The sequence below is a fragment of the Pezoporus occidentalis genome, unplaced genomic scaffold, assembly GCF_034315485.1.
Source record: "Pezoporus occidentalis ecotype Australia unplaced genomic scaffold, CSIRO_AGI_Poc_V1 ctg251, whole genome shotgun sequence".
Classification (NCBI taxonomy): Eukaryota; Metazoa; Chordata; class Aves; order Psittaciformes; family Psittacidae; genus Pezoporus; species Pezoporus occidentalis.
Genome location: NW_026914406.1, coordinates 251,372 through 495,164, shown reverse-complemented (window position 1 = coordinate 495,164; position 243,793 = coordinate 251,372). Strand labels below are relative to the sequence as shown.

At 46.9% G+C, this 243,793-nt stretch overlaps 2 protein-coding genes across 6 annotated transcripts; one reads left to right on the top strand and one right to left on the bottom strand.

Annotated features, from left to right (window-relative positions):
- The first annotated feature begins 16,107 nt into the window (after positions 1 to 16,107).
- Positions 16,108 to 127,574, top strand: MKLN1 (muskelin 1). Of its 5 annotated transcripts, none has more exons than XM_062623397.1 (18): positions 16,108 to 16,246; positions 34,902 to 34,971; positions 43,484 to 43,626; positions 45,009 to 45,097; positions 51,623 to 51,732; positions 55,483 to 55,675; positions 64,465 to 64,542; positions 65,737 to 65,802; positions 74,626 to 74,738; positions 95,584 to 95,796; positions 97,614 to 97,835; positions 99,713 to 99,842; positions 109,087 to 109,234; positions 110,303 to 110,417; positions 113,044 to 113,183; positions 116,213 to 116,315; positions 124,992 to 125,046; positions 127,260 to 127,574. In XM_062623397.1, the coding sequence occupies exons 1-18, from the start codon at positions 16,149 to 16,151 to the stop codon at positions 127,379 to 127,381; spliced, it is 2,208 nt and encodes a 735-aa protein (XP_062479381.1). In that variant the 5' UTR covers positions 16,108 to 16,148; the 3' UTR covers positions 127,382 to 127,574. The 5 variants fall into 5 exon arrangements, with proteins under 5 accessions (XP_062479381.1, XP_062479382.1, XP_062479383.1 ...); XM_062623398.1 differs by lacking the exon at positions 16,108 to 16,246 and adding an exon at positions 34,652 to 34,737; XM_062623399.1 differs by lacking the exon at positions 16,108 to 16,246 and adding an exon at positions 34,693 to 34,820.
- An 11,773-nt stretch (positions 127,575 to 139,347) lies between these two features.
- Positions 139,348 to 186,183, bottom strand: PODXL (podocalyxin like). Its single transcript, XM_062623402.1, has 9 exons — positions 186,064 to 186,183; positions 155,356 to 156,240; positions 153,135 to 153,277; positions 152,242 to 152,307; positions 146,284 to 146,440; positions 145,116 to 145,177; positions 144,864 to 145,031; positions 142,970 to 143,026; positions 139,348 to 141,764 (listed from the first exon to the last, which is right to left on the bottom strand). Exons 1-9 carry the CDS (start codon positions 186,098 to 186,100, stop codon positions 141,573 to 141,575), a joined length of 1,767 nt encoding a protein of 588 aa, XP_062479386.1. The 5' UTR covers positions 186,101 to 186,183; the 3' UTR covers positions 139,348 to 141,572.
- Between the last annotated feature and the right edge of the window lie 57,610 nt (positions 186,184 to 243,793).

Genomic DNA, 243,793 nt, shown 5'->3' with positions numbered 1-243,793 from the left:
ATGGCTGCTGCCATGCTCACTGTTGGGAAAGCCTTGGGGTCACAGCCTGAGACAAGCTGGGAGCAGAAGGGGAGGATGTTTTGGATGAGCTCTGCAGTCACTGCAGCCCACCAGTACTTGGGGAAAGGACCACTGGGTCAGTGCATGCCCAAAGGGGATGGTTGTAGTGTGCTGAGACAAGTGGCTTCTGTCTTCAGAAAGACTCCCATCCTATGAAAGGATGGAGACCTCTTCTCTCTCCATGGTCAACTGCTTGTTAGAAGGAGCAATTCCATCTGAAGGCAGCAAGGTTCTGTGTTTTTGTAGGGCTTGCTATATTGAGGAGGGCAAGGAAGAGCAGCTTCACCTCTTGTTGCTGGCCTCACGTCATGTCCCAGCTCATGCTCATCCCATGGACACACACCAGACAAAGCTGTTCATTAACTTGAGGACTTTCTGCCTGCAAAACACAAGCAGCCATGCAGTGAGCCAGCAACAGGTCAGGACATGATGGAGCCATGGCAGGCCACTGCTCTGTGCCTAAGGTCATAGAATCACAGCATCCCAGATTGGTTTGGGTTGAAGTGACTTTAAAGCTCATCCAGTTTGAACCCCCTGCCATGGGCAGGGACACCTTCCACCACAGCAGCTTGCTCCAAGCCCCTGTGTCCAACCTAGCCTTGAACACTGCCAGGGATGGGGCATCAGCCAGGAGCTGGGATTTGCCACATCCATGAGATGCTGGTCTAGGCCCAGCCCCTGGAGGACTGAGCAGGATGCTCTGTCCTCCTTTGCACCATATCCTTCTCCTTCCTCTTGGTGGTGAGCAGAGGCCTTGCAGCCTCTCCCTTCCTCTTCAAGGCCCTGCACTGCTTCTGTAAGTGTGCCCTTTCTGGATTTTCAACGTCCTCTGGAAAATCTGATTTCACACCATATTTGTATGTTTAACAGAAACAATTCCAAACACCAAAAACCAGGCCGTGCCCTGCCTGCCGTTACGTAGCATTTGTGATAATTGGATTCTCGGAAAGCCAAGCACTTTCTGGGCTTTAATGAGATTCAGGCTTTAATTACTGTGTCCCTTTCCCAGGCATGCAATGGGAGCAGGGAGGAAAAGGACCATAATCAGGTCCTCGGTATGTTGCAAGAGTCAGCCTCGACGGATCGCGCTTTGGTTCCTTAATGAGGGGCTGCTCTTGCCACACACATTTGGAAAGCCAGTTTCTCTGCATTGTGACCTGTATAAACACCCTTCAGGAGTTGGGCAATAAACCACTGCTGCATCACCGGAGGAGGCACTTCTTCACTGATGGAAAGCCAGCAGAGATGGCTCTTTGGACCTTCAGGATGAGACAAGGACATGTCGGGGGCTGGTACACACTTTCATTAAGGTTTTGATAATAGAATCACAGAATCAGTTGGGTTGGAAAAGCCCTTTAAGCCCATCCAGCCCAACCGTTCCCCAGCACTGCCAAGGCCACCACTAACCCATGGCACTGAGGCCTCGTCTCCACGCTGTGTGAACACTTGCAGGGACGGTGACTGCAGCCCTGCCCTGGGCAGCCTGTTCCAATGCCTGAGCACCCTCTGGGGAGGGATTTGTTCCTCAGATCCTTCTAAACCTGCCCTGGGGCAGCTTGAGGCCGTTTCCTCTTGTCCCATCCCTTGTTCCTTGGGAGCAGAGCCCAGCCCCTCCTGGCTCCATCCTCCTCTCAGGCACTTGGAGGGAGCCATCAGGTCCCCCCTGAGCCTTCTCTTCTCCACATTGAACCCCCCAGGTCCCTCAGCCCTTCCCCATCACACTTGTGCTCCAGGCCCTGCACCAGCTCCACTGCCCTTCTCTGGCCCCGCTCCAGCACCTCAATGTCTCTCTTGGAGTGAAGGTCCCGGAGCTGAAGACAGGATTCAAGGTGTGGCCTCACCATTGCCCAGCACAGGGGCATGATGATGATGATGATAGAACAGAGTGGTCCTTAAGCAGGGTCCAGGGACCACCCTCAGCTTCCTGCAAGCCCTTTGCAGGGCTTTTCTTCCCCTGTTCGGCACAGATGCCAGGCGAATCCTGCCCGTAAGGCTGGGAATGACTCACTTGCTGGCTTTCTCACTTCCCCGCCTCCATCCTGGAGGATGCGGTGTTTTGTCACATCTTATCTGCACTGAGCTTGGAAGAAGCAGATGAATGCAGTGGTTTCATGTCCGCAGAGTGACAGCCTCAATGGAGGGATGGGGTCATTAGCAGAAACACGTAAACTTCATCTGGGGTGGAATCAAGATAACCTCATGGTCATCTGAGAGGACCTTTAAACGTTGAAGCCATGTGATGATGTTCAGATCCAAGCCAAGAGGAATTAATTAAAAGACAAAAAAAAAGGGGGCTTTGTTAGACACTACATCGAATTCCTCACAAATGAGTTGATGCATTGCCTTACAGTGCTCCCACATCCACTCATTGCAGAGAATGATAAGAAATCTCCCGATCTACACGTTCTTGATGGTCCCACGGCTTAACATTCGTCATTGCATCATCCCGTAGATGGCCAGAGATTTATGTCATGGCCTGCCCTTCCCTTTGCTGTATTCAGGACTGAAGAACTGCCCTGTTAAAATTTCCAGGATTGCTCTTCTTTCCGTTTCCTGACCTCTTTTCCAAGCTCCCAGCTATCTCCCTGGTTTTCCATCACTTATAAAGGTCACCGCTGCCGCTTCTTTCCTCCTCCCAGCAGAGTACACGCTGTCCTTGCCTAGTACATGCAAGCATTTTCTTGGAATTACCTTCTATTGAATCGCTAGCTGGTTTCACATGCACTCATGTACTCTAGGTGCCTACACAGCGCGACGTGACTGCTTCTTGCTGGCAGCCGGGGAAGCCAAGGTCTAAGCGGGCAGGAGCAGTGGGTGGCTTGAATCACACTTGACATGAGACACCCCAGCAGGCACCGTGGGCAGGTTTGGCACCTCCGGTCTCCCTGTGGTTGTGATCTCCAGAGGGTCCTAACGTTACCCAGTGCTGCTGGCTCTGTTGGCTGGATGTTGGCATCTCAGCTGGCTTAGGAAGAGGAAGCCCGTGTTCATGGTGTGGGGCTGGCAGCCAAGGAGCCGCATGGGGAGCTGGGGCTGATGGGGCTGGTGCTGCAAGGGGAAAGCCGTGCATGGGGCTCAGAGCATCCTGTGGGATGTGTTTTATGTGGCCATCCCCTCCAGCACTGCACAGGCAATGTCAGGCAGGGCAGGTCCCCACCTTCTAGCCCTTACCATGTCTCTCTGGAGCTTCTTGGGCTGTCACTTTTGCAAGACCTCTAACTGTTCTATAGCCCCAGTCCCCATGCTCCGTACTTCTTAGTCCCTCTTCCCCTACCTTCCCTTTTCCCGTGCAAACCTTTCTTGATTCATGCTTTCTTCTCTGCTTGCTTTGCCCTTTTTCATTTCCAGAACAAGCTATTTTTATCCTTGGCTCTGTGTATTCCCAGGGGAGCCACGTCTGCTGCTGCTGTCCTGCTGGAAGAGGCAGGGCTGTTCTGCCTCCCTTGGGCTCATTCCTAGGGCTCTGCTGCAGGAATGGGTGGTAGCTGCTTCCCAGACATCCAGGGAGTTGGGGATCATGGGCAGATCAACAGCTTTGGGATACATGTAGGGGTATATTCAGTGAGGTTACAGCACACTCTCAAGCTTCTTCCAGCATTGCATGGAGCCGGGCTGCCCATCTTCAACAAAGATGATGGGATTCATGGTAAAGGGCAGAAATAAGGGGTTTGGGGGAGACAAGAGGTATTGAACTGGAGGGCTCCCACAGGCTCAGAGCCTCACCTTGCAGAAGGGCACAGGCAGCCTTAGGCCTCACTGAGACAAATCCCAGGAACAAAGTGTCTGCATAAGGGCTCTTACCCTGGGGCTTATGCAAAGCAAACTCCTTCCGTAGCTACAGTGATCAAGGACCTTGAGTTTCCTGCACTGAAGTCTGGACAAACATGGATAAATAACTGTTCCAGATGAGACCAGGACACTGCCTTTTGCAGGTGTCCATCCTGTTACCCCCAGGACCAGGAGAAGTTGGGGTCTGCTTGGTTGGTGTCATGCAGCACCACTTCAGGACACAATCTGAATGTTTCCCTATGTCCCAGTCTAAACTAGCAAGGAAAACCCATGCTGGATGGAGTTAGAGGAAGCCTGTTTTATTCCAGGCTGATATCCCCTGTACTGTGCTTTTCCAGGTGCCAACGTTGAAGGATATGGTGACTTGGATCATTCTCCTGTCTCTCTTCAGCTCTGGGTAGGGTATCCTCCTCCTCTGGCGCATCTGGAGCAAAACTCCTCATTCTGAGCTCTGTGGGGAGGCCCCTGAGCCCTACATCAATCCATGGATACAGGAGCAGGTCAGGAAAGCAGCAGGGATGGCACCGACACAGCCCACAAACCTCTGAGCTCTGGCTGCCAAGCCCACGCAGATGCCTGCCCGTAAGCACGAGTCCATCCCTCACAGGGCCGTCGCCTCCCTCCTCTTCTCAGGAAGCAGATTGCAAAAGCATGTAACCGCAGAGACCAGCAGTGTCTGAACGGGCTCAGGCACCGGTCCATGCCCATCTGTGGCTCCTGGGAAACTGCTTCCTACAGGGCAGGAGAACTGAGCTTGGTGACACACACACACAAAGCTTCCCGCTGGGAATGTCTCCCCGGATAATGGAAACGCTGCCCTGCAATGGGCTGGAGACTTCTGGATCTATAGGAAAAACCAGCCCCATCGCATGTGTTATCCCAACGCCTCCCTAAACAGCCTTTCCGTGGGGATAGCCCGTAGGATTGGGCTCTGGATAGTACAGAGAAGGCTATTTGGGTGCATTTGCTGCTGAGGCAACCACTGGAGAAACAAAAATGCAACTTGAGATTCCTTGAATAACTTGCACCGAGAGAAGACTCTCGTTCCTTCACATAATGGTATTTCTGTCTTTGGTTGAAGGAAAATTAGTCCCTCGTCATAGGAGCAGCGTGCTCCCTTTATTTCCCACTTGAACCCGAGTGCTGAGGAGGGTCCGAAGGGAGGCAGGAGGGTGATATAATGAGTATATCCTTCCCAAAGCCCTGCCTTTCCCAGAACTGTGCCAATATTCCCACCTACTTCGAACAAACCCAGGAGCAGGCACAACAGGCAGCAATCCTTGAGAATAAAGCAGCCCTTCTGAGCCTTCAGGGAATGGGCACAACCTCTCCCTAGGGAGTGCCGGGATGGGGCATGAGGCTGTCTTACAGCGGGCAATGCACCACGACAGCATGACCACAGAGCTGCGTTTCATCAGGCCTGGTAAGCGAAAGGATGCTCTGCTTTTCCAGAGGTCGGGAATTACTCCTCCTTATGGAGCTCTCTGCAAAGATTTAGGAGGGTAAGTGGTGGAGAGGATCAGTTCCAGGTTATCTGTGGTTTCTCCCTTTCCTGCTCCTGGCTGTGGAGATCACGAGTGACACATCCAGAGGGGGTGCAGAGCAGTAGGCAGAAGATGCTGGGGTGGTGTGTGGCTGGCTAAACACATCTCCACGTGGCCTGTGGCTGGACACTCAACAGGAAACAGGGAGAGCCCAGCAACCTCACTGGAAAAGTCATCTTTTGCATGGATCAAAGCAGGAGATTGTGTCCGGAATGAGAAAATACATACATAGTGTGAGAAACGTCTGGTCATTTAGAAAAGAGGCAGAGGGGGAATGTGATTCCTTGGATTGGGCTTGTATATTGGATGTATCCTGGGCTGCATCCAAAGGAGCACGGACAGCAGGTCAAGGGAGGTGATTCTGCTCCTAACCTCTGCTCTGGTGATACCCCCCCACCTCAGTCCTGTGTCCAGCCCTGGAGTGCTCAGTACAGGGAAGACATGGACCAGCTGGAGATGGTCCAGAGGAGGCCACAAAAGATGATCAGAGGGCTGCAGCATCTCTGTTATGAGGAATGGCTGAGAGAGCTGGGCTTGCTCAGCCTGGAGAAGACTCCAGGGAGACCTTATTGCAGCCCTTCAGTACTTAAAAGGGACCTATAAGAAAGATGAGAGATGCTTTCTAGCAGGGTCTGTTCCAACAGGATGAGGGATGATGGCTTTAAACTAAAAGAGGGGGGATTCAGGCTGGATGTGAGGAAGAAATTCTTTCCAATGAGGATGGTGAAGCACTGGCACAGGTTGCCCAGAGAGGAGGTGGATGCCCCATCCTTGGGGACACTCAGGGCCAGTCTGGATGTGGTTCTGGGCAACCAGGTCTAGTTGAAGATGTCCCTGCTCATTGCAGAAGGGTTGGACTGGATGAGCGTTAAGGTCCCTTCCAACCCAAACCATTCTATGATTCTATATTGCCTGGCAAGCAAAAGAGCCAGGCTTGCAGAGCTGGGACGGATCTCAGTGGTGTTATCAGGAGGGCGCTGGGACAGCACTGATATTGATAATTCTCATATACAACAAGAAGAGGTTAAAAACATTTGTTTGCAAATCCAGAGCATAATTAGCAGTGAGTCATGGAAAAAAGTGTTCCACCTACTGTAAAAACAAGCCGGCGCTGAAGGGTCTGCTGGTCATTTGAAAGCATGGAGAGAGCTTCAGCCCGAGATTCCTTCCTTAATTGCACCACTCGTGGCCACTTGCTCTAAATTAAGCAGACGGGAGCACAAAAGAGCTAATGCACTGCTCTGAAAGACAAACTATTAACCAAAGTGTCTCTCAGATGTTTAACTTCAAGGAGGCATGATTGAAATCTCATCAATTATGATCAGCGGACATGAGAAGGGCTTCGAGTTCATCCATAACGTAATTTGCAGAATAATACAAATTAAAGATGTGAAATCTCTTTTAGGTTGAGTCTATTCCAGTCTCCAGGGTGAGAGAGAGGGTCTCTGTATCGTGCTTCTCGCTGTGCTGCGTGCATGCCATAAACGCAGTGTAAGAAAAGGTTCCCTAATGTGCTTTTGTTACTCAGAGGATGTTGCTATTGAATATTTCAACTCGGGGCTTGGAGCAAGCTGCTCTAGTGGAAGGTGTCCCTGCCCATGGCAGGGGGTTGGAACTGGATGAGATTTAAGGTCCTTTCCAATTCAAACCAGTCAATATTTGAAGGGGGCCTATAAGGATGCTGGGGATGGACTCTTCATTAGGGACTGTAGTGACAGGACAAGGGGTAACGGGTTCAAACTGAAACAGGGGAAGTTTAGATTGGATATAAGGAAGAAGTTCTTTACTGTTAGGGTGGTGAGGCACTGGAATGGGTTGCCTGGAGAAGTTGTGAATGCTCCATCCCGGGCAGTGTTCAAGGCCGGGTTGGACAGAGCCTTGGGTGACATGGTTTAGTGTGAGGTGTCCCTGACCATATCAGGGGGCTGGAACTGGATGATCTTAAGGTCCTTTCCAATGCAAACCATTCTGTGATTCTATGATTGTGTGATTCTATGATTCTACAGCTGCAGACACAAGCATGCTTTGTGCCTCTCCAGATATATTCTCTTCTTTTGTCTTCATTGGCAGTTGTCTCTTTCCAAAACCCACCCAGTTGTTCTCACATCTCTTCTCCTGGATTACAGACAGCTCTCCCATGTCCCTGGCATCCTCTTCCTTTAAACACTTTGCACAAGTCCCCTGCCCTCAGCAGACTAGTCAATGGGAACAATGAGCTTAAGGAAGACTGTGACATTCCCGATTGGAAACCAAGATTGAGTCCTTCACTTCCCACTGTGCTGCTGACAGCAATACTACTTAGCACTTGTACCCTGTGCCGCATTACCCAAACATTAGCTAATTATCCTGCTGACTCCTTAGAAAGTGGGCAATTAAATAGTTAGCTCCATTCTCCAGATGGGAAAACTGGGACACAAAAGAGGTTAAAAAGGGAAAGGCCAATCCCACTGTGTAGGGTGGAGAGCAGCCTATAGTTTGGAGGAGCAATGGTGAGTATGGGGCTTGTTTCACCCTTCTCACGCCTGCATTAAAGCTGAGCTTCTTCTAGTGTAGGTATAAATAACCAGCACCTTGGGAGAGTGATTCAGCCTCACCCAAGTCGTGTCCCATTGTGGTGGCTGAATCATCCTCTAGGAAGAGCTCCCACAGGCTCCACCTTCTCCATAGTGCAGAGGGGAAGAGAAGGACCTGGGAAGGTGCGGATGCCCCAAGCAGGCAGCGTGAGTTGCTTCCAAACCGCAGACAGCAATGTTGGCAGGATCAGTGCTCAAAGAGCTCCTGGATCCTGAGGAATGTTTTCCTGCTGTCATTGAAGCCAGCTTGGATGTGCGTTTTGATGTCTTGATGAGCTGTGACAGAATGTGGGCCACGAGCTCTGTCCTTCCTACTATCAGTTCAGTGACCAGCGCTCCACTACAACCACAAATTGAGGCTATCTTTGGAGGGAGCAAATGCTGAAATAACCTGTTTTTATGCACAGGGAAAGCGTTGAGCAGAAAGGTCTTTAAAAGAAAGCAACAGAAGGAGTCCAAACCTAACAACAGGAGCTCTAGCCATTGTGACTAAGTAGTTCATAGAATGTGTAATTATGGCACTATAGCAACTATTGAATTCCAAGGCACAGTCTGCATCTGAAACACAGGCCAGAGCATCCTCTTTGGGTGATTCAGAGAAATCATCACAGCACCCCAAGTGCAGGGAGGGGAGAAGCACTGAAGTGTGCGATGAGCAGCGGAGGCGCATCCTGATGGGATCAGCGCTGCCCAGGCTGAGCACACCTGCCTGGGGGGGGGGAGAGAAGAGCAAATATTTTTAGCCTGCAGCACAGCTGCAAGCATCTGAGCATCTCTTCTGCTTCCTACGAGTGCTCGCTGCAGCGTGGAGCCGAGCGAGCGTGGGGGCACCTAACGCTGGTGGGCACGGAGGGGGTGATGTGAGGGCATGTTAGAAAGTTCAGTTTTAAACAGGGGAGGTTCAGGTTAGAGATAAGGAAGAAGTTCTCTACTGTGAGGGTGGCGAGGCCTAAAGTTGCCCAAAGAAGAGCTCAAGGCTCCATCCCTGGCAGTGTTCAAGGGCAGGGTGGACAGAGCTTTGGGAGATATGGCTTAGTGTGAGGCATCCCTACGCATGGCAGCGGGTTGGCACTGGATGATCTTAAGGTCCTTTCCAACCCAAACCATTCTATGATTCTAAATTTTACTGAAGCACTGAGGGTATGAGTAGGATTTGTGATGCAGTTCCCATCTCCCCAGCTTTCCCTGCTCTTGGGTGCCCCATTTCAGTTCAGATGGGGCCGAGCACACAAGGGTACCAAGAAGATCTTCTTTCCTCAGTGTGGCTCGAAGCCACTTGCATCCCTTAAAAGGCATCTTCTGACTCAGATACACTCTCCTCCATTGTCTGGGGCATGTTGTTTTGCAGCTGGAGTCTGGTGAATGAAGCTGAGTTACTGACCTTGATTCAGAAAAAGAGAAAAAGCATGCTTGTGCTTTGTGAAACAAGCCTTTTAAAGCTGCCTTTTATGCAAAGAATTATGCCAATGTGCGTATGGAGGCGCTGGTATTTCTGGTCCCTTTCAATCTTCTGGCTCGTCAGTGAGCTCTTTCACTGATTTCAGCCTTTAACCAAAGGACAGATGCTGCAGGAGGTGGTGAAGGGGACTCAAGCAGGTATTGGAGTGCTTAGTCTGGGAGCAGATGCTTGGATCAGTGCCTGGATCAGAAGGGGTATTTTATTACGTTGAAGGAGGTATTGTTTTGCTCATGAGGATGCACAGATGATCCCTCTCCCTAAAACCTCCCTATAAAGGTTATATTTTCCCTTTATCAGCAAAGGCAAAATATAACCTTTGAGGCTTTCTCTCACCTCTTCTCAGTGTGGATACGCGTTGTGACCTTGCAGAGAATGGGTCTCCATCAGCTTTGCTATGTTTTTTTTCCACTGTGTCATCAAAATGAGAGTGAGCAACCTCGTCTACTGGAAAACATCCTTTCCCATGGCAGGGGGTTGGAACTGGATGAGCTTTAAGGTCCCTTCCAACCCAAACCACTCTGTGATGTGTGAGGCCAGTTTGGAGAGGTTTTTGCAGTGCTCCTTCTCCACCCTTGCGCACAGATTACAGGCATGTTTCATGGAAGGCACTATGGGAGCCAGCACACGTTTGGCTTGGGAGGATGCTCTTCAGCACGGTTCTAGCACAAACAGGTACGTTTAATCCCCTTGCACCATACGCTGAGTTAAAATGAAGGCCCTGCCTTTGCAGAAGGAGCTGGGTTAGGTGAGCATCGCCAACCTCTGGTGCGACAATACCCCATCAGGCCAGCACTCCGCTTCCGCTGGGGAAACAATAGGAGCTTACACAACTGCAGCCCACTGGAGGCTTTCGCCTTTACTTCACGGCTGAGCAACGAGACCCCAAATGTTACAGCTCTGCCTCATGTCCTTGGCTCTGTCGTGCTTTGGAAGGAAACACGCTGCGGCCTGCGCTGCCAATGCTATTTCCTCTCGCTTGTGCTTTAAAGGTCTCTTTTTCCAACAGCTGATGGGCTCCGCAGCTCCGGGGAGGACGTGAGATCCGGCTGGCCCACGATGTAGCTGGTATGGCCCCGTGCCATGTTGTTGTTTGTATTGCTTTCAGTTTTTTGGCATCGCTTGGCTCTTCTACGCAACTTGTTTTCATCCTGAACTATGTGCTCATTCCATATCCAAACACCCACGCCGGTTTTGCATGAGGAAACTCGAAACACACGCGCAGTAGAGGAGCGACTTCGCCATGGGGAGAAGGAGGGGGGAAGGAATGGGATGTCTGTCCCGAGGCACACACAAACGATTGTCAAATCCTCGAGCTGCCCGTGGCTGGATTTCCAGCTCACTGACAACAAGCATCCTCCTGGCAAAGGGATGCGGGGCACATCTCTTGCGGTCACCCTGGCCTCGCACGGCAACTCTAGCCACTGTCCAAGGCACCCGGACAGGGACCTCCTTGCTCTCTGGAATGCTGTGCCCTGAACACCAAAGGGACTCATTTTTGCGGCTAGGAGAGCCCACGCTTCCCCTCTGTGGCCCCATCCTCACAAAGCAGCCAGCTACAGGCAGCATGGATGTACCCAGCTCTGGTCCTGGAGGCACCAAATCGTGCTGGAGGGTTCATAGGATCGTGGAACAGTTTGTGTTGGAAGGGACCTTAAAGCTCATCCAGTTCTAACCCCCTGCCACAGGCAGGGACACCTTCCACTAGAGCAGCTTGCTCCAAGCCCCTGTGCCCAACCTGGCCTGGAACACTTGCAGGGTTTCAGCAAGGTCCCGAGTGAGGGGGTCAGGAATAGGACTGCTCTGCATGGTGTTTGCCTCCTAAGTGCCCTCTTTGGGGTTCCCCAAAGCAGTGGATCTGAATCTTGGGATGGTGTTGGTGCCATTGGGCTCCCCAGGTTGCATGGATTCAGTGTTTCATGAGTGCTGCAAACACAGCATGGCCCTGGACCAGCAGAGCAGGGCTCAGATACTCACTGTTTCTGAGTCTTTCCTATCTTTATGGCCCCACTGCTGCTGCAGTTGAGCCCCATCAGCCTCCCTGACGGCAATGCAAAGAGCTCAGCTGGAGGCTCCAGGCTGTCCAGACGGGCAGGATGCTGCTCCCCTGCTCACCACGCTCCTCCTCACCATGCTGAGTCTGCTCAGAGCGTGGAAAAACCCTCTCCCAGTAACTGCATAGCACTGGGGAGGCTGAGAAACCAGGAGGGCTCCAGCTTGCAGCTCAGGATTGCTTTGCCTCCTCGCAGCTTTCCCTGCTGCCTATGCTGCAGATGAATAAAGGCTCTCCAGGGCTGTCAGTACTGCGTATTTCACCAGCATTCACTTCGCTTTGAGTCTGAAATGTGCTAAAAATAAGCTGGTTTGGCATCCAGGTCTTGATTCAATTGGTAACAGGATACCAGGGCAGAGAAACTCCTGGGGTGGTTTGCACAGTGCAGCGGTGAGCAAGCGGCTGCTGGATCGCCTTCCTTTACTTCCTCTTTCTCTTCCTCTTCCTCCTCCTCTTCCTCTGCCGCCTCCTGGCTGCTATGGGGCTGTCACCCACCACTCACTCACAGCTCCCTGAATTTCCTATTTGGAGGTCACAGGTTTTATATGGCATTGCTCCTCTTGGGCTGGTTGTTAGAGAGGCTTCAACAACGAGGTGCATCCCTGCCTCTGGGGCTGGGGGTGTATTATTAGTGAGAACCTTAGTAAACTATTTAATGCTACACATAGGGGAAGAGAGGCTGGAAAACTGCCCACAGAGAAGGAGCTGGGGGAGCTGATTGACTATGGGCAGCTTGTGCCCAGGCAGTCAAGAAGCCCCCAGCATCCTGGCCTGTATCAGCACCAGCATGGCAGCAGGGCCAGGGCAGGGATTGTGCCCCTGCACTGGGCACTGGTGAGGCTGCACCTCGAATCCTGTGTTCAATTCTGGGCCCCTCACTGCAAGAGAGACATTGAGGTGCTGGAGCGGGGCCAGAGAAGGGCAGTGGAGCTGGTGCAGGGCCTGGAGCACAAGTGTGATGGGGAAGGGCTGAGGGACCTGGGGGGTTCAGTGTGGAGAAGAGAAGGCTCAGGGGGCACCTGATGGCTCCCTCCAAGTGCCTGAGAGGAGGATGGAGCCAGGAGGGGCTGGGCTCTGCTCCCAAGGAACAAGGGATGGGAAGGTCTTTTCCAACCCAGCTGATTCTCCAATTCGATCATTCTGTGCTTTCTTTTAATAGTCCTGTGGCAATCTGGGGAGGGGGCTGCCTACAGGCAGCAGGTTTGATAAGCCAAAATGTCACGGGAAGGCCACAAACTTCACAAAGCCCCATCGCTGCATCAGTGAAGGGAGACGTGGGTCTTGGTGCCTCACATACGGACTCTACAGCACCACTGCAGAACCGTGTGGCTTTGAGAGCAGTGAAAACCCTGCGAGCCCCTCTCCTGGGAAGGGTCTGGAGATGAAGCCCTCGCTGCTGCCTCTTGCTTTTTATAACCCCCAGTTGATGCTCAAGGCTGCAGCACAAGTGTTCCATCCGCAGGCAGATCCCGCTGCCACATTCTCACTCGCTTGCCTAAAATAAAGGGGGGGGGGGGGGGAAATAAAAAGAGCCTTGTGCTAATTTAATCGAGGCAGGCATTGCTGTCCTGCCTGGTAATACCTCCCCAAGCTGTCATCCCAGCACGCAGCTGCTTGTTTGTTTGGCTTCCTGTGTTTGGTGCCCTGCTCTGGAAAGATCTCCTCTCGTTTCTCAAGCAGCCCCAGGGATGTGCTTTGGTCTGGGGGAATGACCTCCAGGGAAAACACTGCGATAACCTCACATAGAGAAACGTGTCAGAGGATAGGGAATGTAGGTGTTGGTTCCATAGGCGCTTGGAGCCAGCCTCCTGGCATGCAGCTATGCAGTGGGACAAAGCACTGAACGTGGTGCAGGTCTGGAGATCCTCACGGATCCCTCCAAACTTGAGCCTGGTGCTGCAGACCCAGAGAGGTACCAAAGGCACCAGTGAATTATTCAGCAGCATCAACAGCAAGGGAGGAAATGGTTAATGTTTTCATAGCTGTTTAGCATCTTCATGAGTGATCTGAGGGTGCTGAGGCCCTGGCACAGGGTGCCCAGAGAAGCTGTGGCTGCCCCATCCCTGGCAGTGTTCAAGGCCAGGTTGGACACAGGGGCTTGGAGCAAGCTGCTCTAGTGGAAGGGGTCCCTGCCCGTGGCAGGGGTTGGAGCTGGGTGAGCTTTAAGGTCCCTTCCAACACAAACCAGGCTGGGGTTCTGTGATCAAGTGCACCCTGATGAAGTCTGCTGATGACACCAAACTGAGCGGGGAAGGTGACACTTCAGCAGGAGTACCTGGACTGGATATTGGGCTAACAAGAACCTTGTGGAGCTCAACAAGGACAAGTGGAAGGTCTTGCACCTGGGAAAACCCAATCCCGGAGTGCAGCACAGGCTGGGATCTGCCCTGCGAGCAGCTCTGTGGGAAGGGACCTGGGGGTCCTGGCAGACACAACCTCCATAGGAGTGAACAGTGTGCTGCTGTGGCAAAGAAATCCAGGAGGATGCTGGGGACCATCAACAAGGACGTCACCAGCAGGGCTGAAGATGTCATTGTCCCACTCTGCTCAGTGCTTGTCAGGCCACACCTGTAATACTGGGCTCAGTTTTGGTCTGTGCTGTACATGTGGACAGGCTGGAGAGGGTCCAGAGAAGGGTCACAAAGATGATCCAAGGACTGGGAAGCCGTGTGAGGAAAGGTTGAGAGAGCTGGGACTGCTGAGCCTGGAGAAAAGAAGGCTCAGGGGAGACCTTATCCCCATGTTCCAGTATTTAAAGGGTGGCTACAGAGATGGAGACTCCCTGTTGACAAGGAGTCATGTGGAAAAGATGAGGGGTGATGGGCACAAGTTACTGCTGGGGACATTCCAACTGGACACAAGAGGAAAGTTTTCCCAATGAGAGCATTGGAATAACCTGCCCAGGGAAGTGATGGATCCCTCAGTGTTGGACACTGTTAAGATTCATCTGCACAGGGTGCTGGGACATCTGAACCTAGGTCATACTTTACCTGGAAAGGCAGGACCAGATGATCCTCGAGGTCCCCTCCAACCTGGGGTTCTGCCATTAACCACATGGGATTGCCTAAAATCCACCGCAGAAGGCAGAAGGAGCTAAATAAGTGATTAAACACGGCACAAGATGTGGGGAAACACTCGAATTCCTTCCCACAGCCGGGACCTTCCGGGCTCCTCTCCCCGCAGCCCACGGATGAGCTGGTGGATGGGTGGAAAGAGTGACCCAAGGAAAGGAGCCGCGCTTGACCCTCAGCTTGCGGGTGCTTTCCAAAGGGACCGCTGGTCATGAGCTGAACGCGGGCATCACTTTGATTTCACTTCTTAGTTGCTTGTATTTATCTGTTTACTGTAATTTGCGGTGACTTTAACGCCTTTAACTCCTTCTCAGGGATGCAAACCCCCACAGCCAAACCCACCCAGGGCTTAATCACTGCCAGAAGTGTCAAAACAAGCTGCTTGGAAGTGTGGGATTACACAGGCAAGTACCGGGCTATAGAGGGGAGAAGGGGATGGCAGTGGGAGACCCACGGCACAGGGACCGGTGCAGGAGCGCTGTGGGATCACGTCCCGTTGGGTCTCCCTAGATCCCTTTTCCAAGCACTGACCCACGGCCACGGGAACATCCCATTCCAGCCCCACAGCCCAATGCAGCCCCATGGCACATCCCCCTGAGCCCCACAGCAGCACCATGGGGGATCCCCTAAGTCCTAAACCCCAATGCAGAACCATGGTGCATCCCCCCCCCCCCCCCCCCGAGCCTCATTTCAGCTCTTCAGAGCATCTCTCTGAGCCCCACAACCCTTCTCAGCCTCATAGACATCCCCCTGAGCCCCACAGCAAGCCCATGGGGGATCCCCATGAGCCCCACAACCTAACGCAGCCTCATGGTGCATCGCTCTGAGCCCCACTTCAGCTCTTCAGGGCATCTCCCTGAGCCCCACAGCAACCCCATGGGGATCCCTATGAGCCCCACAACCTAACGCAGCCTCATGGTGCATCGCTCTGAGCCCCACTTCAGCTCTTCAGGGCATCTCCCTGAGCCCCACAGCCCTCCTCAGCCCCACGGGCATCCCCATGAGCCCCACAGCAACCCCATGGGGGACACCCATGAGCCCCACAGCACAACGCAGCCTCCACAGCTCCAAGAGGTATCACCCTTTAGACCTCACAGGCCCCATTGCTGCCCCACACTCCATCTCCCTCCACTCCCCCGGGCCCCCACAGCACCCTTTAGACCTCACAGGCCCCATTGCTGCCCCACACCCCATCTCCCTCCACTCCCCCGGCCCCCCACAGCACCCTTTAGACCTCACAGGCCCCATTGCTGCCCCATTGCTGCCCCACACCCCATCTCCCTCCACTCCCCCGGCCCCCCACAGCACCCTTTAGACCCCACAGGCCCCATTGCTGCCCCACACTCCATCTCCCTCCACTCCCCCCGGCTCCCCACAGCACCCTTTAGACCCCACAGGCCCCATTGCTGCCCCATTGCTGCCCCATTGCTGCCCCATTGCTGCCCCATTGCTGCCCCATTGCTGCCCCATTGCTGCCCCATTGCTGCCCCATCTCCCTCCACTCCCGGCCCCCCACCTCCCCTCCAGAGCCGCCGCGGCCCCTTTAAGAGCCGGGCCCCGCCCCTCGCGGTCGCTGCCGGGGCCGCGGCTGCCGACAACAAGATGGCGGCGGCGGCGGGGGGCCCGGCGGGCTCCGAGAGCCGGGTGTTGGGTTATACCTTACACCGCTGGAGCAGCTTCTCCTCCACCTACCTGCCCGAGTGAGTGCCGGCCCCGGCCCGAGGCTCCGAGCACGGCTCGGTGTTGCTCCGATCCCCGCCGGGCCGCTGCGGCCTTTCCGCGCAGGCCACAGGCGGAGGCGGTCACGGGGATCAAGGGGATGTGATGGGGGTTTGTGTGGGGAGGGGTTGGTTGTGGGGCGCTGTGGGGTTTGTGTGGGGATTTGGGGGGGGGGCGGGAAGTGTTTGTGGGATCTTTGTGTGTGTGGGGCGTCCAGTAGGGTTTGGGGGGGGGGGGTGTATGGGGGTCTGTGCAACAGGGTTTGGGGGGGCTGTGTGGGTGGAGGTGGGTTTGGGGGGTGTATGGGGGTCTGTGCAGCAGGGTTTGGGGGGGGTGTGTGGGTGTAGGTGGGTTTGGGGGGGTGTATGGGGGTCTATGCAGTAGGGTTTGGGGGGGCTGTGTGGGTGTAGGTCTGTGAAGGAGGGGTTGGGGGGGTGTATGGGGGTCTATGCAGTAGGGTTTGGGGGGGCTGTGTGGGTGTAGGTCTGTGAAGGAGGGGTTGGGGGGGTGTATGGGGGTCTATGCAGCAGGGTTTGGGGGGGCTGTGTGGGTGGAGGTGGGTTTGGGGGGGTGTATGGGGGTCTATGCAGCAGGGTTTGGGGGGGCTGTGTGGGTGTAGGTCTGTGAAGGAGGGGTTGGGGGGGTGTATGGGGGTCAATGCAACAGGGTTTGGGGGGGCTGTGTGGGTGTAGGTGGGTTTGGGGGGGTGTATGGGGGTCTGTGCAGTAGGGTTTGGGGGGGCTGTGTGGGTGTAGGTGGGTTTGGGGGGGTGTATGGGGGTCTGTGCAGCAGGGTTTGGGGGGGCTGTGTGGGTGTAGGTGGGTTTGGGGGGGTGTATGGGGGTCTGTGCAGCAGGGTTTGGGGGGCTGTGTGGGTGGAGGTGGGTTTGGGGGGGTGTATGGGGGTCTATGCAGCAGGGTTTGGGGGGCTGTGTGGGTGGAGGTGGGTTTGGGGGGTGTATGGGGGTCTGTGCAGCAGGGTTTGGGGGGGCTGTGTGGGTGTAGGTGGGTTTGGGGGGGTGTATGGGGGGTCTATGCAGCAGGGTTTGGGGGGGCTGTGTGGGTGTAGGTGGGTTTGGGGGGGTGTATGGGGGGTCTGTGCAGCAGGGTTTGGGGGGGCTGTTTGGGTGTAGGTGGGTTTGGGGGGGTGTATGGGGGGTCTATGCAGCAGGGTTTGGGGGGGCTGTGTGGGTGTAGGTCTGTGAAGGTGGGGTTGGGGGGGTCTGTACAGGGGGATTTAGGGGCTGTGGGTGAGGGGGCTCTGCTGTGGGTAGGGGGTGTGTGGGGTGTGCAGGGCAGGAGTTTGGGTGTGCATACAGTAGGATTTGGGGGGGGTTGTGTGTGGGTCTGTGCAGCGGGGGGGCTCTGTGTGAGGGTCTGCAGCAGGCTTTGGGGGGTCTATACAGAAGGGTTCAAGGGGGGTTGTGTGTATGGGTCTCTACGGCAGGCTTTAGGGGCTGTGTATATGGGAAGGGTTTGTGCGGCGTGGTTGAGGGGTGCTGCGTGTGGAGGCTCAGCAGGGCTGGGAGGGTGTTTGGGTCGGCGGCTGAGCATCACCTCCGGGAGGGATGTGTGTTGGGTTTGGGGAGCGGTTGAGGGACAGATCGGGGGGGGGGGGGCTTTGTGTGGTGTGGGGGGGTCTGAGCTGCAGGTTTGGGGGTGATTAAGTGTGTGGGGGGGCTGGCTGCTGTGTTAGGGTCAGGTAGGAGCCGTGGGGAGAGATGGACGCTGTGTGTGTGAGAGGCTGGTCACCACGTGAAGTGGGGAGAAGGGTCACTAAACCTTCCACCTGCCCTGCCCCACAGGTCTGGGTATGTCAGGGGCCTGGGGCACTGTGTTATTTGGCTGCGTGTCTTGCCCCTAACCTCTGGGCTCTCATCACCTGTTGTGTTTGGGGAAAGGGGGTCAGCTGCTGCCCTTGTGTCCTCTCTGTTTGGGGCTTGGCAGAAGGGGGCTGGAGCCGTTTTACAGCCATCAGTTTGTGCTGCTGCGATAATGTGAACCCATCCTGCACAGGGAGCTCGGCTGTGTATTCCTGTTCGGTTCCTTTACTTACTGAAAGTAAGGTTTGGAGTGACTACGGTGTGGTCTGGTCGTGCTGTTTTCATCACACCTCTTCAGGCAGTTGGCTCCAGGGTTGGAGGTCGGGAGGGCTTGAGGATTGCAGCTCTTGGCCACATCCGTCACTGCGGAGTCCTGTCTAATCATTGATGGTGCTGGATTTAATAACCGGTGCTTGAACCCACAGTCAACAAGTGACAGGGTTGGATGTTTGTGAATAATTCATGACAGGAATAATCTCCGCTTTCCGAAATGAAGTGAGCCTTTAACAAAACCAGAGTTTTCCTGACCGAGCTCCTTGTTGTTGTGGCTTTCTGTGTATTTTGTTACATAATAAAAGGAGCAGGATTCCGTTCTGTTTGATAGTCTTTGGTAATGAAGGTAATCCCTTTACCTTCCTTGTTAACAAGACTTGACTTTAAGGTGTTTCAGCTCTGTGGCCACGCTCGTAGTTGTTTCTACCAGCACTTCTGGCTTTCGAGAGCATGTTAGTGTTGGTCCCTGAGTGGAAGAATGACAGCCCATTATTGATCTCACTGCTGTGATATGAAAAGATAATTCTCCTCAATATTCCTTTCCAAGGCTCTCAGTCCTTTTTTTGCTCTAGACTTACGTTGGGAATTAATGTTCATGTGATATCTGCAGTGCTGCCCAAAGCCCTTAATGTCATTGCCTTCTGCAATGCAATTCCCTTTCCTGTAGTAGGGCTGGTGTTCTCCAAATGCATGACCTTGCATTCCGCTGTGTTTTATGATGTTTAAATGTGCTTATCACCAGTAAAAACAATGTTAAAGGCTTTTAAGCAGTGTTCAATAATCTCAGTGATGGGGTTGTTCTCTGGCAGGCTGACCTTGAGTCTGAGGGATGCTGGTCCTGTGCTGTGTGTTGTCTTCTGTGAAAGCTTTGGGTTTTAACTTGCCGTCTGTTAACTTCTGCTGCCCGTGTTCTGGGGGAGAGTTTAACTGCTATGTGAAATGGAACGTGTGATTGAAGATGGGATTCTCCAAAGGAGATGATTTATAAAGGAACATATGGGAGGGTGGGTTTTTGAGGATGGAGGGAAGATGGAAAACTTCTAACATGCTGGGGCAGGAGCATAACATCCAGCAGATCAAGCTGAAAGTTGGTTTAGTATTTAGTCTGTGGAACAGAATGATGCTTTTCTGGAAGGATGTTGGGAATTCTGCTTATACTTTAGTTTCAGTAAGTTTGCTAGTCAGGAAGGAACCACATTAACCTTGAAGAAGAGGAACTCTACCATAATGTGTATAGGAATATACTGCTTGTTAAATCATACTGCTTGTCGCTGGGAGCTGTGTGGTATTGCAAACAGAGTGCTTTTGGAAGAGTAGCAGTGGATTAGCTGTGGTCTTTTGTCAGCTAAGTGTAATCTAAGCACACTTCTGAAGTAGTTGTGTGGTTTGAAATGTGAAACAAAGCCATGAAATATAAAGCTTTCATTGTCACTGCCCAGGGGAGAAATGAGATGCCCAGTAACTTCCATCACATCTGCTTAGGTGATGCTGAACTGAAACTGAAGCTTTCCAGAACACTGAAATCATCTGATAACTGCTCTTTTTAATTAAAACAAAACCCCCTTCAACCAACCAACACAAAACAAACACGAAACCCACAAGTGTTTTGCAGAGACCTTTCCGGTCATGGTCTGGTTTGGCATCACTCTGTAGAAAACCACTTCTTTCACTGACAGAGAAGTTTCTTCTGTTGAATGCCAGGTTCTTTCCTATTGTTTGGTGGTCGTACAAGGGGATTAGTGCTGGATCCAGTTTCTGGCTCTTTTACCAGTGCTGCAGTTTACCTCTATGTTTGCAAAGCCTTTACAAGCGTTAAATGAAGACTGTCCTTCTTGAGTCAGCCAAGGAATAATTCCTCTGTTACCCAAACTGCTGGAGTTGTGCTCTCTTGGCCGGTAGCTACCAGCAGGAAGACTGACTTGTGTATTTGTTTTAAAAGCTCTGCGGGTAGAAGTCAAAGAGCTGATTTAGTTCTCATGTCTAGTTCTAGCGTCTAGTTCAGTAGGTTGTGCCTTTGGGAAGCAAACTGATCCAAGAGGAAATGTGTTCTTGAAACATCTGGTGTTTCCAGACACACTCTGCCTGGGCAGAGGCAACCGTGTGTGGAGAGGCTTTGGCTTGTCCAGCTTGGAGAATGTTCAGCCCAGCACATCGCCTGAGACTCCTCTGTCACATCCCTTCCTTTGGCTCTCCGTGGTTCCTCTCTGAAGGAATGGAGCCATGTGGGAGGTTGGTTGTTCCCTGATGTCTCACAAAGGATCATCCCATAGATTCCCTCGCCCCAGTCACTTCATGTGAGTACATATGCTTTAGACATATGCTGAGGGAGACCTGGACTTCGTTCCCCTCTTTCCTTCCACAGAAAGCAGTGAGCTCAGTCACTCCTTGTTTTTGGACAAGGAGGGAATAAAGAACTCACAGAAGGTAAAACAACTATTGTTCAAACTTGGGTTATTTTCTGTAACAGAGAGAACCAAAAGCCATTGCTCTGCATTCTGGCAGAAGCACTTCATATCCTACTGTTGTGGTTTAAACCCAGTCAGGTAATTCGTTCGCTCACTTCCCCCCCTTTTCTTGCCCTTTTCGGAGGGACAGGAGAATAAAAGAATGCAACTCCCACGGGTTGAGATAAGAACTGTTTAGTAACTAAGGTATAACACAAATCACTACTGCTACCACCAATGATAATAATGGTAAAGGAAATAACAAGGGAAGAGACTACATCATCTCACCACCAGCTGACCGATCTGCCCCCAGAGCCCGACCAAGCTCTGACCATACCTCCTCCAACCCTGCAGTCTCCCAGCCCTTCCGGCTACTCCCAGTTACATCCTGGGCATGACGTGCTGTGGTATGGAATACCTCTTTGGTCAGTTTGGGTCAGGTGTCCTGTCTCTGCTTCCTCCTGGCTTCCCCTCCTCCCTGGCAGAGCATGAGGCTCACAAAGTCCTTGGCCAAACCAAAACATCGCTTGTTATCAGCTCTGTTCCCGAGCTGAAAGTCAAAACACTGCACTACACCAGCTACCAAGAAGGGGAAAAATGACTGCTACTGCTGAACCCAGGACACCTACTTTTTTCAATAGCCCCTTTTTGTGCCTGCTCCCGTTGGAACTGAGGTGAACAAGAGGTGAAGCATTGTGCTGTGTGCATGGCAGTCGTGTCCCCTCAATTACTGTGTGTCAGGACCATGGTTTCTAGTGCTTGTGTCAGACTTGTGACTGATGGCGTCTTGTAGTTGGCTGATGCACTCGGGTCCTTCTGTCACTGTTTTATGCAGCTGAAATCCCACTTCAGAGACTAACAAGAGCTTTTTGCTGTGTTATCCTCGTGTTCCTTTGTGGGGAAGCTTTATCCCGTTTATGTTGCTCAGACCTTCAGAGTCACTCAGGTTTTGCTGTGGGATATTTCTATAGAGGAAGATCAGCTGTTCCCGACTTTGGTCTTTATGATTTTTATTGCTATTTTGTTCGATTATTTCTTGTGATCAGGTTGTTATTAAGAATGTAAACCAAGATTGTTTTCCCGCCTGATAGCTAAATGCCATTAGAAACCTCCTTCTAATTGGTACGGGTTCATGCAACCCATTTTTATCTGTTTCACTGTGGACTTGGTAATTCCAGGCTTTTCCATTTTGACACCTCGAGTGGTGCTGCAGCAGGTCTTGAGGGCTGGGAGGCTCTCTTCTCTTTCCTAGAAAGCACACTGGAACCTAGAAAGATCCAGCTGACCTGTTACAATACACTTAAAATAGCTTAGTTTTTGCTAGTTTTCTCTATTTCCATCAAACCAGGGGAAGCAAATGAAGTGAAAGATACTTTGCTCGTAAAATCTGAGTGCCTTGTACATTTCCAAAATGAGAATGCAAACGTTTTCTTTGCTTTTTAGTTAGAGGATGTGGCAGTAAGTTCCTGCCCAGTCTAACCAAACATTCACTGTGTTGTGTTTACTCTGAAACAGAGATGCATTCTCCTGTGCCTTCAACTCTAAGGTAGTGCAAAGCATTAGTAAGAAAGTGCTGAGAGCATCTATATCAAACTTTTTGGGGTAAAGTCCATCAAGATTTAAAAACACCCCTGCAAAGCCAGCCAGAAAATAACCTGAATTCCAGCTACGCTGTTCTCTGTGATTTCTGTAACAGGAAACACCGTGTATTTGTGGCTAGTGAAATGTGGTTCTCAGGTTCTCCTCCTACCACATGAAGCTGATGATTCAGCTGCCTCAGGTTCATAAGTCTCATTAGAGGTGCAGCCAGGTCTCAAGGAACCTCATGTTCAAGTTGAGATCAGCAATGACTGATGAAAAGGTTTGGTTTTTCCTGTTCCGTTTTCTCATACTGGTCTCTGTTTGCTTGGTGAGGTGAAGATACTTCTTTTGAGGTCTCAGCAGTTTCAAGCTGTCTAAACCAGACCTAATGGTGGACTGCAGAGTGCGCTTCAGAACTTTGCTGGCAGGGTGATCTGTGCTCATGGTCCATACACTAAAAATCTTCATTATGCTCCATGATCAGAGGGCTGGAGCAGCTCTACTCTGGAGCCAGGCTGAGAGAGCTGGACTGGTTCAGCCTGGGCAACAGAAGGCTCCTTAAGGGGAGACTTTAGAGCAGCTCCAGTGCCTAAAGGGGCTGCAGGAAAGTTGGAGAGGGGCTTGGGACAAGGGCCTGTAGGGCCAGGCCAAGGGGAATGGCTTTAACCTGCCCGACGGGAGGTTGAGATGAGATCTCTCTCTTGGACAGGGCTTGGAGCAAGCTGCTCTAGTGGAAGATGTCCCTGCCTGTGACAGGGGGTTGGCGCTGTATGAGCTTTAAGGTCCCTTCCAACCCAGACCACCCTGTGATACTGCTTATGTCTTACGGTTTCTTACATTAACGTGGTAGTGATGTTTTCCATTTAGATGTAGAACTTTGACTTTGGTGTTTATTTTGCACGTACAAGTGCAAATGTAGTTGTTTCAACTGAAACAGTCAGCATTTACAGCTTTACTTGAGCATTTAAATGTAGCCAGTTCACTTGCCATGTTGTAATTGCTTTCCCTTGAGCCACGGGAAGATGAAGGGCACACCTGCAGGCTCTCTGGAATTACGTGTTTATGATGTCTTTGCAATGCAGATCAATAACATTGACTAAAATGAGCTGGGAGTGCAAACACTGCCCAGTGAAGTGAACTGATGGACTCTGTCACCTCAGGTGAACCCTGTGTATAGAAATGTTCTCGCTTCTGCTTCTGGTCCTTTTCAGTGTGCAGTGGGAAATAGTTTTCTCGCACTTGTTTGTCCAGAAACATGGAGGAAATCCATAAGATCTCGTGTTATGACAGGCATTTTCTTCCCTCCCTACGTCACTTTGCTGAAATTGAGCGCTTACAAAGCAAAATAATTCCATAGCAAATCAAGTTATCAACAGGTTGAATATGTATTAGGTGCTTCTCTAGTGTGAGAAGGGGATGTGGAGAGAAAGGAAAAGGTCAGGGAGGTGGAGGGAGTGAAGAAATCGCACACGAATGCTGTTATTGGCATCCGAAGTCCGACAGCTTTTTCTTCCCAGGTAAAAGCTCAACTGCTGAGGTTTGAGAAGAAATTCCTTTAAGCTCCAGTTCAAACAGCCATTATAGGAGAGGTTTGGCAGAGTTTCGTTCCCTGGCAGAAGGCTGAAGGTGAAGTGCTGATGTCTCTAGTTCCCAGGTGTGCCTAACCTGGCAGAACCTGTGTAACTCCAGTGTACAACATCTTCTGAGATGGCATTTTGGGGGAACTTGAAGAATGTAAAATTTTCCTAGGAGCTGTTAGCACCATCACATTATGGATCATTGGCTCTCTGTGTGATTTTATAGCTGGAAAGTTTAATAAAGGCATTCAAGCTCCTGATTACTAATTACTTGAAGGCTAAAACCCTGTTTCAAGCAGAGCACAACGTCTTTCGGATAACTGTTGGTACTGCTCATACATGTATAGTCTGATTTGTGTTATTCGTGGCAGAGAATATAGTTTCTTATTCTGCATGTTCATCTTTTTAACAGGTCGCTGTTAGAATGCACTGTGGGGTTTATCACCTCCCCTGGTTTTTTGAAGTGATCGTGATTTTTAAGTTGAAGTTAAGTGGTGTGTGCAGCATTGAATCAGTTATCTAGAGATCAGGATCTCCCACCTGCAGTTCTGTGTTCTGCTCTGGGGACCACAACACAAGAGGGACGTGGAGCTGTTGGACCAAGTTCAGAGGAGGCCACAGAGGTGCTGCAAGGGCTGGAGCAGCTCTGCTCTGGAGCCAGGCTGAGAGAGCTGGGCTGGGTCAGCCTGGAGAAGAGAAGGCTCCTGAAGGGGAGACCTGAGAGCAGCTCCAGTGCCTAAAGGGGCTGCAGGAAAGCTGGAGAGGGGCTTTGGACAAGGGCCTGTAGGGACAGGCCAAGGGGAATGGCTTTAACCTGCCCGAGGGGAGACTGAGATGAGCTCTTAGGCAGAAGCTCTTCCCTGTGAGGGTGCTGAGGCGCTGGCACAGGGTGCCCAGAGAAGCTGTGGCTGCCCATCCCTGGCAGTGTTCAAGGCCAGGTTGGACACAGGGGCTTGGAGCAAGCTGCTCTAGTGGAAGGGGTCCCTGCCCGTGGCAGGGGTTGGAACTGAATGAGCTTTAAGGTCCCTTCCCACCCCACCAGTTCTGTGGTTCTATGTCCCAGACTTCCAAAGCAAGCCAGTACTTGACTTACTTTAGTTCCATATTAATACAAACTTGTGGAACCAAATGTAGTTTTGCTTTTTTGATTGTGGTCTGTTGAATTGTGTACAACATTGGGCTGTAAGTTCAGCTGGGTCTGAGTTTAATAATATACAAATTACTGGAAAGGGAAGAAGGAGTGCTGGAGATGTAGAGTGGTTTGTTACCTTAGGAAGCTGCTATTTTAGTCATGACTTGAAACTCAGTATGCATAATGTTAGCTGAATTATTTCCTGGATCAATTTAAATCAAGGAGCACAGCCATATATTTAAGTTGAGGACCGCAGCCTGGGTATCTGACTCCACACTGCACCAGCAAACCGGTTTCTAGCCCTTGCTCCTCCTCTGCTGGCATGTTCTGCAGTTCCTGGAAAATGGCATGATTTGGTAAGGGAGGAAAATTACCCACTGCTCACTTTGGATTTGGTGGTGTTTTCCTCAGTGCTCTCTGCCTTTTTCCCCCCTAACTCCTGGGTTCATAATGTCACTCTCAAGCTGTGGGAATGTGCCTGAAAACACTGCTTAGGACATGACCTGTGTATTTTTGAATGCTTTTCTCTAGGTACATACATCAAGCAGCATTTGATTCTTATGGTAACTGTTTAGATACTCATTTCCTCACCTATTCTGTGTATAGAAATTGTGGTAGTAAAGAGATGCTCTTAACACAGGGGGTTAAAATGGAACAAGAAAATTTGGAGTATTAAATTGACCTGTGAGTAAGGAATTGCTGAATGAGTTCATACCCTGCTCTTTCAGGACAGTGTGTTACTACATATAGTCTCCTAAAAATCCTGCTTTCTGGTACAGGGTTTGGAAGCTGCCAAGTATGAAAGTGATGTTGGCTTGGGGACTGGGGGATTCTTTAGCAGGAATTGTGTATATTGCCTCAACATGAGGAATTATTCCATAATGCAGCTCCAGGGACAAATGTTTCTGACTTGTAACACAATTCGTCACATAACCTGTGCTTAAGGACAGGCTTATTTCTTTGGAACAGGATATCTCTTAAGGGCAGGATATTTCTTTGCTCTTCCCAGGTCAGTATTTTGTCTTCTGGATTCCCTGGATAGAGTTGCCTTGGTAGTAACAGAGCCTTCCTTGATCCTGAAAGGAAAGTTGATGTAGTTAAGATTGTCCCACCTGGAACCAGGCATTTTACATAGAATTCTTAGGGACAAAAGCTCAATACCTGATGTTACTTTGCACCTGGGGGGGCTTCAGTCTCTTTATCAAACATACATTCTTTTACAGGCATCATTTTTGGGTGAACTTGATACTGAGTGAGAAGTTACAGTGCTGATGAGTATTGAAGTTGTGGTTATGGCTCACATGAGGAATTCCTCATCTTTAGGTATAACCACTCTGATTTTGTGCATTCCTCTTTTGAGTGGAAATATTCCCAACATTGTGGCATGTCAGAGCATTGTTGGAATGCTGTGAAATCATGGAAGACCCAAATCTACTTCCTTTGTAAAATACTTCCATATGTGTGTTAGTCAAACAAAAATACTCTACCGAGCTTGTGATACTTCCAAAATACAGGACAGGGGATTTACATGGATGTGTGTTAGGTATTGCTTTCCTCTAGTCGTCTTGTGAAGGGGCTGTTGCTTTCCAGGAAACTGATTTTGGAAATGAGGAGCAGTTCTATTCCACCAGTATCATGGAGCATTTGTGGATCACTTTAGCCAAGGGCCTGTAGGGAGAGGCCAAGGGGAATGGCTTTAACCTGCCAGAGGGGAGACTGAGATGAACTCTTAGGCAGAAGCTCTTCCCTGTGAGGGTGCTGAGGCGCTGGCACAGGGTGCCCAGAGAAGCTGTGGCTGCCCCATCGCTGGCAGTGTTCAAGGCCAGGTTGGACACAGGGGCTTGGAGCAAGCTGCTCTAGTGGAAGGTGTCCCTGCCCATGGCAGGGGTTGGAACTGGCTGAGCTTTACGGTCCCTTCCAACCAGTTCTGCGTTCAGTGGCTTTTCTGGTGCTGGCTGGCAGTAGAAATCCCAATGCTCACACCTTGTCTAAACCATTTCCTCAGCAAGATGTGGTATTTGCTTAAAATGAAAAATGAACTTTGTTACGAAGCGGCAGTGGCTCCTGATGTCTTAAACTGCCAGCGGATTTTACTGCAATATTGTATCTATTGGCTACAAGTCCAATCAGCTGTAGAATTTAATCTCTTTTGACTTTTCCCTTGAATATTGAAGGGTAGAATTTGTGCTATTCTTGGGCATGTTATTAAGCCAGGGATTTATTTCTGCTCGGGGAACCTCTTGGAACCACATCCAGGCTCAGCTGAGTGCACGCCGTGTCACTTGTGTTAGTGCTTTATGCATTGCTGAAAAGGCTGCGTTTCAAGCATCGTTGTGTCTTAGAGACGTACAGATGAACATTGGGTATGAGATAAGCAAAAGAAATCATTCCAGATAATGAATGTATAATAGGTTGGACGGGGCTTGGAGCAACCTGGTCTAGTGGAAGGTGCCCCTGCTCATGGCGGGGTGTTGGAACTGGAGGAGATTTAAGGTCCCTTCCAACCCACACCAGTCTGTGATTATTATATATAATAAATATATTCGTATCTATAGCATGAATAATCATTCACTAATATAAGTTCACTTAGGACATCAGCATTTTTAAGTTGTTTTCTTTTCCAAAAGCAGGTAGACAGTAAGTACATGGGAAAGATCAGTTTTAGTGATGTAACAGTTCTTATATTTAAACCCAAGGCTGGTGTGGAGAGAGAACAAACCTGATAATCTTTAAGCTTAAAGGTTCAGCATCACTCACCAGTTAAGTTGCATCTAAACTATCATCCCTAAACATTTGGACTGGTGATCATCAGCAATGTGTGAAGTTACGGTGATCACCAACATACCTGACTAAGCCTGACTTTGGTTATTCTCTTCCGATTTCTTTTTCCTCTGTGCTAACACTTTTATAACCACCCTGGAGCTGGGGAGCTCTCGCTGCGAAGGATTTGGGCTGCTCAGCGCTGTGATACAGTGAAAAGTTTAATCCATGATTTAGGGTTGCTGAGTGTCACTGGAATGGAAGTTATTCCACAGGCTCTGATGATTTGCTGGGAATTCATCACCCTGCTGCAGTTTTAGTCACTCCTGGTGACATTTAATTCTTGGCGTGTCAGGAGGAAGCTCTGAGGAATCCAAATATTTTGTTTAGAGACGTCTTAACTGAGTGGAGAGAGAGAATCCAAAGTACTTTTTAACTGGTGTTACTGGAAATGGCTGCAGCAGTGTTGGTTTGTGGTTAAGAAGCAATTTGTTTTGCAAAGGCTGAAGCTAAGTGATACCTGTTTTGTTGTCCAGTGTAGTTAGATGTGATCTGGTAAGGTGATTGCTGAGATCACTTTAAATCACAGAATGGTTTGGGTTGGAAAGGACCTTAAGATCAGCCTGTTCCAGCCCCCTGCCATGGGCAGGGACTCCTCACACTAGACCATGTTGTCCAAGGCTCTGTCCAGCCTGGCCTTGAATAACAGATGAAAAGCTACTGCAGAATTTGTGCTATAAAGGTAAAAATCCCATAAATCTGCCTGTTCTAATGGATGAGAACCAAATCAGAGCAATTCTATGAGGCAAAACTAACGTCATAGTTATGAGGCAAAACTAACGTCATAGTTATGAGGCAAAACTAACCTCAGCAGACCCCAACACAGCTCTTGAAGTAAAGTTTAACTTGCTGTGAAGTGCACCAAGATAAAACAAGCACAAGCAATGGCCAAACATGGGAATGGGATGGACTCTGGGTGTATAATTTGATTTTGATTTTTACCCCCGGTTCAGTGTTTTGATGTGTTTTGCATTTTTTAAAGTACAGGACTTCCTATAACCCTGCTGCAGAGAAGTGCAGCAGCACCTCTTGCTTGGTGAAACAAAGCTTGAGTAAAATGTGTGCAGCTCTTCAGTTTTAAATGCTGTGTTGTCATGGGATTTGCCATTTACTTGGGCTGGGCAGGAGTATCTCTGTTGCTGATGCTTTGTGTTGGCTGGTGTGATGCCTCCACATGCTCGAAGTAGTTGGGCCACTACATCTTGCAACCATCTATAAACTTGCTTCCAGCTCCTCAGCAGTTTTGTACATGCATCTGGTAACTATAGATTTACCTGGGCCCCTCACTCCAAGAGAGACATTGAGGTGCTGGAGTGGGGCCAGAGAAGGGCAGTGGAGCTGGTGCAGGGCCTGGAGCACAAGTGTGATGGGGAAGGGCTGAGGGACCTGGGGTGTTCAGTGTGGAGAAGAGAAGGCTCAGGGGGGACCTGATGGCTCCCTCCAAGTGCCTGAGAGAAGGATGGAGCCAGGAGGGGCTGGGCTCTGCTGCCAAGGAACAAGGAATGGGACAAGAGGAGACGGCCTCAAGCTGCACCAGAGGAGGTTTAGATGGAGCTGAGGAACAATTCCTTCCCCAGAGGGTGCTCAGGCATTGGAACAGGCTGCCCAGGGCAGGGCTGCAGTCACCGTCCCTGCAAGTGTTCACACAGCGTGGAGACGAGGCCGCAGTGCCATGGGTTAGTGGTGGCCTTGGCAGTGCTGGGAATGGTTGGACTGGATGAGCTTAAAGGGCTTTTCCAACCTGGCTGGTTCTGTGATTCTGTCAAAGGTAAAATAGCAAAGCAAGTGCAATGTAGAAAAATAAACTGCTTTAGAAATCACCTTACAGAAACACACTTACCAGCTCACAGCTGACCCTATTGGACAGCAAACCACATATCACAGCTCTGTAGATGTAACTCTTCAAACCAGTTTCTCACTTCTTTCAATGACCAGTTTACTTTTGGTTCTTTTAAGATACCTCTCATCACTGCAGCGTAGTGATAATCAGAGGCCTTGACTAAAAACCAACCTACTGCTTAACCACACAGTGATACTGCTGCAGGCACTGCAGTAACACAGGTTAAGAAGTACTTCTTTATTCACTCCCCATAGTTAAGACTTCTTTAAGACAACCAAACTCAAACCCCCTTCTTCCCTGAATATATCTGTGCGCTGCATACTTGTGCACGTTTTAGTGTCTCAACAAAGAAATGTTCATGTGTTTATGTCCTTAGGCCGTTTGAAGCAGAGAACTTTTCCAGTAGAAAGGAGAGAAACTTCATAACAAAATCTATAAAGTTTTTTTTTGGTACTACTTTAGGAGAGAGCCAGTGGCCCACTGAGCTTTTTAAAACATGGTTTGAAGTCAGCATTAGTTGCATTAAGTGTCTGGGAGTTGCATGAGGGGAAAATTCCGTAGTTCTTTCCAGATCCATGAACTGGGCTTTTTGCTGGTGGTTTTTCTCCCTTCTCCCCCTGTTTTTTCTTGCTTAAGGCTGTGTGTACATTCCAGTGTCATTTAGGCTGGTCAGGAGTATCTCTGTTGTTGATACTTTGTACTGGCTGGTGTGATGCCTCCACATACTTGAAATAGTTGGTTCACCACGTCGTGCAGCCCTCTGTAAAGTGGTTTAGTGATGGTTTTAGTGCCTTCTAGTTGCTGTGTCCTTGCTGGTCTGTTTTGGGGTGTTTGTAAGAAAAAATGAGGAAGCATCACATAGACAACCCTAAAGGAAGCACTTTGTCCATTTTTCAGTCAGGCTGGGTTTTGTTGCATTCCAAATGCAGCGTGATGCTGTGGTACCTCCTTCTCTCCACGAGCTGTGTCTGAGTTCCAAGTCCTCTCAGAGCCGTGTGGGCTCTTTTCTGCACAGCTGCTCTCTGAAGAGCACTTTGAATGTACCAAGCAAAGCTGGTGTTTTGGATTTGTTTATTCTGAAGGACTTGTTCCTAAAGTCATGGGTTTCTTGAGCAGCAGCTTCATGAAAATATTTAGGTTAGATGCAAATTATAGCAGCCTTAAACCTTATTTCGAGTGTTTTCTGCAAAGTTATCTTATTCCTCCCATCCCCACTGAAACAGAGAATAACTCCCCCATAAGGACCGTCATGCCTGAAACCACAGAGCTGTTTGCACAGAGAGAGGGCCTCTGGTAGCATCAAGGGGGGGGACATCTCTCCAGCTCCAACAGAGAGCAGTTGGTACAGCGGATGTGATGGTTTCTGGGTTGGCAAAAGGAGAAATGATCTTCCAGCAGTTGCAAGACCGGTGTCTGCAGGGGAAGGAAGAAACTTCCACTGTGGTCTGCCAAGAGGGCTTTCTCCATAAGACAGCCACTTCTACTTAGCAGTGGGAATGCTTACAAGAAAGGCTTAGCTGCTAATAGCTGGGAAGGAAGCTGGGTTATGAATTTAAGGCACATTAGTGCCTCTGGACGTGGTATTGTTTGTGCTGCAAATAAAACAGCTCCTTCTGCTTAGCATTTAGTGCAGCATTTGGTGGCCACAGAGTAGCAGAACTACCATGTCATCTAAGTTCCTCAGTAGCTACCAGCCAGTGTTGGAGATTGGGTGTTCTCTCTGAACCCCTCTGAATCCAGATCCAGCTTCTCATCCTTTCCTTGTCCTTTTGTGCTGGCACCAGTAGGAAGCTGAATTGGAGCAGATCTGACTAAAGGAGTTATTTATGCTGCTCTTTATTATAGGTGTGAGGAGAGGGAGGATCAGGCATGAGGGGATGGAATGGTCCCTCTTGGCAGTGTAGATCGATGCTAGACTAGATCTTGGATCTGCAGTTGATGGTTACGAGTTCTCTCAACCCACATTTAATGGGTTGCTTTTCTTCACAGGAAAAGCTTGCATAAAACTATTTGGTGCTTATGGTAGCTCCAGGGCTTACAAATACCTTATTTTAATGCCTTGTGAAAATTCCATTGAAAATCATTGAGTTAATGGAATTTTCTGAGGTTTCTCAGATGTTAATCTAGGTGTAATACAGGACCCCCAGGTACTGTGTGAGAGTTTGGGATGTCCACAACAAGGGCTTTATATGGGAAACAGCATCTGTCACTAGGATATGCATTTGTTTCTTACTGTCTCATGACTTCTGGAATGCTTGAATTTCTCCAAGCTCATAAATTTCCCTAAAACAGTGCAATAAATGGACTTTTTACATATGGACTTGTCTTCAGTGTTTGTTTAATCTTCATAAAATAATAAACCGTGTGTTTTTAAACATTTGTAACTCCATTGACATTGCCATCTTCATCTTTTAAATTGCTTTTCAGCCTTGATTTTCGGTGAGCTGCCTGTGCCTCTCCTCTCTCTTACAGAAGAGTTGTACTGATTGAGGTCCTCTTTAGTTGTGGCAAACTGAGCTTTGACCTGGAGAAGCAAACAAATCTACTGTTAAAAATACAATCTTTGGGATCTGTCCCAGTTATAAAATTCCTCTTTCCAACAGGGCATTATCTGACCATGTAGCAGTGCCAATTCCTGCAAATGTTGCTCAACATATGAAGAGCTTATCTGTTGTTTAAACAAATGTAATAGCATCATAAATAAAACTTCTTCTGTAGGGTGAGTTGTCTTCTTGCGTGCTGGGATTAAGTTCCACAAAGGAGAAAAGCCACATAGTGGTTCTGTCTCCCTTCATGTCCCTTAAGTTATTTAATATGATCCAGATCTCCTTCAAGTACAGCAGTTTTTCCTCTCTCCAGATATTAAAAGGTATTAGGAAATTAATAAGCATCCTTTTGCCTTGCCTGTGGCATGGTATAGGAGGCTGCAGGTATGGTTGTTCTCAAAACAAGTGTGTTTTGGTTTCTAGTGGTGACTTTCTAGTTTGAGACTGGCAACTCCTCTTAGAAATCTGTGTCTTATCCTCGAATCATATGGTTTGGAAAAGATCTTTAAGATCAACAGGTCCAGCCATTGCCCAGCACTGCCAAGGCCACGACTAACCCATGGCACTGAGGGTCCTGTCTATGCAGTGTGGAGCACAGTTCCCTTTGGCTCGGTTGGTTCATGTTGTCCCTGTTACAACTAAAGACAGCAGCTAGGTTTTCTTTTGGAGTTGAGCCTCTTTGTGCTGCAAACTAGATGTAGCTGGGTGTTTAATTATACAGAAATGATGTTTAATGGTGATGTTTCCCTTTTTGATGACGTTAGAGCAAGAGAGTAGTGTTCAAACGTGTTGAATAAACATGACTAAACCAGCTGCATGGCTGTGATAATAACCACCATGCTATGATGGCAACCAGCTAAAGGGAGAGGGAACCTGAGTTTTGTTTCTGTGCTGTATAAATATCCTGACATATCTCAGCCAGCTCTCAATGTGTGTGTATTATTTTGGGCCACCTTGCTCCGGCTCCTTGCTCTCCCCTTTGTCACAGCACAGGACTGCTTGGATACTGTTGCTACTGTGGTGATCCTGGTCTGCCCAGTGTGGAAAGAGCGAGCTAATAACTCTGTCTGTTAATGCTCAAACTCTGACTTCACCTGTTTCCCTTCTGAGCTTTTATATGAGCACTTTTTCCTCCAGTTCTTTACAGTAATCCAGATGCTCGTGTTCTTTTCCTCCTACACAGCAGATGGAGATGGCATAAGGCCTTTGATGACAGCTTCCTTCTTGCTACATAAGTTTTATGAGCTGGCAAGTTTGTTAGTTGGAGGGGGTAGAGCTCCTAAGCCTTGTCCAGCAGGTGATGCTTCACTACCCCTCCCATAATTATAGATATAAATTAGTTTATATCTATAAATATATTAGTTTAATCTTTGAGGTAGGCTTTGCCACATGGTTATAGGAGAGGGAAAGGCAGAGCCCTCATGTGACTGTTGTGATGAATCGTAGAATGGTTTGGGTTGGAAAGGACCTTAAGATCATCCAGTTCCAACCCTGCTGCCATGGGCAGGGACACCTCCCACTAAACCACCAAAGACTCCATCTTGGCCTTGAATACTGCCAGGGATGGAGCATTTATCACTTCTGTGGGCACCCTGTGCCAGTGCCTCACCACCCTCACAGTAAAGGGCTTTTTCCTTATATCTAACCTGAGCTTCCCCTGTTTCAGTTTGAACCCCTCACCCCTTGTCCTGTCACTACAGTCCCTGATGAAGAGTCCCTCTCCAGCATCTCTGTAGCCCCCTTCAGACACTGGAAGCTGCTCTGAGGTCTCCACGCAGCTTCTCTTCTCCAGGCTGAACAGCCCCAACTTTCTCAGCCTGTCTTCATATGGGAAGTGCTTCAACCCCTGATCATCCTCGTGGCCTCCTCTGGACTTGCTCCAACATCTTCACATCCTTCTAAAATGAATGCGTTTCATTTTAGCCAAGAAACCTATTCTGAATTCACGTTTGTTACCTGAACTTGTAAGAAAGCAACTTGGAGGTGTTTTTGCTGGGTTGAAGAGTTGGACTTCTCTTGTTTTGTTGTTCTAGGCTTGTAGCTCACATGAAAAATACTTGTTAAAAGTTGGCATGAGTTGGATGGTCATCTTCCACGCTCTTAAGTATGTTTGCAGGCCTCTCTTCGTTCCAGTCTCGCCTGTCTAGTAAAGAACGGTGTTTGGCTTTCAAAACCGTTTTACTGTTCATCATTAACCTTAGTGAAAAGTTCTTCTCCCACTGAGGTGAATGAGCCCATTTTTTCCACGTTGCTGGGGACTGGAGCCTACGTCAATTCATCTGGTTTACATTGATTTCACAATTTGGCTTTGATTTTGCAATGCGGAGCTGCATTTCACAACCACAAGGGTTTGGAGGCGGATTTTGATGGGTCCTGTAAAACGGCAATGTAGAAAACCTCTAATAAGAGAGGAGAACCTTAGTCTCTGCACAGAGATGTAGGTAGTTGCATGAGAATCATAGAATCATAGAGTTGGAAAGGACCTTAAGATCATCCAGTTCCAATATTACTGAGCTGCATGTATGATATGTCTTATTGGAGATTCAAATACACTGTGGCTGTTCCTTAAGTGACTTCTGGCTTCTTGCTTTTTTCTTTTAGGAATATCTTGGTGGATAAGCCCAATGATCAATCCTCAAGATGGTCTTCAGAAAGCAATTACCCTCCCCAGGTAAGCATCTGAATCTCTGCAACTCTGTAGTCATTGTACAGCTTGATCTAGACTGGAATTCTCATTAGGCTGCTCCTATTTATATTGACAGCCTTTAGGGGCTACCTTCTCTCTCTCAAATACAGGTTGTGGCTACATGAAGTATTTACATTTCCAGCTATTTATTTGGGATCTTTCACCAAATACTTGGGTTTTGGGGGGGACGTTTCATGTTTCATCCTTGACAATAGCAGTCATGCTGGAAATCGTCTACCTTATGGTTGGATTAAGCTGCTAATGAGGCGTGTGGGTCCCCCTTTGTCAGTGCTGCTGGAAGCTGCTGGAGATTCCTGGCCTTCAGTCCTGAATCTAAAGAGCTTGTGTTTGTTTCTCCTAATAGCACATTTAGAAATGTAGACTCTGTTTAAAGAGATTTGAATGTTGCCTCTTCTGTTCATTGAAGTAAGATTTGTATTGATTTTTAGCCTCTAATTTGCTTTGCCGCTATTAATTAGATTATCCAGAAAAAATGATTATCCTTTTACTTATTTTTTTTCCTCCAGTAGATGTGTTATCATTCTCTTTATACTAGTCCTGTACTTTATTCCTCTGGTGCTGTTTGGGAATCCCAGACTGGATTGGGTTGGAAGGGACCTTAAAGCTCACTCAGTTCCATCCCCCTGCCATGGACAGGGACACCTTCCGCTGGAGCAGCTTGCTGCAAGCCTCGTCCAGCCTGGCCTTGAATGCTGCTTATTGTAGATACTTATGTTTGAAACACTGATGCAAAGTATTTATCCCTCTCATGCAAAGTTCTTTTGCTTAACTGCTTACTTAATCCACGTATTCCTCGTGAGTTAAGTCTCACAGAGTATCTGTGTAGGTAAATCTTACTGCTTTGTTTTGAAAGTGTATTAAGAATCTATAGTCTGGACTGGTGGCTTCCTTACAGCAGCAGCTCGTGTCATCCAGCCGCAAAGCTTTTGTCTTGATGTTCATGATGAGGTTTCTATACTGTTGTGTCTCTAAAAGTGAGGTTTTCTTAGGAGGAGATGGAAAACTCCCCTATTGGTTCCATTTACATGTTTCATAAACCTACTTGTGGAGGCTTAATTTTGATCCTCTGTGCATCTACTGCTCTTTTAATTTGATTTATATATATATTTTTTGATAAACAGCATAGGAATTTAATCCATAACCTTGAGCAGTTTTGGCCTATCTAGGAACTATTGACTGGAGTGTAATAGACATTGAGCATATACTGTATCCCAGTCTGTGCCATCCTTTACTCCTTTCGTGCAGGAAGCACATGTTTTCCTTAGGGCTTTCTTGTTCACAAAGCAAGGTTGGCTTGTGGCACAGCTTTTGAGCGGGTTCTTCATCTGAGGTGCTTTTAGTTGTGGCTCAAAGTTGCTCTTTGATTTTTCTAAGCCATCCTGAATATTTTGTGCTTTTAAAAACCTGATTCTAGCATGGGAATTCATCTCTTGTAACTGGGTGCTTTAGAATATTCCCAGTCTATGCTTAAAGCTCACAAGCAGTGATACAAGTTACAGTCAGACATGTAGATGAAGCAGAGAGCGATTAGAGTGGTGGACTCCTGTACAAACCACGTGAGCTTGTTAGAGATGTCTTCCAACAGGTTTCACAGAATCATAGAATGGGTTGGAAAGGACCTTAAGATCATCCAGTTCCAATCCCCTGCCATGGGTAGGAACACCTCATGCTAGACTGTGTTACCAAAGGCTTTGTCCAGCCTGGCCTTGAACACTGCCAGGGATGGAGCATTTACCACTTCTTTGGGCAGCCTACTGCAGTTCCTGATGAAGAGTCCCTCTTCAGATACTGGAAGGCTGCTCTGAGGTCTCCACGCAGCCTTCTCTTCTCCAGGCTAAACAGCCCCAACTTTCTCAGCCTGTCCCCATACAGGAGGTGCTCCAGCCCCTGATCATCCTTGTGGCCTCCTCTGGACTTGTTCCAACAGCTCCATGTCCTTTTTATGTTGAAGACACCAGAACTGCATACACTGCTTCAAGTGGGGTCTCATGAGAGCAGAGCAGAGTGTATGTGTATTGGTCATAGCCTGAATGAAGATGCTTTTGCATAACTATTGAGTCCAACCCTTGAGAAATGGGCACTGCGCCACATACTGAGCAAGTCATTGAAACCAAGCTTTAGGGTAGAGATGAATTAACATTATCATATATATCTACCTGTGTATCTCAGATCAACCTACATATGTATATGTGTGTATGTGAGGTGTCCAGATTTGAGGTCCTTTCATCAGACTTGCAAAATGTTCCTCTTTGTAATGGTGACTGAGATTTTGCAAGACAAGAGTTGAGTTTTATTAAGTGTTAAAAGACAAGGCCAACAGAAAACCTGCCTGCCTGAGTGGAAAATGCTGAATTCCTCCTGCCTCAGCCTCTGTCTCCAGCAGTGAGAATATGAAGTGCTGTGTCGTTGCTCATGAATTCAGCAAACCCAGTCCTGAGCACTGAGTGTGATGGTGTATTTGCAGTGTCTCCAATGTGTACTTCAGCTCATTCTTGTGCTTCTAACCTGAGAGTTTAATTATTCATGTAAAGCATTTCTTTATAGTGTAAATTTCTCTGTTGAAAAGTTAACTGGAAAGAGGGATCAGGGAGTTGCAGTTTATAGAGTGTGGTGTGCAGAGAATGCAGTTGTTTTTAATGTGTACAGAGTTCCAAACTGTGTTGCCTCACAGTTCACAAAAGAACTTCGGATTTGGGTGCATTTTGCTCAAAGCAGCGAGTGTTTGCACCTTGACCATTGAAAAACTGCCACATTTTAATGTAGGTTAAACTTTATGCAGGTTTTCTGCTTCCTCATTCTTGCAGATGCTGATGTACTTAAAGTGGATTCTTAGCTTGGGAATCTTCAGTTGAAATAGTGGTGATTGAATTGTAATTGAACTGCTGAGTGCGCCCTCAGCAAGTTTGCTGATGACACCGAGCTGTGTGGTTCGGTTGATCCGCTGGAGGGAAGGAATGCCATCCAGAGGGACCTCGACACGCTTGTGAGGTGGGCTGATGCCAACCTCATGAGGTTTAACTATGCCAAGTGCAAGGTCCTACACCTGGGTCGGAGCAATCCCAGGCACAACTACAGGTTGGGCAGAGAAGAGATTCAGAGCAGCCCAAGGAGAAGGACTTGGGGGTGTTGGTCGATGAGAAAATGAACATGAGCCGGCTTCAGTGTGCGCTCGCAGCCCAGAAAGCAACCGTATCCTGGGCTGCATCAAAAGGAGCGTGACCAGCTGGTAGAAGGAGGTGATCCTGACACTTTACTCTGCTTTTGTGAGACCTCACCTGGAGCATTGTGTGCACTTCTGGTGTCCTCAACATAAAAAGGACATGGAACTGTTGGAACAAGTCCAGAGGAGGCCACAAGGATGATCAGGGGCTGGAGCACCTCCCGTATGAAGACAGGCTGAGGAAGTTGGGGCTGTTCAGCCTGGAGAAGAGAAGGCTGCGTGGAGACCTCAGAGCAGCTTCCAGTGTCTGAAGGGGGCCTATAGGGATGCTGGGGAGGGACTCTTCATTAGGGACTGTAGTGACAGGACAAGGGGTGATGGGTTAAAACTTAAACAGGGGAAGTTTAGATTGGCTGGAAGGAGGAAGTTCTTTCCTGTGACGGTGGTGAGGCCCTGGAATGGGTTGCCCAGGGAGGTTGTGAATGCTCCATCCCTGGCAGTGTTCAAGGCCAGGTTGTTTGAGGCCTTGGGTGAGATGGTTTAGTGTGATGTATCCCTGCCCATGGCAGGGGGGTTGGAAGTGGATGATCTTAAGGTCCTTTCCAACCCTAACTATTCTATGATTCTATGTAAGTGTGGTTGAGAAGTTGGGAATTGAGCTGCTTTGTTAGAGGTTGGCTACATCCAGAGAACTGATCTGTGCACGTAACTTTTACTCCCCAGAATAAACATGTTTTTTTCTATGGGACATGGAAGTTCAAAGTGTTTTATGGTTTGGGTGTTGGCATCAGAACTGTTCACTTTTGTGGTGACACAAAACAAGTGGGTGGCTTTAACAGTCCAGGACAGGAAGTGAACTAAAACTTGGGCTAATAAAGTGCTCCTTGTTCCCAGCTGTGTTGGCTGACCTGTGGGCTAAGACACAACACAAGGACTAGTGTCAGTGGTGCTCACTGGAACCTCTGCAGCCATCGTTGCTGCTGTTTGACCCATCAGTGTCTCACCTTTGTGGAAGGGTTTAGTAATTCCCTGCTGAGGGGTAGGTGCTGTGCTGGCTTAGAGGTAAAAATACTAGGTTGATGAGAAAGTGAACAAGAGCCGGCTTCAGTGTGAGCTCGCAGCCCAGATACAGACCATGTGTTGAGCTGCATCAAAAGGAGTGTGGCCAGCAGGTCATGGAAGTGATCCTGCCCCTCTACTCTGCTCTGTGAAACCCCACTTGTAGCACTGTGTGCAGTTCTGGTGTCCTCAACATAAAGAGGACATGGAACTGTCGGAACAAGTCCAGAGGAGGCCATGAGGATGGTAAGAAGGCTGTGTGGAGACCTCAGAGCAGCTTCCAGTGTCTGAAGGGGGCTACAAGGATGCTGGAAAGGGACTCTTCATCAGGGACTGTAGCAATAGGACAAGGGGTGATGGGTTTGAACTGAAACAGGGGAAGTTCAGGTTAGATAAAAGGAACAAGTTCTTTACTGTGAGAGTGCTGAAGCCCTGGAAGAGGTTGCCCAGGGAAATGGTAAATGCTCCATCCCTGTTGGTGTTCAAGGCCAGGTTGGACAGAGTCTTGGGTGACATGGTTTAGTGTGAGGTGTCCATGCCCATGGTAGGGGGTTGGAACTGAAGGATCTTAAGGTCCTTTCCAACCCATTCTATGGTAAGTGAGTCCCTGAACGTTGATTTATTCCCTTCCTGAGTGAAACCTTCCAGGCACCTTGTCCTTTAGAGCACTCCCTTGCTGGGATGAGCACAAATCAGAAGGACATAGGAAAGAATCTGAGAACGTGTTGAGTAGCTCAACAAAGGCACATGCTTGGCAGTAAATGTGGCAGAGTCCCTATGAAACCCCTTTGAAAAGGGAAAGGAACTGAAAGTGGAAGTCTGGCCACTTGAAATGCTGCCATGTGACTATATTTAGCAAAGGGTTTCCCTAACTTTATGGGTATGGGAGAGTTAAATAATTCCTGTGGCCCTGAAAGCCACCAGTTGGTTATGAATGAGTGCCAGGGATAAGAAAAAGAGATGACAGCTGCTTTTCTGTTTATTAAACTAGATATCTTTCTCCAGTCAAAAATAGAATGACCCAGAAACTATATATTTAATAACAAACCTGTTATGTAGTAACCTATTCAGGCAGAAGAGGGCTGATGGGTCTATTTATAAACTAGTTCTAGGCTTACATAGGAAGTGTGAAGCTGGTAACGCTGCAGACCTGTCATAAATGCTTATCCTGGTGGCTCCAGTGATGGTCTGACTTGGAAGACTGAACACAGAACAGCACTGAACTTCCCTGGGTGGCTTGATTAATACTGTGGTGAACAAAAGGGGCTTCATTACAAAGGCACTGGGTAGGTTTGTGCAGCAGCCCCAGTTATTTTGTTGGTTTGTGGTTTTATCTTTACATTCATTACAAGTTTCACTCCTCCCTAATTAATTATGTGAGCAGAACAGAGAATGAATAGAATTCAGTGTGACTTTAATTGCACTTGCAGCTTGCAAGGTGCAGTTTGAAGTCTGAACCAGTCTGTTTGATGTGGAGATGTAAGTTCTGCCCAGTTGAAGAGCGTATGTCTAAAGTTAGTGGCACTGTTCAAACAACTGGTTTCAGTTCTGCATCTGAGAAGACCAGTTTTCCTTCTCTTGATTTACATCCTGCTGTGTCAATGGTATCAGGAACTAATTTAAAGTCCATTAATAAAACTTACACTCTGTTGTGTGATGCAGAAGCACTGCACATGGTTGTCATCAAATAGTAGCACATACTAGAGCTTCATATGAGCTTGCAGTTGGCTGCAGCTGCCTGTGTGACAGGGCTGGATTTGCTTGTTGGTGTTAGGGTGTGTACCCTAACAAGCTGTTAAGGTGCCATACATGACTTGCTCTGCTCTTTGGGCACCTTCACTTCCCAATGTGTTTAATCATAAAGCAGAAGTTTTACTCTCCTAATGTTTTGTAGCATCTTTGTAAGTGTTGTAATTTGAGGCTGAGGTTCTAGTGCAGTTACTCCCATTCGTGTCTGTGCCAGGCTTCTAATGAGCAAACACTTCAGCTGATAAGTCTGGGTTTTTAGAATGCTTCATGACTACTGGGCAATGAAACATACTGATGTTGCTTATAGAAATAGGATGGAAGAGTGTCAAATAGCTTGGGATATGTCTGAAATATCTAGACTTGTTCTCTCCAGGTTGAATAAATCACTTGATTTTATGTACACTGGTATCACATCTTTCAGAGCTATAGAGAATAGTCTGACACATGTAAAAGCCTGGTAGCAGTCCAGAAATCTCCACGCAGCCAGCTGTTTGCAGCTCTTGAGGCAATATATAGCACAGAATGACAGACTGGTTTGTATTGGAAGGGACCTTAAAGCTCACCCAGTTCCAACCCCTGCCACGGGCAGGGACCCCTTCCACTAGAGCAGCTTGCTCCAAGCCCCTGTGTCCAACCTGGCCTTGAACACTGCCAGGGATGGGGCAGCCACAGCTTCTCTGGGCACCCTGGGCCAGCGCCTCAGCACCCTCACAGGGAAGAGCTTCTGCCTAAGAGCTCATCTCAGTCTCCCCTCTGGCAGGTTAAAGCCATTCCCCTTGGCCTGTCCCTACAGGCCCTTGTCCCAAGCCCCTCTCCAGCTTTCCTGCAGCCCCTTTAGGCACTGGAGCTGCTCTCAGGTCTCCCCTTCAGGAGCCTTCTCTTCTCCAGGCTGACCCAGCCCAGCTCTCTCAGCCTGGCTCCAGAGCAGAGCTGCTCCAGCCCTCGCAGCATCTCTGTGGCCTCCTCTGCACTCGCTCCAACAGCTCCACGTCCCTCTTGTGCTGCTGCCCCAGAGCTGGATCAGGACTGCAGGGGGGTTCTCCCCAGAGTGCAGCAGAGGGGCAGGATCCCCTCCTTGAGCTGCTGCTCACGCTCTGTGCGTTCAGCTTGATGGAGCAGTTTAGGACAAGCAGATTGATGCCCATGGCACTTTTTGCTAGTTTCTTCTCAGGAACCACAGAAAGCATCTGCGTGCATGCAGATCCCCTAGTTAATGTAGATAAAAGACTGAAAATCCCATATCATGTCTGGTTTGGCAGTGCTGCTGCTTGGAGGAAAGGGCCACCAGCAGTGCCTGCAGTGAGAGGTGTCCTGCCAGGCTTGATCTGCTTGTGCTGTGCCCTTATCACAGGGTTTTGTAACAAAATCCAGCAGGATGAGTAACTGTGATTCTGCACTTGGCCTCCTTTCTCTGTTGTGTCCTTTCTCAGAAGTCAGGCAAGAGAATTAAACACACTGTTTGCAGGTGTAAAACTCGATGTATTCTGCAAACCAGGCTGTCTCCAGGCTCCTTCCAAGACCTGGTTTGTAGGGGGAAGTTAAATAAACCTGATGCTTGGTGCTTCCTGATGAATGGTGCAGGTGCTTCTCTACGCAGCCTTTTCCAGTGGAACAGAGCTTTTCTTCCATCAGTGCTGGTGAAGCTGATAGCTGGGACCTGAAATTATCTGACTTTTTATGCACTGGGGGGCGGTGGACATTTGGTTAAGGGGGGAGTAAATGTTCACAAGGGAGAACATCATCATAGAATCCCAGACTAGTTTGGGTTGGAAGGGGCTTTAAAGATCCAGCTCCGTGCCACGGGCAGGAACGCCTTCCACTAGAGCAGGTTGCTCCAAGCCCTGTCCAACCTGGCCTTGAACACTGCCAAGGATGGGGCAGCCACAGCTTCTCTGGGCAACTTCTTCCTTACAGTAAAGAACTTCTTCCAGGCATCATTCCATGTTTAAAGCCCCTTTCTTGTCTGTTAAGTGCTTGGGTATATTTGCTATGGTTAATGAGCAGTTAGTTCCTACACTGGCCCCACATCAAGCTTGGTCTGTGTTCAGTGGTTAAATAGTGTCAGCCCAGAGAGGAAAAAGTAATTTGATGTTCTCTTAGCATGTGGAACATACTGTATTTATCTAATTGTGTATTCAGTTTAGGTTTCATTTCAGGCTGGAGTGGGCGTTTGAATCATCACTCTGTGTAGTTTGATCCTATTTGCCAGATTTCAGGAAGTCTTGCATCCAACTTGAAGGAATGTATGTAAGCCCTGAATAGAAATGCTATTTTGTAGGTATAGGTGGTTCAAGCAAATCTTTTTCCTGGATAAACTGCTTTTAAAGTAATATTCCTAAAAAACCCCTTTGTTTAATCCCAAGAGAAAATATGATAATGGGGAGGAATCACCATAGCTTTCATTCTGTGGCTCTGGAAACTGAGTGTTTGAAGGCTGTAATGCTTCTCCCTCAGTGTGTTTTGCAGCCTTGATTTTACTATTAAAACTCACTGTTCTCTCTTCCACAGTATTTGATTCTGAAACTTGAAAGACCTGCCATAGTCCAGAGCATCACATTTGGCAAATACGAGAAAACACATGTCTGCAATTTAAAGAAGTTTAAAGTCTTTGGTGGAATGAATGAGGAAAATATGACAGATCTCTTATCCAGGTAAGATGGGATTTTGTCAGCTGTGAGAATCATAAAGGCTGGACCAAAAGGTTTTTTCCCTTCACACCTCAGCAGACACATAGCTCACTGTGTAATAGAGCTGTGGTTGTGATCCTGCAGTTAGTTATCCTTGTGTTTGTGGGCAGGTCAGAGAGCAGCAATCCCCAACACTTGCTCCAGGAAGCCTTCCTTATCCTGCTCTAACCACAGAGGATTTGTGGAGAGCAAATTCTTGGAGACTTGGAAGAGCTGAGAGCAGGGTATGATGTTGCTGGGTTGTGATTCTTTTCTTCTGTGTGCTTCAGGCACAAGAGAAATGATTCCTCAGGTGTGGGTAACATAAAGTAGCTTTTAAAAGCCTGAAAAACCTGCTTTATGTCAAGAACCTCATTGCAGCTGAGAAGGCCTGAACTAGTCAGCTGCTCTGCCTGTCTTCTAATGGGTAAATACATTAAATAAGCAGATGGAAAAGCTGTGTTTTCCTGTGTTTAGTTTGATAGTTGCACTGATAGGGGCCTAAAGAAAATACCTTTTGGTTATTCCAGATATCCAGAGCTGAGGAGTTGCTAATGTAAATTGACAAAGGCCTTCTTGAGGAGAAGAAAGAGGAATCATATTGAAATGTCTTAGGAATACAGGAGAAATGAATAGCAAGAAGCAGTCTATTTTTGGAGGCCAACAGAAGGAAAGTCCACCTCCAGGGAACGTATGGGTGTACATCATCTGTAGTCGAGTGGAATAGCCATGGAAAAATATAAGTTCTTTGTTGCAGGAGTCCTTCAAGACCACATGGAAACTAGGCACAACCCTTCCCACCCTTTTGCCCTCTTTAGATAGCCCAGCCTTGCAGTTTGACTTCATTGCTGCTAGAATAGTGATTTTTGAGACCTAATGTCATGTCACTTGTACTGAAGTTGAATACAAATCCATATTTTGGGTCCTGCACTTGTATCTTCAGTAAAAATCCTTAAGCTTTTTGATAAATGACACTAAATATTTGATGTTTTTAGAAAGTAGAGCCCATCAATGGCTCACAAAGTGCTTTGGTGGTGTGGTAACAGAGAGCTGATCCATCCCCCCTCTTGACAACGCGGTTGAGGCAGATCCCTTCCTGAAGTCATAGGGTGACAGGCACAGATGAGCAGCATTGATCCCGTGTCAGTGCCCTCCTAAACCCACTCCCCAGTGCTCAGGGGATAGAAGGAGGTGGGGATGTCCCAGGGAGATAAAAGGTGGTGGAGAGGAATCCAGGCATTGGTCCAGCATGCGTACTTATGATTCATAGTAACGTGAACCATTTCAGGCATGACCTAGATTGCATTTATTAGCTAGTTCTAAAATACAAGGTAAGATTTAGTAACCTTATTTATTTTTTCCCACAGTGGCTTAAAGAATGATTATAACAAAGAAACATTCACCTTGAAGCATAAAATTGATGAACAGATGTTCCCCTGTCGATTCATTAAGATAGGTAAATGCATTTTTTCAGCATTCTGAGTAGAAATTAATCTCTTCTTATACTTGTGCCGATCTTGGCACTTGTGACTTCATTGTACTCAGGCAAAGTATCCACAAGAGCTGTTCCATTTCATGATCTTTTAGGCTGGTTAGATGGGAACCTAGTGAAGTCCTGTTAATAAGAAATAACAGCTTCATAATATAAATCCTGGGGAATGAAAGTGAAATAGTCATTGTCAGAAACAGAGCTGTTGAGTCAACTAGTTGCTGGAGAAGCTGTTTCTGTCCTACTAGAAATTGCTATCTAGAGCTTTAAATAAATCATAAAATACTGGTACAAGTGTCAGCATTGGCAGCCCTAGAGCTTGAAACAGGTTGAACTCTTACTCTCAGACACTCTCACAACACATAGAGCAACAGCAAAAGCCTTCCTTGTTCTCTTCCTAGTACTCTAATAGTTATGTCTAATCTGTGACTAAAGATGACATCCAGGGGCAAAGAAATGCTGTCTAGTGTTGTTTCTCTGGTGGAGCTGATGAAGGCAGGTTGCTGTGACCTGTGATGGGAGCGGGTAGGGAGCTCTCTTCTTTGCTTCACGCAGTCCAGCGAGAACAAGAGCCTTACAGTGACCATCAGTGGATTTAATCCAAGAATTTAGAGCATTTCAGCTGTTTGTAGCTTCATAAATTTATCTTGCCCTTCCTATACTGAGATAGTAAAATAATGACTGGTTTTAAACTGGCTGTTTAAGGTTAAAAATGGAGCAAAGAGGTAGCTGCTGAAAAATGAGATGTGTTGACTCATTTAGATGAATTGAGGAATGTTCTGAAGCTTTGAGTAATTCCTTTGCCAAGACTTGGATGATAGTGGCTGTGCAGGGGCTCCCCTCAGAGCCCTCTGCTCGTGTCTCTGCATGGCTTTCTGCATCTCCTCTCATGTTTGCTCGTGGAATTGAAAGCTTCAGGCTGGGAATCAAGCAGTTGTGTTTGTGCCATGGACAGTGGTGTTTCCGTTCTTAGAAGAGTAGAGGAATCGGTTGTGCATTGGGCTTGTTTTTGGCTGTTACTTTTGGAAGCATCCGTAACACTTGGCTTTGGGAAACCTCAAGAGGTGCAGAGTAATGGAGTTAAAGGTTGACTGCAACAAGAAAGTTGATTTGTGGAGCTTTCTGCTTTAGGTTTTTAGGAAATGTTATTTTTCGCTGGCTAGAAACCAGCAAGTAGTTACTAGAGGGCTAAAGGGGTGGATGGAAAGATGGAATGATTACGAGCTACTTGTCTGGATGTGTGAATCCTATCCAGCAAAACGGATTGTGATGTTATGAAGTGTTAGCAGCAAGTTGAAACATGCGAGGAAAGTGAATGCTGGTTAATTTCTACTACTAGAGTTTTATTTTCTCTGACGTGACATGAGTAATATTAATAGTTACGTGGCTTGTTCTGTTGGGAAGTGGTTCCACACATAGCAATAGGGATTGAGGCCCGGTTGGACAGGGCTGGGAGCAACCTGCTCTAGTGGAAGGTATCCCTGCTCATGGCAGGGGGTTGGAACTGGATGAGTTTTAAGGTCCCTTCCAATCCAAACCAGTCTGGGATTCTGTTTTATATATATTAACATCATTCTTATATCTGAAGGGGGCTACAAGGATGGTGGAGAGGGACTCTTCATCAGGGACTGTAGTGATAGGACAAGAGGTGATGGGTTCAAACTGAAACAGGGGAAGTTCAGGCTGGAGATAAGGAAGAAGTTCTTTACCGTGAGGGTGGTGAGGCACTGGAATGGGTTGCCCAGAGAAGTTGTGAATGCTCCATCCCTGTTGGTGTTCAAGGCCAGGTTGGACAGAGCCTTGGGTGAAATGGTCTAATGTAAGGTGTCCCTGTCCATGGCAGGGAGTGGAAATGAATGATCTTAAGGTCCTTTCCAACCCAAACCATTCTGTGATTCTATGATGTATATACATAAAACTCAAAAAAGATTTGTATTTAACTGTCACTTGCTTACTAGTTATAATTTGAGATGCCTTCTCCTTTCTAGTTATACCGATAGCCTTGTGTTTCTTGACACTGTCTCCTATGAAGAAATCCCTGTGCTAGGACAGAAATGAGAATCTCTTCCCTAATAAAAGCTTAATAAAGCCTCCAGCTGATGGGTAGTTTGCTCCTGAAGTTCTGAGGGTGTTCTTTGCTGTGACACAACTGCAAACCCAAGTTACAAAATGGTGTTATTTTTCAGAGGCACAGCTTGACTGTGTTTTGGGTTTGTTAGAATTTCCAAGCTCCTAGCCAAAGGAGCTCACAAATGTGCACCACCGTGCTATGTTCCTGGTCATGCTGCCAGGACACAGGAGGCCAAAATCTGCCCTTTTGGACTTGGAGAGACTGACACGGCTGAAGTCGCTGCTATTAGTGAGGTTTGTGTATTTGGGGGAGGCGTTATAGTGAGTTCTGCAGCGACTTCCATCAGGCATTTGCTTTCTCATTCCACAGCTAAGCATACTGTTAATAACACAGTGGTGAGGTTGATGTGGGGGGGTAAGGGAGGAGGAACAAGATGTGAGAAAGCTCAGTGGGGATGTTACTGCTCCCTGTAACTGCCTGAGAGGAGGATGGAGCCAGGAGGGGCTGGGCTCTGCTCCCAAGGAACAAGGGATGGGACAAGAGGAAACGGCCTCAAGCTGCCCCAGGGCAGGTTTAGATGGAGCTGAGGAACAATTCCTGCCCCAGAGGGTGCTCAGGCATTGGAACAGGCTACCCAGGGCAGGGCTGCAGTCACCGTCCCTGCAAGTGTTCACACAGCGTGGAGACGAGGCCTCAGTGCCATGGGGCAGTGGTGGCCTTGGCAGTGCTGGGAACGGTTGGACTGGATGAGCTTAAAGGGCTTTTTCTTTAAAGATGTTTTCCAGCCCAGTTGATTCTACGATTCTATTATTTTATGTGTGAGAGGAGAAAATACTTCCTACTCCTACAAGTTCAATTGCTCTCGTAGTAGAGAAAGTTTGAGATTCAGAGAAAGCAGAAGAAATAACTTCTCACTCTGTCAAGAAAAAACTTAACACTTCTTTGACTTAAATTAGTTCAACTTCAGCTCCTGTTGCTGTGCAGGCTTTTGTCCTCCTTGACAAGGCAGTTGTGCATTTCATGTCACACTTCATCTAAGAACTTAGAAGGGGGAAGAAGATATGTATCCAAACAAAATACTAGAGAATAATCATTTTAATGCCTTTGAGCTTTGTTTTTGCCTCTGCTTGAAAGCACCAAGTGTTGTAAAGGCTGATTTGCCATGAAGGATCTTGAAGAACTGCTGGTGTAATTCTCATGCCAGTTTGTTACTAGCATGGGAGTTACTAACAAGGCTTCAAGATCTTGAAGCTTTGGGGTGATAGAAATGAGCCAGACTTTATTTATGGGTGTTCCCAGTGTTTTTATGCACATAATTTGTTTGTCTGTCTACGGCCTGGAGAGGAGGGACACAGAAATTGCCTTGAGAGAGGTATTTGAAATGTTTCTACTGTGTTTAATGCCTCTGCTACTGTTTTCTCTAGTACATAGACTTGCCATCCTTGCACCCAGGATCTTACATTGCTGTTACCTCCAAACTCTGTGCAGAGATAGCGATGAGATTTGTGTGTCACACTGATAAGTAATGCTTATCACTGTCTGTGTGACTGTTGCTACTTCCTTGCTGCACTTACTGTTTCCCCCTTCCAGGTCAGAGTTAGATGTGCTCTAAAAGGAGATGTGTCAAATGGACACGTGAGAAAAAGGCAGAGGATCCTGGGATCAGGGAGTAGCATCAGAAATGAGGAGATGATGCAGCAAAACACTTGATCTTTCCTAATTGGTATAGAAACCACTTTGCAGTTTCAACCCTTCTGCTCTGTCGCTGTTCTTACTCTTATGGAGTGGTTGTAAAAAGATCAGCTTCAGTTTTCTGTGCTTTACAGCACCGGGGAAGAACTTATTTTGTGTTCCCTGTGTAACTTAAGGACTATTTAAGGTTTTCCTTAAAGTGGGTAATGGCACAACAAAAATCCTGATGTTAAAATCACCGTTTCTGGTGTTTTGTTTCCTTAATGTGAACAGAACTGTTGAAAGTGCTGAGTTAACTGGGGAGAGAAGTGTTAGCAAGTTGATGGCTTTGCATTGGTATTAGTGATAACAGTGGTGCTAGCTGCCCAGGATTCTGGTGCACATCCCCAGGATGTCTTTCATGTCGTGTTTGGTTACCAAGAAGGTGAATTGTAAAGTTTTCCTGGGAGAAGCTCATGTAAGTTCTGTGACAAACTGTTGAAAAGGAATCCCAGACTGGTTTGGGTTGGAAGGGACTTTAAAGCTCACCCAGTTCCAACCCCTGCCACGGGCAGGGACACCTTCCACTGGAGCAGCTTGCTCCAAGCCCCTGTGTCCAACCTGGCCTTGAACACTGCCAGGGATGGGGCAGCCACAGCTTCTCTGGGCACCCTGTGCCAGCGCCTCAGCACCCTCCCAGGGAAGAGCTTCTGCCTAAGAGCTCATCTCAGTCTCCCCTCTGGCAGGTTCAAGCCATTCCCCTTGGCCTCTCCCTACAGGCCTTTGTCCAAAGCCCCTCTCCAGCTTTCTTGTTGGCCCCTTTAGGCACTGGAAGATGGACATTTCTTTGTGTTTTTCTGGAATACAGTGGGAAAGCGGTAATACTTAGCTTTAGTTTTTCACCCAGTAAACTCAGTGTTACGAAATTACCCTCAGGTTCACCATCAGGAAATTGATGGCCTTAGTCCGTTTGAGGTGGTCTGTGGTTTGGTGCAGTGTTTTGGTGCAATGAGCTGATGGATAGACTTTGATTCTTTATATCTGACCAAATACCAACTTTAACTTCAGTTTGGTCTTGGTCTGTGTGTTCAGGGTGAGGACAGATCAAAGGTGTTAACCCTTCCATGTGGTGTTTTGTCAGTCTGCTGCCTTAATAGGTGGAATACCCCAGATTAAGCTGTTTTGTGGTATTAAGGTCCCTTATTGGAGCACTCATCTTGTGCAGGGGACAGAACTAAGCAGGAAAGAGGTTTCTTGGGCAGAGCATCTGCCATATGAACAGCAGATAAGTGACTTCTGGTTGTTCTGACCAGTTCATTTCTCTCCTGGTTCTGCACACATGCATCCACTGGGGATGCTCTGAAAGCAGCTCACTCTATTCTGAACAGCCAAGCAGAAAATGCTTGAACGGGATGATTTGAGAGCTCTAACACATAAAGTGCCTACTTAGGGGTAATAAAATCAGTTAAGAGTCCTATATTCAGAATCTCTTTGGCTCTTTTCTAAGAATCTCTTCCCTCGATGACTGTTCCCAGAAGTTGTCATGAGTCTTTAGCAATAGGGTTGTAGAAAAACCCTTTAAAATAGAGAAAATCATGTGTCTGAACATATGCTTTGTGCCCAGGCACATTGCAGGAAGTCGTAGATGTTGCTTCCTTGAAGTATAAATACTTAAGAACCTTGAAGAGCTGAGGAACAACTTTAAGGGCCATGTTGGGTTTTATTTCCTCAAGGAGTAGGTCAGAAAACCCCTTAATTCACCAAGTCAATCTCCGTGGTATTTTGTGGTGGTTTGAAAGTCACAAGGAATTTCCCTGTTGTAAAAATAGCTTTGGTGGAAGGGAGGAGGTAGTGGATTCCATGCTGTTGCTGGGAACTCCTCATTCGCCTCTAATACTATCTTTTTCCTGTTTATTAGCTCCAGTCAGCTAAAAAGGAAACAGAAGTATCTGAAACGAAAGCACTTGGTTTCGCTGCAGTTTGAAGGAGTTGGAGTTGCTTCAACAAGCAGAATCAAGCCTTAACCTGCAGCTTAATCAATAAATGAGTGCAAGACTGTAGGTGCTCACAACAGAGGGGGGGAGAAGCCTTAGGTGAGAGGCTGCAGCCTCTGTTTCATGGGTCAGTGAATAACGTTTGTTCCAGTATGTAGATAAAACATGAGCCTAAAAGCTGCCCAGATTTAAGCCTTTTTTAAGTAAAAATAGGAGTAGATGTAGTTTCTAAATAGAAAATTGACAGTTTTCCCTCCCTCCCTCCTCCACAACTTGCAGATGTTACTAATTCTGTCCCATTGAAACTACCCAAGCTTCTTGTCTTCACCATTAGGGGAAATAATTGTTGCTGACAAAGGGGGAAATAAATGTACTGTGAGGAGCAAATACTGTCTCTAGTGTGCTTGTGATCCTCATCCATGTCAAAGCTTGTTGCCTCTTTGAGCTGGTTTAAATGATAGGATTTTTGCTCTTTTTGCTTGAAGTGAGCTTCTGCTTTGCAATGATCTGCCGTGTTAATGCTGCTTGGCACAGGTTGCTTGAAATGACAGCTTGAACATGATGTATTTGGTAATTCTCCTCAGCTTGCTTAAAGGAGCTAGAATTTATGTCAAATCAGAAATACTGAGTTTTGTGTGTAACCTGTAAAATCATTCTGTTTGAAATAGTGCTGTGTATATAGCCTATGATGAGATTAACACAGTGGTGCTTTGATGTTTATGCATCCTTTTTTTCTCATTTTCCTCTTTTCTCCAGTTCCACTCTTATCCTGGGGACCTAGCTTCAATTTTAGTATCTGGTATGTTGAACTTAATGGCATTGATGATCCAGATGTGGTCCAGCCGTGCCTCAACTGGTACAGCAAGGTAGGCCTCCATTTTAGATGCCTGTTTGAAGATGTGTGCTCTCAGAATCTTGTGAAACTTCTTTTACTGGGATTGCTTGACCTTTTCATTCCTTGGAATATCAGCTCTTGAAACAGCAAACATGCATCGTTGCAACTCAAACCACATGGCTGAGTTTTTGACTTGGAGTGAATCCTGTATCTGCTTAAACCCAACAAAACACACCCCAAAACCACCACCAAAAATCCCTACACCCCCCCCCCCCCCCCCCCATACACATCACAAGAAAGACGAAAGACTGAGTCAAAGGGGACTATATGGGTAAAACAGCACTTGTATTGGAAGGGAAATGAATGTTAGCAAACCCACATTCCATTTCTCCCTCTTCTTGCCTTTTGATTACTCATTCTTTTACCATACCAGCCCTTCTGTAGAGCTATATGTGAGCCTAGAGCCTCTTGGATCCCATAGGCAGCTTTTGTTACAGGGTAGAAAAATGAGCTTGTTCTAAAGAGAATCACTTAATGTCTTTCCTGTTGCAGCTCCTTGTACTTCCAGTATTTCCCTCTTAGTGTCTTCTTGCTGAGTACCCTGGAACAGAGGGGAGCTGATGCCACTGGCCTGTGGGATGAGCTGATTTATGCCATTTGTCACTTTGATAGACAGAAAGTTCAAAGGGTTCTAAACATGAGTTGTATAAACTGTATGTAACTGAGTACAACAGATGCCTCTCCTGTGGGAGGGAAGTGCACATTGAGAACCAGAATTCATTTTGCTGCTGCTTTTCATGCATAGATTTTTCTGGACCAGTTCAGTGAAATTCATATTGTGTTGCAGAGATTCCCTTCCCCATTAGAGTAATAGTGAGGAGTGGAGCAGCATCTCTCTGCTTCCAGAAAGAAGAACTTAAAAGGGGACAAAGATTGTGCCTTGTAGTACTGGGACTCCCTCACCAGTTATAGTGCTGCCAGTATGTTAAAGAAACCCTGTGGCCTCTGCTGCTCATAACAGCATCACAAGCTGCTTCATGGAGGATCTAAAACCACCACTGACAGCCTCAGTGGATGTTGTAGCTGCTTCATGATTAAAGTGATACTGATGGTCCTTAGTCTTCTGGTTACTGATGTCCAGTTGCTGATGGTTTTCTGTGCTTCTTTCTGCTGCCTCAGCACGTGGTGGTGTCTCTGGCATCTTTACCAGATGCTGCAACCAGGAAGCTCTGATTTTTGCTTTTGTTGCTTTTTGCTCAGAAACCATCTGATGATGATGATATCACCATCTGGTTTGTTCCCTCTTATCCCATGGACTTGACACTTCTTGTGGTCAGCATATATGTAGTGACGACTTCTTCAAGGGGTGCCACCATTGTTCTTCTAAAGCTTTGAGCCCTAAAGCAGCAAGGCAGAGACTTAGTCATGTTGTTTGGGCTCTACTAGAATCGGTTGCCAAGTTTGTGGTGGTGAGAGCATGTCTCACTGGTGTTCTCCTCTCTCACAGCCCTGTTGCTGGATCCATATAGGGAGGATCTGTGTTGACCCATGTTTGGGGAAAGGTTGACCTGTTTCTTCCACTTCTTTGAGCTGGTGTGAATATTTTCTTGTTGGAAGTCTCAAAAGCTTTGAAATCCAGTAATCCTTTGCTGCCTGAGACATCAGACTGGAATAATGTTCTACATGAAGTTGCCTGTCCTTCTTTTGTGTGCTTTCACCAATAGAACACTCCCTTTAAGAAGGGAGTAGAGTTGGGGATAACAGATATGGACTCAAAACAGCAAGCACAGTCCTCATTCTCTAGGGCTCCCCTACTCCACTCCCTCCCTGCTGCTTTCCCCTTGTTGTCCAGCTCAGCCTGCTGCCTCCTGAAGCCTCACCACTCTGCTTTTACTAAGAGTGGATATACTTTAGCAATTAAATGGCAGTTAAGTAATGGCTATAAGTCTGATGCTGAACACTTAAATATTTCTACTAGTTTATTTGACAGTGTTAATATCTTAGGCTCATGTTCTCATTACATTTTTAACCATAGGAATTATTTACAGCTTCAAATCAAAGCTATTATTTGGGTTGTCATCTCTGACAGCGCTTAAAAAAGAGCCTTTTTTATACTTTTTGTACACCTTTTTTGCATTAAAATAAGCTTTTTACATTCAGCTTCTGAAGTATTACTCTGGTGTCACTGAAATAAAAACTTTATTATTGCATTGAGTGGCCAACCTGTATCCAACAGTCATTTTGTGTTTTATAAACCCACCCTGTCAGTCACGAGAGGCTCAGTGGAAATACGCCCAGGTCTGAGTTTTGTCTCGTGTCTAAACTGAAGGAGCTGAAATGCAGAAGCTGGTTATTCCTGGTGTGCAGCAAATCCTTTTTCTTGCTATCCCTTTGAGCAGCAAGGAATCTGTGGTGGTTTTGGCCTGGAATGATGTGAACTTTTGCTTAAAGACAGCATCTAAAGTATCTCTTAAGAAGGAAAAAGAAGTTGTTGTTTTCAAGTTGTGCTGCAAAACTCTACTTTAGCTTTAGTATTCCTTTGTCACAGTCTTGCGTTTTTATCAGTGCATGTCCTTGGCCTTTTTCGTGTGGGCTGGGAGCTGCTTATCTAAAAATGCATGGTTCTGACTGTTTGCAGCTGTGAAATACGGATGGATTAAGACCTAAAAATACAGCACATGGCCGTGTTTCTTTTTAGCTGCTTCAGTGTATGAGGTTCCTACTATTCAGACCACTAATTTTTGGTGCATGTCAGTGTTAGTCCCAGGTTTTCAGGAAGATGGTATTCGTTTAAATACCATAAACTTCACTTGGAGCACTGGGGTCTGCTTAGGAGCAAAATCTTGTCTGTAACTTCATTAGTTTTATAGATGCTTAAAGTTACATTTGCTTTGTATCACGGTAGGTGTGTGTTACAGATGGAATTGGGATTATTTATCTTCATGTCCTGCTTAAACCACGACACTTTAATGCTTTAGCATTTAGGTTGGAGGAGTCTATGTAAAATAAGTGGCTCTGCTCCTTATCAGCTTAAAAATCTGTTACTTATAGTTAGCAGCTTTGAAAACACAGTGGATGTTTGGTGTGTTAAAGCACAAGCTGCCGCTCTTACACAGTTTACTCTCCTCTCACGTTTCTGTGCCTGGATGTTTGACCCAGCGTGGGTTTCTCACCCCTTCCCACAGCTGAGTGGGAAATGGGCAGCTTTGAATCATCCATGGTGTGAAAGCAAAGGCTCTGCTTCAAGATTCGGGGGGGGGGGATATTCGGAAGGTAACGCTTTGGCGTGCACGTCAGTCGGTGCTGCCATCGATCCGAAAGCCGCAGGATTTGAGGGCAGGAGCGCTGGTCATTCCAAGTATTCTTGTTTCTCATGTTTAGCTTTTTCTTCCTTCTGCTTCTCGAAAAGCTGTGACCTACTTTTCCAAATTATTTTGTTATGTAAGAGTCATACAATCAACTTACGTAACGCTGAGAGCAAAGGCTTTTTCCTGCTCTGCACTTTGTGTAGGCCTCGAGCAGCGGATGGTGGGGAGGTGATGGGCACTGTGGCTCTTGCCTCCTCTGCTTATTAAATGGGATGGTACCACCTTGTACAACTTGTGTACGCTGTTGGCAAGTAAATCCCTGCACAGCTTATGTCTTTCACACAGCGTTCCTCCAAGCTTGTGAACAATTTATGAGCAGTATCTATAAGCTTCTGTCTCCAGGCATGTTCCCAGGTACAGTGGTGGTAAAAGACAAATCTACATGTCTCATAGGTTTTCTTGTGTTCCAGTAGTACCGTGAACAGGAAGCCATTCGCCTTTGCCTAAAGCATTTTCGTCAGCACAACTACACGGAGGCTTTCGAGTCGCTGCAGAAGAAAACCAAGATTGCTCTGGAGCACCCCATGTTGACAGACCTGCATGACAAGCTGGTGTTGAAGGGAGACTTCGATGCTTGTGAAGAGCTCATAGAGAAAGCTGTGAATGGTAAGAGAACCAGAGGGGTCTGGTATGTTAAGTAGAAACAGCATTGAGGTGTTACTGCTTTGAATGTTGATGGACTTAGTACTTCCACTGCATGTCTTAATGAAGAAGGGATGGACTTCTTCACCGTTAGGAGTAAGACGCGCTCTTAGGAGGGTGTCTCTTTCCATGACAGGGGAGTTGGAACCTGATGCTCTCTAAGATTCCTTCCAACCCAAACCATTCTATGATTAGTAGTAATACAGTCCATGTGCTGTTTCATATCTAGCATGGTGTACTGTCAGCTTTTGGACTAGTATGTGTATGAGGAAGGCTAAAAACTCAGCGGATGAAATGTCTCATCGCTGCTACTTTTGGAGTCTCTTTCCCCCAGAGACGATAACGTGGTGCACTTGAGGTGAAGATGAACTCTACGTGTAAGTGTATGGCAAGCTGAAGGAGGGCCTAACTGTCACAAAAGCCACTGGAGTGGTGAGCAGGGAAACCTAAGACTTCTCAGTAGTGATTTGTGCCATGGTTTCTGGTTAGAGCTTATAACCTAGTTGGTGTTTCAGCAGTTTTCAGTGTTTGGATGAGGGTGCTGCCTTTGCTTATGTGGAAAACAGTCCTTGGAGAACGGTGTAGTTGTTACAGTGACTGGAGGCAGAGCTTGTTTTCCCTGTAGAACAGGAGCTTGGCAGAAGGTTTCATTGGAACTTCTATTAATTTTTTACTTGGAAGCTTTCAGCTCGGAAGCACCATGTGTAAACACCTCTCAGCTCCTAAAATGGGGGATAGGGACTTTCTGTTGATGGAATGGGATACAGAAAGAGGTGGGCTGTTGCACTGAAGTACGTCTCCCAAGAGCTGTGCAGCGGTTTTGGATCACGGTCTGATAAAACAGAGGTGCTCTTGGCTGTGGTGCAGTTGCTCTTTGTGTCATAAGGAGAGAGCTTTGTGTCTGATGCCACTGGAGTTAGGGGCTTAGTGGACCAATTCCTTGGATGCTGGCACCAGAGGTGTTTCTTCTAATTCTGGGCTAATCAGTCTTTTTGTGATACCTTTTGGGTAAATGCCAGCATAGGTGCTCGACTCCATCAGTGTGGTTTGTGTCGCTGAAGTTGGAAGTGATTCTTGAGATCTGATAGAAAAGACAGCCTGACAGTCAAGGTTTGTCTGCTATGAAAATCCACCATCTTCTTCTGAATAAGCTCCATCCCTGGCAGTGTTCAAGGCCAGGTTGGACACAGGGGCTTGGAGCAAGCTGCTCTAGTGGAAGGTGTCCCTGCCTGTGGCAGGGGTTGGAACTGGTTGAGTGTTAAGGTCCCTTCTAACACAAAGCATTCTATGATACTGTGAATAAGCTATTCCACTAAGCACAGTGTCATGGAGTTTACTGCAACAGGTCATCAAAACCTGCAGTAAATGGCTTTCTACAGCTTTTGGCCCAAGGTTTCTTGACTCTGTCGATAAAACAGCTGGGCTCTGCCTTACCCTGAGCTCCCTGAGCAGCTACAAGCACTGAGACAGAGAGCTGCCAGCGTTCATCCTGCCCTCCTGAGACAGCGCAGCGGTGTCGGCTGGGCCAGCAGCGTGAGCAGCTTCCTGCAGTGCAGCAGCTTTTTGGAGCTGGCAGCCTCCTCCCGAGGCTTGCAGGATGAGAGGGAAGCAGGGAGGGCTGGCTGGCTGCTCCTGCCGCTGCAGTGGTTCCCAAAGACAGGACTGCCTGGGGGGAGCTGATGAGCCCACCAACATGAGGCAGGATCTGCTGCGAGCCAGAGCGGTACCGTGTGCTGATGGAGATGATTTTATCAATGTCTGCTGCCTTGGCTGGGGCTTAATCTTGTCAGTGCCTAGAGGCTGTCCTCTTTCTACTTCAGTGCAGGCTGTAGTAGGAACTATTTCTTGAATGAAATGGCACTAGACGCATGCTGAAAAGGTTCCCTTAAAAATGGACTTTTATTTTCTTGGCCACTAATGAAACGGATGTTTGTGCCCTGATTTTTTTTGTGCTGTTACATGTTGATTTCTTTGATTACTCAATATTTATCATGTGGCATTTCTTCTATCCAGCAGTTTTCCCCTAGGATTTGAGGTGTTTGTTTCCCATTCTGTGTTGGGAGCGGGATTGCTGTCTGCAGTACTCAGCTTTTCCATGTGTGGAAGTGCTGGCAAAGGACTTGGCAGGTAGAAAACCTCCTGCAGTGGAAGGTGTCCCTGCCTGTGACAGGGGTTTGGAACGGAGTGAGCTTTAAAGTCCCATCCAACCCAACCCAGTCTGGGATTCCATGATTTCTAATAACAGACTGTGGATAACATAGCAGGAGAGTCTTTGGGTAGCATCGTTCTGTGTTGTCACTGCTTCTGAGGGACAGAATAATATGCATGAGGATGTTTATATGGCTTCCTTTTAACGTGGCACTGGGCTGGATGAAGTTTAAAGGTCAGTGCATGCATCTGCTGTTGCTCTGTTGACCATCCTGAATGGGTCTTGCTTGTGGTTGACTATATGAATCTTCCCCCAGCCTCCTGCAAGTCTTTATACTGACTTCAGCTCTTGTACCCATTTATAGCTCTGTCGCCTCCCAGCAGCCTTTGGAGGGAAGTGCCATCTATCCTGTGATACCAGAGCTGTATCCAGTGTTTGCTTGAAGTTGACACAACTGCAGGTTTTACTAACTGGGTCGATCCTGCCCTTCCTCAGGACAGTGTGTCCCCTGTCCCCTCGCTTGCTGGCACCAGTGCTTTTGCTGCCACGTGGCAAACCAGGTCAAGGAGCTGAGCTATGGTGGGGGGGGGGGAGAAGACAGGACAAACCTCTTCTGATGGCCACAAACCCCCTCAAACTGCAGCTGGAATAGATTGAAGCTGTACAAGGGGACAGTTGAATGCAGCTGGTATTAACAGCTGGATCCTTCTGCTTGGTAGGGTGGGAATAGATGTTTTCAGCCTTCAACATAGCTTCTACAGTATTGCTACCATCTGCTCCCTGTGGTCCTCCATGGTTAGCTGTCCTTCCGCAGTTCTGCATCTCTCCAGCTCAGCACCCAGCATTTTACTGTTTTGCTGTCTTAGCATCTCCATAGCTTGCTGCTTAGTCTCTAAGGTGTGGGTGTTCTTACGACTGAGCTCCTCTCTGATGTGCTGTTTTCCCAGATTAACTTTAATCCTGTGTATGGTCCGTGTGGTGTAGTTGAAGTGTGGAGTTAATTGCAGTCTACATATCCTTGTAGGATCCCTGCAAGCATTCAGCGAGGGAACTGTTCTGTTACACACAGGACATGAGCATGTGAACTTGTGGCCTCTTGCTGATTGCTGATCGCCGTTTTCATTGCCTTAAAGAAGCAGAAGTGCAGTGAGATTGACAGGGATCCTGCGCACGCCCTTCAGCCTAACCCATCTCTCGAGGCTGATGTTTGCAGCCGTGGGTACCTACGAAGCGCAGTGCACTGCGTCTCTTCACAGGCTATTTCCGTAGGCTGAGTCATGGAGAAAAAGAGTAGGTGGTCAAGAATTAGTGCTAAGCAGAGAGCTAGCTCCTGTTCTTTTGCATTGCTAATGCTGAACGCTGTCTTCCACCTCGCAGCACCAGATGATTCCTTTTGAGCGCTCGGTGGCAGGCAGCCACGCTCTTCCCGCAGATTCTTTTGACTTGTGCATTACACTTAGAAAATGGGCAAATGGAAACTCTGGCAGCTGCCTGACTTCGTCTCAGAAAAAGAGAAAGGTTCCCTAAATCTCAGCTGCTTTGCAGACTCGCTTCAAGTGCTGCACATTTGGATTCATTCCTATAGCTTTCAGATGGCCTTATATTATTGAAGGGGGGGAATCTGCTTAATATTCCTCCAAGAGGGGATGTGGAGTGCAAATGATTCAGTTGAGCTGCTTGCAGCTCCTGTAGACATTGAAAGCTGCTTGAAATGGGTTGACGTTTTATATTAGTATTCTAGGGACTGAGGTGTTGCTTCTGGCAGGTCTCCTGTCACTGTGTGATATATGTTTATCTGTTGACACATCAGCCCCATATGACAAGTAAGAGGTGGTGATGCACAGCCTGTGGGCCCAAGTGTCTCCAAAAACTCAGGATGCACACACAGGAACAGTTGTATTCTCCTGGAATAGCTCTAGAGAGACACACATGCCTTCCAGTATCTGAAGTGGGCTACAAGGATGCAGGAGAGGGACTCTTTATCAGGGACTGTAGCGATAGGACAAGGGGTAACGGGTTAAAACTGAAACAGGGGAAGTTGAGGTTAGATATAAGGCAGAAGCTCTTCCCTGTGAGGTGCTGAGGCGCTGGCACAGGGTGTCCAGAGAAGCTGTGGCTGCCCCATCCCTGGCAGTGTTCAAGGCCAGGTTGGATGGGGCTTGGAGCAACCTGGTCTATTGTGAGGTGTCCCTGCCCATGGCAGGGGGTTGGAAATGGATGATCTTAACGTCCTTTTCAACCCAAACCATTCTGTGATTCTCTATATAAAATAAGCTATATATATATGCCTTAATTGTACTATTAAATATGGTTGGATTCAGTTCTGAGAAGGTGTGGATGCTGGCTTGTTGCTTAGTAGTACTGGAATATATGAAAGGGAGAAGCTTTGCTGGAGACCTAGAGGCCTTGCTAGCGGACCTGAAACCAAGTAGATGGCAGAGTTTGTGTTGAAGCAGCGTGTCTTGTGGTTTATTGAGAACAACCCTGATTTCTGTTAAGCAGAAAGTGCATGAGAATACTACAGCTTTGAGGCTGGAAAACCTGTGTGTATTTTCCTTGTTGCTCCCACGCCTAGAGGAATCATTGAGTGATGGCTGGGGTTTTATCTGGTGTCAGGTTTGTTTTCTGCTTCAGCTTTTCTTCAGAGGGAGTTTGGTGACTGCAGAAACCCTCAATCTCTTGGGGGTTTTGGGTGCTTTTCTTTGATTCTTGGAATGTCTCAAACCCCAACACCCAGAACTTAAAGGCTACGTGACCACTCGAAAGTGTTTGCAGCCACTGGCAGGGAATAGATTTTAGGAATCCTATGTAGAGATGTGTGTTGTCTAAAAAGAAACAATCCAGCTTTTACTTGTTCCTGAATGGCTTCAACAAAATACATTTGTCTGTGTTGTTTATCCTTATCCTTTCTGGCTAACCTGTAATTCACAGACAAAATCAAGGCTTTGGTTATCAGGGAGGTGGAATTTACTGAGCTTTAACCACTGTGAACTCGATGTTGTTACGTCCAAAATGCGTCACAACTCGCTGTGAATGGCTTGAAAATAGCACAGAAGAAAAGTGCTGGTTTTGGCTGGGATTTTGGAGAGTAAACACAGGACAATGAAATGAGAACAAAGGAAAAAGCTTCCTTTAAAAGCTTCCACTTGACACTTAGTTTTCTGTAGGAGCCTTGAGATTTAAGGTGATTCATTGGGAAGAGCTTGACAGACATGAGCAGGCCCAGATCATCGGTGCCTCCAGTGCAGAAGCTTTGGAGACCTTTTGGTCTGCAGTGTTATCCTGGCAGGAAGCATAAGCAGTGCGCTAGGATAGGGCTGCCATCGGATGCAGGATCCACCTAGAAATCTGCCTTCATTTCCCTGGTGGTGATTCAGCTTCCAAAACAAGCTGCTGCTGGTTTGCAGTGCGAGTAGAATGGATGTGGAACTGCTCCCAGCAGAAAGAAACATTTCTGGGAAGCAAGCTGGAGTATTTCCAAACCAATGTCCCATGGAAGACAAGAAGCATTATTAAGAGGCTTGAAAGCACAGTAGGGGAGAAGTGTCATATCTTGACAAGTGCAGCCTGTGGGTGTGGAGCATGAGGGAGAGGTTAAATCACCCTTTCACATGGTCTGGGGTGTAATTCATCCCGTTGAGCTATTTATGTCCGCTTATCTGTTAGCTGCCATAGGGATAAATAGTTTTACATTCTATCTTGAAGACAACTGATAGCCAAAAAGCTGGATTTCTGTCTAGGTTTGTGGCTAGAAAAACCTGCCTGAGTCATAGAATCATAGGATGATTGGGGTTGAAGGGACCTCAAAGCTCCTCCAGCTCCAACCCCTGCCACGGGCAGGGACACCTTCCACTAGAGCAGCTTGCTCCAAGCCCCTGTGTCCAACCTGGCCTTGAACACTGCCAGGGATGGGGCAGCCACAGCTTCTCTGGGCACCCTGTGCCAGCGCCTCAGCACCCTCACAGGGAAGAGCTTCTGCCTTATATCCAGCCTGAACTTTCTCAAGTATGGGATTTCTTACAGCTCATGCGTTTGTTCTGTTGGAAGTTGGCTTTTCTGCATGAGAATTCACAAACTCTCAAGCTTAAAACATCTCACGGCTGATCCCAACTTGGCAGATGCTGAAGAAGTGGGAGTTTGGAACCCTCCTCTTGCCACCAAAATAAACCGCTTTCCTACCTACGTTGAACAGACCTTTGGCTTCCCTCAGTTACCTTGTGCTGGGAGAAAGATGCTTTTGGCTCTAAGGCAGGTGAAAGAAAAACTCTGCTTTCATAGAGCATTGACTGTGCAAAGCTGAGTTTAGCAAAGTTGAAAGCACTTTCGTGTTTTAACACCAAATTCAGCACCTTTCAGGAGCTCTTGAGTACCCTTCTTTCCCTACTAGAAGCCCTCTAAATAGAGGATTCATCTTCTCCCAGCAAACACTTGCTGGCTTGGGTTTTAATGAAAACCTGGATTTCGGTTATGGCAAACTCCAGGATGCCAAGAAAACGCTTTAAAACATGATCTGAACATTGTGTTTGTGCTTAACAAAGATTTTTTTTTACCTTTTGGTAAATAAATAGGGATGTGTGCAGGGAGGATTATTTCTCTTCTGTCTGTCTGCCTCCCAAGAGATTTTCTATAAATAAATAGAGGCATTGGTAATCTGTTAAATCGTTCCCTCAAAGCCACACTGACTGGGGTCGGAAGAACTACAAAGTGTTAGATGCAGTTTGGTAACTTTTGTTTTCCTTTCTCTGCTCTGGAATGCAAAACTGATTCCTGAGCATGTTTGCAGGGTAGTGTTCTGCCAAAGAGCGTGACTGGTGTGGTCTTGCTCTGGTCTTGGACAATGGCCTGTTGGGTGTTAGGTGATTAAGGACTCCTCATTGCATCCTCCATCAGAGCAGTGTATGTGCAATGTACTGTTTCAATACAGAACAGCGCGAGTCTTATCACTTGAGTCCTCAATCTGCCTGTGGTAGTTGAATTGGGTGTCTGAACTCCCTTTTCTTTTCCAGGTAATGCATAAATGTGGAATGAATGTTTATTATAGGCTCATGGAATGGTTTAGGTGGAAGGGACCTTAAAGCTCATCCAGTTCCAACCCCTGCCACGGGCAGGGACCCCTTCCACTAGAGCAGCTTGCTCCAAGCCCCTGTGTCCAACCTGGCCTTGAACACTGCCAGGGATGGGGCAGCCACAGCTTCTCTGGGCACCCTGTGCCAGCGCCTCAGCACCCTCATAGGGAAGAGCTTCTGCCTTACATATAACCTAAATGTCCCCTCTTTCAGCTTAAAACCATGAAGAACTTGTGTCTGGAGGTTGTGGGGTGGTTTTGGATGGGATATAGCCAGTGGGCAAGAGGCTGTCCATTAGTGGTCTAATCATTTGTTGTGCGTGCAGGAACATAAGGTAGGTTTAGCGGAGACATTTGGAGAACACTAGCAACAAGTTCCCCAAATGAAGCCCTTCCCAGACTGAAGAGCAGCCCCAGAGAACGTGGGTGCTATGAATCTTCTTCTCAAAGGGTTAACGTGGATGTGATATTCTGGTAACATGTAACCAGAATTAGGAGCTGCCTCTTGACACTGCGGAGATGAAATGTGGTAGATGTACAGAAGAAGAGAGACAAGAGAGCTTGATAGTGCTGGAGTTACTGCTTTGTAGAGATGCTGTACTTGGTGTATCTGGCCACTGACCTAATGCATCTTCTGCTTCTCCTCTTGCTTAAGTCTGAAGGGAATTTAAACTGTTGGGTTGTTTCTCATCCAGGACTTGGCTGTCCCATATCGTAGTGTTTAAACAATCTGCTTTGCTGCCCTTTTCTTAGCTGAAGCTCCAGAGATGCTGCCTGACCTAGTTTTAACTTAATATGTAGTCAAATGGTTGTGTTTTACATGCACTGGCAACTTTCCTTGTGCTTAAATAGAGGGGAGGGATTCTCTTCTTCATTAAATACACTGCACAGGAGATTTATAGACAATTGGCATAACCTGGCAGGCAAAGTGAGGAGTGTTTTTTATTTTAGTGCTTACTACTTAGTTCAGTAACAAGTTTAACAAAGTAACTGATATATAGAGAGAACTTACTTCAAAGGAAGGGTTTGGAGTAGCTTTCTGGCTTCAGTTAGGCTGAAGTTACCTGCATTAGACGTGACTCTGCTATAATGAAAGTATAAATCGTAGAATCACAGAATGGTTTGGGTTGGAAAGGACCTTAAGATCATCCAGATCCAGCCCCCTGCCATGGGCAGGGACACCTCACGCTAGAGCAGGTTGCTCCAAGCCTTGTCCAACCTGGCCTTGAACACTGCCAGGGATGGAGCATTTACCGCTTCTCTGGGCACCCTGTGCCAGGGCCTCAGCACCCTCACAGGGAAGAGCTTCTGCCTAAGAGCTCATCTGAACTTCTCCTGTTCAGTTGACACCCATCACCCCTTGTCCTGTCACTACAGATCCTGATGAAGTGTCCTTCTCCAGCATCCCTGTAGCCTCCTTCAGATACTGGAAGCCTGCTATGAAGTCTCCAAGCAGCTTCTCTTCTCCAGGGTGAACAGCCCCAGCTTTTTCAGCCTGTCTTCATAAGTGTTTCACACAGCATAACTTCTGTTTTGCAGATGGCTTATTCAATCAGTATATCAGCCAACAAGAATACAAACCTCGCTGGGGGCAGATCATACCCAAAAGCACCAAAGGTAAGGACTTCTCTTAAGAAATAACTCATGTGTTGCCAGTTCTGTTGTGTTCCTTTGAGGATGTTGAGTAAGAAAATAAGGCAAGAAAACCTCCTTTAGGACAGGGAATGGTTTCCCCTATGAAAAAAACGTGCATTTCTCTGCAAAGTTGGTGAAATGCAGCTTGGTTTCTGGTTAAATAAGGAACGCCACAGGAGCAGTAGCTGCAAGTTCAAGGGTAGCTAATCAGTTCAGAATCTAATCTCAGAATATAGGTTAAGTATGAGAGTAGTTACCTGTTGTGACTGGATTGAACACGTGGAGTCAACTTGAATGCACAGCAAAGAGTGGTAAATAAATACATTATCTGAAATGGGAGTATTTAAAATCAGATGCATCTTTTGAAGTCTTGGTTTGTCACACAGTAATTCTAAACTGCAGGATCTCTTTCCATTGCGTTTTGCCTTGGAAAAAAAGCCATGGGAAGAGGAGATTCCTAGCGGCAGCCTTGAGTACAGAAATCATTGTCATACAGCACATGTAGGATTCCAGGTGTGACAGTACCCAAACCTCTTGGGAAGGGTTATCTGTGAGTGCCAACAGAATGTGGGTTATCTTTCTAATTTTGCTTCCCATAGGTGACACCTGTCCTGAATGCTTAAGATATCTAAAGTGGTTGGAAAGCTGGATAGTTGGAATTCCCTTCTATGTGAGAATAAGTAATTAGCACAGAGCTGTATCTACACTGTTACCTCTTTGCTGCCATCCGTGGTACCTGCCCTGTCATTCGAGTGTCTGGTCTCACTGCTCAGCCTTCAGGCAGCTCTCAGCTGGGGAGAGATGGAAGGAGAGCAAAAGGTTGTCTGTGTCCTCACAGCTGGAGAGCTGCAAAGGTAGCTCAGACCTCATTTGTGCAGCCCTGCATGCTTCAGGAGCTCTCAGGCTCCTTTCCAGGGCTCTCAGAATCGCAGCAGAGCACTGGATTCACTTTAGCCCTCTGTACTATCAGTCACCAAGTAATTCAGTATAAAGCTCCACAGTTTTATAGTGCCCAGAAGAATTTTCCCTGAGGAAAGTGTTGTGGTAATGCTTAAAGAATGGTGAGCTATTAAGTTATTCAGCTTCCTTCTGTATAGTATTTAGGCCATTTTGAGGTTGTATCTTTGATTTTTAAAGTCTGGTTATGTCAAACTCTCCCTTCCCTCTTTGTTGAAGGTGATGGAGAAGACAGCCGACCAGGGATGAGAGGTGGCCATCAGATGGTTATAGATGTTCAGACAGGTGAGTAGCTGTTACATTGCTTATTTAATCAGCCATTTTGCATATACGTATACAAATATGTTTTTTTTTTTGGAGACTGTTTTAACTTCAAGTTCTGAGGAAAACCAAAAGGACTTTCTAATAACTGGATTAAATCCTCTGCTTTCCCTCTGGAGCGATACTCCAACTGCCATTCCCAGCCCCCTTCTTCTTATTAGTTCTCTGTTACACCTTAGTCATTGTCTTGACTTAACCAAGAAACCAAGAACAATTGGTTTTAATTTTCTGTCCCTCCTACCCTCTTTGAGCAGGAGCTTAAACAAGAGAAGAGGAAATAGGGACAATGATTTCCTTTATCTGCTACGTACCGTGCTCTCTGAAATAATGCTCAACAATAGATCCAATGTGTTGAAACATGCCTTGGAGTGGCTTTTAATTTCCACAGTGTGCAAGAAACACTGTGTTAAATAGAAGTTGTTAAACATTTTTCTGCCAACCTGTTTCCTTATTATGTTAGAGAGTGGTTCAGACTCAGCCTGCAGAGAAAAAAAAGGGGTGTGTGTGTAGCAGCTCCTGGGATTGATGTTCCCCGTAATTCCCTTTATCTTGCTATTATTTAATCAGATTTCTGTGGTATGTCTTAGAATCACAGAATGGTTTGGGTTGGAAAGGACCATAAGTTCACCCAGTTCCAAACCCCTGCCATGAGCAGGGACACCTCACTCTAGACCATGTCACCCAAGGCTCTGTCCAACCTGGCCTTGAACAGTGCCAGGGATGAAGCATTTACCACTTCTCTGGGCACCCTGTGCCAGTGCCTCAGCACCATCACAGTAAAGAACTTCTTCCTTTTATCTAACGTGAACTTCCCCTGTTTCAGTCTGAACCCATCACCCCTTGTCCTATCACTACAGTCCCTGATGAAGAGTCCCTCTCCAGCATCCTTGTAGCCCCCTTCACTCCTTACTAAACTAAGGAATGCATCTGCCTGCGTCTTTGCTAAGTAAATAACTGTATGAGTAAAAGGATTGTTCCCAGGGAAGACGAAACAAGATGAAGGAGTGAGCAGCAGGGAAGGGTATAGGGTGGCACTGAGAGAGTTGGCAACAAATTGCCGTGCCCGTATCTGTTGTGGTCATATGGATGGGGAGTGAAGCATGTGACGGGATCGTCCCTTCAGGAGTAATTTGCTAAGTCACAGTGACCAAGCAGAAAAGCAGCAGTAGCTGCAGTCCTTGGCTTTTACTCAGGGTGTAGTTACTGCTCTGGAGGAAGCACTTGAGGTATTTTGTCTGTGAAAGCAAGCTGGGTTTTTTTCCTCTCCTTTCGGTGGAAGAGGTTTGAGGCTCGTTAGAATAAACGGCTGCTGGAGCAGTGCTGGTGTTTGCCTACAAAGGAAGCTGGGAACGCTCCCTAGTGGCATCAGCGGATACAAGTACCCGGTGTCTGACAAGAAACATTACACTTGTCAAGCTGGAAACGGTATAAACCTCCTGAAAACATGATAGTCATGGTAGTGTGAGGCTTCCTTTCCACTGCTGTTGGTTTAAGTCTTTGTTCAGTGTATTATCTCTGCCTTTGACTCCAGTTTTCACTCTGCTTTAACCAGGCAGTGAAAAGCATCAGTATTTCTTGCACAGAACTGGCTGGAAAGCACCTACAGAAGTAGAGTCACAGTGTGGGAGAACTGGACCTCCTTCTGTTCCACCACTCCTTCCTTCCTGCAGTTCTAGCCAGTGGTCACTGAATGCCTTCAGGAGGGTTCTTTGTGGGTTGTATGGAATTGTTCTTAGTTTTACTTCCAGGGTCACTGAGGCTTGTAAAAGCCTTAATATCAAAAACATTATCACTTTTGCCATTCAGTTTGGCTCATGACAGGCCCGGGGAAGTTCTTGGTGCTGTTCTTAAAAGTGGCTGTTGCTGATCACTTGACTTGAGTTTTCCTTTTGAACATAGGGAGTTTTTAATGAGACTGTGGGAATTCAGCCAGTTGTGTCAGGATGTGTTTTACAGACTGGAGCTGTGAAGCTGGTTAACCTGTAACAGATCTAATGTCAATGGAAAAAAGAGCAGTGGGGTACTTTATCCTTCAAAGGCATCCTCCCTTCCTTACAGAATCACAGGAGGGTTTGGGTTGGAAGGGACCTTAAAGCTCCTCCAGTTCCAACCCCTGCCATGGGCAGGGACCCCTTCCACTAGAGCAGCTTGCTCCAAGCCCCTGTGTCCAACCTGGCCTTGAACACTGCCAGGGATGGGGCAGCCACAGCTTCTCTGGGCACCCTGTGCCAGCGCCTCAGCACCCTCACAGGCCTGTCCCTACAGGCCCTTGTCCAAAGCCCCTCTCCAGCTTTCCTGCAGCCCCTTTAGGCACTGGAGCTGCTCTAAGGTCTCCCCTTCAGGAGCCTTCTCTTCTCCAGAGCAGAGCTGCTTCAGCCCTCGCAGCATCTCCATGGCCTCCTCTGCACTTGCTCCAACAGTTCCACGTCCCTCTTGTGCTGGAGGCCCCAGAGCTGGATCAGGACTGCAGGAGGTGGGGGTGAGGATACTGGCACCCACACACTTGAGTTGTTTCTTTCAACTCAGCAGAAGTCTTTGGTAACTGAACTAGAGAGCACTCCCTTTGTGCTTTGGGTTAGATCCTTCTCAAACATGAATATTTTCTTCTTCAGTTGCTTGGAAATGAAGTGGAACACCAAAATTATATATACAAGGAGGTTCTGAAATTTCATATCACACAGAATAGGTGTTGGAAGCAAATAGTATTCTCTGATGTGAAGACCTGCTGTCGCTATAACTGAACTATGAACAGCTTTGCTTTTTGATTAACCTCAAGGAAATATCAGTCAGTTATTACTGACTACAGGAATCTTAAGTTCATTTTGAACTTATTCAAAATGAAGAAGTTGGGTGATGGTAGTGAGCCTGCTGGATGCACACGTGCCAGTGTTGGGATGAAGGATATGTGTTGGTAGCAGTTGAGATAGATCTGAAGTTACTGATAGTGCGTTAAGTCACTGAGACTGTCTCTAGGTTTCATGTAGAATGTAGCTTAATTGCATCTAAACTGCCTTTTAGTACGTTTTGTCTTCCAGTTAGGGTAGGCTAAAGTAACTACAAGAGCAATTCTGGGATCTCTGCTGCCAAGTAGTAACTTGTGCTGTGGCTCGTTTCCATCCGATGTTCGCACCCTTAATACCTGCTGTGACTGTCTTAAGAATAAGTGTAGTCATCTTTGTGCTTTGGAAAACTCTTAAAGCAGTTTGGAATGAACGTATTGGGCATTTTGGGATACAGAACTGTGAATGCAGCCTGGGATGTTTCTGTATTAAAGAAAAAGGAGGTAATGATACAGTGTCTTCCATGCTTTTAATCGTATTAACACTGAGACTGGAATGATGCTGATGGCATAATTTTGGGATGCTTATACGGAAACGCTTACCAAGAGGCATTCCTGGTTATAGCTGGAAACAACTGTTATGTACTTTAAAGCCTTAGCTGTAAATGAAAACAGAAGCTTTATGTTGTTTCTGCTTTTTTTTCCTGCAAGGTGCATGTCTTTATGTGGTTGTTCATTTGGAAGGCTGGAGAGTTTTCTGCCCTTTTCTACAAGGAAAGGGAAGTATTTTCCTGGTCACAACCCATGGATTAAACCAAAAGTGAAACTGAGCCCAAACCACGCAGGAACACACTGTGTTAAGTGTGCTGTCATGAAAACCTACACTGCTGTTTATGTAGGCTCTGGTGAAGTACTCTGGCAGTAAATGTTGGCTTGTGTGGAATACTGTGCTCCCTGATGCATTAAGGCCTGATGCAGTTTTGGATGAGGATGCAGGCATCTAGTACTGGTACCTTGATTAATACCACTTTGATTGTGCCCTCTCAGACCTTTATAATTGAGATGCGCATGCATTTTGAAATACTAATGCTTATTCTGGAAGGAAGTGGGAATAGGGATTGCCAAACTCCAGTTCTAAGGAATAATGTCAGTACTTTAGAAGAACGTGTGTACTTTGTTGCAGAGATTTGTTTTTACAATTCCATAGTTAAGGTGGAATTGATCTTCTCTGCTCTTATAGGGCAGACATTTCTTCCTTATATCCAGCATGAGCTTGCCCTGTTTCAGTTTGAACCCATAAATACCAGCTAAGCAACCAGGATGATTTTCTGTCTGCATTTCTCTTCTCTTTGGAAAGAGAAACATGTTTTGAAGGAAAACATTGGTGAAATGGTCTGTATTGATGTTACCTCTGTTCACCCACTGATGTGAAGCTCCTCTGTAATTTGGGTGTGCTTCATTTTGCTTTTCCTTTCACAGCAAGGAATTGTGCTTATTTCATTCTATTAGATAAGTGCCAACAGATCTAAGTTGGGAGCAGTGGGAGATGCAGAGCAGTGGGCACAGTGTGCCCACAGTATATGCCAGCAACACTGTGGAAATGACGAGCCTGGCTCATAAGCAGCATGGAAAGATGAAAGCAGCAGACATGAAGGATGCTGTTTTGCCTGAGGAAAAAACACTGTTATCCGTAAGATACTTAAAGACAGGACTTGTGTACAAGATGAAGAGATCTCTGAAACAAAACACAGATGGCTTCTGAGCTCTGAAACACAAACAGCTGCTGAATCCTGGAGGTTACTCAACTTCATGGTGCTCTCACATTTGAGAAGAGTGTATGCCTGAAAAAGCTTATATCCAGCCACCATCTACACTGAACTGTGGTGTGATACCTTAAGAACATTTAAGGTCTGGCTTTATAGTTGTGTTCTAAGTGCTCCTTAGAAAGTGGCTGATGCTGCTTGCAGATAACTGAATCTGTGGTTACTACATGGGGAATTGATGTCCTTCTGCAGAAGGCTTTTGAGATCTCTTACACCTAGATAGTAGGACCCTAGAATCCCACCCTAGAAGCGCACCTTATATTATAGAATCCCAGCCTGGTTTGTGTTGAGATGGATCTTAAAGCTCTTCCAGTTCCAACCGCTTACCACAGGCAGGGACAACTTCTACTAGAGCAGCTTGCTCCAAGCCCTGTCCAACCTGGCCTTGAAGCTTGGGCTGGTAGGAGACTGAAAGTGGGATGCAGTACCTTTGGGCAAGAGTGTGGGCTGGGGCCTGACTGCATGGAAAGAGGATTTGCAAGGTGGGAGATAGCTCCATGTGCGTCAGCAGTGTCCTTGTAGCAATGAAGGCCAACCTCCTCCTAGGCTGCATTAGCAGAAGTACACACAGGAGGTTAAGAAGAGGGATTAATGTGGCTTCAGGTATGAGACAGAGGAACATTGGAGGGCTGTGCTCAGTTTGGGCTCTCTGGTATGATAAGGATGGTGCCAATCTGAAGGTGAGCCCAGTGAAGGGCCACCAGGGTAGGCAGGGGCTGGAGTGGAGATGTAATGTATGGAGTGATGCTTATGGAGGTGGTTTCGTTCAGCCTGTAAAAGAAAAGCCCTCCTCCCTGTACCCATGGGAGGAGCTCAGAGCTCTCTTCAATTAGGTGGTGGGAGAGCATGAAGAAGAATGGCTGGGCTCGTTTTGGGTGGTGAAGAGGGATAGGATGAAAGGCAATGGATTCCTTTCAGCAAGGAAATTCCACTTAGATATTAGGAAGAATAATCAGCCATTGGAGCAGGGATCCAGGGCCTGAAATATCCATCTTTGGAGATACTGAAAGTGTACCTGAATACTTTCCATGCACCCTCGTCTGTTGCTGTAGTTTAGCTCTACTGTGAGGAGTCTGGGAGATGACTGATGGGCTGGGTGACTTGCAGAGGTGTTTTAGTTCCTCATAGGCAAGGTTAAATACGTCAGCAGGATTGGAATGTCTTCACTGTACCTACCTATTAGGAGGTAAAACCCAGGATGCTCAGTCATATCAAGCATCTCTTATCAGCCTGGCTTCAGCAGTTTGCCGTGGAACACCCATTAGGTGAGAGACATCCACTGAACCAGGATCCCACCAAGGATCCCACCATGTGGAAAAGCTGGAGTTAAAAGGAGTCAGAAAAGCTGACTTGGAGAACACGTGAACCTGGACTGAAACTACTCCAGGATTTTGGTATTTAACAGGGATTGGAGAAGGCTGCTTTGTGTTCTCTTCTGAAAAGTAGAAGTGAAGGAGAGGTTGACAGGAAATAGGTTAATTTTGGGGAACATAAGTTCTCTAATAATGTGAGGAATGCTCTTGCACCTTCTGGGCTTCTAGAGTGTAAGGGAAGAAAAGAATTCAGACATTATAGAGACATTTTAGGCTGAGCAAGCAGTTTAGAAATAGTCGCAGAGCATCTTTAATTCAAAGTGTTGAATTTGTATTAAAAAATAAATGTAGAAGAGATAAGGTTAAGATGCTGGAGGAGGAATTGGAGTTCCTAAATGTAGCTGGTAAAAGCTGTGGGTAAATATAACCACTTTCATGTTTTTCTTGTTGCCTTGCAGGTAGGATTGAAAATCTTTCTGCTCTGTCCCTAAAGCAGAATAGAGGTTTGCTTTAATAAAGCAGCATCTATATTGCTGTGTTAAATATTGCTGGGATACAAAGAAAGAATCCTTCCCTCTGCCAGAGCAAGATGCCCTGCTTGCATCTTCAGTTCCCCAGTGCTACTGAAGTAGAAATAGTTCTGTTGATGTGAGACTGTTGTGCTCTCCTCCTGCTGCCTCCTGTGGTCTCTTCCCTGCATCTTCTTTGGGTATTTGCTGGTATGTTGTTTAGGTGACAATGCCTGGGAGCACTGGGCATGCATTGTGAGTCTGTCTCATTGGATCTCTGCATGCAGGGTGAAAACCCTAGAATCATCATAGAATCCCAGACTGGTTTGTGTTGGAAGAGACCTTAAAGCTCCTCCAGTTCCAACCCCTGCCACGGGCATGGACCCCTTCCACTAGAGCAGCTTGCTCCAAGCCCCTGTGTCCAACCTGGCCTTGAACACTGCCAGGGATGGGGCAGCCACAGCTTCTCTGGGCACCCTGGGCCAGCGCCTCAGCACCCTCACAGGGAAGAGCTTCTGCCTAAGAGCTCATCTCAGTCTCCCCTCTGGCAGGTTAAAGCCATTCCCCTTGGCCTGTCCCTATGGGCCCTTGGCCAAAGCCCCTCTCCAGGTTTCTTGTAGGCAAACCCTCCCCGTAAAACCTGAATTAGGTAGAGCACAAGGTGTGATACTGGTTGGGGAGAGAAGTGAAGTTTGACTTCAAAATAAAACAAAAGTCCACCAAACCCCAAAAGTCACCAAACTATTTTCCTTATACCACGGGAGAACAATTGCAAGTTTAAACCCTATGGAAAAAGATTGCCTTGACATGACCAAGAGATGCATTTGTGCACTAAGAAATGTGCATAAAAATATGTATTTTGTTCTGTTACTGCATCATAAGAGTAAAAAATGAATCGTTCTGAGCCTGGGTCCTGATGGAGCTTGTCTTTCATCCGAGCTACAGTTTTCCATCAGGCTGAAACCCAAGTTTGGCATGCTGTTCATGGCACTTGCGTTATCGCTGTTGCTGTCAGGCTCCAGGGATGCTCGCGGTTTACGCTCGCCGCAGGTTTGTGCTCCTCTTTCAGCACTTCCATGCTCTTGAATTCTGTCAGCTCCCTTTAGGTAACTTTCAAAACCGAGAGTTTTCATCAGATTCATTCAGGTTTGCTATTAAATTTCATGTGAGACAACAAAGCCTTCACAGGCAGGCATGAAGTTTGGCAAGGCCCCAGTAGGATACGTCGCTTAGTGCCAAATCCTTTCTTTTCCCCGGCTATCAATGAAGCTGTTGTGGTAATGTGGGTTTTGTGAGCTGTGAGAATTTATGTGCACAAAGGGACCTGCTCTTTGCAGGGAACACTGGGAGCCCTGAGTCCAGGAGGAAGGGTAATTAAAGTTAATGAACCAGGGTAACCTTTCCATGGTGATGACCACTATCCTGATGGTAGGTAAGGGTCAGGGACTATTTCCATTTTATACTCATGCGTCTAACTCTGCTCTTTAATTGGGGTTGGATTAAAAATTGGCTGTTACCTCCCAGATGGAAGTGGTTTGTGGATTTTAAAGGGAGTTTTTCAAAGCTCTACAAGTCTTCAGTGGCTTGTTCTTGGCTTTGTGTTGTGTTTAAAAGCAGTCTAAAAACCAAGTATTTTTAGCATTTGAGACCAGATAGTGATGTTTCTATAACGGGAGCAGCTTTAGTTATCTCTCCATGTCAGGACAGAGACTCCTTCCTCAAATGCTTCCCGTGTTCAGAGGCTTCATCTGGTTTTATCAGTGACTCTGAGAAGCCTTAGAACTTGCTGTGCACAGCACAGTTGTGGGTTTAAGGTGCCAGGCTCTGAAGATAGGCCTGACTTAAGTCTCTTAACTGTTCTGCTTCCTTGCTTTTGTGGCATCAGGTAAGTTACTTTAGGCAAGGCATATGTTTCCCTTGAAGAAGACTTCATAGCTGAAGTGAGTTTTTCTTTCTGAGGGATGGACTAAACAGCAAAGCTTTGCTGCTGCTTTCTCTGAAGCGTTTCTGAGGTACAGATCTTGCACCAAACTGGGTGCAAGCTGAGATATCACTGATAGTCTGCAATGCCCAGCATCCAAAACATTAACTATTGTTCTGTCTTGACTATTAATCAGGAGGCTGTGGGTTTGATTGTAAATGTTGAAGCAGCAAATGACTCCTTGAGAATTGGCTGGCTATCAATCCCCACAACTTCCTTTACTAAACCAAACCAGATTTCTTTGTCCTGGTGACTGGTTCCAGTCAAAGTAAGAATCAGTTTCAGTTTCTCTTCTGTTTGTGTTTAAGCAGGCCAATACCTCCCAAACACCTGGAACATCTTTTAACAATAAAATTAACATGTTCTTTCTTTTTGGTTCCAGAAACGGTCTATTTGTTTGGTGGCTGGGATGGAACTCAGGATCTGGCCGACTTCTGGGCATACAGTGTGAAGGAAAACCAGTGGACCTGTATATCCAGGGATACTGAGAAAGAGGTAAGTTCTGCCAGCATCCTGTTGTTAATATATGAATCATTGCACAGGAAAATGCTGTGCTTGAAGGGCTTGTATTGATGTGTAACACGCAGTGAGAGCCACAGAATACAGACCCTTCAGTTCTGAAGGCTTCTGAAATGCTGACATGGGGAAAATATGAATGTGAAGTGTTGAGATGGCTGGAAGGGGGAAGATTTATTCCTCAAGAGTAGGTTGGTTGGCCGAGAATCACTTCCCTGAGTAGAACATGAGGTAAATAATTTGATAGGGACTGAACACACAGACTTACTGATGAACATTTCAGACCTGATGCTGGTGTTGAGCTTCAGAAACAAATTGCTTATTTCTTTTCTTTAATTTTCTATCAAAAAGGAGGAGAAACGGACAACCAACAGCTGGAAGTCTCTAGAGTAGCTGCCAGAGGCCACACAATCCCAAGAGCTTTTGTGGTATTCATTTGAGCCATTTGCCTTGGCCTGTTTTGCTCAGTGTTTGACGTATGAGCCCTCTGAAATGAACGTAGCTTGGGTTAGAGGAGGTAACAAAAAGAAAGTCCAAGACCTTTTGCTTGTGTAATTCATTTTGCTGTACACAGTGAAATGTTAAAGTTCTGTGTGGTTATTGTGTTTGGGGTTCTTACTTCAAGTGCATAACTTCAGGAACTTCATGCAGCCTCTTCCTGAAGGTATGAAAAGTTGGAGATTCCACCACTCTGTGACAAATTCAGCACCTGATTTCCTCAACTACTTGAAAAGGCTAAAACCACCTTATTTCCCACTTGTATTTTTCCAGTTTCTTGTCACAACTGATTCATGAGCTTCTGTCCCAGGTTAAATAACACTTAAGTATTGCCATTTTTTCCTGGCAAAGGTGGTTAGAGGGTGTAATCAAGTAGGACACATAGCCTGAGCTGAAAAAGCCTCCCAGTAAGGCACTTCCTTTAGCCTTTAAACCTCTCTTGTGTGTCATGCACTTACTGATTCTGACACCCTTTACAAAATGGGCAGTAACAAAACTGAACTGACATTCCAGTTTCCATCATAATAGAGCTGTATGAAGGTAAAATTGTCCTTATATTTCATACCTTTGTAAGTTGGTTTTAGTCTCATTTGAAGTTGTTTTTTTACTCTTAGTCCTTTCATTGTTACTTGTGTCTACTTACAGAATCATAGAATGGTTTGGGTTGGAAGGGACCTTAAAGGTGATCCAGTTTCAACCCCTTCCCACAGGCAGGGGCACCTTGTGTTTAATGATACGATGCTGAAGGTGGTTTTAGTCCACCTGTTGCCCCTGTTTGCCTTGAGCCATGGCTTTTCCTGTTTTCCTCACTGTTTACTCAGCAGGTAACCTATTTTTAAGGTCAGGAGGGGGGTGTGTGTGACAGAGTAGCAAGTGGAAATTGGGACTTACCCCTTTTCTCAACTGTATGGTAAACAGCTAGACCTTCCTTTCATTTGCCTCCCTCTATAAGGAGGTTGGGAAAGCAAAGAGCAGGTATAGAAAAGGTGGCACAACAAATTGTCTCTTCTTTTACTTCTTGCTCTGTAGCCCCTTAATGTGTACATTTGTCTGGCTCAGGACACAGTGAAATAGGGCCTGCTGCCAAAGAGGAGTTACCACGTTTCCTTCCCACACAAACCACTGTGGGTAGTTCTAGTGTTTGAGTTCCTTTCTTGCTGGGATCCTGACACATCCAGTTGGGCTTCCGTAAAGCTTGGGAGACCTGGCTGGGATGCAAGGCATCAGCAGTGCCAGCAGCAGGGTAAGTTTGCTCTTGGAGTTCTTCCTGTCTGGCTTTAGCAGGGTAACACTGGGATGGGAGAAAGGAGTATGTGAAGGAGGGCTGCAGTAGAAGAGTTGGGTTGTTACAATGAAGTGGCAATACAGTGATTTTGGAGGAAAAAAAATACAGGGTGCAACAGAAGGTCAGGAAATGACAATGAGAAATGGGAAGAGCTTTGAGCTGAGAAGAAGCAAGATAGGGGAATAGGAAAAAATAGGGAGAATGAGTTGCATGTATGGGCAGTTTTGAAGTAGGGACCTACTTAGTGGAGAAAAGTGCAAAGAAACATGTGTGGCTTTGGAAATGGAGACCTAGGAGGACTTTCTGCATGGATGTAGTCTGCAGTGGAGTTCACAAGGAGAAGGTGGTGACTGAAGGGGGGACCTGATGGCTCCCTACAACTGCTTGACAGGAGGATGGAGCCAGGAGGGGCTGGGCTCTGCTCCCAAGGAACAAGGGATGGGACAAGAGGAAATGGCCTCAAGCTGCACCAGGGCAGGTTTAGATGGAGCTGAGGAACAATTCCTGTCCCAGAGGGTGCTCAGGCATTGGAACAGGCTGCCCAGGGGCAGGGCTGCAGTCACCGTCCCTGCAAGTGTTCACACACAATGTAGATAGGACCCTCAGTGCCATGGGTTAGTGGTGGCCTTGGCAGTGCTAGGAATGATTGGACTTAATGATCCAAAAGTTCTTATCCAACCTGTTTGATTCTATGGTTCGATGATTCTGTACCTGCAAACCAGCAAGTGTTTTTTTTTCCCCTCTTTCTAAAGAGGTCTGGATAAAACCTGATTTAGAAATGGAAAAGGTCAATCTCAAACGTTGAGAAGTAAATTCAAAAACAAAGACTCCAGATGTTTCTCTAATGGGGACATCGACTGCTCACAAACAATTTGCTAAAAGGAAATATCTGTTGACATGGAATTTGAAAAACTATTCAGAGTGGATTCCAGTAGAACTTAGTCTTGTTTTTGTGTTTTCTTGTGCTGGTTCTGCTTCTGGCTCTTTGGTTCTAATCCATCCGTGGCTGTCGTTCAGTCAGCCACTCAATCAAGCTTGGACAAGAGCAGGATATGGGGAAAGTTGCATTTTACCCAGTGTTTTCATGGAGGTAACACACAGCAACGCTTTTGGGATAAAGGTGCTGGGAGCTTCTGTTGCAATGTGTTATGAGAAGCTTGTGTGACCTTTTCAACAACCTCTGCTGCTGTTGTTGTTCTGAATTTGCCAGCGAGCTGGAGAAATGGCTCTTTGTTTCTTGGAGTTAACAGTTAGACTACCAAAGCTTATTCTCCAGAGCTGTTTTATGTGGGGGACAGATGCTCACAGCACTGTTGGAGTAGCTGATAACTTATGAGTCTTCAGGGGGTGTAGAGGACTTGCTTGCAGTGTTGGGCTGAACCTCCAGTGTACGTACCGTAAAGGACAAAGAGACCTGAATGAGAACTTCCTACCATCCCTTCAGCGTGTGGATCTGGCAAAGCTCCTCCAGTCACGGTCAAATCCTCCTTCTTCTCCAAGCTTGCATCTTTCTAAGGAGCTACACTATGGAGCAGCTCGTGACCTTTCAGCTGGACCCACAACTTCGCCCTCTGTGGGGTTCTCAAATACGCAACAGCCCTGTGGATCAGTTGGCATGAGGCACAGCCAAAGCTTGTTTAGTCTAAGAGCCTTTAAGGGTTTTTACCCTGAAGCAAGTGGAATGTTCTGACAAATGCTGTTGTGTCCCGAATTTGTTAGTGGTGGTAGATGAGGATTTGGGAATAAATAGTTTTTGAGAAAACAAACCTTGTCATTCCTTGGGCATTTTGATCCCAGGCCAGTGGGATAGAGAATAGAGAAACTTAATGTATGTGTTTTGCTGTCTTAACGTTTTGAGTTCCCAAGCAGCAGCGTCCTGTCTTGAAGGCTAATTTAGTGAAATTCATAGAATTGTGGAATGGTTTGGGTTGGGAAGGACCTTAAGATTGTCCAGTTCCAACCCCCTACCATGGGCAGGGAAGCCTCACCCTAGACGATGTAACCCAAGGCCCTGTCCAACCTGGCCTTGACTGCTGCATGGGATGGAGCATTCACCACTTCCCTGGGCAACCCATTCCAGTGCCTCAGGACCCTCACAGTAAAGAACTTCTTCCTTATATCTAACCTGAACTTCCCCTGTTTCAGTTTGAACCCATCACCCCTTGTCCTATCACTACAGTCTCTAATGAAGAGTCTCTCTCCAGCATCTTTGTAGCCCCCTTCAGACGCTGGAAGCTGCTTTGAGCTCTCAACACAGCTTCTCTTCTGCAGGCTGAACAGCCCCAGCTATTCAGTGCAGGAGGACAGTTGGAGTGAACTGTTGGAAAGACTTTGCTTGGTGTAAATTGATAGTTATGTGCGCTTAAAAATAGGATTAAAATGCTGAGAGATGTTGAGGCCTCTGGAGAGTTGATAAATGAGAATAAAGCAACATAGCAGTTGGCATATTTGTATGTCACTGGTATTCCTGTAGCTTGTCTCAGTATCCCCTAGAGACATGAGGAGAGATACAGGATCTCCCTTCAAACAGTGTGTTACTGCACAATTGGTGTCTTCTGGGGTGTGTGTTTGTAACTGTGGTATGTTGACTCATCTTTATTTTGGCTTTTCTAGAGGAAAGCCCTGCTCACAAACCAGCTCCTTAAAGGATATGGAAACTGTGTAAGTGGGTTAGGTTCAGGTGACACTCTTTCTTCAGAACTCTTCAAGTGTTTCATGCCAAAGGTAGAAGTGAAGGTCTTGTCATGGTTAACTGCTTGAGAGGAGAAATCATTCCTCACAATGAAGTGTAGGTCAACAAGTACCTCCTGTTCAGCGGGCTCAAAACGATGCAGAGAATTGGTGTGTTGTAAGGTGGCAGCTTGCTGCCAGCACCGAGTGCTTTTCCAGGGTGCTGAAAGTAAAAGCTGTCAAGTGTAGAAAGATCTCATAAGAGTGAAAGCCAGGGTGAATTTCACCTGCTATTGTGTTTCCAGTTACATTTTCTATGGTGTCTGCATGCATCTCTTTACATTTGTTGACAGGGATGAGTTTACCCAAAGCTTCCAATGTCACATTACCACTTGATGCATCTGTAAGCATTTGTGACACCTGTGACTGAGGTTTCTCTTGGTGTCATGCAGAAATATGTGAGCTTCTCTATGTAAAGCTTTTTCCCTGTGCTGTTTGAAGTGTAGGAACTGAAGTAGTCTCAAATATTGACTCCTTCCACAGATGGTGGTAGAGTTTGGAAGACGCTTGAAGTAACTTGAGTGATTTCTTTCGTTTCCAATACTGTGATGTTTATGGACTCGAGATCTAATACACTGCATGTGCCATGTCCTACTTGTGAGTAGTTCCAGTTGTACGGATGCTCGGTTGTACGAGATGCCTGGTGCCGCAAAAGCACACAGGGAGAAAGCAGCTGTCCCAAAATGCCTACGAGAGAAACTTGGATACTGCAGATACACCTCGGAGCCAACTTCCTAAATAGCATAAATGCCTACAAAAGCAGGAGCATAGGAGGCAGGTGCTGAAGGGAACCAAATGAAAAGTACTCCAGGCTGATCCTCAGTATCACATGCTAATGTTTTATTTTCCTCCTTCCTTAGTGGCATAAGTGGTTTCAGCTGTTCCAGCCAGTATCCTTTCTCCAAAAGGTTAGAGACACACTTGAGATGCCTGACGGACTTCTCCAGTGATTTCCACATAGGCAGCCTACACCAAGAAGACCTCGTTGAGGGAGGAGTATCTACATTGTTACTATCATTATCATCATCATTATTATTGATAACAGTAATATAAACATTTTTGGGAAGGTTTTCAGCTTTTAAAGATAACTATTTGCTCATGCTACTTTGTGTGCCTGAGGAGCTCTGTCCCTTCCTTTACTTACCCTTTTCAACTTGTTCTTAAAGAAAAGATCATCCCTATTTGCAAACAGCTCTGGGTTGTTAGTTACTCAGTACCATCACTAGTGCCTGTAGTTCTTGCTTCCAACTTAACAGAAGGCACAGAAAAGCAGCCAAACTTCAATTATTTCTAGCACCAGATGTTTCAGTGTGTGGAGGTCCCTTCACACATTGGTAGTGAATTTGATCTTAGAGAGAAGGGAGTGCTTAAATAAACACATTATGTTCTGAAGGCAGTCCTGGAGGTTGTATGTGCCATTCTATACTTTAGATGTGGATTTCCAAACTATCTTAAAGCCTTCAGATGCAAAGGGTGCCGCTTCAAACTACTTTTACCCCTTGAAGTAATGTGTCAAGCATAGATGATTTGTGGTGTTGGGTGCTGATAGAAATCACCGCCTCAGCTCAGGCTTATGATGAGTTTACTGCTCTGATCCTCATCTGGAATGCAGCTTTATTTTACTTATATGGCTTTCTTAGGAAGTTATTGCATCATCCAGTTCCCTGTAAATTGCAGATGAGGCAGTGTACAGAGACACGCTGGAGTGGTTGTGAATGCATCCCAGGGAAGATGACACATTATTCAAATGCTCAAAGCATTATGGAGGTTTTCAGGTAAGGATTCAGTGAAGCAATGGATATTGGTATAAGGAGCGCTGATTTATATCCTTTTGGGTCTTAAAGACAAATACGTACCTGTAAGGGAAAGGCCAGCTGGAATCCCGGGAACTCTGCATTTCCACTGAATGGATAGGGAAGAAGGATTTTAAAGAAACATGGGAGTATATGGAGGTAGAAGGAAAGATTATTCTCATGTAATCCAGGTGAAAGTAGCGTCACACAAGGGCTTGTAGGGACAGGCCAAGGGGAATGGCTTTAACCTGCCCGAGGGGAGACTGAGATGAGCTCTTAGGCAGAAGCTCTTCCCTGTGAGGGTGCTGAGGCGCTGGCCCAGGGTGCCCAGAGAAGCTGTGGCTTCCCCATCCCTGGCAGTGTTCAAGGCCAGGTTGGACCCAGGGGCTTGGAGCAAGCTGCTCTAGTGGAAGGTGTCCCTGCCCGTGGCAGGGTTGGAACTGGATGAGCTTTAAGGTTCATTCCAATCCATTCCATGATTCACGCATGAGTCAGCTCTGCCTTGGGAGCAGAGTAGTCTCTTATTTCAGCTTGACTGTGAAAGACTTGTGTTACATTAACACTCCTTAAGCTGTACAAATACAGAAATCCCTAAAGAAATATCAGTTATCCCAGTACGGTAGCGTAGGGGAAGCATTCTCGAGTAGTACCATAGATAAACCCTTTAGCTAACTTCTCTGGATAATTACGTGCTTGAAAATGTAGTAGGTTTTGTGGACCTTGCTCCTGATGGTTTATTTCTACCAATGGGTTTTGGACATATAAGGGCTTAACCTTTCTGGACTGTCTTGAGAGCATGTACTGCCAGAACTGGTTAGTGCATTGATAACATCAAGTTTTCAGATCTGAAAGAGCTTCATATGCTTAATAGCACTTAATCTATGAATTTTCTAGGGCATGTATGTGATGGGGATTTTACTGATACTGGGCTTCAGGAACTGTTGGCCTCTAGGACTTGCACTGCCCTGTGCATGCTTTGTTTTTAGTGCTCTGTCTTTATAACCTCCTCCACGTGATTGCTGCCATATGTTATGCTTGGTGTCGAATCCCAGACTGGTTTGCGTTGGAAGGGACCTTAAAGCTCATCCAGCTCCAACCCCTGCCACGGCAGGGACACCTTCCACTAGAGCAGCTTGCTCCAAGCCCCTGTGTCCAACCTGGCCTTGAACACTGCCAGGGATGGGGCAGCCACAGCTTCTCTGGGCACCCTGTGCCAGCGCCTCAGCACCCTCACAGGGAAGAGCTTCTGCCTAAGAGCTCATCTCAGTCTCCCCTCTGGCAGGTTAAAGCCATTCCCCCTTGTTCTATCTCTTGTTATCCTCCTGTTACATAGAATCGTTAAGGTTGGAAAGGACCTTAAGATCATCTAGTTCCAACCCCCCTGCCGTGGGCAGGGACACCTCACGCTAAACCATATCACCCAAGGCCTCATCCAGCCTGGTCTTGAACACTGCCAGGGATAGAGCATTCACAACCTCCCCGGGCAACCCATTCCAGTGCCTCACCACCCTAACAGGAAAGAATTTCCTCCTTATATCCAACCTAAACTTCCCCTGTTTAAGTTTTAACCCGTTACCCCTTGTCCTGTCACTACAGTCCCTAATGAAGAGTCCCTCCCCAGCATCCCTATAGCCCCCTTCAGATACTGGAAGCTGCTCTGAGGTCTCCACACAGCTTCTCTTCTCCAGGCTGAACAGCCCCAACTTCCTCAGCCTGTCTTCATACAGGAGGTGCTCCAGCCCCTGATCATCCTCGTGGCTTCCTCTGGACTTGTTCCAACAGTTCCATGTCCTTTTTATGTTGAGGACACCAGAACTGCACACAATGCTCCAGGTGAGGTCTCACAAGAGCAGAGCAGAGGGGCAGGATCACCTCAGAAGATCACATGGAAGAGAAAGGTTAAGCATGGTGCTTCCCACACCTCCCGTGAGCATACTTGCACTGTTTCTTGGCTGATTGTCCTCTCTGTAGATCATTGCAGTACTGAAGCTGCCTTGTTTCTGCAACTGTGCCACAGCAGAGACGAGCCATGTGCTGCACTTGCAGTCGTAATAGATGTGGTTCCTGGAGGTGGATAACTAAATGTTGTTCTATGAGAAGCTGAAAGGTGAGAAACAAATCTCAGAAGACACAACTTTCATTACCTGCCTCTTAGTTCAAAAGAAGGGAGGGCAGTGTCCACAGATGTGTTTTTTCGATGCCCAAACCACTCTGTTCTGATGTTTTCCTCTTGCCATGTTGCTGTAACAGCTAACAGAGGAAGCCTGCAGTAAACTTAGTGTCTGTATCCCTGAGGTGGCAATCCCATAGCCATGCCTTAGCCCAAGGGGACAAATTATACAGCCACTTGCATGATTTTCCAGCACTTCTGGGTACAAACTACCCCTGTCACTTGTTGAAGACTGTTTTCCTTTTCTCAGAGACAGCCTGTGGCTCTCAAGGCATTTAGACTTCTAATGTCATGTTTATCTATCACCAGCTTTTCATGGACAGTTAATACAAGGAAAAGAAATCCCCTTTCCAACATTTTGGCCTTGCTGCATCCCCATCTTTGTGGCTGAACAGTTTATAAATGACTAGTTGAAATGTCTTTTTTAGCCTGTTGATCTGAAGCTAAGCCCAAGAGTTTGCATTTATGGAAAAATCTCTTCTTGGCTGGCCCTTTGCTAGTCATTGTTCCTGGTAATGAGAGGACAGGGTGAACTTCTGATGCTTGCAGAAATGACCTCATTCAACATCCTGCAATTGTTAATGGGGTTAGTTAAATTCAGCACATGAGGCATGTTGTCCTCAGGGCCCGTCTCTGGGAGCTGCTGAAAGCTCTGGGTCTGTGGTGGGTCGTCTGTTGTATGTCATCAGTGGTACTGAAAGCAGAGCTGAGCAGCTGATGTGTGACAAAGCAACAATTTGCTTGTGAAATGTAAGCAGCTATGGGTTTAGTCACATTTCATCTCTGGGTTTGCAGGTACATTGTGGCTTTTGGTGGAAATAGCGCAGTATTGATGTCCTTTCGCTGTGAGGTTGACCTGTAGTAGGGTATTACTTCAGTGCTTCTCTTGGTTGCACTTACAAATGAATCACATAGTCTGGATAACTAGTTTTGGACTGCAGACTAAAGCCTGAACCGTGTTTTTGTACATGTTCCTGCAGCCTTCTTCACATAGGTGAAAGAATTATTTGCACACTTGAAGCTCTGGGAGGTTTTTTCCCTTTTCCACTATTCCACTTGCTTGCTTAGACATTCTGTTGGTCACAGGATGCCTTGGTTTATTTACTGCAACATGAGACCCACAGTGTTACGCATTGCTGGGAGGCCTTGCTGATACCTTGGTGTGAGAGCACATAGCTCAGAAATGACCCAGGAACATGGCTCCCTGTGCTGGCAGCAGCACAGGCATCGGTTGCCAAAGTTGTTTCTGCACTGTGGGTAAACTGATGCACCACAGCTGTCAAAAGCAGAGTATTGGTGCTTTAGGAAGTTCATGAATCAAAGCATAGGACATGCTTTATTTCTTTGCAGGCATGTTCATGAGGGTTCATCAGAACCCAGCTGATGATCTGCTGGGTCATTCCTTTATGAAAATACTCTGGGACTAGTTGTTGTTGCAGGCAGGTCTGCAGGGAGACTCATTTTTTACAGGTTAGCTCATGGGAATAGAGCATTAAAAGCAATAGAGCGTGAAGCATCTCTTCTTTTTCATAGCAGTGCTCATGTGCTGCACTGAGTCTGTGCTGTGATGAAACTGCACTGGTCCCTCTCGCAGTAGCTCTGCTCTGGAGCCAGGCTGAGAGAGCTGGGCTGTGTCAGCCTGGAGAAGAGAAGGCTCCTGAAAGGGAGACCTTAGAGCAGCTCCAGTGCCTAAAGGGGCTGCAGGAAAGCTGGAGAGTGGCTTTGGACAAGGGCCTGTAGGGCCAGGCCAAGGGGAATGGCTTTAACCTGCCAGAGGGGAGACTGAGCTGAGCTCTTAGGCAGAAGCTCTTCCCTGTGAGGGTGCTGAGGCGCTGGCCCAGGGTGCCCAGAGAAGCTGTGGCTGCCCCATCCCTGGCAGTGCTCAAGGCCAGGTTGGACACAGGGGCTTGGGGCAAGCTGCTCTAGTGGAAGGTGTCCCTGCCCATGGCAGGGGTTGGAGCTGGAGGAGCTTTAAGGTCCCTTCCAACACAAACCAGTCTGGGATCCCTGAAGGATTGAGCAAACCATAAGTTAAGTCTTAGGTAGGACTAGAGGGGATGGCCCTTCATGGACCGTTAAATCCAGTCCATTCCTATCGTAAGGATCATGTTGCTTGATCTCTGAGCTGAATCAATTGACTTACAAGCTCATCGAACTGTCTTTCAGAGATAGAACACTGGGGTATTTACTTTTTGCTTCCAGTCTAAGCAGGGAAAGTCTCTCTGTGGAAGGTTCACCTGGAGGCCAGGAAGTATCAACAGCGAGGAACTGGGCCTATCCCAAATATGTGCGGGCTTTTAGGAAGGAGGAGAAGCGGCTCTTCATCCTGTTTGGTTTATTTGTGTTTTCCCACCTTCGAGAGAACTGTGTGCTAAAACCCACCTCTGACTTTAATCTGCTCCATCATGTCCGAGTCAGATGCCCAGAAAATACTTTGCAACTAAATCTATCTGGTTGTGTTGCTATAGGAGGATGCTCGTAAGCAGATTAGCCATAGCTCAAATACCGTGTCAGCTGCCTGACCGGAGGCTGCCTTCCTTGTCTTAGGGGTGGCTACACTTAGAATCATAGAATTATAGAACAGAATGGGTTGGAAAGGACCTTAAGATCATCCAGGTCCAACCCCCTGCCATGGGCAGGGACACCTCCCACTAAACCATGTCACCCATGGCTCTGTCCAACCTGGCCAGGGATGGAGCATAACTTACTCAGAGTTACCTATTTGCAAATACTTGTTAGAAGCTTTCTGATATCCAAAAGTAATACTTGCTGTAAGACATTTAAGTGTTCTGTGTGACAAATGCTGTAGACCCATGGCATTCCAGTACTGGTCCTGGCAGGGGGGGGGGATTTAAGCATGGTGATTCTTAGCCAGGTTCTGATCTGTTTAATAGGCTTCCCAAAATGGTTATTGTCAAAATGTATTAACTTGTATATTCTCAAAGAATATTCTTTATAGCTGGTACAGCTGTAAAGGTACGTTGGAATAGCTGTTATCTTTCATAGAGATTAGCAGGAATATCTTACAGTGGAAATCTGTGGCTGCTGACGTGGTGTAGCTGAGACCTTCATGTGCTGCTGCTTTAAGCTTTTACTTAAGGCAGACTTGCAGAGTAATTGAATGAATGCAGTGTACATTCATCACCCAGAATATGTTTCTTGGAGCTAGGCTCCCATCCTGTGTTCCTAGAAACATCCGAGAGCCCGGTTTAATCCTTTGCTGCATGTACCCTCTGTGACATTTAAAGGTTTTTAAGTCTGTTGCTAGAGTTGTCAGTTCATGGTCATCCAATGACATGCACTGCAGTCGCCCAGAGAAGTTGTGGGGCCCTGGCAGTGTTCAAGGCCAGGCTGGACACAGGGGCTTGGAGCAAGCTGCTCTAGTGGAAGGTGTCCCTGCCCATGGCAGGGGTTGGAACTGGAGGAGCTTTAAGGTCCCTTCTAACCCAAACCAGTCTGGGATTCTGCGATTCCTACCATCATGGAGACCCTCTTTATGGGAGGGTCTTGCACACTTAAACCCTCGTAGACAGCACACATCCCATGCTGTGTGCCTTGCCAGGCTGCTTTGACCACAAGCATGGTCGTGATGCTCCTGTTGTGTGACCTGCTCCCTCCTGTGCCTTGGCGCTCCTGGCACATGGTCAAGGATTGCACAGGCATTAGAGCAATACATCAGCCATGTGCTGTGCGGTTTGGGCTGCTGGGCAACACAAATGTCCTATGCTACCCTAAAACCCAAGAGATTCAATTATTTTATTAGGTTTCTGGTTGGGAAACTTAAAATGCCTTCAGCAAGGAATTTGTCTGCGATGCAAGTGTGTTGTGTGTGGTTATAGTAGTTTCTGTTGCTGAATTTACTACACATGCAGAGTAAAGCAAATCGTTTTGAGCCACAGCTTCCACGAAGCATTTTGGGAAGACTCATTAGCTAAGCCTGGCATTGATAAAGCACTAACAAGCTCTCATCGTAAAAAAACATATAGACTTGAATGAGCCCCAAGAATAATCTACATTTCCTTTCATTCCCAACATTAGGAAGAACTTTCCCTTTTTTTTTTTTTTCTGGGGATGGGGGTGGGGTGGAGGAGGAAATGAATTCTCCTCTGGAACTGGGAAATGAGAGCAATTAATCTCTGCAGTTGTGTGTAGGCAGGAGGGACTATTTGTTGCCTGACAGCCTGCTCTCAGCACTGAAAACAAAGTAGGTTGTTTATGCCTTTTTATGTCCTTGTCCTAGTTTGCTTTAGGACAAGAGCATTTACCTCACGGTGCTTATTTTTGAACTTTATACTGGAGGCACTATTCACATTCCATTCAGTCTTTTACAGCACCAAGAAGGGAGAATTAGTCAGCTGTCCTTTGTTTTTATTTCCCTGGCTCTTGAACAGGCTCCAGGCTTGCTCCTGAGGTTTTTCATCTGGATCAGTGTGAATAAAACAGATCAGCTTGCAACTGAAACCCCTTTATCTGCAAAAGGTTATGATAACCACAAGAAGCCAAGCTCCCCTAGGTTTTGTTTGGGGAGGTGGGATGGGAAGTGGAACTGGCTTCCTGTGGTCCTGTTCCCATTAAATCAAGTTTATAGGTTCAAACTGAAACAGGGGAAGTTCAGGTTAGATATAATGAAGGAGCTCTTTCCTGTGAGGGTGCTTAGGCACTGGAATGGGTTGCCCAGAGAAGTGAGGAATGCTCCATCCCTGTTGGTGTTCAAGGCCAGGTTGGACAGAACCTTGGGTGACATGGTTTAGTGTGAGGCATCCCCGCCTATGGCAGGGGGTTGGACCTGGATGATCTTAAGGTCCTTTCCAACCCAAACCATTCCATGATTATAGGACATTTATAGAAGAAAATTGAAACAAAAAACGGAAGCTATCATGTCTGTGCCTTAGTGGATGCCAGGATGCTGTTGCTAAGATGATACATGCCGATTCTGGCATCAGTAGTTATGTTGAGCAGACCCTCCCCTAAGGAGCTGAGTCCCAATCCTTTCCCTCCTGTATAGGAACAAATCAATTATTCCATGGAGGCCGTGTTGTCTCTCGGTGCCGTTGTGTTGCCTTTTGAAAACGTTTTGTAAGTTAGTCCTTAAGTGGGATAATTGCTTTCAGCATTTGCAAGTTAAATGAAGAAAGCTCTAATTAGATTTGATAAAGTGGCTTAGCATGGGGAGAAGGCTTTTCATAAACCATAGTGTGCATTCACTTGGCGTTGTACAATTGAATCTCGTGTAGCATTGATGGAACCAAAAACTCCTGTTTGGCCATGGTTGCTCCTCGGTGATTAAAGGCTTGGAAGCCTGTTGTATGTACTCCTAGTTGTAGATACTCTCTTCCTTTCTCTTATTATCCCATCCTCATCAGGGCATTTATCTGTATTTTAGAGATTGGAGGAGTTGCATCAAGACCAACCTTTTTGAGGACGGATATTAGAGCAGGGTGCCGATTGTAACGCTGGAAAACAGGGCCATGGCACATAGTGTTTAGTCTGTTGTGGGCATTATTATGCTGTGCTAATTGTACAGTGGTGCTGGGTGGCAGAGAGCCATTTTGTTCAGGTTAGTTGTAGCTCCGTGTGGGCACTTATTGAGTTCCCCAGAAACTGAACAGTGCCCATGCTTAGTAATGTTTGGTATTGTTTGGTGTCCTGTGGGTTAGAAATGTGATATGCTAATGCTTTACTATAGCCATCACAGCCTTGGCAGAAGCACAGGGACTGGCCAAAGCAGCGTAGCACATTGCTTGCTATCTGAATAAGAACTTAGCTTGGTCACAAGCTTCTTTCACATGTGGTTGCTGCACTGTGTGTGCCAGGAGCTTCCTGATGAGAATTGGAAAGAGTCCCCAAAGCCGGTGTTTGTTCAGATCACTCAGGCTGTTGCTTGACGTGACTTACTACAGTCTGTTTTCACAGAATCATTGGGGTTGGAAGGGACCTCTGGACATCATCCAAGCCAACCCCCTGCGAAGGCAGGGCCACCCAGAGCAGGTTACACAGGAACGGATCCGTGGTGTGGGGTTTGAATGTTTCCAGAGAGGGGAAACTCCACAACCTCTCTGGGCAGCCTGTTCCAATGCTCTAATGTAGAGAAGTTCACCTCATGTTGAGGTGAAGCTTGCGTTTTAGTTTATGGCCATTGCTCCTCATTCTGTTGCTGGGCACCACTGGGAAGTGTCTGGCACCATCCTCCTGGCACCTGCCTTTGAGCTATTGATCTGTATTGATGAGATCCCCTCTTAGGCTGTTCTCCTCTGGACTAAACAGGCCTAGCTCCCTCAGTCTCTCCTCATAAGAAAGATGCTTCAGGCCCCTGATCCTCCTTGTGGCTTCTGCTGGACTGTTTCTAGTAACTCCTTGTCTTGTACTGAGGAGACTGGTTTTAACCAAGAACGCTGTTTGGCAAGCAATACCTCTACCAAAACCGTCAAAGGCTTCTTGGTGCTTCATCTGCCAAACTGCAGATCCCACATGCAAATAACTTTGAATGGTTTGAATGAAAGTTTGATGATAATACCTCTAAAGACAAGTACTTAATGAGGAGTCTTGTGTTGCTTTGTGGAGAGTTCAGATAACCACAGAGGCAGATTAAGTGGGAACTGGTCAAAACTGTTACTTGTCTTCTGCTCTGCTTGAGAAGGCTCGGGCTTCTTTAATCTTCTCTTGTGGTTATCAGTGTGCAGGTAAAATTGTCATTAGCTGCAGATATGCTTGGGAATGGCAGTTGGCATATTTAGAGGAGCAACAAGTAAATATGTTTGGTGCGTCTGTAATTCATCTTTGGTGATAAGGGCCAAATTTGCATATGGGTATAGAGATCTTTAGTAAGATCCACTTACCTTGGGACGTTAACTCCTGCTTTGTGAACCAGCCTATATCCTGGCAAGAGGGGGCAGAAGGGTGTTCTGCTCTCTAACCATGTGTGGTCTCTTCAGCTGTGGAGTTGAACTGAGTCATGTCTATCATACAGACTCAGTGGGAGTGAAGAGTGTGCTGCTGTGACAAAGGAAGCCAACAGGATGCTGGAGAACATCAACAAGGGCATCACTAGCAGAGACAGGTGTCATTGCTCCACTCAGTGCTTGTCAGGCCACACCTGAAATACTGGGTTCAGTTTTGGTCTGTGCTGTACATGTGGACAAACTGGAGAGGGTCCAGAGAAGGGCCACAAAAGATGATCCAAGGACTGGGAAGCTGTGTGAGGAAAGGTTGAGAAAGCTGGTTTAGTTCAGCCCGGAGAAGAGAAGGCTCAGGGGAGACCTTATCCCCATGTACCAGCATTTAAAGGGTGGCTACAAAGAAGATGGGTGATGGGTACAAGTTACTCCTGGGGAGATTCTGACTTGGACACATGAAGAAAGTTTTTCGCATTGAGAACCATGACAAGGGCAAGGTCCTACACCTGGGTCGGAGCAATCCCAGGCACAGCTACAGGTTGGGCAGAGAAGAGATTCAGAGCAGCCCAAGGAGAAGGACTTCGGGGTGCTGGTGGATGAGAAAATGAACATGAGCCGGCTTCAGTGTGCGCTCGCAGCCCAGAAAGCAACCGTATCCTGGGCTGCATCCAAAGGAGCGTGACCAGCAGGTCGAAGGAGGTGATCCTGCCCCTCTGCTCTGCTCTCGTGAGACCTCACCTGGAGCATTGTGTGCAGTTCTGGTGTCCTCAACATAAAAAGGACATGGAGCTGTTGGAACAAGTCCAGAGGAGGCCACAAGGATGATCAGGGGACTGGAGCACCTCCTGTATGAAGACAGGCTGAGGAAGTTGGGGCTGTTCAGCCTGGAGAAGAGAAGCTGCGTGGAGACCTTAGAGCAGCCTTCCAGTATCTGAAGGGGGCCTCTAGGGATGCTGGGGAGGGACTCTTCATTAGGGACTGTAGTGATAGGACAAGGGGTAACGGGTTAAAACTGAAACAGGGGAAGTTTAGGTTGGATATAAGAAGGAAATTCTTTCCTGTGAGGGCGGTGAGGCACTGGAATGGGTTGCCCAGGGAGGTTGTGAATGCTCCATCCCTGGCAGTGTTCAAGACCAGGCTGGATGAGGCCTTGAGTGATATGGTTTAGTGTGAGGTGTTCCTCTCCACCTCTTCCTCACAATCTATATACAGTTCTCCACCTCTTCTCACCTGAGACATGTGTTCCCACTGCTCTGCATTTCCTGCACTGTAGGACCGCTTTCTGAAACCGTATGTGTCATTCTGAGTGGCTTTCCTGTGGTTTTTGAGTTCAGCCATCATGTGCCTCTTCTCTTCCTGTAACACTGAAATTTTGACCTGCAGCACAGGAATGGTCTTGACTTGCTCCTCAAGCTCCTTGAGACGCTTGAGAGCAACTGCCGTTTGCTCCCTGATGTGCTGCAGATGCACTGGGCTCACGTTGGTGACCGCCGTGGATATTCCTGAGCTCATGGGGCTGTGACGAATGGAACTGCCCAAGGAGGAGCTGAAGCAGGCACTGTAGTCACCGTTCCCCTAATACCCATGTCAGGGGGTTGGAACTAGATGATCTTAAGGTCCTTTCCAACCCTAACTATTCTATGATTCTATGAGAACAATCAGCCGGTGAAATAATCTCCCAGTGGAAGTTGTGCATTCCCCAGTGCTGGACACTTAAGATTCAGCTGGGCTGTCTGAATCTAGGCCATGCTTTGCCTAGAAAGGTTGCACCAGGTGATCCTTGAGGGCCCTTCCATCCTCTGCCTCTGTGATTGTCATGGTTGGTTTTTCTCACTTGTTGCTTATAAGGGGTCAACTTCTTTGAACGCTTCTGGAATCAGACTCCTTCTGTTTGAATTTGGTGGGTCACTTTCCCCATGGCAAGCTGTGGCAGTGTGTTCCTTGGGTGAACAGGCTTCCTGTTGTAACCACATGAAGTACACGTCTTTGGGTGAACATTCACAACCACCCCCAGGCTCCTGATTCACTTAACCACATGTGCCTTGAAGTGTTCTACTCGTTCTCAGTGTCTGCCCATACCTGTCTCCAAACATGGACTTTGTGTCCTCCTTTGAAGTGAATGCGTACTACAAGGGCTTCCATGGTCAAATCAAGTGAACACAAACTTAAGCCTTTCTTGTCTTCTGTCTCAAATACCAAACCAATGTGTACCCCTGTTTAAGGGAGTTAGTGATAAATGTTGGCAGGTTCTATATGATCTTGTAAGTGCGATGCAGGAGTAACTCCAGTTTTCTTTGAGGAAAGGTTATGAATTGGATGGAGCTTTCTTTACTACAAGAGATGGTTCATGCTGTGACAGGCTCTGCAAGTTGGTAAAGTTGAAGTTCTGAAGGGAACTTGGATGTGATAAAACTTCTGTGCCTATATAGGTGAAATGATCAAATTTAAAGCCTTTAATAGCCCTTTTTAAAAAGGCAAATATTCCTGTGAGATGTGACCAGCACATAAGAAAAGGTAGTTTTCCTGAGTTCTCTCATTTTGACATAGTTCTAGGAGTTGAAAGTGGTATGTTGTGTACTTTACATAGCAGCTGTGCTGGGTGATGCCAGTGGCTTGAAACTGGTCTTCTAGGTGTGAAGTGTCTCAGCCTCATGTCTATCCCCAGACACACTTCAGTTGAGGATGCAGTTCATAGAATCACAGAATCACCTGGGTTGGGAAAGCCCTTCAAGCTCATCCAGTCCAACCTTACCCCAGCACTGCCAAGGCCACCACTGCCCCATGGCACTGAGGCCTCGTCTCCACGCTGTGTGAACACTTGCAGGGACGGTGACTGCAGCCCTGCCCTGGGCAGCCTGTTCCAATGCCTGAGCACCCTTTGGGGAAGAAGGTTTTCACTCATGTCCTGATCATATGCACTGGAGGCTTCATTGCTGGGGTTATTTTATGTAACTATGCCAAGCCTCCAGTTCCAAGCCCCTGCCAGGGGCAGGGACACCATTCACTAGACCAGGTTGCTCCAAGCCCCCTCCTGGCCTTGAGGGAGTGAGGAAAGATACTTAAATCAATAGGTTCAATTCAAAACCTGCTGTGACCTTTGCAAAGAGGGGAGAGTCAGAAAGCACAGGTAGTTCCGAACGTTTCATCTGCAAGGCAGCTGAGCCAAGGCAAATATGTGCTCTTTGGCAAAGGAACAATGGCATAATCCTGAAGTGTCCCAGCTGTGTGACTGGAGGTGGGCTTTGTCTGCTGGGGTTACTGTCCTGTGAATCAGGGCAAGCTTTGTGTATTCACAAAATCAGTACTTTTCAGGCAAAGAAGCTACGCTGGGTGTTTGGAACAGGGTCCTCTGGAAGGTACAGTATGGTAGGACAGGAGGAAACGGCCTCAAGCCGCCCCAGGGCAGGTTTAGCTGGAGCTGAGGAACAATTCCTTCCCCAAAGGATGCTCAGGCATTGGAACAGGCTGTCCAGGGCAGGGCTGCAGTCACCGTCCCTGCAAGTGTTCACACAGCGTGGAGACGAGGACTCAGTGCCATGGGGCAGTGGTGGCCTTGGCAGTGCTGGGGTAAGGTTGGACTGGATGAACTTAAAGGGCTTTTCCAACCTGGTTGAGTCTGTGATCCTAAGATGCTATCTTGTTTTTACTAGGAACAAAGCAGAGTATGTTGCTGGCCTCCATGCAACCAAAGGCAGTGAATGAACTTCTGCTGCATTCCAGGATTTTATGCTAATATTTCACTTCTATCAGTGTTTTTTCAGAAAAGAAAATGATCTTAATTACTGTCAAATAACTGCTTATAATAACCTGTAATCCACATAATGCTTCCTATTTACAAACTAGGAACAGTTCACCTCTTCAGATTGTCATTTGTTGCTGTAAACAGTTCCCTGTAACAGATGTTTATTGAAGAAATTGAATTCTGTAGCATTAATACTAAAGTCTTTTCTCTACACATTAATAGGCTTGTGTTTCGTCTTTCATACTTCAGTCTTCTGTGCGTCTGGCTGTTCTTAGTCACTTGCAACCAGTTTTCATGTTGGTTCCCAACCCCTGGAAGTGAGTTAGCCAGCCTTGTTCTGCCATTCTCATTTATGAAGTACCAAAACTACACAAACTAAGGCCAAATAGCTTTTGTCAGGAGTTCTTCCCTGTGAGGGTGCTGAGGCGCTGGCACAGGGTGCCCAGAGAAGCTGTGGCTGCCCCATCCCTGGCAGTGTTCAAGGGCAGGTTGGACACAGGGGCTTGGAGCAAGTTGCTCTAGTGGAAGGGGTCCCTGCCCATGGCAGGGGGTTGGAAGTGGGTGACGTTTGAGGTCCCTTCAACCCCAACCATTCTATGTTAAACTATAGAATTCATCTCTAAGACATAGTTGCCATTTTTTTCTTCTCTTGTTTGTCTGATGTTTTGCAAAGACATTTTGCAGTGTCGTATTTTGCCTTTGCACATCTCGATTTCTGGAATTTTGGAGTACAGCTGTTGTGGTTTGAAACCAGGACAACAGGAATATCACTCCTGTTCTTCAAGATGCGTGTATAAAACCAGATTTGGGAAGCATCAAGGTTGCTGCCCAGCACCACGTCAATGATCTTAATATCATTGACTAAATCAGCCCATAATTGAACTTGAGCAATCCTGAATGGGTGGATGAGCACATAACTATACAGGGCCTCTCTGTGTTTCTCTTGAAGATCATAACTCATGGCATTTCTGTTTACCATGGGAAACTTTCTTGCATCTTGTGTCTGGAATGGCCTTATCTATTTGGGAAGGACAGGGGGTGCTTTTGTTACCTTCAGACACCCATTATGGGCTATGATTGCTTGTGGGAGTGTCTGCTTATGAGCTGTTAGAAAACAGCCTATTAATAAGACAGAGCTTCTTGTAATAGAGCACTTATTAATCTTCTTCCTGTGTGGTTATTTATAGACTGACATCTTAATTTGCCTCTCATGTGCATCAACCTGTGTTATTTTAAAAGATCAAGTAGCTTTCGCATGCCTCTGAGGATCACTTCTGGAGGCAACAGGCTGTTTCCTGAGGAATCTCACAGGCTTCGAGTCTGAAATTGTAAAAAATAACGTAAAGGTTGTTGCTGGTGTCTTTCTAAAGGACAAAGAAGTTTTATGGGATGTCCAATTATATAGATACATACATATTTACTGTAAGGGTGGTGAGGCACTGGAACAGGTTGCCCAAAGAGACTTGGGAGACATGGTCTAGTGAAGCATCCCTGCCCATGGCAGGGGGCTTGGAACTGGATGATCTTAAAGTCATTTCCACCCCAAACCGTTCTATGATTAATCCTGTTTTTTGATTGCAAGGAGATTTCCTTGACTTCTCAAAGGCTTTCCAATAGCTGATAGTGCTTCCTTGCCCGTAGTGAGTGTGCAATGACCTACCTGGAACGATACTAGATACCTAACTCTATTTTTGTGGTTGTTTTCTCTGTTAGAGTGGTCCCAGTGCCAGATCCTGTCACAAGATGTGCATTGACATTCAACGAAGGCAGATCTACACGCTGGGACGTTACCTGGATTCCTCTGTGAGGAACAGCAAATCTCTGAAGAGTGACTTCTACCGCTATGACATTGACACCAACACATGGATGCTGCTGAGTGAAGACACCGCAGCGGATGGAGGCCCAAAGCTGGTGTTTGATCATCAGGTCAGTTACACTGATACTCCTATTGCAAGTTCTCAGTGTTCATGAATCAGTTTTTATTGTAGTATCCTGTGATTTAGAAGTGCTCCACCAGGTAAGAGAGTGATAAGGAAAGCTGTGGTCTGCACTCAGTTAAATCTTAATAGCGCCGTTGTCTCATGCCACTGACTGGTGTTCTAATCAAATCACATCAGAAGGATCATAAAAACCTTTGCAAACAAATTTATTTTATTAAGACACATTTTATTAAAGCTCAAAGCACAGTTCATCTGGTTTTAATCAGTGGTTGAGCTGGGTTTGCAGATCTGCCTACTCAGAGGGCACTGAAGAACAACTTGCAACGCTGTGTATGATACCTTCAGAAGAAAGCTATGAGCAAGCTGCTGAAATGAGGCCAACAGGATCAGGATTCTTCCAACATTGCTTATCTTTCACACTTTATAATATGTTCTTGCTTTATTTGGGCTTAAATACCTTCGAGTAGTGGCTCCTAACCTTTAAAAGGCCATACCTGTCCACGTATTCAAACCAAATACCCCTTTACTTGTGTGTTCAGTGGCTTTTGCGCACTTGAAAAAGGTATTTTACCCTTATTTGGTTTTTACAAAGCATGGCCAAGAAACAGCACAGCAGTGCTGATTCTTAAAGCAGCCCCAGAACTGCTTTTATTGGGACTAGCTGTTTTGTAACCAAAGCTGATGTTCGCCAGCACAATATGAGTTTCTGCTGACACCGAACATTTAGGATGTGTCTTGTCTGCAGAACAAAAGCCAATCAGTCTTTTCTGTCCTATTAACAACAGATACCAGTCTCCCAGGTGTTGGGGTAAAGGCAGAAGTAAATTGTCAGCTGGCAAGGCTACTCTGGGTACCTTGTTTGTTGCCTCTGAAATGGTTTCTTTTTCCCCCTGCTGTTTCTTTGGAAAGAATGTTCTCCCTGAATTCTTTATCAGTCTGCAGCTCTTCCTCTCCCTCACTACCTCCTGCGATAGCGCTTTTTGTTTAACCTTCAAAACACGTGCTGCCCTAGAAGCCTTTTCTGGAGGCTTTTCTGAGTAGCATCTCTGCCTGACTGTAATCTTGCCTTGTTTTCTGGTGTTCTGTTTCTTTCTTTTCCTTCCCCATGGTGTTTTGTAACCCTCTGCCTTGCACCGCGGCTGAAAACATCACCTGGAGTCAAGAAGATTGCTGTTTGATTTGTACTGCAGTGTATCTCTTGTCTGCCATAACCTGAATTCAGGTTTTGGGGATAAACATCTTCCTGCTGCAGTCTCGTCAAAAATCCTTGGCCAGGTTATACTCCTGCTTTGTGTTGAAGCAGTGGGGGTAGCAGTCAATGTGTGCTTAGGATGGAATCTGAGTAACACATCACAGGCCGATTTTTGGGTTGATGGAGTTGAGGTCAGTGCATTAGCAGTGATTTTTGGTTTTTACCCTTGCATAGCTATTGTCAAAGGTGCCATTCTATTAACTTGCTGGCAGAATTGGTTACGGATCCTGTTGAAAGCCTCTAAAATATCCTTCCTTTACATCAGCAGGTAAAGGCAAGGGTTTTAGGTGATGAAGGTTACGTTTAGTGTTTTATTTCTTTCTCCCTTCTTTTGCTTATTATATTTTTTCTTATTTAGTAAGTTGGAATTAGACCCATTTTGAACTAGTTTTCACATCAGCTGTGAAGATGCGTGTTCTCTTTGTTAGAGGCTCAGGAGCTTTGCGAAGTACCCTCTAACTTAGCAAGTATCACTTGCAGGGGAGGGATGTTTAATCTTAGTATTTAAGTCTGAATGTGCTGGCTTAAAACTACTTCTCTCTTTCTCCCAGATGTGTATGGATTCTGAAAAACACATGATCTATACCTTTGGAGGCAGAATCCTGACCTGCAATGGCAGCGTGGATGACAGCAGAGCCAGTGAACCACAGTTCAGTGGGTTGTTTGCTTTTGACTGCCAATGTCAGACATGGAAGCTTCTGAGAGAGGATTCCTGTAATGCTGGACCTGAGGATATCCAGTCCCGAATAGGTCACTGTATGTTGTTTCATTCTGTAAGTATCCACACCGTACTTGGCTTTATGATGCTTGACTTGAAGGAGAACAGCTGGGTTTGATTTTCCTTGGAAGTTTAAAGCTCTTTAAGCTCCCAAGCGGTGTGTTGGCTGGCTTGATTCTATGTTTGCTGACATTTTGTTGCTGCTTTGGTAAGTGCAGGTGGTATTAATTCAAGATTTGGAGCTTTCAGGACTTGAAGGGAATAAAATTCCAAGTAAAAAATGAGGTGAATTTTACATGGTTGATTTAATAGAATGATTATAAATAGACCCAAGGGCTATGGTTCAGTTTGAGCTTTTCTGTTAAAGTTGGCAGAGCAGTTTAGAAGCCTCTGGTCTAGGAGATAATCTACATAGCTACTAGAATGGAAACCTGTCTAGTGCAGAGGCTTCCTGCGTGTGCATTGATATGCACAGGCCTCCTGTTCCCTTGTGCTGAGCCCCTTGCTGCTGCTGCTTGTCTTGAGCAGATGTTAACAGCTGGGCACAGCTGCCTGTGTGGGTACTTCATCCACAGGCCGATAGAAAGGCAGAGGGATGGGACAGTGGGGTGTGTATGTAGCATTTTATTTATCATTAGGTATTAGAACCCATCTTCCATTGCCTTTCCAGTTCGGAACTGCAGGGGGAAGGTGGTCAGGGAAGGTGGTTACTGGCCTGTGTGTTCTAGGGTGCCTTTACACGTAGGTGTTCTCAGGGGAATAGCACAGTACAGAGGAGATTAGCATGAAGTAGGAATGCCTACATGGTGCACTGGCAGTTCTGCACTGTATTTACACGGAGCTTCTAAGTGGTAATAAGTGGAGTTTGTAGAGTTTTGCTTACATTAAACTCTGACTCAGGGGTTAAGAAGAGAATTGAAGTTATTAGTGTGCTATTTAAGTGTATACTGATACCACCGATTCAGACCTGCCCAGTTTGAGCAATTTACTGAGTTTATTTCTCTTTCCCTTTCAAATGAAGGATCAGAATTTTTATAGTGAATACCATGTTTTCAGTGCCTTCAATTTGATTTTTGCCTTGCATGGCTGTCTAAAATCTGGTGAAAAACGTATTGCCACACACAGTTCTGCACAGGGTACCTGAGGATTCTTCAACTATGTGTCTGTGGCACACGTAAGAATACAGGTTTCTGTAAGCACAGGTCCTGGAAGTTCAGTTCCCTTGCTGTTTTCTCAGCCATTTGAAAGAAAAATAATCTGCCTCTTAGAGACTTTCCACTTGGCAAACCTCAGAGAAGTAATAAACCTGTTATTCTTGGCTTGCTGGTTGCCGCTTGCCTGCTCTGAGTTTAGTAATGTGCTGGTACCTGGATGATTTTTCTTACAGTCCATCTTTTATTCCTATTTGGATTTATTTAACAGTGAAGTTATGACCAAAGGGGTTTTAGACATGAAGACTAGTAATTGATTAATATTAAACTTAAAAAATGAATTGTTCTTTTAATGTTCTGAAGCTGTTGCTGGATCAGACAGGGCTATAATAGTTAACTATAAAATCTGCCTAGTCACTGTGGAGCTGCAGCTGTTGGATCCAGGTTTGTGGGCTCATACAGATCATGAAAACTTTTTATATTGCACTTGCAAGACCCTTAACAGTTTAGCCCTTGAAACTGAGAAATCATAAATTGAAGACTCCAGACCCAAGAATTCTTAGATTTTTATTGAGTTTGACAATGATACTGCTGGGAATAATTGTTCCCTCTGAATCTGCATGGAGACGGCAGTAAAAGATACTGGTAGACCTGATAGCTAAGGCATGATTTTAAACTCTGAAGGAATATATCTATTACTCTCTGCTGCATTGATGCTTCTCTTAATGGTCACGGTTGGCCAACATACTTTATGAAGACATCCTTTGGTTTTCCTTCCTAGAAAAATCGCTGCTTATATGTATTTGGTGGCCAGAGATCAAAGACTTATTTGAATGACTTCTTCAGTTACGACGTAGACAGCGATCATGTGGATATCATATCAGATGGCACGAAGAAAGACTCAGGGATGGGTAAGAGAATAACTACATATTAGTTGATAAATGCTACAAATGAGAACTATATTGTTAAGTAGGTGAAAGGCCAGCTTCAGTGGCTTGGGGTGTCAGGTTGGCATCCTTAACCAGCCTTCCACATCCGAGTAAACTCCACACTATATAGGTTAAACTTATGCCAGCTCTTCTGTCCGTCCTGCCATTTGACACTCACCATCTTCATCACATTAGAAATAATTGATGTGTGAAACCACACAGCACCTCAGTAGAAAAAAATACAGCAAAATAAGAACTAAAACCATCCCCTTCAAAACTGCAGCAAGGAGCAAAAATAGAAAAAGGCTGAAAAAGTCCTTTTCTTTAAACCAGGAAAGGAGAAAGCATTTTTTTTTTCCTAGTTTTCCACCAAGTGAAAGATGCTGTAAGATAGAAATAAGCTGCTTGGTTTGAGATGCAGAAAGGCAGGTTGGATGCTCAGAGAATTGGAGTAGAGGGACAGAGATTATTCTGCATGCCAAGAGCTGAATAGAAAGATGAGACCTGTTGTCCTGTTGTTCTTGTACTATATTATCATAGAACCATGGAATCAAGTGGTTTGGGGAAGACCTTGAGGATCATCAAGTCTGACTACCAGGGAGAGGCAAAAAAAGGGAGGAGAAGGGAGCAAGAATTTGGTCCTGTTCAGTTCACATCATAGAGCGATAGACACCAGGCATAGGTCTGTATACCAGAAACCTTTAAAAACAACCAAAAGCTGTTGCAACAGAACCATCAAGAACTGATTTTACACCTTTTCTTTCAAATGATGTAGAGAAGAATGCTCTTTTCTTTTCCAAACAGTATTTCTGCATGTGTGATCTTAAGGTCCTTTCCAACCCCAACCATTCTATGTATAAACGCATGATTTTCTTCTTGCAGATACCCTGACCTGCAGTGCACAGCTCAGAAGCTGAAATCTGTGTACTACTGTAGGGCAGAAGTTTTGAATATTTCTCATATTATGTATATTTAGCCCTGATTTTTTTTCTTCTCCCACTTACTAGAATCCCAGGAAGCTCATTTATCTTGAATTTAGGCTGTCTTCCTCCTTTTGATCAAGCCTTATTTCTTAGCAAGTACTTTTGCTGAACTTCTGAAGGTGAATTATTGATGGTTATGAGTTATTGTTTGCTCATTCAGTTAGTTACACCAGGGAGGGAGATGAGTACCCAAGCTCTTATTCTCTGGAGTCATTTATTTACTTGAGTGCTTCCAAGAAAGAACCAGCTTGTATTGTTGACGGTCTCCTTTATTAAGGTGCCTGCATGTTGCCTGTTGCTGCTTTGCACACACCCACACACCATTTGTTGGCCTTAGAGCTTTTAAAGAATTGATTATTTTTTTCCCCATGAAATTGCATTCTACCATTTTACTTTTTTAAACCTGTATTTCTTTATAGCTTTAAAACGTGGCTTTAAGCTGACACATTTAGAGTTAAAGATGCTGAGCTCATCATATGGCTGGAGTATCGTAGAAGGGTTTGGGCTGGAAGGGACCTTAAAGCTCTTGCAGTTCCAGCCCCTGCCATGGGCAGGGACCCCTTCCACTAGAGCAGCTTGCTCCAAACCCCTGTGTCCAACCTGGCCTTGAACACTGCCAGGGATGGGGCAGCCACAGCTTCTCTGGGCACCCTGTGCCAGCGCCTCAGCACCCTCACAGGGAAGAGCTTCTGCCTAAGAGCTCATCTCAGTCTCCCCTCTGGCAGGTTAAAGCCATTCCCCTTGGCCTGGCCCTACAGGCCCTTGTCCCAAGCCCCTCTCCAGCTTTCCTGCAGCCCCTTTAGGCACTGGAGCTGCTCTAAGGTCTCCCCTTCAGGAGCCTTCTCTTCTCCAGGTTGACCCAGGCCACCTCTCTCAGCCTGGCTCCAGAGCAGAGCTGCTCCAGCCCTCGCAGCATCTCCGTGGCCTCCTCTGCACTCGCTCCAACAGCTCCACGTCCCTCTTGTGCTGCTGCCCCAGAGCTGGATCAGGACTGGAGGGGGGGAGCTCCCCAGGCTGCAGCAGAGGGGGAGAATCCCCTCCCTCAACTGCTGCTCACGCTCTGGGGATCAGCCCAGCATATGGTTAGTCTTCTGGAGAATACACTGAACTCTGCTTCTCAGCAAGTATATTAACCTCGAGGTTGGGTTGAGCAAATGAGATGATAATATTTAGCCCTCCTCCCCATTCCCACAGGCCCCAAAGTGGTGAATAGTAGACTTTGTAAGAAAATGACTAATTGGAAATAATTCATGAGTCGATTTTCAGTTCACTGTTCTCCTGTGTGTAGAAAGTCAACAAACAGATCCGAATGTTTCTCTTGCCTTTGAAAGAAAACAAGAGGATTATTTGCATCTTAACAGGAAGAGAACAAAATGCTTGTTCCATTCAGACAGCAAACGTTGACAGCACTACTTTCAACCTCCAAAAGCAAGTCTTTATTGTGCCCTGTTAGGTAGTGCTATACCATTTTGATCTGTATGAACAAAGTGATTCCCTGTCTGGTCGCTGCGCAGTTTCAAGCTGTTCAGTGTGATGAGTCAAGTTGAGGATGCCTGACCTAAATGTTCCTCTAAAGTCCCATGATTACATTTTGTTCCTGGCTCGCATGTGGCATTCAGTTCTATTCTTAGTGGAGCTATTTTGATTTTTACCCTTCCTAAAAGAGCTTAATTGTGCATTTGTGCCATTAGAGTAGTGAGAAGATTTCTACCGAACTAGTAAAAGGGATAGTTAAGGATTATCAGCAACACGGGGTTGTTACAGTGCTAGAAAACTATGGTAATACTAAGTTGGTTTTGCTGCTGTCATCTTCTAGATGAGGTATTCATGCTGTTTAGTGTTTCTTTGCTCTTAGTTGTTCCTTTGTTGAACATGGAACCAGTTTCTTGTGTAGGTGATGTGTTTGAGAATCTTGGGTGATGAGTATCACTTAAATCTTCATAATTTGAAGGACTATAATTGTAGCAAACTTCTTTTAAATTCCTGGGAAAGTTCACATTGGATCAAAGAAGTTTCTAAAACACACAGATTTGCCTACTAAACTTGTCTCCTGACTTGATCTGCTTTGAAGCATAGGTAGGCCTTGCAGCCCGTGGTGTCTGGCACGTGCCAGAATGGCACCAAGATTATGGAATCACCATCCCTGGAAGTGTTCACAAGCCATGTAGATAAGGCCCTAGTGGCATGGGTTAGTGGTGGCCTTGGCAGTGCTGGGGACTGGTTGGATATGATGAGCTTAAGGGTCTTTTCCAATCTATTTGATTCTGTGATTCTATGTAAAATCCTGGTGCTTTCTCTTTTCTGTCAAAGGAGGGTACTACAGTGAAATTAGGCCATTAGGGATGGTTATCTTCTTGCTGCTTGGTAACTGTTTGAAGCAAGAGATTTGTTAGTTCAACTAGTGAATGGACAAAATGGGACTGAGGAAAAAAGAAAGCGGTAGTGGTACAAATTGGAGGAAGTGTAGTACCTGTGGTTGGAGGGCGGGAGGAAATGCATACACTGATGGACATACCCTTTTAAAGCAGTTGTATACTTTTAGTTACTTAAACCCCAAACCCAACAAACAGTAACACACAAACAACAACAAGAAGAAAACTAAACCGTGCTTATGTATATCAGAGAGAGTGTATCTCTGAAGCATACACGTGGTCTGGAGATGCCACCAGTATCAGTATGCCCCCCGTCCCTGGCAGTGTTCAAGGCCAGGCTGGATGGGGCTTAGAGCTGCTCTAGTGGAAGGTGTCCCTGCCCATGGCAGGGGGTTGGAACTGGGCAAGTTTCAAGGTCCCTTCCAGCCCTAACCCTTAATGATTCTATGATCAGATGACTTCAGCTATACTGCCAGCTTGCATGACTTGCTTAGCACACAACCCATGACTAAATCGTGGTCTGCAGGAACTAACGGGAACTCTTGTGGTTGGTCAAGGTTCCTGTGATAATCCTTTTATGACTCAAGTGATGTGTTAGAGCTGTTGGTCAGAGGGAGAGTTACCTATTGCATGGTAGAATGCAATTTCATGAGGAAAAAAATAATCAGTTCTTTAAAAGCTCTAAGGGAATCACGATCACCTTACATCCTTTGGCATCGATTCTCTTCAAATGAAAACAAGCCTTAAACATTCTTGTGGCTCCTATTTAAGGTGAAGTAGGCCCTATGGACAAATGGCATTGTATTCTAGCTACTGGTGAAGGTCCCATGTCTCTTCCTGGGGAATGTGCTCATTTGGGATGCAGATTCTGTGATTCTGTGTGTGGCCCTGGCAGAGGGGAGGTTTCATTGATAAGTACCACGGACAGAGGCGACACAGCCCAGCCCAGGAAATGCTGAGCCAAACCTAGACTAAGGCAGAAACACATGAATCAAAGGAGATGGATAGCCCAGCTCAGCATGGCCAGGATCCATCTCAGACCAGCAGTCTGAATATCCCATTTTGATCATCTCTTTGTGACACCTGACATGTTTTGCTCTTGTTCAGTTCAGGTTCTAACTTGCCACTAGCTACCGTGTCTCTCGCTATGGAAGCACTTAGTTTTGTGAGGGCCCTTATGTACTCTTCATGTGAACCAAACCTAACATGCTTTCCTCTAACTGCGAAGGTGAGGAGGAGGGCAGGCAGCCACCCCATCCTAAAGATGCTTTACAGAGATGGTGCAGCAGCAGAAGAATTCCACCCAGATTCACTAGCTGACCTGTTGTTTCCAAAATCTCATGTTGCTCAGGAGACAGCTGAGCATTGGACATGGGGTTGTTGCTTTTTCAATGTGACAGCTGCCCTGTGTGCTATCACTCACTCATCCAGGTTTGCTCCATTAAAGTTCAGGGGGGGTGCTGCTTCAGTTTTCTATGGGTTATTAGTTGTGGTATGGAGTAGTTTGCTGCCCTGCTGCTTTTTAAAAGTGAATTTAAGGGGGAGGTGCCAAGTTCTGGTGAGCATCAATATCCAAGTGGTGGAGCTTCTTCCTGTTTTCTAATCACAAGGAAGAAGGATGCTAATCCCAATGCAATTGATTTGCAGGTAGTAACATGTTCCGAGGGTTTCATAACTTAGGTGGCACTGAAGGGCTGTCAGTAAAATTGCTCCTCTTGATCCTTCACGAAGCCTTCAGAAGTGGGCTGTAGACTGCAAGTGCTGTATCATTGTTTTGCCAGTGCTGTGCTTCAAAGCATGTTTAAAAAGATGCTCTGGTATCCCCTCAAAGGGGAGAGGTGAGATGTAATTCCCAAACTTCTGCCTAGTGTGATGAGAATCATATCTGTGAACTTGGATTTACTGCTTTGCAAGCTCTGCCTCTGTTTTCCTGCTTGGATACAAGCAGCAGCCAACACTGTGCTTTGAAACAACTGTGTTTGCACATAGAAGCAGCCAGAAAACATTCAGCTTGCTGAATGATCACTAGAATCCAATAAATGCCTCAGAGGAGGGATGGTGGTGGTGGGAATGTATCTGTTTCATGGTTTGGTGTCACTTCTGTAGGAAAACTTTTCCCATGCATTATAGTTAAATGGGAATTACATTGTACAGGGTTACACAGCACCTTATCAAAGCTTTCTCAGGGGTTATTCCTTGTTTATGTAACTGGCTGCTAACTCAAGGCCTGTATGGCTTGAGTTAAATATTGTTTTCACGTATCGAGGCTGTGAGCTCTTCACTTTTGCTGTGTAAAGATAAATGAAAATGTGAAGTTCTGGAGGGCGGATTCAGACCTCTTATTTCCAGCTAGTTCCTGCGCTCCTACCCTGGGCTGGTTGATGAGATTACAGTGGCAAAAAGTAATGGCATAGGAAACGCATTCCCCATCTAGTAGGCTTTTGGGGATTTTATTGCTTTTAGGAATTTCCCTCTACAGCTTTTCAATCAGTAATGTATTGTCACAGGAGCCAAGTTAATATCGCATAGCGACAGGCCAGTGCTGTGTTCAAAACAACCAGGGCTGAGTCCTTACTCGCTGCTTTATGTCCTTCAAGCTGACCTGAGCAATCCCGGGCCCTGAGGCACACTTTGAAAGGTGTGAAATCTCTGGAGATAAGCTCCAAAGCTGACTTACATTAATGTTAAGAAGCAGAAGAGTGAGGGACTTCTATGGAGCCACTTTTACCACTTCATGCCCCCATCGGATCTACTACACTGCACTGCGAATCAATTCTTTGCAGCACACTGCTTTAATGTCCGATTCTTACCCCTTGTTGTTTATGACTTTGTACTCTTAAGTCTTTAAAACGTAAATCCTAAGCAATCGGCTGCTGTCACAGCTTTATCTCCTATGCAGAATTGAATTTCCTTCCCAACGTACATTTTGTTACCTAAATATCACAAGTGCTTTTCTCAGGTTTACAGCCCGTGTCCCTCTCTAATGTGCTGACCACAGTCACTTGGATTACATCCAGCAGTTACTGCAAATCCGCGGCACTTGCAGATCGTGAGGCTGTCTTACCCCCTAGTGGAAGGATTTGTAAGTCATGATTTATGCAGCTCTGTTGCTCTGTCAAGGATCAGACTTCCTTGGCAAACGGCTTTTGGATGTTTCTGTTGTGTTTAAAATATCCCACCATTTCCTGCTTACTGTGTAGGAGCTTGCCTTAGTTTCTGTTTATTTTCAGGGACTTTTAAACCAAATCTGTGTTCTGTTGTGTTTTGTTTAATCATATTACATCTAACTTACACAATTCTCTGCAAAAGACTAGATGTCAACTTTGTCTCTAGCCCAAGGCACTACTTAAATACATTTTCTACACTGTTGCTTAGATAGATCAAAGAGTTTGTGGAAGTTGCTCCTCATCTTAAGCTCTACTAAATGTAGGGATAACATATTTTCTGATATACCCTTTTTTTTTAACCTTTCTGCATTTCAAACAGTCTCAAGAAGACATTGATTTACAACTGAGGGAAGCCTGAAGTGGCTTGGCTTGGATTTGGTTTTGATTGCAGCTGCTGTGGATAAACCCTATCCTTACTACCAAGAGTAAACAAGAAAAGAGGCACTGAACTTTAGTGGCTTTTCCCTCCTTCATTCCTGAAATAATCATTTCAGCTTCAGGAAGTCCAGAATAAACTAGATACAAAATTCATTTATTTAACAACATGGGGATGGAATTCCATAGACAAGTTTCATACTCTTTCTATATCAGCATTAATATAGCAACCATATTGCTCATGGTTATAACAACTATAAGCCTCAGGTGTTAATGCTGTGAAGGTTTCATGCTTTTCTCTAAAAACGTTGCATGCTCTCCACTGTTCAAAGCAGCAGATAGGTTGCAAAGACATTTGCCATGTACATTAGCACTGCTGCTCAAATTCAGATGGTTCTCCTGCCAGAACTGTCTCAAATCAGCCTTGAATTTAATCCTTCAGGGTCAATGCAGTGAAAGCAAGCATATAACATGGTGCTCTTCAAAAAATTAACAATATATGATCTATAATTGTCTTTATATTTAATCTTTAAGTCCCTTTTTACTCTTTATTTCCTTATTTGGGTAACTTTGGCAGTTTTTATTAGTCTTACTAAAACACTTCTTTGTGCTTTCCAGGTAAAACACGGTATGTAGTTGTACCAGCGTTTTGTTCCCTGTTCTTTCCTCTGCTCTGCCACCCATTTGCTTATAAACCAGCTTAATTTTCCTTTGAAACCTCATGGCAGAATTGGAGGTTGAGATAAGCAGGTTTAAGCTGATGAGGGCTCCAAAAGCTCTTCCTCTTGCTTTGCCATAGAACCATAAGCAAGGATTTTGTTGATGGGACTTCAAGAATGAATTATGCCAATAGATTTCACTTCTTATTGAAGTTTATGTAAGAATTAAGCGTTTTTCTTCAAGAAATAGGTTGTTTTTTTTGGCTGTGTTAAACATTTCAGTAGGGGCTTGAAGTAGAGAAAACCAAATCTTGCTCTGAATTCTTTTAACTGATGCTTGGCCTATCCAATGAGAAGTATGAAACCAAAACCTATCGTCGAACAGGCTGGGAAAAATACCATTTAGTGTGTTCTTAAACAGCAATATTATCAGTTTATTAGAGCTTGTTTTCTGGGCTCTGTGTGCAATTTACAACTAATTGCAGGGGAGAATTTGCAAAATACAAGAGTTGTGAGCATTTTTCATGCCAAAATCTTGAGCGAAGGCCAAGAACCTTCACCAGCCTTTGTCAACTGACCCAGAAAGAGGAATGAGACAAACAGGATCTGTAAACAAGGATCACGTGCCCTTCACAAATCCATTTTGGAAGGATGGTTGCCTAGGGAAACAGGAAATGGGGAATTAGACAACAAACAAAAAGGATTTGCCAAACAAATTTGCTGACTTTTTTTTTCGGGGAATTATGATGAAAACTGTTAGAACCCTGAGGATTTCACCACATTTCTAAAGCTGAAGGTGGAGCAGAAGAAGAGCTGGGTAATTGTACCACAACTATTCAGAAAGTACAAAAGAAAAACAACCCACTCCTTGACATCTTCGTCCTAAAGGAAGCAATGGGAGCCATGGAATCTTGAGTTCATCTGGAATTTTGTTGAGTTTCCCAGCTTTTCCAATTAAGCTTTTTGGAATCAATGCTTCCTTTTACAGATGAGACAAGAACAAAGTCACTCTGTTTACATCTGCATGGGTCATGTAGCTCTATCTTCAGGCAGTTTAATCCTGAGCTGGTAGTCTCCCACATAGCTCTAGCTGTACCTTTCCGAAGGAAATAGCAACTTTCAGAAGGGTTTTTGTGCTTCCAGAAGTCACGGGTGGGAAGGGAACAAGAGATTTTGCACTGGACTTGTCGTTAACGGGGAAGAAAGCCTCTGGATGATTTTTCTTCCTCTTATCCCTCTCACCCTGCCTTAGAGGGCATGTGCAAGAAGGAAGTTGGTTACGTGGTGACTTCTGCATGCCTCTGAGCATGGGTTGGAAGGGACCTTAAAGCTCATCCAGTTCCAACCCCTGCCACGGGCAGGGACACCTTCCACTAGAGCAGCTTGCTCCAAGCCCCTGTGTCCAACCTGGCCTTGAACACTGCCAGGAATGGCACTTGGAACACTTCAAGGCCAGGTTGGATGAAGCCTTGAGTGAGATGGTTTAGTGTGAGGTGTCCCTGCCCATGGCAGGGGGTTGGAACTAGATGATCTTAAGGTCCTTTCCAACCCTAACTGTTCTATGATTCTATGGAGCAGCCACAACTTCTCTGGGCGCTGTGCCAGTGCCTCAGCACCTTCACAGTATTCTCCATTGTTTTCAGTGTGTAACTTCTCTTTTCTTTTGTCAGTTCCAATGACAGGTTTCACTCAAAGGGCTACCATTGATCCAGAACTGAATGAAATCCATGTCTTGTCAGGGCTCAGTAAAGACAAGGAGAAGCGGGAAGAGAATGTAAGGAACTCCTTCTGGATTTATGACATTGTGAGGAACAGCTGGTAAGTTGATGAAAGGGGTGCTATTTCTAACATCAGTGCTGACTTCCTTTAGAAAGCAATCCTGTCTTCCAGGTAATCCACAGCCTCTTAGAGCCATGGGGTGGTAATGTTGAAGACAACAGAGTTCCCTTGAGGCACCTTGTTTTCCCCATGATCTTTAGAGATGCCATAGCAGTAAGCCGCATGAGGGAGAGACATCATCATAGGAACTTCTTTATTGGAGGCAGGTGGAGGGATGAGGGGAAGTGAGCCAATATAAGGAGCTTTTCCTCTACGAAGTCTTAAAAGCCAGGATTCATCATCAGTGCAGCAAATGCAGTCAAACTGAGCTTGTTAATAGCCTGCATGGTAGGAGGAAACTGCTGCATGAACAGTGGTGGTGAAGTCTTCATGCAAGATCTACCAGCTCTTTCCATGCTGCATCAGGGTACTTCAGGTAGCTACTAGATCCAGTAGTCTGAGAAAATATTTCCATATCCATTTCCTGTATTGTATTTGGCAGCTGGTTCCCATTGTCCCTTTCCAGAGCTGGCAACGTTTTTGCATTCAGGGTCTCTCTTAGTGCGGGGGCAATCACTTTGAAAGGTGTGAATGTTGCTTATAAAAATGGGTTTTCAGTTACAACTTCATTCTGCTTAAATCAGTGCTGGAAATGTTAGCTTTGCTCCCGTCTGTGGCCCATACTGCTGTGTCCAAGATGGTATTCTCCATAATGAGAAATACTTCATGCTGATAATTCTGTTGGCAAATCGTGCAACATCTAAAGATACCTCTAAAGCTCATGACACAGAGTTTTCTGGAATTGTTTTCCTGTTTGGCTTGTGATTGAGGATTATGTTCGGCCAAGATGACCTTCTCTGCTTGTTGGATGGGGTTTTTTGTAGTGTTAACTATAGGGATGCAGTTCCCTATTGTCCTCTATGTAGAGGACAATATATAGACAAGAAAATCTTTGGTGTTACATGTCAGGCAGTTCAAGTTGACATCATTTGTACCTTAAAGTCTTTTAGTAACTTTTTCTGCTTCCTGCAGGTACTGCTAATCATTGCTTCCTGCCTTTTATTTCAGGTCTTGTGTCTATAAGAATGACCAAGCAGCAAAAGAGAATCCAGGTAAAAGCCTTCAGGAAGAGGAGCCCTGCCCAAGGTTTGCCCATCAACTGGTGTACGATGAGTTGCACAAGGTATGAGGGTCCAGTTTACATATACAGTGTTTAAAAGTCTTATTACTCTTGAAATGTAGTTTCTTCTTCAAAGGTGGTACGATGAATATAGCTTCTTGTATAGTGTTAATGTGGAGGGTGCCTGTCCTTTAACTTACTCTAATCTTTTGCAATCGGGTGCTAAGCTACTTGTGTCAATGTGAAGTAACCATGATAGGTCCTACATGAAGTAAACATGCAGACAATGGGGTATACTAAACCTTTATAAAGTTGTCAGGCAGCTAGCTCTTATCTGTTCTTAATTGAAGCTTCCTTCTTTATCCTCAGGGACTTAATGTCACAACCTGTTGGTGACTAAAAGGTCACAAATAGTTACCTATGTTTCTAGGAGAAACTCTCTTTGAAGGAACTAATCACTGTTAACAAACTGCTCTGCCAGAGGTGCTTTTCTTTGCCCTGCACATCAGCAGCAAGTACTGCAAACTGTTCTTTAGCACTGTCTGACTTGAATGGACACGTTCATGCTTAGATTGATTTAAAATGGTTTATAGGGTACATGAGCGCTCAGTAAACTTAGGGCTTTGTGCATGTTAACCAAAATAAAGGAAAACCCCATGGATTAGGTACCAGAATTGTATTAATCTATGAATTCATTTTACTGTGACACATTTACTTAATCTGTCACAGATATTTTGCAATTGAAAGAAACCTTTTCCTAACCTCTGAATTGAAAAAGACAAGTATATTGTAGTCTTATCATTTCATGGGATGTTCATCAACTTTGGGAAACCCAACTAGCCCAAGGGGGTAAAGGGGCTTTTAAGAAGGATTAGGTGCTCCTGTATGGAGAAGTCGTATTGTTTGTTGTCTTCACAATGATAGACTGTAAATACTGTTCTGCCTTTAATGGCTTACTTCTAAGTGTAAGAATAGAATAGAATCAACTCAGTTGGAGAAGACCTTTAAGATCATCAAGTCCAACCGTTACCCCAGCACTGCCAAGTCCACCCCTAAGGTACTATGAGATTGAGAATAGTATTTTGTAAGTTACTGTGAAGGTTGCTAAATCATGGCAGTTGCCCAGCTTTATCTGAAGAGCTGTTTGATGTGCTTGTTTTGAAGAGCCTTATTTTTAGAAACCTCTGTTCCAATGACCTTTCTCAACTTCTCTGATATAAATAAGGAGAGCCTACATCAATGGGATGTAGAATACATTGGTTGGAGTGCTTATTTTTAAAGCTGTGGAGAAAGGTAGCCTCTTGGACTTCTTGAGCCCCCTCACTATTTGAAGACCCCTGTGGCATGTTTCGTATCAACAGTTCAGAGTTTGAAATACCAAATGATGTGAAGGGGAAAAGGTGAATGAATAAACAGTCCTTTTTCAACACTTCCACTTGAGATGTGCCTCTCCCATAAGTCTAGCCTTGCGTTTCAAAGGTGGTGTGTCCTGAAACTACTGGAAGAGTGTTAGAGCGCTTCATTTGAGCTACTGTGAATGCAGAATGAATTTGGGGTAAAGATATATTTAATGTTTCCATGTTTGGCATCTCAGCATTGCTAGAACCTTTTCTGAAGGCAGTCACAGTAATGGTTGTGACTTCTAATTCTAGATAAGATTGGTGTTTTCATCCTGAGTTGTTCTTAACATTACATTTTGTCTTTTTGATTTACTGTGTATTCAGGTGACTGTTTCCTTTGTGCTCAGGTCATGTGTTTGGCATCTTGTAGCAAGGCTGCTGTATTGAGATGAGGCAAATCTGCCCTTCTAGGGACCATGGGAGTACTCTCTGCAAGTCAAACTAAGGCTCTGTAGAGTTTATGGGACACTTTGGTACATAGGCCTGTTAGTCATCTCCCAACATCATGTCACTTTGAGCATCTGTAGTACTTCCCACTCACTTTATCAGTGACCCTTGTCTTTGGGGAAGATAATGGTCTTCACTGCTCATCTGAGCTATGGTACTTCAGTAGTACAGCTTCACCAGCAGTTCTCTGATGGGAGCCAGAGCATTAGTCTGCAAAGTCCCTTTTATCTGAGCTTTCCTAACAAGCATGGAAATGTTTCTTTTTCAAAGAAGATGTGTGATTGCTGGAGTCCTTTCACACTATAGGGGTGTAATCTGCTTATCCCCAAATGAAAGACAGGCTTAATACAGGTTCTTTATTTACCCTCTTTGGTGACAATGAGAAATTGGGGTCTTTGAGGACAAGATTGGAGAAAAGGTTGGTAATCCATCAGTTTGAGTATTGTTTGCATCTAGGATTTTGAATGGGGCAAAAAGAGTTGGCTCAGATCCTTCTTTTCTACTCCTATCTTACGTGCTGAAGGGTTTATCATGCTCATAGGTTTTTCCTAAAGAAAGAGCTGAAATGGTTTGGGGATGTTTGTTTGTAAATACCTCAGGAATCTGCTAGAGGGAGGTTTTAGCAGTGCAGCTGTTTTATTATCTTAAGATGTAAGCAGTTTAAGAGAAGTTTCTTCATCTCCTAAGGGACAAAGTAAGGCTAATAGTAAGATGGAACAGCTTGTCTGCACAGCAGAGTTATCTCCCTCCAGAATAAACCTCTCCGAAGATGCTGACATAGTAAATAGCCTTTGATGTACACAGTCAGTCAACTTTTTTTGCTCTGCTTCTCATTTGCTTAGGTTCATTACTTGTTTGGAGGGAATCCTGGCAAGTCCTGCTCTCCAAAGATGAGATTAGATGACTTCTGGTCTCTGAAGCTCTGTCGACCTTCAAAAGAATACCTGCTAAGACACTGCAAATACCTCATAAGGAAGCACAGGTACAGAAACAAAAGGGGGTTTGCACTTTTCTTTTCAAAAATGTCTGTTTTTTTTTAAAGTTACTAAAACCTGAATGTCTTGTAAATGGCTTTGAGAAATATCCCTTTGATGGTTATATAATGGTCTGCAGATTTCTTGATTCTTTTTTGTTAAAAACCTAAGTTTAGTAATAGGACAAGGAGGAATGGCTTTAACCTGCCAGAGGGGAGACTGAGATGAGCTCTTAGGCAGAAGCTCTTCCCTGTGAGGGTGCTGAGGCGCTGGCACAGGGTGCCCAGAGAAGCTGTGGCTGCCCCATCCCTGGCAGTGTTCAAGGCCAGGTTGGACACAGGGGCTTGGAGCAAGCTGCTCTAGTGGAAGGTGTCCCTGCCTGTGGCAGGGGTTGGAGCTGGGTGAGCTTTAAGGTCCCTTCCAACCCAAACCATTCTATGATAATAAAAAGCAGTGGGGTATGGCTGAGCTACAAGATGAACTTCATTCTGGTGTTACTATGTTATTCTAAAACTAGAAAAATCTGGGTATTGTGTGGGGAGTCATGGGGGAATTTTTAGATTCCCTTTTCACTCTGCTGCTCATCAACATGTGTTTTGGTGCTGTCACCTCCCAAGGAAATGGAATGTGTTTCTGAAACACTGTGCTAGGAGATAGTAACAGCTCGCAAGGATGCTAATGAAGTCTGGGGGCTGGATGCCTTTGCACATCTGAGACTCAACCATGGTGAGGTCATCAGAGTTTCTCATTCAGAATCACTTGAAAGATCTCACTTATGCGGAATTCAGCTACGCTGTGACGCTTCCTGTACTGTGGCTGCTTCAGAGCTGCCTTATATTTGCTATTTAGGGCAACAGCTTTTTAAAATCAAACTTCTGGTGTTGCATTAGGCAAGAAATTGCAGCAGTCAGCCAGCCTTTCAAGACCCAGCAAATGATTTGAAGGCAGTAAATAGCTCTTTCTCCATTCTTGGTGAGAATACTTTGTTATCGGGTTCTGCCAAGTGTTGGAGGTTAGCTTTCACTGATGATATTTTACTTCTGAGGCAGCAAGCAAATTGCTTTACCTAACTCACAATCACTGTGGCTTGATGAGGCCTTTTGCAGATTAGCCATGCAGTAGATGAGAATACCTACAGGAATGAATGAAGGTCTGTCTCAGTAATCTGGGAGGTTTATTAAACCACATATGGTTGTATACATATTCAGCTGTACAGCCTCCAGAGACAGCTCTGGATGACTTAGTTATTACTTCCTTAAGTTGCACTGAAAGGAGATGTTGCTGCATGTTATCTGGCAGAAGTTTGGGGTTTATGCACCATACTCCCTTTTATTGGGGTCCATAGGAGGGAGCCAGACACGACCAGCCCAGGGGCTGGTATGATGGGTGCTTTGATGGAGTTCATGTGCCTGGCAGGGCTGGAGCTGAACTGCTGTAGAGTCACTTGGCTGCCCATTATCTGCATTCCCTCAAGCTCTAGGTGCCAGAACAGGTACTTGACTTGCAAATCCACTGTATTTGCTGGAGCCCTGTTTGGCCTATTAACTTGTTTATAGCAGTCAAGCCATAGTGAAGAAGAGCAGTGAGGTGTCAGTGGGTCCCTTTGTTTAAGCTACTTCAGCTCTCTGGATCGTGGTGATAACATCTAAGAAAATCTATGTGAATATTTAACTACCAAAATGTCATGTACATCAAGTAATAGGCATAGTCTTTGTGCACTGCCTAAATGCACTTGCATCTTTAGGTGGTACCAAATTTGGGCTACAAATGTCCACTGCATTATAAACAACCAAGTAGATGACCCAGATGAAAACGTAACATGATTAACTCTATTCAGTGTGACTTTTTCTTCAGTTTGACAAGCTACAACCTCTTACAGGTAACTGAAATATATTATGTATAAAATACCTTGTGTTTCTATAATGCACTTGATGCAAGGCAGTTAAGTAACTGAGAATGCGGTTTTTAGGGTCCTCATTTCTGCAGTCTGAAAGTGTCTGAGCTGTTTTCGTGGAAAGGTTTAATTCTGTGTATTGATGATTCAGAGGATGACAGTGTGATACTGCACTCAGCAGATAGGTGATAGGAGAAAAACAGAGATCATTTTAAACCTCATCCTTTCCAGGCTTATGCACCCACCTCAGAGCTGCAGGGAAGGAGCTCTGCTCACTGAGGATGATGAATCCAGAATCACTTTCAGCTCTGTTAACTTCATAGGGAATTCATAGGAGTTATAATTTCTGTTCATTAAAAGAAAATGAGGAAATAAGCTGTTGGTGCATAGGATTTCCATGTACATGTGCTTTTCCTGAAAGTGAGAGTATTTAGGCCCAGTGTTCATTGAATCTGGGGGTTTCACCCACATCATCCCTTTTTCTCTTGTTTGCCAGCAGCAGGGAGCTGTCGCCATCCCTGTACTTCCAGTTACGCTTCTGCATGGTCAGGAATGTAAATACTCCTGGGACAGAAGTGCTCAAGGCTTGCCTGTGTCTGAGCTGTTCTCCTCACATGGGGTGCTACTCATACCTTACTCTGTCTGTGGAGAGCAAATTGTACTAAATGGTTTATATTTCTGTATCAGTCATAGAATCCCAGACTGGTTTGGGTTGGAAGGGACCTTGAAGCTCATCCAGTACGGGCAGGGACACCTTCCACTAGAGCAGCTTGCTCCAAGCTCCATCCAACCTGGCCTTGAACGCTGCCAGGGATGGAGCAGCCACAGCTTCTCTGAGCAGCCTCTGCCAGTGCCTCAGCACCAATGAAGAAGTTGCTGTACATACTCCTTCGAATACTTTTCGTAAGAGTGTGATACTTCACCCTTATAACTCCTGTACACCTCCCCAAAAGCCCTTCCTCTGTATTTCAGCTTGTCTGGAAGGCATGTTCTTCAGGGAATACAGGATCAAGCTGCCATTAAAGTTGTTTTGCTTGGAAATATTGGGCTGAAGGTTTTCTTAGATGGCTTTTGCTCTCTGTACAAATAGTAGGAGTCCTGGAGGAAATGGCTGTGTTCAAGTCTTCTGTCTCCTCTTTTCAGGTTCGAAGAAAAAGCTCAGACTGAGCCTCTTAGTGCACTGAAGTACCTGCAGAATGACTTATATGTAACTGTGGATCACTCAGACCCTGAGGAAACAAAAGAGGTAATGATGAATGATCCCTGGTTTAGTTATAAAGAAAAGTAAATTCATGTGAGAGTTTTGGGCCTCTTGAACCTTGGTTTTTATTCAGGTTGAAAAAGCTCTACAGGTGTGTGACACTTCGTTGTATCATCTGTTTCTTTGCACTGAAGATCATAGTGCTGTAGCAAACAGTCACTTTTGCAACTGCAGTTCCAGATAAAATAGCTTTTGCACTCAAAACAGTGAAGAACTAGGCCTTTGTTTTAATTCCAGGGTACTGGTGTGTATTTTGGGAGCTTTGATTGAAATGTAAACTCTGAAATGTCATGAGTCTGTAGTTGGTTGTGTAGTAGAAAGTGAGTAAGAAACTCACGCTGCCTTTTGGCTTGTCAATATTAAATAGCTCTGGGGGAGGAAAAGAGGCTTTTTCTCTAGTTGATAAGTATTTCTGGAAGCAGATTGTGGATATGCATTGCTTTCTAGCCTTCAAAGCTTGTTTCCTCTGCCTTTCTATTATCCAGTAGGCATGTTCTTTTATTTGTTCCAGGCATTTGTTCCCATTTCCTGTTTTGATTCCCTGACCGCAGTGCGCGTCGCTTTACACAAAGGATTACAGAAAGAGTGAGAAGTGTCAGAGAAGGTGGTTTGATTGGACTCTGCCATGAATTTCCACATGGAACTTGGGGCAGCTGACTAGATGCCCAAATGGTCAGGGTAGAGGAGGAAGAGGAGACCATGGTTCTGACTCTCTACTTGTGTTAATGACTCGGGAAGTGATTTGAGAGTTCCTTCTATAAAGCTGTGATAGGGGAATGGGCTCTGTTACTCCATGCTGAGTCTCTGCATTAAATCACTTAATCTGATCGTTCTAAATTGTTACTTTAGGTAAAGAAATGATCCTCATCCAGACACTAAAACCTTTTGAGGGAGAAAATGCATCTTGCATATGCACTGTGTAGAGTTGTGGGGTTGGAGGAATTAAGAAGAAAGTATTTACTCATGTCAGTACCTTGGAACTGATCACACTGGTCATAAATTCTGGTTAGTCTTTATAATAATCTAATCCAGTAAAATATCCAGGTGCTGTGCCTGTAAGGTCTCTGTTAAATGGCTTCTCAGTTCAGTTCATAGACTCACAGAACAATGAAGGGACCTTGAAGCTCATCCAGTACGGGCAGGGACACCTTCCACTAGAGCAGCTTGCTCCAAGCACCACCCAACCTGGCCTTGAATGCTGCCAGGGATGGGGCAGCCTCAGCTTCTCTGGGGAACATGTAGTTTCACATCCTGTCTAGACCTTTCTAGCGTGGGGAAGGTAAATGACACACAATCCTGCATTATTTCAGGTAGAAAAAGAGGTACTTTTTTATCACTCCTATGCAGCATGCCCCAATTATGCCCCATCTCCCCAGTGTGGTAACACTTTCCTCTTTATAATTGAACTTGTAATAACCTCTAACATAAAATAACCATTCTGCTGCTCTCTTCATCCCTTCTTCTCCCTCTCACCCACTCTTAAGGCCATGTCCTATGTCCTCTGATCTCCTGTGTTTTCTCAATGTGTGCTGGTAGCCTATGAAAGCCATGTCTCTCTTTGGCCAGTTACTCCTAAAGAGACCTTGTGTCTCATGGCTTGCTGTGCCTTTTTGTTGCCTGAACAGGAAACATTTGGGGTGTGATCAGAAAGCTCCTCTCCTTTTAGATTGTGCTGCCTGCTGTCACCAGCAAACCAAAGGCACTGCCATAAAGACTCCACGTTGTGAACATCTGGCACAGGAAAGCCTTTTAATACTCTACATTTGATTTACCCAACTCAGCGTGGAGCATTTACCTTGGCCACCTTGTAAGAATGAAGAATTTACCTGACTGCATGGGCTCCTCTGAGATTTTGAGGGAAACTAGTAGTTTTATCATATAATGTAGAAATAGAATACATATTATCCCTTTTCACAGAGCATACTAGTATTGTGCACATTAATGATGTAGCCTATGAGTAGCTCAATACAGCCGAGGGAATATATTGTGAATCATTTCTCTGCAGGCTTAGTGCCTGATCCAAACAAAATTCAATAGCTTCTGTCTGGTCTGTCACATCAAGGGTACCGCTCAAGCTTCCATTCCAGTGGTCTCCTAAAACCATGTCACAATTGCCGGGAGGCTTTTTTGTGTCTTGTTTTTCTTGCTCATTTTTTAATAACATTTTTAATTATGCCGTTCCAAGAGCTTTAACTTCCCAGGTTTTTTACACTGGAGCAGATCTGGCAGGGATATGGCCCAGAGCCAGCCTCTGCACTGGTACTGACTGGGTGTATTTCCAGTTGACGTCAGTTTACCTTCCGGTTATCACATTGAGTTGGCTTTTTGCTCTGGCATCACGTCTTCAAATAGCTCTTGTGCTTTCCAAAGGACTGACGCAGGCTTTTTGGATTCCATATCAAATTTCAAGCACCAGTTTGATTGTGTATCTCAGCCCAGGCACCTCCATGCACTGTCTTTAGTTATATCTGAGATCGTCTTAATATCAAAGGCTGTATATCTAATCGGCTTGTTCTGGGCTGGTTACAGCTGTTGAATCATAGAATAGTTAGGGCTGGAATGGTGTAAGGCTTCTTAGCATGGCAAATCCTAAGGGAATTGGTTTCTGCCTGTTGTTTCCCTTCTCTTTAGGCCAACTGTTAAACTTGGGAAGGACCAAGTTGAATAGGTTTATCCCAGACTTCATGCTGTTGTGCTTTTGGAGGCTGGTATATGTGGTTTCATGTTTTATGGACTGGTATATGGGTAATGTTATATTACAAGCAGAATTGCACTTTGAGGCAAGGCTGACTTGCTTTGTAAGAGAATTTATTCTAACTTAGTTAGGCAAGTCCCTTCAGCTGTTTTGAGTTGGGTGCCAAAGAAAACAAACAGGCTGTTCTTGAATCTTGCTTTGGTGTTAGTAACCAATTTTGTTTAAAGTAGCACAAATGATTGATAGTAGGAACATACTCCCAGATTTTTCCTCCTTTGTTATGAATTTTAGGTATGTTAATAGGATTATAGTTTTATTTCTGGGGGTTTTATTATTCCAAATGAAGTAGATGACTGCAAGTAACGGGTATCATGCAGTACATGTTTTAGTGGCCATAGGCTCTATGCCAACTCTGCCTCTGCTGTTGCCATAAATGCAAAAATTCTCTTTGACTGTGATTCTGCTTGAAATCATAGAATCATAAAGGATTTGGGTTGGAAAGGACCTTAAAGCTCATCCAATTCCAACCCCCTGCCACCTTCCACTAGAGCAGGTTGCTCCAAGCCCCTGTGTCCAGTCTGGCCTTGAACACTGCCAGGGGTGGAGCGTTCACAGCATCCTTGAGCAGCCTGTTCCTGTGCCTCACCACTCTCCAAGGCTATAGATGGTGTTCCTTGAGCGCTAGAGTCATCATTCCTGGACATACCCTGCTGAGTGGGCTCTAGGAGAAATGAAGATAGTACAAAAAATGGCTAGTGCTGACCATGTAAAGGAGAGCAAGATGAGTTTGTACATTGAGATTCAGCTCCTGGTGAAGCTCAATCCCATGACTGCAAGCAGAACTTGCAGTATGTTTTTCTTGGAATATAGTAGGAGAAAGAGCAAGGACCTGGAGGCCAATTTGAGGCCTGACTAGCCTGTAGACTGAGGCAGGAGGCCCCTGTTCAAGGCTGCTTCATACTTTCCATTCTTAAGACCTTGTCTCCAATAAATTTGCCAGATAAAGCCAGCGGGGCCCAAAAGTATTGTTTGAGTCTGCATTAGACTGATATTTCTGGGAAAATTGAAACCCAAATGGGAAAAGTAGTTCTAGGAAGGAGCTAAGAAAAGCATGCTTCTCCTCTTTGTGTCCTGCTGTGATTCTTTGTAAAGCTTCAGAGGCTGAGTGCTGCAGGAGGAGAGGTTTTGGAGACGAGGAGCCTTTCAGAAACAGCATTCAGCCCTCCCAACTTCAGCGAGGGATGGCTCCCTCCTCAAAGGATTTGAGCCTCTCTTTGCTGCTTTGAGCTGTGCTACGACAGAACTGGTCAAAGCTGAGGAACTGTTTTATGCTGTGATCTGAGCACTTGCTGTATATTACAGAGGGGTAATTATGTCTGATTCATCCAACCTGCCAGGTATCCCAAGCAGGAGTTACTCATTCCCCTTTAACTATTTCATTTGGCAGAGGCATGCAGCAAATATACCAAGACTTCTATATGGCAGAATTGCTTTTTTGCTGTAGGTAGAAACAGCTTAAAGTGCACACAGCTGATAAAAGAACAGTATTGTTGGGAACACAAAGGCCATAGCTTGGGAAGTGCCAGAATTAGTATTACTTATGTCTTAATCTGGCCTCTCTCTGAATGTGGTTGATTATATTCATTAACTTTCTATTAGCCAGATATCTATAACTAGTATATGTATATAACTAATATAACCTTATATTAGTTATCCAGATAGATGTATCTCCAAGGAACCCTGGCCTCAGTTCAGAAGGTGCATTTGGGCTCTGAAAGAGAAGTTAGTTGTATAACAAAAGGGACCTGTTGTCTTCTGAACAGGAGACTTCATTTGGAATGCATGAAGGCAGTGAGGCAGAGGGATTGTCAGCAGAAAACAGGTGGTGCTGTGATCAGAGCACTTGGATGCTTCTGCTCTGTCCTCTGTAGTGGTGTTGCTATGTGACGTTAAGCAAATGGGTTTTCCTAGGTGGTCGTTCATTAGGTCTTTCAGTCTGGGGCCTGATGGGAGAGATCCGAGCTGTGGTTTGCTTGAGAGTTTTTGCAAGTGAATTCAGGAGCTGTTGCATAATACTGGGTGTGTTGAGAAATCAGGTTCTGGCTGTTTCAAATAGGGGGCCCAAAATTAATCAGGATTTGAAGGGCGTCTATTGTGATAACAATTAATATGATGGAAAACCTGATGAGGAAATGAATTCCTTCTTTAGAGCAGAGTTTGAGCTTCAGGGGAAAAAATAAAGCATTGGATATATGCTGTGAACACTGTGTGGGAAACCTGGTCTTGAGGAAGCAGTAACCATCCCATGTGTGGGAAAAAGAGATGGGGTCCTTTGAGAGAACATCCTGGGGTTAGTTGGCATTGTAATGCAAATGCAGAATGAACCAGCTTAGGCTCAGTGCTGTCCATAACTGATGCCTGTAACTTAGGTGCTTGACTTCGGTGTGAGAAAGAGCTTTTTAAATGTGAAACAATGCATAAAATATAACTTCAGAACAAACAAAACAAGAAACCTCAATGTTAACTGGAGTGCAGTGTCATCAATGAAGGAGGAGACTGGATATTGCTTCCCCACACAGCTGGGAGCAAACTGGTAGCCGTGAAAATCCATCATGCGTTGTGCAGATGAGGCTGGAATACTTGGCAAAAGAGCTTTTCCAGGGACTTTTGGTCTCAGTTCAGCGAGTTACTGACTGAATCCTGCTTATATGTTCTCTTAGCTGGGCATCCTGAGCCCCAGCCTCAAGCATGGCTTGCTTTCTGTTCACAGCAGGATGGCTGCCCCGTTGCTGGGGGAGGCAAGGGAACCCCTCGGAGCATGTGGATCCGCTTTATCCCAGCGGAGCCAGCTTCATGTGCTACCAGGCAGTTGGCAGCAGGCCTGTAAGGCAATTGTGTGGGATGGAAAGATGGCCGGGACATGGCATTTGCTATCAGGAGCAGCATGGATTTAGCCACAGGTTCTATTGGAACTTTTTGAGCTATTTATGCTGGGCATCTGGTTAAGTACATTGCTGATTCGGAGCCAAGTTAGGCTAGTGGTGAAATACATGTGTAGCATTGCAGTCCCCTTTGATTCATATAACCAGACCTCCCACTCAAGAGGGTACTTAATCAACCTCTTACTCGTGTTGTGCAGTTTGTCAATCCTGTATCTATCTCGCCTGTTCTTAAATACCTCTCCAGTATTACCTGCATGTTGTAGCCTCTCCAGAAGATGCAGACTTATTCTGGTGCACCACTGGCCTTATTTTACACTGGGTTTTCTCTTGGTGTCATGTTGATACTGATCTTGCTGAAGTATTCTTGGGATTTCTTGTACTTAGGTGTAGATTTACCTTTTTGTAGCAACCTTTTGCGTTTGTGACTCTTGCAGTTTTCTCCTTGGATATTCCGTGGTGGTTCTACAACCTTGACTCCTTTGAACTTTCTTTACAAGAGCTTCATGTTTCAGACCACTTGGTTATTTTCCTAGTGCTTTCTTTATGTATTTCTACTTGGTAGAGAGCATCCAAAAGTGGTTGCCTTGTTGCAGACAAGACTTAAAAGCCTAGCAGCAGGAGTACTCAATTTATGTGAAGATCCCACTCCATTGCATGCATTTTCTGTGCATTTGTCATTTTTGCTATAGGGTGATGCTGATCTATTTTAACTCCTAAACGTGTTTTCACAGAGCCTGTGCACCCCAATCTGTTTGGTATAGCTGTTTTTTCCTGTTCAGGGTGATTTGCACTTTGCCCTGGTGAACTGCGCCTTGAGCCATCATTGTAGCTTTGGACAAGGGTCTGTAGGGACAGGCCAAAGGGAATGGCTTTAACCTGCCAGAGGGGAGACTGAGATGAGCTCTTAGGCAGAAGCTCTTCCCTGTGAGGGTGCTGAGGCGCTGGCACAGGGTGCCCAGAGAAGCTGTGGCTGCCCCATCCCTGGCAGTGTTGAAGGCCAGGTTGGACACAGGGGCTTGGAGCAAGCTGCTCTAGTGGAAGGTGTCCCTGCCCGTGGCGGGCGTTGGAGCTGGATGAGCTTTAAGGTCCCTTCCAACCCAAACCAGGCTGGGGTTCTGTGTTTTTATAAGCTGGATGAAATAAAGAAGCAGTCTGCAGCCTGTCTGCTGCCATGCTGTCAGTCTGTCTGAGTGTGGTGTGAGGTCTGTGGACTCAGTGAATGTGTCCTGTTCTGTTCAGGAGGTTCTCACTGAAAACCCAAAGTGATGCTGACCCTGGGGCGCAAGTGATTCATGGCTCCATTTTGATGTCAAGCCAGTGATGCCTACCACCAGTAAAGTCATTTGCCTCACTTGCTGTTCCCTGTTAGTTTAATCTAGATGAGGCTATGATAATTTGTCTTAAATACCGTATAAAAGCATCAGAAGTCCTATGAAAGTCAAAATGTACAACGTCTATTGCCAGGTCCCATCCATAGGGCCTGCTGCCTTGCAGAAGAACTCAGTTTGATGTGATACAACTTGTTGTTGCCAAATCCACATTGGCTGCTACTTGTCACCTTCCTCACTCCTACATGCCTGCAAATTGTCTGGGTTCCCATTTTGTCTTGCAATTGAAATTAAACCGATGGCTGTGTAATTCCTGGCTGTCCTTCCCACTCCTTCTCTGAACATATTTGCTTCTCTTCTGTTTTCTTCCCCCCCCCCCCTTCTTCTTTCCTTCGGGCTGTGTGCTGTAAAGACATGCACAGAAGTGGCAAAAGATTATAAGCCTTTAAGGAATCTTCTAATTCTTGAAGGAAACATGACAAAGCACAAAGCTTTGTTTCTATGTGGGTAACTGACAAGAGCAGCCAGAGGCAGAGGAAGATTCCATGTTCACTATCAGTAGGACATGAAAGGAGAATAAAACTATGAATGCGTTACCTAAAATGGTTTTGTTTGTGATTCTGATGTTCCCAGTTGTCGTGGTTTAAACCCAGTCAGGTAACTCGTTCGCTCACTTCCCCCCCTTTTCTTGCCCTCCCCCTGCTCTCGGAGGGACGGAGAGGAGAATCAAAAAGAATGCAACTCCCACGGGTTGAGATAAGAACAGTTTAGGAACTAAGGTATAACACAAATCACTACTGCTACCACCAATGATAATAATGATAAAGGAAATAACAAGGGAAGAGAATACATCATCTCACCACCAGCCGACCGATAACTCGCCCCCCAGGCCCAACCAAGCTCCGACCGATACCTCCTCCAACCCTGCAGTCCCCCAGCCCTTCCGGCTCCCTCCCAGTTACATCCTGGGCATGACGTGCTGTGTGTATGGAATACCTCTTTGGCTAGCTTGGGTCAGGTGTCCTGTCTCTGCTTCCTCCTGGCTCCCCCTCCTCCCTGGCAGAGCATGAGGCTCACAAAGTCCTTGGCCAAACCTAAACATCGCTTGTTATCAGCTCTGTTCCCGAGCTGAAAGTCAAAACACTGCACTGCACCAGCTACCAGTAAAAGTATTTATTATGATGGGGTTTCTTTAGTTAAAAAGACATTGTGGCACGAGTTCTCTGGCAGTTCAGAAAGGTTGGGGCCGTATAAAGCTTCCTCTGTGTTCAGGAACTTGGTTCTGCACTCTAGCAGTTACCCTGTTCTTGTGTTGTGTAATCCTTGCTGGGGCTGTACCACGTTGTGGTTGTGTGTGCAAGAGGCTCTACCTTAATCCTGCTCTCTCGTATCTGCCAGAGAGGCAAAAAAGAGTAAATGCAAAACCAGCTTTTAGGGCTCCCAGTCAAGTACCTTTCATTGCTTCAACACTGCTCTTAATTCTAGGAAAAACCATCCGGCTTGCTCTGCCAAGGTGACAAACTGTGTTGCTCGTATGAAAGTTGCTGCAGTTATTCACATGTATGGCACAGTAGCTCCAAGGACTGTGCAAAGAGAACTCAGCAACTCCAAAACCACTCTGACATCTATGAATCTTTTAGTTTTTCTCCTGTGTGCTGTTAATAACACTTTTTCCTTTGTCCCTCCTCTCCTGCAGTTTCAGCTTCTTGCCTCAGCGTTATTTAAGTCTGGCTCGGATTTCACCACTCTCGGTGAGTATTGTGTATCAGAAGAATTGGACTGTGTTCCCTCCGATAATTGCTATTAGTTTCGACTGGTTTTCATATCAAATGTTACAGTTCACATCAGCCCTTTTTTGTTTGAAAATGCAAAATGCCACTGCATAGGCATTAGAGAGAGTATTTATACTGACTAGTGCCCAGTGCCCCTCTGCCTCCAGTGGTTTTAAACCTGTGCCTCCTGGGCTCATTTTGTGGCTCTTATTACAACTGATGCCTCCCCCAAATAAACAGCAGCTTTGGTCAGAATAATGCCCCTCCTGTCTTGTCACTTGGGAATGTCACAGCGTGGCTACAGCTCTGTTTGCTGTGATAACTGCAGGTCCTGGAGCAGTTCGGTTCACCCTGTTCTTTGCAGAACTAGTTCTGTGGGCAGAATGTCAAGAGCGCAGAGAACAGTGGTGTGGAGGGCTGGAAACAGGAGCTCTGAGCCAAAGCCACAATTTGTTTCACTCTTCTGTCCAGTTAACTCTTCTGAACAGTCGAGAGATTAATCCTGGGCAAGCTATAGGAAGGCTATAAGCATAATTTATGTCTTATAATGTGTTCTCAAGTCACCGAGCTCTTGCTAAGGAGCGTGGATGCCTTCAGTTTTTAATGAACCAGCAATTCCCAATCTAAGCAATTGATGGAAGGAAAAAGCCCACTCCACTGTCAGCCCAGCTGGATGAGGAAGCTCAGCTGAGCTCGTGTGATTTGGAAGGTCTTATTTAGTTGATGTGATATGATGGATTCCTTAAAGGAAGAAAACCTAAGTTTTGGAACGTTGTTTTCTCCCCTAGTTTTAAGTGTTCTGAAAGATGGGTTACTTCTTGACACAACACTTTGTTCAGAGGTTGGCTCTACAGATACGTATATCAAGTGGTGCTTCTAAAATACAACCAAAAAAACCCCAAGCCCTCCTTGATTTGATTAACTTGCTTGACTCTGATTAACTGAAGAGTGAGTTCACTGAATTAATAAGCATTCCTTGGAGATCCCACTGATGGAAGTCATACAAAGCAGAGGAAATAGTTGTATAGCCTGCTCTATTGTTCTTGCTGTTGATGGTTTTAGCATGAGGATTTGGATAAGCAATACTCCAGACTAAACCCTCCCCTTTTGAGAGGCAGCACTTCACAAAAGGGGTTTGTAGAGCAAGCACCCTTGTGCCAAGACGCAGCTCTGATTTGGGGCTCCTGCCGTCAGCAGAGCTTGTCTAGAGAAGAACTGCATGCAAGACGAGGACCAGTTCTAGGTGAGACAGTCATGAAGATAATGAGGAAAGCCTGAGGACAGAAGAAATGAGGCACCAAATAAAAATAGCTGCAGAGATTTTGTTTTCTGGGACATCAGAGCAGCCTCCTGAGGGTTCTTGCTTCCTGCAGTTCTTCAGGGCTGTCAATGAGCTTGACAGCCGTTTGCTTATTACTTTTCATATAGTTTGATTTCAGCGTTGGCTAGGGGTGGCCTGGTCTGTGTGTGTGTCTATGCTCATAGTAGTAGGCCAGAGAGCTGGGGGCCTTGGTTGTTAGCAGAGGTAGAAACAGCAAACAGGTTGAAGGAGGTGATCCTGCCCTTTTACTCTGCTCTTGTGAGACCCCACTTGTAGTACTGTGTGCAGTCCCGGTGTCCTCAACATAAAAAGGACATGGAACTGCTGGAGCAAGTCCAGAGAAGGCCATGAGGATGATCAAGGGCTGGAGCACCTCCTGTATGGAGACAGACTGAGGAAGTTGGGGCTGTTCAGCCTGGAGGAGAGAAGGCTGCGTGGAGACCTCAGAGCAGCTTCCAGTGTCTGAAGGGAGCTACTAAGATGCTGGGGAGGGACTCTTTATTAGGGACTGTAGTGACAGGACAAGGGGTGATGGGTTAAAACTGAAACAGGGGAAGTTCAGGTTAGATGTAAGGAAGAAGTTCTTTCCTGTGAGGGTGGTGAGGCACTGGAATGGGTTGCCCAGGGAAGTGGTGAATGCTCCATCCCTGTTGGTGTTCAAGGCCAGGTTAGACAGAGGCTTGGGGTGACATGGTTTAGTGTGAGGTGTCCCTGCCCATGGCAGGGGCTTTGGAACTTGATGATCTGATGGTCCTTTCCAACCCAAACCATTCTATGAATATATGAACATCTGTCCACCATGGACAGCCAGCCTATTCCACATTTGGAGCAGTGAGCACTGACTTCATTTCCTCTTTTCTTTCTCCTCCAGGATTCTCAGATGTCGACCACACGTATGCGCAGAGAACTCAGCTCTTTGACACACTAGTCAACTTCTTTCCAGACAACATGACCCCTCCTAAAGGCAACCTGGTGGACCTCATCACGCTGTAACAGAGCAATCACTGGACATATGGAAGAGGGGAAAAGCATCCACTTTCAGTATTTTCATTTTTTTACTGCATTGATTGACTGCTGGGATGAAGTAATATAGTAACCCCTAGGTGTTTGCAAGGGGTTTTATACTTGTATGGTGAATCCCTGAAGCTTTTCCCTTGGAGTAGGTTAATAAAATGTAACTGACATACTTCTGACTAAATATATATATTTTTTCTGACTTTGGATTTTGAGTTAGCAAATGGAAGATTGAAAGAAAAGGTTGGGAGGGGGGGAAGAGGATAAAAAATAAAACCCAATCATGCAGTGATTACCTATAGGGGAAAATTGTGGGTTGTCTGGAATTAAGGATGATGGATTTGATTTGGGGGGTTGTGAGGAAGTGGGGAAGGTTGTTCTTTGCTCATTTGTAGCTAGTCATGGTATATTGCTTTATCCTACAACTCCATCCTCAGCAGCTGAATAACTTGGAGGCAGGACACTGGCACGTGTTGAGGTGATAGTAATGTTGTGTCTTGAGTCTTGTATTGCAGTGTGTCTGTGAAGGGGAGCACGTGTTACAACCTACGTGCCCCCTCATCCCAGAATCAGGCTGAGTACTGTGTAACTGCATCTGATACCCCATTTAAACCTGAATACCTGCCTGCCTATCTCCTGTTCTCTGGAGCTTCCACTTAAACCTGCCAGGCAAGTGGGTACCTCAGAGAAACCAAGGGAACAGCTTCAACAGGAGTGCAGTGCTCATCTGCCCTTTTTCAATGGATATTCTGGTTTTGCTGCTGTACTCTTCCAGTGGGAATCCGTGCGGGTACTGGCAGGACTGGGTCTTCCATCACAAGCATCCCAACCTCTGCAACCTGATTCTGGCTTGGGTGTAGGATATCTGAAGCAGATTGTCTTCGTTTACACGCACCTATGCTTCTGTGTGCAGTGTTTGTCGATGTGTAAATGTAAAGAGGATTGCTCCCAACAGCTTGTCTGCTCCCTCTGCAGTGCAGCTCTTTCACTTCTAAATGCGTTTTAGGCCTAGATCTGAATGTTAGGGAGGCCTTTTTAGCATACATCCTTTTGAAAGCAAGCTGATGCATATGTATAGAATATGTATTCTTCCTAGCTGAAAGCCTTCTTTATAAACAAGGTAAGGGCTTGGTGCTGCACTGTCAAGTGGAATGAAGGATACACATACCCAGCAGCAGAATCTTTCTGCATTTGCTGTCAGTGCAAACTGGCAGATGTAAATATTGATATGAGACTGCAAAGCTTTATGTCCAGAGCTGTTCATGCCAGTGGGGTTTCGTTGCTGCACCCACTGTGGCTACATGACTCCTGTTGAAGTCTTGTGTGTGCAAAGATGATTTGGACTCTGAAATAAAAAGAGTTAGTGAAGTGTCTTTTTCAGAGCTCGAGTGTCTGCTTGCTTTGATTGCATTGTATTGCCTCTTGATCATGTCCTTTGTGTGACTTTTGTAGTCCTGGCACGTTAGAAATGAATTTATAACCTCATATTAGTGTTTAATCACTTAGAAAGGAAGGAACAACATGTTGGAGGCTGGGCTTTGCTTGGCTTCAGGGAGGACCATGCAAACACAGGGTTTTTAGGTAACCTGTAACTTGAGGAGGCTGTTTAGATGTTGTATGCTTCAGTGGACAGCAAATCAGATGTCTGGTGGGAGAATCCACTCTATGTAGTGCAGTAAAGGAAATCTGTTGGAATTGTTTCTTTGAAACATTGCCATTTAATGTGTTTTCCAGTGACATGGAAAGTTTTACGTCACTGCTGGGCTTTATGATGTGTTACTTTTGATGCTTTGTTAACTAAAGTAGAGCTTATATGGTACAAATGGAGATGCTGGTGGTGCTGGAAGTGGTTTTCCATAGAGATTAAACTCGGTACTCTTAATGCAATCAGTCCAAATGCAGCCCTCTGGTACTTCAAATTGTAATGCTGTTATGCTCCCCCATCACTTGTTCTCATTCCCTGTGTATTCTCCTGTGTCAGTTAGATGGTGAATCGTGCTTTTGATGACAGTTTTCTACTCAAGCAAGCCCTTCATAAACTTCTGTGTGTACTTCTTTGGCTTCACATGAGGCTGAACCCAAAAGATACAGCTAGACTGAGGAGGAGCCATGGCGAGCAGACAGTACTTTAGGAACGCCAAAAGCTTTGTGGATGGTGGTGCTGGTGAGCAGAGCGTTGTGTCAGGCTTGATCAGTGTTACAGAAGTTCAATCAAAACCCATTGTCCCCTGCATCAGGGTGCATGCGAAGCCTGGCAGCTTGTGTTCTTGTAGCATGGCATAAATGGATGATTGCCTGAGCGAGGTGAACATTGCTTCTGCGGGACTGACAGCCCCAGTTAGTGAGAGCACTTCAGGATGATCAAATACTGACCTACCTTTATCCCGAGCAGATCGATTTTGGCTCGCACGACTGCAGCTTGTGGGTTACAGCTGGGCATTAACCAGCAGAAGCTGTTTGCTCAGCTCCAGCGTGTTTGTGGAGCAGCAGAGGCACCCTGTGGCCAGAGAGGTTAATCCAGAGTGAAAGCTTTGTGGCTTTGCCAAGGGTCTTTCCTCTGCTTCTGTGTCCTTTAGGAGCCCGAATGAAATGGTTACTCTGCATTGGTGTGTGCTGCACTACCTGCTTTAAAAACCTCATTAAAACTTGGGAGCACTGAAGTATAAAGTTCCTTTCAAAACAAGCCAGTTATTGACAAGCGGCGACAGGGAGAGCTTGAATGTAATTACATGCAGATCTTTCAAGATGCTGGTGATGTTCCAGGAAAGCGTTGGATGTGATCAGGACAGAATTAACTGAAGTACAAACTGCAAAGAGAACCTGAAAATGTTGCACAGCCCACTGCATGCGGGGGTATAAATAGCCAAGCTGTGCGTAAGAAGTCTCTGAACCTCACCCTTACTGCTGCAGGCTGGAGCAGAGACTGCTTTTTAGCTTAGACAAGACTATATGCCTCTACCTTGTACTATAAGGTGACTTTGTGTATGGATTTAACACCTCTGCACTCTAGTAGCTGATCTCTAAATTATTAACTTGTAAATAAGGGTATTGCAAAGAAAGGAGCAAGGAGGGGACTCTTCATGGTGACTGGGGCCTTTAAAGCCAAAGTTAGAAGGTTCTGGTATGGTTTCTAAAGCTGTAGGTAGTCAGGGTGGGATAAACTTGTTACAGACAAGACTTTAGTTCTGATTTAACTTTTGAGATCTATGAGTTTGGTTCTTCACTGCACTGGCTTTCAGCATAGCTGCCCTTACAGTATTAATCAGTAGATTATCTCTTTGGAAAACTTTATTCTATATGCACATGTACAGTAATATTCTATATATGCAAAGTTGTTCCTATCAACTAATGTGTTCTTCCAGAGAAATAAAGCCCTTCTGATTAGATTTTGGGTCTCTGGGATTAGGCATAGTTGAGTTCCTTAATGTCTGTCTTATGCAGCCCCTGGTAGTAGCCATGAGGCAGAAGTCCTTAAGAGTTCTCCCCAAATGTCCTCTCTAAACAAGTAACTGCTCTCACAGTGTGACTCAACATGTTTTCATGTGGCAGGTGGCAGCAGAACCTACGTCTGTGATGGTGAAAATGAGATTACAGCCACCTTCTTGCCCTCTTTTATTTTGAGGATGCCATTAATACCGATCCTGTGGAGGCAAAGTGGTTGTTGAAATACAGTTTTTATCTTCTGGCTCTTTTAAAGGCGTAACATTTGTGACATTTATTCTTAAGCATATGTTCCTTTTGCTGAGTGTCATGAGGAAGGAGAGCATTGTCTTGGAAGAGTTTAGTTTGCCCTCTCTCTGCACAGCATCCTGTATGTGTAGTTTAGGTAGTCATATCCAGATGTAGACGTGAACATCAGGGATTTGGTGCTGTGTGTCCCAGGATGGCTCTGTGTGCACAGGTATGAGCTATCTCCAGGATCAGAACATTAATAGCAAAATGGCACTCTCCTTTTGGAACATCAGTCTGGGAAGACCCACTTGGAAAAGCTTTTCCTAAGGTATTTGCTGTGTGCAGTCACAACTGCGAGGGAAATGAGGAGACTTTCCTAAAGAGCATACTAAAGCTTCCCTTTGTGCAGCTTGTAGCAGAGCAGGGATGCAGTGCCAGGCTTCAGTTCTTGCTGAAACCTTTTGGTCACTGATGATAATAAAATGCCTGAAAATGTAATGACTCAAGGAGTCAGTAAGCAAATGAACTGGAGGCACCTATTGCAGGAGGGCAGGCTCTTTGCAGAGGGCTAGTGGCCAGCGATTGCGATGGCTTCATCTGTGTATTTAATCAGCAGCCACAAGTGTCAGGGTCTCCATGAGCTCTTCCTTCTTCCAAAGCAGGGGAATGACTCTGGAAGAGCGTTTTCCATAGGGCTCTGTGGGACAGCTGTTTCCTGCATCGTTTTCCTGATGTGTGCAAGTGTTTAGAAGGGAGTTTTCTTTGTCACAAGGTTTCAATGCTGATGGTGTGCTGCCGTGTGAGTGCTGCAGACAGCGGGTGAGAAAGAGCTGTGTTCTGACTTGAAACTTGTTTACTGCTCTTACTGTAAGGTAGATGAGCATTAATGCTGCTTGTTTCAAATGCAGGAGGGTGGCAGGTACCTGCAACTAGTAATCCTCTTGCTGCCTGCTGTAGTTCAGAACTGAGAAGGAAATATGTTTGTAGAGCATCTTGAGTGAAACCTCTAGTGCAAATTAGCTCAGTGCACCCTTAAACTACATCTCTATACATGCAGTAATGCTGTTGGTGTCATTCTGTGCTGCTTGTGGGGAAAATGGTGAAAAATCAACACATTTCCATTCATTTTTGAAGTAGAAAAATGTCTTGTGCAACCTTGAGCCCCAGTGTGCTTTGAATTCATAGTTGGCTGGCAGTGGAGGAATGTTTGGCTGTTGTCAAGTGAAGTCCTGACAGTAAAACCAACTCATGTATGTCTCTGGAAGTGCTTGTGTTGTTTTATAGCTGTACATACTACAGAAACAGAGGTGGGGTCAGTTGAGAAGATGAACATGATTGCTGTTCTCATAAGGGGGGAAGATTATGGAGACTCTGAATGCACTTGGCCAAGTTAATAAGTACATGTGATAATTTGGAGATGGGCCTTTTGTGAAAGGAGAGTTTAAGAGCGATTACATGATTTGTTCTTAATATAACTTGATAGTCATATGGAAGCTGTAAACAGTGTTGAAAGGTAAATGTACTGTCAGAAGCTTGTTAGTGTATCTAAATGCCTTTGGGTATGGTAGAGTTCATCGTATCCTTTCATGGGAAAGGTTAGGCTGGGAACGATTCAAGTTGTGGTCATAACTTACAGGCAAAATCTGTGTTTTACTGAAAGCCTCTATTATAATGAAAAGTTGGAGTGGAAAATGTAGGTTTACTGCACTGGAACCATGGCTCAGGGCTTGGACGAATTGACTCCAGATGCTTTTATCTGGAAGCCCTGGATCCAGATGCGGTTACAGAGGGGAAGCTGGTTAATGATGTGCTTATTGCCCTTGGAGAGTCCCATAAGAAAGCAGCACAGTTGATGCCAGCAGGTATGCTCTTGGCGTTTCTCAGAGGCTAAAGAACTGGATGGAGTTCTGGATTATCCACCTGTGCTTTGGCTCTATATGTGAACCTCAGAGGAGGACAGTGATTGTGTGGGTTGTCTGTGTCAGCAGCTATATATCGTAGGGCTAGAGGTCTGCAAGGCAGCATCTTCCCCAAGCAGAGATCCTCGAGGTAACATTGCTGCTGTCTCCTTTGCTTCCACCTATTTGAACTCCATTTGTTAGCAGTGAACTCCAGATACTTGCTGTGCCCCAAATTCAGTGCTCTGCTTCCAAATACCCACAGCCCCAGAGTTACTTACACTGCTGTCAGGGTATCAATTGAGCATCCCAAAGTCTTAATTTATACTTGGTGCAGACAGAGGTACATGATGCCTTGGCTTCCAGCTGTTTGCTGTGTGTCAGCACAGCTTTTGCTTACTACCTGGAGACTGTAAGTACTTGAGTGCTGTCAGAAATCACTTGACTCTGTTCAGCTCTAATGTGGCATCTCAGTTCATCCCTGGGAAAAGTGGTGTGAGTGAATAGCTCAAAACTGGCTCTACCAGGTTAGGTGTTTGGTTTTGCTCCTCATTTGTAAGGAGTAAGCTATCACTGGCATAGATGCTGGCCAGCATGATGGTCAAGGCATGGCCCCTTGGGTATTTTGACTTTCTCTTCCCTGTGTGACCGTTCTCTGCTGTTAAAATGCTATGTCCTCAGACTTCCCTAAGGTTGATGGAGTACCACTGAAGAATTAAAGGTTAGAGATTTGTGGTGGTTGTTGAGGCATCAGTTTCTCCATGTGGCATCATATCCCAGCTGCTTCCTTTGCAAAACTCCTTACTGCTGCCTCCGAAACAGGAAGGGGATGACAGCAACCCCAGGTTTCTGCCACTTGCTTTCACCATCCCAGGTCTTCTCTTAGTGAAGACGAACAGCTTATAGTTGGGGTGTTTGGGTTATTTCTGCAGTGTAGCAAAGGCAAAGGGAAGAGAAATAAGCTTGGGGATAATGCGGTGGCTCGTGGGAGCTGTGTTTAAGATGTGATGTCTTGTGGAAGGACTTGAAGATTTAACAAGTAGTTGTGCTCTTCAGAGGTTTTCATTCCAGCAAGCTGGATTCTTTGGCTCTTTCTCAAATGGAAGGGATGCAACACCAGGATCTAGTCCTGGAGCTTCACCTCGAGCTTTTGCCCTCTCCACCCCAAAGACACCAAAGAGAATAATACAAGTCCTTTTCCCTCCTCAGTCCCTTTGGTAACAGGGGTGACAAAGCCCGGTGGGTTTAACACTGCTCACACACAGTGGTGACCCTGCAGCACAAGCAGCTATCAGAGCAGGCCTTAAGAGACTGTTAAAGCCTTTTCTGATGAAAGCTGCCAGTGAGATTAAGGGAGATTAGCTGCTTTTTAATTACTGTGATGGTGGGGAGGCTGGACCCCAGCAGTGGCTCAGTGGTTGCAGTCTGCTCCATGTCCCAGATACCAAGAGAAAGGTTTTTCTCCCTAATGATGACAAAATACACTTTAAATATCCTGACTTTGTAACTGGCTCCCAAGGGATCCAGTCAATTATTTTGTGTTTCACTTAAATAGAAGAGTGTGAACGGGGTCTGCTTATTGAAGGAGGCTGAAAAGTGAATTCATCACCCCGAAACTCAGCTTCTAAAAGGGGCAAAAGGTTCTTATCAACCCTAGGTGCAAGGCTGTGAATTCACTGCGTATAGTCGGGTCTGAACAGCAGATGATGCTTCTACCTCTGCTTGCCCTGCAGTCAAAAGGTGACAGCTTGATTTCCTTCCCCAGGCAGTGTGGAGCCCTCCCGTACTTGAGAGGACTTTTATCTCTCCATGGAGGAGAGAACTCTTGTTGCTGAGTCATTTTCTCTTTCTCATCTGCCACTGTAATTGGGAAGGCAAAGGAGCAGCGGAGGCTGAGTTTTGCCTTCATCTCTCCCTCATCATTCCTCTCCTTCCTCCCGTCTCCCTCCCCTTGATGTGCAAAACCACTTTTCACTTCAGAAGCTGCTGTGCTGGGTAGTGGAAAAGAAAACAAGCCCCTTGTAGCTTGTTACTCTAGACTAAAGCTGTATTTTCTGCTGTGCCTTCCAGCTCACGCTCCTCCACAGCAGGAAATGAGGGGATGCTGGAGAGACCTTTAGGAAGAGGAAAGAGCTTAATTACACGAATAAACCCATTTGTAGGTGTTCTTGAGCCTTGGAGGCCCTGACCTGGCAGACCAGGGTAGAAAGTTGGAGCCTGTTGGCTTGTTTGCAGTTAATGGGAGATGATGACCCGTCCTGGTGGGCTGGGGTGATGTGCATCCTGTACATTTAGATGCTGCAATGCAACGTGCCTCATTTAGAGGCATTGAGCCTCAGCATTTTCCCTGTGAATATTCGACTTTGCCGAAGTAACTTCTCTTTCAGATGAGAGCATACACAGGGTTTGGGTAGCTTGTGGTTAAACACCAATATCTGGCTGGCTGGACACCATCACCTGGTTAGGGGTGGTTTTTCAAGCTGTTTCTATGAGCTGTTGCCTTTACTCTTACCATAACGCTGTATTGTGTGGTGTTTGTGTTGCGTGAGGACCTTTAATGTTCATTATCTCGTCCTCTACACCCTCATGTGGTCCCCAAAACCTGGTTTTCCCTATGTAGTGCTTGGAGTTGTGAGTGTCCACCCCTTGTCCACAGTTTGGCCTTTGTTTCCTGTTGTGGCATCCGACATGAAGCATCTCTCCAGCAATCCCACAGACCGGTGTCCGTCTGAATTCCCTTTGGTTTGTGTCCTGCAGTTGTTGTCTTGGGTACCTGCCCATGGGGATGCTGAACCGAGGGGTGCAGGAGAGGAGCAGCCATGGGGAGCACTGTGACCTGCACACAGGCCAGTCAAATACCGACTAGACCAGAGCCCATGGTGGTTACAGGCATCATTCCTGGGCTCTGGTGAGTCCCCATCCTGCCCTTTCCATTACAGATGATCTTTGCTCAGCGTGGAGTGGGGTATTTTCTTCCTTGGTACAAATCATCTCTGCTGGTTTCTGGGTCGATGTGTAAGCGCCATGCTGTACATAAAGGAATGAGTGATACAAGGAATATTCCAACTGTAGTTATGTTGTATGTAATGTACATAAGGAGAGAATGTATTTTGTTCATTTTTTTTTCTTAATAAAAATGTATATGCCAGCAGGGCTGTGTGAGATCCCTTCATCCTGACTGCTTGATGCATCCTTCGGGAAGAGCGCCTGGAAAGCTGCTCATGGAGAAGGACCTGGGGGTGCTGATGGAGCATGCTCCAGGCAGCCAAGAAGCCCCCAGCATCCTGGCCTGTATCAGCACCAGCAGGGCCAGGGCAGGGATTGTGCCCCTGCACTGGGCACTGGGGAGGCTGCACCTTGAATCCTGTGTTCAGCTCTGGGCCCCTCACTCCAAGAGAGGCATTGAGGTGCTGGAGCGGGGCCAGAGAAGGGCAGTGGAGCTGGTGCAGGGCCTGGAGCACACGTGTGATGGGGAAGGGCTGAGGCACCTGGGGGGTTCAGTGTGGAGAAGAGAAGGCTCAGGGGGGACCTGATGGCTCCCTCCAAGTGCCTGAGAGGAGGATGGAGCCAGGAGGGGCTGGGCTCTGCTCCCAAGGAACAAGGGATGGGACAAGAGGAAACGGCCTCAAGCTGCACCAGGGCAGGTTTAGATGGAGCTGAGGAACAATTCCTGCCCCAGAGGGTGCTCAGGCATTGGAACAGGCTGCCCAGGGCAGGGCTGCAGTCACCATCCCTGCAAGTGCTCACACAGCGTGGAGACGAGGCCTCAGTGCCATGGGTTAGTGGTGGCCTTGGCAGTGCTGGGGTAAGGTTGGACTGGATGAGCTTAAAGGGCTTTTCCAATGTGGTTGGTCCTGTGATTTTTAAGTCTGTGAAAGCCTTGTTAGAGGTGTTGTCAGCCAGGAGGTGGGTTATGCCTGAGTGGCTGTCACTGTTGCTGCTAGAGGAGCCTCCTGTGTCCCTCCATAGCACAGAACAGCTGAGAAAAAAAAACCCTGTTCCCTGCAATCATGGATGGGCTGGGGCAGTGTCCCATAAATCCAGCCTGTGCTGAGCAGCTGCAAGGACTTAATGAGGAGGAACACAGAACACAGGGTGGTGCAACCCATCAATCTTTAATCACAGACTGGTTTGTGCTGGAAGGGGCCTTAAAGCTCCTCCAGCTCCAACCCCTGCCACAGGCAGGGACACCTTCCACTAGAGCAGCTTGCTCCAAGCCCCTGTGTCCAACCTGGCCTTGAACACTGCCAGGGATGGGGCAGGCAGCCCTGGAATGTTGATATTTGAATCACATCATTTTTTTTTTCTTTCTTTTTCTACTTCCTTTGCGTAAGTGGGAACTTAACCTGGGTCCAAATGTTTTATTTTGGGCACTTAAAGGTCAATGGAGCTGCTGAACTGTCCACGCTGCTGCTGGAGGGGATCCTGCTCTTGCCCTTGGTGTCCCTCCTTCACCAGGGTCTTTTGGCTTAGGGGTTTGAGGTTTGATTCCCTCCTCTACAGCATGACCCAAGTGTAAGGAGGGGCTGCAGGCTAGGTTTGAGTAAGGATGAAGTTCAGAAACAAGGGCAAGATCCTTCCCTTCCCTCCATGGGCTTAAAGGCACCAGTAAATGAAGCAGATGCTCTGGTCATGGTGGGGCTGCTCTCACCCCCATCAAGTGAGCCTCCCACCCCTCTGAGCTTTCTGTGTTTTGAATTACGAGACGTTTTCCACCACTATCTTACTTCCTTCTGCATGGGAAATCACAGACAGGTTTGGGTTGGAAAGGGCCTTAAGCTCATCCAGTTCCACCCCCCTGCCATGGGCAGGGCTGCCTGATACCGTGTCATCCAGAGCACAAGTCCTTCCTGCATCTGAAGGACTGGGTTGGGTTTGCTCCTTTTCCTCCTGTGTTTTCCCCATATTCTTTGCTAGGAGAAGCCTGCAAGCCCCGTGCTGTGTTTCCGGAGCTCAAACCCCATCCAGTGGCAACACCTCCATCACTCAGCCAAGAAATGAACCTTTTACATAAGAACGTTTATTGACAGAAATACATGATGCTTTCAAAATATATTTGTAGGAAAATGCAAGAATAATCTCTACAATCCAGTTCCTCAGTGAATTCCAGTGTAAATCAGACTCCTGTCCCCGTGAGAGATGCTGCTATACAGTACGTAAGAGCTCTAGTATATGTGCAAGGTTCAACGGGTAGCCGCCTTTGGGAAGTAGGTTCTCCTTCTGCAGTCCCTTATGGATTATGTCTTCTCCTGTCTGTCTTCTGTAGGCAACAACAGTCCTGGGATCAACCTCATGGCACTGTGAGCGGGAGATAAATGGTGCTGAAGTATCGACGCGTTCCATGTGAATCTGAAGATAGAAAAGTCTCTTGCGAGGACGTCTGAGCTGCTTGTAAAGCTCCCACTGGGAGGTAAGAGCAAGCAGCTCTTTGTCCAACGTGTTGGGTGTTAAAGCTGGTTTGGGGGAGAGAAGAGGAGCGAGGGGGAGGGAGGAAGGAAATGCTGGGATAGGTTTGTTTTACCTGTTATTTTTGGTCTAAATGTTATGGCTACAGCCTATGACGGGAAGGATTAAGGCCAAAGATGCTCAATTACTGCATTTCCTACCTGTTTATGTCTCCTTTTTGATCCCAAAAGAGAATGTTCTCAACATAAAAAACATACTGGTTTTTTCTTTCTTTTTCTCATGGAAATAGTTCTTTAAATAGGGGGAAGGAAAACTCTACTATAAAATAGCAGTGGTTAAAAAATACGGTGTCTGGAAAAATAAATAAATGTACAATTCCCATTCAAATAGAAATCACTGAAAGCACTTGCTGAGCAGTCAACGTCTCCACTGGGCTCTGCAAGGAAAGATCTCAGCTTGCTTCACCTCAAGCCTTGTGAAGGTTTCTCGTGGCAAGTCTTTGGACCTGATTCATTAAAGCACTTTGGCATCTCTTTGCTGGGAAGGGGGATCTTTAGGCACGTGCCCAAACGCCACTGCCTGGAGATGCTCCGCCAGGGGCATCCCTACAGCAGCTCCTGTGGCCAAAACCCCATCCTTTGGCTGCATTCATCCCATGCCAAGGGCAGGAACACGAGGTCACCGTGTTCCTTGGGGCAACAGGGAAGCGAAGGCGCTCGGAAAGCAACTGCAAATGCCAAGACCGAGGTTCTTTGAGCCTTGCTGCAGTGCTAGAGGTGAACTTGGTGCTGCTGTGGCACAGGGTTACATGGGCAGGAGGTGTTTTCCTGCTTCGTGTTGAATTGGAGCCCCTCCCAGACTGGCCTTTAGCTTTTTCTTTCCTTATTTGTTGCCTTTTAACCCCCCTCCCCTCCGGAAGGACTTCCCCACAGTGCAGGGCAGGGGTAGGTGACGGGTGCTGAATACATCGCTGATGAGTAGCAGGACTATATACGTACAAAAATATATAGGTTTGAACACTTCAAACTCACTGCCCTTCGGTGCAGGAGAGAAGGGAGAAGAGCCAGGCCCTTGGAGAAGACATCCTCCATCAGCTTCTGTCCCACCACGACCCTCTCCTTCACGTGTATTCCCAAGGACCAAATCGATCCCTGTTTCTCCAAGCTTTCCATTGCTCAGCTCTGCTTCTCCCCTCATTCAGGGCAGCCATGGGAGCAGATCCCCATCGTGTTGACTTGGTGGCAGAGCCCGAAGGGAATGGGGTGTTGTGCGTTGGTGAATGCCTGGTTTATGGCAAGCAGGGGAAAGGAAAGGCCGTGCTCAGGCATTGCTCTTCATCTGCAGGCCCTGTGGCTTGCAGAGGGCTTGGGACCACCACATCCTCCTGTGTTGGTGGATGCTCTCATCCAAATGACCTTCCCATCCTCTCCTCCCTTTCCTATGTGATAAAGGATGGAGCCCTGTGCTGATCCCTGCCTCTGCCAGGGCTGAGCTGCTTCCCCAAATCCAGAGCTAAGGTGGGAAACTCTTCCCATCCTTTTAGAGCCATTCAGGAGCTGTGACGGGGAGTTAAGAAACTGGGAACAGCCTCAGTCCAACCACTTCCTGCTCCTGTGTATTCTTCTTTTCCCCTCTAAAGCAAAGGGAAACCTGGACAACAGACCAAGGGTTGCAGGACAAGGCTCAGTCTCAGCTTTGCTGCTGGTCTCTTGTTTTACCAGCTACTGAAGCAGAGCTTGAGGGTGTGGGCTGAGCTTCTAAACTGAGCACCAAGGGCTGTACCAATGGAAAACCCGCAACACCACCAAGCTACCCGGCTCGTGCTGCTGTTCTTTTCCCTCTTCTGCTGCTCATGCAGGAAAACATGACCACAAGAACCACAAACCATCGTGGTGCACGTAACCCACGGCCTCAGGGGAGGATGGATGTGGGCTCTGAGATGCTGCTGTGTAATGACTGGAAGGCAATCAACACTTCTGGAGGGGAATGCAGTAACAGAGTTAGACTCCTGCACCAGGAGTCATGGAATGCTTTGGGTTAGAAAGGACCTTAAAGCTCCTCCAGTTCCAACCCCTGCCACAGGCAGGGACACCTTCCACTAGAGCAGCTTGCTCCAAGCCCCTGTGTCCAACCTGGCCTTGAACACTGCCAGGGATGGGGCAGCCACAGCTTCTCTGGGCACCCTGTGCCAGCACCTCAGCACCCTCACAGGGAAGAGCTTCTGCCTTGTCTCCAACCTGAACTTCCCCTGTTTCACTTTGAACCCATCACCCCTTGTCCTATCACTACAGTCGCTGATGAAGAGTCCCTCTTTGACACCCAGAACCCCCAACCTTGTGCGTTGACCAGTGACCAGGCATCACTCTTGGTTTCATTTCGCCCTTCCTCAGAGGAATGAGCTCAAGGAGTTATTCCTTTTCCTCTCCCTTCCCTTTGCATCAATACAAGGAGCTGCTGTGCCTCTCCTGGTCTCCTACTGTGTTCAGGATCCATCCCACAGGATGGAGCATCCCTTGGCACTGCTGCATCCCTCCCTCCCATCCAACCTGGTCTGGATGTGTTCATTTGCCTATGGCACAACTCAGGCTCTTGTGCGTTTCAGCCGGCAGTTTATGGGGAGAGGATGGAAACCGGATTAAAACTCAAGGAACAGGCTGATCTATACTCGATACCTGGGTGTTGGGAGGGCAAAGTGACAACTAAACGGCATGGGCTGGAGGACTGCCTAGCTCTACTTGCTCTTGGGACATGTGCTCCCTCTCCCACCCTATTGACATCTATTTCTCTTCATCTCTGAGTGATTCGGTAGCTGGAGGATGCAGTTGGTGTGGTTGGACATGGGATGGGAGGGGACACGCTTGGAGGAGACACCAGCAGCTCTCCTGGAGCAAAGCCACCCCGTGAGCCCATGCCTGGTGTGGGAGGTCCTGCTGAGCACCCACAGGTGATGGAGATGCTTGTCCAGATGTGGCCACCACAGTGGCTTGTGTTGACGATGCGCCCCAGAGGTGTCTTCTCGTGTCCCTTCTTCTTCCATGGCACAAGGGGCCATGATGAGTTCATGAGTGGATTTTTATGAGGTTTATTGGGAATTCCGCCTTGTTTTGGAGTTGTGTGTGTGCGTGCATGTAGGAATTGTGGGCTTCTTTTGGGGGGGTTGGTGGTTGGTTGTCTGCTTGCTCGAGTTCTGCATCCTATAGATGCGTGTCCTCCTCTTCCTCCAGGTCCTCCTTCATTAGCGTGTCGAGAGGCACGATCCAGCTGTCCCCCAGCTCCCCGTTGAGGTTCACCTTCTTCTCCTGCATCTCGGAGGAGGTCTCCATCACCTCCAGCGTGGGGTTGTCGTGGTACCCATTCTCCATGGTCTGCAGCTCCTCGGTCAGGCGCTGCTGCGTGGAAAGAAAACCAAGGAACCCCAATGAGGAACAGCTTGGCCGTGCTGTGTGTGCCACCTCGGGGCTGTCACCCGCCAGCTTACCATGACCACTGCCCCATATGGATGGATATAACCACATATAGAGCCTTTTGTGGTGAGGTTGAGGCTGGGGGCTGCGGTCAGTGCCAGCGCAGCGAGGGGATAGCATGGAGCTGGCAAGAGAGAGACTCTGCTAATGGTGGAAGGGAGGAAAGAGCAGCCAGAGACGTGTGGAAAACCTCCAGGAGCAGTTGCCAGCTTCAGCCTGGCCATGGCTTGGTCCCCGCTGGACCTCGGGAAGAGGCTGAGCATCGTTGCCTCACCCCAATCCTGCATCCCAGCTCCTGTACCCTTACCTACACTCTGTTCTCTCCCTCCCCTTTATGCTGTCCTTTTCTAGCTGCTTTATTGTTATTCTCCCCCTTGACCTGGGGCAAGATGCTGCCGGCCCATTTGCCCCTCCATAAACCACATCCCTCCTCGTTCTGGAGCTCATGGTGGAAACCAGGCAGGGAGAGATGAACCAGGCCCTGTGTCACCCTCATCCTCCGGTACACCATGCTTCAGGCTCCAACCCAGCCCTTCAGCCTCTGGTCCTTCCTAACTCTGCATTCACCACTATGGCTTCTTCATGCCCATCCTGCCCTGGAGCGATTCACCAGGGAGCTGCAGTCCTTGGTCAGCCCTTTTTGGGAAGCACAGGGCTCTCTGTGGGGCACCCCTGTTAAATTCCACCTGAATTCACAGCTTGATTCATTACAGCGCTCCTAATAAATGTCAGGAGACAGGAATGGGAGGGAATCCACGGAGAAGGAAAGGGATGGAGAAGCAAAACTGCAGCTTTGGCACTAGCAGAGGGGGGCTGCAAAGGTGCTGCGGGGGATCCCCTGGGTCCCTTTTGGCCAGGGACGATGGGATGCTCGAAAGCTTTTAAGGGGCTGTTTCACCCCATGGAGATGCTGGTACCCCAGCATGGATGGATGCTCAGTCAGCGCTTCCTCCCACCATGGCAATGCACCCCCCACAGCGTGCAGCAAGGGGAAGGGGTCTTTAAAGCTGGGCTTTAGTAGGCTTTAGTCCTGTTAAAAGCTACTGGATCCTACCAAGCACCGGGGGTGAGAGCTGGGGTGTTATGGATGCGGCGCCCACCCCTCCGATCCCTGTGTTGGAACTCACATTAAAGATCAGGGCCACATGTCCATCATCAAACCCGGGGAGATCAGGGTGGATGTGCTGGTTATTTCCAAGGTAAAACAGGGTTTAAAAGGGGGGAGGGAGGGAGGGAGGGAAAGGGTTGGAGAAAAATAAAAATAACAAAAAACTTTCAAGTCATTTTTTTGGACAGAAGCAGGAGGAAAACCAAAGAAACCACCCAAAAGCAAACGCAGAGAGGAGAAAGGGGGTTGGTTTGTCTAAAAACCTTTTCCTATGGTCTGAGCAAGAGCTGTGCTGAGGAATCATAGGTTAGGGTGGGAAAGGACCCTGTGATCATCCAGTTCGAACTGGCAGCCCCTTGATTTGGTTTTGATACCCTACTCTCTGGCTGGCCTCCAGAGCATCCACCAGGGCTGGGACCTGTTCCTCCGCACCATGTTACATGAGGGGCACACATTCCCATCACTAACATTATCCCATTTCTGGCTGTGTTCTGAACAATACATGGAAAGAACAGTGTTGTGTTTCTCCCTGTCCTTGCTGGGATGGTTTTCTCCCTGATCAGGGACATTTCAGGCATGAAACCACATCAGCTCCAAGGGGACCACAGCGGAGGTCAAACATCTACCGAGGTCTTGCATCCTTTCCCATTCCCTCCCCAGAGCATCAAGCCTTTTAAACCCAAGACTGACGCTGCATCCATTTCCTCTTTGCCTCCTGTGTTCACCTCTTACAGTGCGAACGCTTAAAGCAAAGGCTGCTTTATCCTTCGGCATCACACAGCTCCTGGGGCTGAGGTTGGGACCCCATGGGGAGGATGAGCTGGTTTGGGGGGAAATGACTTGAAATGCAGGGGTTTGCTTCTCCATCGGGAGGGTGGATAACCCTGGTTTGGCCTCATTTCTGCCCAACTTTCTGTTGCTGTCTCCCCTCTGGAGCTAAATCCTCAGCAAGAGCAGCAGAGGCTGATGCAAACCTTGGTTGTGTGGCAGAGCTCTTCCTACTCGCATGGGAATGGCCAGTCCTTGCAGGTGGATACTGCACTAAAATCACCCAAAACTGCTTCCTAAGGTAACAATTGTAATGATTGGGGTTTTTTTCCATGTCTGTTCTTCCTTAAATCCCGCTGCTCTGAAACTGGGCTCTGGTCCAGGTCTCCCAAAGGCTGAAGCGTGCGGTGTTGATGCCCTCCTGTGGCTGCTGTGCAGCCGCCCTGCACCCAGCCCCGGCACCAATGGGGAGGAACTGAGGTGGTGCTGGGCATCCAAAACTGCTCCCCTACTCATAGAAGTATTTTAAGGGTTTTTTGGGGGGTTGGGAAAGCCTTTCTCGTTGAAATTATGACCCAAAGATGCAGCTCCCCCACCCTGTATGTTGGGCGGCAGCAGGGATGGGTGCTGCTGGTTTTCATCCTGCCTCAAACACCCCCAGAGAGCAGTTCCTGCCCCTCCAGAGCACCCACAGCATTTATCATAGGATCCCAGACTGGTTTGGGTTGGAAGGGACCTTAAAGCTCACCCAGTTCCAACCCCTGCCACAGGCAGGGACACCTTCCACTAGAGCAGCTTGCTTCAAGCCCCTGTGTCCAACCTGCCCTTGAACACTGCCAGGGATGGGGCAGCCACAGCTTCTCTGGGCACCCTGTGCCAGCGCCTCAGCACCCTCACAGGGAAGAGCTTCTGCCTTATCTTCAACCTGAACTTCCCCTGTTTCACTTTGAACCCATCACCCCTTGTCCTGTCACTACAAAAGAACAGGACTTGAGCACCCCTTGAGCAACATGCAAGGACGATACTCGCTGGACAAGCCAGGATGTCTCTACCAGCAGAGATGGTAGCAGGGATGATCTTCATCTGAAGATGCCACCGAGTCAAAAAGCCCTCACGGTCCCCATCCCACCCCTATCCCGCCGTACCTGGTCCTTCTTTTGGGAGAAGCGCTGGTGGCAGCAGCCGTAGATGGCAGCGATCAGCAATAGGGAGCCAGCCAGGGTGACGATGGTGATGATCAGGGGCGTGCTGAACTCATCGGTGATGACCATCTCCCTCTCCATTCTGTCATAGGTGATGTTGGCGATGCCGAGCTGCCACAGAAAGGATGCGTCAGGCCTCGAGGAGGACTTCCTGCATCACCCACCCCGAGGGATGTTCACAGGGAATCCACGTACCTCCTCTAACTTGTCCTTCTTCTCCTTCAGCTCCTCGAGGACTTTTTCAGGGTCCAAAGGGACTGGGGGAAGAAAGAGGCTGCAATGAGCATTAGGGGAGCGGGGCAGGTTGTGCCCCCATCTCTCAGTCAATGGGTGACCCTCATTCTGGAGGAGGTGGATGGAGATGTGCATGACTGAAGCCAACTCTATCAGGTATCTCCAATGTTAGACAAGGAGCTGAGACCTCTGGTCCTGGAAATGGGATACCAGTCCCCAGCCCCGGGCTGTGCCCACACTGGTGGGGGTCTCCAATGGGCCATTTACCAGTGAGACCTGTGAGGGGCTGTAACCAGCTACTTGAGGCCATGATGAAGTGGTGCAGGATTAGTCCTCAGCACCCTACTGCCCTGCTTGTGACTGGGTACTGGAGGCTGGACACTCCCCCCCCAGCCCTTGTTCTGATGATGAGGAGGATGGAGCTGAGTCCTTCCTCCCCCTCCTGCTACAGCAGTGTGATGCCTGCATCTTCCCAACACCCTGGTACTAAAGGAGTGTTTGAGCACCCCTGTCCAAGCTGGATTTCCCCAAAGGGCTCCAGCGTGGGCAAGAACCCCAGGCTGGTTTGTGTTGGAAGGGACCTTAAAGCTCCTCCAGTTCCAATCCTTGCCACGGGCAGGGACACCTTCCACTAGAGCAGCTTGCTCCAAACCCCTGTGTCCAACCTCACCTTGAAGTCTCTATAATCTCTTGGGGAAGGATGTAATGTGGACACTGGATTTAAGCACTTTGGGAGGAATTTTTCCTCCTGGAGACTGCTCCCTGCCTTGACTCATCATGGATGAGAGAGCAATCTGATGCATTCACTGGGGAGCAAATCATTGCTGAGGTCATTGTGCCTCTCCAAATCCATTAAGGATAGGGCAGCCCAAGGACAGGAGCCCCTTATCTAAGATCCAGGATACCTCATTCAAGGCCAGGTTGGATGTGGTTCTGGGCAAGCTGCTCTAGTGGAAGGAGTCCCTGCCCGTGGCAGGGGGTTGGAACTGGGTGAGCTTTAAGGTCCCTTCCAACCCAAACCATTCCGTGATTCTATGACCCAAGAGCTGTGCCAAGCCTCAGGCCGCATCCCCACCCCAGTGTCCCCAGTCCCATCCCACTCCATGCAGGATCCTGGGATCATACTCACTGTGTATGACTGCGTGCACAGCCCAGTGCTGGGAGCGGGGCTCGCGCGCGCTCAGTGTCACCGTGCACGTCTCCCTGCTGGCATTGAACATGTGCTGGGCCGTGGAGCAGAAGCTCTCAAAGAAGGACACGTTGGTGCTGGCGGCTCTCCACTCCTCCTGCAGGGACAGACAGGGCTCAGCATGGTCCCCCCAGCCCCAGGAGCATCCCATTCCCATCCCATCATCAGGGATGCTGTGTCCATCCCCATCCTACCCCATCACCTCGGGTAGGGTGTCCATCCCCATCCTGCCCCATCCCCAGGGATGCTGTGTCCATCCCCACCCCATCACCAGGGATGCTGTGTCCATCCCCACCCCATCACCAGGGATGCTGTGTCCATCCCCACCCCATCACCAGGGATGCTGTGTCCATCCCCACCCCATCACCAGGGATGCTGTATCCATCCTACCCCATCACCAGGGACGTTGTATCCATCCCCACCCCATCACCAGGGATGCTGTGTCCATCCCCATCCCATCCCCAGGGATGCTGTGTCCATCCCCATCCCATCACCAGAGATGCTGTATCCATCCCCATCCCATCACCAGGGATGCTGTATCCATCCTACCCCATCACCAGGGATGCTGTATCCATCCCCATCCTGCCCCATCCCCAGGGATGCTGTGTCCATCCCCATCCCATCATCAGGGATGCTGTGTCCATCCCCACCCCATCACCAGGGATGCTGTGTCCATCCCCACCCCATCACCAGCGATGCTGTGTCCATCCCCATTCCATCACCAGGGATGCTGTGTCCATCCCCATCCTGCCCCATCACCAGGGATGCTGCATCCATCCCCATCCTACCCCATCACTAGGTATGCTGTTTCCATTCCCATCACATCTCATCACCAGGGATGCTGTATCCATCCTACCCCATCACCAGGGATGCTGCATCCATCCCCATCCTACCCCATCACCAGGGATGCTGCATCCATCCCCATCCTACCCCATCACCAGGGATGCTGTGTCCATCCCCATCCCGCCCCATCCCGCTGCACTGCCTGGAGGCTGCCCGTCATTTCCAGGGAACAGGAAAGGTTTAAGAGGAGTTTCTATACAAGAAGCCAAGCTCTTGGCTGACTTTCCTCACTGGGGCCTTATCTGGGAGCTGCAGCTTTTGGCGTTACAGGAATAGCAGGTTCCCAAGGGAAGTGGGGCAGGGAGGACCAGGGGCCATGGTGGGAGCAGGATAGGGCTGTGCAGCCATCCCTGTGCCCCCACGGGCATCTGTAGCCATCCCAGCCACCCACATTTCTACCCTCTGTCCCCGCCAACATGGGTCCCTGTCCTCCCCAGAGCTTCCCCATGGCTCCGCAGAGGCAAGAGGAAGAGTTTTCATTTCAGATAAACTGGAGCATCGCTGGAAGGGTTTAGCCTGGACATAGCTGGAGGGATGGCAGAGGGGTGGATGGAGCCTATTTTGCCTCTGAGATGTTCCAGAGGCTTTTTGCATCTGCTTGATGCTTTGTAGCAGCTGTAGAGACAATCACCAGCTGCATGCACAGGTCCTGTATGTGGTGATGCTGTATGTACAGCTCCTTTAGAATCCCAGACTGGTTTGTGTTGGAAGGGACCTTAAAGCTCATCCAGCTCCAACCCCTGCCACAGGCAGGGACACCTTCCACTAGAGCAGCTTGCTCCAAGCCCCTGTGTCCAACCTGGCCTTGAACACTGCCAGGGATGGGGCAGCCACAGCTTCTCTGGGCACCCTGTGCCAGCGCCTCAGCACCCTCACAGGGAAGAGCTTCTGCCTAAGAGCTCATCTCAGTCTCCCCTCGGGCAGGTTAAAGCCATTCCCCTTGGCCTGTCCCTACAGGCCCTTGTCCAAAGCCCCTCTCCAGGTTTCTTGCAGGCAAATCCCACCCAGTGATGCAGCTGGGATGGTGAGGACTCAGTAGAGGAGCCAGAGGGTAGTTTTTCCCTGTGCAAAGTGAAAGGACAAGCAAGGGCCATCAGTGTTCCCCAGGGACAGCCAGGGCCTCACAATGCTGAGCTCACCCTTGCACTGTGCCTAGGACCGGTCTTCCGCCCCGACCAAGTGCATCCTGTCTCCACCGCTGCTTCCCAGATGTTTAGATAAGATGGGGTGAGATTAGATACCTTCCTCATCCAGGCCTCTCCCACCCTTGCAGTGGAGCAGGTGGGATGCTGATGGATTGGAGTGAGCAGGACAAAGCATGGATGGTTTGGATGGGGCTTGGAGCAAGCTGCTCTGGTGGAAGGTGTCCCTGCCCGTGGCAGGGAGTTGGAGCTGGATGAGCTTTAAAGTCCCTTCCAGCACAAACCATTCCTTGACTCCATGAACCCTGCTGCAGCCCTGTGCCAGGGCAGCCCTTGGGCAGCAAGACAAGACCTTAGTGTGGCAGCATCCCCCTGAAAGCTCATCCCCAGCAGGACAGGGAGGAGAGGGCTATGGCTCAGGGCAGTGCTTTTATCATCTTCGAACGCTGGGTTGTGCTCCTACGCTTTAAACATCCTCCGTTTTATCAGCCCCTGCCTGTGCTGCATTTTCTGCTCAGCCCGAAAAGCCTCTCTGCATCCCCCTTCCCCAGGTTCTGCTGCAGCTCTGCCTTCACCCAACCCTTAATAACGCACTTCTCCTCCTACCACCCCACAGGGGAAGAAAACCCCCTTCAAAATGCATCTTTCTGGGGTAGGAAGTGAAATCAGATGCGAGGCTAAAACCCAGCTGAGCACTGAACCCCTTTGCAGTGGGCAGAGCCTAAACCCCTTCAGAGGCTGATCTGGAGAGATCTACCCTTTCCAGGGAAGGAAAGGGCCATGGGGGACCCCACTGCCTCCATCAGGGATGCCCCATCTGCAGTGCCCCGACCCTGGCAGCTCTCCCATCCCATCGCCGGAGCCGCTCGCATTCCTTGGCCCGAGTTGAGAGGCGCTGCCGAGCAGCTCGAATCCGGTTCCCACACTGGCGGGGCCCTAAAACCAACATCCCCGAATGAGGTAACGGCACTTGAGTCAACAAAGCAGCCCCGGCAGCTGGACGGGGCGAGGGGACCGCGACCCTGCACCATGAGGGGTCCCTCTGCCTGCTCAGGGACCCTCCTGCTGGCCCCACACTGGTTGCTGTCACACAGCAAATGCCCTTGGGCACGGGTCCGGGTGGTCCCACTGTTGGTTTTGCATGCCCTGGCTGGAGCAGGCTCAGCATCCTTCAGCTCAGCTCGCTGGGCACATCCATGTCCCTGCCTGGGACACGATGGAAGAGGAGGACGGCTCCCTGGCCTGAAGCATAGCTTCAAAGACACCAGCCACCCCAGAAATCACAACCTCTCACTTCACTTAACACATTTTGGGGTTGGGATGAGGAACACAGCATCTATCTATCTATCTATCTATCTATCTATCTATCTATCTATCTATCTATCTATCTATCAATGAATCAATCAATCAATCAATCAATCATCTATCCTTCTGTCTACCCTTCTATCTATCCATTGTTCTATCTATCTATCTATCTATCTATCTATCTATCTATCAATGAATCAATCAATCAATCAATCAATCAATCATCTATCCTTCTGTCTACCCTTCTATCTATCCATTGTTCTATCTATCTATCTATCTATCTATCTATCTATCTATCAATCATCTATCTATCCTTCCGTCTATCCGTCCATCCATCCATCCATCCATCCATCCATCCATCCATCCATCCATCCATCCATCCATCCATCCACCCACCCACCCACCCATCCATCCATCCATCCACCCACCCACCCACCCATCCATCCATCCATCCATCCATCCATCCATCCATCCATCCACCCACCCACCCATCCATCCATCCATCCATCCATCCATCCATCCATCCATCCATCCATCTATCCATCCATCCCAAGGCTGGAGCACCTGAAGCAGCAAACACCCCACTGAAGCTACACTTGTGAGCCACACCTTGGGAAAGTCATCCTATGGAATGCAAGACATCAAGCTAATAAGTTTCATTTAGAAACTCATCTTAATAAGTTTCATTAAGAAACTTATTAAGATCCTGTTGTAATCAAAGAAAGGAGAAGAGGAAAAAGGGAGGGTGGGGGAACATGGATCAAACTGTTGCGCATCACTTGAAGAGGAAGGATGTTGGGAACTAAGCAGACCATAAAACACCTTTAGTCCACAAAGTTGTACTAACCATATATTTGAGGGGTTTTGTAGGATTTACCTTTTCTTTTTGGCTTCTGGGGGAGTTTTGGGGAGGGTTTTTTTGATCTTTACATTTACTGCAGGTGGAGAAACCCAGTTCTTGGGTTCAGTCCCAACCATTTCCCTGGGGTCCCAGCATCACATGTGCTGCCCCATGCACGGAGTTGATCTGCATTGCCCTCCTCCCTCTGATGTGGACACATCCCCACCAACACCCATGTCTTTGATGCTTCTCAGGCCTCACTGTAGCTGAGGGAAGGGAGCTAACTAACAGCATTGTTAGTACAGTGCTGCCCTGACTCCAGCTCCCTCTTGAGCACCAGGACTGGATCCATTTCTGGAACACTCCTCCTTATAGCGCTCGCTTTCCTGTTTTCCCACGGCTTGTGAAACGCAAAGGCTTTTTTCACTTTGCTGTCAGGATTTGGCCAGAGCCTTGTTTACCGTCCCTACAAAGCAGGGAAACCAGATAGTGCCACTCTGCTATCTGCTCGGCTCGGGAGGCATCCGAATCTGTTGGAGCTCAGGAATACACCGAGTGGAACATTAACGTTGAGCGGGTGGGAGGTGTTTTGGCAGCCGAGGAGCGCGATGCGATGGGAGGATGCACCCTCGCAGGCTGTTTCAAGCTGTAACTGGCATTTGGTACTAACAATGCTTCGGGTCGTGATTGATTGTGCCCAGAGGAATTTGAGGGAAGCAGGGCAGCAGACTCGCTGGCTCGCCAGCACCCAGCGGAGCGGGCAGACAGGAGGGATGGAGGATGCCAAGCTGTGATGTCTGCACAGCGCTCAGCTCGGAAACACAACCAGTGCACTGGCACTTCCCAGCCAAACCATCCCTGCTGCCAAAAAGCCTCCCAGCACAGCTCCAGTGAAGCCATGGGGAGGAGAGAGCAGGTAGTGATAGAACAAGGGGGAATGGCTTTAACCTGCCCGAGGGGAGACAGATGAGTTCTTAGGCAGCAGCTCTTCCCTGTGAGGATGCTGAGGCGCTGGCACAGGGTGCCCAGAGAAGCTGTGGCTGCCCCATCCCTGGCAGTGCTCGAGGCCAGGTTGGGCACAGGGGCTTGGAGCAAGCTGCTCTAGTGGAAGGTGTCCCTGCCCGTGGCAGGGGTTGGAGCTGGAGGAGCTTTAAGGTCCCTTCTAACCCAAACCAGGCTGGAATTCTATGATGCTATGGCACTGGCTCCATCTGCACCCAGAAGGAGAAAGGAAGAATTAAACAGCAGCATGGTCATAAGGCACCCAGGTGCTTCAGGCTCTAAAATTAGATTTTATCAATCTATCTGATGAAATTTGTTTATGCATTCAATATGGAACTTGATGAGAAGCTGCAGGTTCAGACATTGCACAAAGCAGGGCAGGGGATGGTATCAGGAGAGGCCTTCCTGCCTTGGACATGGTCATCACAGTAATAAGCTCTCTCTTTGGAGTCATCCTCAGTGTTGCAGGCAGCACAGCTCAGAGCACCATCATTTCTGTGGGTGCACAGGCAAGGAGCATTTACACCAAGTAAAAGCCAAGCAGGAAGGTGATGACCATGAGACGGCAGGAGACCTGTGCTTCTCCTCCAGGAGCACAGTGGGTGCTGTCATTTTACAGCCCTAAAGTGGTTGTACTCATTTTGATGAATCACTCTCATCATTACAGGCTCACACGCTCAGGGTACCACAGGTTAAAAGCTGATCTCCAACAGCAACACAGCTGCTGTAGGGTTCTACATAGAAGTCCCAAAGGGTGGTACTCACACAGGTTTTAGCTTCTTTCAGGTACATGGTGGGCCAAGTATTTTGCACTTGGTCTTTACAGATGACCTGGAAGGACAGAAGAAAAGCAACTCTCACATCACTGACATGGATTGGAAGGAGAGTTGGTCACCGATACAACACACTACCCCAAATCAGGAGACATCCCAACCAAAGCTCTGATCCGTTTGATGGAAATGAGACAGATTTGGGAGCCCTTCACTCAACTCTTCGTATGCGGAAGGGTTTTCACAGGTAACTGACAGGGCTGTCTGCGGGATGTTGCTAATGCACTTCCCAAACCACATTTAGGATTTGCAGCATGGGGTAAAGCAGGAATTGGCTTGGACAGTGGGAAGATCCATGCCAGTGGGCCTGATGCAGTCCTACTCTACAAAAGACAAGTATCTAGGAGCAGGATCCCCTTCCTGTTGTAGCCTGTGTTTTGAGAACCCCTACTCTCCCAAACTGTTTTCTGCTAATAGCATCCATGCATGGTTTATGCTAACTGGATTCTTTGCCCTCTTGTCAAGCCCAAGTCCACCCCAAGGCAGCTTCTGCTCTACATAATGGTTCTCCCCCTCTTCCCAAATTAGACTTCTCCCCTGTTCAGCACCCAGACCATAATCCCCTTCGCCTCCATCCTCCATCCTCCATGTCTCTTCACTGGAAAGCAAGAGGAGAAAGGGGTTGGACTAGACGACCATTAAAGGTCCCTTCCAACCCAAACCATTCTATGAGTCTATGATCTAGAGTTATTTTGCTGCCCCATGTTCCCCTGAGGCAGATCTCCCTGTGCAGTGAGAAGACCTTCAGACTCCACATGTACATGGGACACCAGTTAAGCATTAACAGACACCACCATGAAGTGCCCACCTTCCCTTAGGCTTCATTACCTCATTTTGGAATGAAATGTTAGGGTGCTGGTGGCCAGGACTGCAGCTCGCTGTCTGGTCCCCCAGGGATGGGGATGATGGCTGTGCACTGGCAGGGCTCTGGTCAGCACTTGCAGGCTTGGTTGATGGATGACTTCTCTGGTCTGGGTCCCCAGTAGACACCAAAAAACAAGCAGACAGACACTGATACGGTACAGAGGATACAGGTGACACAGCTCCATTTGTGAAGCTCATGGTGCCGAAGCTTGGAGAGCTCTTTTTTAACTTAAAAATTAACTTTGATAAAGAAAATGTCTTACTGCTGGCTTTATTTTCTGCTGGTGAAACCCATCAGACTGTTGTGGAGAGGTGAACCCAAGGGCAACATAATGACTGTGTGTTGGTAGCTGGGGGATCACTTAAAAGAGGAGTATTGCTGGGGAAATGGGATAGCCCTCATTTCACTTTATCTAGAGGGGATTCCATAGACATTTCTCCAACAAACAGAGGCTACCTGAGCTCGTTACCCAGCTCTTGCAGTGAACGGAGATCACTGTGCAGTCCCACTGACAACTGCAGGCACCGCCATTAGGAGGGGATGAAAGCCCATAACCTCCGCTGGCTGCATCTCCATCAGCTATGAAGAAGCCCAGGGTAACGTGCTTAGAAGCAGTGGCTGGTGCTATGGGAGACAGCCTGGGGTGTCCTGCCTCCCTGCTACTCCCGAAGGGCACATGCCCCATGTCTACCAGCCCAATGGAGGTGCCTCAAATACCTGAGATCACCTCAGATGCCTTTGTTAAGGTCCGTAGCATCGTACAATGCAATGGAAGTAGGGCACAGAGTAAAGCAGCCCCCTGCCTCCCCAAATCCTTGTGAATAAATGGATCTCCATCCCCGAATTCCTAATTAATCTCTAACTGTTGACAAAGAGAATTAAAATGCTGCATCTCTTTCATGTCCTATTTGCTTTTGAGGCTACCTTTTGAGACTACAGAAAAGATGAGGGATATTTCTCTCCCAGACACATTCTGAAGGCTCCAGGAGATCATTCATTTCAAAGCCATCTGTTTCTATTGCCTTCTCTCACTTACCAAATGCAAAGGTTTTTTAGACCTCTTCATGCTCAACGCTTGAGGTCAAATTCGAATTAACACAATTTCATGTATCATCTTCTAATAAAGAACAGTCCTGTGGAGCAGGAGGGGAAAGAAACATCCTTCATGAAGACACCCCTTTCACCTCCTCACGCCTGCTGGCTTGCTCAAAACATGACATGGATGAAGCCAGTGACAGTGGTCTTGCATTAAGTGATGCTTAAGGCTGAAAGGGGATGGAGATGGTTTTCGAGTGGCTTCTGTACTGCAGGTAGCTGGAAATTGGGTCAAGAACAACATTGTCCAGGGGAAGTTAAGGAAGGGCCTCAGTGTCATCACAGCTTTTATTCAGGGCCAGGTGGGAGCTGATCCCACAATCCCACCCAAGTCTGGAAGGCTCCATGGAACCCTCACAGTCCCACAGTGTGATTCCAATGCTACCAGACAAAATGCCGACAGGGAGCCTAAGCTGTGCCTTAGCAGGACATTTAGGAACTAACATGACTCTGCAAAGCTCCAGAGAAAACACATTAATGGTGCTCAGCAAGATCCCAAACACCACATAGGCACTCATAATGCTGCTCAGACCAAAGTCAGCAGCCAAACCCCCTGCAGCGATGATGAGTATCCTACCTAGCTACTTAGACTCTCTAGAGCTTGTAGACTCAGAGTTTAGCCACAAAATCTCCTTAGTCATCTAAAGCTTATTTTCTGTGCATGCCCAGACAGCCTTCACTAAACTGTCAGCCGTACCAGGGATCTTCTGCAGTCAGCATTTGGGTGCTGTCAATCTGTTTCACCAGCTCTACAATGCCTACAACTCGTTGCTGCTGGCTCCTCTCTGCAGCCACTGAAGATCAAGTCATTGCAGTCAATGGTGCTTTGGGCACAGTTTGACCCATCCCAATTCAGTGTCTACGCTTTGGCAGTTGATTCATGCCTTGAATTTCATTAAATGCATTGACTCGATCTCCAGCAATGAAAACAGGGAGGTAAGCACCCAGCTGTCACAGAGACAAGGATGCTGGGAAGTCCTACAATGAGACAAGGAGATGACACCCCATAATGACAGGAAGTAGCCAAAGGAAAAGATCACAGAAAGGGAACTCCCAGCATGATAAATTAACGTTCTCATCTTCTGGTACCTGCTGCAGGAGTCGGTGTGGTGGCTGCCTCCGAGACCTTGTCGATGCTGCCGGATGGTGAAGTCAGAGATGCTTTACTAGTGGTGGGGGACGTGGATGCACCAAAAGGGGGAACAGAAATGCTGATGCTTCCAGGACTGGTGGAAAAGGCCAGTCCCTGGCCTGGAGAACTGGCAGAAGAGTGAGGCTGTTTGGTAAGAGATGTGGAGGAAGGGACACCGTAGTCCTTGAGCCCAGGGGAAGGGATGCTCCCTGGGACCCTGGTGCTCACAGTGATGGTGGTCACCTGGACCGAAAGCTGGCTTCCCTGATCTTTCACACTGGGAGATGATGCAACAGCACTTTCTATACTCCCTGTAGAGGCTACAGAGCTGCTCATGTGTGTGAGGACAGGACTTGCAGCAGTGGTGGGTGCTGAGCTCCCCAAGCTGGCTGCAGGGCTGATCTGCTGTGTGATACTGGAGGTGGCAGCAGGGGCGGCTGTTGAGGCTGTGGAGCTGGTTGAAGAACTGACCTGCTGAGATGCTTGAATTGATGTTGTAGAAAAGAGTGCTGGGTTTACCAAGTTGTTTGTTGGGGTGGCCCCTTGAAGTGAAGGGGGAGACATCGCAAGGGTGGGTGATAGGTTTCCTGGGTTGCTTACAGGGGTGGTCGCTGAAACTGTGGTGGGTGATATCACAGAGGCGTGTGTTGGGTTTCCTGGCTTGCTTGTAGTGGTGGGCTCTTGAGCTGGGGTGGGTGATGGCGTAGGGGTGTGTGGTGAGCTTCCTGATTTGCTGGCAGGGGTGGTCTCTTGCATCTTCGTGGTGCCTGTAGTCGTGAGGATCGGCCCAGTTGCTCCTGTGCTTGGAGGAGGTGGATTTGCATCATCCTGAGAGCTGACACCTAGGGAAAAGTGAAAACGCCAACATAAACTTTGAACTAAGGAAGCTACCTTTGGTTTACACCCAGAAATATAAGCTGACCAGAAACCATGAGTCATTCACTCAGGGCTTGTCTCATGCTCTCAAGACTTGTACCAAGTGCTGTGTGCTGGTATCACAGAATAGTTAGGGTTGGAAAGGACCTTAAAATCATCCAGTTCCAACCCCCCCTGCCATGGGCAGGGGCACCTCACACTAAACCATCTCACCCAAGGCTTTGTCCAACCTGGCCTTGAACACCGCCAGGGATGGAGCATTCACAACCTCCCTGGCCAACCCATTCCAGTGCCTCACCACCCTGACAGGAAAGAATTTCCTCCTTAGATCCAATCTAAACTTCCCCTGTTTCAGTTTTAGCCTGTTACCCCTTGTCCTGTCACTACAGTCCCTAATAAAGAGTCCCTCCCCAGCATCCCTATAGTCCCACTTCGCCGTGTCCAGCAGAAAGCAGAGCAGAGGAGGAGGAGGAGGAGGAAGAGGAAGCCTGAGAAACCTCCATGACAAACGTAGTCAAGAACTACAGGGGTTCAAAATCACAGGGCTTCAAAGAGGTTGGAGGGTGAGCAGGAGGGAAAGACCTCCTGGTTGCCAGCAGGCAGTTCTCCCTCAGATGGGAGGTGCACGTGGTAACCATCAGCTCTGGGCTCTTGTTGAGATTCAACCCAGGAAAGGTTCAACCAGTTTCTCCTCTATAGGAACCATGGGCTGCACTGAGCCACTTCATCCATAGATCTGTCTGCATTCCAGACAACAACCTGATCTGGGGAGGGTTGTGTTCTTCCATTTGATGGCTGTGCAGAAATGACTGTGTCCTTTTGCCTCATGTAACACTTGTATGTGATTTCCACTCCTCCAGAACAGGAATCACGCTTCCAAGGTTTGGTTTTCAGCCATATCCCAATGCTGCTTCTTTCCTCCGTGCTGGCATACCAGCAATGTATTTTCTCTTACAGAGCCTGTTTATTAGCACCGGTTGTGCTTCGGAGATCTGATGAAAGCTCTTGTTTCTGACATTCATACTGCTGGGGAAAGCTAACACCGTTAAGATGTGAGTTTAATTGAAACCAGCAGCATGAATTATTTGAGGAAACCCTGGGCTTGTGACAAAGTATCGGCACTACATGTACAGGAAAAAAGCTTTTGTGGAGGTAAGTCATATTTCCTATAAACAGGCCACTGTCATAGAATAGACAATCATATAGAACAGGTATCATAGAATCGTTTGGGTTGAAAAGGACCTGAGATCATCCAGTTCCAACTACCATCCTGTCTGTCTTGAATCCTCAGTGATGGTTGCGCCAAGCTAGAGACCAGGCATCCAGTTAGTGGGACAACCCAATAAATAGGGCTGTGAAAGCCTGTCAGAGGTTTGACAACAAAGAAGGTAAAAACCAGAAGAATAAACCCTTTAAAGGCAGAAACAATACAAAATAGATGTAAATAAAGGAAGGGTCAAAAGGAAGGTGAAGGAAATCCCCAACTGCTCCCGCTTCCTTTTCATGCCCCAGCCCCATCCCAGAGAGGCAGGAAGCAAACAGGCACCAAAGGAGAGGTAGAAAAGGCAATTCAATTCAATTTGGTCCAAAAGAGAAAGGGGCAGGCCCATGTTTTGTCTCTGAGACAGCTCCCATGGTCAGCTGGGACCCTGGGCGCCAAGAAACCAGCATCCCTGCCCCAGCACTTCCTCATCCAACCCTGGAGGGCTGCAGATGTGTTTTTACCTCTTTCAGCAAAAACTGGATGAAAAAGCACAAAGCCAGGGGTTGCTCTGCTGATGGAGAAATCTGATGGGATACTCCAGGCTTGCCCTGGTTGGGATGACAGCAGGGCCTCTTTCAAGCCCAAAAAAGCAACTGGGAGAAGAACCAAGACTCAAGTTGATGCCTACAAAGCTTACCAGTATTTTATCTTTCCATATCTCCTTAGCAGTCTTAGCACTACTCTCTTGGTAAGGTCAAGAGGTGATAAAACATCAATATATTCTTATTCAGTAAGCTAGGACCAGTGATTTAAATGGGCTCAAAGCAACCTGAGGAGCCAGCACACTCCTGTTTGGAAGTGGTGAGCCACCATGCAGGGGATGGATGGATGGATGGATGGATGGATGGATGGATGGATGGATGGAATTCAACAGGTTAGACAGAACCTTGGGCAACATGGTCCAGGGTGAGGTGTCCCTGTCCATGGCAGAGGATTGGAACTGGATGATCTTAAGTTCTTTTCCAACCCAAACCATTCTATGAGTCTATGATTCTATGATTCTATGATTCTGTGATTCTGTGATTCTGTGATTCTATGATTCTATGATTCCCTTTCCCCATTTGTTCTTCCATAGCTGCCTGTCTCAAAGCAGACTATTTTGAAGAATTATTGTGGCTGGCCTAAATGCACAGGCTCTGGTGAACAGCAGCCATGGAGATGGCCATGGGAAGATGAAATCCAGGCAGGTTTCAGACTTGGCACTCTTCAAGACAACGTGGGGTCCCCAAAACAAAGGGGACGTAGACCTGCTGGAGAGGGACTTTTTACAAGGGGGAATGGTTTTAACCTGCCAGAGGGGAGACTGAGCTGAGCTCTTAGGCAGAAGCTCTTCCCTGTGAGGGTGCTGAGGCACTGGCACAGGGTGCCCAGAGAAGCTGTGGCTGCCCCATCCCTGGCAGTGTTCAAGGCCAGCTTGGACACAGGGGCTTGGAGCAAGCTGCTCTAGTGGAAGGTGTCCCTGCCTGTGGCAGGGGTTGGATCTGGGTGAGCTTTAAGGTCCCTTCCAACACAAACCAGTCTGGGATTCTGTGAATGTACACCACTGTGGACCCACAACACGCCAGCAGAGACCAGCCAAGGCTATGGCTGGGTGAGATCTTCCTTCCGTGGGGGATCCCCATCCATCCTCATACCTGTCCCACAGATTTTTGGGTACCCATCTGACAGCAAAATTTACCTTCTCTCTCCAGTTGCATTCAACTAAACTGGACCCCTCACCACTGTGCCGCAAGGAGCCTGATGCTACTGCAGTCACAGGGCTGCACACCTTTCTGCAGTTTTATTACCCTGGGCTTAACCGCAGTTGTTTGTCCAGGGACTCTTTCTCACTGCAGCAATGGGGAAAAAAACGTATTTTATTTCAACTAAGGAACATCAAATCATGGTTTTTGGCAGCTTCACCACCTGCAGTGCAGAAGACCTGGCTTATGCGAACTCATTGCTCTCATTTACAGAGGCCCAGCAAATGCTTAATTCCAAAGCAGAAACAAACACAGTGAGAGCAGTGCAGGCCCAGGGGCCACTGCTTTCCTTCCACATGTGCTATATATCCCTTTCCAATGCCAGATAAATAGTTTTTATCTCTTCCTCCTTAACTGGCCACCCGTGCCAAATCTCGGCGGCAAACCCAGGGGTAATAACTGGTAATGAGCCCCTGTTTGCCTGGGCTGATAGCCAGGACTGCCTGATGACTGTCTCCTCCATAAAAGAAATGAAAAGGATCTAGTTGACGGAGGAGAAAACCCCGGTAACCACAGACTGGTGGTAACAACAGCCAGACAGGACAGGATTATATTTGGAGGCCCTTTAGCATGAAAATTAGTCACAAAAGATACAGTATGTCCTTTTGCAGGGAACAAATGACCCTTTCAAGCCATGAGTCCCGGAGATAAAACGATTTAACATGTGATGTGAGAAAGAAGGAAGGTGGAGAAGAGGTCCTCTAAGCTATCACTCCCTTTCCCAGGAGGAGACCCTTCCCAAAGGAAAGTGCGCTTGAATTTCAGCCAGAGTCCCTCACCCTGTTTTCCAGAAGGCAGAAAATGCTACATGTCCCTGACGTTCCTGGCTGCATTTTGGCAGGGCAAGGCGACTTACGTGATTTCACTTTTGGCCCATCATCAGTTCCTCAAATTAAGGGAAATGAGGGTCATACAGCAGCTATTGACAGCACTGGTTGCTGTGAGTCTAAAATACTTTGATCTGCACCTCTCCTCTTGCATGTATCAGTCAGAAAACCCCACACCATGTGCTGGTAGCAGGGCAGACCCGCAGGAGGAGAGTCCAAGCCCTCCGTGCATGCATCCGTGTGCACAGCGGCCAAACAGCCTGGAGGAAATGAGTCCACTGCAAAAACATGATTTCATTTCCGTATATGTGTGTGCGATGACCGTGCCTCTGATACGGTGTCTGCAATGGTGACAGCCCCAGAGTGGAGAGAACTTTCCCTTATTGCTGGCTATAAAGAAGCTGTGGCTGCCCTATCCATGGCAGTTTTCAAGGCCAGGATGGACACAGGGGCTTGGAGCAACCTGCTCTATTGAAAGGTGTCCCTGCCCACGGCAGGGGGCTGGAAATAGATGAATTTTAGGGTTCCTTCCAACCCAAACCATTCTATGATTTTATAAGCAAGATGGGCTTGTTCGTCCTCCAATGAGCAATATTTGGGGTGGTGGAAGTGCCACTGTTGGTCTGTGCTGATGTGACTTCTCCTGGACAAGGCTGGTGTAGGAGCTGCTGGGATGTGAAAAGCCACCCAAAATGTAAAAGGAAAGGAGTGCTGGTCTGTGTCAACGCAGCTCTTTGCAGTATCAGTCGAGGACCACAACTTTGAGCCGCTGTGCACCACCACTAACCACACCATGAAGTGATGCCCTTGTCGTAACCTCACTGCAGTAGATGCGTGATATTCTGCAGGCTGAGGAAGAAGCTCAGGGGGATTAACTTGCTTGAAAAGGTCACAGCTTGGAGCACAAGAAGAGAAGCAAACTGGCTCTAAATGCAAAGCGAAAGGACATGTCCCATCCCTCCTCCCATCAGCCCACCCATAGCCAGCACCTCTCCACACGCAGTTCCTCTGATTAATCCCCTGCCCAACAGCTTCCCGCTTCCTATCTCAGTAACGCCTCCCCCCTCCTTGCATCCACCTTGTTGGAACAGCTCAGATATTGGCTGGAAATCTATTAATAGTGAGAAAAGGAAACCCAAAAGAATAACTTAGGAAGTGGTGGGTGACACACCCCATGCTGGCAGGCTGAGCCCGGCTCGGAGCCTTACGCCAGCTCCTCCCAAGGCGGGATGAGAAAGCCAAAAAGCCCAAGGAACCCAGGGAAGGGGAAGGGATGTGAGGCAGGCCTGAGGAAGTTCCTATTTTCCTCCCCTTTTTTGCAGCCTTTCCTGATTAAAGAGGAGCAGCGGGTTGAGTTTGTCAAAGGCAAAGCTGGGGGATGAGGCTCCAGGGGTGGCCTTTGCTAGGGGAAGGTATGTGTCAGAGTAAAGAGGCTCTCGGCCTTTCATTTGCATTGCAAGACACTCATGGGCGAAAGGAGGGTTTATTCATGCACTGCAATGCAGCCCTGTCTGAGCTGGAGCACAGAGTAGTTACTGCAGAGGACAGGAAATTTGTCACCTCCTTTTCAAACTGTGAGAGCGATCAGATTGGCAGAATATCACAGAGCAGTGTTATTTATCCTGGAATTAAGATGGGCTACCAGAGCAAATGGCTACCTCACAGGGCTTTTTAATTTTGCCTGTGTAGAGGCTTTCTCCCTTCTATCTGCTTAGGGAAAGGTGGGCTTCAAACAGCATCATCCTAGCTACCTAATGCCTTCGGCCAGGGATGTGGTACCTTGCCCCTGCAAAGAGTCGCTCTCCACATCAGAATACACACTTCCAAGCTGGCATCACCCACCCCTTTGGCTGCCAGTCTCACCATCAGCATTATGAAACGGTTTCATCCAAGCCAAAGACCAACTTGGCTTTCTGGGTGAGAAGATGGGGAAAGGTCCAACAGCACTGCCGAAGCGTTTTCAGACTCTAACCCATCAGTCCAATTACGCAGTGCAGGGATGTCAATCCTCTCCAAACCCCTGCCAGAATAAATATGCTGCAGAAGAGGCTTGATAGAATTGCTCTGCAAAAATATTAAATATGAGCCTTAATAGCTGCATCCCATTTGTGCTACAGTATTTCTTGGGAAGAAAACATGCCTGGATTCTGATATAAAGCCATTGCACTTGTTTTCAGCATGGAACCTCCTTTATCCCACTGAGAAAAGGCTCTATTTAAAGAGTCCTCCAGATCAGTGCTGTTTAGATCGTGCATGCAAGTGACAGCAAAATCAAGGCAATAATACAAGTGGCTGCTTCTCTGCTGTCAAATGAAATGAACCTGCAGCCACAGCCTCTGTCCTGAAGGTCATAGCCAATAAGCTATGGACAATAAGCCTGGCTGGACAGGGAGGGGTAAAAAGGATGTGCTTCAAGCCCTGAAGGGTTTTGCTTCATCTCCAGATAGAGAGAAGCATCCAAGGCTTCCTCCTGCATGGCTGCACTGCCAGCCTGGAGATAGCCCTCGACTGGGGCTTTGGGGCATCTATCTGCATCATCCAGAGGACTCTTATCAGTCTGCAGGATTTTGCTGTCACTCACAACACTACAGCCGCCAGAAGCTGCTTTGCTTTAATTCAGAGCTGGGAAAATGTTAAGTTTTCCCTATTTTACCCAGGGGAAGTAACCCTGAGGCTCAGAGAGCAGGAGCTGGATCAAACCTCAGGCGAGCTTTGGCAGCTCTGTCCCTCCTGTTTGATCTGCCTCACTTCATTTTATTCACACGACAGTCTTTAAACCTCCTTGGTTTTGACCAAGAAATCCATCCACAGCTTGAGACATCTTTCCTGCGAGGACTGCAACGCACATACCCAAAGTGTACGTTCTGATGAACTGGCATTTTCTGTTGAGAAACTTGCTTCATTAACAAATTCCCCATCAGCTCTTTCTGCAAATATTTGAGCCAGCTCAGCTTGTCTGCTGTTTCATTTGGAAGTATGACAAATATGAAGAATAATCATCCCAAGGCACATCTCCCCACTTGGATGCACTCCTCTTCCCCTGCAGCCCTGACACTTCTCCTCCTCACTCCCTTGGTCCCTCTAAACACATTTGGGGAGGCAGAAATGGGTTCACTTGCTGTACTAATTAAAGACCAGAGAGTGGATTTGAGGTAGAAGTATCTCAGCACTCCTCACTCCTATTGTCATTGAATTATCTTCCATGTCATGCTTGGACCTCTCCTGAATTTCTCCTTGAAGACTGGTTATTGCCAGAAAATTTGGATTAGAAGCATATTTCACCCAAATAGACCCAACTGGTCCATCCTAAGAAGTGCTTCATCCCAAAGCCAGCTCCATCCAGAGAAAAGGGATGCCAGTGGTGGGAAGAAGCACCATTCCACCTTCTCGTATGGATAAATATAAGACATCCTATTCAGGACTGTGTCTCCACAACTCTTGCCATGGAAAGTCTGTAGCTATCTAAGAAGTGAAGGGAAAGATGAAGATGTAATCAAAAGGAGACAGGAAGACCAATGTGGAAAAGGAAAGCTGAAAAATCCTTCACACAAGGTTGTCAGGGATGCAAACAACCACAGACACACACGCACGCCTCTATAACACCCCAGACATTTATCATCACTGAGCCTGGAAATATCCTTTTTTCCACTGTGGGCTGAGAGGACTTGAAGGGACCTGGTTCCAGCCCCACACCTTTCTCAGGCTGCAAAATGAACCATGGGCTCTTTGCAGCCCAAACAGAAACAGCCCCATCTTGCAGGAAACAGTAGTGGAGCTGCTGGAGCGGGTACGTGGAGAGCGCAAGCCAAAAGAGCTGCGTGTCCCAGCCCAACCAGAGCCTCCAAAGCCACACTCCGCTCTCCTCTTACCTCCTTTATGCCATTAGTGTGGAGTTATCCCATCGTGACCTTGTTGCTCTGAAGCAAGATTTGTGGCAGTGCAGCCTATTCCTGTATCAAGCGAGCATCAGTCACCCATAGGCTGAAGGACACCATGTCTGGTACATTTAGCACGGAGACCCCTCTATTTATGCAAAAGTCACCCAGGACTTTGGAAGAAATTCAAGGTTTACACTGAGGAATGGGCCAGAAAAGTTGCTCTGCAGCAAGGTAAAGCCCAGCTACATCTGGCCCTAAATCCTGGTTGTGAATCAAAATGACACTGAAAATCACATGAAAGACGTACAACCACACGACTTTGCTATATGCTAAACATTTGGGATTTTTCTGGTATAACTTCCCCATTTTAAGTAAGTCTTTAAGATATTCTTTCAGGATTTTGTCTCTGAACATGAATGCTAAAAAAGCCTGTTTCTTCAAGAATAGATTAAATAATACATTTGTCCAAATTTGGAGAGGAATCACAGGAAGGACTGAAATACATTGATTATCAGATAGGCAATGCCACCCTGAGTTCATTAGGAGAGCACTCAGCTTCACCACCTCACTGCAGTGAGGGCTGAAGACTGACCCATTGTTCTGGGTTCAGCAGTAGCAGTCATTTTTCTCCTTCGTAGCTGGTGCAGCGCTGTGTATTTGACTTTCAGCCTGGGAACAGTGCTGATAACACCGATGGTTTTAGTTGCTGCTCAGTCATGTTTACTCTGACCAAGGACTTTGTGAGCCTCATGCTCTGCCAGGGAGGAGGGGAAGCCGGGAGGAAGCAGAGACAGGACACCTGACCCAAACTAGCCAAAGAGCACATCATGCCCACTATATAAACTGGGGGCAGTTACCCGGAAGGGCTGGATCACTGCTTGGTCAGGCTGGGTATCGGTCGGCAGGTGGTGAGCGGTTGCATTCTCTTCCCTTGTTACTTCCCTTATCATTATTATTATTGGTGGTAGCAGCAGTGATTTGTGTTATACCTTAGTTACTGGGCTGTTCTTATCTCAACCCATGGGAGTTACATACTTTTGATTCTCCACCCCATCCCTCCAGGAGGGGATGGGGAGGAAGGGGGGAGTGAGATAGAGACTGCGTGGCTGAGTTTAAACCACGACACACATGGATTGACTTCAGCAGCAGGGCAAGGTGGTGGGAAGGAGACCTTCAGAGAAGCCAACATGAAAAGCTGCTTGGCCAAAGCCACCGCTTTGCTCTTGAGGGCTGAACTGTCGCATCACAGCAGCCCTGACCTCCTTCCTCCAGCCCTGCCGCAGAGCTGCTGCTCAATGTGTCTGGGGGACAGATTTATTCATTAAGACCTTGCAGAAGTTCCTCCCCACGCTTTTCACCCCAGAAAGATGAATCATCCCTCACTGGCTTTTCCTGGAGGACTCTACTCCAGACAGCTTGGAAAGTAGTGAGGACATGAGCCCACAAGGCAGGAACTGAGCTTTATTCAGCCTGATGGCTTGTCTGCACAGAAGTACTCAGGAAAATTAATCTACAATTAAAAGAAGGTCTGATTTCAGAGTGGATTAGTCCAAGTGCACACAACCCACCAGGTGGCCACTCTTGTTTGGCTTGAAATCAGCCCTCACTTCATTTAGCCCAAATGAAGTAGGTTCAATCAAATTAAAGTCTCCTTAGCTCTGAAAGCCGATGAGGGGGAGCTGGTGCAGTGTCAGAAGGTTAATTCAGGAGAAATCTGGTGATGGTGTCCACCTAAGCAAGGCCCTAAATGTCCCGTTAGGCACTAACACTGACCAAACATCAGAGATGGGGCACTCCTCCCTTGGCAGCTGAAGTTGGTGTTCCCTGATTCCTGTGAATGGAAAGCTCTGATTGATGTCAGATTTGATGTCACATCAGTAGCTCTTGCTGTTTGACCAGTTTTTGTCATGGGGAAAGGCAGGACAATAAGAAGACATGGACAGGCCCCACCATAGCACTGAGGAGTGGGTGCACGGTGCAGCAGGGTCCAGCCACTGTCTGCTGTCTTCTAGGACAGGACAATGCAAGTGTACAGAGAGGCAATGGGCGTTTACCCATCCATAGCAAGAAGCAGTCTTGCTGGGCGGCATGGGGAGACTGAGTTCATCACCTTGCCCTCCTCTCCAGCTGGCTGGGTTCATATCTGGGTTCATACTGAGCAGTGTTGGAAGGAGTTGGCCCTGAGCTACTCATCCTGCCAGCTGAACCTCCGCCAGCTGGCCAGCACCAGGGGAGAGTTGTCACATCTAATGTCACTCAAGTTAGGTGCTGTGCATCGGCGATGTGTCTAGACTCTAACCGTGAGAGATGAGGGCCACAGGGGTCTTGCAAAGCAAGAAACATAGAATCATAGAATGGTTTGGGTTGGAAAGGACCTGAAGATCATCCAGTTCCAACCCCCTCACATTAGACCATGTCACCCAAGGCTCTGCCAAACCATGCAGATCTCCTGTGGGTAGATTTTGCAGCCAAAAAACCTACCACTTTTCATATGTATCACACTAACTCTTGTAATGAGGAAGGGGAGCAGAGGGATTATGTGAGGATGAAGACCTTGGTCCCACAGTAGGAGAGGATCTGGTTCAGGACCATCTTAAAAACCTGAACATGGACCATCAGGTCCATGGGACCTGATGAAATCCGTCCGCGGGTCCTGAAGGAGCTGGAGAATGAAGATGATAAGTTGCTGTCCATCATATTTGAAAAATCATGGCAGTCAGGTGAAGTTCCTGACGACTGGAAAAAGGGAAATATAACTGCCATTTTCAAGAAGGGGAAAATGGATGACCCGGGGAATTACAGACCAATCAGTCTCACCTCTGTGCCTGGCAAAACCTTGGAGCAGATTCTCCTGGAAGGCATGCTAAGGCACATGAAAATCAACAAGGTGCTTGGTGACAGCCAGCATGGCTTCACTAAGGGGAAATCCTGCCTGGCCAATGTGGTGGCCTTCTATGATGGGGCTACAGAACTGATGGACAGGGGTAGAGCAGTTGATGTCATCTACCTGGACTTGTGCAAAGCGTTCAACACTGTCCCACACAACATCCTTGTCTCTACATTGGAGAGACATCAATTTGATGGATGGACCACTCGGTGGATAAAGAACTGGCTGGATGGCTGCACACAAAGAGTTGTGGTCAATGGCTCAATGTCCGGCTGGAGACCAGTAACGAGTGGGGTCCCTCAGGGATCGGTGTCGGGACCGGTCTTGTTCAACATCTATGTCGCTGACATGGACAGTGGGATTGAGTGCGCCCTCAGCAAGTTTGCCGATGACACCAAGCTGTGTGGTTCCGTTGATCCGCTGGAGGGAAGGAATGCCATCCAGAGGGACCTCGACACGCTTGTGAGGTGGGCTGATGCCAACCTCATGGAGTTTAACCATGCCAAGTGCAAGGTCCTACACCTGGGTCGGAGCAGTCCCAGGCACAGCTACAGGTTGGGCAGAGAAGAGATTCAGAGCAGCCCAAGGAGAAGGACTTGGGGGTGTTGGTTGATGAGAAAATGAACATGAGCCGGCTTCAGTGTTCAAAGCCAGGTTGGACAGAGCCTTGGGTGAGATGGTTTAGTGTGAGGTGTCCCTGCCCATGGCAGGGGGGGTGGAACTAGATAATCTTAAGGTCCTTTCCAACCCTAACTATTCTATGATTCTATGATTCCATGATTATGACCCTTCTTGTGGCTGAGTCTCTTTCTAAAGGGGAAGAGTCAACCCCAAACCTAAATAGGGACTATTGGCTTCTCTGTGACCTCTATTGGCTTCTCTGTAACCTAACAACCCAACAAAGCCAGGCCATAGAGGGGCATTAAAGCTGGCATTAGCAGCAAGGGATCTAATGCCCAGACTTTTGCCATCAAACTTCAGCTGGGGGCCTAGCATGGAAGACATCCAAGCTGCAGCCCTAAGGGGCAGAAAGGGAGATGAAAGTCTCCAAACCTAGTGGAATAAGAAGACTGCAGCCTACTCACAGGCATCTTTGGTAAAAAGGGACAGAAATGGAGCTGTGTGACTGGAAGGTCAGTTTGTGCTGGCACGCAGCACCACAGTGGTGTTTCAAAGTGCTGTCCCCCGTTCTTGCACCTCCCTTTCCTCCACACCTCCTCTGAAGATTTACAGCAGGAATCACCCTCCTACAAACAGCTTCAGCCTTCTCCTGCCACCGAGGCTTTCAGTGGGGACGCTGCCAGCCCCCAGCGCTCAGGGCAGGACCAAGAGGATGCTTGTCCACCCCGAGGGCAGAAAGGGCCAACGGAAAATCGATGGCTCTGAGGCGATAAGAGTTGAAGCCTCACCCTCCTTTGTGCGCCCAGCACCTCCAATGAGTCACGATCCAGCCCAAATTTACGCCCTCCAGCAAGAAACTTTATACTTAACCTTTTCCGAGTCATGAGTCAAGTTGCCTTCCCCATCCCATTTGTGCATCACCCACCACTGAGACAGGATGGACCCAAAGATGATGACTGAACATGGCTTGGACTGGATGATCCTTATGGGTCCCTACCACCTTGAGACTATTAATGAGTCTATGATCTTTGGTCCATAAAGACTCAGAAGTGCTGTGATGTCTCAGAATCATTAGGGTTGGAAGGGATCTCTGGAGACCATCTAGTCCAACCCCTCTGCCAAGGCAGAGCCAATATCAAGTGGCTAAAGACACATGTGATGCCACCTCCAAGAGGTACTGATGGCCTCCTCAAGCATCCATCCTCTCTAAGTCAGTACGTAACTCTCTAAGCAATTTCGGGTGATTCTTAGTTAACTACGCACTCTCCAGTGCCATCTCCTTTGCTGCTATGTTGAGGACAGGTTTTCTGTAGGACATCTGGGACACTTGAGAACCTTCACCAACAGAAAAACTGCCACCATGTGCCCTTCACCCCACGTTTTTACAGAAGAGCCAAGCTGGATGGCAGGATCCATCCCTCTGCTGTACTTAGTCCCCCATGACCTTGGTTAGCCAAGGTTACCAAGCCAGCAGCCTGGAGATTTCCTGTTAACGCCGCAAGGAGGGCTCCACATTTCCTTGGGATCCTTTGTGTGTCGGTGCTATTTTGGGTCCCACCTCTTTTCCTTCAGCTCCCAACCCACATCTCCTCAGGGTGGAGCCTTCCCGGATAATTCAGAGCTCTATATATACACATGCATGTACGTATGCACCTACATATACATGCGAGTTGAGCCTTCGGGCATGGAGTGGACACGGGGGACTTGGCAGGAGGCTTGGTGCTATTCTTTAGGTGGGGAGAGCCTAGGAAGGGAAGGACACAGCTAACCCTCCCTCCTATTCAAAACTATTTAAAGACTGTCTGGCACAGAGCTGCTTTCCCACCAAATGGCTCCAGTGACGATCTGGCTTTACAGGCTGCGTAATCTGATCAACGTCTATTGTTGGCAAATTCATAATTGCCTCATTATTTAACTCTCCTGAAACAGGTTTACAGAAAAAAAAAAAATCTGAATATCCATTTTTGCTCTTTTCTGTTGGATTTATTTTGTTTTTTTGAGAGCACTGGGACTCAGTTTCCATTTGAAGAAGTTCTGTTCTTCAACAGCTCCTGCTCTTCCCCTCCTTAAAGTAACACACATGATCACAGGCATGATAACACTGATGAAAGGCACAAAAAGTAAGAGTTGACCTTTTCCAGTGCTACTCTAGCACGGGATTCTCTAGCACAGCGTATTTATTACCCAATGGTCTCTTATGTGTAGTTGGGAGCAGCACAAGTGGAGGAGCTTTAACCATTTCCCCCCAGGGAGGAAGGATGCTCGTGCAAGCGCTATGCACTGGCTCACATCCTTGCTCAGCCACAACCCTCTGAAACAACCCTGGTTACATTTCTTAACCTCTCCCTGCCTCAGTTTCCTCCATCCCTACATGCAAGAGTGGATAGATTTTGGGTACAGGAGCTATCTTCATTTATAGGCTGGTCTAGCACCTTTCTAACCGGGGCCCCAACTTTGGTTAGGTGCCAGAGCAATACAAATAATTACTAATAGTAATCCCCAAGAGAGTCTATTACATTATGGTTCAGCTTCCTCCCAAACAATTGCTCCTCTTCCTTGCTTTGTATGTTCTTCAAAAGAAGCGGCTGCTGTGCTTTAGGGCTGGGACACCAGCCGTGGTAAACATACACCCAGCGTTCCTGCTCCGCTGGGCCTGGGCAGCAAAGAGAAGATAAATCTGATTTAAGACAATCACATTGTGGGCAGGAAAAAAGAATCGAGGGTTTAATGGAAATGGTAACCTAGAGGCACTAAAACAGCATTTATCCTGAGAAGTCCCTTTGGGCACATTTATTCACTATTTACAGGATGACCTTATGCAGAATGGAAATAAGAACGAGAAATGTCAAGAGGAGAAGTGCCCGCTGGTCTCTGCTCAAAACGTCATTCAGAGAGTGGTAGAAGGTCTCAACACTGCAGGAGCACTGAGCTGAGGGAAGTAGAGGTTTACTGTGAGCACGTAGGTGGCCAACACTTGGACACTTCCCTGCTTTCTACCTATACTGCAGGCACCCAAAAGATGCATAAAGGGAAAGATGACCCATAAATGAGAAGAAAAGTTCCCCTGGTCCTGGGCTGAGGTTGACCCATCCACTGGGTGTATGGGTCAGGCAAATTGTCTGTCAAATGCACAGGCTATAGGAGCACCCCAATGCTATAGGTTAAGGTGCAATATCAAACTCCTATGAGAGCTGGGAACCCAAAATATCAAGTGTCCAACAAAAGGTGGGATGGCAATGCAAGAGACGCCATCCACAATGGTTTGAGCTGGGTCACGTTAGAGCAGAGTCAGCTTTGGGTGGGCTCTCTTGAGGCCCTTGGGTCCTCATTCAGTTAGGTTGCTCTGAAACACACCATGGCACATCTTGGAGCAGGTTTTTCCATTGCCAGGACTTGGAATTTAGGCCTACACAACAAGGCAGAGAAGGAAAACAGGTCTCGCTTATTAGTTGGCCAACTGGCCTGACTTAATGCTGACCAAGAACAATGTGCATTTTGGTCACCCCTTCCAAGATGGAGCCTGCAACGGCTTTAATTAGTCAATTAAATGTGGCTTTGTCATAGGAGATGAGACACAACCGGGATCAGCCAGCTGGGTTCTTGGCTGCTGAATGACATTGTCTTTCCAGCCCAATGACCTCATTGTTATGACTCAATAGGGGAACAATGTTGTCCATCCAGCAGCCCAGCAAGGAGTGAGATTCCTGCGTGGTTTCAGATGAGCAGAAGAGCACTGGGAAGTTGTGGGGTGTCTCTGGGTTGGGGATGCAGCGCTTTGCACTCCGTGGTAGGTTTAAATGGCATGGTTACATGCTGAGAAATTCCAGCAAAAAATATAATACATAATGCAAATATAGCATGAAACAGTGTCAGATTCAGCTCCCCAAATCTCCCTGGACAAGTAGGTGCAGGTAGGGAGTTTGAGCATCAAGGGCCTCGCTGGTTAGGAAGGAAAATCCTAATGGAAAGAGAAGCTTGCAGCACTCAAGTGCAGGGTTATCTGGATGGAAAAGACCCCTTTTCCAACAGGGAAATGTCACCTTTTGAGGTCAGAGCTTCTCTGCTACCAAAACCCCTCTCTCCAGGGCAGCGTCTGGAGGTTGTGCCGCAGCGCAGGGGAAGGGAGCAAAGGAAACAGGAAGGAAGAAGGAGCTGCATCCCCTCCCTGCTGTTAATCGTCCTCCTCTTTCTTCTAGGAGAGGCCGGCAGGTCTGCAAGCCCCACAATGGGCTCCTACCTCGTAGGGGACCCAGAAGGTGACCTGCTCTGGGGGGCAGGAGGGGGACGCAGGGCTGGGCTTCATGATAACATCCAAGTTACTCTGCTCCTGGAATGGCAGAGACTGGATCCTACTTTTGGCTCAGAAGCGAAAGTCTGGCACATCAGGTAGGGCATTTCCTTTAGAAAACCAAGCTGGAGTCACAGTGGGGTTGGAGATGGGAGGAGAGGGCAGGAACCACAGGTCAGGTCCATGATGGGATCCACAGAAAACCATCTGAGATAAGAGGAGTGTGAGGGAGAGGGCACCCAACTGGGATTCAGTGGATGCTACTGGTAATCCTGGAGCTGGGGAGCAAATACGGGGAGGGTGAGGGAGAGCAAATGCAGCCCCATGTTGGGGATGTGCTACACTGGTGAAGGTTGTCGCTACGTGAACAGCCCTGTCATGTTTGTAAGTGATCACTTTTAGATCAAAGCATGGCTTTTCTGCAATAACTACCCTATTTCATGACATACAAGAAAAAGAGTCCCTGATTATAGAAAGGCAGAAGAGAGAACTGAAAAATCCCCACACAGACTACAAATCCAAAGGATAAAGGGCATAAAGCCACTGCAAGGAGCTAATGAGCCTATTAAGAAAGGATACTGAAGGAAGAATCATCTCTTCTTGTCAGACAGGACCATATCACTGTGAGGGTGCTGAGGCGCTGGCCCAGGGTGCCCAGAGAAGCTGTGGCTGCCCCATCCCTGGCAGTGTTCAAGGCCAGGTTGGACACAGGGGCTTGGAGCAAGCTGCTCTAGTGGAAGCCTATGGCAGGGGGTTGAAACTAGATGAGCTTCAAGGTCCCTTCCAACCCAAACCATACCGTGATTCTGTGATTTGGAGAAGCACAATTAAATATACAAAAAGACCCCCCTGTTACCCTGAGCCCCATCTCAGCCTGACATCAAGGCAAAATGCACCTGGATTCTGGTCAGGGCAGCTCTCAGAAATCAAGCCCTGAGCCCGCTGACCATGGAGGCAAGCAAAGTTGACATCCACAGCAAATAGCAACATTTAGCAATGCTTATTGATAACTCTCAATCAGTAGTTGATTGTCATATTATGGCTTTAAATAATTCATAACTAGCAAGCCTCTCAACTCCAGACCCTGCTCTCTGGTGCAAACATATTGCTGGTCCCTGTTAACTGCCATTGCTCTGCTTGTCCATCACCCGTTCCTTCCAGTATCCAGACCTCTCTGTGTGGACCACAGTGTCATGGATGAGAGGGTGAAATGCTCGAATGATGCATAAACCAGCACCAGGTCCTTTGCCCAGCGAGTTCTGCACAGCACAGTGGCCAGATAAGTAGGACACACATGCTGGAAGCCAGGTGTTGCATTGTGAGACTATGGATGGAGCAGATGGCCAAGCCCTGTGCTGCTGCAGGAGGTGAACCAGCTCTCCCAAGTGGGAGCAGAAGAGTGCTGGAGAAAAGCAAGAAGTGGAGCAAGTCCCCATTGTGCAAACATGCAAACAGCCCAGGTGCATGGAGGGCTGAACCTACCTGTGATGGAGATGAGTTACAGCAGCAGGACATTGGGCACTGCACACGCAGACTCTCACCCCAGGAAGGTGGCTCAAATCCTGATCCAACCAGACCCAAAAGCTGATATTTATTAATGTGAAACAAATGCATTCCTACTAGTAATTCCTATATTACCAAGGACAGGGCTCCTCCTTTCCCTACTCTTGCTAGTTTCATGGTGACAGCTATGGATTGAACAAGCTAGACCTTTTGACTTTGGGAAGTCCTGTGAGGCCTGGGTAACACCAAGTTGCACCAAGTAACGAGCCATTCCCTGCCTTTTGTAAGGAGGAATATGGGAAATCTTCCCACAAGCACCTCTCACACATCTGTCCATCTCAGTACAGAACAGTCTTGTTGCCAAAAGCAGGAGCTGAAAGATCTGAGAGTCTTTCTCTGCCTCTATGAAGTAAATTCCTGCGGCAGGAATACTTTCACCACTTCAAAGACGGGCTGTGAGCATCTGCTCTCATCAGATGTGGGCAGAGGCAAAATCTGATTAACCCTTGCTCCCTCCTGTCCCTCCATGGGGTGCATGCCTCTGCTCTGAGGCAAAACAGCTTGTGGGCTGCACTTTTCTTACCCTTCCCCTGCTGTGATGAGCATCAGCCTTCAGGATGGGAGTAAATAAATAAAGTGCAACCCTAAAAGCGCTTTCCAAAACCCAGCTTCAAAGCCCGTTCACCCACAGAGGTTTCCCAGCACTTCTCCCACTCACCCATCCTCATTATCAGCCCCCTTCTTCCAGCGCCTCCGGGTACCAGTTTTCCCAGCCAAGACAGAGATAAACCCTTGCCTCCAAACTGCTTCTGAGCTGGATTATTCTAGGGAAACCCTTCCCTGCAAGGCCAGCTGGGCTGTGTTCACTGCTCTCGGGGCTCCCATTCCCAAGGAAAGCAGCTTACATCCCAGCATTGCTGCTGCTGTCCCCCCCCGAGCGAGCCCCTTCCTAATCAGATTGGAGCGGCCCTGCCAGACACGCAAAAAGCTCTCATGGAAGACAAAGAGTAGAGCTGCAGCCCTCCTCCACCGGCTCAAACACAAATACAGCCCCGAAATAGCCTGCATTCCTTTGGCATGGATGTCCCCCAAGTATTTTGCATCAAATCCGCAAAGCACACGCAGCTTCTTCTTTTGGTGGTTTCCTGGCTTTTGTTGTTTTTCCAAGCAGATTTTTGCAGGTTACCTCACTGGGATTATTAGTGGGGTTTTCTGTGTAAGAGCATAGCTGAGATAATAGAGAGTTATATGCACTGGGACCTCAGCAACCACCACACCAGAGCTTGGGTTTGGGTCTTGTCCAAACCAGCTCTCTGTGGTTCCCTCTTGACTTTCTCACTAATAAGCATCATGCCAGGACTCTGTACGCATCCTGATGCCTATCCAGTTGTTCACAGCATGTCCTGCAATGACAGAAGGCTCTGCACTGGTCAGGGAGTGAATGCAGAGGGTCCTGCAGGAGCAGGAACTGCTGGTGAGGCCGATAAGATGATCATGAAATGCTGTAATATCCATTCCTAATGTGATCAGGGGATGGAGAGCCCTGCTCCTAGTGGCTGTGCCACTAAAACCCCTTTAAGATCCCCAAAAGGTTACCCTGCTGTTAGCTCCCCATGTTTCATAATAAAAACACAAAAAAGATGGATTTTATTTTAGGCAGAAATAAGTCATTTATCAACCCATCAGTTTGGGCTTCAGCGTTTCCCTCCCTAACCCACAAAGGGCACTCATAAAGGGCTGTACAAAGCACACATTGACCATGAGGTCCCCTGCTTCTCTTGCTGCCAACCCAACCTTATGTGCCCACCATGATTTGGAGGACACTGACAAGGGGAACATGGACACTGATGGGTGCTTTGCTGTGAAGTCCACAGTGGTGGCTGTATCAGCCATCCTTGTCCTCGTTAGGAATAGCTTAACACCACCCAGTCAACTATCAGCCTTCTCCTGGTTGGAAAACTCCACAGAAAACAGGGACCTGGTGAGATGGTAAGTTACAGGCCAGGCTTTGATAACCACTCCCCATGGCAGAGCTTCTCGGGAGCATAACTATCATGGGATATTGCTCCTCCTAACAGCCTGAGAAGGAGTTGGCCTAATGAAACACAGAGTGAGGGCTGCAGATCTGGCCCATCTGCATGATGCTAGTGCGTCCTCTGCCTTGAGTTGGGCTGAACTGTAGCATATCAGACAACTTTATCAGCCTGAACTGATGTGTTGCAGCAGAAGCAGATGTGTCCACACTGTGGAGGTGATACCCCAATAGCTATAATGGCTATGGGCAAGAACATTGATAGGAGGAGTGGCAATTGCAACCATCCCAGTGCAATGGTTGCTTGCAGCAGCATCCTGCCTAGTGAAGATGCCCTTTGAAAAGGGCCTCCTATGGTGAGGAGCTCAAAACACTGCACCAAGAACATGCCTGTTGTCAAGAGGTTTGGGTTTTATCCTTCTTTTCTCTGATGGTTGCCTTAAACTGCAATGTTTTATTTGTCAAGCTTGTTGGAGAAAGCAAGGAGATGCATCTAAATAAGCATGAGGATGAGAGGATCCAGGCTTCATCAGGCTCTGCAGAATAGTGATTTACTTTGGAAAGAAGAGGGGGGATTGAGTTTATCACTCCCACCCTCCCCACACTCTCATGATAGGCATGCAGTGTAGATGGATGGAGGTCCACCAAGATCTGCTAGGCTACGTTTCTCTCTTGGACACAAGAAGGATCGCTCTAAGCTGGCCTCATCCCATTGGGAGAGGCTCTGTGCACTGCCATGGGCCTCAATCCATCAATGCCAAATCTCTTCCTAATTTGTGAAAGACCAAAGTGAAGATTAAATGTATTGCATGCTAAACCCAGCTAACAACACCCATGCCTCTTGGAGAACTTGGATTTTCCAACACTAAACAGGACTTGATTTGGATGGGAGACAAAACCTAGGCAGGCAATTAAAGGAAGTTTCATTAATTCTTGCTTTTCCTTATTACACTTTCTGTCTGCTCATGCTGTGGGCAGATATCCAGGGTATCCAGACACTAAGTAAGTGTGGGGTTCGCCTTCAGTTAGATGGGCAAAAGTCACATATATCCTGGGATATAAATCTCAGCTGGACATTTACATTCCCTTTGCAGCTCAAGGAGAGACACAACCAGCCGCTCCAGCAATAGTTAATCCAAAGACTCAAAACCAAGTGGAAACTGGCAGCTGAAAACCAAAATTGCTTCTTCTCCCCTTTTAAAGAGTAAAAGTGAGTTTTAAGAGAACGATTCCTGTTTATTCAAAACCCTTGAGGAACACAAACTGATTCACTTCAGTCACTTAACCCTGTCAAAGATTGACGCTTGAGATTTGCTCAGTGAAGTGTTTCGCTTTAAACTCAAAGGTATGTTGAAAACTTTATGCCATAGGTATCCAGGCCCTCGGCTAACTGATGTCTCTTAAAGGCATTTTAAATGCTGTTTTGCATCTGTCAGTTTATCAGATTTCCTCTGCAGGTAAAGAGTGATTGCCACCAACAAGCCCCAAATCAATCAGAAATCAAAACAGAGCAGTGGCAGGCTATAGAACAGCTTAAACAAATATGTTTGTAGTGTGTTCACCTGGGTAGAAAACACAGTTGAAAGCCAAAGAGTGGGCTGTAAATCTCCAAGTTCTATAATAAGCAACTGGGGAGAACCAGCCCTGATGATAGGGCTATAGTTATGAATTGTAAATGAAAAACATGATTAAAATCAAATCATTCAAATGAAGGCTTTCTTCTTCTGTATTTTAAATGGTGATTCAAATTCATAATTTAAGCCACATTAATTTAAATCAAAGCACCCTGCCATAAAAGGAGGTTTTGAACCCTTTGTGAGGCTTTAATGAGAAAAAAAAAGGACACTCTTCTGTTGAATGCAGTTGATGGGGTTTATTGGTGCAATTTCTGGGTAGGAACTGTCTTAGAAGCCTACAGAATTGCACAGACTGATAGTCTTGAGGGTTTTTTTGAGCTGTCTGGGAAAACTCCCAGGAAACAAGATGATTTCCTATACTAAGGTGGTGTAATAAGCTCAAAACTTACTTTTCTCCAGTATTCCACATGACTGTTCAGGGCAGGAAAATTTATCACTTGTGCCAAGAGGTCAGCATCTCTCATTGCTTTTTTGGCATGGGAATTACCCCGAGGCTTGGGCGAGTGTGGAGGTGATGGTGAGCTGAGATTTAACTCTGCATACTTGAAAAGTAGGGTTAAAGGTGTGATTTTTACTTCATGGCTTTAAGCCAATGTGATACCATGTCCTGTTTTGCTTATGTTTTGTCCCAGATGTCTCTTGGCTGGATCAGGAACCTAACAGGAATTGCTGGTTCATCCCATTTTCAGCACACACATCACTGCTGCTCAGCTTTTCCTTGCCACATGGGATTTTGGTGTGCTTATACCATTGCTTTGCTTTGGTAGCAATTCATACGCCCTTTGATAGAGGCAGTGGAGAGAACAAACACTTCATAGCATTGTGTCAAACCAGATCAGGGGGCTGATGCTTCTGAAAACTGAACCAATATCAGAAGAAAGAACTAGAAAAAGAGGAAAATAAAACAAGAGGGGGTCATTTCATGCTTTTACTGCATTTTGCTGCTCTCTCCACTTTGCCAAGAAAAGCCCACAGGGACAAACATTTATTCCTTTATTTGTTATTTTAACCTGTGTAGGCTCTGAAACCAAATCAGGTCACCAGCAGCTACAGTGGGGGATGATGGCTGAAAACATGCATGAATGGGAATGCTGGGTTTGGAGTCATGCAATCACAGCCTGGTTTGAGGGTGCTCCTTATTAGCGGGCCTAGTGCCTGGTAGAAAACTTGCTTCCCTTACCTGGGCTTTAAATATATTTTCTGTTTCTTAATAAATCAGAAATATCCAACAAGGTCAACTTTAATTCCTTAATTCCATATATATATATTTATACATACACTATATATATCCAGGACATTGATTACCTGACGTTATGCCAGTATAACCCCTGCTAACCACATCCGTGCCGGGGAGCACAGTGCATCCCTTTAACTACTCTGCTTTTTCTCATAGTCAAGCATACAGTATCTCGATAAGCAGCATATAATAGTCATTCTGAGACCTATCCAATTCCCACAGGCTGCAGCAGGATCATTTTTACTTTCCCATTTTTTTCTCCCCATTTGCCTACGTGGTGGAATGTCTTATCTCACCCTCCTGCTTTAGACTCCAGGGAGGAGAAAAACTATTGCTATTAGGTTTCAAAGGAGCACTTTCTCAAACACAGTTTCTCCAAACCCTTCTTGCAGAGTCTTTCAAGTCCCCTTTGACAAAGTTGGAAATCTGGCTTTTTCTCTTTGCCCCTTAGAGTAAATGTCTGACAAGGTTGTCTTCTCATTTCTCTACAGTGGATCTAATAGATCTTTAAGCACTACAGCTTAACTCTAAGCCAATTTATACCTCCTCCTCCAGTTAGATTTACTAAAATCAATTAAGGATGAGAAGGAAAATTTCAGCCTTTGCCACTAATAACTAAGGCCTTATTCTTCCCCTGCAAAATGACCTTCCTCCTCTGTTTCACCAGTCTCATGAGACATATGGCATAAGACCAAAGCTCCCTGCACACAGAGCTAGTAAGACAGAGGAAAAGCCACTGGATTAATCCAATTTTTATTAAGGATGCTAAGAATATGAGCCAGACCTCACGCAACATATAAAATGAGACTAACTCAGAAATAAAATATAACCTTTTTCCATTTTGGAGGAGGTTTTAATGTAAATCCTGTCTGCCCTTTTCTAAAGCATCTGTCTTGTACCTGCCTTCCAACACAGACTTGGTTTCTAAACCTAAAGACTGCGTTCTTCTTATCTGCCTTTCCATTTTGCAGCCTTTAGGGTGCACTCCTGACCCACCACCAAGAAGTTCTTCCAAATCCTGAAAACCAAATCTTTTTGACCTTTTTAAGCAAATAGAGATACTGTTATGCAACATAAGTGCATCCAGGGGCAGATCCTGGGTATTTCTGGTGTAACGTCAGACCCTGTTAGGCAGCATGCATGGAGACAAGCATCTGTAGGGGCTAAGTCATCCCAAAATGCATCAACATTGCCTTCAGAAGATGCCCATTTCTCTCTGACTGACAGCAGCTGGATTCAAGAACGACTCGGCTCCAACCTCAAACAACTTGGTCAAGTATCCCAACCTACATGGCATTACGTTCGGTGGGAGGCAAAAGCAACTTGCCCACAACTGCAGAAGAGCTGGTACCACCAGGACTCCCAGTTTTCCCTTTCACTGCAAGGCAGCTCATTCCAACTTGCCCAAATGGGGGCCCTTTCCCTTTCTGCTGCCACCCAGCCCCAGTACTACGTCGAGACGAGGGACCTTGGACACTGGAAGCCAAATCTCAACTGGCATGTTGTCGTCATGCCGCTGGTTTATTGCAGATGCACATCGAAAAGCAGCTGAATTCCAATAACCCCAAATAAATCATAGAATCCCAGACTGGTTTGGGTTGGAAGGGACCTTAAAGCTCATCCAGTTGCAACCCCTGCCACGGGCAGGGACCCCTTCTACTAGAGCAGCTTGCTCCAAGCCCCTGTGTCCAACCTGGCCTTGAACACTGCCAGGGATGGGGCAGCCACAGCTTCTCTGGGCACCCAGGAAAGGTTCATTCCCCCGTGTTACCCCTTCTGCTCTATGCTGGGCATTGAGGCATCGCACTGAGTTGATTTTAATAAGTCATTTGCATTCTCCTGCCTCCTTGCAACACTTTGTCACCAAACTGTCACCAGCGTCTGCTGTGTGGTGCTGGCCTACAGCCAGGCAAGCCATGGGATGTACTTTATCTATGGGACAGAGAAGGTGCCTGCAGTGCAGAGCGTGCTGCAAAGATGCAGGGATTTGCAAAGCTGCCACGTTTAGAGATGAGGAAAACATCAGCAAGAAGAGCTGGGACCCAATAAGCAAATGATCATTTGAGGATATTGATGCCATTGGGGTTTGGAGTAACTTTAGCTCTTGAAGTAGGGAGGGTTTTTATTTCTTTAGGGTTGATGGGACGTCCTGGTATTTGCTGGTTCCCAATAGCTTTCAGCAATATTCAGTACTGAAGGCTGACTCTGAGACACAGTAAGGCTCAATTCAAGTGAATATGTGCATGACCCCCCAAATAACCCGCCACAGAGCTTTGCCTAGAAGGCACTAATGCTGCTACTGGCTCTTTCCATGACTCCCCAGGCGCTCACTATTTCTAGCACTATTTGCAATTCAAAGCCAGCAGCTAAGGTGAAGCAGGCTAAATCTCAAAGAAACTTGGAGACATTTAAGGCCAGGCTGGATGTGGTTCTGGGCTAGCAGATATACTTCAAGATGTCTGTTCTCACTGCAGGGGGTTGGACTGGATGAGCTTTGAAGGTCCCTTCCAAGCCAAACTGTTCTGTGATTCTGTGAAACCTTCTCCCTTAGCTGTGGATGGAGGAGAGGACACTGATACCCATGACTCGGAAGGGTAGCTAGGAGAAAACTAGTGCTGCATCAGCATGGCCCCACATTCTCACATTGTAAAGGGGTAGAAACCAGAAGTGCAAAGTCAGCAACTTCTCCTGAGTCACAGCAGAGGGCCCAGCTCCAAACTTATTGTCATGATAAAATACCTCTAAATGTCACTTGTCACTTCTCCCCATGCAGCATCATGAGGTTGCTTCTGGCCATGGAAAGCTGGTGTTGCATTGCAGGCTCCTGCTCATCGAGTCTTTGTTGATGCTATTTGCACTGCAGCAGTCCCAGAGATCCCAACTGGGAGCATCTCCCCATCCCTAGACACTCACCACATGGTCTCTCCACCAAACAGCACACAGTATAAACAGATGCATGCAAAATAGAGAGAGAAACTGTGGCACAGCCAGTCCTTTAAACAGCATTTCAGCTCTTTGGTTCATAGCATATCATATATGATTTAAGTACAGTAACAAGGAAGATCATCTTTGCCTCCTCGGCTCTGTCTACCTTCTCAACCAGGACTGTTAAGCTCAAAAGTAACACATTTCCAGGTAAAAGCTAATCCCAATGCTTAGACACCTTGAAACTGGAGCTGTGGCATGGGCAGAGCACATCCCTCCTGCCTCTACTCTGTTTTAATTGGATCTCCATATTCCTCAAGGACCTCCTGAGCAAAGCACCACAAGGCTTCAGCCCAGCCTACAACACACAAACATGCAGTTAGAGCTGTTGGCACCTACCAAAGCACAGATGAGCTGTCCCCATCCCTCCCAAAGAATGAAGAAGCAGCAGGAGAAAGCACCTCACCCCGTGGTGTGGGACACCATCACACCAGGAAGTTTGGGGGAAAAGATGGGCTCTTTTTTAAGGTTAAGCCCCAATGGCATGTGGAAAAGGTTTTGGGGGAGATGGGTTGTGCATCCCCCAACCCCATTGTGCAGCAGGACCTGCAAGGCCCCCATGCAGAGTTAGTTTTGAGCTTGGTTGCCTCACAAGCTACAAGTCTCTTCATCAGGGGTTGTAGTGGTAGGACAAGGAGTAGTGGGTTGAAGAGTGAATTTGCAATCCCAAGACCACTGCATCTCTGCAATGTGGACAATGCATCAAAGCACCGGGGTTAGTGGTGAGCTGAGCCCAGGTAGCTGGAGAACCACAAATGCCAGATGACTGCATGGTTTAGAAGTGAAAAAAAGCCAGGCTGGGTCAGTTCTCTGTGAAGGAAAGGGCAGGCATTGCAAGAATTCCAAAACAACATCCTTAGGTGGAGGTTGGCCAGTTATGGGAGAAGCTGTGCACGTCAACAGGCTTTCGAGAAGGAAGTTGGCAGAAGTATGTGAAACGGCTTCAGATGGGTTGTGAGATCTCACATGCCTGCACACGGGGAATGGACCAAACTGGGCTACCCGGATTCCTGTAAAGGGCAAGCCCTCTCGTGACGCTGAGGTTGGCTGTGGAGCAAGACTGAAGGTGAGGTGGATGCTCAGGCTGCATGTTTCTGCCCATGTGTTCGTTCCCCATCAGATCAACAGGAGGAAAGGAAGGATTTTTGTGCCCCCATGGGTGCGTTGTTCACTATGTGCTTGGTCCTGCTACTGCTTGGACCACTTGGAGATGTAGTTACTGAATGCAACCGGGCTTGGGGCTAGAGAAGCACAGAGCAGCTCAGCTGGATGTGATGAAAAAGGTCAGATTTAGGCTATATATTAGGCAGCAGTTCTTCCCTGTGAGGGTGCTGAGGCGCTGGCACAGGGTGCCCAGAGAAGCTGTGGCTGCCCCATCCCTGGCAGTGTTCAAGGGCAGGTTGGACACAGGGGCTTGGAGCAAGCTGCTCTAGTGGAAGGGGTCCCTGCCCATGGCAGGGGTTGGAACTGAATGAGCTTTAAGGTCCCTTCCAACCCAAACCAATCTGGGATTTTACAGCAAGATCTCATCTCCCCAGAGCATCACCCTATAAGGATGAAGCCGCATTTGCCTCATCCTTCCTTGGCCCAGGCGAGTATCACAGGGCTCTGGCTGCTGCAGTGGGTCCTTAGAGAAGGGGCAAAGGGGTCACCCAGCCACTATCACGGAGAAGGGGCAAAATTCAGGGCAGGCATGAGCAGGTGGGATGAATGGGGTCCTGCACCTAGCCCCAAACATCTCCTCTCAGCTCTTGTACAGCGATATAACACCCAGAATAACAGGGGGGGGGCTATTGCACAGCCTGAGGGACCCTCGCTGGCTATAATCAACCTCCATCAGTTTCCACTGCCTGAACCCCAAAGCATCCCAGAACTCATGTCAACAGGCTTAGGTCTTTCAGAGGGTGCAGATGGGAAGAGAAAATGCATGATTTACAGGGCAAATAATAACCCAAGCACAACCCCAGCCTCCCTGCAAATGCTGAGAGCAGATATTTCCAGCCAGTCTCCCATCAATGACAACATGAATGATCACCATCCTCCTCCTCATAAGCCTTTAAAGCAACTCTCCGGAATTAAATCAGTGTCTTGCATGGTTCCAGCTCCTTTCATCCCAGGATCTTCAAGTGCTTTACAAACAATTCTTTAATTAAGCCTTTTAAACAGACCCCGGGGTATGGTTACTGTGTCTGCTTCACCACTGGGGAAAATCAAAGCGCTGCACTGCTAAGACAGCTCACAAAAAGGTTGCAAAAGCCTTATCGAAGTTCCTCCAACAGCAAATCCATAAGGAGATATGCTCTGCTTCGATGCTGGTTTTAAAACCCTCTGGTTAACAATGGTTTTTCTCCTCCTGCAGGCATGGCCCCAATTGCCTTCCCCTGCCCGTGTCAAGATTAGTATTCAGTGGATAAAATGGGGTTTAAAAATGCACATCTTTGACAGCGTGTCTTGGACAAACACAACTCCCAGTACCCCGGAGCCAGCACAGCTTTGGGAATGAAAAGGAGTGTTTTGGCAACAAGGATTTAAACCCCATCAATCTGTTTGCTTTGAGCTGGGCAAAGGGTTGAGCTCTGGTTAAACCCCCATCCTGCCTTTTTCTGCCCCCAGGACAGGTTGGAGCTGTGGCTCTTCTTAACCCCCTGAGAATAAAAGGTATCCTTTTTCCTCTTGCTGATGCAATTTGGCCAAAATACCCTGTGTGGGATAGAAGATGATGCATGGAGAAAGAACAAATAGGATCAAACGTCCTGTGAACACGCTGTAATGGATGAATTTAAAGATGTTATTTGCCCCATGTCATGTTTGCTGCCTCTCGTACACACCGGCTGTGACTTCTCTGAGCCTGGTTCCATTCTGATTCACAGCAGGGAAATAAAGGGAGAACCTCCTCAGGTACAAACCTGGGAGCTGGTGTTTCTAGTGAAGTAGCTGTACCCCAAATACCTGCTCTTAAGAACTTTAGCAGCCTTCTGTTGAGGCTGCTCTGTTGTTACCTTCTTCCCCATGATACCCAAAACCACGCTCCGAAATCCCAGCTCCCTGCTCACGCACCCATTTCGCATCCAAATCATGAGGACTCCATGCCAATTACTATTAAGATACCCCAAATCTTACAGTTCCACTTGCAAACCCAGCTTCTCCCCATTTTAGCAGGTGAATTTTAGGCTTTGAGTAGCTCAGACGACTGCAGCAGATACCAGCCCTACAGTTAAACACTGCTGGACTCCAACCCCTACCACCCAGCAAAAAGGGGTGCCTATTTTGGGTCTCTAAGGAAGAAAACCCTGTCGCCAATAGCCAGGGGGCAAAAAAGCACCTCTAAGGAGCTTGGTTTGAAACCTCAGAGCAGCAACACGTGGCAGAAAACACTGTTTCAAAGGATTTAATACATTAATTTCCGAGAAAAATGTAATAGGATCATTTGGGAGTGCTACAGAAGCAGGTCCCACCACCACCCTCCTGCTTAAAGCCTGTTTCGTACCAATTCCAGCCTATTTTGAAGAACAAAACCATCTGAGTAGGCAAAGTCAGCTAAACTCAGCTAAATTTTGGCCAGCACATGCAAAATTGCATTAGCAGCCCCTACTTTATGCCAACACTGATGAGGTTGAGGCTTCCTAAGTTTTAATACAAACAGAAACCTCCTCTTTTAAAGCCCAAGTTGACATCAGGGAGAGATGGGCACTTCCCACCTGCTCTTCCACCATGCCCTGGCATTGGGAGGAGCAGGAACAAACCAGACAGGCAGTGATTCTATTCTACTCTACTATATTCTATTCCATTACATTACAGTTTTTCCTATTCTATTCCATCCTATTCTGTTCCATCTCATCCTATTCTATTCCATCCCATCCTAGTCCACCCTATTCTGTTCCATCCCACTCTATTCCATCCTACTTTATTTCATCCTACGCTATCCATTTTATTTTACTCCATCCTACGCTATCCATTCCATTTTACTCCATCCTATTTCACTTCATAGAAACATAGATCCTATTTTACTCCATCTTATTTTATTCCATCCTATTTTATTCCCTATTTCCCCCCTCCCTCATCTTCCCTGGATATAGAAAAGAAATACCCCTCTCCTCCCTACCTTTATTCACTTTGGAAACAATCACTGCATTCCCTTTCCCTGCTCCTTTTTGGCACAGTTTATGGTAATCTCTCCAATGCAACACCCCACCAGAGAACAAGACCCTTATCACCTGCAGCTCCCTTAACCCCAGCACTATCACAGGACCCCACACACTGCTTCCAACGCCATTCCCAAACATCCCCGGCATGACGCATCCTGCATGGGTCCCCATCCACCCCACACTGAAGGGTCTCCAGAAGTTTATCCTTTTTCCAATTCCACCATCAACTTCCAACAGGGAATTGCTGTTTCCCACCAGCTTTCCCTCCCTTCTTTTCCCACGCTATCAGGGGTGAGAGCTCACATTCAATACACACAGCACTTGGCACACCGGACCACACAAAAGTGGACGCATCAAACCCAACCAAAGATCCCCCCCCCTTTTTGCTCCATAGGACCCCAAAAGATGAGCGTGAAGCTCAGCACTTTGCACATCGACCCCTGCCCAGCGGCTTTGTGAAGCCGGATGAAGGAGCGAAGAAGCGGCGTGTTTAGCTCACACCGCTGCGTAAAGAACCAAAGCACTGCGGCTCTGGAGGCTCAAGTTGAGCTGCTGCGGACTGCTCGATGCGCTTAGCTTGTAAATAAGCAGGTAAATAAGCCTGGATTCACAAAGCGGGTGTGTATGAAGTGTCTTTTCCACCTTTCCACCCTATTCGCTCCCAGCTACCGAGTAGTAAAGGGGGAAAGAGGGGAAGGGGAAGAGGCGAGGGATGTCGGAAGGCGGGTCCGGGCGGCACTTACCGAGCAGCAGCAGCGGCAGCAGCAGCGGTGCCCGCATCGTGCTTCGGTGCCGTCCCCAGCGCGGCTCCCGGCTCAATCCCGGCGGGGCGGGCGGGCTCTGCCCTCCCCCGGCCCCGGTCCCGGTCCCGGTCCCCCCTCCCCGCCCCATTCGCCTTCTCCCGCTGTCGGGGGAGGGACAACGCGGCCCCGGCCCGCCCCAGCCTCCGCCCCATGGGAGAAGGGGGGAGATGGAGGGAGGGTGAGAGGTTGAGGGGGCACCAAGGGGAACGCGCATCCCTCATGGGATGAGGTTTGGGGGGGGGGGGGATTTGGGGTACTCAAGTGCATGGGGAGGATGGGGGTTTAAGGGGTTTCGTTGGGATGGGGACTTGAGGGGGGGGGGGGGATTTGGGGTTCTTGTTTGCAAGGGGGGATTTTGAGGTTTTCTTGGGGTGGGTCCTGGGTTTTCTAGGGTTTTCATCAGGGTAGGAGGTTTGGAGGGATTTGGGGAGTTTCGTTGGGATGTGGGATTTGGGGGGGGGGGGGATTTGGGATGCTCATTGGGATGAGGATTTAGGGGAGATTTGGGGTTCTTAACTGTGTGTGGGGCTTGGGATGTTCATCAGGATGGGGATTTGGAGAGTGGGGGGTTCTCAACTGCATGGGGGAATCTGGGGGTTTAACCAGGGTGGGAGGTTTGGTTGTTGTTTTTTTTTTTTGGGGGGGGGGGGGATGTGGGATTCCTCCATGGAATTCCCCCCCTGGAATGGGATGGTGGATTTGGGGATCTCGTTGAGGTTGGATTTTGGATTTTTATTGGGCTGAGGGTTTGGGGCGGTTGGAATTCCCGCCTGCATTTGTGGGGGATTTGGGGTTTCGAACAGAGTTGGGACTTGAGAGGGATTGGGAGTTATCATCGAGATGGGGGTTTCTGAGTTGATTGTGGATTCCCACTCACATGGGTAAGGATCTGGGATTTTCATCTGGATGGGGACTCGGGGATCAGCTTGGGGCTCCCACCGGCGTGGAGGAAATTTGGGATTTTTATCAGGATGGACATTTGGGGGTGGATTTGGGATTTTCAGCTGGCTTTGATTTGCAATTCTCACCCTGCTTTTAAATACCATTTAAATAAATTAATGTGCATTTGCCTAAGATGTTTTCCAGGAAAAGTTTGGGAATGGCTTGAAGGAAACAACATGCCCAAAGGACTAAGGACAAGATTATCCTCACATCATTGCATTCTTTGTGGCAAGAGAGAAGGGTGCTGGAAGTCCTTTATCTGTGTTCAGGCAAGGAGCACTCACTGCAGCTAGGAGGGGGCTAAAAATAAGCTCAGGGTTTTGCATTGGATCCTCCTCCTTGCACCAGCTAAACCATGAACCAGCATGGGCCCAGGGGTGGTAAAATCACCCTTCACTCCCAAAAGGGACTGTCCAAAGGTGGTTTTCTTGATGCCTTTGGCTAAAGATGGGCTGACTTCTTGTTGCAAGGTCACCTAGAGGAGACCTGGTGGGAAGCCTGGGTTAGCTGGCTCAGCCCTTGCTTTGAGTGTTGTCCCCACTAAAGGCTTCTTGTCCTGATTTTAGCTTCTGGGTCAGTGCAATGAGACTCTTCGTGTCCCTCAGCCCAGCTTCACCTCCCCTTGCGATGACTCTGCATTACACACCAGCTAAAAGCCATGAAACTCGAGTGCAATGAATGAATGTGTTGGTGCACATTATTAATCTTGCCAGCATCAGAGAGGCAGTTCTTTCTATCCCTGTGCAATGTTCTCAATAACAGATCACATTTCCCCCCTCCCCACACACCTACACGCACACACTTTCTCCCAGTCAGCACGTTTCGGTGTTAAGTGCCAAGTCAAGACAGCCTAGGGAAAAACCTGAGCTGCATCAGTATAACAGTGTCCCTGGGATGGAGAGGAGGGAAGTGATGCTCTGTTTATTGCACCAGCACCCATAATACACTGCAAAAATAGCCCATGGCACGTTGCTGTGGGGTAACAGTGACTGGGAAACTGGGGCTCCCTAAAGTGTGTTGGGTCTTCATGTTGAGTGAGGGCTGTGGTAAGGACAGGAGCAGAGCTCCCTTGGCAGCAACTAAGATAGATCTATGGGAAACAGAATGGCCTGAAATCCACTTAAAAATCAGGCTGGCTTCAATGGCTTTTGGTTTTAGGCTGCAATGATCGTGCTGAGAGTTAGGAGGAGAAGAAATTCATCTGGCTGGTCCCATCAGCAGTGCTGGTCCTTTTGCCTTGGGCAGGGAGGAGGGAATCCGAGCATTTGATGCGTGAAGTCTTTTTAGATCGCTGATCTGGGCTGTAGGTTTCCTCTTAAGTTATCACAAGAGGCACCCTGCCACTTACACAGGGAGTTTTGTCAGTTCTCAACAGGGATGCTCTCAGCATGTTTGTTGGACCTCCTTTTGCCTAAAGATACAAGCAGGAGAGCACAGCCGCCACAGGGGAGGGAGGATGCTGTGCAGAAAGCTTCCTTTGAGGGCTCTGTGGTTATCACTGGATACTGGAATCATAACAGCTCTGCCATCTGTGCTGGGTATTGCTTCTCACTCAGCAGGGCTGTCTCCTGAGGGTCTCCAGCCTCCTTTCTGACTGCAGCTCCTCCCTTTGTGCCAGCCTTGGTTGCTGGCAATTGCCATAGTGGTTAAAATAACAGCACAAAATCCACTTCTTGGGAACACCAATTCATCCAGAAACACGGTGATGGTCTTAAGGGTCACAGAGTCACAGAAGGGTTTGGTTGGAAGGGACCTTAAAGCTCATGTGGTTCCAACCCCTGGCACAGGCAGGGACACCTTCCATTGGAGCAGGTTGCTCCAAGCCCCATCCAACCTGGCTGTGAACACTGCCAGGCCTTTTCCAGCCTAGCTGATCTGTTGATTCCATGATTCTATGGGGCTAAACCTCCCTTTCCAAGGGGTAGCAGAAGGGACTCACATTATTTTCTGCTGCCTTGCTCGATTGTGTCGGCTCAGAATCTGCCTCTTGTCTCTGCTGCAAAGGGGATAATTACTAAGAGGGTGTCAGATCGAGACTGTGAATCATGAGCAGCTGCAGGAATAAAGAAAGGGATATTTAACATGACTGCTTCAGTATCTGGATGTCTATTAAAGCATATCCCACTCCTAACCATCTGCTGGGGTGGAAGGTCAGAAAAAGCCCTAACTCTGGAAACTGTGCTTCTGGGGATGTCAAAAAGGGCTTCACAGAAAGAGGTGAACACTCTTCTGCACCCAAAGATATGTGGCACTGCCAACAGGGAGCTTTATCACAAGTGGCCCAGCTATGGAGGTTTGCCTAAGTGCCAGCATCATGGGGTCAGGAAATTAAGTAAAGGCTTTGGCTTTCAGCTCCAAGCATGAAAAGGCATGTTTAGAGGTGCAGAGAAACCCTTTGGGGAATGGTCTGCACATCTGCCTGAGAAATGGGAACAAAAAGAGAAGAATTTACTCTGAAATTCGTTGTTGTTGTTATTATTATTATTATTATTATAAATCTCACGGTCTTAAGTCAGTCTATAATCTTGATATTGATTAGCACGGATTCATGTATAACCGGTTTCTGTGTCCCAGCTCAATATTTATCCAAGATTGTGAAAGAGCAGGACAAGAAGCCAGTGGTTTTAAGGTATGCAAGTCATCTGTGACAAAACTGCCTCAGGAGGGGGAAGACTTCACATGACACAAGGTTTCTTTGTTGGGGAAACACTAATACGCTTTCATTGCATCCCAAACGCTATGGAAACCCCATTGTTTTGCAATGTAAAAGTAAACTGGACAAAGGAGAAGAAAACATAAAGCAGGAGATGCTCCCATGCCTCACAGCACTGGGATGAATGCCCAAAGAAAGCTTTCCTTCTCCATACTATGTAATTCCTTCTTAGCTGTGTTCAGATTCACCATAACATTTGACTGATGTCTCCACACATCCTTGCAGTATTTACCTCTTTGCACAGAGAAAACCTACCCAGCATGAAAGCCCTCGGGCTGAGATCCAGCTTAGGATCGTTTAACTTGCCAGGAATCCAGTTTTATTGGATGTCATCACCCATCTTCCTTGTACAAAGTAATAACATTTGGAATTCAAGTTTGGGGTTAAGATGAGAAAATGAACAGCAGCGCATAGGGCTGGTATTTCTGGCATGAGTAACTGTGAACAACAGTACAGGAGCTCCTGGGGTGGAGATCACCAGTGGTTATATCAGGCAGGAGAGCATAAAACACCTTCCAACCTCCCCTTCCTTCAGCAAGGGTCAAAAATACCTATTTTTGGTGCCTGATGTCTGCCTGACAGCCCCAAGGAGATGGGACCTCTGATGGAGCTAAGCTTGCAGCCAGATCTGAAGCGATGGGAATTGGTGATTTGTGAGAAAAAACACAGCGAAACAGTTTGTGGTGGACATGGGATGGGGAACGGAGGCGATCGCCTGCTCTTTCAGAAGATGGGGAGTTGCAAGTGTCATGACAGGGACTGCTTCTTAGCCTGGACCTGAGCCAGCAAGAAGAACTGAACTGCAGCTTGCTTCAGGATCAGGAATCGTAAAATCATAGGGATCACCTGCTCCAGCCTTTCTAGGCAAAGCATGACCTACACTAGATGTCCCAGCACCCTGTCCCGATGAATCTTAAATCTGTGTCCAACACTGGGGAATCCACCACTTCCTTGAAGAGATTGTTCCAGTGGCTTATTGTTCTCATGGTGAAACGTTTTCCTCTTCTGTCCAGTTGGAATCTCCCCAGCAGTAACTTGTGCCCGTCACCCCTCTTTTCCATGTGACTCCTTGTCGAAAGGGAGTCTCCATCTTCGCTGTAGTCATCCTTTATATGCTGGAACATGGGGATAAGGTCTCCCCTGAGCCTTCTTTTCTCCAGCTGAACAGTCCCAGCTCTCTCAGTCCTTGGATGGTCTTTGTGGCTCTTCTCTGGACCCTCTCCAGCCTGTCCACATGTAGAGCAGGGACCAAAACTGAATCTAGTATTCCAGGTGTGAACTGAGTCCAGTATTCCAGGATTAGACATAGGTGCCTGGATGCATCTCAGGTAATGGAAATGTCTTCATGGCAAGAAGCATACTCCCAGAGAGATGTGGAGCTGCAGCATAGGATACTAATGGTTGCTGCATAGCAGGTGCATTGGAAAGGATGACATGGAGAGGCAAAACTCTACCCACTAGGGCTAAGGAGAGTTCATAAACACACCTCAACGTCTCGTATCACATTTGGCTCTCATTGTCCTTCATACAGAGCTCACCTAATGGTTTGCACTGAAAGGGAGGAGGGAAGGGATGCAGGCTAGAAAAACAAACAGCCCTTTAGGAGGGGCAGGCAAACAGCTAGACACATTTTCCACTGCTAGAAATAGGCACTGGTGGAAACCTGTCCCTCTGCCTGTGTCTAGCTAAATAAACTAGAACAGGCTATTTCAGTTGGAAGGGACCTAAAGCAATCATCTAGCCTCACTGTCTGATCAGTTCAGGCCTGACCAAAAGTTAAAGCATGTTGTTAAGGGCATCGTCAAAATGACTCTCAAACATCAACTACTTCTCTAGGAAGCCTGTTCCAGTGTTTGAGATCCTCTTGGTAAAGAAAAGCTTACTCATGTCCAGCCTGAACCTCCCCTGGTGCAGCTCTGAACCATTCCCATTGCATCCTATCACTGGATCCCAGGGAGAAGAGCTCAGCACCCCCTCTCCACTTCCCCTCCTCAGGAAGCTGTGAAGAGCAATCCAGGCATCTCTTTTTCAAGCCCAGAGTGAGTGGAGAATTGTATCAGTTCTGCCCCAAAGTCCCTTCTGTTCACTCTCCCCACAAACTCCTGCAGAGGTCTATGGGCTGGAAAGGATCACTAGGAGACCCCTACAATAGATTTGGGGTGGATTGCTCCCTTTTGCTGGACAATGGACCAGCATTATTTCCTTCTGGAACATCTTGAGTTCCCAATCTCCTGGCTTCAGTGGGAATTTCCTCTTGGCACTGGGTTCCTCCAACCCAAATATATTCTGTGCCTCCCACTTGGGTGCAAACTCCAAACACCAACTCTGCATCTCTTCTCATAGGCTTTGCCACTTTCTCATCCCTCTTCAACAAGGATTTGCCCCGAAACAGCCTTGGAGTTACCAGGGCAACCTGCAGAGGTCTGGCAGCCTGGATCATTGGTTGGGGCTGCAGCTGCCCCGAGGAATTCACTATTTGTTTTAGAGATAAAAGCTGCAACTTCCACACATTCTTCTTCCATTTCACTCTCCATTAACGGCGTTGCCCTGTCATAACAAAGCTCATTGAATTATTAGAGATGAGGGCTGGGGAAAAGGATGGGGGAGAGAGCTTGTTGCATGTGATTTTGCTTTGTGGGCCCTCTCCAGGAAGCATCCATTGGTAGCAGGGTGGGTTTAGGATGTGGTTAGGGCTTTGTGGGAGTGCATGGGGGGACAGTGAGGGTTGCTGAGTGTTGCAGTGAGCTGGGAGTCGGGATGGGAGCGTTAATGGTCTGGTTGAATACAGTAGTCTTGTAGGGGTCCTGTTTGCTTGTCTCTCTGGTCCTATCCTGGATCACAAGCATTGCACTTCATGTCCTGCTTTCCCTTGTGCTTTTTCAGACATGATGGAAAAGTGAAAGGTAAATAGGAGGTCAATTGGAAACCTCATGTCTGAGAATAGTGGCTGACCCAACCACCTCCTCCAGTACTACCAAGAACTCATACTCTCTCCCTTACTCCATCATCAACTATAGAGTTGATGTTCCCAGCTCATCTTAGTGAATAGTTTCCCTTGTGTCTGGTGAAAACTGCAGGTTGCTGAGATATGAATCACCAAAGCTGGATTCCTTCCTCCCTGAAAACTCCTTTCTGGGGTGTCAGCATGGCAGAGCTGGTGTAAATCCTGTATCACCTCACCACCCCCATCCTTACTCTTTCATTTACTTGTGCTAGGCTAAAGGGAGGAACATGCTTTTTGTGAGGAGAATTCACTTCTTCAGTGGGAAGCCAAGTTAGGTCAGAGCAGTCACTTCTTGCAGCCAGGTGAGGTGAGCCTCATTCCTAAGTCTCAGCTCTAATACTGACCCTGGTTTAGTTTTTAACATGTCTTTTTCTCTTTCAATGCCCCAGTTTCCAATGAAAGCTGTAAATTGCATCCTGCATCTCAACAAGCTTAATGAGACAGTATTGGCCTGGGTCTATGAAAGGTTTTGAGACCTACAGAAAGAACATGCAGCAGATGTAATAAATATTTTTATTTCCAAGAACCAAAGCTTTTTCCAGATAAACTCATTTGCTCTTTTTGCTTAATAGTTGTTTTGGTTTTTAATATCTTCATTATGGAGCTCTCTTGTATTTAAAGACAAGACTAAAACAAAACTGGATGCTAATTGAAACACCGCCTCCCTTTTATTCCCCTACTCCTATGTTTTAGTGAAGACTAATTTAAAGGACATTCATCCAGTTAGTGGAAATGCGTCATTCTCATCAGCAGTAATGGGAATTACAGAAGGACATCGGTTGCACAAAGAACCCCCTTAAATCCCTGCAGCCTGAGGAAAAGAAGTACAAATCACAGCACGTTTCAGTTTTATTTGGCATGGTTAATGGACAGCAAAGCTAAACCGCATCAGTAAGACATGCTGGCTCACTCCTTGGCATGTATCTTAACAGTAGCTGGTGGCTCTTGGCTGGGGCAGTGTCTTTTTGAGGCAGGAGAAAAAATTAAGTCTGTCTTAGATGAACGCAGCATCGTTTAAGGACTGACAAGGATGGAGATACAAGTCCTGCATTTTCCTGCTGGACAAGTGCAGAAGAGACAGGAAAATTCCTGCTTTCATCACGACACATGGCCAAAATACTTTACAGTGGAAGAGAGCTGAAGCTCTCTATCTTGTTGCAAAAGAAGTCACCACAATAAATAGCCAGAGGTTTAATGAATTTAGCTTGCTTATGAGAATGGAGAAAATAGGGACTGATTATACCCCGATACTGGTATAGTCAGGAGTCCTGCTGAAACCAGACCCTGTGTGACATGCAAGATCCTTCAAAGACTAGGTGCACCAAGACACCCCGTAGATCATCTTCTGGAAGCAACTTCTTAAGGTCCTCTGTCTTCCAAACACATAACACCAAAGAACATCTAGGTACCCAGCACTGCTGCCAAGCCTAGCCCAGGAGAGGAAGACTAATTTGACCTGTTCTCCTTCCCTTCAATCCTGCATTGCAAATCAACCCAACCTAACTCCGTTCTTCTCTGTGTCCCTGTCCCTTTACTATTGACAAATACAGGCAGAATGGAACTACAGGCAACACAGCAAAGTGCTGAGCTGGGTACACCTTGAGAAAGGTTTATGATACGTTTCCCTGCTGCAGATGGATATTGGGCATCAGTGTTGGGTTTAACTTGCTGATGTTCAGGTCTAGGACAGATTAGGCAGAAGTTGTTAACCCTCATCACCCCAAATGTGGAGTCACTGTTGATTCAGCTTAAGCCACTTCCAAATCTGCTGCCCAGACACTAGGAAATAGTTGCCAGGAGACCTTGTGCAAATATTTTACCCACTTGAGATCAAGCCAGCCTGAAGGGAGTTTGCCTACAGCCTTGTACCAGTAAAAAGATATTATTCCTTTAGCCTGGGACATTGGCAATGAAATGGAACTTATTAGAGCTAAGGAATTCATTCTTGCGCTTTGGATCTATCTAAGAAAGCTCGAATGGATTCAATGCTGTCTTTTGCTATAAGCTATGCAAACAAGCGTTGGAGAGCATCCCTGTCCCAGCACGGGATAAAGCCACATAATCTTGGCTGGGTTAAAGATGCTAATTAGGTACCAGGGGAGCTGGCATAATGTGATTGCTCCCAGGCACCCCAAAGGAGAATTAGCAGCACTCACAAATCTTCACCTCGGTATCTTACATCGGGTACAACCCTGCTTTATACAGCAAGTACCTCAGTTCTCTGCTACCTGCAAGAGGAGGGATTCAGCTCACAGATGCAGGCAGCAGTGTCAGGGGAGTTGCTTTGTCCTAAAAATGTCAGTTTTGCCTCTGAGGTTGGGAAGCCTCAAGGAGGGAGCTCTGCAATTGCACCCCTACGCTTGCATCAGCCACACACACGCATCCACTTAACCCCTGCTCTGCACTGTGACAAACTGCAGCTGTATTAAGGCAATAAAGGGAGGAGAGTTAAAAGCCAGGGTGGGGAGAAACAGGATTAACAAATAAGGCAATAAATGCTCAGTAATCTGTAGCATGCGGTCTGGTCTCTCTCTGGGAGTCCTTGCAGCAGAGTAGTTGCAGTTACATGAGGTTTACAGTGTGGATCTAGCAAGCTGGAAGGGTGCACATCACATCCAACACCCCCCCTTTGCTCTTTGTTGAAATGCAACCACTCCTGGGGCACAAGTTAAGGGTGGAGTGTGGTTCAATTTGCCAGCTTTTTGGACATTTATCCATAGTAGCAGATGTCTCCCCGTAACCAGAGGAGGCACGTGTGTCCTTTTGGAGCAGTAGCTGGAAGCCATGGGGGATTCTCTGGAGCAGCTCAAATGGACACTGCTGAGGGGACCAGAGAGGCATCTCGTGCTCCTGGAGGTAAAACATGTGGCTGCTTTGTTGGTATTTCTGCATTTAAGAGATGTATTTATACAAAGCAACCTGTGCAGCGGTGCATGCACGCAAAAGGGCAGAAGATGTGAAGATACTGCAGAGAGACATGAAGGGTTTTGCAGTATTCAGCTCTGTGCCAAGTGCAAGATAGGGCACAGCAAAGCTGACCTATTCTTCCAGTTAAAATAACAGCTAACCAGTTTGAGCCTCTCCTTCCAGAGAAGGGACTAAACATCATGAAGAAGGGCTGCTGGTTATAAAGCCAGATATCCATAGGAACACTCCAGCTGAAGTCTATGTTTCACACTGTTGAGATTAACAATAAAAGGAAATTCCGGGAAGAGCAGCAGGCTGGGCTGGAGCCGCTCCAGTGTGCTTACTAACTCTATATTGAACATGGTGGGAATGCCCTGTTGTAGGGAGAGCTTTGCTGAAATTTCTGAGACCAAAGGAAGTTGTCATTACAGCTACATCCTGAACGTGAGCGAGCTGCCATCTGCTTGGGAGAACATCTGCAAAAGATGCAAAAGGACACAAAAGACTTTGGCCTCTCTGTAGCTAGTTGGATGTGATTGATTCCCCTGCTAACAAATGACAAATCCACTCAAAGAAAACCTGCAATTCCTTCCCAATAGGCTTGCAAAGAGCCACAGCTAAACTCACCATCAGCAGTGACCGTGCTGGAGAGATCCCATGACTCTGATGATCGATCAAGCTTATGGGTTTGGAAAATCAACAGGGAAGAAAGAGGGGATGGAAAATCAACAGAGAAGAAAGAGGGGATGTTTTCTGAGCTTTGACTGATTGACCTACCCTATGATTAGAACTAGATCCCAAACATAGGAAGAGCAGGGTTGAGCTGGAATCTATACTGCGGTCTTTCTCAGTGGCTAATGTTAGATGAGGCACAGTTATCCTCTCATGCCCCAGAAGGTAATGGCATACTAATTTTCTTGGTATAAGGAGATATTTGGGATGCTAAGTCAACAAAGAAAATGTAAGTCTGATCTATTTCAATATTTATAACCCCTGGGTGATGGGCTTGAGCATTCAGATGGCAATGGATCACTTAGGTGAAGTCATGGTCTGCATTGGGCAAGATAGGACTGGTGGCCAGGGAGCAGAGTTTGACTTGGGCCTGGAAATGAAGGCTGAGTGTATGGTTGGAAGTGTTTGGCCAATGGGACTTGGGACTTTGCCATTGAGGAAACCTTCTCCTATTTCCTGGAAATATATATATATTACTATGATTATTATTATCTTTTCACTTTTTTAAAGCTTTTAAGTTCTAGAAGAGGTAAATGCTCCATGCCCGGCAGTGTTCAAGGCCACTTTGGACAGAGCCTTGGGTGACGTGGTCTAGTGTGAGATGTCCCTTCCCATGGCAGGGGGTTGGAACCAGATGATGTTAAACTCTTTTCCAGCCTTAACCATTCTATGGTTGCCCATCCATGCCTATTGTCCATGCTGATGATGGGGGAGCACCCCGTAGGAAGGGTGGGAGAAGCAGGGTGGGTTCATGAGGGTAAGACGTATGCTGCAGCACTGGGAGGTTGGTAACTTTGCAAGTATTTCCAGCCCTTTTGGCTCCCAGACCTTGAGCCCCAAATGAATTCCTACCGAGACTCCAGAAACCCTATTATTTAATGTATAAAGCTTCATGTGAATCAATGCAAACTGCCTTCTGTATAACGGAGAAAAACCTTTCTGAAACAAGGAATGTGAAAACAACTGCTGTCCCATAAGAATAATCCCTGGAGGAAATGTTCAGCTCCTTCAAAGCAAGTCTGAAGTCATAGGGTAGATGACAAACATAGCTGTTGACTCTTAATGTTGCTGTTCAAGGCACTGGATTAAAGAAGTGGTTGGTGCTGTAACAGTGTAGTTCATATGCTGAATCACAAAAAACATTTATCTGAAAAGAGCCTTCTTGTCTTCTTCAAACTCTGCTTTCTTTGTCTCTTTAATGTGTCTGCATGTGATGGCATTAGAGAACAGCTTTGAGTGCTGCAAGTAGTCCTGGAGGGCAAACATGGAAAACAGGCTGGAAAACATTACTGACTGTTTCCTACAGATAGCAAAACAAGCTGTGGAAGGCCTGAACTCACCCTCAAACTTGGGTGAGTGGGTTCCCAACATAGCTGTCTTTTATGAGTGTTTAACCTCAGGTAGGCAAGAACTAGAGAACCAAGCTACAGTGATGGCTAGCCCAAGGTGGGATCTCTCTTCACCTATTTCGATGAGACATCTCTGAGTCTGAATCATCCACAGCACCATGCAGGGTAGGACCAGCCATTCCTTATTAAATAGCACAGGGATTAATCACGGGAAAGAATGAGAAAGAAAACGGAAGCCTGGAGCCTCCTCTGGTGCATCAGCCACAGCTTTTCCTCTCCAGTGAGCTCCAATTTCGGTAGGAGACATTCGTTTGTCAATGAATGAGATGCTCTGTGGATCTCACTCTGCAGTGCTAGTGCATCTCCTGAGCATGGTCAACAGAGGGCCAGCTGGCCCCTGCAAACCAGTCAAAAGCAAAAAGAAGACTAGGGAAGGAAAGGTGCAAGAGGTGGTGAGGAGTTTCCGATTTCCTTGAGGTCACTCTTGGCAGGAGACAGGAGCACAAGACAGCACGTACTGAGGGATAAATGAAGTTCTTCCTGTCTTGGTTCCGTGGCTGTTGTCATCTCTTATTTGTTAGCCAAGGGCTGAGCTACTGTCACGGCACATATTCCACCCCACCTACCTGTGCTCAAGAGCAACTCTATATTTAGCATTCACCATCTTCCATTGTGCAGGCAAACACACTCCTGCTGGGTGCCCCACGGGTGTGCTGAGGTGGGGCTCGATGATTTCTGGTGGATGCTCCCTATTTTTAGCCATCGGATGACATGTGGATGTGGTGGATCATTGTAATTCTTTCCATGTGACAGATCTGGACACTTTATAGCTCCCCATGATGCAAAATCCCACATGTTTTTCCCTTCTGGTGCCAAGCAGATGGAGGAGTGGAGAAGGACCAGGAGCTGTGTCCTTCAGGTAGGTTGGATGGAGAAACACTGCAACTGTGTTTTATTCCCATCTTCTTATTTAACTTGTGTTAAAGGAAAAAGAAAGCTTTCCTAGAATTACTGTTTTCTGCCTGCATTCAGTGCTGGTCATATTTTCATTTGTTCACTCTATAATTTGTGTGTACAAAGATTATCACAGAATCACTTCATGGTTTGGGTTGAAGGGACCTTTAAACATCATCCAGGTCCAACCCCTGCCACGGGCAGGGACACCTTCCACTAGAGCAGCTTGCTCCAAGCCCCTGTGTCCAACCTGGCCTTGAACACTGCCAGGGATGGGGCAGCCACAGCTTCTCTGGGCACCCTGTGCCAGCGCCTCAGCACCCTCATAGGGAAGAACTCCTTCCTTATATCTAGTCTGAATTTACCCTCTTTCAGTTTAAAACCATCCCCCCTTGTCCTCTGCCTACAGGCCCTACTAAAAAGTCTGTCTGCATCCTTCTTACGAACCCCCTTTAAGTACTGGAAGGCTGATCTAAGGTCTCCTCAGAGCCTTCTCTTCTCCAGAGTGAACAAGTCCAACTCTCTCAGCCTTTCTTCATTATAGATTCTATATATTAATTCCTGTAATTTCTATATATTCACGTAAGATGACTTCCCCTATGAGAGTCAACTCAGGCAGAGCTCAGGGGACTACCTCAGTGCTCAGGTCTTCTGCTGTTAGACACATTCATCTTCTCATGAGACCATGTGGATTACAGGAATACCTCTTCTGGGAATGTTCCCTCGTGGCCACCAGAAAGATGTAGGCTGAACATCATAAGTGAGGCCATCCTGCTACTGTGGGCTTTCTGACCTCTTTTGCTGGGCTCTGCCAAAAGTATGGGTGAGATGACACACGGGTCACATCCAATATGATTGGACTGATCCAGTTCCCGGGAAGACTATCTATAGTAGTATATTCCCAGTATAGAATATCCTACATTCATAAGCTGCAGTGGATGAATTAAATGTTCAAAACTGGGGAACAAAGAACAGGAAGGCATGCCTGATTTCCCCAGTAGAGTTGTGAAGAAATCCAGCCTCTTCTGGTCTTGTTCTGCTCAGTCTTTTCAGCAGACAAAGGTGAATAATGAAACCAGTAGAGATTCACACGACTGAAAGCTCAGCATGAAAAACTGCAGAAGGATTTTCTAGTCTACAGGAAGTGAGCAGGAAAAGCGACAGTCCACTTTTGATGCAGAAAAGTGTAAAAGTCTGCACATGGAAAAGAAGCAGCCTGGCCACACATGGGCCCCAAATTAGCCATTCCCAGGGTGACACCTTTGTGAGTGAAGAGCTCAGTGAAATGTCATCATTGCACTGAGCCAGAGTCAAAAAGGTCAAACGGAAGTATTGAGTTTTTAAGAAAAGAATAAGGTTAAAAAATCCCTTACCCATGGCATTGAGCGTATCTCTAGGGCATAGACTTCTTGCATGGTGTGTACAATGCCGATCCCCCCACCTCAACAGGCTACAATAGGACTGGAGAAGGTAAAAGCAGCAGGAACAATTATAGGCCCTGAATGACTTCTATGTAAGCACCGCCTAGGGAATAGACTGGGACTCCATTGTCTGCAAAAGAGAAAGCTGAGCAGGAGAACAACCCCTGGGTCACAACATCCGCAGGGATACGATGTCAAGTGGGAGGAGGCAGAAGCATTTGCTCCTTCCCGTAACTGCTGGCAAGGGAGCTGCATCCCTCAGCCAAACAACAGCCAGGCAGAGTTCAGGTGTGGTTCTCGGGATGCAGAATAAAGCTGGAAATGGAATAGAAAGCTTCATGGAGGATGGGTCCAGCAATGAACACAACGCTCTACACAGACATCCTCATGCCAGAGCTCCTGGGGAGTTCACTTATTGCTGCAATTCCCACTCTCCTCCTTTCCCTATGCCCACTTGCCTTCTTTATCCATCTCTAGTTACACTGGGGACATGGTGGTGGCTTAGACCAGGCTTTGCTCTGACCCACAGTGGTTCACGTTCTGCCCTGAGGAATGTGACAGTGAAACAAAGCAGTCTAGCATCATGTCACAAGAGGAGCCAGGGGAGCTCCATCAGATGGCAATTGTAAAGCTAAGGCAGAGAAAAAAACTGAAGGGATTGAGCCCCCAAGAATGTATGGAGAAGATCCCAAAGATGCATGGAGAAGATCTGAGCAGGGCTTTCCCACGGGGATCAAAAGCAGTCAGTGTTATCGAGGGAGATGGCAGGGAGACCTCAGATTTCCCTTGGGAGCTGTGTCTCCCTCAAAAACCCCACCACATTTGTAGGTTTTTTCCCTTGGACGCCGACTAGGGAAGGGGATAAAAAGGCTCTCAGTTCTGCAAGTGCAATCCCTTCTCTGCTGGAGGGAGCAGGAGGCTTAGTGCAGCTCCGCATCCCTCCCTTTCTGTTCAGCCCCTAGACACAAAGGCAGAAAAATGCCAGGAATTTCCCAGCGCCCTCCCCAGTCCGGCTCCCATCTCACTTCCCCCCCCTCCACCACCTCCTCCCGGCTGGGAAGGAGGAATACTAATGAGGAAACAGGGATCTTTAACAGGCCCCTTGCCCAGTCACTTGGGGGCTGAATGCTGAAAGGGATGGACGTGACCAACCATAAGGAATGAGGATTCTTCAAGTCTTTGCATTTCTTGGTTTTGTGGCTTCGTTTTGTTTTCCTTTCCCCAATTTCTCCCCCCTTTTGCTATGCTGAAAAAATTCCACTCGGCCCCTCTCCTCTGTTTCTTTCCCCTTGGAGTCAGGCAGCAGCTCTAATCACTGCTGGGTGATTAGCATGTGAAGGGAGAGGGGAAAACAAAATCTTTATTGGTGGCTTGTGGAGCAGGAGCAGCTGTCTGGATGGATGCTGGCTCCTGTGTTATCCTCACCACCACCACCGATCTCTTTCATTGTGAATGCTTTCCTGTAAGAGCTGGCAATACACCAAAGAAGGGCCGAAAATGGGCTGGGGATGAAAGTCAGAGCAGGTGGAACTGTTTTTCAAGGGGGAAAAAGAAGAATCGGATTCTTTTTCAGCATTGAACTTGGAACATAGGGGAGGACAGGGACTTCTGCTCTGTGCCGAGGGGATGACAGCAGGAATGAAAGGATAATTTATAGTGCTGACCTCAATAGGAGCGGGAGGCACAACACTGAGCCCTTTGATGAGATGAGGCTGGGGATGGAGGAGGTGGCTTGAGATGGAGGTTGGGAACACCACACGTTGGGGGGTGGTGGGGACAGTGGGGTAGGGAACAATCCTTTGCCAACCATCACTGTCCTCTGACAAAGAGATCTTGGCCAGTGGGAGCTGAAGGGCTGAGAGGTAGATGGCATCCTTTTGGCTCACCAAGTGCCTCCACAAGAGACAGCATCTGCAGAGTCTGGTGTGTTGAGGCGGATGAGGAGCATGTAGGCAGCCTGGTGCTGGCAGATGGGCCAGCTCTTGCTGTGGTGATTAAAACCTAGCTAATTAGAAACTAACTAAATCTACCATGATAGAGGGTAGATTTAGATGAGCCATTAGGAAGAAATTCTTCACTATACCCAGAGAAGCTGTGGCTGCCCCATCCTTGGCAGTGTTCAAGGCCAGGTTGGACACAGGGGCTTGGAGCAAGCTGCTCTAGTGGAAGGGGTCCCTGCCCATGGCAGGGGGCTGGAACTGGGTGAGCTTTCAAGTCCCTTCCAACCCAAGCCAGTCTGTGATTCTGTGAATTACAGCTTGATCCTGGACAGAGACTCCGAAGGGATGTGCTGCTGGAATGGAAAACACTATCTATTTGTTCTTTGTGATGGGAACACCAGTGCTTCTGGGGCGGGTATTGTCTGCAAGCACCAGAGCTGGCCGTGCTCAGCTCCTCCTCCCATAGTCCCAGGTGTTTCCTTTCCTGAGCTCAATAATGACATCTGTGAGCCCGAGCCAGGTTATATTTAGTTTCCACCGTTGCTGTTAGGTTGCTGGTGCATAACAAACAGCAGCAAAAGACCACTGGTAGGTGCCCAGACCATGAGGTTAAATCATCCTTCATACCCCAATTCTTGCTTACACAGTGGGAGGAGCTGGAGTATGAAGGATGGGGACTGGCAGGATGGGGCTTAGCATACTGCTCGTCATGCCATTAGCCACTGCTGTGGACTAGCCCCCCACAAAGCTATGAAATCCAGACCAGTTTTGTTTTGGGAACTGTCTCTGACTATGCAAACTAATCCCATATAATGTCTGGTATTCCTGACCTGTCTCTGCTCCCTTTGTGAAGGAACTCTTAGCCAGTGCAGGCAATCCTACATCTTTCATGCCACTTGTTCCTCAAGCTGATCACCACTGAGACTACTGCCCATGCCACTTGATGTAGATGGGATTTGGATGCCTAATCATAGATTTATTTGGCATCTGAGTTGTCTCGGTATCTGATATATCTATAAGCTTATCTATCTCTCACATGCCCTGGAGCATCCCAGCTGCTACTAGAGCTCAACTCATTTGAGTCCTCAATCTCCATTAACTTTCATGGCAGCTTAGATACCCAGCTCACGAGGATACACACAATGCAGGTGTCTTAACTGGAACGTGAAAGTTAGGATTCTGTTTCCTAAACAGAGGTGCCCAGTGCAATGATATCCACTTTGTGCTGTGTGAGACCTACAATCTACATGGGGCTTACCAGTATGACACAGGACCTAGAGAAAAGCCACAGCTTTTTGGACATGCAGAAGAGGACTGACTATAATACTCAAAAAGACACTAAGAACTTGCTTCCCGAGACCTGGGTATTCCCCAGAAAGTTTACTCTAAGGCACAATTCTGCTATTTCTGGCTACTTCTCAGAAGATGCTGCTGCTGTGCCACTGAACCTACCACACATACACCTGGTTGTTTCAGGTTAGGTCAGGAGATAGCCGAGTCAGGCATGTAGCATCCTCTATACCTCCTTCTAAAGTGGCACTTGTTGATGGCTTTGTTCCCTGCACATCCTCAGAGGTGACGTGGGAAGAGGTAATGTGCATATATCGATTCTGATTGACATCATAAGATCATTCTTAACACAATTGCTTCTTCCTGAAAACTTTAGAGTATGTGTCCCCCGCCTGTACACAAACATTCTGTCATCTCCTTCCCTGACCAAGGGCAATACATTTTTGTTAGAACTCAATTGAAGTAGGAATCATTTAGAACAAGGGAAAGTAAAGGCCTGGACAATGTCGCCCATGGGTGCTGTAATTTCAACTGGTATAAAACTGAAGAAAAGTAAGCAGGAAATGTAGGTACTAGAAGGAAGGGTCAGAAGTGGGAAGAAGGGAGAGAAAAAAGGGAATAAATTACATGGATTTCTGGAGGTGTTGATCAGGGAATGGGACAGAGCGAGATGATTTGCACAGGGCAAGACCAGGTTCGACAGGGTTCTGATCAACCTGGTCTAGTGGAAGGTATCCCTCCCATGGCAGGGGATGGGACTGAATGAGCTTTAAGGTCCCTTTCTACCCAAACCATTCTATGAGTCCATGAAAGCGAGTGATGGAGCAAGTATGTCAAGCTGAAAGGACTCTGATTGAGGAGTGAGTAATGGATGGTCTAGAAGGGTCTTGAATGTCTCCAGGGTGTCCTTTCTGTTCTGGCACCTCCTGTTCCTGAATGCTTGTTACTCATTTGGCTTACAACTGCACACTCCTTTTCTGCACCATTCTCTGGCTGTGCCCTGCCTCTTCCTGCAGATCGCTGTGTTCCCTGCCCTCTTTAACACAACCTCACTGTGCACTTTGTCCATGCCCCTGGGAACTCCTGGCTGCAAGGCAATGCAGAGCTGCAGTGGTTGGAGGCATCCAGCAGACAGATGCTCTTGTGCTTTCTGAAGAGATACTTGCCAGTCACTCTCCGTGCAGCTATTGCTGCAGCATTATGTTGACGTGGCTGGACTAGCACTGGGACAAGGAGGGAAGCAGGCAATGGGAAAGGGGAAAGAAAAAGAAGGACAAATGCTGATTCTTGGGGCTATGCCAGGCTTTTTCTGGGGAGGTGGTAGGGTTGAAAGCCATGGAATTTGGGGAAGAATGCATAGCAAAAAATATTTCTCCTGTATCACTAGAGCGACCTGAGGCTGCATTGAGCACCATCTGAAGTCCGTCGTATCCCAAAAACACCCAACACTTGCCCGATCCACAGGGAAGTTTGAGCAGCTGAATCCCCATCACTTGTAAAGAAAAAATAGAGTCATCTACTGTTTTGCCAAGATATAGGCCCAACTGGACTGAGTGGTCTTTGGAAAACTGTTTCTAGGGCATGTTTTGATTCCGGGCACAGGAAGCACTTGATCTACTGGCATCCTGTAGGGTATCTTGAGCTCAACAACCAGGCAGGATAGAGAGGAAACTTCTGAGAGCTAGATTCTCACATCTGCTCTTAAATCATCTGCATGTGGTTTTGTAACTCACTGGCATTTAAGAATTTCTTTCTAGGATTAAATTAGAAACATCATTGAAATTAATGGACATTGGGCAAGGAACTCTTGATATTCCCAGAGTATTTATGGCGCTGAAAGTCATTGTGAGTGATGGAGATGAATTAACTGCAAACAAGGTTATTTTTCAAACCCTTCTGGTGGAAGCAAGCTAATGCCTTACAGTTACAGTAACTTCTGTCATAGTGGATCCTAAACCAAAAAGACTGTTGGGTCAGGAAGTCTGACACTACTGATTAGGTCAGAAACTCATTCAGCTCGTGTTCAGCGCAATGCTGATGTGATGCTTGTGTCTCTGTTTATTCACAGACAGAAAATTCCAGTCATGGAGGCAAAGATGCTATGTGTTGACTCATGTATTGATGTACAAATGCACTTCTACTTATTTTAAGGTAATATTCCTCCATCTCAGTAGCTAAATGACACTATGTGGCTTTCATGACCAAACAAAACATCTGCAGCATCGAATTTTAAATGCTGAGCTGTTTGCAAGGAAAACTCCTACCCTGAAAATATCAAACCCAACAAAACTTATCCAACAGCGCTAGTGGAATCATAAACCAGAGAGTTTGGGTAGCAAATTCCCTAGCCATGACTAGGAAGAGTTGCTCAGTTCAGAGCCGAGGCTGTACTAGCTGTATGATGGGACTGCTGAGATCAGCTGGCCCACTGGAGACGCCTTACAGAGGGCTCATCCTCAGAAGTCTTGCTGTGTTTACGGTAGTCCCCAGACAAATTATTGTAGTAGGCAGCCTACTGAACCTGAAATGGAGAGTATGTTCATGCCTAATTCTGCTAAAGCATTGGGATTGAGATATTTTATCCTAAAATAAGTTCAAAGTTATCAATCGTCGTGAGTTCTCAGGACCTTTGATGTTTTTCTTCATTCTTAGCTAACAGCTCCTGTGTTACCATCTGTTCAGTGGGCTGAAAAGACAGTGAAGTGCATTGTTTGTCCTCAAAGGCAGACCTTGCCATGGGTTTGAGACCATCATACAATGCCAGTAGAGATATATTTTTGGCAAGAGCAGTGACGTTTAAAGGAACATCCTTCTTGATGAATACTGTAGATATTTCTGTTAAAAAAGAACTTTTGTTTAGTCAGGGTTTCTATTGTATGCTCACATGCTCTTGAGAGTTGAAGAACGTAATGACGTGCATTGTTAAATGAAACCTTTGTTTTAGTGGAAACTGGTGGATGCAAGCTACTTGAAAGAAGTTTTAAACTAGAAGGTAGTCACTAGGGTTTTCCTTTTGGATAAATTGAAAAGACGCCCTTCCTAGTGTAAGAGAATGGGGAAAGAAAAGGAACACATTGATCACTGAGACTGGGTCTACACTTTCACAAACTTTTATTATAGGAATCAAAGAAAATTTGCTTCATGAGGAAGAAATAGTTTATACCCTCTTTTTGCAAGGGGAACCTCTTGAGAAATTCAGAGGTAAGGCCACAAAACTAGAATGAACTTTACACAGTTGAGACAACTGAGAAGTGGGCTGAGAAGAGGAGTTTTGGGGTAGGCTGATGAAACAGTAATCACAACAGCGTGGCAAATAAAACCAAGTGAGTTCAAAGCTCAGAGGAATCAAGGCATAACATTTGCCACACGCATATGACACACCCGTGATCCAACACTGCATAAATGGTTGAGGAAAACATCCAGAAGAAGCCCTAAAGAACTTTTCATGCTGCCAGGTTGCTGATGGATTCTGCATGGATTCTCTTTTCTCATATTGGCCACACAAGCAAGGCGGGACACAAAAAGGTGATGGGTGGACAGTGACCACTGTGCTTCTCTGAGAAGGTGAACATCATAGAAATGGCATGGGAGTTAGAAGTAGCATGATCAGGCTGTACCTAAGACATAAGTGTGTATTTAGAATATCTAATGGTGAAGGTGGGAGGTCTTGAAAGAGATAGCTGTGGTTTGACATGGAACTGAGGAGCTGGATAAGCTGGGCTCTCCTTCTGTGGGATCTGGATGAGGCACATGCCCACCCTGGCTTTCCCTTATCTGTAAATTTGCAACAGTGATGTTTACTCTTAAGGTAACCAGAGCACTACCCAGTATGCTGACCTGGAGTTGAAGAAGCAGAGAAGAACTACCGTGTGTGGTTGTTATCTGTCTTCATTCATCAGATGACTGATGGAAGCAGTGATGGAAGCACGGAAATGGGAGATTCCCGTGTCTCTCAAACTGATCCCACATCTCTTGATGTGGGGTCTTGCAGACCTGTTGGACAGAGAGGTTCTAGGGAAGCGAACAAAGCCTGGGTAACAAGAAGAGCAAAGCATGAAGCAAGTGAATGGACATTGTATAGCAAACTCACCAACCTAAATGTATTCTCTCTTGCCCCTTCCCATACGGATGGAGCAACAACACCCCTGTACCAGAGGCACCATGCAAACCCTTCTACTGCTTTACACCTACAGACCTCCTCCTGAGCTGGAGAAACAGAGGATTTGAGGGCAAAATTGAAGCCTGGCTAAAGGCTCTGCCATGCTGCCCTGGCACGGGTGAGCCAGCTTTGTGCCAGTGGCTGCAGGAAGCTAAGAGGGTGTGATCCTGCATCCGTTGCTCTGCAAAGCATTGTGGCCAAGCACTGCAGTGACCTGCCTGTTTGCTGGAGCGGGCTGTGAGCCACCATATGGGGAGAGCTGATCCCAAGGGTCTTGATATTTCTTTGAGACTAGTCATAAGGCACGTCCCACCTTATTATCTCTTTGCTAATGCATGAGGCAGGGCTCGAGTGTACACTGCATGCAAGGTGGATGCTAAGAGCGACCAGGAGTCAGGTTCAGAACAAGAATCTGCACTTTGTTTGCATAAAGGAAAAGCAAATAGTCACTGATGTTATCCCTTTTCCAGGCAAATAGTGAGCTGCTTGTGTGTCTCGCCCTCAGAGCCCTGCAGTAGTTTAGGCAAGGAGTGAAAGTTATAACAGACACCATCTTTTCCCAAAGAATTGACCATATCTTCTCCAGTAGTGCTGCAGACCCAGTTTTAAGTCCATAAGGGATTCATATTTTAAAACAGCTCAAGCACTAAGCATGTATTCATACTATTCTGCTTTCAGAAAAAAAAACAAGGAATACTTGCCAGTGATTTATTGAGGCAGTTCAAGGGTAGGGACATGGTTTGGTGACAACAGCATGACATTCCTGCTCTCCAGATGGACTTGCAGTGTAATATTTGAGCCCAGATTTGTAAGTCTGATCCCAGAACTTGAGCTTAGCTGCTTTAAAGTGTGTGTGGATGTAACCAGGCCAGACACAAATTCCTTTTGGTGAACCTGGTTTCCTTCCTGAAGCATTAACTGAAAACCATTTCATCTTCACAGCTGGACCTGAATGAGGTGGAATGTGAGAACCTGATCTAAGGCCCCTCTTGGAACACATGACACGGCCAACAGCTCTTAAACACTTGCACAGTTTTCAGTGCATCTTCAAGGCAGTCAGCCTATGAGATATGCTGGTTAGAAATAAACTCAGTAAGTAGAGTCAAATAGGAAATAGATTTAAAAGCAAGCAAGGACATCTGCTGCTTGGAGCATCAGTCAGTCTCTAGAGTTGGATCATTCATTTTCAATACCCTTCCCTGGAGGACCTTGGGGGTACCCTATGTGGAGGTGTGTCCATGAAGAGTCATCCACAGCAGGCTGAGCACAGGGATATGTTCCAGGAATTTAGGAGGGATTTCTGATTTTGCTGATGATGCAAGGAAATGAGGTCTCCCATTTTTTATAGGTATTTGCCAAAAATATCTACCTAAATGTAAATGATTTCCATAAGAACAGAGAAACAGTGTTATAGAATCATGGAATAGTTAGGGTTGGAAAGGACCTTCAGACCATCTAATTCCAACCGTCCTGGCTTGGGCAGGGACATATGTTCAGTGATTATCAGCTGGTAGTCTGCATTAAATAATAGAACAACCAGAGTGTCAAAGAAGTGCTCAGAAAATGCAGTCACTTGAAATAAAACCCCTGGTATTGGTTGAAGCAAAATGAAGTGTTTTCTTTTTCCCTTCACAGAGCATTCCTTTGCTGTGAGGGTGCTGAGGCACTGGGATAGGTTGCCCAAGGATGTGGTAAATGCTCCATCCCTGGTGGTGTTCAAGGCCAGGTTGGATAGAGCCTTGGGTGACATGGTCTAGGATGAGGTGTCCAGGGGCTGGAACTGGATGATCTTAAGGTCCTTTCCAACCATAACTATGCTATGATTTTATGAAATCAAAGAGCAAGCAAAAATCATGTCAGGTTTAGTCTCCACTTTGGTTTTGCCTTAAAATTAAACCCTTCATATTAGAATGATGTGGCTTTTTTTTTTTTTTGCTTATCTCTGCAAACTTTTAAGAAAGGTCAACTGAAATCACAGCCAGTTTCACAATTTAACACTCCATACTTTCAGTTTGGAAAGGAATAAAAAAAAATCATATTTTTAAACATCTCCAACCTTTAAATGTATTTATTTTCAAATTCTTCTTTATTTTCTCTTTGAGAGTCCTTCTCTGAGTAGTTCACAGGCAGGTCTGTGGTACCCTCCAGTAGTACCCTCACCAGCACAACTCATTTGGGGGATGTCTCCTACACTTATATTGGACCACGTAGATCTACCAGCTTTCAGATAAACCTGTGAGACTAGCACATTTTTGACCCCTATTTTCATATGCAATAGCTTAGGCAGCTGCAGAAAGGGAACCTGTCAGTATTCAAAGCCCAGACTCCAGGAATCATGCCAATGAGCTGACATAGCCTTTCCAAAAGAGAAAAAAAAGACAAAAAAGACACATTTTTGGGCACTGTGGTAGCAGAGAAAAAAAGGACATGGAAAAAGGACAATTATATCTCCACTCCTGGATGAACCACAAAGTACTCTCTTTGGAAGTAAACTGTGTGGTTCCGTTGATCCACTGGAGGGAAGGAATGCCATCCAGAGGGACCTCGACACGCTTGTGAGGTGGGCTGATGCCAATCTCATGAGGTTTAACCATGCCAAGTGCAAGGTCCTACACCTGGGTCGGAGCAATCCCAGGCACAGCTACAGGTTGGGCAGAGAAGAGATTCAGAGCAGCCCAAGGAGAAGGACTTGGGGGTGCTGGTCCATCAGAAAATGAACATGAGCCAGCTTCAGTGTGCGCTCGCAGCCCAGAAACCAACCGTATCCTGGGCTGCATCCAAAGGAGCGTGACCAGCAGGTTGAAGGAGGTGATCCTGCCCCTCTGCTCTGCTCTCATGAGACCTCACCTGGAGCATTGTGTGCAGTTCTGGTGTCCTCAACATAAAAAGGACATGGAACTGTTGGAACAAGTGCAGAGGAGGCCACGAGGATGATCAGGGGCTGGAGCACCTCCTGTATGAAGACAGGCTGAGAAAGTTGGGGCTGTTCAGCCTGGAGAAGAGAAGCTGCGTGGAGACCTCATAGCAGCCTTCCAGTATCTGAAGGGGGCCTATAGGGATGCTGGGGAGGGACTCTTCGTTCGGGATTGCAGTGATAGGACATGGGGTAAGGGGTTAAAACTTAAACAGGGGAAGTTTAGATTGGATATAAGGAAAAAGTTCTCTACTGTAAGGGTGGTGAGGCACTGGAACGGGTTGCCCAGGGAAGTTGTGAATGCTCCATCCCTGTTGGTGTTCGAGGCCAGGTTGGACAGAGCCTTGGGTGACATGGTTTAGTGTGAGGTGTCCCAATGGCAGGGGGGTTGGAACTTGATGATCTTAAGGCCCTTTCCAATCCTAACTGTTCTATGATTGTATAAAAAAGACTAATCTAGCATATCAAATGGGCTTTTTTTTTTTCTGAGGGGGTGATGGGGAAGTGACCAGCTGAGAAATGCTGACCTTTATGTCCAGTCCTACTGCAGTGAGAAGCCAAGAGAGCAAGAGGAGGTGGAGGGATGGCTTCCCAGGGGCTGCATCATTCCACTGCAAAGCAGAAGCAAACCCAGGATGGGGAACACACCTCAGAAGTGTGACCTGGCTCAGGGAAGTTCCCAAGGAGGTATGTTCAGTCGATAAGGCTTACTCACCCTGTGCATATCTGAGCAGAGCACTATGTGGACTCATTTCTTTTGTGCTGTCAGCCCTAGCTGTGGGGAATGTGATCCTCCTCTCTCTTTCTTTTTTATCAGCACTGTAGATTTGCAACTGTCTTGGATTTGCCTTCATAATCATGACGCAAACCCATCAGATCTGTGGAGTGAATTATTGCTTTAATTGGGACACTCTGCCCGGCTCTCCTGCCACACGCTGATTCTGTAGTGATGTCTGTCTGTGTTGACAGTGTCCTTCACAGCGTTATTCCAGCCCATCTCAACTACTCATTCGATGGCTGAGACAGCTTGGAAACAGCCAAGAGAAATCTTCAAAATTCAGCAGCATAAATGGATGTGTAAATAGCTGTGGGACAGTGATGAAGGAATAGCCGGGACCTAGCTCTCTGCTAAGAGAAGCCAGCTGTTAGGTGCATGCCATTTGCTGCTCATCTAGCCCAGCTTTGTCTATCACACAATCTTTGGTGACCCTGGCATGGTGACCATCTTGGCATGGCCAAAGAAGGGCTCTGCAAGGCAGCTGTGTGGGTTCGAGATGGGTCACATTGTGCACACATCTTATCTTCAGAGCAGCACCAATATGGACCTGCTGGCAGGAGTTTGGCCCCTGTGGGCAATAGTTTTCTGAACATTGACCCTCTTTCTTTCTTTTACCAAGGGACATCAGAGATTTTCAGGATAGATCCACTATGAAGAGTTCTATTAATTCTATACATTACGTCTTCGTAAGTTAAGTGCTTTGCAAATACATTATCCAGTCACCTTAGACACAAATAGATATCTGACTTCTTGCAGTGGGAATCTCACAGATGCAGGCACCAGGGAGGAATGGAAAGGAGATGGAGAAATTACCTTCATGCTAAGGAGCTGAGTCATTCTGGGACTGAGTTTGCTTATCAGGGGGAACTGGTACATGGTGGAACATTGTTTAAACGTAGAATCCCATCTGTGTCAATGAAGCAGAAGAACATAAATGATGAGGAGCAGAGGGAAGGGAGGGAGACTGGCATGTGAGAAGGCAGATTTCAATTTGAATTCAGACCACGAAGGGAGAGAGCTGAATTTAAGGCACCAGCACTGGGGCTGGGGGAAAAGAAGGAACTCAGCACTGCGGAAAGAGAAACAGAGCGAAACTGTACTTATGTTCTTGTTAGTATTGATCCATATTAGTAATGGAGCCCAGGAGCTCCAGACATGGTTCTCTGAGCAAGCATAGGTCAGACCTAACCCTCCTTCTAACCCTGTGCAGATACAGAACCAGATTCTGCTTTAGGGTACATGCCAATTCAGAACCAAGGACTGAGTTACACCAAAGTAAGGATTTGGTCCTGCAAAAAATGGCAAGCAGGATGAACTACAGCAATGATCCTTCCTCCACTCTTCCAGCTCAGCTTTCCAAGCAGCACACAGTATGTATGTTGGGTTTTAATCCTGAAGCATGGGTTAAATGGTAACTGATGGATAAGGCTCTTTGACCTGCAGCAGTGATGAAGAGGTTACTCTTCTTCTTGCCCCCTACTTAGCAGCATCAGGGCTGGGTTGCCTGTTGATAGGGCCCTCTACAAAGACAGCTCTGCTAACTCCCCGACATCTGTGGGAAAGGTTAACATTTACTAAGCATGTAGCCTTGTACAACATGTTGAGAAAAACAGCTTGAGCTCCAAAACAAGCAGCTGATATCATCATCAGGTATTCCTTAACTCTGTTCAAATGATGGTGATATTGCACAGAAAAGCTGCCCTTAGAAGTGAGTGTGTCTGATTAAAACTGCTCCAGGACAAGGTCATAGAGACAGCTGCTTTCTCTGCTGTCACAAAGATATATAAGACTATTTGTATGTAAATAATGAAGGTACATGGTGCTTTCTTTGCATCAGTATTTGCTGGCAAGTTCTTCTCTCAGATTTCCCAGATATACCTGCCTCATAGGAGGGGGAGAGAGATACTACCCAGAGCAGAGGAGGATTAAGTTAGGAACTATAATGGTAAGATAGGCATGTAAAAGTCCATGAGAGAACACGTTCAAGGGGGATGAGGGAGTTGGCCAATGAAATTGTGATGTTTTTTTTGACAAATGGCTGTAGCAAATCCAGGAGTTTCCTGATGGAAAAAGGCAAACATCACACAGCTTTAAAGGGGCAAATAAAAGGGCCCAAGGAACTTAAATCTGGACAGCTTTTCTTCAGTCATTGGGAAAATAATGAAACAAGCCCCAAAGCAAGCCAGTTCCATGCAGGTGAAGGACAAGAAGGTGACTGGGAACATTCAGCATGATTTGTTGAGAACAGATTGTATTTGGACAACTTCTTCTGTGATGAGCTGATTTGCTCTAGAGACAGGCAAGAGCAGCTCATGTCCTGTACCTCTGCTTAAGCAAGACATTTGATACGGCCTCAGTGTCTTTATATGCAAATTGGAGAGGTGTGGACTGCATGGGTAGGCTATGAGACTTATGCAGAAGATGGAGATAGACTTTGTTAAGAGAAGAAACTCCTCAAAGGTGAACAGTGGCAAGAGACAAGCAAAAAGTCACAGAAAAGGAAATTTTGTCTGGATTTAATGTGCAATTCTTCACCATGGGCATCACTGATGATTTTAACAGCTGCAGAATCTCCTTCTTAAGAGGTGTTCGAAGTCTCACTAGGTGAGATCTTGCATAGTTGAATCTAACTTTGAGGTTAACCCTGCTTTCAGCAGAAACATGGACCACGGGCCTTCAGAGCCTAGTCTTTCCAGGCTATGATTGAATGATGGTCCATGGATATGTCTCCATGTACCCTTATCAATGACTGTCAGAGTTCAGTGAGCTTTCTGCTCCCTACCAGAGGTATAAAAATGGTTAAAAAAAGCTATGCAAAGAATGACATGATATAGGAGAAATCACAGGATTTTATTTCCTTGTTCCTGAAGACTGAATTCCAGCAGTTTCTAAAGGCAACCTGCACTGTACTGTGATAGTGAACATAAGGTACATAAGCTCAAACAAATACTTGCAAGAAAGGAGAAGATGAAAGAACCTACTAATAAAATTTTATGTCCAAAAGGGGTTTAAGTTAGTTAAAAGGGGGAAGCTTTCAAAAAGAAACCCTAAGTAATGGCAAAAGGTGCAAAATATCTACAGATGGCACAGCAAATACTTTGAAGGCAACAAACTGCAAACTCAAAAGATAAACATACAGTATGTACCAAAAGGATTTTGAAAAGGACTAGTCCTAGATAAATAAGTTGTCAGTAAAAGACTATAAGTGATTGAAGTAAAAAGACAATCCTTAGAAATATTTAAATAAGAATGAGGAACAGAAAGGAACTTAATGTCTGAAAGTTTAACATAAAACGTCAATGAAGCATACGACAAAGATTTTGAGAACCATTTTACTAAAGGAATGAAATAGTAATAAAACCTTTCTCAGAGTTATTGGTGAAGAATCTGACAGGGACATTGTGGGATTTAGACATAATTGGAGTAAAAGAGATGTGCAAGGAAGACATGGCCACTAACTATAGCAGAAGGACTTGATGAATTCTTCCAAACATTCTTAAACTACAAAGTAGTTTAAGGCTTCTCCTCTTAAACTACAAAGTAGTTTAAGATGGTTCCCACATCAGCATTTATCTTGAGGAGGAAGAGGGAGTGGGTCAATCAAAGGAATGACTCCTAACAGAAGGGTTAATAAATTAATGAATTAAATTCAATGAAAAGAAAGGAAATGTGATTCAAGAGTTCCAAGGGAATGGAGACACTAAACTATTTTATTATTAATAGTGGTATGGAACCTCATTTCAATCAGACTTAGCTGCAGGGGAATATAAAGTAACAATTGTGTTGTGAATTTTTGAGAAAGGCATCATGAAGGAATTGAGAAACTGTGGTTCAGTAACGCCGACACTGTATTAAACTCACTGGTAGGGCCTGTAAGAAGGAACAGCATTCATGGTCTCAGGGCTTAATGCAACATACTGAGGAAAAGAGAGACTTACAGAGAAATTCTCCTCTGTGAATCACAGAACCATAGAACCCCAGACAGATTTGTGTTGGAAGGGACCTCAAAGCTCATCCAATTCCAACCCCTTCCATGGGCAGGGGAACCTCCCACTAGAGCAGCTTGCTCCAAGCCCCTGTGTCCAACCTGGCCTTGAACACTGCCAGGGATGGAGAATCAAACTGTTTTGAATGACTTTGTGGACGTGCAATAGAATGATCCAGCCGGTGTAGTGGAGATGGAAAAGTTCTCAGCAAGGTCTTTCAACAGAGGTTTACAAAGAATGACATTGTTGTGGGATGGATTACTCTTGTGGGTTATTGATTGCTTAAAAGGTAAGAAACAATTGCCTGGTTTTGATAATGGAAATCACTGCCAGGAGGGTCCTGCAGGGTTTTCCACTGGGAGCTGTGTACTTGAACACACTTGTAAATGATTTGGAGGAGATTGACGATAAAGGAGTGATAAAATTTACTGATAACAAAGAATTATTCATGGTAATTGAAACTAATCCATCAGGAGCTGTAGGAGCATCTCGAATTCTTGAGACACCAGGCAACAGAGACAGGTGGAACTGAGTGCTAGTAAATACAAAGTAATGCAAATGTGGGGAATGCAGCCCTAAATGTTTGTACACAGTGTTGGTCTCTAGAGTAACTATTTCCACTCAGAAAAAATCAGAGCTCGGGGAAACTGAATGTTAGGAATTACTGGAAGGGAATAATGAACAAAACAGAAAGCAACAGCATGCAGCTGCTTAAATCTTCAGTGTATCCATGTCTTTTGTATAGCATCATTCTAGCTTCTTTTCTAAAACCACATTTAAAAACTATGAGCAGTGGGTGAAGAACAGAGAAGGTGAGTAGGAAACAGTTACTCATAACATTCCTAACACAGGAATTAGGAAGCACCAAGTAAAAATGAACAGGGCTCAGACTGGAAGACAGATGAAAGGAAATACTTCATCGCACATGCCCGTATTAATGCAATTCCTTCTCTCTGAGTCACTAGGGTGGGATTCATCTGACCTAGCTTCAGGAGTGGATTCACCCCACTTGAACTGGACATCTTTTGTGCTAGAGGCCACTTCTCAGCTGGGGACTGAGGCTCCAGTTATAGTCAACTTATAGTCAGGAGTGGTAGGCAAGTGACTCACCTCACCAACTACAGACATTTGTGTTAGCAGAGGATGCATCATACCTCCTTGTCCACTGACTGTATTGGCCAGCTCCCTAGTCTGTAAGTAGAGCCATGGAATCAGAATGATTTGGACTGGAAGGAACCTTTAAACATTGCTCAGTTCCAACCCCTGCCACAGGCAGGGACACCTTCCACTAGAGCAGCTTGCTCCAAGCCCCTGTGTCCAACTTGGCCTTGAACACTGCCAGGGATGGGGCAGCCACAGCTTCTCTGGGCACCCTGTGCCAGCGCCTCAGCACCCTCACAGGGAAGAACTTCTGGCTTATATCTAATCTAAATCTATCCTCTTTCAGTTTTATATTGTTGTCATTTGTCTTGTCACCGTGGGCCTTGGAAGAAGTCTTTCTCCTTCTTTCTTATAATCCCCCTTCATGTATTGAAAGGCTTCTCCTCTCCTGGCTGACCCAGCCCAGCTCTCTCAGCCTGGCGCCAGAGCAGAGCTGCTCCAGCCCTCGCAGCATCTCTGTGGCCTCCTCTAGACTCACTCCAACACATCACGTCATTCTTATGTTGGGAGACCCAGAACTGGAGGCAGTATTCCAAGTGGGATCTCACAAGAGTGGAGTAGGGGGGGAGAGTCCCCTCCCTCGATCTGCTGCTCATACTATGGGGATGCAGCCCAGCACGCAGCGGGGTTCTGGGTTGCAAACACACACTGACAACTCATGTCCAATTTTTCTCCACCAGTATCCCCAAGTCCTTTTCTACAGGGCACAAAAGGACCCTTTTCTGGCTAGTTCAGCTGTAGGCTCACTGTGGACATCAGCCTTTACACAGCTGAACACCAGGAAGCGTCATGCTGGCACAGCAGCTGAGTGGGTTTGTCTGCAAACAGAGCTCAAAACGCTTGGGATACGTTTTCCAAGAGGAGGATAAAAGGCAAGCAGAAGTCCCATTCCCCAGTGACGACCACGATGACAGGCATGTCCAACAGCCCCAGGCTGCTAGTGAAAAAAACAAAGCTTAAAAATGCTACTTCTATTCTTCTCCCCCTTTTTTTTTCAGCAGGTTGACCTTAAAGGGCAACTTGCTCCACTCTGTCTGGTTTACAGGCAGATAAGAGCCACATCCTGACTCTGGGTGGATGAAGGGGAAGATAAGTTGCTTTCATGGATGTGTCTGGGAAGGGGATAAATTATCTCCTTTATGGGCTCTTTGTTGCTCCTTGCCCAATTCAGGGCTGTATCTCTGGCAGAGCAAACGTGTACTTGCAACAGAGTGAAGCGCTGTACATCACAGCAGGCCATTGCTCTTCTGACTGGACTGTACACTCTGTGCTCATGGCAAATGTCAAGAGAAAATGGATCAGGATGGGAAACACAGAGAAAGAGGGTCCGTGATTTTTCTGCTGCTTTTGATACTGGTAGTAGAAGGGGAGGTGAATAATTATGTTTTTAGAACAGAAGCATCAATGAGATAAGGAAACCTGGTACTCATGCAAACAAGTGTTCTCCCTACAAACCATACCTACCTATTTTTATCACGTGCCAGTCCTTCCCTTCCTCCAGCTTTTGATTCTATCAGGCAGGGTAGGCAAGAGAATAAAGCAACAGGCTGCCAGGAAACCTGGATTCATGTCCTTCCTCTACCAGTGATCTACTGTCAACACCTGCATGCATTACTGCTTTCTTTTCAATACTTCTTCTGTCCTCTCAAATATGAACAGCATTTTTCTAAGTCTCTAAAGCTTTCTGGGAGCAAGCCTCACTTTTATTATGCTTTCATATACGATGGGAACATGCTCTCTCTGGGGCTACTACACACTCCAGCCTTATGAATAGTATTAGTTAGACAAGAAATGCACAGTGAAGCAGCAAAGCCCAGTTCAAATGGCTCCCAGAGCTTCCTTACTCAGACTTGCTCAGTGTGAAACCTGAATCTTCTTTTCCCAGAGCCTGTCTTTCACCTCCATACATCTGCATGATGCAGAAGATCATTAGTTTCTCTAAGTCAGAGCTCAGCAGTCTTTTATCAATGCAGCAGTGACAGAAGGCGCACTGGCTTTCTACTCTTCACTGTCTCAATTTCTTCTATGCCCACGTACCCACAGTGCTGAAAGATTGTTGATCAGGATCAGCAGTTATGGTTTTGCATGTGCAGCTGTGTTGGCACTGGTTGTATCTCAAGTAGCCAAGCTCTCAGAAGGCTGTTCTGATGTCTTAACCCAGAGCATTCCCCTGTGCATATTAGTAATGGCATTAAGTGCGTATTTGTAATGTTATTAAGCCAGGAAGTGCAGGATGCAGTTAAAATTGAGAGTGCCTTTATAGGATCATAGAATCAAGAAGGTTGGAAAAGGCCTTTAAACTCACCAAGTCCAACCATTCCCCAGCACTGCCAAGGTCACCACTAACCCATGGCACTGAGGGCCCTGCCTACATTGTGTGTGAACACTTGCAGGAATGATGACTCCAGCAGTGCCCTGGGCAGCCTGTTCCAATGCCTGAGCACCCTCCGGGGAAGGAATTGTTCCTCAGCTCCATCTAAACCTCCCTTGGTGCAGCTTGAGGCTGTAGGATAGACAGCACTAGGATATCTATATAAAGCAGTATAGCACTTGCTTCTAGTGCTCTATATCCTACTGGTCAGGTGTGGGTAGCACATACAACTGCTCATCCCAGATGAACCTTCTCACTCAAAGGAATTTCCCAGATGTCTTGGGCTGACACGTACACTCAGGGTCTGAAGTCACTGAGGGGACATGGCTTAGAATCTATTAACAATCAGCTCAGCCCTCAGCAACTGCTTGTATGAGTGGTCTGAGCCAGCCCTGCCACAGTGCAGGCTGATGCACTTGGGCAATCCGTATGTCTTAAGACCATAAATGTGGGTAGTTACATACTGCAGATCAGATGATGGGTTAATGAAAAAGGTTTTATTCATTTTTAACATCAGAGCTCGCAACAGTGACCCTGCCCTTCCTAGTATTTTTTTTTTTGGAAATGACTTCCTCCAAGAAGAAAGCATTCCTGAACACAGGTCCTCCCAGCAGCCCTGGGAAGGATGTGTCCCTGTTAAAGCAGAAGATGATTCACCCTAGTGAGGGCTCTTTGCCCTCTACATAGATCTTTCTTAGCCTGAAGAGTGCTTTTAACCAGCTCCTGACAAAGACATTAGCTGAGAGTGAGACCTATTTATACCAATGGGCTTGTGGCTTTACCCCCCACCTAATCTGCTAAACAGGCACATTAATAACAAGTGGGATATTCATTTTGTTTTAATAGAAAATATTTAAAAATGAAGAAATATTCTGCCTTGTTCTCCCTGACTGGTATCTTCAAGGGTTGCATTAGAAGAAACTTGCAAGTTCTTCTTAGGAGGCAAATGAGCTTTTAGTCTTGGCAGTTTAATGGTAAGGGGTTTGCTTTTACTAACTTCACATTCCTCCATCTGATCTGCTTATCTCTGATGCCTTGATATTTAAAGGAGAGGAACAATCACTTTCAGGGATGTTTGCCCATACAGGTTTGGCTCTGTGTCGTAGTATGAGATGAATTGCATTCTGGAGTTGCCCATTTTACCCTGTGCAGGGGGCCTAAATGATTGTGTTATTGTCCAGGTAAAAAACCGTTTTAGCTTATAAACAGCTTTAGGAACAGTATCAGGAGAAACAGATCTGTGAGGTACAAGACAGTCTGCTCTTGTCTTGAGCTTTGGTAGGAGTCAGCTCGCAGAATCACACAGTAAAGGTTGAGAGGGACCTCATGGAGTCTCTCTGTTTCTTACGGCATCATTAACTCTAGAAGTGGCTTTGAAAACAGAAGCATTGCCAATAGATTGAGCTTCCTGGAAAAGTGGCATCATGAATTGGTGTCTTAAGTACAAAGGCAGCAAAGACTGGCATACAAAGTCACCTCTTTATTTGAAGGTGATCTTGATGGTTACTAATGGCTGGCAGGAGAAACACACCACCAGGAGCTTTAGAAGAAAGGGCAACACATCACCTAGTAAGAATACGAAGTGGAGGTCTACTGGCATGTTTTATTCGTGCTTTCTGTAGCATTAGGAGGGAATTAAAATCCTTATATCCCTGAAAGAGTTTGAGAAGCTTCTATGATCTTTCTGGATATCTCCAGGGACTACTGGCTGGTTAACCAAGCACAGATACTTTTCAAGAGTAGATGCTGACAGTTTTGCCTACATTTGGAAGAACAGACTTTGTCTACACAGTCATGAAAATAGGCTTAAAGATGTGAACACCCATGGTCTCTTTGCTTTCCAACCACAACAGCTATTTTTGGCCTGGTAGCAGTTCAGATTCAAAAGTTCTTTTAGGAACAGAGTGGATGAGTCCCTCAGCTCAGTCCAGGGCTGGCCTACAAAGAGTCTGCACACCCTAAGCAGAACGATGGGCTTATTACAGCAAGTGGTATTTAGGGATTTAGAAACATATCTCTCCAACCCAAGAGTCATATTATCTGCTTGCAAGCCTGTTTTACAGGGTTACCATCCTCCAGAAGGAGAAAAATGTGGCATCCTGGCAGTGACACCTGGGTCAGCACTGGGTTGTGAGCTGGGGCTGAAGTTGTTGAGATGTTCAGGCTATGTTTGCTGTCCAGACAGCTGCCTGCTTGCCCCTGGATAAGACGCCAAGACAGGTTTAACTATCTTGCATTTGCAAGCATTGTTTCAGCTCGTATGTGTATGTGTGTCTGTGTTTATGTAGACCACTGAATGACCTTAAGGTTTTCTACAGCTTCAGAACTGCTGAGCTAAGCCCTTTCAGTGGCCTCAGTCCCTGGAATACCCATGCATCTGCCAACGCAAATCAATGGAAATAGCCAAGTGGTGGAGCCAGACTTCTGCTCGAAATGGGGTTTTGCCACCGGGACTTGAGGCTGAAAAAGGCTGTAAGTATTAGATGTGTCATGCTGATGATAAAAGGTCTATCTTCAGAAAGAGCCATTTTCTCAGAGCCTGACTTCATTTCCTCCGGGTATTTGTTCTTTAACCAGTCCCCTTGATCAGAAATGCTCTGCCTGGGAGCTCTCAGGCGTCTTCTGATCTGCCTTGTACCACCGGAGGAGGAGCTGTGATCCATAAGATGGAGTTTGGTCTTTAAGCAGCAGGGATGGAATCCATGATTTCCTTTGAAAATGATGACTCTGCCTTTCAGTTGGCATTGGAAATGGACTCTCCCTGACTTCAAAAGACTCAGAGGATCTCTTATCAAATATGTTCAAAAGCTGTGAAAGGAAGACAGGGAAATGCCAGCCAATTTCCTGTTTTTGTAGTAACTTGTTTATGTTTTTCAAGTTCTACTTGGGAAAAGCAGTTGGCTTGAGTTAATATGCAATGCATTTGGGTTTTGCTGTTCATGTCTATGTGCACTTCATTTGATTCCCAGAGGTTGCCTCTGCCATGTTTTCTCAGAAAGGATCAAATCATTTATTTTGCCGTTATTCTGCATTATTGTGCTCATCCGATGCAAGTTCTTATTTCTCTCCTTGCTGCAAATAAAAGGAACCTTCCCCTCCTTCTATTTCCTATTTTGAAGCAAAGAACAGCACTGCCTCAAAACTGATGAGAAAACTGAGAATGATTGTGGTATAATAGAGTAGGGTTTACCTGGAGGGGTGATGGAAAAGGGAGCTGTGTATCTCAACTCATGACTGAGTTGCAAGGGAGGGGTTGCAGGAATATTGCCCCCTACATCCACTTATATCAATCAGCCTTCAGTTCAAACTGGTCAGTTCTTTCTACTTGCAGGGCGGGGAGGATGTGTCTGCTAGTGGATGAGACTGTGCATCTTTCTTGCCTACATCTGCAGGTCAGAGGGAGAGTGGAGATGTTTATAACTTGGTGGTCCAATCCCTTTCTTGGTGCTACAACTCTTCTCTGTACGGGGTCACCAAGGATGGGCTAAAGATAAGCAGGAACAGGGTTTCCAGGGGAAGGAAGGAAGAAGCAGATAGCCACAACCCTCTTGTCCTCTGTTAACAGCATACACTTCTTGTCAAGTTTTGGGGAAGCGGCTGTAGCACTGATACGTCCCTTCTGACCCAAGGACCAGCTGTATATGGGGAAAGACTGAGTAGTGGAAACTTTCCACTACTGCTGGATTAACTCAAGGTGGGTTACACAGGAAAAGAGAAAGGAAGCTGGTAGGTGTTGGTACAAAGCCCTTGATCACCTCATGGTGGAGAAGCAATCATGTGAGTCTCCGCACAACAAGACCTGCCAACCAGATAAAGCTGTCTAGACAATAAAAGATATAAATAATAAGACAAGAAACTAGGCAAATGGGAATAATGAAGGAGTGAAGAGAGAGGAGGGAACAGGGAATAAAGAGAGAGGTGCTAGAAATACCTTTAACAGAACAATGCCTTTCCAGCATCTATGAGTAGTCAAGGTTTATACGTCATGACGAGGGTGTAGAGGGCTTCTTTCTTTTGTTATCACTGCCCTTCTTCCATATTTTTAGTTCCCAAAGGGATAACTTTTCCAGCTTTTCACCATTTGTCCTCATTCAGGTTGCTATGTATGAAGACTTCATCAATCACAACTGACCCAGAAATGTTACTGTCTCTTAGCCTCTGACTTCCCTTTCTGGGCCAGCCAGCCTTGCAAATGGCACTGCAGTGGTATCAGGCCTTCAGATATCAGACCTTCAGAGTGTTACAATGAAGTGACATAGAAAGCAGTGTTTCCCACTCCTTATCACCTTCCCATGCCTTATCCCACAGTCTTTCCCAACAGTTTCATCATCCAGGATCAAGTGTCCATTGAAGCTGCCAGGGTGAGCTGCTTTTCTTTGGCTTTTGTGCTATCCTCCAATTCAGGGATGAAAAAGAGGACCCAGCTACAGACTTGAGGCTCAAAAAACCCATGTAGAAGTCCTCAGCCCAGTTTAATGGGCTAAAAAGTCTGAGATTATGGGGAAGGGAATCCTCCAAGAACATTCCTTGGTGTTGGACAAGTGTACTGTCCTTGCCCCTCAAAAGGGCAAATGAACCATCCTTGTGAAGCCACACCACTGAAGACAGCATTGCTTCACCTGATTGCACACTGTGCTCCTGTTCGCACCAATTCTTTCTTCCACATGACCCAGGATATAACAGAAATAATCTCCCTAAACCTTTCAGTTAGAGAATTCAGACTTTTTGGTGAAAAACAGGTGTCTTCCCCCCCACCCCATTTGGGGGTTTTGCAAAACAGGCAAATAAATGAAAAAATACAGGAAAAGCCCTGTAATAAAGCACTTTTCCCCAATAAAACAAACAAACCAACACAAACTTGTTGAGAAAACATCCCCACATGTTCTAAGGAAAATTTCACTTAAAACACTGGCTCGTTTCTGACAAAATTTGAGGAAGAAGGAAAAAGAAATCATCTCTGAGTGATGCTGCCCAAAGCTCAAAGTACAAGAGGTTGAAACCCCATAGGAAACCTTCAGAGATAAAGGTCACCCAGACCCCCCATGAAGGGAGTGAGGTTTCAAGAAGGTTTTCACAGGTTTCAAGGAGATTCTAAACCCCAGTGAAGTGAAGTCAAAGTTTTACTACTTGAAATGCTGACTGTGCTGATTTATGGGTCTCTGCAGTCTTGCAGGGATTTAGTCAATGTCTTTCTCCATCTGCTCCATAGCTTACACTGTCCTCCGCAGACTATACATGTCTTTATACTATACATTCCCGTGCAATTTCCAAAACCCCAAACTTAAATTGCATTTCTTGGGATTGGTAATGAAGGAATCATCTAGTTTTCTTTAAAATAAAACCCCCTTTTTGCAGTGGATGAGCACAGGATCTGCTGATGGCTACCTCGGGGACTGTGGACCAGCATTGGCTCGTACCAGCTCACCTTGTGGGAATGCATATGTAAGGGCTGGTTTGTTTGCTTTCCTTGCAGTCATTTCAAGGGCAGCTTTCTGATCTCCAGCAGAGCAGCAATGGCCTTCTGGTACCTCAGAATGGGCAATGCTGCTTTGATATATCACTCTTTTAACACAGCAACTTTCTGGCATGGTGAAGGACAAGCTCAGTAGGGTTGCATGGAGGAAAGCATGGGTGGGGGATAGATCCTGGAGCCCTGTGAGGTGCAGAGAAGCGCAGGATAGGGGCTGAGAGAAGGAATTACCAGCAAAATAGGAGAGAGTGATGCATCTTCTAAAGCACTTTAAAGGGTGACTTGCCTTAACTCATGGCCAGGGATGTTTTAGCTATCACTGAGCTGTGTAAGTGGACTCATAGCTATATTTAATCACCTAGGTGTATTAGCTCACAGCCATCCAGAAAGCACCCTAAATGGTGCTTATACTTGGAAAAAAGCTCTTGCAGGGCATATGGATGTCTTCACAAGATAGTTTGCAGCATCCTCTGACCCGTGTCCTTTCTGCAGTGCACTGTCCTTTCTGCCAGGCTGCAACCACTTCTTGTTGAGGTCCTGGTTGCCCTTTTCCTTCACCTTTTTATTTATACCTCCAAGGACTCAGGAAATAACAGGATGTCCTTGTCAACCTCAGCCTTGGCAAGAGAACAAACCAGGGTGGGAGATCCCAGCGGCAACAGGGACAGTTTCTGTTCCCTTGTCCTTCCAGGACTCCACTTATAGTGCAATTTGGCAGCCTACCATCTTCTTGGACATATTCAGGAGCATCTGGGCTTTAAGCACTAATATATTTCATATTTTTGCCCTTTTCCTCTAGCTTTTTCCCTTCTTAGAGAGGTCTGTTTGGCTTTATAGGCAGCCCGATCCTGCCTGTAAGAGGAAAGCCAACAGAAGAGTGTCTGCAGGCAGACTCCAATGGAGGTGTCCAAGCAGTGCAAGCACATGTAATACCCCTGTCCAGTTATTCTCCATATTCCAGTTATTTTCAGTGGTTTGTCTAGCTTGTAGCCCCCAAGGAATCTCTCTTTCCAATACTTGCCTTCTAAGGTACAAGACCAGACGTCTCAAGTGGAGACACAACCTCTTCGACATTTATATTTAATAATGCTTCTTTTTTAACTCCATTAAAGCATGCTGGCAGATGAAGCCTCTTTACCAAACAGTGGGGAAGTGGTTTAATTGGGGCTGACATCCAGGAGGATGACTGTCAGGCAGAGATCTGAGCTGACATGTGTATGTTATGGTTTCATCCCTAACCTCTGTCCTTATGGAGCCAGCTGGGAGATGAAGCTGGAATTAACCTTTCCCCATTGCAGGATGCCCACAGCTATCTGCTTACTGGAAAGTTTTCTTCTTGGACTTTTTTAATTACAGTGATTTCATGCAGCTGTTGGCATCTTCCTGCTCTTCCTGTTAAGATGAGATTTGTAAGGAGGGTCTCTGTTCAGGAAGGCAGCTGGTTCTTCTCATTCTTTCACTTAATTAGGATATGAACTTCTAATGCAAAAGGTGTCAGAAGTCACATTGGGCTCCACATTAGAGGAATTAGAAGTCCTTAAAGGGAATAAGTGATGTTTAGATCCTGCTCAAGGGTTGGGGTTTGCATGATGCAACCATCTGTTGGATCTGGTAGCAGGTTATTACACACAGAGATGTGTTATTTGACAGTTTGCCTGCGTTCACAGAGGTGACTGTGACATTGGCTTTGGCGCTTACCGTCCTCAGAGGTAAGCTCCCAAAACAGGAGCTGAATCTAACCATCCCCACAGCCAATATCTGAGATCTGAGCTTGAACCTGGAGCAATGGGCAGTAAAATCAGACAAATAGAGCTTGAGATGTTCCCAGGAAAGTGGTAGGATCACCATTCCTGTAAGTGTTCAAAACCCATGTAGATGATGCCCTCAGAGCCATGGGTTAGTGGTAGCCTTGGCATTGCTGGGGAACGGTTGGACTTGATGATCTTAAAGGTCTTTTCCAATCTATCTGATTCTATGATTCTATGACTCTTCCTCCATTTTGAAGTCATCTAAACTCTTCCTGTTTTCTTCTGCATTAGCGCCTGTGATACTGCAGCTCTTCAGAGCTGGCTGAACCCTTTAGGACCTCATTTGTAAGACAACAGTGACAGCAGCAACAAGAAAAGCTGCCCCTTCAGTGCTGTATCCCTTTTTGCAGTCAGCTGGAAAATCCAGTCACAAGGCTCTGCAATGTCTGGAGCATCTTTTAAACTCAGAATGTACCCTGAGCTCACGGGAAAATATCACCTGGTGTTGCTTACTGGGGCTAGTGGAGGCAGAACGTGCTCCATGCCACCAGATTGTCGCAGATCAGAAACAAGCTGGTGTATCATGCTAGCTGAGAAAGAGGCAACTGAGGTAGCAGTATCATGGGTGGTGCTTCCAGCAAACCCTGATGCACTTTGTTAGTGTTCTGAGCTTCTTGGGTTTTGCTTGAGGATTTCTAGGAAAAACCATTAAAACTAGTGTAACATTAGTTTCTAAACCCCAGTGAAGTCAATGCTTACTTATTTTAAATGCTGACTATTCTGAATATAAAATAGTGGTGGATTTTCATCATTCAATGGTTTTAGAACCACCCAGTGTTTTCCCCACTGTCTCTTAACTGTGCTGAGAACAGAGATGGAGGAAGTGTGGGAAAAAGGAGAAAAAACTGCCTTTACTTGGCTTTTTACCATGCTTTTTTTGGCATGGTCCATGCCCCACCTTTCTTTTGGACACACTTGCATTCCTGGTGCTCTTGTTCATCTGTGACTTCACTGTTCTTCAAAGCATTTGCTTCTGGGGTGTGTTATTTATCCTGGAGTCGTGGTCCCCCACCAGCAACACCCAATCCAAGAGGTGTATTTGCAGTTGTGTGACACAGCCACGGCCAAAGTTCATGTCCCTGTGATCTTTCCTTCCCATGTGGCCTTTGGAAATAGTCTTGTTGGTTCATTTTATCTGAGCTTTCAGTGTCTGTGCCTCTGAAAATTGTTCCTGTCATGAAAAAACAGGTTAGATTTAGAAACACAGAGCCCATTATTGTGTGAAGAGGCACTTGACCTGTGCTTTCAAGCTGAAAATAAGACTATGAAGGGCTGGATTTCCACACAAGCAAGCAAAGTGCTGTGTCAAGCAGTGTTTCCCTGTAAAGACACGCACACGATGGTGTTAGGTCTCTGCAGTCAGCTTTCACGTCTCAATTCACCAGTGCACAATCCCTGCCAGTGAAAAAGGCTTTGCTGGGAAGGGAAGCACATTTCCTTAGGGAACGATCTGAAAGGATGATCAGATAATGCCTGCAGGTGGGTGGGCAACCTCAGAGTCATGGTTTGGGGAGGTCTTCAGTGTGGGTTCAGGCTACAAACACCCTGATGGCAGAGAGTCACAGCAGAGAGTCACCCCAACAGAATTCCTTGGGGAACAATGTGGAAATCCAAGCTCAGGATCCCTGTCATGGTCTAGTAGGTGCAAAGGCTTGGACTTGTGAGCCTGCAGGCTGTCCCTGCAATGGCAATTAATGGGGATTTGTCCTTGCAGGCCATTTTGCAGGAACCCGACCTGCTGTGCAGGTCACTGTGGGTCCTGTGGGACTGTTATACCTGACATATCAGGAGTGCAAGAAGAGAGGGTAACCATCTGGCATGGGCTTCCTTGGATGGGGGGACAGAGGCCACTACTAGGTCAGTTATTGCCTCTTCTTTGATCACTGGAAGTTCACGACTTCATTACTGTCCGGATCCCAAACCAGACTTCCCAAACTGCTAAATTCAAGGAACAAATACACATGCCATATCTTCTAGGGCAGAAGAGTGGGAATGATTCACACCGCTTAATAAGGGACATTGAAGATCTCTGATCCTATGCAATGGAGACAATATCCAGTGGAGATAGGGCAGGACAGATACACTAGTGTCCTACGCATGGCTTCTGTCATCTTAATTTTCTTTAAGGGCCATATGAGTTACACATGGTTTAGTGGTGGACTTGGCAGTCCTGGGATAAAGGTTGGACTTAATGATCTTACAGGTCTTTTCCAGCCTACTTGATTCTAAGGATGAATACCCCAAAAGGATTGTTTGAAAGCTGGATTCACCCCTTTAACACAGGACTTGCTCAAGAGGAGATGACTACAAACTCCTCCAGATCTCCCTTTTTAATGCAGTTGGCTTTCAAAAGCTCTCCTCCTCACCACACAGCCTGATGGGGTTAAACACCACTAAGGAGGTTGCAGGGAGGAATGTTTTTAATCCCACTGATTTATTAAAATAGTCTAAAGATAGCCAGCTGCAATAGATAAAACCGCTGCCCTCTGCACTTCGGAGAGGTCCTCCCTGACCCAGCTCTGCATAGAAAACATTGTTAATGGCTTAGTGACCTCTGGGAGATGGTGGTACCTGCCTGGCAATGGCTGGCCAAATCCAGCCTTCCTGCCTCTCCCTTGGTCGGAGGGTTCATGGAGAGAGGTGTTGTAGGAGCAGTGGAGGTAGGCACCGAGCTCACTGAGGAAACTGCTCCCAGAAGGATTTCAGGCTTTGGCTGAGAGCAGCAAGAGCAAGAAGACAAACAACCAAAAAGGATCCTGGCAAAGTGAGACAGAGGGATTTGTATTTTTCCCTAAAACTATTTATTTTGGGGTATTTATGCATGTGCAGATGTACACACTCATTTGGGGTCTCTACCTCAGAGTTTTGAGCACCCTACTCTAGTGGAAGGTGTCCTTGCCCATGGCATGGGGTTTGGAACTGGATGAGCTTTAAGGTCCCTTCCAAGCCAAACTATCCTATGATTCTATCATTCTTTGATTTGATGATCTGGAAGACATAAAGGATATTCATGGAGATTTTTCTGTGCTTCAAATCCCTGCTATAACCAGATCTCAATAGTACTTTGCTCTTCCCCTCCCAGTTGCGCTCCCTGGACCACCAGAAGAGCTCTGGCAAAGTCAGTGTTGCAAAACCTCATCCTTCAAGATTAGTGTTTGAGGCTGGGGAACGAGGCAAAATAGGCAACTGAATTTCTACCCCACACCTCTCCTGCCCATAACGAATGGTTGCAAGAAGGCAGGGTTCAGAGATCTCTGCACTCCAGACCAAACCAGGGCTCTGCAGGATGTGACAGCTTTGATTTGTGCCTGTCCAGGGCCCACCAGAGACAAAAGACAGCATCAAGAGTTATTGAATGAGTGTGGCAGGCAGACCCAGCATCACTCTTATCAGCTGGGGGAGGCAGAGCAGGTCCGAGGAGCAGAGCAGGTACCAGGAACGAGATCCTAAGGTTACATTCCTCGCATACGTGGGATTTCCTGCAGTCCCCCCTAAGTTTTCTTTGTAAATTGGATACCTAAAATCTGCAAGAAACAAATGAAAGGAGTCTTACTGAAGAAAAGTAATTAATTTCCTGAGCTGTATTATTGTACAAAGTAATGCAGTATAAAGAAACCCTCAGCTCAAGCTAGAGGGAGTGTATAGTTTAAACCCCAAGAGAAGCAATGTTTAATTTAATTTCACAGATAGCTATTCTGCAAAGCCTCTGAGGGAGGAAACTCTTCCAATGCCACCATTCCAAGAACTTGACACAATATAATTCATATTGCCATTGTACTAGGAGGCCTCAGGATGTTGCACACACACGTGGGCACCCACACACGGCCACGGAGAAACCCTCCTGTGGAGTTCCAATGCAATGACACAAAAGGGAAGCATGGAGAAGAGCGGTGGAATTGGCCAAAGTCTGAACACAAGTCTGTGATGAGCCAGGAGCCTGGTATCCCACGACCCTGTCCTGGCTGTTCCCTTGGGATCATAGTGTTCTTTTGCCTGCCTACTTTTACAAGGGTTAGGAGGCAGTGCGTACATGAATGCTGGTTTTTAATATCTTTTCAGAGGGAGTAAGCCTGACTGAATGTCAGAATCATGCCAAGACTGCACAACCTCTTCCAGTGCTAAAAGGCATTGTTCTGCAGGGTAAAAGAGAGGACCTCCAGGTACCATTCACTCTCATTTCAGCTTCTTATCCGTTCCAATCTTGATGGAGGTTGCAGTGAATAGCAAGATGTTTCAGTCTGCATGGACAGAAAGCACCAGTAACATCACAAGCAGCCTAGAACTATAGTCCAACCCCCAAGGGTTGCAGTGGTTCAGTGCTTTCTGGCAGAAGTTTAATTTCATTAACTCCCCTGGGCTCTGATCTAGCCGTAAAACAAAGTGAGAAGAGCCTTTTTCCCATGTTGTTCCCATCAGTCACTGATCAGAACTGACATCTCTCACGCATGGAGTGAGGGACTTGCAGAACTGGCTCCCTCCTTCTCTCCTGCTGTTATTGCACACCTTTTTCTCCAACAGCTCACCAGCCAGCCACTGCAGGCTGGGATGAGCAGCGATTTCCATCTCCTTATCATGTTATGGTGATGATGACTGAGAAGGTTTGAGACTATAGCATGCCATCAGCTGGTATGCCATCTAGCTAAATCACAGCCTCATGTAACCCCTGGAAAGGGCCCATTTTGCAGGCACAAGCTGGTCCTACAGCCCAGGGTATAGAGACCAGACGCTGTCCTCCCCTGTTACACAGGCCTGTGATGTGCTCTTCAAGCAGCTTTCACAGGAGCTTTTCACCATGATCCATGCTATGATCCCACCGGCTAATTCGGATCAGGGTGGGACAACCTATCCCACATCAGTCACTCCACTGGAGAAGAGATACCCAAGGGACAAGGAGTTTATGGCTCAAGGGCTTCCACTTTGCTCCGCTAATCCCTTTCCAGTTCAACAGCTGTCCCATGGCACTTTGCCACCCATGAGCTTGCTGAGTGTGAAAGTCTCTTGCTTCACAGCTAGCTTTGCAAGATCTACGTTATTAGGATTTCAGAGTTGTTCCTGGTCCAAGATAAACAGAGAAACAAGCAGCCTTGCGAGACCAATCTCCTGAAGGGAGAGACTTGAGAGGGCAGATTAGGAAATAAAAGGAGAAAGAAATGTGTAAGTCGTGGCCAAATTATGACTAAGGCAAAGATAGGATAACGGCTTTCGGTTCTTTGAAGGACGTAAACACCACAATGTGAGAGCATATACAGTTCAACAAGATGGATGGGGCTGAACAGAGAAAAACATTAGCTGCGGGTTAAGACAGGATTTGAGGCCACTGTGGAGGTTATGGATTATTTAGAGGGAGGAGCAGAAGTCCTGTGGCTGTTGTCCATTTAACGTGTATAGGAAGCATGCCCAGATGGCGTGGCAGTGGCAGGCTGACCTGAAATCAGATGGGAGAAGCCAGTGAAAGGAGGGAGTTGTTCCTCTGGGATTGGTGTGGTTTCTGAGAGCAGGGCTTGGTTTACTCATTACACTCATGTAACCTAATATCCTGGGCTGCATCCCCAGGGCGTGAGCAGCAGTGGAGGAAGGGGATCCTGCCCCTCTGCTGTGCTCTGGGGAGAACCCCCCTGCAGTCCTGATCCAGCTCTGGGGCAGGAGCACAAGAGGGACGTGGAGCTGTTGGAGCGAGTGCAGAGGAGGCCATGGAGATGCTGCGAGGGCTGGAGCAGCTCTGCTCTGGAGCCAGGCTGAGAGAGCTGCACTGGGTCAGCCTGGAGAAGAGAAGGCTCCTGAAGGGGAGACCTGAGAGCAGCTCCAGTGCCTAAAGGGGCTGCAGGAAAGCTGGAGAGGGGCTTGGGACAAGGGCCTGTAGGGCCAGGCCAAGGGGAATGGCTTTAACCTGCCCGAGGGGAGACTGAGATGAGCTCTTAGGCAGAAGCTCTTCCCTGTGAGGGTGCTGAGGCGCTGGCACAGGGTGCCCAGAGAAGCTGTGGCTGCCCCATCCCTGGCAGTGTTCAAGGCCAGGTTGGACACAGGGGCTTGGAGCAAGCTGCTCCAGTGGAAGGTGTCCCTGCCTGTGGCAGGGGTTGGAACTGGAGGAGCTTTAAGGTCCCTTCCAACCCAAATCAGGCTGTGATTCTATGATTCTATGATAAATAACATGGTTAAAACAGGGCCACAGAGAGATCTAGATACTGCTTTCCAGGCTACCAAATCAAATAAAGTGAACTTAACACGGAAAAGAACTTCCCAGTATTTCCAAGCACTAAAGAAAATCACCTGGGAGCATTTGTGAAACCTGCCTTCACAGCCAAATCTGTAGTCTAAGCTCAAGCAACTGTTGGCAGTTTCACAGGTCATATATCACAGTGAAAACGGCTTCAGCCAGAAAGTTAATGTAATACTGCAGGAAACAGAAGAATTGCTTTTGCAAAGCATTCGCGTTTGATCATGGGTATGTGGTTTCGAGGTGACGCCCCAGCTGCTTGGGCAATGGTTTGTTGTGGGATTCTCAGAATTACATTGCAGTTGTAGCACGGTTGATTGCAGAGAAAACCAGCAAAATACAACAGTTTGACTTCCAGGAGGCAAATAAATGTCTTGGACGTGGCGTCAGCACTCTCCTTACAGTAAGGAATGCCAAAACTAAACTGGGGGTAGAGGAGCTGTTATCCCCAAGGTAGGAAACACTGCAGATGGGGATGAACATCAAGATAACAAAGTGTTGTATCAGACACTGGCCAGAGGGTTTTCCACCAGCTATTAGTGTGCGCATAAAGAGTTGCTTGCCAATTGCCAACCTCTTTAATCCTAGATTAAACCAGATTAAATTATCTATGGTGGAATGAGAGAGGATGGAGAACTCCAAGGTGTTTGTGAAGCTGTGCAACCTCCGCCTTCATCTGAGAGCTATTCCTTATGGAAGCACGAAGCAGAGCTTTGTTAGTTCTATTTCAGGAACACATACAGGGAGAGGTGGAGGCCGAGTTTACTGGAACAGCAGATTTGGGGAGACCACTGTAAAGCAAAGTATGCAGAACAAGGCAACAGAATAAATAGCATCCTACATTAGCCTGCGGTAGGGACAGAAAAGCAGCTAACATTTCATTCTCACTTCTCACCATCAGATTCCAGGGAATGGGGCTCTCTGCCTTGAGAAAGCAAGCGCTGGCTCCACTCTTGCTGCCAGACAGGTCCTGGCGGAGCCATATCCTCTCCTACATGTTGACAGGGTTGTGAATTAGAGGCTGTGATTTGATGCGAGGCGAAGAGAGCCTAGAATAGATTCTTTTCCTCACTGCAAAGGTATTAGCAAATTGTTTCTGCTTTCTACAGTCTGGGAACAGAGCTGCAGCAACTGCTGTCCATGAGAGCAGAGCAGTTCCCTATAGCTTGGGGTAATGCAGTGCAATTCAGACAGCGTGGGAAAATCCTCCCAGTTGCCCCAGAGAGACGAGGAATAGATAGCTGGGAGGGAGGATGTGAGCCTTCCTTTACAGGAGGTCCTTAAGGGCAGGTTACACAAACATCTGTCAATGGGGCCATAGGAGAGCTGATCCTGCCTTGCAGGGATGTAATGGACTACATGACCTTTTCGGGTCCCTTCCCACCCTCTGAGGCTGTGGGCAGAGGTGGGGGAAGGAATAAATCCTCTCTGGCTATATGGACGGGTGTGTGTGTAAGGCTGTACTTGCCTGAGTACAGGCTGCACCATCATGAAACTACAGTATAGGCTGAGACCTGATTTGAGTGCAGTTCTTTGGGTGTCATCGGTGTCTGCTGCCCTATTCAGCTGCCTTTTGTGTTTTCCCATCTCTTCTTTGCTGCATTAAGCATGGATTTAGAGCTGCAGAGGGTGGGCTGAGGCCTTCAGAGAGGGAGAACTAAGGCAGGGTGGTCTTAATCTAAAGATAGGTAAGTGGAGGCCACCGCAGCTTCCCTGGGGGCTGTGTTATCTGCTACCTTCCCATGACAGGCTGGGGATCACTTGTGGCTGAACAGAGAGCCAGAACAGGACCAGAACTAAATGCAGAGCAGGAAACTGGGGAAATCTTCCTACGGTTTAGGTGCTGCCACCAAGATTAAATGATTTGACTAAGACGAAGAACAGGGTCTCTATGGCAGAATCACAATGCGTCCTGTGACCAAGGCTATATCCCTAACTACCAGAGCTTTTTAAATGGCACCCGAATGCTACAGGAGCATTGATCCGAAATTACCAAGGCTCTTGGAATCCCTTGGGACAGTTGGCTGGGATGTGTTACCTCTCTAGAAGCACTTTTAGCAACTACAGGAGAAACTTCTGCTGATTTCATGAATCAGAATCATAAAATCCCAGACTGGTTTGGGTTGGAAGGGGCCTTAAAGCTCATCCAGCTCCAACCCCTGCTGTGGGCAGGGGCACCTTCCACTAGAGCAGCTTGCTCCAAGCCCCTTCCAATCTGGCCTTGAACACTTCCAGTGATGAAGAATTTACAAGTTCTTTGGGCAACCTCTTCCAGTGCCTTACAGCTTCCAGTACAGCATTTCTTCATTATATCTAACCTAAATCTCTGCTGTTTACATTTAAACCCATTGCTCCTTGTCTTATCACTACAGTCCCTAATGAACGGTCCCTCTCCAGCATCCTTGTAGGCCCCCTTCAGACACTGAAAGCTGCTGTGAGGTCTCCACACAGCTTCTCTTCTCCAGTCCCAGTTTTCTTAGCCTGTTAAAAAGGGAAAATTCCTTTTAGTGGAAATTAATGGATCATTAACGGATCATTAATTGCTCCCAGCCATCATTAACGGTGATGGCTATCAGCAACAGCATCTGTGAGCTCGGAGCAGCCCCCACTCAGGTTCCACACAGGAGCTAGCTGAGGATGCCCCCTTAGACGGACAGGCATCCGGGCTGTGCGTGTGCCCTCACAAGGAAGGAATTCAGGGTGGAGCCCAGGGAAACAATCCCGGCTTCGTAGTGGTGATTAAAGCAGCCGTTAGATTACAGCACCGGATCAGGTCAGATTAAACAATGAGGGCAGATGACGGAAAGGAGCCATCTGTGCATCGCAGAGGGCTGGGATCGTTGCGGGGACAGAGTGTGACCCGACATCCCACAGCCCATCGCCGTCACCGAGGCCACCGCTTCCTTCTTGCTTTGTCAGGTGTCCCTGCAGCCTCCCCACCGCCACTGCAAGGAGTGCTCTGCCTAAATCTAATCTGCTCCAGATAGGAGAATACCCCCTGCTGTGGAAGGGGAGGTCCTGTCCCCAGTCCTCTTCCCTTTCTCTGCTTCGCTTTTCCCCTATAGGACCCAGGGATGTGAGGAATGATGGGATGAAGGTCTGGCTTCCTCAGGACACTGAGCTATAAGGGTGGGAATTTGACCATGGCCAAGGGACTGGGGATGGGCAGGAGGGTTTGTGTTCACAGTGAGAATAGGAAACACAAAGGATTGCAGAGATGGGAGAAGCATTTTCTACAGAAACTCCTGCTGCGGTTTCCAGCTGCACTTCTCACCTTTTATTTGCACTATTTCTATGAGATGCTCCCTGGAACCATGAGGTCTTGTCATTGCCATTCTCCAGCCTTAAGCACAGATCCTGGAGGAAGATGCTAGATTTTAGAGGATATTTCCTACCTCCAAGGCTCTCCTGTGGCCTTCTGCACCCTGAGGCTCAGCCCTGGTGAACAGTGGGAAGATGCCTCAGGGAGTGGGAGGTCACTTTGCTCTCCATCTCCTTCCACTTCCCTCAGCCTGAATGTATTGCTGTGTTTATCCATTATCCCTGGTCCTTTTATTTGTTCTCCCTTACTTGGTTCTCCAGTTTCTGTGCCCCAGGAAGCGCTGCAGGGACTTGACCAAGGTACCTATGCAGAGCTGTCTGATGCCACTGGGGATATCCCAGGGTACCTGTGATGTCCACACAGGGCTAGGAAGACCCATGGGGGTCCTGCATCCTTTAGGGTAGCAGCTGGGTACTTGGTAGGACCCTGGGCATCTCCAGTGACACTAAGCATGTCTTTGTTAGCAAGTTAATTATTTAATGTCTTTCTAAATTGATGTTGATAGCAATTTTTATTGGTTTTATTTCTTTTCCATTTATTTTTCAGGGTTAGCTTAGGTCACCCGAGGGAGGAATGGGATGGGGAGCAGCAGAGGCTGCAGATGCAGATATGATACAACCGCCACCCTCCTCCCTCATCCCTCCCCTGGTCTAACGTTGATCTCTAACTGTTGTGACAGCTTAATTCTTCGTGTCTACAATTGGCAGTTTTCTTCTGTCATTAATCATAACGACTCCTGGCTGCTGGCAGGAGCTGATAGATTGAGGCTGGAGTTTCCTGAGGAGCACCACAGGGGTCCCAATAGCTTCGAATTAGCAAAGATAGCAAAAATGCTTCTCTAGAGGACAGCCCAAGGAGGTGTGTGCAGGAGATCAGTGAGGACGTTAGTGATGACCACGGTTAAGTCTCCAGTGGCAAAGACTTTCTTTCCTGAAGAACTAACAAGTAAACCTGAGTTCAGTATAAGAGTTAAACATGAACCATCCCCTGTCCCACTGGTCTTTCCCATTTTCTGCAGGGGGAACACGTGCTGCTGCTTGTAACCCAGAGCTCTGTTGCTGTGGGGATTATCGACTGCGAGGTGGACTGGAAAAAGCCCTAATCTCTTTCCTGCCAAACTTTGTGCTTATCTGCAACCAAAAAGGCCACATTGGGTTTTTTGTTTCTGTTTTTTCTCTTCTCTTTGGGGACTTTGGTGATTTACAAGTTCATAGAGTTACAGCTTTTTGCTTTCTTCATTTGCCACCTCCTTTGACATGGAGTGTGAGCCAGCTGCTCTTAGAAGGAGGATACCTTGCTTGGGGTCTCTGTAGCTTCAGCGTGTCTTTGGGTCTATCAAAATGATATAGAGGCACTTTAGAATTACAGAATCACAGACTGGTTTGTGTTCAAGGGACCTTTAAGCTCATCCAGCCCTTGATATGGGCAGGGACACCTTCCACTAGAGCAGCTTGCTCCAAGCCCCTGTGTCCAACCTGGCCTTGAACACTGCCAGGGATGGGGCATTCACAACATCTATACATTCACAACTTCTTCTTTAGATGCTTCCTAAAGCTCCAGGGGCCTTCCAGCTTCAATCTGGCTAAAGTGATGGTGTAGGAAATGGACAGATGTTGGCTGTAGAAGAAAATCAACAACTTCTCTCCTTTGGTGTCAGGAGATGAGGGACAAGGGAAACCTTGGCTTGCTTGAAATGGAAATGCTTGAGTCTTCATCCCTCAGCATGCACAGGGGTGAGAAGACAGGGCTGGGAATGGCTCCAGTCCACAAGAGAACAGAAATGGGGCCTTCCCAACCCTGTCCCACCATGCCAACACCAGCATCTTCCTCCAGCTATCCCTGCATAGGCGGTAGGAAGTGCCTGTGGAATGCCCATGGCACCCACATCCTGTAGCTTCCTGAAACTGCTTCCTTGCAGCTATCTCCCCACTTCCATAGCGCAGGTATCACGGTGGAGTTTGGCTGGAGGTTAACCCATCCCTGACAGCAATTCCCCAGACACCATGCAGACATGTATGGACAACATGACACAAGACTGTGTTTGCCCTCATTGCTGCTCCCTCACTGTCCTGGTACCTTGCAAAACGCACTCCATTTTCCTTCCTTTCTCATCTTTTGACATACAGTCTGTAAATAATCCTTATGGCCATTTTACACGCACCTTCTTATTCTAATGCTTGCATTCTTAGGGACTGAAAGCCTAAGAGCTTAAAACACTTCGTATTCTCTCCCCTTTATTGAAATAGGTTTGTCCTGGCTGTTCGTTGATCAAATACTGAACTTTGTCTTAGCCTATGTCTCTTGGAACATGCATGTTTGTTTAGTTTTTCTTCACTTTTGAGTGAAGCATTGCCTTGCCCTGCTGAGTGTGACACTGTGATTGATTGTGCTAGGCACAGATGTGAACTGAGCTGATCTAGCTGCTGGGAACTATATGCTGGAAGAAAGAACAAGAGGCAGAATGTGTCTCACTCCGGCCAGCAGGCACCATAGGATGTGCCTTAGATGTACCTTTCATCACATCATAAAAAGGCATTCCAATGGGATGTGCTCTGCTCACTGCTGTGAGGTAACTACACATGGATGACACCTTTTGAACAGCATCAGCCAATGTCATCCTCTTGTGCAAGGGATTTATTGCTCTTGGGAGTGCACCTTCAAGGTGCTATGTGTGTAGATGTAGCATACATAGAGACCCCAAGGCTTTCAATTAGGCAGTATGTCAGATGAAGCACAGAGGAAGGGAAATGGCTGGGCTGAATTTGTTCAAGATCATTGTTCAGAGCTGCTTGCCAGTGCTCTCTGGTCATGCCCTCTGCTTTCTGAAGCATCACATCTCAGCAGTTGCTCTATACCTGACTGTCCCTTACACACACCTTACAAGCACTGAATGCAGGAGGAAACCCCTGGTGAATCGGGAGCAGCTCAGACCCTTCAGATCACAAGAAGCCGAGAGGAAGGCTTAATGCATGGGGCAGCTTGGTTTGAACTGGCTGGTGTCTTGTCTAACCCAACTGTGCTCCTTCAAAGCATCCAATACTGCAGAGGCTTTGAGATGTCTTTCATCAAAGCCATCATGATGCTTGACATCCTTCCATGAAGAGCATTAACCTCTGAGCAAGCTTTAAGTTATTTTGTCCCCTAAATCAAGAGAGTGGCACAAAGAGCTACTGTGGAGGACTCCTGCGTCCCCTTTATCAGAGGACACTTCTGCATTGACCCTCAGAGCACAGAAAGAACTTTCCCATGATGTAGGCTGACTGAGATTTGAAGAGACAGCATAAAAAAGAGCAGAAGATGCAAGAAGATGTCTAGAAGCTGCTCTTCTGGGCAGATTGAGGAATTGTCCTCTAAATCCTTCATGCTGGCTATACAGTAACCCGTGACTTTGCTTCTTTTTTCCCTATGACGCTAAATTTACCACCTTGCTGGAGGGGTAGATCTATCCCAGCATATCCCTGGTCAGTGTGATGCAGCATGTGTGAACACAGCTAGATCTCAAGTGAGCTTCATCAAAGAGAAACAACAAAGACTTTTGAAATGCTGGCTATGTCCAGACCGCCCCCAGGTATTTCCTCTGGTGTCCCTCCATCACTGCACACATTGTGGTTTCATATTGCACTGGGATTTTCCTTTTTCTCCCCAAGGAAAAATGATTATGGTCTTATTATAAACTGATTTTCTATAGGACCAATTGCACTGCTACATAAAAAACCAGTACACATCTGCTGTTTGTTTGCAAAAGAGCTCATATAATATGACTAGCCATTTCCCAGCCTAAAAGGAGGCACCCGTAGGGAGAAATTTACTTCCATAATGCTGAAGCAAAGGAAAGAGCACGTATCTTGGGCTGATAAATGTCCTCCTGCATAGACAATGAGTAGGTAAGGTGAGAGCCAGGGTGTCATCTCTCTCTTTTGAGGGCACAGACTGGATCAAAAGAAATATCAATAACCTGCTCTCCATCACTCAGCCTTCGTTCCCATCCTGGAGACCTCTCCATGTTGTGGGCTCCTCTGGTTTTAACCTGGTGGGTCCCTGAGGGTGGCAGGTAGGAGAGACGTTCACAGTTATTCTTTCAGCCTGCACAAACCATTCCTGGGGTGGCCTGGTGCTAATCTGCTTTCATCATTTTCCCTCAGTGTGGTGCCAGGAGGAGATGACGAATCTCTCTGCAATAAACTGCCAATTCTTCTGTTGCATGTTTATCTGTCTGTGGCAGTTGCCTGATGATTTCTTTCTTATTTGGATGGAGCAGCACTGCAAGAAATCATCCCCAGTTATCTTGGGGTTTGCAGTGGCTGGATGCACCCCTTTTCTCCCCCCTCCTTGCCAACGAATTAAAACCACACCATCTCCCGATCCACACAGTGCTCTGTCAGACAGAATGGGTTTTATTCCAGCTCTTAATTTGCTTAACATGTTAAGGCTGGTGCCAGATTCACTGCTCTGGTACTCAGCCAATGGCTCATGCTCAAGCAAAGTGGGTGTCAATTGATGATATTCCTGCCTAACTTGCTGGGACAATCTGCACATCTGAGGCACTTGGGGAATCAGGCTCAAGGCTGCATGAATTCAGCCCCTCACACTGTCAAATGACACAGCTGGGATGGTGATAGTTCCCCAGGTTGGGCTCTGGTCTGTTGGCATATCTGCTGTGTATGGATTGGGGCAAGTGTGGGAGGATGCTGCGTGATTTGGTAGATGAAGGCTTGGTTCATGGGAAAACACCCTTTCTCTCTGGAGAGGTGAAGGAGGTTTTCTTCCAGAGGCTAATCATACACACAGAGCTTAAACACACCACTTCTTCAACCTCTTTAAAGGCACACCCGGGAGAAATCTGGGCCCAGACTTTAAGGAGAGGTCACAGAAACAAGTTTACTTAATGCTGTTCACTGCTATTCCTTCTCTCCCCAGAGATTTTGGTTGCAAGGCTGGCATCCTCGCTCAGGGCTGAGAGCTTGGACACATCAGCGTTATAGTAGTGCTACAACCACTGAAAGAGACCATTCTGGCTCTTCCTGCTGATCTCTGCTCCGTGAAGGCAGGTCTTTTACCCCTACTGGGGTGTGAGCACACAGATCAAGGGTCCAGTGATCAGCAGAAAAGAACACTAGCCAGCACGGTATTTAACCCATGTGTGTAATTCAGCTCCTACAGAGAGATATTCTCTCCCCATCCAGCGGTTACTCCATCAAACAGCAGTTTATAAATCTGCTGCAACTTCCGGGTACCAAAATCAGCTCGTAGGTAGATACAGGTGCCAAAATCTGCTGTAGGTGTGAAAGCCAGAAGAATCTGGTTTTTGCCTGTTGGAGATGACTTGCTCAGGAACACAACATTACGCACACCTCTTACTCAGCGATCATAACATTAATTATGTTTGTATTAGCCAGACACTTTCAGTGTTCACAGTTTGAGGTGTGGGAATACTGTTAAACCCGTCCTTAACAATATTCCTATAGCTCCAGGCATCCTTTTTGGGAGACATTTAATGATGTTTTTTATAATGGGGCCATATTTCACCATCATAGGGTGGTTTGGGTTGGAAGGGACCTTAAGGCTCATCCAGCTCCAACCCCCTGCCATGGGCAGGGACACCTTCCACTAGAGCAGCTTGCTCTGAGCCCCTGTGTCCAACCTGGCCTTGAACACTGCCAGGGATGGGGCAGCCACAGCTTCTCTGGGCACCCTGTGCCAGCAGCCAGTAGAGCAATATTATCTGCAAGAGACTTCAACCAAACTTAAAGATTCTTTTACCCTGGATGCGGGAGGTTGAAAGGGGATTTTTAGCTTGGGAAGGTGGAAGAGGCTGCCCTCGCGTGGTGGCTTTAACGAAACATCCCTTTCCCACTCTTAGGGGATTTGCAGGGAAAGATAAGCTCTGGAGGGGGGGTTCCCTGGGTCACATTTGCATCCAGACCAGAGGCACTGAGGACTGAAGAGAGGAGTGAAGGGACACCCTTTTCCTAAGCTTCACACAGTTGCTGTCTAGGAAATAAGCACATCTCCAAGATAGTGCTAGTGTAATAATAATAAAGTAATAATAATAATAATAATCAACCCTTAAGCACATGCCTCCAACAAACCAAAAGGCCAAAACATTGAAGGAGTTTCACAAAGCAAAGCCAGATTCCATCTCAGTGATGCGGTGAAACTTGTTCAGGTCACGGGTACCACCTCGTGTTCCCAACACCTTCCGTGCAACCTCTGCATTTGTTGTTGTTATATCCTGGTGTACCAGGTATCCAACCTGGCTCAGGTTGTCATAGGAACTGTCATAAGAACTGTCAGGGCTCTGGTACCATTTTATCCTCTGTCCCTGGAATAAGGCTCCAGCTTTAGGACCTGCTTTAAGAAGTTATTCTTTTTCCCTGCATCCCTAATAAAAGTTAAACAGCGTTTCCATCCATTCCAATAGCAGGCACAACATGGAACATGCCTTTGTGAAGGCATTGCTTTCCTCTGCCCTTTAATTCTGTCTGTCAGTGTCTGTGCTTTCTGCATTTGACCCCATCTGGGTGGGTGGTGAGGGAGGACTGCCCGTGGCGCTGATGGAGTTGCTGGTGTCAGCTTCTCCCCACTTGCATTGCCGAGAGCAAACATGGGAAAATGCTTCCATAGAGACCTGGTTTGGAGAAAGCTCAGCTGTGATTCTTCCTCTGCAGAAGTCCAGAGAGGCCAGAGAAAGAACTGAGGCTTGGGTTGGTCTCAAATGGACCACCCAGGTATCTGCAGCGTTGGCTCTCAGGCATCTTTATCTGCCTGCATTGTCTGGTATTGCCTCCTGGGAACATGACCAACCAGTCTGGACAGCAGAGAAACCAGGCTGGATTCCCTCCCCACATGCACAATGACTCCCTCCCTAGTGATAGACACCTGACCACCACGGGTACTGCTGACAGTGCAGCTGAGAATCTCTGTTCCCACCATGAAGGTGCTCCCAGCATCCCCAGGCAGCGCTTTGACAGCTTGCTTATCAAGGTGGAGCAGCTTATTCCCCCTCCTTAGCCGCAATCTCCTGCCATGCTTTCCCCAGGGACATCTCCTTTACATTCCTTCCCTTCACCTCCAGCTGTGAGATCTGCAGAACAGCAGTTCATGACCACAGATGGGGCTGTCACAGGAGCTGTCAGCACCAGGGATGCGGTTGCAGGTGAACCGATGGCAGCTATTCCTGCCTGTAACCCATAGCTCCTTTCACAATGATGCATTGTCCTCTCCATGGTGATAGTCCTAGACTGAAGCTGTAAGGAGGGATCTCAGCTATCTCTTACACAGAAACCTACCTGCTTTCCTTCATAGAGGTGCCTGGTGAGGGTTAGACAGGGTGAACAAGCAACACAGATGAATGCATTGCTCAGACTTGGTTGTGCTCACTAGGCTGCTGTTACCAGCTCAGTAGCAGGACTCTTCTGTGGCTGAGCTGGCTTAGGTCTACATAAGACGTAAAATCATCAGATGAAGGCATAAGAGTCCTTAGATGTTCAGGAACAGACCCTTTCGTTCTTCCTCCTTTGGGACAAGGAGGGCTGTGCCCTACAGCCACTTCACTTGGACTGAAAAGCCTGAAGTGCAGGAGAGTCGCACTTACATTGGTGCTTTTGCCATAGTCTCTTTTATTTAACCTCCATTTTACATTTCAGAAGCAAGCAAGGCTCCTGTAGATCCTGTGTTGTATCCACTAAACCCAAGGAAATGTTCTGGATATGCTACAGCATCTCAGAGGGTACCAGAGGATTGATTCAGTTGCTTAAACCCTGCTTAAGAGAGTGTGGTTGAGGTCCAGCTCACAGATGAAGATGCTCATGGTGTCTCCATGCTCACCACCAGGTGAGATTACACCCATGTAATCTCACTATGATCTTCCATTACAGGCAGAGAAGGTCCAGTCAATGCAGGTGGTGGGAGTGGTTGAGCACATCGTTAACACCTACATTTGATCAGCTGATTCTTTCCTGACCCTGTGGAGTCACCGATTTTCAGAGGCTGTAATGGGAGCTCAGTTATCGGCTCTTGTGGAGATGCCTCTAAGTAGACACACACACTTATGCCTCTCTCTGTGAGCTTAACACACACACACTCACACCCACCCTTAAAGTCCAGTGAGACAAAGGCTATTCATGACTATTTGGTGTACTCAAGAGATTTGGCAGCATCTTTGAAGAGCTTGAACACACGGCAGGGCCTGAAACACCTTCAGGTTATGTATGGGACAGACACATTTGTACAGAT

Excerpts from the sequence above, each read along its gene's own strand:
- MKLN1 (XM_062623397.1), top strand. The coding sequence starts at position 16,149 with ATGGCGGCGGCGGCGGGGGGCCCGGCGGGCTCCGAGAGCCGGGTGTTG. Across the intron at positions 95,797-97,613 it reads AGCTGGTGTTTGATCATCAG|ATGTGTATGGATTCTGAAAA; the intron begins GTCAGTTACACT and ends TCTTTCTCCCAG. Across the intron at positions 109,235-110,302 it reads GACATTGTGAGGAACAGCTG|GTCTTGTGTCTATAAGAATG; the intron begins GTAAGTTGATGA and ends CTTTTATTTCAG.
- PODXL (XM_062623402.1), bottom strand. The coding sequence starts at position 186,100 with ATGCGGGCACCGCTGCTGCTGCCGCTGCTGCTGCTCG. Across the intron at positions 146,441-152,241 it reads TGAAAGAAGCTAAAACCTGT|GAGGAGTGGAGAGCCGCCAG; the intron begins GTGAGTACCACC and ends CTGTCCCTGCAG. Across the intron at positions 145,178-146,283 it reads TGTGCACGCAGTCATACACA|TCCCTTTGGACCCTGAAAAA; the intron begins GTGAGTATGATC and ends TTCTTCCCCCAG.